The 288,358-nt window shown below is 44.6% G+C and overlaps 4 protein-coding genes across 8 annotated transcripts in view; 3 read left to right on the top strand and 1 right to left on the bottom strand.

Annotated features, from left to right (window-relative positions):
• Positions 1–3,894: 3,894 nt before the first annotated feature.
• TTYH2 (tweety family member 2) lies at positions 3,895–89,466 on the top strand. 2 transcript variants are annotated; one of them, XM_033961921.1, is made up of 14 exons: positions 3,895–4,071; positions 32,949–33,121; positions 37,630–37,741; positions 45,002–45,222; positions 49,138–49,233; positions 52,573–52,645; positions 68,344–68,413; positions 75,894–75,949; positions 76,867–76,959; positions 79,173–79,265; positions 80,874–81,016; positions 82,316–82,486; positions 83,656–83,763; positions 86,931–89,466. In XM_033961921.1, exons 1-14 carry the CDS (start codon positions 3,943–3,945, stop codon positions 86,944–86,946), a joined length of 1,554 nt encoding a protein of 517 aa, XP_033817812.1. In that variant the 5' UTR covers positions 3,895–3,942; the 3' UTR covers positions 86,947–89,466. The 2 variants fall into 2 exon arrangements, with proteins under 2 accessions (XP_033817812.1, XP_033817811.1); XM_033961920.1 differs by having other exon boundaries at positions 83,656–83,734; positions 86,931–87,038.
• A 13,187-nt stretch (positions 89,467–102,653) lies between these two features.
• Positions 102,654–138,607, top strand: DNAI2 (dynein axonemal intermediate chain 2). 4 transcript variants are annotated; one of them, XR_004540950.1, is made up of 16 exons: positions 102,654–102,820; positions 103,546–103,652; positions 105,167–105,354; positions 115,285–115,446; positions 118,165–118,286; positions 120,466–120,608; positions 121,944–122,057; positions 122,506–122,645; positions 123,935–124,057; positions 125,156–125,379; positions 127,690–127,825; positions 129,883–130,029; positions 130,965–131,195; positions 136,152–136,190; positions 137,380–137,447; positions 137,758–138,607. XR_004540950.1 is itself a non-coding variant. In XM_033961971.1 (15 exons), exons 3-15 carry the CDS (start codon positions 105,172–105,174, stop codon positions 137,383–137,385), a joined length of 1,770 nt encoding a protein of 589 aa, XP_033817862.1. In that variant the 5' UTR covers positions 102,654–102,820; positions 103,546–103,652; positions 105,167–105,171; the 3' UTR covers positions 137,386–137,533. The 4 variants fall into 4 exon arrangements, 3 of the variants coding, with proteins under 3 accessions (XP_033817862.1, XP_033817865.1, XP_033817863.1); XM_033961971.1 differs by lacking the exon at positions 137,758–138,607 and having other exon boundaries at positions 137,380–137,533; XM_033961972.1 differs by lacking the exon at positions 137,758–138,607 and having other exon boundaries at positions 102,818–102,952; positions 137,380–137,533.
• An 8,031-nt stretch (positions 138,608–146,638) lies between these two features.
• Positions 146,639–268,652, top strand: KIF19 (kinesin family member 19). The gene is made up of 20 exons (XM_033961262.1): positions 146,639–146,995; positions 154,745–154,825; positions 181,169–181,279; positions 195,059–195,146; positions 198,131–198,267; positions 208,658–208,783; positions 210,836–211,030; positions 217,932–218,078; positions 226,596–226,718; positions 233,116–233,254; positions 239,141–239,315; positions 240,198–240,396; positions 243,956–244,226; positions 246,036–246,157; positions 248,006–248,175; positions 248,650–248,755; positions 252,278–252,365; positions 258,064–258,470; positions 258,665–258,824; positions 267,429–268,652. Exons 1-20 carry the CDS (start codon positions 146,957–146,959, stop codon positions 267,569–267,571), a joined length of 3,027 nt encoding a protein of 1,008 aa, XP_033817153.1. The 5' UTR covers positions 146,639–146,956; the 3' UTR covers positions 267,572–268,652.
• Positions 268,653–276,097: 7,445 nt separating this feature from the next.
• BTBD17 (BTB domain containing 17) overlaps positions 276,098–288,358 on the bottom strand; it is a 14,320-nt gene continuing 2,059 nt past the window's right edge. Inside the window, exons 2-3 of the mRNA XM_033960138.1 lie at positions 280,574–280,850; positions 276,098–277,181 (exon numbers count right to left, since the gene is read on the bottom strand). Coding sequence (XP_033816029.1) covers positions 276,098–277,181; positions 280,574–280,850 — 1,361 coding nt within the window. The remainder of the gene's footprint in view (positions 277,182–280,573; positions 280,851–288,358) is intronic.

The following is a 288,358-nucleotide window of genomic DNA, read 5'->3' as shown; positions in this document are numbered from 1 at the left end:
TTGCAGCTGGTGGCATGGTGGTTTCTGCGTTATTCTCCACACAACTGCACTGACTACATGTTCTCTTGGGGGGGGGGGAAGCTCTGCAATTATGGGTGTAGTTATTTTAAAACTAAAATCAAGCTTTAACTCCTTCACAGGAGTTAGTAAATTACAAAAATTCTGTCACTTGTGCTGCTAATCTTACAGAATGTGTGCAGGAACTGGTTAAGTTGCTGCTACTTCTTGTTCCCCTTTGGGGAGGGGGGAGCCTATTAACGGTGGACTGTTGAATTAATTCATTCATTCATTTTCCATTCCGTTATCCCCAAACAGCGCAGAACGGGTTACAGGTTAAACATACATAATTTGAGTTCAAGATTGCAATGCAAGTTTTCATCCTAGTTGGCACATATTAGGTGTAGTTATCCTTACGTGACACAGGCTGGTTCAGTTACCAAATATACAATTATTTGTAGTCCATGGATTAAGGGCAGGGGGTCAGAGGAAGAGGTCAGTTTTTATTGCTTTTCTGAAGTTGAGGAGACCTTCAAGAGATCTGATCTGTGATGGCAGTCGATTCCAGCGGCTCGGTATGAAGTGGGAGTAGGACCGTTGTTTGGCGGTTTATAGTTGAAGAGCATGACCAGGGAGCGTTTTGAGGTGTATTTCATCCTGGGAACGGAGGGACCGGTTTGGCACATATGGAGGAAGTTTAGCCATCACATAGCCCGGTGCAATGTCCTGCAAGAATTTGAAAGCTAGCATTAGGCCCTCGAAGATGCAACGTTTGGCTACAGGCAGCCAGTGAGCAGATGCTAGAGCCTGGGAGATGGGGTCACGGGCACAGAGGTTTTTTAGAATCCTGATTGCCGTGTTTTTGAACACACTGGAGCCATTGTGCATTCTTTACCATGAGACCATTGAATAGCGCATTGCAGTAATCCATGCGGGAGAGTACTAGGACAAAGTAGTTGGGCAATGTTAGATTCTCAAAAGTAGTTTCTTATTTTTTGGAGTTGTCGCAGGTAGTAAAATGAGGAAGATACCACCTGAGAGATATGGTCGGAGAGCGACAGGTTGAAGTCAAGGAGTATTGCTAGGCTGTGTGTTTTGTCTTTTGCAGTTAGAGTAGTTGAGTTCCAGCACATTTTGGGACAGGCACAGTTGCAGCATTCTTTGTGTATCCAAAGGAGTTCCGTCTTGGAGGCATTTAGTTGAAGTTTATTGACAGACATCCAGTTTATGATTTCCAAAAGGCAGTTTAGGTGTTTCTCAATCTGGGCATCTCGGGCTTCTAGCGGTCGGTACAGTTGGATGTCATCCGTGAAGGAGTGAATCTGTGTTTGATATTTGCGGGCTATGTCTAGAGCATAGACATAGAGATTGAATAATAGGGGGGATAGTAGAGCCCCCCCCGTGCAACACCATATTTGATCAGCTTCGGTTTTGATAGCATGTCATTGAGCAGAACACTTTGAGATCTGTTTTCCAGGAACGAGGAGAACCATTGCAGCGCAATGTCTCGGATTCCAATTTCAGAGAGCTGTTCAATGAGGTGAGAATGGTCAATAGTGTCGAACACTGTGTTGAGATCCAGAAGCACCAAAAGGACATCATTACCCTTGTCCATGAGTTTCCAGCAGTCATTGATAGGACAGTTTCAGTACTGTGGAATTTCCTGAATCGTGATTGGAAGGCGGATAGGGCTTCTTGTTCATCGAGGAAGGAGAGTAATTGGCTTAACACTGTTTTCTCCAGGATCTTAGAGACGAAAGGTAGGTTGGAGACAGGTCTAAAGTTGACGGGCACATTAGGGTCGAGTGATGGTTTTTTCAAGATTGGTCTGATAACCACCGACTTCCAGTTTGAGGGTGCTATGTCTGTTTATAGTGAGGTGTTGATGAGAAGAAGGATAGAGTCTACAAAGGCATCTTTCACCGCCATTAGGAGATGTGGCAGATAGGAGTCCTGGTTGGAGCCTGAAGGGCGAATTGTGTCTAGTATTTCAATGGTGTTTTATATAGAATAATATAGAGAAGGACTTTGATGCTCTGTGGCACAATGAATGAGCATGGGACTGCCTACCTAATAACAGTGGTTGATGGCAGAAAAAGACCCGCAAACGTCTGCCCAGCAAAATATATGTTGGGGTGGAAACTTAAAGGACTGCATTCTTGCTGTCCTGTTGCACCTTCCTGTACTGTGTAGAGGCCACTGGTTGCCTTTTCTCCTGGGGTCTATTCCCATAATGAGTATACAGGGTCTTCTTAAATAAGACCCTTCTAGAGAGTCAATACCAATGTCTTCTCTATCCTTATCAACAGATGCCTTTCTATAGGTTGGTAACTGGTTGAAATACATGAACAAAGCTTGATATAGGGGAAGAGAGCAGGAACTTGGGGCCCAAGCAGATGGGGCAGAGAGCAGGGCGGCAGAAGACAGGGCAGTCGGAAAGGACCTGAGCAACAGGTCCTCAGCAGTTGCTTATATTTGGATTGGTCAGCCCAGTCAGTGTCCCTCATTTTTTGGGGGTGAATCTCTGCCTGCCTACATTTGAACACCGTTTCCACTCATTTGCATGCGCAAATCGGAGGATGATTGGGATAGAGGTTAGTGAATTGGGTTGCAAAGGGGTTGCTAAGTAGTCGGAATTTGATCGGTGGGCTTAGTGAATCTAGCCCTATCTAATGTACCTATGGAATTTTCATGGTAAGATGACAAAATACCAATGAAGTGTAGTTACACAAGTAACTTCAAATTAGCATCAATTACTCTAATTATCATTGCCATTTAGCTGCTAATTTGTCAATTAGCTTATGCTGTACACATAGGTATTCTGTAACCTGCACAAGTGATTTTGCTCAGTAAGAACTAGTTCTATAAAAGGTGCCCCCCCCCCAAAAAAAAAAAAACAGTTGAAAAAATAGCACTTACTGCTATTCTATAAATGTTCAAAGTTAGATGCCGTTTACAAAATAGTGCGTGGCACTGGAAACTGCACCTAATTTTAGGCACATTACACCAACTGGCACATGGTGTAAACTAGTGCAGTGGCATAGTAAGAGGGAGTGGGGGGGAGACCTACCGCAAGGTGCCGGCACTCCTCCTGCTCTCTGGCCCCCCTTCCCACTCCTCACCCTGCCACGCTTGTGCCCCTTCCCTTCCCCCATGCCTTTTAAACTGTGGCGCGAGGAACCACAAATAGGCTGCTCGTGCCACTTTTGCGCTCTCACTTCTGGGACCCGCGCCTAGGACGTGGCATCGGAGAGAGCGCTGAAGCCGACGCGGGCTGTAAGTTTGTGGCTGTTCACACCAAAGATAAAAAGGTACGGGGAGGGGGTGGGCACGCGTGACTGGGGGCGGCCTTGCTATACCACTGAACCAGTGTATGGCAAACTGCGTGCCACAGTTCCGGGTGGGCCGTGAAATGCCGGCTGCCAAGTTGGGGTAGTATCCATCGAGGACTATTTTCCACTTTTTTGGTTTCATATTTTTCAGATGGCATGAGAAAAGTGGGAAAGCGCTGGACCATCCATGGAAACCGTCCATGGAAACCCCCATCTTTGAGAACTTTTCACAGAGTGAGTCCCTGAGCTCAGGAGGGGGGGTGGAGGAGGCGTGGCCTAATGGTAGAGCTGCTGACTCAGCACCCTGAGGTGATGGGCTCGAATCCCTTCCCAATGCCACTCCTGCCTCAGGTCAGGATTTCCCACATGAATATGCATGAAAATCTATTTGCATACAATGGAAGCAGCGCATGCAAATAAATCTCATATCTAAAGTCCAAGTGATCTGACACGATGCCCAGCTCGGTGGACCTTGACGGTGGGGGAGGCGTGGTCACTGATAGACCCCGCCCCCAGTGGGAGGCATCCCCACGCGGCTCCGCCCCCCGGCTCTCCCCAGCTCCCGTGGCTCCTACTACCGCTGCAGTGGGATCGCTGCCCGGGGCGGCGAGCCATGGCCCCGGCCAGGGTGGATTATGTCGCTCCCTGGTGGATTTACTGGTTGCACTCTCTGCCCCATCTGGACTTCGCCCTCCGGCCCGTGGACAGCACCTTCCAGCCCGGCCGGACGAGCTACCAGCAGGTCAGTGGTCCGGGACTGGCGAGGGCGCAGGGTTGGCTCGGCGGAAACTCCCGTGGCCTTTGTGCAAAGGCCCGATTGGCGAGGAAATCGGTAGCCCGCTGGGGTGGGCAAAGGAGGGTCTCCGGGTGCCTAAGCTGCATAATGGGCGAGGTCCAGGGTCTCGGATCTACCCTCGCCCCCACCCCAGAAGAAAGCAAAGTTCCCACGCTTAGTCCCGGGGGCTTTGGGATCAAACTCAAAAAGGAGATCCAAGGGCTGTAATTATGCCACGCGAGATTTAGCACACCAGCTTTTAAAAAAAGGACTCTGGGGCCATCCGGAAAACCACCGGCTGCTGAAACTGATCTTGATTTAGCTGAGACTGTATTGGAAGCCGGGTGGCTAAGGCTGATGGCGGGGGGGGGGGGGAGAGGGGGCAGCTGGGGGAAGGGGGGAAGCTAGGGGGGAGAGGGGGAAGCTAGGGGGGAAGGGGGGCAGCTAGGGGGGAGAGGGGGGGCAGCTGGGGGGAGAGGGGGGCAGCTGGGGGGAAGGGGGCAGCTAGGGGGGAGAGGGGGGGCAGCTGGGGGGAAGGGGGGCAGCGGGGGGGGGGAGAGGGGGGCAGCTATGTAAAAACCGGATTCTCTGCATCCCATTCTAATTCTGTGGACCTGACTCAGTTCTTTTACTTTGTTTTTAATGATGGATTTATCGACTCCCCCTTCCCCGCTTTCCCCTCAAGTCCAAGTTTGGATTTGTAAATTGTCTTTTAATGTTCACTCTTCCCCCACTTATAATTATTATATATATTTTTTTTAACCTTTAATTTTTTTAGCATCGTAAACCAGCTATATGCACGTCGATGGTCGGTATATTAAAATTAATAAAACTTGAAACTTGATTTGGCTACTCCAAGACGTAGCCAAGCTGGGGGTGCAACATTTGCCCTTAAACCTAAAATATGGAGGATCAGGATAACCTCTCTGGATCTGCTTTTGTTTCAACTTAAGGATGGAGCTGGATCCAGAGAGTCCCACTGCAGCCCCTTATGACAGAGGTATAAAAACTCAGATTGTGAGTCTACTAGGAACAGAGAGAGAGCCTGCCTGTAATATAGAAAGGCAGTAAGTATTTCAAGAATCTCGGAGAAATACGTGGCGTAAATGCACATGAGTCAAGTCTCTTTCGTTTGAAAGGAAACTCTGGAACGAGAGGGCATAGGATGAAGTTAAGAGGTGATAGGCAGGGCAGAATTAACCAATAGGCCAAGTAGGCACATGCCTAGGGCCCGAAATGGTCAGGGGGGCCCGATGAAGGAGAGCATCAACATTGTTTTTTTCCAAACGGCGATGGGCCCCTCCAGCATCGATCAGCAACGCGGGCCCCCCCCCCCCTGATCGGCAACGCGCCCCCCCCCCCATTGACGGAAAGTAAGACAAGCAAGCAACGCAGGTAAGAAAGGCAACGGGAACTGTAATTTTGCAAGCGATGCTGCTTCCTGTTTCCGCCTGGGCGCATGGCGGGGCAGGGGGCCCAGTGTACTTGTGTGCCTTGGGGCCCTCGACGAATTAATCCTGCCCTGGTAATAGGCTCTGGAGTAATCTAAGGAAATACATTTTTACAGAAAGGGTGGTAGATGTGTGGAACGGTCTCCCAGTGCAGGTAGTGAAATGAAGACTGAGGTCAAGAAAGTGTGGGATAGACACATGGGATCTCTTAGGGAGAGGAGGAGATAATGGATGCTGCGGATGGGCAGACTGGGTGGGCCATTTGGCCTTTATCTGCCATCATATTACAATGTTCTATAATGACAATATTCATATCACAATTTAAAATAATTGATTATTAATTTAAATAGTGCTCAGACACACAACACCAGTTGCCATCAGACCATCATGGCACTATGAATGTCTGTACCACCATATAACAATCCAACATCCATTTACTATAAAATAAACTTATCTTTGTGGTGGTTACTGCTTCTCCGATGGTCATTTAATAAGCAGCTGGTGTCATTTAGTGCTTGAACTAATAAATAATAACTTCTGGAAGCCAAAAATTACAAATATCTTCCCTTCTACTCGAGTTTCGCCTTGTGTTTCCTCAAGAAGCGATTATCTATCAAAAAACATATAATATAATATAATATAACATAACATCTCACTACAAAAACATTAACACTAATGCTGTTTATAAGGTCTTGATGTCAGCTAGTACCTGTTCTGATGGAGCAGGTCGGATGGGGCCTTCTTTGGAGGCTGTTTTAGGTAATTTATGGAAATTTGTATTATGTATTGATATATTTTATAAACAGCATTAGTGTTAATGTTTTAGTAGTGAGATGTTATATTATATTATATTATATGTTTTTTGATAGATAATCCCTTCCTGAGGAAGCACAAGGCGAAACTCGAGTAGAAGGGAAGATATTTGTAATTTTTGGCTTCCAGAAGTTATTATTTCTGAGTATTTGCACAAGCACTTTATGACACCAGCTGCTTATTAAATGACCATCGGAGAAGCAGTAACCACCACAAAGATAAGTTTATTTTATAGTAAATGGATGTTGGATTGTTATTGGTGGAACAGACATTAATAGTGCCATGATGGTCTGATGGCAACTGGTGTTGTGTGTCTGAGCACTATTTAAATTAATAATCAATTCTTTTAAATTGTGATATGAATATAGTTATTTAAGTTATTATCAAAATTGAAAAAATATATATATTTATATATTTTATAAATATATATATTTATATATATTTATATATATAAATATATTTTATATATATTTATATATTTTATAAATTTATATATTTTATTTATATAAATATAAATTTATTTAAATTTAAATAAATATAAATATTTATTTATTTAACAATGTTTCTATAAGCAGCTCAAATAATAAAACCCTTTGGACACTGCTGCTGCCAATATTGTCCGAGCTATAATCCAAATCAGAATTGGCTAACACTTTTATTCTCCTGGAGGGAATGTTTGGTATTAAAAAGGGTTCAAATAATGGACATCAGTATGAGCCCTTCAGATTGAACACGAGGGATTATTGGCTCAGTCAGTAACTCATTGGTGACCAGCAATGTTGGTAAGTATCATTGTGGGACACCATAGGAGCAGCCAGTTTCCTTGTGTTCAATTAGTCTAGTCCTGATACTGCGAGTGGTGCATCCCACATATATTAATCCACGGGGGCAGGAAATTTCATAAACCACAAACTTAGAGTCACAGGTAGTATTAGATCTGAGCTAATGCTCTTTCTTAGTAATGGGATGAACCCATTTGTTACCTGAGAGAGACATATTACACACTGAGCATTTGCCGCAGGGGGAATGATATCCTGTGCCTTTTTGGTACTGAGGTTTCACTTGGAAATCTGAGAAAACTAGATATTCCGAAAGATTTTTCCCCCGGGTGAAGGCAATGCATGGGTTTTCATGAAATGCTTGGTGAAGTTGAAATACGTGCCAGTGGGATCTGATGCCGGCAGCTATGGCACAAGACTTAGTAGAATGAGAAAACGCACAAATTTGATTGGAAGAAGCTTCCTTGTTGCTGCCCGCCAGCATCAAATTCCAGTTAGCATGCCATGCTCTTAAATAAGATTTGTGAATGACTAAGAATCTGTTCATTAAAATTTTAGCTTCTTTCTTAAATTCTTCATCTGAAGTGCATATGCGTCTGGCCCATAGAAATTGTCCAATGGGGATGGCCGCCTTCAGTCGTCTAGGATGGCAGCTAGAAAAGGACAAATTTTATGATGTACCTTTAGTAGATAACTTCCCATTTTTATAAAATAACACTAGTGTCCAAAAATGTAATATTTGTGGCTAGTCACTATAAAATGTAAATAGCTCGTAAGTGAATTTAAACAGTTTAGGAAAGCTTGAAGATCTTCATCAGAATTGATCCAAATAAAGCAAATATCTATAAAGTGCATCCATCCCAGAACATGTTGAAATTGAGTGTTGGTATATACAAAATATTCTTCAAATTGAGACATAAATAAGTTGGCAATGCTAGGGGCCGCTGTGGTGCCCGTAGCAACTCCTTGAAATTGTTGGTAAAAGGAACAATCAAATCTAAGCCAATAATCCCTCGTGTTCAATCCGAAGGGCTCATACTGATGTCAATTATTTAAAGCCTTTTTATATCAAACATTCCCTCCAGGAGAATAAAAGTGATTTGGACATAAAGCTCTGTGACCTCACAATGCAGGTGTAAAGAGCCTTAGCCTATAAGAAGAGGAGATGTAAATGTTAAGAGCCTTAGCCAATAGGAAGAGGAGATGCAAATGTTAAGAGCCTTAGCCAATAGGGAGAGGAGGAGATAGTGGATGCTGAGGATGGGTCATTTGGCCTTTATCTGCAATCAGGTTTCTATGACCTCACAATGCAGGTGTAAAGAGCCCTAGCCTATAGGAAGATGAGATGCAAATGTTAAGAGCCTTAGCCAATAGGGATAGGAGGACATAGTGGATGCTGCGATGGGCCATTTGGCCTTTATCTGCCATTATGTTTCTATGTTTCTATAACCATAAAGCTCTGTGACCTCACAATGCAGGTGTAAAAGCCTTAGCCAAGAGGGAAAGGAGATGCAAATGTTAAGAGCTTTAGCCAATAGGGAGAGGAGGAGATAGTGGATGCTGTGGATGGGCCATTTGGCCTTTATCTGCCATCATGTTTTATGTGTCTAACCATAAAACTCTATGACCTCACAATGCAGCTGTAAAGAGCCTTAGCCTATAGGAAGATGAGATGCAGATATTAAAAGCCTTAGCCAATAGGGAGAGGAGGAGATAGTGGATGCTATGGATGGGCCATTTGGCCTTTATCTGCCGTCATAAGAACCTATGTATTGCTATGCTGGGATAAACCAAAGGTCCATCAAGCCCAGCATTCTGTTTCCAACAGTGGCCAACCCAGGTCACAATAAAACAGATTTAATGGTGCTAAGCCTAGAAATAAGCAGTGGATTTTCCCAAGTCAATTGCAATAATGATTTATGAACTTTTTTTTTTTTTTAACCCTGCTAAGCTAATTGCTTTTAGCCATAAAGACTTGGGAAAACTCAACTTGTCTCAGGATGTGAGTTCCAAGAAATAGGCCTGCACTTTAGAACTCTGCTGACTACTCGTGACCTGGATTAGCCACTGCTGGAGACAGACTGCCGGGAATGCGCTGTTTTCTTCTGTCCTCCATAACTAGGCTGTCTTGCTATGTAGATTGCCAGCAGATGAGGCTGCGTGGTTTGCTTTGAAGAATATTGTAATGCTTCCTTTCAAATAGAAAACCACAAGAGTAATTCAGCAGGAAATCTGCATTAGGCTCTTGGACATTTCTTCTCCAGCAGTAATTTTCTTAAAAAGGTATCAGCTCAGGACCAGTGGAAGCCCCTACCTTCCATATGAGCTGTGATGGGAGGGAGAAGGGGTCACTGACCTGGCAGGACATCATTTTGCTTCTCTTCAAGTATCTTCTATCCAGGTCTAAGAAAAGTAGTTTGGGCCCCTGTATATCTAGCAGTCCAGGGGGCTGATGCTCAGCGATTGCTATGAAGTTTCAAGTTTGATATAATCGCATTATCAAAAAATTTCAAAGTGATGTACACAATTAAATAGTCTATGATGGAACAATATGTTAAGGGGGACAGAAGACTTAACAATGGACAGATGGTTTATGACAGGAAACATTAGGATAATGGGAAGAACTTCCAGTATGGAAAAGAAACATAAAAGGAAAAAAACACTAGGGGTGCACTAGCCGATTTAGCGGGAGCGGACTGCTGGGCACGATGGACCATTGGTCTGACCCAGCAAGACCCCCAGGGTAGGTCATCTCTAAAACGAATGGTCTCGTTGCTTTTATGTATCGAATGCGTCCTTGAAAAGTTTTCCATTAAATCTGTCAAGGTTGGGTTCCTCTCTTGCATGTATCGGCAATGAGTTCCAAGTTTGAGGGCCTAGTAAACTTCGTAAAGAGACTTTGGCGTGGCGACTCATTAATGACCCTGCAAATTCACACTGCGTTAAAACTGCAGGCGGTCATTTGCCGCTCAGAACTCTGTGCTAACGTTCCTGTCCGCGCCTGGAACAGGAAAGTTGACATCAAAAAAGTGTGCGCTCCAGAAAGCCCCTTCCCAAGTTTCCAAGTTTATTTAAAATTTTCTATCCCCCCTCCCCCCAGGAAAACCTTCAAGGCGGCTAAGACGTATTCACAATACACAATGTACAAGTTATAAATCAACACTTATTACAAACAATACAACACATTAACATGAATAATATTCTTTCCTTTGTCTTTGAAGATCCCCCTCCCCCCCAGCAATACCCGAAAATAGGCATCAGAAAAAAGATAAGTCTTTAGATTTCTTTAAACTTATCAACTGAGGTTGCATTTTTTTTTAATGACAGTGGCAATAAATTCCAATATTTAGGACTGTTTACATCTCAGACTATTTCTTTATACGATGGTATTATGAGCAGTTGTTTATTTAGAGATCTCAAGCGCCTGGTGGTTTGGGGGCAAATAGCATGGTAGTCCATCGGCTGCCTAGTGGTAACCCAGCCCACCTCCCCACCCCCCATAACTTTATACTTTTAGTTGAAACCTAATTACCATATTTTCTCCCTTATATGGTCGCTGGGCGGGGTGCTGCCATTTTGATAATGGCACCCTTGAGAAGCTGGAGCAAGTGGGCATTGCTCCTACTTCTAACTAAATGTCTGGGGGAGAGGTGGGTGAGCTAGGAAACCACCAGACCACAGTCATTGAGGGCTTGGCCTGGCGTAGCCTAGCTTGGGGGGGAGGGGCTATTTGTGACTGGGAGAAGGCCACTGTATCATCAAACCACTAGGGCTATTTTTTTGGGCGGGGGGATGCTAGGGCCATTAGACCACCAGGCTTTTTTTTTCTGTACTGACTCCCGTCCAGGGCAGGGCGGTCAGCTTGAATGAGAGAAGGGTTCCTTTAAGACAGTGGCCTCAAACTCAAACCCTTTGCAGGACCACCTTTTGGATTTGTAGGAACTTGGAGGGCCTCAGAAAAAAAGAGTTAATGTCTTATTAAAGAAATGAGGTAAAACTCTTTATCGTTTATAAATCTTTCCTTTTGGCTAAGTCTTAATAATAATATTGTCATTTATAGCTAAAGAGACAGATGATCAAGAAACTGTTTTAGTTTACTTTTGTGATTAGGATAAACATACTGAGGGCCTCAAAATAGGACCTGGCGGGCCGCATGTGGCCCCCGGGCCACGTGTTTGAGACCACTGCTTTAAGACATCACTTAACCATTTCTTCTAATGCTTCCTCAGAGCTGCCGTAAATTTTCTGGTGCTAAACATGCCTGAGAAGCTTTTTTTTCCCCCAAGCACTTTTGCAGGGTGAAACCATTAGAGCAAACCTGTCCTTAGGGACCTCCAGCCAAGTCAGGTTTCAAGATATCCCTCATGAATATGCATGAGGCAGATTTTCATATAATAGAGGTGACAGGCCTGCAAATCTGCCTCACGCATATTCATGAGGGATATCTTGAAACCCGACTGGCTGGAGGCCCCCCAGGACGGGTTTAAGAACCACTGCTTAGAGCATTGAACACACAAAGTGTGCACTAGTGCTACGCTAACTGCCTTTAACACTGGCATTAACTTTTGAGCATCAGCCCCCAGGGACAGGAAGCCCAGCTGTCTCACTGTATAAGTAATTGACCATTTGGGAGAAGAACACATGTGGCTGAGCTTAAGCCTGAGTGCACCAGTGGCCTTATGCATACAAATGCAGATGCAATTAGACTGAAAAAGTTTCTTAAGTGCATTGCTCCCCATACATGGAAACAGTATTATGTCAAAGGTTTACACAGCATTAAAAACATAAGAACAGCCTTACTGGGTCAGACCAATAGTCCTTCAAACCCAGTAGCTCATTCTCACGGTGGCCAATCCAGGTTCTTTGTACCTGGCCAAAACCCAAGGAGTAGCAACATTCCATTCAGAATCTCAAAGAATAACAAGATTCCGGAATCCCAGAGAGTAACAAGATTCTAGAATCCCAAAGAGCAGCAACATTCTAGAATCCCAGAGAGTAACAAGATTCTAGAATCCCAAAGAGTAGCAACATTCCATACAGAATCTCAAAGAACAGCAAGATTCCGGAATCCCAGAGAGTAACAAGATTCTAGAATCCCAAAGAGTAGCAACATTCCATGCTACCAATCCAGAGCAAGCAGTGGCTTCCCCCATGTCTTAATAACAGACTATGGACTTTTCCTCCAAGAATTTGTCCAAACTTTTCTTAAAACCAGCTACGCTATCTGCTCTTACCACATCCTCTGGCAACACGTTCCAGAGCTTAACTATTCTCTGAGTGAAAAAAAAATTCCTCCCATTGGTTTTAAAATTATTTCCCTGTAACTTCATCGAGTGCCCCTAGTCTTTGTAATGTTTGATGGAGTGAAAAATCGATCCACTTGTACCCATTCTACTCCACTCAGGATTTTGTAGACTTTAATCATATTTCCCCTCAGCCGTCTCTTTTCCAAACTGAAGAGCCCTAACCTTTCATCGTACGAGAGGAGTTCCATCCCTTTTATCACCCCATTACAATTAAACAAAGAATAAGGAAAGCAGGACGATAAAACTGTGGCTAGGTCTAAGAGTGCATATCGTGTGCCCCCTTCTGCAGGTATAGCTGGGTGGGAGCATGTGTTGGGTGCCCCCTCCTCTGGGTGAGGTCCAGTGCATCTACAATAGGACAGTCATAGTGGTCGTGCAGAGATGCCCAGTTCCAAGCTGGAGATTTTTACCCAGTTGCGGTTTTGAACTCAAGTGTTTATATAGGGTGAAAGATTTAGTAAGTAATTACTGTAAAAGACTAATCGTAAAAGATATGTAAATGTTTTATAACAACACTACAGAAGCTCTGTATTGTAGCACCTTATGGGAGCTCATGTAAACTGCTCTGAAGCTCTCAAAAACAATCGATGAACAATATCACACAGCGTTGTGGGATTTTTCATGCTAGATCCTGCCCATTGAAATGAATGGAACAAGTCCCATAATGCATCAGGATGGGATGGTCATAAATCCAGGGCTGTCCCAAGATCTCCAGCCTGGAACTGGGTGACTTGGCTTCTCTGGTTATGTGGAAAGCAAGAGAAGATGAGCAGAGCTGGGGTGGGGCTGTGCGAGTCCGCTGGGGCTGTTTTTTTAACTCTGCAGTGGACAGCTGCCCTTTGGGGTGTTTCAGAGCTGCCTTTGCAACAGGTGTTAAGACTTGGAAAAGCACTGCCTACCTGAAATGTAAACGAAACCTGTGGGAAAAGCCTCCGTAGCTCTTAGACACTCTTATTCCAAAACAGAAGGGCCACTCTGAAAGGCTATTTAAGAAAAGAAAGAGAAGAGATGAGTTTATGGACAGATTCCTAGTCTAATGTTTTGTAAACAGTGACTCACTCCACTGATTGGCAGATTTCATCAGGGAACTAATTACACAGTTCAATAAGAAAAAGCGCACAAGCAGCTGGACCAAATTATAGAGATTTTGCATACAGTCTTGCATGAAATCATAGATCCCCCTGTTTAACCAAAACTCGTAAGCGATTTTTCTGAGAACGCTGGTTCGCGTCCCAGTCCTTTGGCACGCCTGGTCAGTCAGGTTTTCAGGATATCCACCATGCATAATCATATGTGAGATTTGCATGCACAACCAGCTTGCTGTGTGTAGATCTGTGTCTTGTATCTGCATGGTGGATATCCAGAAAACCTGACTGCCTGGGTGTGCCCTACGGACTGGGTTGAGATGTACCGATTAGAGTACCAAGGAAGCCTGGTTCAAATTCTACTGTTTCTTCTTGTGATCTTAGTTAAGACAATGACACAGTGACAGAATTTGTTACCGTCCCCATGGGAAACCATCCCCATGCCGTTCTTTAAGGAGAGAGGGAAGAATCAGAGTCTGAATGGGCCCAGCCACTGACCTTCAAGCCTTGCATTGAAGAATGCTGGTGTAGAAGGACTGAGGTTGGCCACTGTTGGAAACAGGATACTGGGCTTGATGGATCTTCGTTCTGTCCCAGTACAGCAATTTTTATGTTTGCATCTGAGCCAAGTATAGGACAATCAAACCATTGTGACATCACTGGTGAGTTTGGCTGTTAGGCATTGGTGGAATGAGACATTATGACATCACAATCTCAACTCTGGAATGTTGCTACTCTTTGGTACCATCAGGGCCGCCATCAGGGCAGTACTACCAGTCCTGCATTCAGGGGCCCGGAGCTGACAGGGGGCCCGGGCTTCCCCAGGGTCCTAGGCCACAGTCTAGGGAGGGGGCGGTCCGCCCCAGATGCACAGGAGAGAGCTGGACGGGGCACCTTCGGAGTTCAATACATCTCGAGCCACGAGGCTCATCTTCTGTTCCTACCTGCCCTGCCGCTCACATTTAGCCGATTGGAAGTGTTCCCCAATGTCAGCGCTGACGTCGGAGGGAGGGCTTAAGCAAAGCCTGCCCTCCGACGTCAGCGCTGACGTCGGAGAATACTTCCGGTCGGCTATTTGTGCGCGGCAGGACAGGCAGGAAACAAGCCTCTCGGCTCGAGCTCCGTTTTGCTGAGAAAGTTGCAAAGATGGGCTGGGAGGCAAACGCGGAACACAAAAGGGGGGAGGGAGTGCATTTTGGACACAAGGCATGAACTTGGGAGAGAGGAAGGGAGGGAAAGAGATGCTGAGGTGGGGGAGGGAATGGGTTTTTGGACACAGAAGGCATGGACTTGGGAGAGAGGAAGGGAGGGAAAGAGATGCTGAGGTGGGGGAGGGAATGGGTTTTTGGACACAGAAGGCATGGACTTGGGAGAGAGGAAGGGAGGAAAAGAGATGCTGAGGTGGGGGAGGGAATGTGTTTTTGGACACAGAAGGCATGGACTTGGGAAAGAGGAAGGGAAGGAAAGAGATGGTTGTGTACACGGGGAATAGAAGAAAGGAGAATTTTTGGTCATAGGGAGGGAGTGAGGTACAGATAGTGGCATACCAAGGTGGGGGAGGGGTGGTCCGCCCCGCGCCGGGTTTACATCCCAAGAGGGTGCACAGCTGTTCTCCTTAGGCCGGCAAACTGCGGCTCTTTAGCCACTTGAGTGCCACCGCTGCCATTGGGAACAGGCCGGCGCCACGTTCTCCCTGCTTTTCCCTGTGGGGCCGACCAACTCTCGCCACTCGCGTCAATTCTGACGTCGGAGAGTATGTTCTGGGCCAGCCAATCGCTGCCTGGCTGGCCTAGAACGTCCTCTCCAACGTTAGAATTGACGTCGGGTGGCGAGAGTTGGTCAGCCCCGCTGGGAAGAGAAGCAGGGCGAACTCGGCGCCGGCCTGTTCCCGATGGCGGCAGTGGCAGCCTATTCCCCAGTGGTGGTGGCAGCATTTTCCCAATGGTGGTGGCATAGGGGAGTGCAGGGAAAAGAAAGAAAGGGGACAGGAAGCCAGAAAGAAAGAAAGGGGGCAGGGTGAAACAAAGAAAAATGGGGCACAGAGAGAGAGAGAGAAAGACAGACATACAGAAAGAAAGGGGGTATGGAGAGAGAGAAAAAGAAAGAAGGGGCAGGGTGAAACAAAGAAAAAGTTTGGGGAGGGAATGAGGTCTGGAGGAGAGGAAGCATACAGGAGGCTGAAAGAAGGGAAGAAATATTGGATGCACAGTCAGAAGAATAAAGTGCAACCAGAGACTGATGAAATTACCAAAGGTAGGAAAAATGATTTTATTTTCAATTTAGTGATCAAAATGTGTCTGCTTTGAGAATTTATATATGCTGTCTATATTTTGCACTATGGCCCCCTTTTACTAAACCGCAATAGCGTTTTTTAGCGCAGGGAACCTATGAGCGTTGAGAGCAGCGTGGGGCATTCAGTTCAGCTCCCTATGCTAAAAATCGCTATTGCGTTTTAGTAAAAAGGGAGGGGGAATATTTGTCTATTTTTGTATAGTTGTTACTGAGGTGACATTGCATAAAGTCATCTGCCTTGACCTCTTTGAAAACCCGCGGAATAAATGATAATTAACATTTTCTCTGCGTACAGCGTGCTTTGTGTTTTAAAAATTTTATTGTTGGTAGATCATTTTGACTTGGCCACAAAGGTAAGGGGGAGGGAGGGAGGGGAGCTGCTGAAAGACATCTAGTAATCCTTGCAGGCTTGACTGTGCAGGGAATTATTTTTGTAAAATCATGTTTTGTTATGTGACTGGCATTATTTAGACTTTAATTTCTATGAATGAATAGAATGAAAATGATATAAATTACTTGCTTGTTTTTATGTGCGTGCGCTGAAGGAAAGTGGAGAGAGAGTGGGCTGAGGACGCTGAAGGGAAATGGGGAAGAGAGAATGGGGAGAAGACGCTGATTTATAAATTGACAATTGTACAGAATATTGTTTCTTTTTTATATTCATCCATAGCTGCATGTTAATGATGTGCTCATATGCACTTATTTATCATCATAACATATACATCATCATTAACATGCAGCTGTGGATGTATAAGGACAGGCTGAGGAGGATGGATGGGAAGGAAGGAAGGTGCACATATCAACATATCGTAAATTTTTAACATGCATGATGCAGCTATAGGCAAGCAGAGGAGGATGGGATCACACAGATGTGTATGTTCAGATATGCGCTCAGATGTGTAGTTTTTTCTGATATATTTATTAAGCTTACAGTATTTATAAAAACACATTTAATACTTGTTACAAAAAATATTGTGCAATTGTGATCTACTTCTGGCCTACAAAGCTCAAAAGAAATCCTTAACTGAGATTTGACATTCAAAAGTGAATTATAGCTACTAGCACTATTATTTATTAGTTATTTATTATGCAGATGTTTGTTATTAGTTCAGTATTAGACATATGTTAGTTTAGAATAGATAGGTATAGATTAGTTTAGGTTAGGTTAGGGCCCTGCTGAAAGAGTCTACCTTGACGTGGCTGCAGGCTTACAAATCTTTTGGTCAAAGAGTGCGGCGACAGAGAAAAGTATGTGTGTATTCAGCTCATGGAAGAAGGGGGGGGCGGGGGGGGGGGGAAGGGGTGCGTGGGGGGCCCAATAGGATTGCTCAGTAAGGGGCCCAGAAATTTCTGATGGCGGCCCTGGGTACCATCCTTGTGCCATTCTTTAAGGAGGGACAAATCAGAGTACGAATGGGCCCAGCCACTGACCGTCAAGCCTTGCATTGAAGAATAAGGACTGAAGTTGAGATAGACACGAAAGAATGACACACGTTATCCATGGGGACAGATTCTGTCACCATGTCATTCTGAATCGTAACCTTTGACTGCCTCGGGTCCAAACAGATTGCAAGCCCACTAGGGGCAGGGAAATAGATGTGGTGGACCTGAATGTAACTTGCCTTGGGCTACCAGTGAGGAAAAAAGGTGACCCCAATAAGTAAATTGCCAACAAATCACCTCGTTAAAAATTGTTTCATCTCTAAATCTGCATCGGGAGCCAGCAGCTTTGCTGTTCTTGTGTGAGAAGAATATTATGGGGGATACATGACTTTATTAAATAGCTGTGATCTGAGAGAAGCATAGACCATATGGGGCTCATAATCAAAAGAGAAAAACGTCCAAAAACCGGCCTAAATCGGCACTTGGACGAACATTTCTCTAAAACGTCCAAGTGCCGATAATCAAACCGGGTTCTGGACGTATTTCTAAACGACTTAGACCTTCATAGAGCCGCTCAACGGGGCGTTTCGGGAGGCGTGTCGAGGGCGGGAGGTGGGCGGGACGTGGGCCAGCTTAGGCTTAGTCGTACAGCATGTATAACCGAAAGTTAAACAGAGCCTAGAGGAAACGTGGACGTTTTGACTTAGACCATCTAAAACATGGTCTAAATCACTAAAACCCACCTAAACTCACCAGATAATCACTGAAAACACATAACACAGACCCCCACACACTACCCCAGTGATCACTAACACCCCCCCACCCCAATAAAAAGTTTAATCATAACTTGAAATGTCAGCCTCCAGACCATCATCATCTGGCTGCCTAGCATAGGAAAGCCTAGTCGTCCAGCCCAGAGGCAGCTGAAGTCATCTTGGGGGTGGGTTTGGGACCCTTAGAGAGAATAACTCATGCCCATAAGCTCCTGTAATCACTGCATTGTTACTGAAACATGTGCACTCCCCTAAACACCCCCAAAACCCTTTTGTACTGGCATATAAGTAGCTCCTGCATCCATAAGGGCTATAGGGGTGGTAGATAAGTGGGTCTAGGGGATTCTGGAGGTGGTTTGGGGGGCCCACCGTCACCTATAAGGGAGCTGTAGTGAGGAGAAGCCATGGCACCCTGTTTGTGAAGTTCACAGCAGTGCCCTGTAAGGTACCCCACTATGTAGGTGCCCTGTCTGGGTGTTTGCAGACCCCTCCCACGTCCAACAGGGCTTGTTCTAGACGTTTTTGACTTGGACGGACATTTGTACGAAAATGAACTATAAAGATAGACGTTTTAAGTTTCAAGTTTCAAGTTTATTAAAATTTTTGATTAATCGCTTAATCTTGCTTCAAAGCGATGTACATACATAAAAGAAAATATTTAAATTACAACTTTAAGATAAAATTGCATTTTTAAAATTAACAATAAAACATTAATTAATATATAACCATTAAATAAAAAAAAATTAAATGCAAATTAACAAACATGAATGAAGGGAAAAAGGGGAAATGAAATACAATTTATAATAGAAAAGAAGGTAGGGAAAAACAAAAGGATGGGAGTTCAAAGAATTGTCGAAAGCAGCATTATTGAATTCAAGGGAAGAACTTGTTAATCAAAAGCATCTTTAAATAAGAATGTTTTTAAGTTAATCTTAAATTTCTCAATATCATGTTCTTTCCTTAAGTATATTGGCAAAGAGTTCCAAATTTGTGGAGCAGTAACAGAGAATATATATTGTCTTCTAGTATTAATGATTTTGAGAGATGGAATTGTTAATAAATGCTGTTCGTTGGATCGTAATGTTCTATTTGTAGAGTAAGGAATTAGTGTATTAAAAATAAATGCAGGTATTTTAAAAAGCATCGCTTTAAAAGTGAGTAGGCTTAGTTTATATGTTATTCTATGGGATACTGGAAGCCAATGAGCTTTCTTGAGCAGTGGTGTTACGTGATCAAATTTTTTTGTCCTTGTTAGTAATTTAATTGAAGTATTTTGTATTATTTGAAGTCGTCTTATTTCATTCTGTGCAATTCCTTTATAAAGGGCATTGCAGTAATCTATTCTAGAGATTACTAAAGAGTGGATCAGGATATTTAGAGATTTAGAACAAAGATATTGTGAAAGAGAGCGAATTTGACGGAGTCTATAGAATGATGATTTTACGATACTACCTATGTGTTCATGAAAAGTTAATTTACTGTCAAATATGATTAACAGATCTGCAGGACGTATAATTTGGACGATTTTCGAAAGTCAAAAGAAGTTGGACGTCTCTTTCGAAAATGTCACTTAGGCACTTTTTGACTTTGGACGACTTGCGAAATGGACATAAACGGACTTAGACGTCCCTTTTGATTATGCCCCTCCACGGGCTTTCTATCTAGGCTGCCTAGCTATGCTGACTACTATCCCCTTCTCTGTCTTAGAGATTTCTATTCCGCCATTGCCTTGCGGTTCAAGGCAGATTACAAAAGAATTTTTTAAAAAAACCCCAAACAATGTATTTCTTGAATGCAGATGCACTTTTTGCCTCTTCCACCGGAAGGCTGTTCCAAGCTTTCTTCACCCTTTGCGAGGTTCTGAATCCTCTTTCGCCTTCATCCTATGTCCCCCTCATTCCAGAGTTACCTTTCAGTTGAAAGAGACTCGCCTCATCTTCTAGCTCGGCTGCTGGTCATTTTGAGGGGAGCAGGTAGAGAGACGGAAGTAGCTGCAGCTCTTTCTGCTTCTAAAAGTCACTGCAAAGTCTTGTGGCCTGTTCTCTCCTGTACATCACTTTGGCTTTCGCAGACTTTTTATTTATTTATTCAATTTTCTGTACTGTTCTTCCAGGGGAGCTCAGAACGGTTTACATGAATTTATTCAGGTACTCAAGCATTTTCCCCTGTCTGTCCTGGAGGGGTCACGATCTATCTAATGTACCTGGGGCAATGGGGGGGGATAAAGCGACTTGCTCAGGGTCACAAGGAGCAGCATGGGACTTGAACCCACAACCTCAGGGTGCTGAGGCTGTAGCTTTAACCACTGTGCCACACTCTCCCCTCCTTTTTTTTTTTTTTAATTCTAATTGAGAAAGGCCAGGTCTAGGAATCTGGTAGGTTCTGCGACCTCTTTAAAGTGGCAGACAGGTCCCTCCTTCACATCTCGAAATGGGTGCTCCCTGCTGTCTCAACTTCTACTGTCTGGCATTTTCTCTCATGAGAACATTCTTCAGAGCCAGTGCTGAGTTAATGGCTGTCATGGCCCCAGATATGATATTTCTGCGTTATCTGATGTGTGCTAAAGAATTTTCAGCTGCAGGAAATGGGCTGGTGTCCAGCCGGATAAATCCTAGCCATTACACCCCCACCCACCCCCTCTTGTATTTCATTACTTCCTCTAGAATCTATGTGGGAAAAGAGGACTATGAGAAGCACTGCAACAGCTGTCTGGGATTACAGATTGTGCAGCTGCAAACAGCTGCCCAGAAGTGCCCTGTGATGCATTTCAAAGCTCCTTACTTTACATCAGCGATTCTCAAACATGTCCAGGGTATCCCTCTTGTGTATGCATGAAAGAGATTTGCATATAATGGAGGTGACAGGCATGCAAATCTGTCTCGTGCATATTCAAGATGGTCCCCCCCCAGGATAAGTTTGAGAACCACTATTTTAGGTGATAGAAAGATGCTCTAATCTTTTGGGGTGCTTCTCAACCCATTCCTTGGGCACACCCAGCCAGTCGGGTTGTCAGGATATCCACAATGAGAGATTTGTGTGCTCTGCAACTCTGTCTCGTGCGTAGTCGATGTGGGCCTTTGAAAACCTGACTGGTTGGGTGTGCCCCAGGGACATGGTGAGAACACCTATTTTTGGGGGGATTTGATGCTGTCGTCATAACATTTTTAAGAATGAGCTATTGAGAAATAGGGGCCTCTTTCAGCCAGATGAGAGAGCATAGTTCTGCACACCGTTACCGGAGCTCTGCTCTTGAAACACCGTTAGCGGAGCTCTGCTCTTGAAACACCGTTAGCGGAGCTCTGCTCTTGAAACACCGTTACCGGAGCTCTGCTCTTGTAACACCGTTACCGGAGTTCTGCTCTTGAAACACCGTTACCGGAGCTCTGCTCTTGAAACACCGTTACCGGAGCTCTGCTCTTGAAACACCGTTACCGGAGCTCTGCTCTTGAAACACCCTTACCGGAGCTCTGCTCTTGAAACACCGTTACCGGAGTTCTGCCGTTGAAATACCGTTACCGGAGCTCTGCTCTTGAAACACCGTTAGCGGAGCTCTGCTCTTGAAACACCGTTACCGGAGTTCTGCTCTTGAAACACCGTTACCGGAGTTCTGCCGTTGAAATACCGTTACCGGAGCTCTGCTCTTGAAACACCGTTAGCGGAGCTCTGCTCTTGAAACACCGTTAGCGGAGCTCTGCTCTTGAAACACCGTTACCGGAGTTCTGCCGTTGAAATACCGTTACCGGAGTTCTGCTCTTGAAACACCGTTACCGGAGCTCTGCTCTTGAAACACCGTTAGCGGAGCTCTGCTCTTGAAACACCGTTACCGGAGTTCTGTTCTTGAAACACCGTTACCGGAGTTCTGCTCTTGAAACACCGTTACCGGAGCTCTGCTCTTGAAACACCGTTAGCGGAGCTCTGCTCTTGAAACACCGTTAGCGGAGCTCTGCTCTTGAAACAACGTTAGCGGAGCTCTGCTCTTGTAACACCGTTACCGGAGTTCTGTTCTTGAAACACCGTTACCGGAGCTCTGCTCCTGAAACACTATTACCGGAGCTCTGCTCTTGAAACACCGTTACCGGAGTTCTGCTCTTGAAACACCGTTACCGGAGCTCTGCTCTTGAAACACCGTTACCGGAGCTCTGCTCTTGAAATACCGTTACCGGAGCTCTGCTCTTGAAACACCGTTACCGGAGCTCTGCTCTTGAAACACCGTTACCGGAGCTCTGCTCTTGTAACACCGTTACCGGAGTTCTGCTCTTGAAACACCGTTACCGGAGCTCTGCTCTTGAAACACCGTTACCGGAGCTCTGCTCTTGAAATACCATTACCAGAGCTCTGCTCTTGAAACACCGTTACCGGAGCTCTGCTCTTGAAACACCGTTACCGGAGCTCTGCTCTTGAAACACCGTTACCGGAGCTCTGCTCTTGAAACACCGTTACCGGAGCTCTGCTCTTGTAACACCGTTACCGGAGCTCTGCTCTTGTAACACCGTTACCGGAGCTCATGCAAACTGCTCTGAATTGACTCCCCGGTCATTAGTAGTGGTTTAGAAGATTCCAATAATAGTCATAAACAGGAGGAAGTGTGTAGTCGGACAGTGATGAACCAACCGAGTTTCACGACTTTGCGCTGACCCGCCCATGCAGATCCCAGAAGGATGCGCCCTCTGCTGTGGTACAGACCCGGCCAGCTGTGGGAAAGATGTACTTTTTGGAAGCGTGGAAGGTTAGTGAGTGGAGGATGAGGATGTAAGCGCCAACATTTACGTAGCGCAGAGTTCTTCCAGTAAATCATCACAGGAATTGGTGCGCTGCTCTTTCTAATGGGCCATAATAGGCTCAAGGCATTCCCCACATCCAGGCTTTTACAAGGAAAGCTTTTATGGTGCCAGAAAAAAGCCCATCATTACAGAGTGACTCTGCCCCTGTTTCTCAGAATAACTGCAGCCTTCATCCTAAGTTGCCCCAGAGCAAATTAGCTGACCTCTCGAGGCACGTTCACGTGAAGAGCTGCTAATGGGAAGAAAAAGGGTTCAAATTTCTCACTTGACTAGCATCTCCCAAAACGAGAGGCCTTTTTTTAAAAAAAATCATTTATTAATTTTCCATACGAAAACAGTGCATTAAATTATACATACAATTGACTTCAAAACAGCACTTTCAATCGATCAAAAAAATACTACAAAACATTCCTCCCCCCTAATTCAAGAACACAAACTCTTTGATTTGGTCAGTTAATACAACAAAATACAATACCCCCCCCCCCATCCCTCCCACCCACCCTCTCTGGATGTGCAAATCAAATAAGAAATAAGGGGATAATCCAGCTAATCCGTCTTAACGTTTACGTCAGGGGTGTCCAACCTTTTGGCTTCCCTGGGCCGCATTGGCTGAAAAAAAATGTTTCTGGGGCAAACGCTGCAGCAAGACAGAGGAGGGAGCCGGCGAGACGGCAAACACCCGGGGGGCAGCAGAAGAAAACACTGCATCGCCCTCGACTGGAGCCGCACAAAGTACTTCACGGGACCGCAGGTTGGACACCCCTGGTTTACGTGAAGAACTGCTAATGGGAAGAAAAGGGGTTCAAATTTCTCACTTGAGCAGCATCTCCCAAAGCAAGAGGCCTGATTAAAACCACTAAAAAGGCATTTACACGTCCCCCCTCTGTATTCGCGGGAGATGCGGGCAGAACACAGCCGTGAATACCGAAAAACTTATTCGCGGTTTTTCGGTAAAATAGACCTGAAAAAGATAATAAACCGTGAATAACCCGACCTGCGATTTGCTCCGTACAATGCCGGGAGCAGCGATTTCCAATGTGAAACGCCAGGTTCAGTGATGAAAATTAGGGGGCGGAGTAAGCCGAAAAATAGCGAATCCACAGATACGGGGGGGGGAGAAGTGTATTTAAGGCTGGGAAGAGTCTACAGCCATTGGATCTGAGGCTGAGCAGGCAACGTCTGGATTATGTCTTCATCGTGGTGATGAAGTGAAGCCTTTGCTCTGCCCCTCATGGCATTTTTGGGGCTGACATGGTTTGAGAGTTGTGGGATGGATTTTTCTAGACCAGGGCATTTGCAATTGGAGGAGGAGGTGGAAAGCTGGCTGGGGGCACTTGACCAGGGCATTTTGTGACTGGGGGGGCACTGGACCATCAGGGCATTGCTATTTTTAATGTTTGGGGACAACAGGGGGGGCCTCAGGTATGTAGGTGTTGCTGAGCACCAGAGCTATGTTTGGGGGAGGGGGAGAGGCAGGAAGAAGTGTCAGGTTGGCAGTAAAGGGCTAGTGTATGCTACTTTCCTGTTGGTGCCTGAGCCTATCACTACTCTGGCACTGACGGAAAGTTGACGTTTAGCGCTGAACCACAGGTTGTGATTTTAAGGTGGCTTTCTCATTACTTAGGGTTATGCCACAGCAATTTTTCCTGCACTACTTATCATTTCTATAGCGCTACCAGACGCACGCAACGCTGTACAGAGAAGATGGTCCCTGCTTGAAAGAGCTTACAATATAAATTGCCAAACAGGATGCCATGGATACAGTTAAGGGGAAGGGTTAATCTGCTGGCTGGGTTGGAGGGCAAAGGGGAGTACAGGACAATCCAGCCATTGTGACATCACTGATGAGGTTGGCTCTTATTGGTGGAATGAGGCATTATGACATCACAAGCTCAGCTCTGCTTCCCAAAGACTGAAACTCTTCACAATACTACTATGAATTATTTCTATAGCGCTACCAGATGTACGCAGCACTGTACAGAGTCATAAAGAAGACAGTCCCTGTTCCAAAGAGCTTACAATCTAGACAGACAAACAGGATGCCATGGATACAGTTAAGGGGAAGGGTTAATCTGTCTGGGAGTACAGGACAATCCAGCCATTGTGACATCACTGATGAGGTTGGCTCTTATTGGTGGAATGAGGCATTATGACATCACAAGCTCAGCTTTGCTTCCCAAAGACTGAAACTCTTCACACTACTATGAATTATTTCTATAGCGCTACCAGATGTACGCAGCGCTGTACAGTCACAAAGAAGAAGAAAACAGTCCCTGCTTCAAAGAGCTTACAATCTAGGCAGATAAACAGAATGCCATGGATACAGTTAAGGGGAAGGGTTAATCTGGCTGGGTTGATGGACAATGGGGAGTGGGGTTATGGATTGAAGGCTATTTGAAAAAGGTGGGAGGGAAAACAAATCATTCTTGTCCTTGAGCTTATGATGGGTAAGTGCCAAGCAAGAATGGGGCCAGGAGGTAGAGAAATGAACTTTGCTCTAGTCTAAATAGTATGGTGTGACGGGTGTATCCAGAATAGATGTGTGGGCTCACACTCGTAAACAAATTTTCAAAGGTGGCATTTCCTTTGAAAATTAGACTACTTTGCATACCTACTTCCTAGCAAGTGCAAAAAGGAAGACCCCCCCCCCCCCCCCCCCCCCGCATGTTGCTCAGCTGCAGCACGGGTAATATTACCTGTATTGTAAACCTGAGGGCACTTCTGCCCTCAGAGAGGTAATGATGTTTTCAGCTGCCAGTTTTGCCCAGGTAAAATCATTTGAAAATTGCTCTCCTCACAGATATATTGATTTCATGTCATGTATTTAAAATTTGTTATAAAGCCATTGTGGTGTGGTGCATGATTTAATAAAAACATTGAATTATTGAAAAAAGAACTCTATAAAAAATATGGGAGAGAGAGTGAGAGAGACTTGTTTGATTACGAACAGTCCAGCATCATCCTTGCTAACCTACACTGATAAGGCAGACCAGGAAGGGGTTTTCAGAGGCCCACGTTGATAATTTGATGAGGTTTTAAGCCCTGCTCGAAGCTTTCAAGTCCTGTTAATTCTCCTTACAGAGGCAGTAGACTCATCCTCTTTGTTCCTGATCTGGCCTTTGTAATGTGAGAACCTCGCTATTAGAAGGGCTGCTTTCTCCCTTCAAGTTTCTGACCCTGGTTAGTCGTTGCCTCCAGTATCCTGTGGAACTCACAGACAGGGATTGAAAGGAAAATCAAACGCATTGGGAGGCCCGACCAGGCTTCAGACTTTCTTGCTCCCAGTCAGAGGGAGAGCGGGAAGACGTGGGAAGCATGAAGCTCCATTCATGTGAGCCTCTGAGTCAGTGTCAGCAGGCGGTCACGCTGATGTGGGTCAGAGCTCCTTGACCTCCAGAGTGTAAGGGAACTCCTGGGGTCCTGACCTTTCTAGAAGTGACTGCAGGGTAGCTTCATGCTTTGTAATATTCAGAAAGAAAACGACCGCAGAGTTCTGATGGTTTTTTGTTTTTTTTTTAAGTCAAGGAAATTTTATTAGTCTGTCAGTATATGAGAGGCATGTGAGGACCTCTCATATACTGACAGACTGAAAAGGCTGGGGCTTTTCTCCCTGGAAAAGCGGAGACTTAGAGGAGACATGATAGAAACCTTCAAGATCATGAAGGGCATAGAAAGAGTAGACAGGGACAGATTTTTCAAATTATGGGGATCAACAAGTACAAGGGGGCACTCAGAGAAATTGAAAGGGGAGAAGTTTAGAACAAACGCCAGGAAGTTCTTTTTCACACAGAGGGTGGTGGATACATGGAACGTGCTACCAGAGGTTGTGATAAACAGGAGCACGCTACAGGGGTTCAAAGAAGCTTTGGATAGGTACTTGGAAGACAAAGGGATTGAGGGGTACAGATAAGAGTAAAGGTAGATTATAGAGATGGGATTAGAGGTAAGTTACAAAATTAACCAGGGACCACTGTTCAGGCACTAGGCCTGATGGGCCACCGCAGGAGTGGACCGCTGAGCAAGATGGACCTCTGGTCTGACTCAGCGGGGGCAACTTCTTATGTTCTTATATACAGAAAAAAAACATTAAGAAAGATAATAACCCCCCCTCCTCTGTTTCCTCACCTAGCAAATAAATAAATCTTTAAAATAACATTTGTCATAAACATTGTCAGATATGAAGGTATTTTGTAAGAGAAGACCATTTTGCAGCGTACAATGAAGATAACTTTTTTCTTTGCTAAGTACAATTCTGATCTATACATGGAGCATAAAATATTCCGCCATTTTATATAAGAAACTAAATATAATGTTTTCCAAGAGCATAAAACAGCCCTATAGTTATTAAATTTCAAATAAGTAACAATCATTTTTTTTGAAAGTGAATCTTGAAAGCATAGAGATTTTAAGATTAAAAAATTTGAAACTTATAGGAGTGTGTAAATGAAAAATAGTGCAAATTGTGGTTCAAATCTGTTGCCAAAAGCTGGTGCTACAGTTGCATTCAAATTGTATATGTTTAAGGGGACCAATGTGTTGATTACAGGACCAGCAATTTTTAGAAAAAGATGGGTTTATATAGTGAGATTTTAATGGTGTCCACAAAGAACCAAGTGCTAAAAAACCCCCCATAGATTGCACTACTGAAGAATATTTGGTGGAGTGAATTGTCTGGTGCCAGAAACTATTCTTCTCAGATTCAGTAAAACTATGACACATATCCTCCTTCCACACCCTTCGTAACCCTGAAAGATTAGGGAGTGAAACCCCCTTTCACATACTATAGAAAACCTTCAAAGAGAATGCTGGGCTTGCTGGATTTTGGCAGTTGGCTGGATTTACCGAAGGAGCTCATTCACACTGTCCCGGATATGGCCCCATATTTCCAGAATTTATTTCGGTGTTTCTCCGGTTTTTGGTGTTACATTTTCCCGCTCTTGTGCTCCATGAGGCTCAGACATGAGAGGCGAGCAGGGAGTTGGAGCTGGCTCAGCCGTTAGACCAGCGTCTCTCAACCTTTTTTTTTTTTTTAGCTCTGTCACACTAAAATGGAGCAAATGTTTTTCACGACACATTACAATTGAAATTATAAAATTGCAAAACCAACATAAAAGTAAATTTGTGAGCTATTTATTTAAATAATAATAATTTTATTCTTATATACCGCCAAAGCCATAGTAGTTCGAGGCGGTTTACAATAAGAGGAGCTGGACCATCGGCAAAGATAGGTACAAAGAAGGTTTAAAGTACATGAAGCGGATACAGGAATAAGAGAGCAGGAACCTGCTTCAAACAATCAGCGAGAAAGGGGCACTGGACAGACATCCATACAAGTAGGCCGAGAGAAGAGTGGGAAAGAGAGATCGTGGTAAAAATCAGAGTGAGTAAAGTGATAGGACAAAGGGAGCAATTAGGATACAAATCGGTTGAACAAGTTTGTTTTTACGTTTTCTAAAACTTAGATAGCATAAAGAGTGCGTTATAAAGGAGCTCAGCCATTACTGCGTTCATTTGGCCTGCCTGGAAAGCAAGTGTTCTGTCTAGGTATCTTTATTGATGGATGGGTGAACATGTTCTTTAAGCCAGTGGTTCCCAACCCTGTCCTGGAGGAACACCAGGCCAAACGGGTTTTCAGGCTAGCCCTAATGAATATGCATGAGAGAGATTTGCATATGATGGAAGTGATAGGCATGCAAATTTGCTTCATGCATATTCATTAGGGCTAGCCTGAAAACCCAATTGGCCTGGTGTTCCTCCAGGACAGGGTTGGGAACCACTTTTAAGCTATATATGGATGATTGTAACAACGGTGAAACTAAAGTAGATAGAACAGAATTACTAATCAATGTGACGGATGAGCTATTTTTGAGGGCAAATTAACTCAAAACATAAGAATTGCCGCTGCTGGGTCAGACCAGTGGTCCATCGTGCTCAGAAGTCCGCTCACGTGGCGGCCCTTAGGTCAAAGACCGGCGCCCTAACTAAGACTAGCCTTACTTGCGTACATTCTGGTTTAGCAGGACCTTGTCCAACTTTGTCTTGAATCCCTGGAGGGTGTTTTCCCCTACAACAGCCTCCGGAAGAGCAGTAAGTTTGTCAAGCAAGATCTTCCTTTACTGAAGCCATGCTGGCTGGTCCTCATCAGATTGTGTCCGTCAAAGTGATCAATGATGCGGTCCTTTATCAGTGCCTCTATCATCTTTCCCGGTACCGAGGTCAGACTCACCAGTCTGTAGATTCCCGGATCGCCCCTCGAGCCTTTCTTGAAGATCGGCGTAACATTCACCACTTTCCAGTCTTCCGGAATCCTTCCTGATTTAATCGACAGATTGGCTAGTAGTTGGAGCAGTTCGGCTATAGCCCCTTTCAGTTCCTTGATTACCCTCAGATGGATGCCGTCCGGTCCTGAGGGTTTATTGTTTTTAAGCCTATCAATCTGCCTGCATACCTCTTGTGGACTGACCATCAACCCTGTCAGTTTCCCATCTTCGTTTCCGGTTGGCTTCTGGTATATTATATATATCCTCTTTGGTAAATACAGACACAAAAAATGTGTTCAGTTTGTTGGCGATGGCTTTGTCCTCCTTTAGCGCTCCCTTTATTCCATGGTCATCCAACAGCCCCACCGCTTCCTTCGTGGGTTGTTTCCCCTTAATATATTGAAAGAACAGCTTGAAGTTTTTTGCCTCCTTGGCTATTTTTTCCTTGTAGTGTCTTTTGGCCCCTCTTACCGCCTTATGGCACCTACTTTGATGTTGTTTGTGCTTTTTCCAGTTTTTGTCCTTTTTTTTTTTTTTTTACCTTTTCCATTCCTCAAACGAAGTCTTCTTGTCTCTGTTCGTTTCCTTCACCGCTACAGTGAGCCACGCCGGTTCCTTGGTTTTTTTTTCTCTTGGATCCCATGCGGATACGCGTAGATTTTGCACCTCGGTGACTGTGTCCTTAAAAAGGGGCCATGCTTGCTCTAATGTTTTTACAGGGGCTCGATAGTCGACAAGCAAACACACATTTCATCATCCGCCATCTGCAGTTCTCTCTTTTTAAGAAAAAAAATTTAAATTTCTGTCGGAGCTGAAAATCCAAGTTCGCAAAGATAAGAAGATCCAAACATATTGCTCCTTGTGACCCTGGGCAAGTCACTTAATCCCTATTGCCCCAGGTACATTAGATAGAGTGGGAGCCCGCTGGGACAGTTAGAGAAAAATGCTTGAGTGCCTGAATAATTTGTAATCTGCATAGAATTTGTAGGATATGCGGAATATAAATTTTTATTATTTATTAGTTGTTGTTTTTTTTTTTTTTTTTTAAAAGCACACCCAGAGTCTCTTCAGGGCACACCATTTGAAAGAGACTGCGTTAGACAGACCAAGAAGTCATGGCAGAAGGACGGGGAACGAGTAGCTGCAGTCAAAACTATAGACTTGACAACCCAAATAAATAGCTTCTGGACACTGGCCTTTTTCATTTTGCTCAATTTCTCTATGCTATAGCTCAAAATGGCATTGTAAGTGGTTTGCAATGACAAGATTCTCCTTGAGAAGCGCAATCAGAGAGTTCAAGAGAACAAACAGTATTTATTTATGACATTTCAGTGGCACCTTTTGATAAATGTCAAGGCGGCATACACTTCTTTAAAAACACATTTAAAATACTCAACCCACACCTCCCTCGTAACTTATCGCCAGCCCCATTCCACACATGTGATGCCCTCAAAGCTCCTTATACCAGCTGAAATAATTTTAGCCATGTTCAGGCACATAGAAGACACAATCGATTGAAAAGATAGAAACATAGAAAGATGACGGCAGATAAGGGCTACAGCCCATCAAGTCTGCCCACACCATCGACCCTCCCTTTTAAGTCTAATGTCCCCTTTAAGTAGAATTGTAATATGCCATTCTACTGACCCGTTCTATACCCTAGTGATCCTATCCTTTGGCTGACCCTCGTAGGGATCCTACATAGGTATCCCATTTATTCTTGAAGTCTGGGACGCTGTGTGCCTCTATCACCTGCATTGGAAGCTTGTTCCAATGCTCAATCACTCTCTCCGTGAAGAAGTACTTCCTGGCATCTCCACGAAACTTCCCTCCCCTGAGTTTGAGCGGATGACCTCTTGTGGTCGAGGGTCCCTTCAGGAGAAAGATATCATCTTCCACCTCAACCCGTCCCGTGATGTACTTAAATGTCTCAATCATGTCTCCCCTCTCCCTACGCTCCTCGAGAGAGTAGAGCTGTAACTTACTCAGTCTTTCCTCGTACGGGAGACCCTTTAGCCCCGAGACCATCCTGGTGGCCATCCGCTGAACCGATTCAACTCTGAGCACATCTTTACAGTAATGTGGCCTCCAAAATTGCACACAGTATTCCAGATGAGGTCTCACCATGGCTCTGTACAATGGCATCATGACATCAGGCTTCCTGCTGACGAAGCTTCTCCTGATACAACCTATCATCTGCCGTGCTTTAGATGAAGCCTTCTCCACTTGAGTGGCAGCTTTCATATCAGCACTGATGATTACTCCTAAGTCTCGTTCTGCCGTAGTTCTGGTTAAAGTTTCTCCATTCAGGGTGTAAGTTCTGTAAGATCTGTATCATACGTGACAATTTTTTCCAATCTTTACCAGAAGTAGTTGAACATAGAAACATAGAAACGTAGAAATAGACGGCAGATAAGGGCCACGGCCCATCCAGTCTGCCCACCTTAATGTCCCTCCCCTACCTTTGCCCTGTGAATAGATCCCATGTGCCGATCCCATTTGGCCTTAAAATCAGGCACGCTGCTGGCCTCAATCACCTGTAGTGGAAGACTATTCCAGCGATCAACCACCCTTTCAGTGAAAAAGAATTTCCTGGTGTCACCTCGTAGTTTCCCGCCCCTGATTTTCCACGGATGCCCTCTTGTTGTCGTGGGGCCCTTGAAAAAGAAGCTATCTTCCTCCGCCTCGATGCGGCCCGTAAGATACTTGAACGTCTCGATCATGTCCCCCCCTCTCTCTGTTCTCCTCGAGCGAGTAAAGCTGCAATTTGAACATGGAGGATCTCTAATTAGAAGCCAGTGAAATGGACAGCCAAATCACATCACTTTAACAATATAAACTAGATGACAAATATCTGTTCAGTGACTCTCCAATTTTGCTATTCTACTTCCTCCGAGGTCTAGGATACCCCAAACTTGTAACTCACTAAAATTTTAATCATCAGCTACCATTGTAGAGTTAGGTTAAAATAAATCATTTGAAATATATTGTCCCAATGGGGTGGGGTACCAAACTGGTCCACAGGGGGCCCTGCAATTAAGTCTGGCCCAGATAGCACAAAATGGCTGCTCCCAGCTGCATTCACAAGGCACGTTAACACACAGCCTAAAACCTCCTAGCCAGGTGATTTTTTGGATGGGAACCTGCCTTGAGTTGTTGCTTCAGAGTTCTCTCTTCATGGTATCTGGCCTAATTCTATGGAAATGTGATAGGATTGAGGGAGCTGCCTCTGTCTTCAGTAATCCCCGTGAAGGGCCTGACGATGGAGAATGAACTAAGCTAAACGAAACCTTAAGTTTGTTTACCACATCATCTCCATAAAGATAGAGCTCGGCATGGTTTACAGGTAATTCAATAAATGAGGGAAGGACATAATAAGAAATTAGAGGTTATGAAGAAGATAGGTAGTAGAGAATGACACGGTGACAACAATTCATCACCGTTCCCATCCCCGCGGATAACCGCGGGAAACCATCTTCATGTCATTCTTTAAGGAGAGAGGGAAGAATCGGAGTATAATTGGGTACAACCACTGACCCGCAAGCTTTGCTTTGAAGAATGCTGGTGTAGAAGGACTGAGGTTGAAATAGACACTAGAAAATGATATGGGATTATTTCCCGCAGTTATCTGCGGGGACGGGGACGGTGATGAATTTTGTCACTTTGTCATTCTCTAATAGCTAGCTTTACATTTTCAATAGATAGCTTTATGTTTTGGAGAAAAGCCAGGTTTTCAGATGCTTTCTGAATAATTGGAATGAGCCTAGGTTCTGCAGCGGGGTAGGGAGGTTATTCCAAAGCTCAGTGAATTTGAAGAAAAGGGATTTCCCTAATTTACCTGCATACATGACGCCTTTTAACGAGGGGAAAGATAGTTTGAGGTTCCTGTCTACCGCTGAGCTCACATTTCTTGTTTTCCAGTCTCTGGTGTTTCTGGTTGCTGTTGCCGCCATCTGCCTGGGTGTGAACCTGTTTGCCCTGGTTGTCTACCTGCTCTGCGTCTGCTACTGTAAGAGAGAAGAGGCAGCTGAGACCAAGAGGCCCAGATCCTGCTGCGTAACATGGACGGCTGTGGTAGCTGGACTCGTCTGCTGGTGAGTTTTCAGGCTTGTCCCAAAGCTAGCTGACCTGTCCCTCAACTTTTCTTGCTGATGGAAGGGGGGGGGGTGCAGGGGGACTCTTGGCTTGGGAGAGGGAGACCCTGTTTTCTTATTCCATTTTATTGTGTTCCGGCATTAGCATCCCCTTCCCCCTTCCCTCAATTCCTACCATCTCTGTCCTTTTGAGCTATGGCTCTCAGTGGTACAGATACTACCTGCCCCAAATCAGAAGCCCAAAAGTGGCAATCGAGACCCCATTTGGGGCTGTGGCCCGCAGTTTGGAAAGTGCTATTACTGTGATTTGAGCTTGTGTATTTCCTAGTTTATGTCACAGGACACTGAGATCTGAAAATTGAATGTAAACACGGTTCAATTTTCCTGCGTGAGGTTCCAGCAGTCAGGCGGGCAACGTTCCAAAGCGCAAGGCAACCATTGGAGGCAGGGCAGCTTGTGCGTGTGTCCGGTGCTGGAGGAGGTGAGAGCTGAAGGCAGTTGCGGACGCGACCACCAGACACTTAAGGCACAAGTTTTCCATAAAGAATCATTCTTTATAATACCCAGGGACCTGGTGGGCCGTAGGTGGCCCGTGGGCTGCGAGTTTGAGACCACTGCTGTAGAACATGTGATTAGATTTCTCAAACCACACTCCTTGACTTTAAAACTAACCCCCGTGTAATGTATATTGCAACCCTTCAAATGTAAACTGTAACTATAATGTTACTGGTATATTGTAATTCTGAGTGTTGAAATGAACTGTGTGATCTTCTCATGATAGTCCCAACCATGCAATTGAGAAGGTTTTTTAGATTCATTAATTTAAATATGAAGGAATTAAGTGAAATGAACACTGAACATTGAATAAATATTGAACATTTAACAGAAGATTAGAAAAAGGAGATATAAACTTTTTATGAATTCTTAATAAAGTAATTAATATTAAATGTTTGTACTTGAGGGGTTTCATGCCAATGATGCAAACAGGAGTAAGAGAAAATAATTCCTTTCTCTTGGAAGAAATCCCAGAATGGGAAAATTACTGCATAATCTGAGGCTTGTCCCCGTTTAATAATTAACCCACATACAGGGTCATTTTGACTTTTAGGAATGGTTCCTTTTTTGTATGTTCTATTGTAACACATTGAATGCCAAACTGAAACCTCTTCTGAGCTCTTTGGGGAAGATGGGATGTAAAAGTAAAGAAATAAAATATACTTAAAAATGATTGCACAGAGATGAAATATCTAGGCTAGCATTTATCCAAAAAGTCGGTCTTTTAAAACTTTATGAAACATAATATCCAAATTCAGGCTTTGCATTTCTAAAGGAAGACGGTTCCACTTCTGATAAGAAAAAGATCGAACCAGTTGACTCTTCCTAATTATTCTAAAAACAGCTGAATGTTCAATGTACAGTGCTGTGTACGCTTTTCAGCACTATAGAAATGATACATAGTAGTAAATTGAAGTTTAAAGCTACAGTTACTCTGTTTAGTTGACACACATAAAAGAGATGTTAATTGTTTTGGAGCCTTATATATTAGACAATACCTTAAACCTAATCCTGTATCCAATTGGAAGCCAGTGCAATTTGCGCAAAAGAGGTGAAGCCCTTTAAAATCTTCTAACCGAAAAGACTAGTCTAGCTGCTGTGTTTTGAACCAACTGTAATCTAGTACGAACATTTTCAGATGCTCCACAATAAATAGAATTGCAGTAATCCAAAGATGGCAATAATATCGATGGAGGAAGTTCTCGAAAACTGGATTGTGATAAGATACATTAGATCCTATGACTCTCGGAAGTTTTGCACTTTGACTTTTCCTTCTCTTTCGTGCTGTTCGGACAGGCCAGGTGTGAAGGATGGCAGCTGTGCTCTTTGCGGGCTCTGCCTCTTGAATCCAGTTGGTGATGTGCTCATTTTAACACGAAAGGATTTGATGCACAGAATGATTTTAGTGAGGTGGAGTGAAATTCTGATTAAAATTGAATCAGAAGAGATGCTTTCCCTCAATGAGTGTATCACTCTGTCTGTGTCTCTCTCCGTCTCTCGCTCTCTCTGCCTCTCAGTATCTCTGTCTCTGTCTGTCTGTTTCTCTCTCTGTCTCTCTCAGTATCTCTCTCTCTCTCTGTCTGTCTCTGTGTCTCTCTCTGTCTGTTTCTCTCTGTCTGTCTGTCTCTGTGTCTCTCTCTGTGTTTCTCTCTCTGTCTCAGTATCTCTGTCTGTGTCTGTCTCTGTGTCTGTCTCTCTGTGTCTGTCTGTCTCTGTCTAAGTTTCTCTGCATATCAAAGGGTTTATTCTTCAGCTCACATGCAGAAGCATGACAGGACCATTGTACAGAGGAACCAGTCGTGCCGGATTGTTACTAATATATAGAAATAATATAAGTGTATTTTGAAAATGAATATAACATCAGTCTCTATATTGCCAGTACAATGCCTGCAAAAATTACTGTTTAGCACATGCATAAAAATTGGATTTAAAAGACACATAAAAAGAAAGAGAAATTACCGGGTTTTCTTGACCAGGGACGATGTTCAGGCCCCTTGAAAGTGTTTTTACAAGCAAGTCTTTCAAAGACTTGGGCGTTTGAGGTCTTTTCCCGGTTTAAGCTACAACATCACAATACGAGGGGCTGTGAGAGAAAATGCCGCGGAGCCCTGAAACGTCCAAGTGAGTCCACACTTTTCTTGACGCTTTTTTTGTTTCAGTGATAAGAAATGAAACCAAAAGTGTGACATAACTTGTAAGCTTCATGTCTCTACATCATTCTCTTGGCTGGGCTGAGAACTTTTCAGCAACCCCTCGTAGTGCTCTCGTGGGACTCTCAGTCGATGGTATGCAGTTGGGGGTGGTTGTGTTTATGTCTGGAGCGAGGAGAAGCGACTTCCAAATTCTGACTTGAACTGCACTGCCCTTCAGGTGCCAATAAAAACAGATGCGGAGACGTTTCGCCTCGGGCTAAATCACTTAACAACGTGCTGATGGAGAGGAGTCTGGGGCCTGTTCTGCCCTCGGTTCCTGGAGAGACCAGTTCCTCTTCACTATAGCATGAGGCGCTGGAAGGGTTTCAGCTTCTGTCTCTCAGCGAGAGTCGCAGTATTCTAAGAGCAGACCCTGTGTGTTCTGAGCAGTGACAGTTCAGTGCCTCACGGTTCGGTCTTTGGAATAATGGGAGACACCTTTTCAAGGGATACCAGCTCACTGGGAGTTTTGTTTTTGGTGTTTTTTTTTTTTTGTAATTGCTTATTTATAACAAAAAACAACACATCGAAACAGCAGTACAGTTCAAAATGCATGTTTGATGGGTGGATCTTCTGGGAGGGGGGTGATGGATGGGGACATGGGCTTTGGTGGGGGTCACACGAAGTCATGGCAGAGATATGGAGGTGGTGGTGAAAGGTCACTTGGACACACAAAGTCAGAGGCGTGAAGAAAGTACAAGAGGTTTATTACAGCATGCTGGACTCTAGTGCAGTTAACAGCCTGCCTACTAGAGTATTAGAAACAGGAAATGCACGGACTTTTATGCCCTTTTCACTAAGCATACGCAAACTAATATATGCAAAAACTACAATTTTCATTTGTTACTTCTATAACTTTTCTACAATTATTATTGGTCCTAAGCCAGCACTTATGATAGGTTCAGGGATACAACTTATAGTCCTATAAGAAACTAGCTCATTTCTCTGCTTATCTAAATCTTACAGGTCTAAATGTTACATGTACAGAAGGGCAGGATACATCATGGCTCAAACTCTTATCTATTTAGCTTACAATGTGGTAAGGCAGGGACATACATTTCAGGCAGATGAGGTCAATAGATTGTACACTGTTTTCAGCTATGTAGGCCAGAGCAATATTTTAAACAACATTTAACCATTTCATGACCCTACAGTGGGAGTGGGGCTGGAGGGGAAGGGGGTAACAGCAAGGGCTTATGGAGTTGGTGTGGGGGGTAGGGGGAAGAGGGGGAATGTTGTGGATTTGGAGTATTAGGTTATGGGAGCTGATATATTGAGAGTGGGCAGCTTTAATGTCAAGGGTCTCAACATGCCCCGTAAAGAATTAAAGAGGTTGAGGATTGCTATTAGTTTTGTTCAAGAACTCACTGTGAAAACAGGGGGAAAGATGCACTGGGAGTTTTTACCCTAGAACCTGATTTTCTAGTTTTGAGATTCAAGGCTGAAATAGGATCTGGACTCTAAGGGCTCCTTTCACAAAGGTATGTTAGCCGCTACCGCCTCCTTTTAAGCAGATGGTAATTTTTCGGCTAACGCGCGCTAATCATATGCATGCGCTGAAAACGCTAGCGCACCTTTGTAAAAGGAGCCCTAAATCCAGGGCTTTTGCAGAGTGAGAGATGGAGAGACACCCAGGGAAGAGATGTAGAGAACCAGCTATGAGCAATGGAGAGCAGAAGAGGATTTTTAAGGTTGCAGAGCAAAGTCTTATAAAAGTAACTCCTGTATTTCTTTTCCCATTTTTTTTTCCTTGTTCACCAGTGCTGCTATTGGGATTGGATTCTATGGAAACAGTGAAACAAATGATGGAGTCTACCAGCTGACATATTCCCTCGAAAATGCAAATCATACCCTCGCTGGCGTTGATGAGCTGGTAAGGAAGTTGTGGGGAGAGCAGTGATGCGGAATGTAAACTGTCATCTTTTAGGGGCAAAACATGCCTTTCCAAATCCTTTGGATGTGTTCTGGTCAGGCTAGCACACAATCTAATCCATCTCTTGGAGGACGCTCTATTCATACATTTTGTAATGCCAAAATAGTCCTGTTATTCTTTGCTGTACTCTGGTTCTGTGACATCACACTGTCATCAGAATGTTCCTGCCATTCTTAAGCTCTGTGATGTCATCATATCCCCAGAAACCTTTCCAGCCATTCTTAAACTTGGTGATGTCACAATCGCATTTAGATTCTTCTGCTGCATCTTATTCCGTGTATTCTGGCTCCTCCTCCGTCTAGTCACTGCAGAGTCTTTGGGAGCCTGACAAAGCTCTGGCCCAGTGGCAGCAGTGATAAACACCCAGAATCACGTCAGCCCAGCCCCAGTTCTGCACTGCTGCTTATTATGGAGAATCCCAGGACCACTCAGCTAGACGTGTTTTGTTTTTGTTATTTATATCCTGCCTTTTTCCGAGCCACTTGGGAATTTTGGAAGTGCATAGTTAAAGCAGTTGATCTTTGAGCATGGTGCCCAGGAGCCAAAAACTGGCTGAATGGTGCTGCCTTCAGATTTATTATTCTTAAATTCTTGATATATCACTCTTGTGGTACAAGCAAAGTAATTTACATGTTTCTTTTCAAGTTCTTCTCAGAAACCCACCCACGGGAGGGGGGGGGGACAGTTCATACATATTACATAGAAACAGACATCTGTTTTCTCTGTTCCTAGTAGCCTCATAATCTAAGTTTTATACCTGGGACAGTGGAAAGATAAGTAACTTGCCCGGGGTCACAAGGAGCAACAATGGCACGAAGGACTCCAATTTTATTTTATCACTAATAAGAAAACCCTAAGCGCGCATGTGCACTCCTACCTGCGTGATCCCTGCCTCCGTGATCCGTAACTCCGTGGCCAGCAGAGGAATGTTAAAGTTTGGCGCATGTGCGCATGATGGTTTGATGCCAGACAGACAGGACAGCTGCAGAGCACCAGCGGAGAACCAGCTCCAGCAGCTAAAAAGGGGCATTGAACTCTCAAAATGGTGTAGCGGAGGCCAGAACACCTGAAGCCTGCCACCGCCAGCTGACACCGGGGAGAGAAATAGGCGGCGACGACCGAGCTCACGGAGCCAGGGGAGGGAAGGCCACAACCACTGCTGCTTCCTGGTCGCACACATATCCGGTCTTCTCCTCTGCTCCACTCTCCCTTCTGGGTCAGAGCACCGTTGCAGCTCGCAGGAGCCGCGCTCTCTGCCCGCCCAGTGGCGAACCTACCACCCCTTACCTCTGAATTTGAGTTCGTTGGGCAGGTCGAGGATGAGGATCTGTTTATTCATTGCCATGGCACTGGAGGCTGATGGCGCTACCGCAGAGAGGGGGTGGGGTGGACTGAAGGGAGGAGGAGGGCAAAGGAAGGGGAGCAGGGCGCAAGCAGGGAATGGAAGGGAGGGAAAGAGACAGAAATACAGACAGACACATAGGCAGCGGCCAAGGAGAGAGAGAGAGAGAAAGACAGACAGACAGACAGTGGTCAAGGAGAGACAGAAAGAAAGACAGCGGCCAAAGAGAGAGAGAGAGACAGAAAGAAAGACAGACAGACACATCTATTCTAGCACCCGTCAATGTAACGGGCTTAAAAACTATTAAAGTTGGGAAAATGGGTAAATTTACCCCACCCGCCTCAATTGGTTTTTGTAAAGATACTAAAGCAATTCTAGCTGTTTTACCCAGCCAAATAAATTTAGTAAGAATAGTATTTATTTTTTTATAAAAGGACCCCTGAAAAAAACCCGGTAACTTACCCATTTGGTAGCAAATCACAGGCAATATCGTCATCAGTTTGGACTCCCCCTCCCCCCCCCACCAGGACAGATATAAGGGGTTCCATTACTCACACATTTCCGTGACCTTTAACAATAGAGATCTTTCATTTACTTTCATCGTCTCTTCCAAGGTTGTTTTTACCCAAATACCCAAATATTTTATTCCATCTTCCTTCCAGATAAAAGGGAACTTTTCAAATAACCCTTTTTGGCAATGAACGTTTAGAGGAAGAACTTCTGATTTATTCCAGCCAAAAACTTTTGGAAAAATAATCAACAACAATTTGGCAACCAATATGGAGAGAGTAAAAAGTCTCTCACCATATACAACCCGCTTCAATTGGACAGATGAACATACGTGTTCAATTCCACATGCCAGCAAGAGCATGCACACTTGTAAATGTGATACAGACTATGCACAGGTGTGCAGTTGGGTGGAGCAAGGCCACGCACTTTTTTAAAATGTGCGCGCGTACACTGCGTCCTCCTTGGAGCAGGTACAGCTTTAAACACAAGTCCCTCTGTGCTGATGGAGATGGTATAGCTTTCGGAGGCCGTTTCTGTCAAAGCACGTGTACATATGTTGTCTTTATGTAAAGTATGTGCCCTCCTTAATTTGGCAGTAGATGTAAAGTTATCTGAACGATCTAAATCAACTTTTGGCCTCTGTCTTAGGGACCAGCTCTTGCTGGGAGCCTTGGGCCTAAGGAAGAAACTTTTGATCTGCAGTTCTTGCATTTCCTAGTGTCAACCACACGGTAATTCTGGAGCTGCCAGGTCTAATGAAAGAGGAAATAATCATTCTCACCCTGTCCTCTAGTCTGATAGGTACACATACAAGCACACAGATGTTTGCAGACATACAAAACGTATGCATGTGTGTGTTTGTGTGTTGTGGCTCTAAGATACCTGGCACAAATATTCTCTGTGTTCGATCTGGACAGCTGTACACTGACTTCTACACTCTAGGTCTCCTGCCAGCCCTGAGGATTTCTTTGCAGCTGGTGCCCTAAATAAGGCAGGATAAAGGTCTTATGACTGTGTCCTTGTTTTCCAGAGATGGCAAATACTGTAAAACCTTGGATTGCAAGTAACTTGGTTTGCAAGTGTTTTGTAAGACAAGCAAAGCATTCTATTAAATTTTAACTTGATATACATACAATGTCTTGCAATACAAGTGCATACAGTATACACACATCACAACTGAGCCGATGGTTCTTCTCTCTCTGACTCTGCAGGACTGTTCTCAATGAGCGAGATCTTGCAATACGAGCCCGTACAGTATTTTGTATTAAAGTTTTTGGGCTGTGGAACGAATCGTCCGAGTTTCCATTATTACTTAAGGGGAAATTTGCTTTGATATACGAGTATTTTGGATTACAAGCATGTTTTCGGAACAAATTATGCTCGTAAACCAAGGTTTTACTGTATAGAGAATCAAACTTGCTTGCCAGAGCAAACCATCGGACTTCCACTTGTGAGTGTAAAAATGGAAGCCATGCCCGGACATCTTCAGCTTTAGAAACACAGAAACATGATGGCAGGTAAAGGCCAAATGGCCCATCCACTATCTCCGCCTCTCTCTATAAGCTAAGGCTCTTAACACTTGCATTATGAGGTCATAGAGATTTATGGTGTTAGAACATTTTAATTTCATTATACGATTATATAGCATTTTCCATGCAAGGAGTGGAACGTGAGGAAACCTGATCTTTGGCAAGGCCTGCAAAAGAGAGAGCATAGGATGAAAAGGTAGGACCTGTGAGTATTGTAAGGAAATTATTTTTTACAGAAAGGGTGGTAGATGCATATGAGAGTCTCCCGGTTGAGGTGGTGGAGACGGACTGTGTCTGAATTTAAGAAAGCGTGGGGCAGGCTGGTGGGATCTCTTAGAGAGAAGAAGAGATAATGGTTACTGTGGATGGGCAGACTGGATGGGCCATTTGGCCTTTATCTGCCATCATGTTACAATGTTTCTATATGACAAAAACAAATTTATACAAGCTGGATATCTAAAAAAAATATATCCATCAGAAGATATTCATATAATAAATTCAAAAACCAGAGACTTTTGTAAAGTTAGTTTCACAAACAATACGGGGAAAAGACCTCAGTGTTTCCCAGGAATATTCCCGGGAAACTTCTATGACAAGTATACAGTTGCCATAAAGAAGCACATCCTTGGTCTAAGTTTTAAAGTTAAATAAGTTAAATAGTCAATAATTCAAACATATACTTCAAATGTTCTTGTAGGAAACCAGCACTTATCTTATTGATAGCGTCATGCCCTCTGGTAATGAGAAAATCTCCGCAGTTGAAAGGTACTCCCGGAGCTGATCTATTTCATAGCATACGGGAGACATAAAGCTCTATGACCTCACAATGCAGGGGTTAAGATCTTAGGGGTTAAGATTTTAAGGGTTATCTTCGATGATAAACTAATCTATCATAATCACATTAGTAATATTGTTAAATCCACTTTTTATAGACTTCGTCAAATCCGTTCAGTATCTAAATTTCTATGTCCAAAATCTCTTAACTTTATAATTCACTCTTTGGTTATCTCAAAAATTGATTATTGCAATGCCCTACTCAAGGGAATAGCCCAAAATGAAATTAGACGTCTACAGATCATTCAAAATGCTTCAATAAAATAATAATGAAAGCTAAGAAATTTGATCACATCACTCCCCTTCTTAAGAAAGCGCACTGGCTCCCAGTTGCGCATCGTATACAGTATAAGCTAAGCCTACTTGCCTTTCATCTACAAATCATTGATTCCCTATACCCCAACCAGATTACTGAGGTCTATTGATCAACATTTATTAGTTATCCCTTCACTTAAAATTATTAATACATGGCGGCATTTTATTTTTTCTGTTACAGCTCCGCAAACATGGAACTCCCTCCCCATTTACTTAAGAGAAGAAAATAATTTAGATAAATTTCAGAACAAACTGAAAAGTTTTCTTTTCAAGGATGCTTTTGATACCTAAAAAAGCTTGATTGAGAGTTTCATTTCATCTTCGTAACCTCTCTAAGGTTCACTGTTTATTCCCTCCCAATTGGTTTTTACCATAATTGTCTTCTTTTCTATCAACGATATGTATTTCTTACCCTTCCTTTCCTCTTGTTTTAACATATTTGTACTGTTAGTCCTTATTACATTACGTATGTTTTAGTCTATTTGTTTTGCTGCCCTCTTAATTGTATATAATTTTAATGATATGTTCATCGCTTAGAAATTTGAGTAAGCAATCAATCAAATATACAATAAACTTGAAACTTGATAATAATAATGCTCTATGACCTCACAATGCAGGTGGAAAGAGCCTTAGCCTATAGGAAGAGGAGATGCAAATGTTAAGAGCCTTAGCCAATACGGAGAGGAGGAGATAGTGGATGCTGCGGATGGGCCATTTGGCCTTTATCTGCCATCATGTTTCTATAACCATAAAGCTCTATGACCTCACAATGCAGGTGGAAAGAGCCTTAGCCTATAGGAAGAGGAGATGCAAATGTTAAGAGCCTTAGCCAATACGGAGAGGAGGAGATAGTGGATGCTGCGGATGGGTCATTTGGCCTTTATCTGCCATCATGTTTCTATAACCATAAAGCTCTATGACCTCACAATGCAGGTGTAAAGAGCCTTAGCCAATAGGAAGAGGAGATGCAAATGTTAAAAGCGTTAACCAATATGGAGAGGAGGAGATAGTGGATGCTGCGGATGGGCCATTTGGCCTTTATCTGCCATCATGTTTCTATAACCATAAAGCTCTATGACCTCACAATGCAGGTGGAAAGAGCCTTAGCCTATAGGAAGAGGAGATGCAAATGTTAAGAGCCTTAGCCAATAGGGAGAGGAGGAGATAGTGGATGCTGCAGATGGACAGACTGGATGGGCCATTTGGCCTTTATCTGCCATCATGTTTCTATAACCATAAAGCTCTATGACCTCACAATGCAGGTGGAAAGAGCCTTAGCCTATAGGAAGAGGAGATGCAAATGTTAAGAGCCTTAGCCAATAGGGAGAGGAGGAGATAGTGGATGCTGCGGATGGGTCATTTGGCCTTTATCTGCCATCATGTTTCTATAACCATAAAGCTCTATGACCTCACAATGCAGGTGGAAAGAGCCTTAGCCTATAGGAAGAGGAGATGCAAATGTTAAGAGCCTTAGCCAATAGGGAGAGGAGGAGATAGTGGATGCTGCGGATGGGTCATTTGGCCTTTATCTGCCATCATGTTTCTATAACCATAAAGCTCTATGACCTCACAATGCAGGTGTAAAGAGCCTTAGCCTATAGGAAGAGGAGATGTAAATGTTAAGAGCCTTAGCCAATAGGGAGAGGAGATGCAAATGTTAAGAGCCTTAGCCAATAGGGAGAGGAGGAGATAGTGGATGCTGCGGATGGGCCATTTGGCCTTTATCTGCCATCATGTTTCTATAACCATAAAGCTCTATGACCTCACAATGCAGGTGGAAAGAGCCTTAGCCTATAGGAAGAGGAGATGCAAATGTTAAGAGCCTTAGCCAATAGGGAGAGGAGGAGATAGTGGATGCTGCGGATGGGTCATTTGGCCTTTATCTGCCATCATGTTTCTATAACCATAAAGCTCTATGACCTCACAATGCAGGTGTAAAGAGCCTTAGCCTATAGGAAGAGGAGATGTAAATGTTAAGAGCCTTAGCCAATAGGGAGAGGAGATGCAAATGTTAAGAGCCTTAGCCAATAGGGAGAGGAGGAGATAGTGGATGCTGCGGATGGACAGACTGGATGGGCCATTTGGCCTTTATCTGCCATCATATTTCTATGTTACATGGAGTGAGTTGCATGGGGAATGGCTTCTGGACAATGCAGGTTATGTCATACAATTTGCTGAAATTAAATACTGGACTAACGGAGTAAGAATAAAGTGAAACGGTAAGCTTGAGTGTGGGTCTCAATTCTGGAACAGTAGGGTGTGCTGCAGGGCAGGAATTACAGTAGGAGGTGTCGGGGGTGGGGGGAGGTAACTTTTTATACCGGTGGTACTGCAGGGCAAGAATAAGGTGCACTAGGAAAGCTTTGTGTAGATGGGAAAGATGGAGGCCTCGAGCCCTAAATAGCAGAGGAGACTAGCGGGTAGGAATAAGGTGCATTGGGAGAGGATGAACTCTCAGTAGAGTATTTATTCTGTAGTTCTGTTTTGTCTTCAGGTGACCACATAGCTCCACCACTTTGCCCATATGTCACTAAATGTACGCAGGTCACGGCCTTACTGACTCTTAAAACCACCAATAAACACCACGTAGTCAGTGACAGACGGAGCTGCCTGGCTTTTCAGTTTCTTTTTCTGTCTCCTGAACCTCTGGCATTTTGCCTTCCATTGTAGATTTCAGCCACCTCGCGGAAGATGAATGTGGCCATGGAGCAGCATTTGGCACGACTGAATGAGATCTTTGCCACGCGAGGTGACTACGTGCTGTCTCTGAAGTTCATGCAGCAGATGGCAGACAACATCGTGGAGCAGCTCTCGGGGTTGCCCGTCTGGCGCAACGTCAGCATGAACCTGGGAGATGTGATCAGCAAGACCAGTTATGTGGAATACTACCGGTGAGTACAAAGCACTTTCCCGTGAGCCCGATATAGAATGCTGCTGTGGTGGTGGAATTTCCCATCATTGGGCACGGAACACTGAGATTGTATTCACACATTTGCAAAAGAGTTGCTTCTGATGGCCAAGAAATGCCATTTTTCATTCTGTTTCACAATCGAGCACTGGTGTTTGACCCGATGCGGGCGTAATACACCGAAACACGTCTCGTGTTCGGTCAGTAAAGCCAAGTCTCTGTTCGTTGAGGCCTTATAGGCTTCAGTCGGTCCCAGGGTCAGGAAGTGATGTCAATTTCAGGTGCCACGTAGGGTGATGTCACTACCTACCTCGGTACTGAGTGATGTGACAGCTTCCCAGTTCTGTAAACCGCTCAGAATCCTTTACTCTCAGCCCATGCCAGCCCACGAATGTGGGCATGCTTGCTTTGGACCCATGGCAGGCAAATCTGTATAGATCAGCAGCATTTAGGTGTCAAAATGTACACAAAATGGTGGGCGTTATAGCATACTAGTGAAAAGACCACTTAAAATGCCCGGTCCATAGCAGGCATCATTGCATGTTACTAAGCGTTGGCACTGAGGCGTGTTCCTGCCCACGTGTACACCTACTACAGAATTTAGATGCTAGCTTTATGGGATAGGAGTTTACTGCAGTTAAACCCATCATTGCTCCTTGGCGTCATTTAAGGATTAGTTAAATACTTAAGTTGGGTGCATGACTGCCAGTATTCTATAACATACGTGTACAATTTTCAAGGCTAGAGCATGTAAATGTGCACATCATGTTCTAGTCTTGGGCGAGACGGTAAGCTAAGAAGTCTACAAGAAATGCCATCATGGACTTCATGTCGGTCCAGGGCAGGGGGAGGCAATTCCGGTCCTCGAGAGCCGGTGCCAGGTCAGGTTTTCAGGATATCCACCATGAATATGTATGAGATGGATTTGCATGCACCGCCTCCTTGAGATGCAAATCTATCTCATGCATATTTATTGTGGAGATCCTGAAAACCTGACCTGCCTGTGGCTCTCGAGGACTGGAATTGCCTACTCCTGGTCCAGGGCATAGTGCAGTATGTTCAGGGACTGGGCACACTACAGAACACGAGGGCTGAGAGTTTATTGTATGGTGGGGGGGAGGGGGCTGTACTAATTAGAGACACAGTCAGTAAGCATCAGAGCACTTGTGAACGATCAGATTGAAGACTAATGTGGTTCTGGTGGGGGGAGGGGAGGGAGGGAAATATCCGAGAGGTGTCTCTTCAGTGCCAATAGAGTGTCTATGTGGAGAAGCTAGGCCGTGCTCCTCCTTTAAATCTAAATGTGTGTAAGGGAAGGTTTAATCCTGGTTTGGTCAGGGTTTTATGTCTCCAGCGGGGGATGAGCTTCAGTACTGGGCAGATTCATAGCCTTGGCCCAAAGCCCAACCAGGGCTCATTCCTTGGCCCTCAGGAGGCAGAGAGGCCACTGAGCTCACTCTTCAGCTGTCCCTCTATGTCTTCTGCCCTCCGTTCTGCTGCAGTTCTTGGAGACATTTGATTTTATCTCTTTTTCTTTTTTTTTTTCAAATTGCTGTCTCCCATCGCTTCCCACTCAGTTCACTTGCAAAGACTCATCTAAATAAGATCACTTGCCTTTAATAAGGAGAATAATTGCTTGTTTTCTGTGCCAGTCCCATCTGATTAAAATCGTTTTGGGATGAATGTTGTAACTGACCTGTTTCTGCAGTCCATTAAGGTTTTATACACTGAAAATAAAGTGCTCAGGCTCCGGTTACAGCTTCTTGGTCTGTTTCTCCTGCTTCGTTTTCACTTTCCTACACTGGGCGGCAGCTACGAAAACGGCGCTCTGCGCGAGTCAGTCACACGTAGGCGCCATTTACAGAATCACGGCTACAGAAACGATTAGGCCTACAATACCAGCACCTAAGTTTGACTGAGAATCGCGGCTAACAGTACCAAAGGTCACCTCCGCCCCTAACCATGCCTGCTTTGATCGTAGGCGCCATGCTTACGCGTGATTCTGGTGCCTACTTTTTTTTAACAAGGGTGTAATCGGTTTTTAATGGCGCAGTCAATTACCATGCCAATTAAAACCAATTAAAACAATTAAGTCAGATGGCAGTAGGGCACCATTTGTAGAATCCAGGTCTTACTGTCTTTCTCTCTCTTACACTTACATTTCATCTCTGCTCCCTTTCCCCCTCTCTCTTTATGGTGTTAAAAAATGAAATTAACACAACAAGCCAACAGCTGCGAAACAGAAGTCAAATGAGGAAACCAGTCCTGTCTCCCTGAAAACAGAGAAAGAACAGGCGGCAAGTGAAGTTGTCCACTCAGCCGACTCAAATCTTTAATGTGTGGATCTTGTTTAGGGTTACCAGAGTCCGGGAAAACCCGGACATGTTCTCTTTTTAGAGGACTGTCTGGGTGCCCAGATGGACTTTCCAAAACCCGGTAGTTTGTCCGGGTTTTGGAAACCCCCCCCACTTCCCGGCTGCAGCTGGGGGAGGGGCCTCTGATAGTGTGTGGATGATGTCATATGCATCCGTGCATGCTGGGAGATCTCTAGACGTGGCCTGGAGTTTGGAAAACAAAGATGAGGCGGGGGGCGGGGCTAGAGGCAGAACAAGGCAGGGTTAGAGATGGAACAGGGCGGGGCCATGTGTCTGGGTTTCTCCGTACAAAAATCTGGTAACCCTAATCTTGGTCCCAATAAGGATCCTAGTTTCGGCATTAAAAATGCCTTCCTCAGGGGACACTTTTTTTTTTTTTTTTTTAAAGCCACATGAAACAAATAAGAGAAAATACCGTAAACTAGTTCTGGAGCAAAAATTCCAGGAGAGCAAATAAGCTCTTGACGTTTTTCACAAGTGAGAATTTTTGCACAAGCAGCATCTTCATTTAATGAGCTCATCGATCCATTGTTTCATGTGGCTTTAAATTTAAAAAAACGTCCCCTGAGGACGTTATTTTTTATGCCGAAATTAGGATCCTTGTTGGACCAAGATCCACACATTAAAGTTTTGAATTGTTTGAGTGGACAACTTCACTTGCCCGCCTGTTCTTTCTCTATTTATATTTATGGGCAAGGCTTTCCCTCTTTTCTGTACTCATCCCTGAAAATAAATATATTAGCATAAGGTTGTTCTTTTTATGTTAGAAGAAATGGAATTCAGTTGTCCTTGTGCCCTCCATGGCACAGCACACCCATCTCATCCTGAAAGCTAGGTAAGCAGGGAGACCAAGCTGGGAATAAAACAGGAAGAAAAGAGCTGGCCTTCTTACAAAAGAGTTGCCATGCTGGGACAGACCAGTTGCCCTTCACCATTTCCAGTAGTGGCGAACCCAAGTCACAAGTATCTGGCAAGATCCCAAAGAGCAAAACAGATTTTATTCTGCTTACCCTAGGAATAAGCAGTGGATTTTCCCAAAGTCCATCTTAATAATGGCTAATGGAATTTTATTTTAGAAAATTTATCCAAATCTTTTTTAAATCCTGCTAAGCTAACTGCTTTCACAACATTCTTTGAAAATGTCTTGTTTGCTCTTTTTCTATAACAACTCTACTGCTGCATTGTGAAGACAACACATGTGCTGTGGAGCGGCAGTGACGGGCATGGTGTACAGAAGCCCAAGAGTTACCCTCGTTTCTGCAGAACTGAATTATTTTCATATTCTGCTATCTTCTGTAGGGCCAAAATAACTTTAGGGACCTGAATTTTTGAAACCACATCTGAAGGCGGGACCCTCTTGTCTCCAAGCACTGTTAGCCTTGTGTGCTTGTTACACGAGCCCAGTAAAAGATATCCTAACCTTCATTGAACTCCCCTGGTTGGCCGGATGATTATCCCTCTGACCAGTGACTGTTCTGTACATTGGTGTGTTGAGACCTCTAACACTGTCTGTCTCTTTTCAGGTGGCTTTCGTATCTCCTGCTGTTCATCCTAGACCTGGTTGCGTGCCTCATAGCCTGCTTTGCTCTGGCCAAGCACTCAAAGTGTCTTCTCATTGTGTAAGTGCAAAGCGGTGTGTTTTGAATGTTATTTTTTCCTCCCCTGTCCTTGCACTCTGGTAACATCTGGACACATTCAAGGATGGTGCATGTGGAAGGTTGTCCACTGTCTCCGTCTTGGTGCTGTACAGTTGACCCTACAAACAGCAGAACCAACAGTAGGTTAAGTCAGTGAGAGTAGAGAATGACACGGTGACAGATTTTTCCCTGTCCCCTGCGGGAACTCATTTTTCCATCCCATCCCCGTGAGTTCTTTTCTTGTACCTGCCCCATCCTTGCAAGCTATGTCCTCATCTGTACAAGCCTCAAACACTTGAAAACCCTAAGTAGCATCATTCTAGAGCTCAGATTGTGATGTCATAATGCCTCATTCCACCAATGCCTAAGCTCCGCCCTCATCTGCACAAGCCTCAAACGCTTTAAAATCCTAAGTAGCAACATTCTAGAGCTCAGATTGTGATGTCATAATGCCTCATTCCACCAATGCCTAAGCTCCGTCCTCATCTGCACAAGCCTCAAACACTTGAAAATCCTAAGTAGCAACATTCTAGAGCTCAGATTATGATGTCATAATGCCTCATTCCACCAATGCCTAAGCTCTGTCCTCATCTGCACAAGCCTCAAACACTTAAAAATCCTAAGTAGCAACATTCTAGAGCTCAGATTATGATGTCATAATGCCTCATTCCACCAATGCCTAAGCTCCGTCCTCATCTGCACAAGCCTCAGACCCTTTAAAATCCTAAGTAGCAACATTCTAGAGCTTGAATTGTGATGTCATAATGCCTCATTCCACCAATGCCTAAGCTCCATCCTCGTCTGCACAAGCCTCAAACACTTTAAAACCATAAGTGTTTGAGGCTTGTGCGGTTAAGGCAGAGCTTTCAGGAATGGGGTAGGGACAGTGAGAAAATTTACAGGGATGGGACAGGGAAATTGAGTGTCTGCGGGGACGTGAAAAATTTTTCCCCGTGTCATTCTCTATACCAGTGTTTCTCAAGCTAAGGTATGTGTTCCCTAGGGGCTACATAGGATGGCCTGTTGGAGGTACACAGGCTGACCGCCAATTCCTCCCTGCCACACCCCCCCCTCCCCCCCGCCACTTGCCAGCTCCATTTAATTATCACCTGCCGCAACTCTGGGCAGGGAAGAGCCAGGCGCGTGCAGCGATTGCACGCCGCCGACCCTCAAGCCTTCCCCTGACGTCAATTCCGATGTCGGAGAGAAGGTCTGGGCCAGCCAAGCAGCGATTGTGTGCTTTGTGGGTTTTTTAAAATTTTGTGGTTACCATTATGTATTAATAAGATTATATTATGTGTAAATGAAAAATGGATGGAAAAAATTGCATTCCAGTTAGTACTATTATGGAGGTGGAGTCAGGGGCAGGCAGAGCTTGGGCGGGGTTACTCGGTTGGTATTTGTTAGGCTTAGGGGGTCACTTAATCCCCATTACCCCAGGTACATTAGATAGAGTGGGAACCCACCGGGAAAGATAGGGAAAAATGCTTGAGGACCCGAATAATTGTCCAATTGATCAGCGGTTTCTAGGAGATGCATGAAAGGCGTGGCCCAGGGGAACCAGGCGCAATTCCCATGGCAGCTCCCTGTGACCCTGCGAAAGTCACTTTACCCTCCGTTGCCCCAGGTATAAAACCCGGATTGAGAGGGAGTGTCGGCAAGCAATAAATGCAAAACGGCTTCTGTTGTACCACAGAAAGGCAGTGGATCAGACGCATTACCTTAGCAGAGGGAAAAAGCCACACTCTGCCCTGTGTGCACTCAAGACCTGAAGGCAGCTCTGCCAGGGAAGTGCTCGGCCATTCACAGAACTTCACTCCTCTGCCGCATTGATTTTCTCTGGGGCTGTGGTGTATGTGTGCGAACGCCAAGATGGACTGGAGACAAGCTGGCTGATTACTGAAAAGGATGATTTAAAAAAAAAACAAAAAAAAACACCCACCCCTATTAATCCAAGAGCTGACTGACTTCTATCAATAATTCAGGAACGGCCAGAGCTGAGAAATTAGCACCAGCTACAAAGACCTGGGGAAGGGGATCCTGCAAATCTGTCTGCTAATTAATATGCAGCAGCTCAGCAGTTCCTCAAGTTTAGCATTATAATTGGACCGAGGGACTTCTATTTCTGAGTCCAAGGGTCACCGCGTAGATCTGATCAGCTCCTTTCATGGCGATAGACTGTTATGTGATGCAAATGGGCAATTATAGTTCTGGAAAGTTCTTGGAGCATTTCAGAGGCTTCCCAGTCCGAGGGGCTGATGCAGAAAGTCACCGCAGGCAGAAATACCCGGTTAACGAGTAGTTTATCTGCTTATTAATGGCAACTGGATATAGAAAGGGTTCCTGTGCTGAAATTAACTCACACAGTCGACATCGGCACTCGTCGCAGTAACATGTTAAGGTCTCGGCTGCTTAACCTCCAGCAATGTGGAGCGGTAACGCCAATGGCTACTGCATGAGCAACCTACCAGGTCTGAGGCGGCATGGAGAGCCCCCTTGCTCTAGATAGCCTCCTGCATTGGACCTCCCTCCCCGCCCCCAACACACAACGTCTACAGTAGTCTAGAGGCCCTCGCCCCCTCAAACTTTTCAATAAAAATGCCAGGTAATTTGAACGGAGTCTACCAAATAAGCCAAAGCTTCCCTTGTTTGGTAGACCAACCCCACTTGGCACATCCCAGGATGCACTGCGCAGGGTCAGGTGCTAGCGCCCGAGGCAGGAGCAAGTGGGCATTGCTGTTGTCGGGGGAGGGGGAGAGTGAATGAAGTGCCACTAGAGACCAGGGATTGTCACCGCTTATATACTGACCAGGAAGGAGGCATTTCGCAGTGCCGTGTGAATTATCAACACTTTTTTTTTTTTTTTTTTTTTAATGCACCAGTAATTTGCATCCTTAATGCTTAAATGTGTAGCCACGGAATTCTTTTGGCTTGTTTCACAGTAGCGGTCCCTGAGTCCATGGTTAGCTAATTATAGCCCTGTAAAATGAAGGCTGGGGAAAATTCAGACGTGCCTAAAGTCATCTGGAGAGCTGGTGATTTACAGCTGAAGCACGTGGACGTTGGCCTCAGTGGAGTGACGTGTGCCGTAGCTGGGACTGGAACAGAATGCGGAAAGATTCAGTGGCCTGACCAAAATAACATGCATTGGTCTCGGAGCCATGATCGGAGCTGCTAAAATTCCGCATCCTGCTCCAGGGCTCCATCTTTTTAGAATTCATGCACCTAACGGCAAAATCTGAGGGGGGCTGGATGCTTTCCCTCATAACCTTGTGGATCTTGGCCTGGATTATGTGACCAGTGGATGCGTTTCTCTTTCAGGATGCTGGGTGGTGCCCTGGTGACTTTGATACTCAGCTGGACCTCGCTGGCCATGGATACTGCTGCAGCTGTGGTAAAGCCATCTGTCTGTGTTAGCTTGCATGTGCTTTGTGCTGCGTTAACAATGTAGGCGGTTTCTGGAACATGCATCTATTGGCTGTGTGTTACAGAGCAGCTAAGATTTTTCTGATATGTACTTTTTTCCAAGTCATGCGTGTAGCGTGTAACATCCCCCTTTAACTCACAAACACTATGCATCACAGCTGCTGAGGCGAACTAGCTAAAAGTTAGCAAGGGGACACTGCTAACCCAACGAGGTGAGAGAACATCAGAATAGCCTTACTAGATCAGACCAGTATCCCGTCTTCCAGGAGGCCAATCCAAGCAAGATTCCGGAACCCCAGATCCAGGGCAAGCAGTGGATAGCAGACTGTGGACTTTTCCTCCAGGAACTTGTCCAAACCTTTTTTTTTTTTTTTTTTTAAACCAGCTACATTAACCACTCTTACCACATTCTCTGGCAACACGTTCCAGAGCTTAACTATTGTCTGAGTGTAAAAATATTTCCTCCTATTGGTTTTAAAAGTAGTACTCTGTATAGTCTTCCACTGCAGGTGATTGAGGCCAGCAGCGTGCCTGATTTTAAGGCCAAATGGGATCGACACGTGGGTTCTATTCACTAAGCAAAGGTAGGGGAGGGTCATTAGGGTGGGCAGACTAGATGGGTCATAGCCCTTATTTGCCGTCTATTTCTATATTTCTATGTTTAACTTCATTGAGTGTCCCCTAGTCTTTGTAATTTTTGACAGAGTGAAAAATCGATCCACTTGTAGCCATTCTACTCCACTCAGGATTTTGTAGACTTCAATCATTTCTCCCCTCAGCTGTCTCTTTTCCAAACTGAAGAGCCCTAACCGTTTTAGTCTTTCCTCATACGAGAGCTGTTTATTATTGTAAGTCGCAATTTGTATTGAACTTATGAAAAAGCGATTTTATCAAATTTTAACTAAACTTGGAGTTATAGAAACATAGAAATTGACGGCAGAAAAGGGCCATAGCCCATCGAGTCTGCCCATACCAATGACCTACTTCCTGACTTTTACTCCCCTATAGATCCCACGTGAATATCCCATTTTCTCTTGAAATCTAACACGCTGCTGGCCTCAATCACCCGCTGAGGCAGCTCGTTCCAATGATCTACCACCCTTTCAGTGAAGAAGTACTTCCTAGCATCACCTTGAAATTTCCCTCCCCTGATTTTCAGCGAGTGTCCTCTGGTTACCGAGGGCCCTGTAAGACTGAAGATATCATCTTTCACCTCTATGCGCTCCGTGATATACTTAAAGGTCTCAATCATGTCCCCCCTCTCTCTTCGCTCTTCCAGTGAGTACATCCGCAATTTTTTTAGCCTTTCCTCATACGTGAGATCCCTGAGCCCCAAGACCATCCTGGTAGCCATTCACTGAACCGACTCAATTCTCAACACATCTTTCCGGTAGTGTGGTCTCCAGAATTGAACACAATACTCGAGATGAGGTCTCACCATGGATCTGTACAGTGGCATTATGACTTCAGGTTTTCTGCTGACTAAACCCCTACGGATGCAGCCCATCATTTGTTACACACCATTTATCTTGGTCGCCCTTTTTTGAACCTTTTCGAGTGCAGCTATTATCTTTTTTGAGATAAGGAGACCAGAGCTGAGCGCAATTCTCCAGGTGAGGTCGCACCATTGAGCAATACAGAGACATTATCACATTCTTAGTCTTGTTTGCCAACCCTTTTCTAATGATTCCTAGTAACAAAGCTGAAAGCGACCTGACATGAAGATGCATTCCAAGCAGCCCTCTCTTGCGCGGGCTCACGGTTGCTCAAATGTGAAGGCCAAAAGGCACACACTTACACACAGGTTCTATAGATATTTTCCCTGTCCCCTGGAGGTTTTGCTGTGTGAGAGATCAATGCAGAAAGTCAAGCAGTAAAACCACATGCCAGTGGCTGAGCATGACTTCTGCAAGATCAGCAAGAAAATGTTCTGCAGTGATGGCAGTAAACAAATCGTGTGCATAACTTGTGCCGTAACAGGCAGTAGGAGACTGGATACATGCACAAACGTTTTGGGTGCTAATGGCGGCCACATTGTGTGAGCAATGCACAGAGGTGGGTTGGCATAAAAATGAAAGCCATGGGCACCGCAGTTAGAAATGAACCCGTACATAGGCACCGATTTGACCCTGCACGTTTTGTGATCAGCGCAATTTGGGCTCGGCCTCGGAACCTGCGCACAAACCGTTACAATCTCAAATCGGACCACAAACTCTGTGCAGAGCCGTTCTGCGCACCTGTCCAGCAAACCGAAAGTATGAATGCACATCTATGCAAACGCGGCAAACTTATTCTGCATGTAAGCGTTGGCAGGGACAAACATTTCTCAGCTATAAAATCTTGCCTGTAAACATTCTCTCATATGCACCAAAATCCCCATTGTTCTTTTTAATTGAGCTCATTTTTATGCCTGCTTGAAAATTCAGCACTGAAGAAGAATCCCGTATCCCAGGCTCTTTCATCAGCCCACTGGCTACCCATAACCATATGTTGCGTCTTTAAGGACTTGATGCTAACGTACAAATCCCTACACAACATGGCACCAGGCTACAATTTATTTATTTTTTAGTCATTTAATTAGTCCATCCTCCCAAAAGAACGATTGCTGGGTCAGACAATTGGTCCATCGTGCCCAGCAGTCCGCTCACGCGGCAGCCCTCCGGTCAAAGACCAGTGCTCTAAATGCAGCAGCATTGCCCCCCCTTCCCTGTGCAGCAGCAGCATTCCCCCCCACTTCCCTGTACAGCAGCAGTAGCAACATTCCCCCCTTCCCTGTGCATCCACCCCTTGCTTGCTCCCCCTGTCCTGCAGTAGCCCTTTTCCCTTATTTCCCCTCCCCCCCGTCCAGCAGCACCCCTTCCGTGCTCCCCCTGTCCATATGCCCCACAGAAATCTACTTGCCTCAAAGAAAAGCGCTGCACCGCGTTGTTGCTGGCCTCGGTGTCTTTTCTCCACTGCGGCCAGCCCTAGCGGAAACAGGAAGTTGTCAGAGGGTGGGCCACAGTGGAGAGAAGATGGCGAGGCCGGCGGCAGCATGGCGCAGCGCTTTTCAGTTAAACGCTGTGGGTGGGTGAGCAGGTGAGAGGGAGGAGGGGGAGAAATAGATGCCGGCAGGGGTGCCTGTGCCCCCCTTCCGTTCCGAATCAGCAGCGGCAGCGGTTTCTCTGGCAGTGAGTGAGGGTGGGAGGGGAGAGTCGCCGGCGTGTTCCCTGCCAGCGTATTCCCTGCCTCCGTATTCTATAAAATGAAATTCGGCACAGACCCAGGGACCACGGTGGCAGGGATCATGCTGTCCTAAGTGCGCATGTGCGCTTAGGGTTTTATTAGTATAGATTAGGTTAGAATTGCAATTAGAGAAAATGAAGAAGAAATGGTAAATACCTCATTAAAAAAAAAAATCCTCACAGAGAAAAAAAGCAAATCGTTTAGTCTCACATCTCTTGAAAGGAGAAAGTAACCCATACAGCCTGTAGTGCTGACAAGTGAGAAAAAAAAAGTGTCTGCGAACCCGAATAAAGCTGGAGGCGAGAACGTGCTTTGGCGCCTGTTTTCCTGGTGTGACCCTAAAACAGTTGCTCTGGTTGCCAATCCAACAAAGAATGCATTTTAAAATTTTGGAGCTAGTACATCAGATATCGTACCCCACATCTCCCACTGTTTTGTAAAGATTTTTCTAAATTTATCAATCCAGAAGGAGTTTGAGATCGGAAAATAGTATGAAATTATGTTTGTGTGGCAAGATGACAATTTCTCACTCTGGGATTGGCGATGCTATGTTGTTAGTGGGGGGGGGGTGTGTGTGTAAAGCTTCGAAATGCCTTGCCAGGGGTTCTGCGCTTGTGCGCACTTAGGTTGGGTTTCAAGAAAATGCAATTGTTTGTAAATGCTTTCTTATGATGAGATATTGTGTGATGTAATTACCTACAAATGCTTTATTAGATAGATATCTATTCTGGATCTTATACCAAAGTTTTTTACGTATTGAACATGTATGTATCCTCTATAATAAAACCCTAAACACGCATGTGCGCTTAGGGTTTTGTGATCCCTGCTGCCGTGATGTGTGTGTTCGTGACCACATTCCAATTGTGGTGCGTGGGGCGGCTTGGGGCGTGTGCAGTGAATTCAGCGGTTTGACTCAGGAATGGCAGGAGGGTGTCGTGCGCGTAAGAAGTGGAGGGGGAGAGGGTGTTCTGGGGGGCAGACAGCAATCATGCTTTGCTCTGTGGGGGGGGGGACAGAAGGGGGCCACAGAGCAGGCAGGCATGGCACAATAGAGAAATACAGGCAGGCAGGGGGCCAGGGAAAGGGGGCAGCTGGACAGGGGGGAGGTTAAACAAAGGGAGAAGGGCTGCTGCTGGACAGGGGGAGCAGGGAAGGGGTGGTGCTGGACAGGGGAGAGGTTAAACAAAGGGAGAAGGGCTGCTGCTGGACAGGGGGAGCAGGGAAGAGGTGCTGCTGGACAGGGGAGAAGGTAAAAGGTAGGAAGAAGGGCTACTGCTGGACAGGGAGAGCAGGGAAGAGGTGCTGCTGGACAGGGGAGAAGGTAAAAGGAAGGGAGAAGGGCTACTGCTGGACAGGGGGAGCAGGGAAGAGGTGCTGCTGGACAGGGGGGAGGTTAAACAAAGAGAGAAGGGCTGCTGCTGGACAGGGGGAGCAGGGAAGGGGTGCTGCTGGACAGCCAAGGAAAGAGAGAGGCAGAAAGAAAGATAGACAGACACACACATCTATTCTAGCACCTGTTAATGTAATGGGCTTAAAGACTAGTTGTCTAATATTTATGATTGTTATTATATAAACAATATAGGATTTATACGGTATATAAATTTTTAAATAAATTTAAACTGCTGAAGTGTTCTTGCAGAGAAGTTTTGCGGGAAGCGCCACTCGCGCTCGTATGCATCGGTCACGTTTTTTCCCTTGCTTTTTTCTTTACTAGTGCATACAAAATTTGCATCCCATTTGCTTTGAGCATTGGGAGGCTAGTTTTCTGCACCATTCTTGCGCTATGAAATGTGCCCTCTTGCCCCTCACGCTGGAGTTTTTTGCACTTTGGGCCCTTAAAAATGAAGAAACATCAATGCATGTTAGCAGAAACTAATCTAAATCTCCCTCATTAAGCCTCTCATAATATAAAATATATTCCCAACTGTTCCAATATCAGCCAGAGGGCATTGTAAAATCTTTCCGATACATTTTCAAAAGTTCTCGAGCAGTCTCTTTCTGACATCTTTCTGTCTCGTAGCAGTTCAGGAAAATGCAAACATTAACTTTTTGAAATTGAGACCAGCTGAGTTTAAAAGTAAAGTATCTGACTGTCTTCACATGACAGTCTCTTCCAAGAGATAAGGATGCAAATGTTCTAGGAATCTGCCCTTTATCCCATAAATCTGGCTCTTAAAGGGGGTTTCTGTATCTTTAATGTCTGAACTCCAGCACTTAAAGCTCTGTTTTCTAATTAGGTTAGTGGGGTCCTTGAGAGGGAGAGGCAGCTGGTTGTGTGCGTAATTGGATTTGAAGGCCTAGGGGAGCTGTTACTTATCAGAAGAAAGCCCCCAACCTCTTCCCACTAGAGATTTCTCTAGTACTGAATAATCTTTTATCCAATTTTATAGACTTTTTTTTTAAAAAAATGTGTGCTCTGCTGTCAGCCACTCTGAGCTATCTTTTCTTGCCAGGTGTTCCCTGGAATCACCTTGTAGCCCTCCAGGGAAATAAGGAAATTGCCAGAGAAAGATGTGCCTCTTCCCCTAGGGGGAATTATTAAGGTAAGGCATCTTGCCCACACGGATTCAGCTGGGAGCTTTCACCATTTCTGGAGCTCTTCAGACCCTTAATGAAAAGATGTAATTAGCGTAAGCCATCACAAATGCTTCTGAACGGATGAGGAGGAGAGTGTGAAGGAGTCAGACAGGATGGATGAAGATGGTGATCAAAGGTCAGATTTTGATGTGATCACCCATCAGAACAAGTGGGCACTAGGGAGGATCTGGGAGGTGGAACATGACAGAATAAATATTTGACTTTAATTCCTAAGATAAATCAGGAAATTACCAGATTCCAACAAAAACATATGACACAGGCTGCACCCTTCACATAACACCAGAAGCAAAGCCTCAGAACCCCACTAAGGCAGTCTGCACTCAGGTAACATAGTAGATGATGGCAGATAAAGACCCGAATGGTCCAGCCAGTCTGCCTAACTTGATTCAATTTAATTTTCTTCTTAGCTATTTCTGGACAAGAATCCAAAGCCCAGTACTGTTCTTAGGTTCCAACAACTGAAGTCTCCGTCAAAGCTCACTCCAGTCCATCTACACCAGGGGTGGGCAACTCCGGTCCTCGAGGGCCGGAATCCGTTTGGGTTTTCGGGATTTCCCCAATGAATATGCATTAAAAGCAGTGCATGCAAATAGATGTCATGCATATTCATTGGGGAAATCCTGAAAATCCGACTGGATTCCGGCCCTTGAGGACTGGAGTTGCCCACTCCTGATCTACACCCTCCCTGCCATTGAAGCCCTCCCCAGCCCATCCTCCCCCAAACGGCCATATATAGACACAGACCATGCAAGTCTGCCCAGTACTGGCCTTAGTTCAATCTTTAATATTATTTTCTGATTCTAGATCCTCTGTGTTCATCCCATGCTTTTTTGAACTCTTGTCACCGTTTTCCTCTCCACCACCTCTCAGGAGCGCATTCCAGGCATCCACCACCCTCTCCATAAAGAAGAATTTCCTTATATTTCTGGGGGGTTTTAAAATTAACTTCATTAGGAAATTTTTTTACAAAAGCTACTTTTCTTTATAATGCACTTCCAAAACATTCCTTTTAAGTGTTCAATCTGCAGAGTCTCAGTCCACCCGACGATCGCCAGGGTTTCACAGTGAAAACACCACTGCCTCAAGGACGGTATCGGACCATTTTGTACATTTCATCTTACACCCATTTCCATGACATGTAGAAAAAAGTCTGAAGGTCTGAGAGGCAGCGGTGTTTTCACCGTGAAACCCTGGCCATCGTCGGGTGGACTGAGGCTCTGCCAATTTGAACACTTGAAGAGAGAAGTTTTGGAAGTCTATTCCACACATTATAAGGAAAAGTAGCTTTTGTTTCATTTAAAATTTATTTGCTTAATCGCCTATGAAAACTTCTAGGTGATGTACAATGATTAAAAAAAGGGGAAGAGGAAGGTGGGAGTGTGTGGCGCAGGGGTTAGAGCTATAGCCTCGGCACCCTGAGGCTGTGGGTTCAAATCCCTCGCTGCTCCTTGTGACCCTGGGCAAGCCACTTAATCCCCTCATTGCCCCAGGTACACTAGATAGAGTTTGAGCCCGCCGGGACGGTTCGGGAAATATGATGTAAACCACTTAGGATATAAGTGATAAATAAATAAAAATAACATACATGATGAACCTAATTAAACTCAGACAATGACATACAACGGACATACTGAAACACGGAGGAAAATGGGAAGAACCACAATGAATAAAGGAAAGTTAAACATAAAAGGCAAAAACTAAAGGAGGGGATTCTAAATCGGTTAAAACGCCTAAAATGCGTAGGCGAGAAAGTACGTGAATTTCTGTGAATCGATGTCAAAGAAGTCTTGTGAACGTCTGTGAAAAATTTCTTAGTGAAGTTTAATTTTTAAACTCCCCCTCCCCTCGTGAAAGTTTTTATGCCGATAAGAAGTGTACCTGAGCGCGGAGAACGCCGCAGTGGGGTTCTGAGGCTTTCCTCCTTGGAGTTATGTGAACGCTGCAGTCTGGGTCGCATGGTTTTTCAAGACCCTAGGCCTTCACAGACAGACCACTCGACTCCCTTTATGCTGGTTCAAACATTATGAGTTTAATAATCAAATGGTAGCTTACAGGAACAAATCACACAGCATACAGAGTGATAGAGCATACATCAGGCTGGCCAGACTGATGAAGAACTTCCAAAGAGTTCTGAAGCTCTGGTCCTGGGAGCCTTCTTTTATAGGACTCTGACAGCTCTGGCCCACCTTGATGCATGTTACATTTCACATTTTCATTGGTTAATCATATTTATTATCTAATTTATTAATCTAATGATTGGTTATGAGTGATACTGTGTTACCACACCCCTTATGATTTCTTAATTCTACCCTGATTTCCCCGAAATGTCCTGTTAATATACCAAGCCCCACCTCCGAGCACCTGGCCTAATGGTTTTTAGCTCTGTAGTTAGTTTTTACTTCCTTACATCCCTTGTTCTTACGCTGCACAGCCCAGTTTCTTGATGAATTTCTTACATCAATTTCTGTGTCTTCCTTTCCAGCTGTGTTTTGTGGTTGACCTTTCCTTCAAGAAAGCAGAAGTGTCTTTCAGAGCTGACAGTTTGTTAGAGTTTGTTAGTCAGAGTCCATTTTTTACTTTTTCAGCATTCATTTTAGGCTCCATCCGTATTGGCTTAAATGGGGGAAATTTCAGGGATCTTCACCTGGTCTCTTCTACACAGGACTTCTATACCCTTCCTCATTTTGTTGGAGTTTGGTTATTTTCTGACTTATCTTGGTTATTGTGACTTTAAATCTTGTCACACAGGGCCTGGGTTAAGGAGGCGCAAACAAGGCACAGGTCGGGCGGAGGAGCTCTAGTGGTTAGTGCTGTGGCCTGAGAGTAGGGGAACTGGATTCAATTTATTTATTTTAAAATGTTCTAAACCAAAACGGTTTACAAAAGTGTTAAAGGAATTAAAAGTATGGCCAATTTTTGTCGATCATTTTCCTTTTTTATTCGGAAAAGTTTGGAATGAGATTCCTTCTATAATTCGAGTTCTCTCTCATCTACCCACTTTTCGTAAAGTACTGAAGACATTTATTTCAGAAATTTACTAATGATCCTTCTTTTTCAAAGAATCATAAAAGATAAAATTCTGGCCTAAAAGATATAGTTTCTGTTCTAATCTCCTGTATAATTTTATTTTATTTTATTAAATATCTTTTTTCATTTTGAAACCATAAATAAGTGCAACATATTATACAATCATATTACATTATAAAAGCACTTAAATTCAATCAAAATTGTAGATATATCACCCCCCCCAAACTCATTCAAAAATTGCACTCAAAGAATTAAAAAATATATTCCAACTCCCCTGCTACCCACCCACCCACCCTGGACGTGCATGATCAAAGGGCAAAATCAACCATCACTCTGCAAAATTTTGTCAACGGCTCCCAAATTTTCAGAAACTTCTTATAATGTCCCTGTTGTATAGCCATAATACATTCCATTTTAAAGACGTGACAGAGAGACTCCCACCAAAAGGTATAGTTCAATCGATCCCAGTTTTTCCAATTCCTTAAAATAAGCTTGTCATAATAAAGAGAAGTTTGTTATTGTGAGATGATATTTGGCTTTTAGCTCTCATCAAAGTGCCAAATAGCAGTATCATACGTAAGTACCACTGGATTATCCATTACGTTGTTCACCTGATCCCAAATGGATCTCCAAAATTGAAGTATCAAGGGACAATAATATAATATAGTATAATTTTATTAATATTTTGTTAACCGAGTCGAGCCTCCTGTTGGGATGAATCAGTATAAAAAAATCAAAGATTAGATTAGATTTAAAACAAGACAGCTTTCAAACACAAATTAAAACAAGCAGAAGGATTTGATTCTTTCAGGAAACCAGCAGACAAGGAATATCGACTTGGTAAAAGAAGGCATTGACAGATAATTGTGTTTTAAGTAACTTTACAAATGCCCCCCTATCGCTGCATTTCCGAATTTGCCCTACCAGAGAATTCCACAATTTTACTCCTGCACATGAAAAGGTCACTGCATTGGTTTCCACATATTTTGCTTGGTCGACATCAAGAAGAATCCTTAACAGAATTCAACTAAACCTGCCATCCACAAAATACCTCCACTACAAGCAAATTTTCCACTCTAGGCTAACTTATCTGGTGTAAAAACCTGGAATGGCCTCCCAGAAGCAATCAGGAAGGAGACAAACTGCACCGCATTCAGGAAAAACCTGACCCGCCTCTTTGACAATTAACGGTTTCAGCTTCTGTATAGCATTTTCAGAACGCAATGCTCTTACTGGTTGGTAACGACAACATTTTATTTTTGAAGAATTCAGGGATTGTACCATAGCACAGCTCCTTGTGACCCTGGGGGAAGTCACTTAGGCCCAAATTCTGTAACCAGTTAGGCACCTATTTCGGAGGCACTCAGCTAGAGAGGCGCCTATCTAAATTGAATACAAGATGAATTAAGCTTTTTAATCAGCACTGATTGAAACCTAGGCGCCTATCAGGAAAGCGCGATTCAGTAAGAAGGCGCCTCTAAAAATTTAGGCGGCCTTCAAAAAAAAATAGGCGCAATGGGCCCGACAGTATGACGCAGGACCTACTCCTGCTGGAGCATTGGTCAAAGACTTGGCAACTAAGTTTCAATGCCAAAAAATGCAAAGTCATGCACCTTGGCGGCAAAAATCCATGCAGGACTTACACCCTAAATGGTGAGATCCTAGCAAGGACTGTAGCAGAACGTGACTTGGGGGTGATCATTAGCGAAGACATGAAGACTGCCAATCAAGTGGAGAAAGCGTCATCCAGGGCTAGACAAATCGTGGACTGTATCCGTAGAAGTTTTCGTCAGCCCGTAAGCTCGAGGTCATAATGCCGTTGTACAGTTCTATGGTGAGACCCCATCTGGAATACTGTGTACAATTCTGGAGGCCACATTATCAAAAAGGTGTGCGGAGAGTTGAGTTGGTTCAGCGAATGGCCACCAGGATGGTCTCAGGACTCAAGGATCTCCCGTATGAGGAACGACTGGGTAAGTTGCAGCTGTACTCACTCGAGGAACGCAGAGAGAGGGGAGACATGATCGAGACGTTCAAATATGTCACAGGCCGTATCGAGGTGGAAGAGGATCTCTTTTTCCTTAAAGGACCCACGGCAACAAGAGGGCATCCGTTGAAAATCATGGCGACACCAGAAAATATTTCTTCACCGAAAGGGTGGTTGATCGCCTATCTTTTAGTTGTGCCTAGAGCTGGGCGCCTCCGAAATAGGTGCCGCTCAGCGTGATTCACTGTACAGCGCCCAATTTTACTTGAATCGCGCTGAACAGTGCCTATATAGGCGCTTCTTTTAAAATTTCCTCTTTAACCCTCTTATTGCCTGTATATAATATGTAAAACTACTTGATTGTAACCACAGAAAGGCCCATTTCCTTTCCTCATTCCCTTTTGCCAAAATAGGCCTCAACTGAAGGAAGCACAGTCTCTGCTACATATTGCTTGGCCCCGGGTGCCAGCATGTCCAACACCAGCATTGTGTCACACAAATGAAACCAAATCCCCCCCCCCATCCCAGTTACCTCCTTCCACATCCCCCCTCTACTGCTCTGTCCTCAGAATCTGCAACCTTTGAGTTTTTCAAGTAGAAAAGTGCACAGAGATCCTTAGAAAAATCAAAACTGGGGGTGAGTTAAATAAAATGTGAAACGGTTTTGTATCTGTGTTCCCGGCTTCAGTCAATGGGGAATATCCTGAAGACCAGGTATGAGCCTGTGATTCATCTTTTTTAGCCAGAAAGCGTACCGTTATCTTGACTTTTATCTCATTAGAGCTTTTGGCATGAGCCGTGGAAGAAGATAGATGGAGAGCTGCTCATGGCTTTGGAAGGGAAAAGCAAACATTTCTTCTGTAATTACAAAGCAGAACTTGGCCTCCTGTAACCCTTTCGGCATCAGGCTATGCTGGTGAGGGTGAATTAGTTACAGCACTCATTAAACTTCTTATCTGCCAGCATTGCCATGGGGTTGTGTCATCTGTCATCTCTAGGTCTGAGAGAGGAGGCGATCTATTGGATGGAGCCAGGAAAACCAGGGTTCGAATTCCGCTTCCGTTACTGTATGTGACCTTGGACAAGTCGCTTTATTCAGTGGTGGAGTAAAGGAGGAGGTGGGGGTGGGACCAGGTGCCGTCTTGGTAGGGGCACCCAGGGCAGGATTAATTTGTTGAGGGCCCCTAAGCACACAAGTACACTGGGGCTCCCCTGCCCCGCCCCACCCCACCATGCGCCCAGGCGGAAACAGGAAGCTGCGTCAGAGGGAAGCTTTGGGCAAGCAGCACCGCTTGCACTACAGTTCCCGTTGCCTTTCTTACCTGCGTTGCTTGCTTGTCTTACTTTCCGTCGATGGGGGGCAGTGCTGCCGATCGGGGTGGGGCCCGCGTTGCCGATTGGGGGGGGGCCCGCATTGCCGATTGATGCTGGAGGGATCCATCACCGTTTGGAAAAAACAATATTGATGCCTTCCTTCATCAGGCCCCCCTGACCATTTCGGGCCCTAGGCACGTACCTACTTGGCCTATTGGTTAATCCTGCCCTGGGGGCACTGGCACCTCTCCACCCTTCCCCCATGCCACACTCGTGCCTCCCCCCTCCCCCCCCCCCCCCCCGCCTATACCTTTGGTAGATGTTGGGAGCTGGAGGGAAGCATGGTCCCTCCAGCTCCAAGGCCTCCACGTGGAAAATGATGGGCCTTCCCCTCCCCAGTGCACCATGTGATGCACGGGGAGGAGCCTAAGGCTCTGATTGGCTCAGACGCCCAAGGCCCCTCCCTTATTTTTCTTATGGGACAGATATTTTACGTGTGTAACCCCTGTTTTATCTTTATTTTTTTGCATAGCCAAGTGATATTAGTGCATCAATCACTTGGCTACTTTGCATGGCCAGATTGGAAAATGGGTGATCAAGGGGAAAAATGTACGGTGAGCCGTTTTGTGCATCGGGTCTTCGCTAAAGCTGTGAAAACAGGTTTGGCGACAATCACCGACTTCAGTGCATGTAGCCCATTATTACGAACATAAGAATTGCCGTTGCTAGGTCAGACCAGTGGTCCATCGTGCCCAGCAGTCCGCTCCCATGGTGGCCCTTAGGTCAAAGACCAGCGCCCTAACTGAGTCTAGCCTTACCTGTGTACGTTCCGGTTCAGCAGGAACTTGTCTAACTTTGTCTTGAATCCCTGGAGTACTGTGTTCAATACTGGTCGCCGTGCCTCAAGAAGGACATGGCGGTACTCGAGGGAGTGCAGAGGAGGGCGACTAAACTGATAAAAGGTATGGAAAATTTCTCATACGCTGACAGGTTAAAAACGCTGGGGCTGTTCTCTCTGGAGAAGAGGAGACTTAGAGGGGACATGATAGAAACTTCAAAATCCTAAAGGGCATAGAGAAAGTGAATAAGAACAGATTCTTCAAACTGTGGGGAGCCATAAGCACTAGGGGTCACTCGGAGAAATTGAAAGGGGACAGGTTTAGAACAAATGCAAGGAAGTTCTTTTTTACCTAGAGGGTGGTGGACACATGGAACGCGCTTCCGGAGGATGTGATAGGCCAAAACTCTGTACAGGGGTTCAAGGAGGGTTTGGATAGGTTCCTGGAGGATAAGGGGATAGAGGGGTACAGATAGAACTTGAGGTAGGTTATAGAAGTGGTCAGAAACCACTTCACAGGTCGCGGACCGCTGGGCGAGATGGACCTCTGGTCTGACCCAGTGGAGGCAACTTCTTATGTTCTTATGTGTTATCCCCTATTTGAATCCCTGGAGGGTGTTTTCCCCTATGAAAGACTCCGGAAGAGCGTTCCACTTTTCTACCACTCTCTGGGTGAAGAAGAACTTCCTTACGTTCGTACAGAATCTATCCCCTTTCAACGTTAGAGAATGCCCTCTCGTTCTCTCCACCTTGGAGAGGGTGAACAACCTGTCTTTATCTACTTTGTCTTGAATCCCTGGAGGGTGTTTTCCCCTATTATAGACTTCGGAAGAGCATTCCAGTTTTCCACCACACTCTGGGTGAAGAAGAATTTCCTTACAATTGTATGGAATCTATCCCCTTTCAACTTTAGAGAGTGCCCTCTCGTTCTCCCTACCTTGGAGAGGCTGAACAACCTGTCTTTATCCACTAAGTCTATTCCCTTCATTATCTTGAAGGTTTTGATCATGTCCCCTCTCAGTCTCCTCTTTTCAAGGGAGAAGAGGCCCAGTTTCTCCAATCTCTCACTGAATGACAACGACTGATTAAAAGCCACATGAATCGAGTTAAAGGAGGTCCAGTTCTCAGTGGAGCAGTGCCTTTGCCATTAAAATCACCCTCAGTTTGTGGTCTCAGCAAAGGGATCAGAGTTTGTGTAGACTCGGGGACCCTTTGCTCTGAGGCTGATCAGCAGGGCAGGATGGAAAGTTCACACAGCTGCTGCCCGTTTTTCGAATGCATGTTTTTCTTCAGTATTTTTTAACAAAATTGTTTCTGGTCATTAAATTATGCACTCAATTGATCAGTCATTAGCTGTGTCTTCACAAAGTGGTTTGGCCATGCCAGGGCCCTATTTTATCTTTGGTTGCCCTGTGATGGGGTTGTGTGTGTGAGTGCTTCTGCGTGGCTTGCACTATCGCTGCTTGTGTTGTGTGTGTCCTGTGAATAAACGGAGCTGCTCAGTTTCCATCGCCGGCACATTTTAAAAGAATGTGTCTTATAAATGGAGATGGGCCTTGTTTCCTGCTGATCGTATACAGTAAAACCTTGGATTGTAAGTAACTTGGTTTGCAAGTGTTTTTTGCAAGACAACATAAGAACATAACATAAGAACATAAGCAATGCCTCTGCTGGGTCAGACCAGAGGTCCATCGTGCCCAGCAGTCCGCACACGCGGTGGCCCAACAGGTCCAGGACCTGTGCAGAATCCTCTATCTATACCCTTCTATCCCCTTTTCCAGCAGGAAATTGTCCAATCCTTTCTTAAACCCCTGTACTGTACTCTGCCCTATTACGCCCTCTGGAAGCGCATTCCAGGTGTCCACCACTCGTTGGGTAAAGAAGAACTTCCTAGCATTCGTTTTAAATCTGTCCCCTTTCAACTTTTCCAAGTGTCCTCTTGTTCTTTTATTTTTCGAAAGTTTGAAGAATCTGTCCTTCTCTACTCTCTCTATGCCCTTCATGATCTTATAAGTCTCTATCATATCCCCTCTAAGTCTCCTCTTCTCCAGGGAAAAGAGACCCAGTTTCTCCAATCTCTCAGCGTATGAGAGGTTTTCCATCCCTTTTATCAAGCGTGTCGCTCTCCTCTGAACCCTCTCGAGTAACGCCATATCCTTCCTAAGGTACGGAGACAAGCAAAACATTTTATTAAATTTTAAGTTGATATACAAGCAATGTCTTGCAATACAAGCACATACAGTATACACGCGTCACACCATCACAACTGAGCCGATGGTTCTTCTCTCTCTGACGCTGCGGAGTGTAGTGACTGTTCTAAACGAGCAAAGTCTCGCCATACGAGTACATACAGTATATACGCGTCACATCATCACAACTGAGCCGATGGTTCTTTTTCTCTGACGCTGCGGAGTGTAGTGACTGTTCTAAATGAGCGAGGTCTTGCAATACAATTACATAAAGTATCTTGTATGAAAGTTTGGGGGTTGCGGAACGAATCGTCTGAGTTTCCATTATTTCCTATGGGGAAAATTTGCTTTGATATACCAGTGTTTTGGATTACAAGCATGTTTTTGGAACGAATTATGCTCGTAAACCATAGTTTTACTGTACTTCATCTGGTATTAAATGTTTGGAATTCACTAACCACCTTTTTTCCTTTTTGTCTGTCCCCTAGGGAACAAGCGATTTCTGCATCGCTCCAGACAAATTCATAATGAACCAAACACAGAATGAAATAAGTGGAGGTAATGGACAAATGTGAAGAACCCTCAACCATTGTTGAGCTTTTAGTAGAAAGAGCCCTAGTGAGCTGTGTGCACTCTTCCCTTTAATCCTAAATGGAAATCTCCAGTCCAGGGCCCAAGAAGCCTTTCGAAAGTGTCCATTCCACCCCCCAACAAAGGGACAGACCTGCTCCTAATATTTTTATTTATTTCTTCCATTTGTGTGTCGCACATACCTATACAAGCTCTAGGCGATATTACAGAGGAAGGGGTTAGAAGAGGGTAGTGGAGAGGAATATTTCATAGAAATTCCTAACTTTACAAATAGGAGCACCATCTATGTAAATGATATCGAAATCTAATCTAATCTTTTATTTGTGCGTCGCTCAGACCTATACATGCTCAAGGCGACTGTAAAGAGAGGTAAGAGGGGAGAGAAAGAGGAGGGAGAGAGAGGAGGTGGATAGGTAAGAGGGAGAGGAAGGGGAGAGAGGAGGATGGGAAAGGGAGAGAAGAGAGGGGAAAGGAGATTAATTATCGAACAGATGGGTTTTCAGTTTTCTTTGGAAGATGATGTGGCAAGGTTCAGTTCTGGTCTTTTCTGTAATGAATTAAAGAAATATGTAAAAAGGAATAGAAGGGAGGAACCATTAAACAATAGAATTCAGGGAAATTCAATTAATAAAATTTCTGGATATGAGGACATTGAAACAGCATATGTTCCAGCGTTCCTGTGTGAGTAATGCAAGTCCAACAGTAAGAAGATCCTGACTTAATTTTGTTAGATAAGATTGGTGTCCAAACTGCTCTATGTAATAAAAAGTACATAGACTTGATGGACTTGAACAACTGTTGCCATATGGTTGACCACGTGCCGATAGCCGGTACAGTGGGCGTATCCAACTGAAGAGATTCAAACCATTTCAAATTGTTGATAGACTCAAGCACGTATTTTTTGATTGTATGAGTTTGTACCAAGAGGAGGCTACACCTTTGGAATTCCAGAATCTCAAAGAGGAAGCAAGATTCTGGAATCCCAGAGAGTAACAAGATTCTAGAATCCCAAAGAGTAGCAACATTCCATACAGAATCCCAAAGAATAGCAAGATTCCAGAATCTCAAAGAGTAGCAACATTCCATGCTACCGATCCAGGGCAAGCAGTGGCTTCCCCCATGTCTTTCTCAATAACAGACTAGGGACTTTTCCTCCAGGAACTTGTCCAACCCTTTCTTAAAACCAGCTACGTTATCCGCTCTTACCACAACCTCTGGCACCGTGTTCCAGAGCTTAACTATTCTCTGAGTGAAAAAAAATTTCCTCCTATTGGTTTTTTTTTAAGTGCAATATCTTTATTAAGTATATTAAGTATACAAAGAGAGAACAAAATGAATACAAGCTGAGTCCAGTATAAAGAAAAATCAGTAACAGGAACAGACTGCATCATACAGAAGAAGTCCATAGTAGTAGTACAGCAAGTACATGTAATAAGTACAAAAAGAAAAGAAATACTTTCATACATAGTAAAACATCTAAGACATACCGCAAAAGGAAGTTAAGGGTGCCCAACGTTTGTCATGAGTATGTAGTGATCCATGTTTTTCTGCAAAGCATCTCTCATAGCGCATTATCAAACAAATATTATACCACCATAAATTGTAGGATAAGTTATCAGCATTTTTCCAGTTAGCTAAGATTAATTTTATAGCTATTAACAATAGGCAACGTAACAATTTAGCCTGTTCATCAGTAATGGAAGACTTTAAACCTTTATTACCATAAATCAGCACCGCCAAAGTGACGGGTTCGTCAATGTCAAGTATCTGGGCAATAGTTATCCATAGGGAATCCCAAAATGTACGGATTGGAAAACAATAGATAATCATATGATCTAGTGTGCCTATATTGGTGTTACACGACCAGCACATGTTATTACCATTGTTTGGTAGTTTTGAAAGTTTATAAGGAGTCCAGAATGCTCGATGGAAGAGGAAAAATATAGTTTGTGTAATTGAGGCCGAGTAAAGTACAGTAAGTGACTCTTTCCAGATGAGATTCCAGGTGTCACGATCATGGGAAATACCCGTGTCTATAGACCATACAGTGGTGACACCCAAAGGTGATTCAGAGAGAGGTTCCATTAGTAATTTGTACCACAAAGCCGAATGACCTTTTTTCTTAGATCAAATAAATGTATTCATAGATAATATAGAAGGATCCTCTGTTGAAAGAGAGGGGACATCATATCCAGCAGAGATAGCGTGACGGAGTTGCATCCAACGAAACTGATGTGATTGGGGTATGTTATATCGAGAACATATAACCTCAAAGGCAATCCAAGCCCCAGAGTCATATAGATGACCTATATTATAAATCCCTGCGGCAATCCAGATGTTCCAATGGACAGATTTATGTTATATGAGTATTTTCGGATTGTCCCAAATATAGGCATAAAATGTGGTGTTCCATCCGATGGGGAGAATACTGTCCATATCCCTTATGGCTTTTTTGGTTGTTGAAATGTGATCCTGAGTGTCCAAATTAGAGACAGTGCCAGAGAAGGTAAATAGTTGTAAGTCAGTTGACTGCACATGCTGTTCCTCAATCAAAGCCCACAGAGGGTTAGAAGTAGATGATTGGGAGGAAAACTAAAAAGACCCCTGTCGAAGAATGAAGGCGCTATGATATTCAAGAAAACTGGGAAAGCGGACTCCTCCCTCAGATCTTTCTCTTTTCAACTTCTGAAGACTAATGCGGGGTGTAGATTTATTCCATAAAAATTGTGTGAGCAAGGATTCAAACTTCTTGTAAGAGGATCTCTTTAAGTATATCGGTATCATACTAAGCACATAATTAACAGTCGGGGTTATCATCATCTTGATGGTTTCCAATCTCCCCCACCAAGATAATCGTAATGGAGACCATTTGGAGACTAAAGCATTGATGGTATTCAGAAGATGATCAGTGTTGAATTCTATAATGTCATTCAGGGTGGAGCCAAAGTAAATACCCAAATATTTCATTTTCCCACTCATCCATTGTAATCCAAGATCCTTAATGGAATCATATACTTCCGGTGAATTCAAAGCTATAATTTCCGTTTTGGAACGATTGAGCTTGTATCCAGAAACTGCAGAGTAGCTGGAAATGGTGTGAAGTATAATAGGTATGGAGTCAGGAGAAATATAAAGCAGCACATCATCTGCATAAGCAGTCACCTTGATCTCATGAGAGCCAAAATGTACCCCACGGATGCCATCATGTTGTTTAAAGGCTAATAAAAGTGGTTCCAAAGCGATGTTAAATAGCAAAGGGGACAGCGGACATCCTTGTCTGGTACCTCGGGTGGGAGTGAAGCCAACAGAAGATAGACCATTAATGTATACCCTGGTAGTTGGAGAGGAGTACAATACCCGAATCATGTTGATAAATGAGTCATGAATACCAAACCACTTTAGCACCAGGAATAGGAAAGGCCATTCGATCCTATCGAAGGCTTTCTCTGCGTCGAGACTCATTGCAACGATGGGGGTCTCAGAGGAACCAGCCTGGGCTATGATGCGAGTATTATCGCTAGATAACCTACCCGACATAAAACCAGATTGTTCTGGCGAGATGATGGTATGTAAAATGGGTTGTAACCGCAGAGCCAACAGTTTTGCAAACAGTTTGGCGTCTGTGTTGATGAGGGATAAAGGGCGATAGTTCTGTATTAAAGAGGAATCTTTGTTAGGTTTGGGCAAAACAATGATATTAGCTTCAGTGAAAGATCCGGAGACATCACCAGAGGATATGAGATATTCAAAAAAAGAGAGTATATGTGGAGATAATTGAGATTTGAAGCACTGGTAAAACTCAATAGACAGGCCATCAGGCCCTGGCGCCTTAGATTTGGCCATATGGTCCATAGCAGACTCAATCTCAGTTAGTGTGAGAGAGGCACTCAATACAGAGTTGGCCTGGTCATCGACCGTAGTATGACGTAGAGGAGTAAGGAAACTGGTCCATGTCAGATTGAGTGGCTGCAGTGGAGGTATATAGTTGTTCATAGAAGGAACGAAAATGAGCCAGGATTTCTTTGGGATCAGTTAGTAACGTTTGATCATCAGTCGTGATGGAGGAGATGGAAGTGTGATCCACTCGTCTCTTCAGGTAATTGGCCAGAGCATGGCCACATTTATTGGCATCAGTGTAGTAGTGGGCATGTTGAGAAAATAATTGCTTAGCAGCAGCAGTGCTGAGGGCCAAATTATAAGAATATCTTTGAGCCCGTAGTTGAGTCAAAATATTCATATTGGAGGGTGAGACACAGTGCAAGGATTCCAGCGATTTAATATCAGCCTCCATCCGCTCCAGCTTCTCTAGGGATGATTTTTTTCTTATAAGCTGTATACGAGATGATTGACCCCCGTATAAATGCCTTAAATGCATCCCATATCACAGGCCATTTGGATGTAGCTGGTGAGTTGAAAGTAAAATATTCGTCTATATGTTTTGAAATATATTTTTTAAACTCTTCATCTTGCGTCAGAGTATTATTGAAACGCCATTGGGACTTCTTAATGGGTTCAAGAAGAGAGGTAAAGTCCAAAAGCACCAGAGCGTGGTCAGATACACTAATCTCCATTATTTCTGAGGCATGGATGTATCGCACGAGGGATTGACTGATCAGAAAATAGTCTATGCGGGAGGTTGAATTGTGTGGGTTGGAATAAAAAGTAAATTCTGAACTATCTGGGTGAGTAATTCTCCAAGGATCCACCAAATGGAATTGACCAATAACATCTTGTAGCATATACCAATTTTTAGCTTTTTTATACAAAGTTGTAGATTTCCTGTCATGAACATGGTGTTGGATTACATTAAAATCACCACCCAGTATATGGTGATAGTCTCTATATTTATTCAGAATGTCGGCCAGATCCATGTAGAATTGCGGGTCGTCTAGGTTAGGCCCATATACATTTAGTATCATAAATTTGTGACCATTAACATCTAACAGAACCTGGGACCATCTCCCCTGAGTATCAGAGGTGTGTGAAATGAGTTTGAGATCTGGTCTTTTACGAAGAAATAATAAGACACCGTTTTTCCTGAGTACAGCAGGGGAAAGTATAGCAGGGTGAGCCCAAGATAAGTTTAATTGAGTGTTTTCATTGGTATCTAAATGCGTTTCCTGTAAAAAAAAGTATGTCCGCATTAAATTTGGATATATAGTTGATAATTTTCTTTTTTTTAACAGGGTTATTTAAGCGTTTGACATTCAATGTCGGACATCTAAGAGCCATATAAGAGTAGTATATGGGACAGTGACAAATATGCAATTTGAAAGTAGTAAGCAGTAAAACAACAGCATAATTCTGTAAAAGAAGCGGTTAATGTAAACATAATACACAGTATGAGTAATAGCAATAATACTTGCATAGCAGAGATGGAGTTCAGCAGTACAAGGACTAAACAGTAGATGTAGAATATTAAGAACAAGGAATCCAAACAGGAACACAGAAGTTGACCAAGGGTCAGAGAGCCCATGGAGAGCTCAGAATCACCAGCTCACAGCGCATGGCAGGTGAAGGTACATCAACAAGCTACATAGAACAAATAAGCAATTGACTGGTAAATTGGGTATCGATACCAAATATAAAGTAGCATAGGAACACAGCTAAGGCATACTCAGGTTTTATCAATTCCACTGGGTGAAATAGACTCGATGCAATCTGCAAGATCAAGAGGTGATGTGAAGTCCTTGGTGTTGTTGTTGTAAGTAACCCGGAGCTTTGCGGGGTACAGCATTCCAAAGCGGGCTCCCATCTGCTTAAGTCGAGGTCGATATTCAAGTAGTTGCTTGCGAGCTTTTGCTGTTTGCTTGCATAGATCCGGCACGAATAGCAGAGTATGGCTGTCCAGTTTGATCGGAGCTTTGAGACGAGCCTGTTGCATAATGGACAGCACCTGCGGGTAGCGCAGTAGCTTCACGATAACCGGCCTTGGATATTTAGCAGGATTGGTAGGTTGATGAGAGGGAATTCGATGCGCACGCTCTGTTTCAAAAGCGTGGCTGAATTCAAGATCCAGCAGCTTCGGAAGCGCGGTTTCAAGGAATTTTATGAGGTCGCGGCCCTCCCGCGATTCTGGCAGGCCCAGTATACGGAAATTATTCCGTCGTGCACGGTTATTACCATCAGCCAGTTCGGCCTCCAGCAGCGTGATGCGCTTGGGTCTGCCGCTGCAGCGTTTTAATATTTTCAAAATGCATGGCCGATTGAGATTCCACTGTGTCCACGCATCGGTTTAAGTCGGTGAGCTCAGCTTTAAATGTGTGGAACTCAGATTTAATTTTGTCCAAGTCGTTTTTCATATCCCCCAGCAGCGTGCGAAGAGCGCGAAACTCCGTTAGAAGCGAGCACGCTGTTTTCCTCATCGAGTTTAGCTGCAGCTTTTGACGGTGAAGCCGGCTCGATACTTCTCTTTTTTCCGGCTTTTGAGGTAGCCATGCTACTTAGCAACGATAATCCGCGATTGAGAAGGCAGAACACCCTTACAAAAAAAGGTTGATTTTGAGGCTTAGATCGATTTTGCGCTGGAGCAGTGATTCAGGCAGCCATCTCCAGCGGAGCTCACTAGCGCCCCCTCCTCCTATTGGTTTTAAAAGTATTTCCCTGTAACTTCATCGAGTGTCCCCAGTCTTTGTCATTTTTGACGGAGCGAAAAATCGATCCGCTTGTACCCGTTCTACTCCACTCAGGATTTAGTAGACTTCAATCATATCTCCCCTCAGCCCAGAATGGTGGCAGTGGTGTAGACGTTCACCCACTTTGGACTGAAGCCTACCTAGCAGTGCTGCATCTCTGGTGTGGCTGGCAATGTTCCCCAAGCCCCACCAGCTGAAGACTCCAGAATACCTCCCCCAAGCGATCAAACATCTCTCAACTCCCTCCTCCCCTCAAGCAGCATCTTACACATATGGCTCATGCTGGCCCCAAGCTTTCCCTCTGATGCAATTTCCTGTTTCCTTATAGGTAGAGCCAGGTTAGCGGGAAGGCTTGTGGCTGGCACAAGCAGCAGGTAGGAGTTGTCGCTAGCACAGAACTGAAATGTTTTAAAAGGTACCGATGGATAGGGAGGGAGAGTTCAGAGATACCCGATTGTCTGGGGAGGAAGGGAGAGATGCCGGGGAGGTGAGGGTTCTTAGGCCCACCCAGAATTGGGTCTTTGGCTATGCCCCTGAATTGTAGATGTTACAAGATATAATTAAGGCTACTCAATTCCAGTCCTCAAGGTCCACAGGCAGGACAGGTTTTCAGGATATCCACAACAATTATTCATGAGAGAGATATGCATGTATTGTCTCTTTGGTATGCAAATTTCTCTGATGGATATTCATTGTGGATATACTGAAAAGCTGGCTTGTCTGTGGACCTCGAGAACCGGAATTGAGTAACCCCGAGATATGAGATTTTTTTTTTTTTTTTTAAGTAAAATGTGTATGTGTTTGCATTTCAGAAGTGATTCATTACTATGCGTACTGCAGCCAGAGCCCCAGGAACCCCTTCCAGCAGGTATGCGGCAGCTGGGTCACATCTTTCTGGGTGAGCGGAGTCTCTCGAACTGTGTGCCCCAAAGAGATTCTGGGTGTGGCACGAGAGATTCCAGAATTTTACTTTATTTTTAAAAATTCCCTACATAAGTACACACTGGAATAGATGACATGTATGTCACGTAAGCAAGAGTCTGTCAAAGTTATGACAAGCATCATTCTTTGATGAGATTGGTCCTTGAAAACTTAACAGCAAGTAATTTTAGTTTTGTTTTTATGGAGCAACAAAGCAATCAAGGCTTTGTTACCATTTGGGTCGTCTTATTTTTGCGAACATGGAATTTCAGCTCTGACAGAAATTGGGGGAAAAAAAAGAGAGTGACTGCAGATGGTGGATGATGAAATGCATGTCTGCTTGTTGACTATCGAGCTGCATTTTGAGTTAATTTGCATTCAAAAACAAGCACATGCATCGCATTGATTAGCAACTCTGAAATTTAATTTTTTGTTGGTTTTGCAATTTTAGAATTTCAATTATAATGTGCTGCAAAAAACATTTGCTCCATCTAGTGTGCCAGAGCTACAAAAGTTTGAGAGACACAGGGTTAGAGGATCAAGCTAAGAACCACTGTGGGTCCTTAAGGAAGTCACTTAACACTCATTTGCCTCTAAGGACAGGAAAATACTTAGTGTACCTGAAAAAAAGACCTGAACCAAATCCAGCTCATGCAGATGATAGATTCTGGTCTTAGGGCTCATTGTTCCATGCACAGTGGGTGATGTGTTCTGATACTGTTAAGGAGGGGAGGGGGTTAGTTCTATGCATTGTGTTTTCCTGATTGTAGACAGACACTTTGGAGACTATAAAAGGTGGGTCCGTAACCGATTCCAGGATGTGGACAGGGCACCCGGGTAACTCGTGATGTTTTAACTGTCCAGGCACTGACCACATTCCAGCGATCTCTGACTACGATGCAGATCCAGATTCAAGGCCTGCTCCAGTTTGCTGTTCCCATCTTCCCTACAGCTGAGGTAAGCAAGACGGGGAGCGGAGCTGGGATCAGACACGTGACTCGGGAGATCCTTGTGGTAATTGGGGAGAAGGAAAGACGGAAGCCGGGGGAAGAGGAAGGAAGGGAAATGGAGAGCTTACAAAGATCAGGAATGCAGAAAAGAACGAGAAGAAAGGGAAATCAGAAATGAAGTGGTAGTGGAAGATGGAGGGATGGGTTACGTTGGCGGGGGTGGGGTAGGGTGGGGGGGTTGCATTTTGAATTCAATGGTATGCTTGTCAATTATGCTGAATTGGTTGTTTCAGGATTGTTCCTTGCATTGGAATTATATTTTGTATTCTTCAAACTTTAATAAATATGTAAAGAGGATTTAAAAAAAAAAAGAGGTTTGGTGGGAAAATCTATTTTAATTTTGGCTGGGAATGGGTGTTTGTCAGGTTTCTGGCCTTTGCATTCTTTCCAGAGAGCAGAGGAAGATAAGAGACAAAAGGAGGGCAGTGGTACTCTGGAAGGGCAAGGGACAATTTGACCTGCACCATTGAGATACTTTGATCCTAGTCTGCCGATCTCCTGGAAGGAGGAGAGAAGCGAGGCGGGGAGAGTCAGAGTGCACCTTGCTGATAGCTTAAACTCTGCGGGATTTGGAAAGGGGACATGACCCGCTATCACAAGAACATAACAATAGCCTGGGTCAGACCAATGGTCCATCAAGCCCAGTAGCCTGTTTTCACGGTGGCCTATCCAGGTCACTAGTACCTGGCCAAAACCCAAGGTGTAGCAATATTCCATGCTACCGATACAGGGCAAGAAGTAGCTTCCCCCGTGTCTTTCTCAATAACAGACTATGAACTTTTCCTCCAGGAACTTGTCTGAACCTGACTCTGTGATTTGATTTCTGCTGCCCCCTGTTGGTGTTTGATGATGTCTCAGCAGACCCAGCAGAAAGCTGTCCTTTTGGGCCCAGGTGGATAAGAGATGAAACACTAGGGTGATCAATTCCGCCTTTTCCATGGTGATTTCATCCTAATCTGAAAAGAGGAGACAAGTCGTTAGGGACCTTCCTGGGCCCATCTTCGATGTCTTCCAGAAGTTAACCTGCAGCTTTCCAAGTTTATTAAATATTTGATTAATCGCTTATTCCGCATTCTAAGCGATATACAAAGTATTAAAATATTAAATTCCAATAATTAAAGGGAAACAGACAATATAAATGTGACTCACAAGACGAACGAATGATACAAGAGGAAGAGAAAAACAACAACAGGTAAGGGGAGAATAATAAGAAACAGAATTTAAAGCCCAAGGCTCAGTAGAGAACCCTAATCAAATCCTGCATTCTAGTTTCATTGGCTGTCAAATGCATCTTTAAAAAGAAAGCATTTTAGCTTGCTCTTAAATCTATCCAAACTGAATTCTTCTCGTACATGAATTGGGAGTAAATTCCACGTTTGAGGGGCTGTGACAGAAAAAATAGAGTGTCGCCGTGTATTTATAGTTTTAAGAGAAGGGACTGTCAAGAGATGTTGGTCAATAGATCTAAGTGATCTAGAGGGAATCAAAACTCTATAAATGAAAGAAGGCGTTTTATAGAGAAGAGATTTGAAAGTTAGTAGGCTTAGTTTGTAAGTTATTCGGTGAGCAACTGGAAGCCAATGCGCTTCCTTGAGTAACGGAGTCACATGATCAAATTTTTTTGCGTTCTTTGAGTTTAATTGAGGCATTTTGTATGATCTGCAGATGACGGATTTCTTTTAAGGCAATTCCTTTGAACAAAGCATTACAATAATCAATTTTTGAAATCACCAGCGAGTGAATTAATATATTTAGAGATTTAGGGTATAGGAATTTGGAAACGGAACAAATTTGCCGTAATCTAAAGAATGTAGATCTAACAATATTACTAATATGTTCATGGAAAGTGAGCTTGCTGTCAAAAATGACCCCAAGGATCTTAATACTACTGGTTGATTGCAGGATAGAACCTTTAATTGTAATGGGAAACAGAAGTTTTCTGTGCTACTGAGTTACCACATGGCTCCAGAAAAGGGACGACGGATTGAGACATCTGAATTTTACTTCCATTGAAATGGAAGTAAAACCCGGATGTCCCAATCCGTCCTCCTTTTTCTGGAGCCATATGGTAACACAGACTATAAGGTAGGTCCAGACAGGAGCAATCTGTCTCTTTCATTTTCCCTCTTATCTTTTCCTCATTCCTCCTCTCTTCTGCAGAAGGACCTGCAAGGCATCCAGCAGTTACTGAACTCTTCGGAGACCAGCCTCCACCAGCTTACAGCCATGCTGGACTGCCGGGGTTTGCACAAGGTGAGTGGAGGACGTCTTGGCCGGCCACTTCTGTGCTCTTCTGGAATGTGTCTGCCACAGTGAAAGATTTGTGGGGCTTGTGGCTGTGGAGACACAGTGTACCCTGCGAATTTGCGGTTTGCAAATCGTGGACTTGCTCATTCATGGTCTGCTCCGACCGCCTCTTCCTGTAGTAAAGTTGGGCAACACCAATCAGGAGCTGCGTGTCAAAGCAGCTCCTGATTGGTGTAGCCCGACTGTACAGGAAGAGGCGGTCGGAGCAGACTAGGAGTGATTTTCTTCACCCTCCAGCGCTCCAGCTGCCCTCTCCTGCCTCCCCTGTCTTTTGACAGGAGAAAAAAACGCAGGGGTTCCTGGAACAGAACCCCCGCAAATTTCGGGGGATTACTGTGTGTGTGTGTGTGTATATAAGCAGATAGATGCCACGAATGGACTGCACTCACTCCACCTATAACGACATTAACTTTTATTGCAAAAGCAAGTGGAGAGCATCGCTCGCATCTCCTCCTGCAAGTTATTGACATTCCCCCCTCGAGCCCAACAGAACGTCAAGACATTTACCCCAGATGGTAGAAGGAGGAAGTGGAAGCAAAGTGCGTGGGTACTAAGAGTCTCCTCGCCCACACCGCGTAATGACGTGCACTTACGTCCCTGTGCGTGCACTGCTACGCAGAGCCGTGCCAGATGTGGGGCTGGACCTTCTTAGCGAGGCTTTCCTTGGCCTGAGGTGAGATTTATGTTGTTCCCGAATTTATGGTATCTGCAAGGGTGCTTGCTATGCAACAAGGAAATTATCATAAGTTTAAAAAGATTTGGGGGCCATTGATTACTTATTCTAATGATCAGACATCTTAAACACCTTGGTATTAGATAAGGTATAGGGGGGGTGGGATTGGAAAGATAATAATTGTCAATTGTTCTAGTATTAATAAATGGGTGGGTGGGAAGGGATTCTTTTTTTTTTTTCAATATTTAAATTTTTATTTCAAGTTTTTCAAATTATACAATGCACAATGAATCTCAAACTGCAGACACAATAACATCAAAATCAACAGCTGCAAGAAATACTCAAAAGTAAAGAGTGCCCCTACCGCTCACCAATTCACCCCCCCAAATCCCCCCCATCCCCTTACAATGCACAGCTTCCCGTCTACCCTTTCCCCGCTGAAATCCCCCCTCCCCGCCCCTCGCTCCATCCAAAAATTTTTCTGATTGAATATTATACACTTGTTGTAAGACTTGAAAATGAATAAAGATTAAAAAAAAAAAAAAAAAAAAAAATCAAACACCCGACATGTCTTTTATTAAGCTGGGAGAACAGTATAGAAAATTGAATGAATAAATAAAAAGGCTGTTTTTATGGTTGGGGGTAGACATGTCCTTAATCCATGGGACACCCTAAGGCCACATAATGTGCTGTAAAGACGTGTGGTTTTTTATGATATTCCCATAAAAAATCAATTGGTTTTCCCTGTGCTCTTAGAAACCTGAGCTCTTCCCTGGATAACGCAATGACCTCTATCCAGCAGTGTCCACGTGTGTTTAGTGAGCATGCAGTGTTGCGACCGACCTTGGAGTGAGGTTAACCTCTTCCTTGCCTTACTGTAGGACTACCTGGACGCCGTCATTGGCATCTGCTACGACGGGGTGGAGGGACTGTTGTATTTGGCCTTATTCTCGCTTCTGGCAGTATTTGCGTTTTCAGCTATGATATGCGCAATGCCTCGTGCCTGGAAACACCTTACCAGCAGGTACCCACCCGTCTTGTCTCTCTCTTTGTGCTTTTAACTTCCTGTTCTGTGTTATATGAATGATTATGGGCTGCAGGGTGACTTGGCTTTTAGCTATTCTGGAGGGCTCTGGTGTGGTGCAGGTGATGCGTTTGAGTGATGATTTGAAAGTGGGGGCAAATGTTTGCTCTAGAGCAGGGGTCCTCAGATCCGATCCATACTTTGGCCTTTTCAGGATTTCCACAATGAATATGTATGAGATCTATTTGCATTCACTGCTTTCTTTGCATGCACATAAATCTCATATGGATTTATTGTGGAAATCCTAAAAAAAAAAAAAAAGCTGTGTTGTGAACCTTGAGAACTGGATTTGAGGTCCTCTGCTCTAGCAGAATTGTACAAGTCTGTATTGGGGGCACCTTCCCATTTTGCCCTGGCTAGGAAGGGTAAACCCCCCCCCCCCCAACAACAACAGCTGCAAAATATTCTTAAAAGTCACAAACTGAGCAGTACTTGCCAAAAGGTGTGGGAAAGGAGCCCCACTGTATAACTGACACCAAAGTGATATAATAATGGTGAAGTATGTCCTCGGTGAGAGGTTGCAAGCTTGAGGAAGCCCAAAGTTTAGAAAGAAGCTTAACCTTCACTCACAATTGAGCCCCACACTGCTATTTTGTGAATTATATTGATAGTAATTGCACTATATAAGTTGATTCACTATATTTATTCACACACTGTATGTTCCTGTGATGGTGTGGGGCTAAGTTGTGAGTTTATCTCACTCTAGAAAAAGTCCAGGAAGATTAAGCCACCACAGCTGTGGTTCTTTCTCAAGCTTGCAACCTCACACTGAGGACATATTTCATCATTATTATATCATTTTGGTGTCAGTTATACAGTGGGGCTCCTTTCCCACACCTTTTGGCAAGTAATGTTCAGTTAGTGACTGGCTAGGAAGGGGACAGAACCCCCCCCCTTGTAAATTTCAGTGGGCCTCATTGCAACAAGTGCCCAGTTGTAGATGTTTGCAATCACTAAGTCAGCTGATACTCTAAAGCAGGGGTGTCCATCCTGCGGCCCCGTGAAGTATTTTATGCGGCCCCGGTCGAGAACAATGCAGTGTTTTCCTCTGCTGTCTCCGGGTGTTTACCATCTTGCCGGCTCCCTCCTCTGTCTTGCTGCAGCGTTTGCCCAGCCCCAGAAAAATTTTTTGCAGCTAATGCAGCCCAGGGAAGCCAAAAGTTTGGACACCCCTGCTCTAAAGAAAGAAGCCAGGCGGGGTGAAGGGGAAGAAAGCCTGAACTCTTTCCTTTCTTTCAGCATTCGAGATTACGATGACATCGATGAGGATGACCCCTTTAACCCACAGGCTCGGCGCATTGCAGGGCACAATCCTCCCCGGGGGCATTTCTACAGCGGCAGCCTTGGCAGTCAGAGCAGCCTCCCCGCTCCAGCGCAGGCTGTCTCCAATGCACCAGTTTCAGAGTACATGTAAGGACAGCTGCAAAATCTGCTTATCGCCACAGTTCTTGACAGGACTCACCCCAGGCCTTCACGCTAAAGCCAACATCCCCTTCCCATTTCACCCTGATCCCCACCCTGAATGCAAACCCTCCACTAGGAGATGGGTTGACGAGTAGTTCCAGATTTCTGAGAAAGCTAATCCTTCTTCCATTACATTGGCTTTCTGGTACCTGCTAAAGCTGAGATGGATGTCGCACCCTCAAAACCTACTGCATGCCCCGTTCTTCCTGTCCTAAAAGACAAGTGCTAAATTCCCCATCCCCAGGGCTTCTGGAGCAGATTCTAACCTTGGCTAACCTCTGCTTTACATCTCTGCTCATTCCCTTCCTTGCCCACCTGTCTTCTGCCACCACACAAGATATAAAAAGGATGGAGTCAGTCCAGAGGAAGTCTATTAAAATGGTGTGTGGTCTTCATCATAAGGCATATGGGGACAGTTTAAAGATCTCAAAGGAAAGGCGGGAGAGGGGAGATATGATAGAGACATTTAAATGCCTACATGACGTAAATGCGCATGAGTCGAGTCTCATTTGAAAGGAAGCTCTGGAATGAGAGGGCATAGGATGGCGTTAAGAGGTGATAGGCTCAGGAGTAATCTAAGGAGACACTTTTTAACAGGGTGGTAGACGCGTGGAACGATCTCGTGGTGGAGACAGAGACTGTCTGAATCAAGAAAGCCTGGGATAGGCACGTGGGATTTCTTAGAGAGAGGAAGATGGGCCGACTGGATGGGCCATTTGGCCCTTACCTGCCATCATGTTTCTATAATCATAAAGCTCTATGACCTCACAATGCAGGAAGAGGAGATGCAAATAGGTAGAGGAAGACATAGTGGATGCTGCGGATGGCCAATTTGGCCTTTATCTGCCGTCATGTTTCTAGATTTTCACTCTGTCCATATGCATTTCTTTTTCCATACTGCTGTTCTTCCTATTGTATGTTTGCAGAATATAGAAGCTTTTTTACAGACGTTGCCTCTTGATTTCTGTGTGGCCCATCAACAGTTGTCATCCCTCAGCTCCTACCTTCGTTATTGTTCACGGTTCTCTCATGAGCAACATCGTCACTTTCTCTGTGCAAGCCATGAAAGCTTTATCGCAATGTTAAATGCTGTGCCACCCCCTTCGCTCTTGCAGGAACCAGGCAGTGCTGTTTGGAGGAAACCCACGCTATGAAAATGTCCCACTGATTGGAAGAGGATCCCCCCCTCCTACGGTATGCTGGGCTCCTTCTTCTACTAAAAGGTTTTCTTTGCTTTCTTTCTTAAAAAAACTACCAATATTTTTCATCCTGGCTGGTGATAAACCAGCATCTGTCATTCTTCCTTGTCTATGGAATGGATAAAACAACCCTGTTTGTATTCATTTGGGATGAAATCCAGTAATTCTCAAATCGTTTCCTTAGAGAGTTACCGATTTATTTAAGTATTTAAAAATTTGTAACCCACATTCTGCAGTTCTAGGCAGGGTATAAATGTACATTCAGAAATAAGACACAGAAATAGAGCGTTTAAAACTAATTTCAAGAATAAAAATACTAACATGCCACTTATTTACATACAAGTTTAATTTGACTTACTGCTTTTTTCTCTATCCCATAAGTTTGATTTAAAAATAAGCAATAAAAATAATAATAAACTTTATTCTTATATACCGCCAGACCATGACAGTTCAAGGCGGTTTACATTGAGGGATAAAGGGATCGTGGGATACTGAGAGAGGTGCTGGGATGTAACACAGGTATAGAAAGCTAACCAGGTAATAAGTATAGAAACCCAACAGGTCGTGCATGTGCAAGACCGGAGGGTTAGGACTACGATGGGAAGATAGGACTTCAATGAGAAACCAAGGTGGCAAGGGAGCCCCTTCTGGTGATTCAGACAGGTCGTGACCTGTTTGGGCCGCCGCGGGAGCGGACTGCCGGGCAGGATGGACCTATGGTCTGACCCGGCGGAGGCACTGCTTATGTTCTTACAAGAGAAACTGAACAGTCAGTGACTGGTACAAATCAAAAAAGTGCATAATGAACAAATGAACTAAAACAGTAAAAACTTAGGTTACAAATCTATCAAATAATTTTATCTACTAACTTTCTGAACCAGAATGTATGCAGGTAAGGCTAAACTCATGGCACTGGTCTGACCCAGCAGTGGCAATTCTTACGTTCTTATGAGTAGTAAATGAAACACATGAAATAATTTTACCGAGCCAATCGTTCATTTTGGCTGCCTGAAAAGTAAGGGTTCTATCAAGAAATCTCTTAAAACGACAGGATTTTATAGTAAGATAAGCAAATAAATGAACTCTACGTATGGGCTTGTTGGAATAATTCAGAAAGAAATGGGAAACAAGGTAGACTGGAGACATACCAAAGATTGATTCAAAACAAATACAGGCAAATTTGAACAGGACTGTGGCCTCCATCATCAACCAGTGTAAGTTTTGGTAATAGGGACTGATGTGTTCCCATTTTTTCAAACCGAAAATCAACTGTACTGCTGAATTTTGTACCACTCGTAATCTTTTAAAAGTTTTCTTATAGGCACCCAAGTAAATTGTTTCAACAGTCAAGGATACTTAATATAGATGACTGGACTAACAAGCGGAACGATACTGCATCAAAATATTTCTTAATGGTTCAGAGTTTCCATAGGACCGAGAAACATTTTCTGACTAACAAATCTGTGTGTTGCTCCAAAGTAATGTCGCTCCCAGAATTTTTATGGAGTGGTCAATAGGATGGTCCAAATCATTCAGATGTATCAGCATATCTTTAAGTTGGTTACTTGTGATCAAGGTAACCATATGCAAGCGTTCCTTAAAAAGTTTTCTTTATAAGGACGCATTTGAAACATAATTTACTAATCACTAAATTTTTTAGACCTTAATCAATCCCACGAGTAGGTCGAAAATTATCCCTACCAAATTGTCCCCACCAAATGTGTTCTTCCCTAAATGTTTCTTTTCTTTCTCTAAAGATTGTAATTCATCCCCATTGCCTTCTGTACCAGTTATGTATTAGAACGTATATCATTTGTGTTCAATGTTTTGTTTTTTCCTCCCCTTTTAAAATGTTATACGCATTGAAATATGATATTGCGTAGATAACAAATCTCAATAAAACTTGAAACTCGGTTAGAATAATAAAATATTTGTTAACCCAAGCAAGTAGGATAAAAAAAACAGTATAAAATCAACATTTTAAAATCAACAACATAAAAATGTTAAAAATCAGTTGTGTCATTGTTAGATATTAAATAATACCAAGGGTTGATTCGTAAGTCGTGGCAACTATTTTTTTTTCTCTCTTGAAAATGCGTCAACGCTGGAAATCTAATATATACAGTGCTTCCCCATGAATCCGCGGTCCAGGTCATTCGTGGTATTTTCCGACCGTGAAGGGGCGTCGGCAAGTGAAGGAAATCACTCGTTCTATGCTCCGACTGCCTCTTCCTGTACTAAAGTCGGACCTCACCAATTGAGCTGCTTTGACACGCAGATGGCACATTCGGTAATCTTTTGTTCAAGGATCTCCATTGGGAAGATCTACAGATTTTCAATACAGAAGCAATATCTTGAGGAGCATTATTACGCAATGCCTTATATATCAAACCTAAAATTTTAAACCTAATAAACCAAGTGGAGATAGTGGTCTCATTTGAAGAGTTTCATGACGCCAAGACCTGGCAGTCTACAGTGATGCTGGGCTCGTAAAGATTCTTTTCTGGAAACAAGATGTAAGTGACCCATAAAGAAAAAAAAAGATTCCACACATGGTTAAATGTATCTCTGAATAACAAAGAATGAGTTAGCCATCTCGCTCCCCTCCAATCTGCCCAGAATTTGGCTGCACAACTTATATTCCAGGAGAGCCACTTTGCTCACGTTACCCCTCTCCTAAAGGCACTTGATTGGCTTCCCATCCATTTCCGAATACAATTCAAACTCCTCTTACTGACTTACAAATGCACTCACTCGTCTGCCCTTCACTATCTCTCTTCACTTATCTTCTCCTATGACCCCCCCCCCCCTTTGAGCTCCACTCAAATGGTAAGTCCCTCCTATCTGTGCCCTTCTCTTCAACTGCCAACTCCAGACTACGTTCCTTCTGCCTTGCTGCACCTTATGCTTGGAACAAGCTGCCTGAATCCCTACAGTGGGCTCCGTCTCAGGCACTGGTCAAGACCCAATTAAAAACCCACCCAATTAAAAACCCACCTCCTCTCTCACTTTGAGTTCTGCATCCCCAACCTTATATGTCATGTCTGTCTGTCCAAGTTAGATTGTAAGCTCTTCTGAGCAGAGACCATCTATAAATATCAAAATGTACAGTGCTGCGTATGCCTTTCAGCACTATATAGATGATAAATAATAGGATTATCTTCTTAACTAACTTTCTCTCTCTTACCTAGTATTCTCCCAGCATGAGAGCCACCTACCTTTCCATCAGTGAAGATCAGAGGCATTTTGGGAATGAGCTTCCAACTTAAGACCACGCTATCGTCCTGTTTTTAAAGTAAGACCAAGAAACAGACACAGGGAAGGGGCTGGGATATTAATTTTTTTTAAATAATTTTATATAATGGTTGAAAGTAATGCAATCCTCAAAGATGCCAAGAAAAGAAGCTGCAGTGCCGTTTTATTGGACACGGGGATCTAGAAAGACTCCCGAGTGCAGAAGATGCCCTGTAGTGTGGAGCAAGCTGTGGATCTGTGGTTGGGAAACACCTGTAAGAGTGACCAGAGGCATTAACATGGACTTTAATGTAGACTCCCACTTACCATCACATTTGGAGGACAAAGATTCAGCAGGTCAGCTTCCACCCAGAGATGACCCAGGAGCTGAACTGCTATTGCTTCACCTTCTATGCTGGTTCCGAGGGCAGTACCAAAACCATGCACACATGAGAAACATCGCCATCTACAGGCACCTCCAATAATGGGAGATTTTTACTTGGAATTATAGGAAAGGTTAGAGGTGTGTGCTGTCTGTCACCTTTTATTCTGCACAAGATATGTAGCTAGGAATGTCATTGCGAAAATGAACAAATAATTTAACTGCCTGGGTTTATGCCTTTACTGTGACAGAAGGGTTTATGCAAAGTGAAGAAATCTGTGATCGGGTTGTTCACTGTCTTCTAATCACAGATTGAAGGAAAAATGGGGGCTGCTAATATAACTCAAAGTAAAAGTTGATTAGATGATATTTTTAAAAACTGTGTAGGTGCTAAAGACAATTTCATGTATTTTGGCAGTTTTGTACTGTTTGCTCTGTTCTGCTTGTTTACGAAGAAACCTGCAGTTGTTAGATGTCAAGTTTTTGTTTCTGTCTACAATTAAATAAAAAGTTATTTTAAAAAAAAAAACCCTATGAATAGAAAAACACTTGCAATGCCATTTTAAGGCCTTGGTAATCTTAATCTTGGGTTTCCTGGTCCTGTTTTACCAATAAGCAGCACCGGGCATTCAAGCCATCAAATCCTTCAGTAGGACCAACGTGGCTGAATCACATGTGATGTCATCAGAAGCTGGCAACATTGTTAAGAGAAATTTTGAAGTATTTGGAAAAGGTCCTGTTTCAAAAGTGATGATGCTTATTACCAGCACTGTAGAAATAGAAAACGACTTTCTTTGCCAGTTTCCCAACTCACGGCTGATGCAGGTTTTTCTGCTCTGCGTTGGGAAGCCAGGTCCAAAGGGTGCAATTGACTACCTGCTGCTGGCGGGTAAGCATCATTCTCCTTATTTTGTCAAAACTCACATGGGTCAGATTTTGGTGTCGTGCTGCTTTTGCACCTCAGATTAAAAAACAAACAAAACAAAAAAAAATGATGCATCATAAGTGTGAATGTTTTTGCCATTAGGAATACCTGTATTTTAAGAACTGATTGGAAGAGGCTTGTATTTTGTAGTTGAGGTCGTTTAAGCTGTGCTGGACTAGCAATCACTGTTTGCTCATTCCTCGTTTTCACCTTTTTATTTGCTGTGGGGTACTTTGTGCTATTTTCCTAAATTACACCTTAATTTGGGATATCGCTGTGGGTGATTTGCTCACATCTTGACCACTCCATTTTTTATTACTTCTCCACCTGAGTTTGGTGTTTTCTTGACTGGTTTTTGGTTGGTTTGTTTTTTAATTAAAAGGAATTGCGTTAACAGCTTTCAGTATTAATGCTTTATCATCCAGTTTCACTGAAAACCAGTTGATTTAAATGCAGACAGTTCTGGCTCCAGGCAGGAATAGGAGCTGGGGATTGGGTGCAATCTTCCATTCAGGGCTATGGCTATTAATCTGTGGGGCTCCTGGCTGACCCCAAATATGATAAGTTGAGTTTATGAAAACAGCTTAGTGTAATTTTTGTAACCTTGTACTTTATACCATTATAAACCCAGTGTAGAACTTCTCCCAGTTGTGCTGTATATGGACCTCCTATACGCTGGCTCACCTTTTAGGTGCCCTAGAAGTATCCTGGCTTAAGCCAGCATCTCCTGAAGTATAAAAATTCTGAGAATAACCCAGGGCTCCTATCAAGGGCCATGTGCTCAGTGAACTGTCCAACTGCCTTCCATTAGTTACGGAAAGAAGCTTGGCAGATCCTTGAAACTCCTGTTTTTGCTCATTTTATTTTCACCCTGGATTTCTAAACATTGATTTGGGAGGGGATAAAATTGTTGAGTTAGTTGCAGATTGCAGCGTTGATGAAACTCTTAATTGATCACGGATTTCATTTGCTTGTATTACTATAATATACCAATTCAGAAATTGGAATACCGAGCAAAAATAGGTTACGAGGATGCTTGATGCAGGGTCTCAGGGAGCTGTCCTCTATGGCAGTGTTTCTCAACTCAGGCCTGGAGTACCCCCTTGCCAGTCAGGTCTTCAGGATATCCACAATGAATATGCATGAAAGAAATTTGCATATAATAAGAACATAAGAACTGCCATCTCCGGATCAGACCTTCGGTCCATCAAGTCCGGCGATCCGCACACGCGGAGGCCCTGCCAGGTGTACACCTGGCGTAATTTATAGTCCACCATATCCTTATATGCCTCTCTTAAGGAGATATGCATCTAGTTTGCTCTTGAAGCCTAGGACGGTTGATTCCGCAATAATCTCCTCTGGGAGGGCATTCCAGGTGTCAACCACTCTCTGAGTGAAGCAGAACTTCCTGACATTAGTCCTGAACCTGTCCCCCCATAGCTTCATTACATGTCCTCTAGTCCGTGTCAAATTGGACAATGTAAATAATCTTCTCTGCTCTATTTTGTCGATTCCTTTCAGTATTTTGAAGGTCTCGATCATATCCCCACGCAGTCTCCTTTTCTCAAGGGAGAACAATCCTAGTGTTATAAGTCTGTCCTCGTATTCCAGTTTCTCCATACCCTTCACCAGTTTTGTTGCTCGTCTCTGCACCCTCTCCAGCAGTTTTATATCCTTCTTTAGGTAAGGAGACCAATGTTGGACGCAGTATTCCAAGTGTGGTCTGACCATTGCCCTATAAAGCGGCATTATAACTTTCTCCGATCTACTCGAGATTCCTTTCTTTATCATGCCCAACATTCTATTTGCCTTCTTTGCCGCTGCCGCGCATTGTGCCGACGGCTTCAGGGTCCTATCTATCAGTACACCCAGGTCCTTTTCTTGTTCACTCTTCCCCAGAGTTGCACCTGACATTGTATACTCGTATTCCTTATTCTTATTGCCTAAATGCATTACCTTGCATTTCTCCACATTGAACTTCATCTGCCATTTCTCCGCCCATGTTTCTAACCGACACAAGTCACTCTGGAGTTTCTCTCTATCCTCCTGCGATCTGATCGCCCGGCATAGTTTTGTATCGTCTGCAAACTTGATGATCTCACTGGATGTTCCTTCCTCCAGGTCATTGATATAAATATTAAAAAGGATCGGCCCAAGTACCGAGCCCTGGGGTACACCACTAGTCACTTTCTCCCAGTCGGAGAACTTCCCATTTATGCCCACTCTCTGCTTTCGGTTTTCCAGCCATTTGCCTATCCATCTTTGTATATCCCCCTCTATGCCATGGCTTTGTAGTTTCCTGAGAAGTCTTTCGTGTGGAACTTTGTCGAACGCTTTCTGGAAGTCCAAGTATATTATGTCCACCGGCTTCCCACTATCAATTTGCTCGTTCACGGTCTCAAAAAATTGGAGTAAATTCGTCAAACATGATTTCCCTTTCCTGAATCCATGTTGACTGGGTTTCATCAAGTCGTGTGCGTCCAAGTGCCGGACTATGCTATCCTTGATCAGTGCTTCAACCATCTTGCCGGGGACAGACGTAAGACTCACAGGTCTATAGTTGCCCGGTTCCCCTCTCGATCCTTTTTTGAAAATTGGGGTGACGTTCGCTATCCTCCAGTCGTCCGGTATCTGTCCAGTTCTGATTGTCAGGTTTGCAAGTTTTTGCAATAACTCTCCGATTTCAACCTTCAATTCCTTTAAGACTCTCGGGTGAATTCCATCCGGTCCAGGGGATTTGTCACTTTTAAGTTTGTCGATCTGATAGTATATCTGGTCTAAGTCCACTTCAACTGTGGTGAGGCTGTCTTCTATTTCTCCTGCAAACACTTTCTCCGCTTCAGGTATTGTTGAGGTGTCCTCCTTCGTAAAGACGGACGCAAAGAAGGAATTTAGTTTGTCTGCGATTTGTTTATCTTCCTTGATGTACCCTTTTCTTCCCTGGTCATCCAGGGGTCCCACTGCCTCTTTTGCAGGTTTTTTCCCTTTCACGTATCTAAAGAAGGGCTTGAAGTTTTTGGCCTCCTGGGCTATTTTTTCCTCATATTCCTGTTTTGCATCCCTCACCGCCTTGTGACATTTCTTCTGATCATCTTTATGTTTGTTCCAGGCTTCGGTTGTCTTTATGCATTTCCATTTTTTGAAAGAGTCCTTCTTTTCTTTTATGGCTTCCTTCACCTTTATGGTAAGCCATGCCGGTTCTCTTTTGCTCTTTGTTCTCCGATCTTTGGAAATCCTCGGAATGTAGAGATCTTGTGCTTCTGTGATAGTATTTTTCAGTAGGGACCATGCCTGATCTACCGTTTCGAGTTTGTCCACCATCTTCTCGAGTCGTTTTTCTACCGTGGCTCTCATGCGATCGTATTTACCCTTTTTAAAGTTCAAGGTGGTGGTTAAGGTTTTGGCATGTTTCCCTTTCCCGATGTCAAGTTTAAAGTTGATTACATTGTGATCACTCGTTCCCAGTGGAACCATGACTTCCACTTCTGTTATCGGTCCCGTGAGGCCATTTAGGACCAAGTCCAAGGTGGCGTTGCCTCTTGTCGGCTCTTTTACCATTTGTTCCAGGAAGCAATCCCCTAGCACCTCCAGGAACTTGGCCTCCTTGCCGCAGTTGGAGGTTGCTAGTTTCCAGTCTATCCCTGGGAAATTGAAGTCTCCCAATATAATTATATTGCCTGTCTTGCATTCTTGTTTGATTTCCTCCATCATTTCTGAGTCAGTTTCCTCCGCCTGTCCTGGGGGACGATAGTAAAGGCCAATTTTCGTATCTGCGCCATATTGACCAGGAATTTTGATCCAGAGTGACTCAAGCTTCTCTTTCATTTCTGTTGTAACTATTTCAACAGAATCTATTCCCTCCTTAACATATAGAGCAATACCTCCACCTTTCTGCCCTACTCGATCTCTTCTATACAGTTTGTATCCCTGTAGTACTATGTCCCATTTGTTTTCTTCATTCCACCATGTTTCTGTTATGCCAATGATATCCAATATGTCATGTCTTGCTATTGTCTCTAGTTCCCCCATTTTGTTACCTAGACTTCTAGCATTCGTATACATACATCTAAGTTCCCTTCGTGTTACCTTTTTGGACCTTCTACTCTTGGCCGTCCCTGTAGTTTCAATTACGATATCCTTTACTGCTCCTGTGTTATCACCTTTGTTTGCTGTGTGGTCGTCCCCTCCTGTGTCTGAGTTGTCCCTTCCTGCTTTTTCTCCCTTGTTGGCTGTGAGGTCGTCTTCTCTTGTGTAGGAGTAGTTTTCCTTGGCTTCTTCGTTGGGGCATCCTGCTATCCGTGCCATCGACCGGTGGTCGACTGTCGGCTTTCCCCTATCTTTCAGTTTAAAGCCTTCTCGATTGCCTTCTTCATGTTGCCTGCCAAAACTCTTGCTCCTTCCTTGTTGAGGTGTAGTCCGTCCCTTCTGTAGTACTTGCTTTTTCCCCAGAACGCCGTCCAGTTGCGCACGAAGTCGAAGCCTTCTTCTTCGCACCATCGTCTCATCCAGGCGTTGATTACTTGCAATTCCCCTTGTCTCTTTCCATCCGCTCTTGGTACTGGGAGGATCTCAGAGAAGGCCACCTTCACCTCCCTGATCTTCAGTTGTCTTCCGAGTGAGCGGAGCTGGCCCTTCAGCTCTTCCCTGTCATACTTCCGCCCGCTCACATCATTTGTTCCCACGTGGATAAGCACAGCGGTGTCCTCTCCCCCTGCGCCATCTATGATCCTGGAGATCCTGTTGGTCACATCCTTCACTCTTGCTCCAGGCAGACAGGTGACGACTCTGTCCTCTCTTCCTCCTGCGGTGTGGCTGTCCACATGTCGTATAATGGAGTCGCCTACGATGATCCCCATCTTCTTTATTCGGGAGCAGTGTATGCAAATCAAGTTTATGCATATTCATAGTGGATATCCTGAAAATCTGACTGGCAAGGGGGTACTCCAGGACCAACTTGAGAAATACTGCTCTATGGAATGTGTTATTCTGTAAATATCTTGACCGGTCATTTGTATGTCTGTATCGTATTCTGGCACTACTTGTAGATATGAAACTGTCATTTCTCTGTAATGAACAGGGATGTCTGATGCATGTAAAATTCCTTGGTAACTCCAAGGCGAATAAGTCCTTTCTGATTTCTATGAACCCCCCCTTGAGAGGGGAATAAAAATTTGGACTACAGCTCAGTCTCTTGCCTTTCCTTTCCAAATGTTGTCAAATGGAGCAGTAGTTCACATAAGGGCTGCCAGTTAATTGTAATTAACGCTGTCATTAATGCAAAAATTATTAGTTGCAATTTTAAAACAATTAATAAATTGCATGCTGCACAGCATTTCCCTCCCTTCATCCTCCTGCACGTGCATGGTGCAACATCTCTTCCCTCCCGGCTCTACCCATGGTTCTGTAAAATTCTCTTAATCCACCTCCCACCGCAGTATACCTGATAAAATTCAAGTCTTCTCTCCAGCAACGCTAGCACCAGTGATGCTCATAGACTGCTTGTGGCCTGCACCAGGCCTTCCCTCTGACCTGACCTATCATGCTCTTGAAAGGAAATTGCATTAGAAGGGGCAGGATGGATCAAAAGGAAAGGCCCAGTGCAGGCCACAGGCAGCCTATGACTGCCAGAAGACTTGATTTTTAACAGGTACACAGGGAGGATTGAGTTTTTCAGAATGGCAGGTCAAGGAGGGATGTTAGACTAACGGGAAGGAAGAAAGAAAGAGACAATGGACCTGGGGATAGAGGGGGAGGTAGCAAGAGATGCTGGACAATGGGAGGGAAGGTTCTTTGAGGAGCTCTGCGCTGCCCCCCCCTCCCCCCCCAATGTTAGGCTCAGACATACTGCAAAGTTGCAGCACCTGTTCAATGGCTGGTGGAGTAACTAAAGCCCTGCCAGAAGAAGAAATAGTCACCCTCTTCCTCCTCGTACTGCCTCAGGAGTGAGGAAGTCAATGTTGTGTCTTCAGCCACTGATGCTGGCACACTCGAGTATACCGACAACTTCCTTGCTTCTGAGGCAGTAGAAGAAGGGACAGTTTGGGCAATGGATTTTGACTGGTGGTGCTTTGGCATCCCTGCCAGCAATGGAATAATACCTAATGTGGGGGGGGGTGTGCAGGGGGCACGAAAATGCATGGTCCACCAGTCTAACCCTGGGCCTTCCTCCATGGATTGTTGGCTATGCCCTGCCTTTATCATGTGATAAATCTTGCAAATAAAATGTTTTAATTATGCAATTTAATTGTGATTCCATTAAAGCTTCAGTAACCAGTGCCCTCTCCTGTTAGAAGTTATTCCTGCACAAGGCATTGAGAAATCTATGCTGTACTGCCAATTTCTCAAAACATTTCCGTTGTGCTTGTAGGGACAGACCTAATCTCAAGGGTCAGCCCTCAGAGGGCTACTTTCACCTCACCTATATATTCAAAGAGGAGATGAGCATAACCCCCACAGCAAAATGGTTCTTTCCAGGTTATAAGAATAGCCGTACTGGGTCAGACCAAAGATGCATCAAGCCCAGTAGCTCGTTCTCACGGTGGCCAATCCAGGTCCCTAGTACCTGCCCAAAACCTAAGGAGTAGCAACATTCCATATAGAATTTCAAAGAATAGCAACATTCCGGAATCCCAGAGAGTAACAAGATTCTAATCTAATCTTTGGTTTATATACCGGCCGGGTCATCTCCCAGTGGAGCTCGACTCGGTTCACATACGATTAGGACTAGAGTACATAGCAAAAAACATAGGAGAAAGAAGAGCTATAATTTAAAAAAACTAGAGTACATAGTAAAAGAGCATTAAAAAAATAACTATAATATTATCATTTCGTTGAGGCTGTAGTTAAACCATTTAAAAAGTATGGGGCTCATAATAAAAAAAAAAAAAAATCTAAAAAGTGGCCTAAATGGCTACTTGGACGATCAAAAAGCCTGATCGTCCAAGTACCCCTAATCAAAGCTGGTTCTAGACGTATCTAAAACCAGCTTAGGCCTTTCCCCTGCAGAGAGAAAAGAGGCGTTTTTAGAGGAGGAGAAAGGGCGGGAAGTGGGCCGACCTACACCTAGGCGTACAACAGGTATAACCAAATGTTTCGACAGGTTGCCTAGTCGGCACTTATACGTTTTGACTTAGACCAAGTCAAAACAGGTATAAGTGCCGAAAAAGGTGGCCGCTGAGCTGATGGCGGCTGGCGCGATCAGTTCAGGGAGCCCAAACCCTCTTGCCCCGTGATCCCCAAACCCCCCCCCCCCCAAGTCCGATGGGGCCAGGAGGGAGCCCAAGCCCTCCTGGCCCGGCAACACCCTCTAACCCCCACTAAAATACGGGCAGGAGGGATCCCAGGCCCTCCTGCCCTCGACACAATCCCCCCCATGACCGCCCCCCCGATCAGCCCCAGGCTTCCTCTTGCCCCGATGTTGTCGGGGAGGGGGGGGGTCACGGTTTGACAAGGCAGGAGGGCTTGGGCTCCCTCCTGCCCGGATCGTTGTGGGAGGGGATTCTGTAACCGGTGTTGTTTTTGACAGACACCGGTTACAGAATCCAGCTTTTAGGCGAAGGACTGGCTCCTCCTTCACCTAAAAGCTCTTGTTTTGGACATTTGGGGCTTAGGCTTTTTTTAGGTTGATTATATGATGTAATTTAGACGTAGTGGTGGTCTGGGCATTTAAACAGTTGAACGTAGAGGCAGGCCATTATATTAAAAAAACCCTCCTTTTGGACGTTTTTTTTTGATAATGGACATTTTCCCTGCTTCTGCTTTCAACGTTTAAGGCCTTAGGCCAAAAGGGGACTTAGATGTTTTTTTTTTATTATGCCCCTCTGTGAAAACAGCAAAGTTTTCAAGGATTTATGAAATAATTGCAGCTGGCCTAAGAAACTAATGGAGTCAGGAAGTTCTCTACAAACTTGAAAACAAGATCGACTGAGGATCAAATATTCCAGAGAAATTTGAAGATTATACATGCATATTTAAACTGGATCCTAAATCAAACTGGGAGCCAGTGAAGCTTTTTCAACAAAGGGGAAATATGATCATACTTTCGTTTCCCAAAAAATGAGCTTAGCTGCAATATTCTGTATTAACTGAAGTCGTTTTAGACTGCTCTGCTTAATGCCCAGGTAAACTGAGTTACAATAGTCTAGCTGAGAAAGCAGTGGATTGTACCAATACTAAGAAATGTTCTTGATGGAATAGTGATCTGACCTTCCTATTTATCTGTTCATGGAATGTAAGTGATGAGTTCAAGATGACACCCAGGACTCTAGATGAAAAATCTATATGTAGTGCGATACCTGTTTTTAATGTAACAGAGGAAGGGAGGTTTTCTAATTTTGGCCCAATCCAAAGCAATTTGGTTTTGGCAGCGTTAAGTTTCATTTAAATAGACAAAGCCCACAGTTGAAGTTTAGAAATGCAGCCGTCTATACTAGGGACCAGGTTGTTAAGATCAGGGTCAACTTCTAATAAAATGAAAATATCGTCTGCATAAGTAAATATACTCTCTGCTGATGAAAGGCAAAAATTTTTCAGAGAATTCATATATACATTAAACAAGATTGGCGACAGCGGAAAGCCTTGTGGCATCCCGCAGCTAGATCTCCAAGAGGAAGTCTCACCCTCCAAAATATACCTAAGATCATAATGAGAGGAATTTACTAAATCAATTCGGTACAACTTGGGTTAAACCAATATCTGATAACATACGAATCAGGATGTCATGATGAACGACATCAAACGAAGTTGACAGATCAAATTGCATCAATACTGCACCTTTATTTTGTATCTGTAAATTCTGAATCTTTGAAATTAGCGATAATAGGAGAGTCTCTGTGCTAAAATTTGGTCTAAACCCATGTTAAAATTTCTCCAAGTAGTTGGAAAGTTGACTAGAAATAATTGACTCCTTCATTTTGTCAAAAGGGGTATATTTGCGGTCGGGCGATTCTAGAATCCCAGGACAAGCAGTGGCTTCCCCCATGTCTGTGTATCGCAAACTTTGTGCCTCCTGAGATTTCAGGTGTGCCACGAGGCGCCGGCTGACTGCCTACAGGACAGGACGTGCCCCTTGTAGCAAGAGACCCATCCTGTAGGCAATCAGCTGGCACCAGCGCCTCTCCTCTCCACATGTCTTCCCTTCCAGCACCCCCCCCCCTTGGTAACTCAGGGCCTGGCCAGAGATATATCATTTAAATTGACACATTGTTGTATCTTATAAATAGAATCCAACTGACATTGTTGCTTCAATTCTCAAGTAAGCATGCACTAAAACAGGGGTGCCCAATAGGTCGATCGCAATCGACTGGTATCTCGCAAAGGCAAAGTGAGTCGATCATCCAGGACTCCCTTTGCCTTGGCGATCTATCAGGCCGATCAATCTTCCTCTCCCCTACGTCAATTCTGCCGTCAGAGAGGAAGTTCGGGCCAGCCAATCGCTGCCTGACTGGGCGGAACTTCCTCTCCGACGGCAGAATTGACGTCGGGGAGAGGAAGATTGCTCGGCCCGAAGCAGAGAAAGCATGGGGCAGCGGCGGCGTCAGCTTTGAGGCCTGTTATCCATTGGTGGCGTTTGGGTCCTGTTCCCCGATGGCAGCGGCAGTGGCTTGGGGAAGGGAGGGAGAAAGAAAGAAAGAGGCGCAAGCAGGGAGACAGAAGGAAAGAAGAGAAACAGGAAAGAAAGAAAGGGGGCATGAAGAGAGAAAGAAAGGGCAGGGAGAGAGGAAGAAAAAGTTGAGGGAGGGAATGAGATTTGGAGGAGAGGAAGCATACAGGCTGAAAGAAAGACTGGACGCATAGTCAGAAGAAGAAAGTGCAACCAGAGACTCATGAAATCACCAGACAAGGTAGGAAAAATGATTTAATTTTAAATTTAGTGATCAAAATGTGTCTGAATTTATATCTGCTGTCTATATTTTACAATATGGTCCCCTTTTACTAAACCGCAATAGTGGTTTTTAGCGCAGGGAGCCTATGAGCATTGAGAGCAGCGCTGGGCATTCAACGCAGCTCCCTGCGCTAAAAAATGCTATTGCGGTTTAGTAAAAAGGGAGGGGGGGTGGGTATTTGTCTATTTTTGTATGGTTGTTACTGAGGTGACAGTGCATAGAGTCATCTACTTTGACCTCTTTGAAAAAACCCCGGAATAGGAATGATAATTAACAATTCTATGCGTACAGTGTGCGTTGTGTTTTTTTAAAATTTTATTGTTGGTAGATCATTTTGACTTGGTCATTTTAAAAGTAGCTCGCGAGTCAAAAAATTGTGGGCACCCGTGCACTAAGACTTAGTACTTTTTCTTAGATTGTGACACAAATGTGTTACACAGCCTGTATTCCTGCACCAAGAACCAGTTACAAGGTACAATATACAAGTTACAAGATATCTTCTGTCTTACAGGGCCCTCGGTCACCAGAGGGCACTCGCTGAAAGTCAAGGGAGGGAAATTTCATGGTGATGCCAGGAAATACTTCTTCACCGAAAGGGTGGTCGATCATTGGAACGAGCTACCTCAGCAAGTAATTGAGGCCAACAACGTGTCAGATTTTAAGAGAAAATGGGATATCCACGTGGGATCTCTAGGGGAGTAAAAGTCAGGGAGTGGGTCAATGGTATGGGCAGACTTGATGGGCCGCGGCCCTTTTCTGCCGTCAATTTCTATGTTTCTATGTTCTATGTTTCTATGTACTCCCCCAATATTACAGTTTTTAGCGGGGGAGACAGGAGAGGGCAGCCGGAGCGCCTGCGAGTGAAGGAAATCACTCGCGGTATGCTACGACCGCTTCTTCCTGCACTAAAGTCGGGCCTCACCAATCAGGAGCTCTAGAAAGTTTGAGACTGAATGAAGACACTAGAAATTTTGAGACTGAACAAATTTGACGTAATCTGTAGAAAGTGGGTTTGACTATACTGCTGAAATGATCATGGTATGAAAATTTATGGTCGAAAATGATGCCTAACATCTTAATAGTAGTAACGCTCCAAGGTGTGACCTCATCTGGAGTAGTGCGTTCAATTCTGGTCTTATCTCAAGAAACATATAGTGGCACTAGAAAAGGTTAAAAGTGCGACCAAGATGATAAAGGGGATGGAACTCCTTTTGTATAAGGAATCACTAAAACACTTAGGGCTCTTCAGCTTGGAAAAGAGATGGCTGAGGGGAGATGATTGAAGTTTACAAAATCCTGAGTAGAGTAGAATGAGTACAAGTGGATCGCTTTTTCACTCCGTCAAAAATTAAATACTAGGGGACACTCGATGAAGTTACAGGGAAATACTTTTTTTCACTCAGAGAATAGTTAAGATCTGGAATGGCATTGCCAGAGGATGTGGTAAGAGCGGATAGTGTAGCTGGTTTTAAGAAACATAGAAATAGACGGCAGATAAGGGCCACAGCCCATCTAGTCTGCCCACCCCAATGACCCTCCCCTACCTTTCTCTGTGAATAGATCCCACGTGTCTATCCCATTTGGCCTTAAAATCAGGCACGCTGCTGGCCTCAATAACCTGAAGTGGAAGACTATTCCAGCGATCAACCACCCTTTCAGTAAAAAAGAATTTCCTGGTGTGCCCGTGCAGTTTCCCGCCCCTGATTTTCCACGGATGCCCCCTTGTTGCCGCGGGACCTTTGAAAAAGAAGATTAGGATAGATTTGGGAAGAGATTTCATAGTATCTAGCCAGATCTTGTGTTTTAAGATGTAAATCTCATGAATAGTATACAGTTTATTTTGTGTAAATTTTGTGCTTATGCATTATGGTAGCCAGAGTTGTAGCTAAATTGCAAGGGAGAGGGAGTTAGTCATGCTGCAGTGGATTTAAAAAAATTTGTGCAATAAAACCTAGTCAAAAACTTGATCTTTTGAGCACAGGGCAATTTCCTATGGAGTAGGAAAGTAGTTTTAATAAAATGGATGATGATTAAAAAGTTCAAATTCTAAAAAAAAAAAAAAAAAGAAAAAGAAAAAGAAGATATCTTCTTCCACCTTGATGCAGCCCGTGAGATACTTGAATGTCTCAATCATGTCACCCTTCTCTCTGCGTTCCTCGAGTGAGTACAGCTGCAACTTATCCAGCCGTTCCTCGTACGGGAGATCCTTGAGTACCGAGACCATCCGGGTGGCCATTCTCTGGACCGACTCCAGTCTCAGCACATCCTTACGGTAATGCGGCCTCCAAAATTGCACACAGTATTCCAGGTGGGGTCTCACCATGGATCTATACAATGGCATAATGACTTCAGGCTTACGGCTGACGAAACTCCTGCGTATGCAACCTATGATTTGCCTTGCCTTGGATGAAGCTTGTTCCACTTGATTGGCAGTCTTCATGTTCATGGACAATTTATTGGAGGAAAAGTCTTTAGTCTGTTATTGAGAAAGACATGGGGGAAGCCTCTGCTTGCCCTGGATCGGTAGCATGGAATGTTGCTACTCTTTGGAGATTGTAGAATCTTGTGACTCTCTGAGATTTCGGAATCTTGCTATTCTTTGAGATTCTGTATGGAATGTTGCTACTCTTTGAGATTCTAGAATCTTGCTACTCTCTGGGATTCCGGAATCTTGCTGTTCTTTGAGATTTTGTATGGAATGTTGCTACTCTTTGGAGTTCTAGAATCTTGTTACTCTCTGAGATTCCGGAATCTTGCTATTCTTTGAGATTCTGAATGGAATGTTGCTACTCTCTGGGATTCTAGAATCTTGTTACTCTCTGGGATTCCGGAATCTTATTATTCTTTGAGATTCTGTATGGAATGTTGCTACTCTCTGGGATTCTGGAATCTTGCTATTCTTTGAGATTCTGTATGGAATGTTGCTACTCTCTGGGATTCTGGAATCTTGCTATTCTTTGAGATTCTGCATGGAATGTTGCTATTCTTTGAGATTCTGAATGGAATGTTGCTACTCTCTGGGATTCTGGAATCTTATTATTCTTTGAGATTCTGTATGGAATGTTGCTACTCTCTGGGATTCTGGAATCTTGCTATTCTTTGAGATTCTGCATGGAATGTTGCTATTCTTTGAGATTCTGAATGGAATGTTGCTACTCTCTGGGATTCTGGAATCTTGCTATTCTTTGAGATTCTGCATGGAATGTTGCTATTCTTTGAGATTCTAAATGGAATGTTGCTACTCTCTGGGATTCTGGAATCTTATTATTCTTTGAGATTCTGAATGGAATGTTGCTACTCTCTGGGATTCTGGAATCTTGCTATTCTTTGAGATTCTGCATGGAATGTTGCTATTCTTTGAGATTCTGAATGGAATGTTGCTACTCTCTGGGATTCTGGAATCTTGCTATTCTTTGAGATTCTGCATGGAATGTTGCTATTCTTTGAGATTCTGAATGGAATGTTGCTACTCTCTGGGATTCTGGAATCTTATTATTCTTTGAGATTCTGAATGGAATGTTGCTACTCTCTGGGATTCTGGAATCTTGCTATTCTTTGAGATTCTTTATTACGCAATTCTTTTGGTAATGTCCAAATCTCCTATAATTTGTATTCCGCCTTGAACAATATATAATGTATTCAAAATTAATTTTCCTATGAACTGTTTTCCTACCTTCTTCTACTCTATGTTTATAACCTAACTAATTTATTTTTCTCAAGTACTTTAGCAAGAATGTGAGCCTTTGGGACAGTCAGGGAACTCTAAGTACTCTCTCTTCATCTTAATTAATCTTACTTATTGCATTTCTTCTGTTTCTACTGTAAACCGCTTAGAACTTCACGGTACAGCGGTATATAAGAAATAAAATTATTATTAAAATTATTATTATTCTGCATGAAATGTTGCTATTCTTTGAGATTCTGAATGGAATGTTGCTACTCTCTGGGATTCTGGGATTCTGGAATCTTATTATTCTTTGAGATTCTGTATGGAATGTTGCTACTCCTTGGGTTTTGGCCAAGTACTAGGGATCTGGATCGGCCACGGTAAGAACGGGCTACTGGACCACTGGTCTGACCTAGTAAGGCTAGTCTTATGTTCTAAGTGACAGAAGAACGTCTTTCGTGAAGCAACGACGTTAACGGCCGCCCCGCGCCTTTTACCGTGGAGGTCACTGGCAGGGAAAGGAGCTCGTGCCAGTCCCTGCACGCGCGGGAACACGAGGAGGAGTCGCCTCGCGCTGCCCCCTACTGGACGCGCGCGAGGAGGTCCGTCGGGACGGCGAGCTCTCCTCAGGGACTTCCAGTTTACTCCGACACGGGCTCGAGGTACAACGCCCAACAACCCCGCACCCGGCCACTCGCTGCGGCAGTCGACTTCCGGCCTCAAGGGAAGTTACGTCAGAGGGGGGGCGGGACTCGGTTGGCCGCCGCTGCCGGAGACTTGAAAGGCCGCTTGGGAAGTTGGGGGAGGGAGGTGGCGGCCGCGAGGGCTGCTCGGCGTGGGGGCGTGGCTTGGTTGCTCTGGCAACGGGTGACGTCAGCGCCTTGGTTACTGTGGTCTAACAATGGCCGTCAGGCGCAGACGCTTTCCTGAGCCCGGCTCCGTCGTAGGTCCTTAAATGAGCGGCTTGGAGGGAAAGGGGGGCGCTCCAGGTGAGTTGCCGGAAAAGCAGGCGGCTGATGGGCATGGAAGCATTTTGCAGCTGGTGCATGCGAACGTTTTGAGTTAATTTGTTTGCCAAATGAAATAAGACCGACATACCAACATGGGCTCCTTTTACGAAGGTGCGCTAGGGTTTTTAGCGCACGCACAAAATGACCGGGCGCTATAGCCGTTAATCCACCGCCTCCGTGCCTAGCGCGCTCGGGAATTTAACTGGCGTTAAGACCCTAGCGCGCCTTTGTAAAAGGAGCCTTTAATGCATACTAAGTCCTTTAGTAAAAGGGCTCCTTTTATCAAGCCGCGCGTAATACCGTGCGCTAAATCACCAGCCGCGCTAGCCGCTACCGCCTCCTCTTGAGCAGGTGGTAGTTTATAGCCAGCGCGGGGGTTAACGTGTGATGAAAAGTCGCGCGCTAGCGTGGCTTAAATTTCTTTTTAGAAATAATGGCGGATTAAATAACTTGCCAAAGATCGCAAGGAATGGTTGGTGGCTTCTGAATCCAGGACTGGCTGCACTAACCACTAGACGACTCCTTCACTCCAAACGCTTTGTTTCTAGTCATCTGGGGGAATATTAAGATGGAGTTATATTGACTGAAGACTTGGAAAGCATGCCCCAAATCCAAATTTTCAATTGTCTTGATGCTAGACTCATTTGACAGTTGCTGTGATTATATTTGCTAATTGCTTGGCCTTTTCTCTTTTGTTTTATTAGTGTACCAGTGAGCTCTGAGCAAGCAAGGTTGCTGATTTATTTCCACACATTTTGGCAAACTGTATACCTTTCTAGTCAGTCTTTCACAGCAGCAGCAGTACAGATCAGTAAGTCTTGTTAATTTTCATTTTTTACTTCACCCTTTCCAACAGCTTCAGTAACCATCACCACCAACAGAACAGGTGAACTTAGGTTAATTGGATAACCATTCTAACGTCATTCTGAAGCGGTTCATAGACAAAATCGCGCGAGACAATGGCTCGCCGACAACTGAGCGCAAGGTTGACGGCGTGCCGAAGAAAAGCACTATTTTAAAGGGTTCTGACGGGGGGGTGTTGGTGGGGAACCCCCCCCCCCTATTTTTCTTAACAGACATCGCGCTGGCGTTGTGAGGGGTTTGGGGGGTTGTAACCCCCCTCATTATACTTGAAACCAAACTTTTTGCCTGTTTTTTTAGGGAAAAAGTTCAGTTTTAAGTATAATGTGGGGGGTTACAAGCCCCCCACAACGCCAGCACAATGTCTGTTAAGTAAAGTGGGGGGTTTCCCCCAGACACCCCCCGTCGGAGCCCTTTAAAATAGTGCTTTTCTTCGGTGCGCCATCAACCTTGCGCTCAGTTGTCTGCGCGCCGTTGTCTCGCGCGATTTAGTCCCGTCACCCTCTGAAACAACCCACAGGACAACTTAATACACACAACTGAGGTGTGACTTTAGGGGAAGAGGTGATTTTGCAAAACAATGATTCACACTGTAAGGAAAAGTGCCAGTGCTGTCTGTGCCAGTTGAAAAGAATAAATGAAGGAGAGGAAACATTTATGGGGAAAATGGGCAACCATTTGATTGATTCGTGTTTTGAGAGCCCAGATGGGTTTGTCTGTTTTAGAAAGCGAACATAAAATGTGAAAAAGTTTTTGCCATTGCCCAGTGCTGAGCTGCAGTAATAACCTGGATGTATTGCATGCTATGGGTGGAAGTTAGGTGAAGGGCCAGATTTGGAGTAGGACACTGTCACCCAAGGTGCTATGCAACAAGGGACATCACCAGGAACCTTGAATCATTGGCATTAGAAACATAGAAAGATGACGGCAGAAAAGGGCTATAGCCCATCAAGTCTGCCCACTCTACTGGCCCACCCCATTAAGTCTGAGTGCTAGTGACCTAGTTCCTTAACTCGACCCTCGTAGGGATCCCACGTGGATGTCCCATTTATTCTTAAAGTCAAGCACGCTGGTGGCCTTTATCACCTGCACTGGTAAGTGATGTCCTGTCTTATGCTGTTGCTTCCAACCTATCTGGGCCCCCACTACTCTGTCACACACAAAAGTGCTTATAAGTTTGCAAGAAGACCACTTGCCTCGGGTTGTGAACTAGAGCAGGCGCTGGTGAGGTGTCTTCCCTCTGCGGAACACCTCAGATGCCTCACAGAGGATATGAAAATGGATCTCCAAGACTGATAGATTGTTTTCTCTGATTCGTAATGAGTCCAAACAGTTTGCCATAAAAATAGTATCTTCCTCCTACTCAAAGGGGGGTCTGCTGCTATGGTTGAGATTGCCTCTCAAAAGCAGAATGAAATGCACAAAATTATGACCCGCTGTCCCTCTAAAAACATTTCTCCGCAGGCACCATGGAAATCGTTTACATTTACACAAGAAAGCGCAGTGAATTTGGCCGGCAGTGTAATTTCTCGGACCGTCCAGCTGAGCTCCACGTGGATATCCTCCCAGATCCACACCAGGCCTTGAACTTCGTAGAAAGGAACCCGTGTGACACGGCGATCCAGTGCTCCCAAGACATGTCAGAACACGAGGTAGTCCTTCCTTCAAACATCCCAGACATTGCAGGGACTGGCACAAGCAGGAAGGGAAAGAAACAGGGCAAAATGTAAAACTGCAAACTTCCTTGCATGAAAATGAGCATTTATATAAAGTTCTCGTTGATTTAGCATTTAAATCTTGCAGTTCTAAGGGTCACCCTGCATTCAAAGTGCCACACAGGCAAATTATGTATGACAACTAACATGATTATAAACACCTTTGTCTTCTTATTTGTCACACAAACACTACAGCAACCAGTCAGGCACTTAGTTGTCTTTCATTTATCACTACGCCCTGGATTCTGTATAAGTTGCCCAGATTTGGGCGCTGATCCCAGATCTGTGCGTGAACTAAGGCCTAAGAACATAAGCAGTGCCTCTGCCGGTCAGACCATAGGTCCATCCTGCCCAGCAGTCCGCTCCCGCGGCGGCCCAAACAGGTCACGACCTGTCTGAATCACTAGAAGGGGCTCCCTTGCCACCTTGGTATCTCGTTTAAGTCCTGCCTTCCTATCGAAGTCCTAACCCTCCAGTCTTGCACATGCACGACCTGGTTGGTTTATACTCATTACCTGGTTAACATTCTATACTTGTGTTACATCCCAGCTCCTCCCTCAGTATCCCACGATCCCTTTATCCGTCAGGAATCTGTCCAATCCCTGTTTGAATCCTTGGAACGTGGACATCCCAGCTCCTCCCTCAGTATCCCATGATCCCTTTATCCGTCAGGAATCTGTCCAATCCCTGTTTGAATCCTTGGACCGTACTCTGCTTGATCACTTCCTCCGGTAGTGCATTCCAAGTGTCCACGACCCTCTGGGTGAAAAAAAACTTCCTTGCATTTGTTTTGAACCTATCTCCCTTCAGTTTCTCAGAATGCCCCCTTGTATTTGCTGTCCCCTTTAGTCTGAAGATTCACTAAAATCATATTTCCGATCCGATCCGTGGGCGATCCGTGGCCGAGTCTTGCCAGGCGACCGATTCAGTAAACAGTCCTCATGCAAATTATTTGATCGGGGGCACGCCCCACAATGACCGCACGAATCACTGCAGAGCGATCCCGACGCATACGCAGACCATCCTCTCTGCCCGGAGATGTGATCCGCGCATGCACTTGAGGTCAAAACAAAAGGGGGGGGCTGCACGCACTGGCCCCACAAGAATCATTTCAAGGGAACAGAACACGCTTTGCAGCCAGATTAGAACAACTTGCAGAACATGCTGTAGTGCAGCCCCGCTTTAAACTCACGGGTCAAAAACACAGGCTCGCAGAGCGGCAGAGAGGCAGGGCGCTTTTTGCACAAAGGAGATGTTTTTTATTTTGATGGTTGCGGGGCTGGGATTTCAGGGCGGCAGAGAGCAGGACAGTCGGCAAGGACGTGAGCGACTGGTCCTCAGCATTCGCTTCTTTTTGGATCATTCAGCAGAATCAGTGTTCTTTCGTCTGTTTAGTGAATTGCTGCCTTCCTATTTATGCATGCATTTCCCCTCATTTGCATATATGGATCAGATCGGGTGCAGATCGGATTGGGCAGAAGGTTAGTAATCAGGTCAGGTTCGGAAAAGGCTCGCAAACTGGTCGGGACACGATCGGTGAGCTTAGTGAATCTAGCCCTAAGTAGTCAGTTAGATGCTAACAATCAATTACTGCAGTTAACAATTAGCAGTAATTAGGAGTTATGCGCAGATCTGCCCTATACTCTATTCCATGCATGCCTAAATTTCATAGCGTGCAACTCAAAAGTGGGTGTGGCCAAGGAAAGGGCAGGGGTGGGTTAAGGGTGTTCCCAGAATTTAGACACGGAGTTAAAATACCTGCGTTTGCATACCTAACCTCCATCTATTGGAAGCCAGAACCTACACCAGCTTTTGACAGGCGCAAAGGACCTGATTCTAAAAATGGCATCCTGATTGTAGGCAGCAGTCGACGTCCTACCTCTCTGTCTAACAGGCCAATCAGGACTCAAGTTTAAAAAAAAAAAAAATCGATGAGTTGAAGGATGTCGACAATGTAGGCATTGTTTAAGCATGTACGGAGACATTTAGGCACACCTATAGACGTCTAAGGCTGGCGTAGGCGGCGTGGTTTACGCCGGAAATGGCCTTTAGCGTCCGTGGGCGTGTCTAGGCACTTCTCGTAGGTGTGAGTCAGACGCCTTAAATGTAGGCCTGTAAAATGCTGGCCTACATTTAAGATGTCTGTAGAAGAAAAGAGACGTGATTCTGGATGTGGCGCCTACCGGTGATTGACAAATGGTAGGCGCCAGTTTTGCAGACGCCATTTCCAGAATTGGGCCCAAATGTGTGCAGAGCTAATATTCTATCAAGGGTGATCCACACAAAACACCTTTTAGAGAATACTAGCTTAGGACTGATCATGCCTGCGCCTAAGTTTGGATGCCATTAACTGAATGTAGCCCTTTATGAGGCATGATAAAGGGGAGGGCGGTCCTCCTCTTCTCCCCGCACCCCTTGCCTGCCCCTGTACTTTTTTACTTCCCCAGTGTGAGGTTGCTGCCTGCGTTGGCATTGGCGCTCTCTCTGACGTCACTTCCGTGATATGAAAGGGCGAGCCTATACCGACATGGGCATGCTGCTTACACTGGAGAAGTTAAAAAGGTACGGTGTGTGGCAGGGGGGGGCAAGGGAGGGGCACTGCTTACCCTTACTACTCCACTCTGAGGGGGTGCTGTAAAGTTCTCAACCCAACCAACTTCTGAAATTCTGAGCGTTATTTTCCCACTAATAGAAAAGAGTTATTTTATTTTGCAAAGTGCCAATTTGCTGAATCATAATGCTACGTTTTTACATTGTTTTAGATCATTGATTGAACCATATCAATGAAAAGTGTGGAACTCTGAGCTGTCATGAAGTTCCTATTCCTGCAGAAGAAAACTCCAAAGGAAATCCATGAATGTATGATGCATACCCGCCCAAACTGATGGGAGGGGAAAGTGCTCACTGCGGGCACAGGGATTAGGCCATCCCCCACCCCGTGGAGCGGTGAATGGCCTTGTCCCCGCAGTTAAGGGAGGAAAGGCGCACGGTTGCATCAGAGAAGAAGCTTCCGCCCACACACATGTGACTGCAGGGCAGCACAGGCAGGCTTCGCCAGCTTCAGTTTCTTTTCTTAAGCACCGCGAAGGTAAGAGGGAGGGAGGGAGATAGATTTGGCCGGAGGGAGGGAAGGGGCCGTGCGCACGATCGGTGACTGCGCGCCTTCCCTCCCTTAAGTTTCTTTACACCGAAAAGGTAAGGGGGAAGGAGGGAGATTCTCAGGCGCTGAAGGGTGGTGAGGTAGCGAGAGGGAAGGGTGGATGAAGGGGATGGTGGTCCGGTGACGGGGACAGATTTTTCCCCCGTGTCATTCTCTAATCCAAACACTGAGTGACAAATGCCAATCATATTCCACAGGGAAGAAGTGGTGTGCAAACTTTAGCATGGAAATTTCAAGACCAAAATGCAGCAAGGATCTGGGAGGCCTCAAACGGTGTCTACTCCTGAAATTGTTGACCATGTCCATGACCTGATTTTGGTTAGATCGGTAAATATCAGCTAAAACACTTGCTGAGACACTACAGATGAGAAACAACGTTGATTGGACACTTTCAAGTTGATTTTGCAGCATTTTTAGCAAGCTGGTGCCAACGTTTTGGAACAACTAGTTACTGTCGATGAAACATGGTTACACCACAATGATCCTGAGACAAAATGACAGTCCATGCAATGACAGGTTCTCCAAAGTCAAGAAAATTCAAGACCCAAAAGTCAGCAGGAAAGGTCATGGCCACAGTGTTTTGGGATCAGGAAGGTGTTGTAATGACTGACTATCTTCCAAGGGGCCAAACAGTTAATGCATAATACTACTGTAACGTACTGTGCCGATTAAAGGAGGCATTGAAAAAAAAAAGGAGAGGGAAGCTGCGGAAAGGAGTTCTCTTTTTGCAAGGCAATGCACCTGCTCAAAAGGCTGGCAAAACGATGAATGTTTTGACACAGTTGGCATTTCAGTGCATAGACCATCCATCCTACTCACCAGATCTTGCTCCATCTGACTATTTTCTGTTTTCCAAACCTTAAAAAGAGTTTGAAAGGGCGACAATGTTTGAGTGATTTGGAGGTGATTGCAGCAGCGGAGCAGTATTTCAGTGACCAGACATCAGAGGTATTTTTGGGCGGGGTTACAGAAACTTCAGGCATGATGTGCCAAGTGTGTCGAACTTAGGGGTGAATATGTGGAATAACTTGTCAGTTTCATGGCTCCATGTCATTCCCATCTTGGTTGGGCTGAGAACTTTTCAGCACCTCCTCATATGTGTGATATCATTTGGGAAGCTTTTGCCAACATGGCAAAAATGGAGGTTGCTGTCGACCAAATACCCCCTGCTACCTGGAGTTCTTTGAAGGAACATTTGCCAGGTATCAGACAGTATTGTGAAGGGATAGTGTAACAGTGATAGCAATGTTGTGAAACCAGCAACTGGGTGACCTACCAGCATTTTTTTTTTTTTTTTAAACTTCTTTATTCATTTTTCCATCAATCAACAAGTTTACAATTTTATACAATATATTATACACAATCACTTGTACATTCTTACTCATATCTTATCAAGTTGTAAAATATCCCACCCCATCCCCTCCCACTTCTATATTTCAATCATTATCATATTCTAACTCTTTCATTATATATTCAATCAATCTTGTAAAGGTGCCAAATCATTTGAATATTCCATTAATGGCCCCCATATCTTTTTAAAATTCTTATAATTCCCATTCTGTAATGCAATAGCTTTTTCCATTCTATATATATAACACACTGTATTCGGACTTGTATAATCTTTCCAGTTCCTAGTTATGTGCTGGATGGCAACTCCTGTTAATATTAATAATAATTTATTATTAGATCCTGAAATTTGACTTTTATATCTCATTGAAGTGCCAAATAAAATTGTATCATAGGACAGGGCTACATGATTTTCTAATAGCAAATTAATTTGGGGCCAGATTGACTTCCAGAATACATTTATACAAGGACAGAAAAAAATTAAATGATCTAAATGACCTACCAGCATTGAAAAGAACATTAGGCCAGGCATTAATTAGTTATCAGTTTCTAGTCATGGAAGCTAACTGCTCTGAACACTGGGGGTGCTAAACTCAACACACCTGACCCCTCCCTAATATCAGGGGGTGCTTAAGCACCTACAAAGCTGCAGTCTGCATGGGCATAAGACTTCAGAGGCCAGATGTGTGTGAGCAGGGGATGGAGGTAAAATGATCACAACCCAGTGAGTCGGGTTTTCAGGATAGCCACAATGATTGTACATGCAAATCAGTCTCATGTATATTCATTAGGGCTATTCTGAAAACCTGGCTAGGTAGATGTGCCCTTAGGACTGTGTTGAGAAACACTTCTTAACAGGACCAGCCCAAGGATAGCTGGCATTTTAGGTCAAGGGTGTAGAGCCCTTGAAAAGCAGCTCATTCCTAATTTCCTTGTATGAGGGACCAAGGAGGCGAGTCTGAGTTGGCTGGTCACTGATAATTACATGACATTACATTAGGGATTTCTATTCCGCCATTACCTTGCAGTTCAAGGCGGATTACAAAAGAATTATCCAAGATGTATTACAACAAGAAGTTACAAAAAAAAAAAAAAAAATTGGTCATTTTCAAAAAGAGTGAGAAATGGGTAAGGTTATTTGTTTGGGGTAGTTGGCTTTAGTGAGAGGTGGAGTTTGAGACTTGCGGTATTATTTCTTTTTTCAGAGTTTGGTCTTTATTTCTTTTCTAAAAGTCTTGTAGTCGAGGGATGCCATCAGTAGATTGGCGATTTGCTTGTCTAGTTTGGCTGCTTGAGTATTTTTCTTTTATTTCCAAATGATTAACATGTTAGGTTTGCAAAGAGATATCATTTTCCCTTTAATGACAGAATCAACATTGTTCTAATTCACTCTCTAATTTCTTTGAACATTAGGTCATAAACATTGACGCTGATTAATATCTTAGTAGCAGTAGTTCTTACAATAATTATTATTAATCAGATTTGTCACTAATCGCTAACGCTGCAGCTGCTGCTTGCATCTCACTGACTAGCGCCATTACGTTTTGTTATTAAATGTTGTCAGCTGTAGTGGGAAGAAAAGCAAAAAGCAGGAGGGGGTAAGAGAGAGCCAGACATAGCGAGGTACAAACAGCATTGACCTTCAGAAGAAGAAAAGACTGAAAAGGCAGTGAGGCTAACTGCTGAAGGCATTGCGCTGTGATATGCGGAAGGGCCTGTGGGAAGGTGCCCTGTCACTATCACTGCTATGTGTTCGTGGCTGAGCAGACTGAAGGGCAAATCTGACTTTTATCAAATGGTTTCACTCGTTCAACTGATATGGCCTGATGCTGGTTCTTGGAAACCTTCACTAGCATATTACATGCCCTGCATGGAGTGTTATCATCAGAGCAGGTTCAACATGACTCCATTCACCCAGGCCAACCCCTACAGAACTGATAGGTGTGGTCTTTTTGTGCTACCAGCCCAGCCAGCTTCATTGTGTATTGGGGCACATATACAGTAGAAGAATAGCGATGCCAGGAGAGCAGTTGACATGGTGGGGCATTTTCGATAGAATGCCCAAGTCCGAATTTGAACATTACCTGCTAAAAATCCGAATTCCAGAGTTGAGGAACATCTATTTTCAAACAGGACATCTTGGCCGCCAAAACATCTAGACCGCCAGGACATCTAAAGTTATTTCCCATTTTCAACCACAAAAACGTCTAAGTTAGAAACGTCCAAATTGGCACCATTTAGTCATGGGAAGGGCCACCATTGTAATGGCTGAACAGAGCAATGGGGGCACCTTGGAGGGCACTGCTGTGAACGTCACATAAAGGGTGCCAGATATACATGGGCCCTCCAAAACTTCCCCAAAGCCTACAAGACCCACCTGCCTACCTCCCTAATAGCCCTTATGGCTGCAGATGGCACCTATATGGCAGTAGAGTAGGGTTTTGGTGGCTCATACTTTCCACCATAAATATAGTGGATAGAATGGCTTATGGGCCTGGCTCCTCCTCTCTGTAGTTCACTAGTCCATCCACCAGGCTACTTAAGACATCTGTGGGATTCTCTACTAGGATTTCCCATACCAGGTGCTTCTGTTTTACAGACAGGTATGTACTGTTTTATTTAGAAATTGGGGGGATTGGAGGGGGTCTGTGACCACTGGAGGTGTGTGTGGGGGTCATTACGTAATCCCTCTAGTAGTCATCTAGTCAGTTTGGGTCCCTTTATGGCACTTAGACGCTTCTAAAACAGGTCTAGGCAAAAACATCTAAGTTCCATCTAGGACGTCTTGCAAAAGGTTTGATTATCACCTCAAAACATCTGAATCTAACCCGTCCAAAAGCCCACCCAAAACATGCTCATAACACGCCTCTTACACACCCCTTTTAGATTTAGACATTCTGGAGGATGAACGACCCCCAAGACGTCCAAATTTGTAGTTTCGAAAATTGGCACTTGGACGTTTTGGTGAGCAAAATGTTCAAGTGCTGGCATAGGCGGTTTTTTGGATGTTTTTGTGTTTTGATTACGCCCTTATTGGTCATACCTGTAAGATAAATACTCCTCCCAGTGGTTTTAGAAAGAGGTGGGTCAGTTCTTATGACTGTAGTAGATGACAATGTAGGCATTTTCAAATGTGTTCAGCGTTTTTTTGATTGCCTTCTTGAGAAGTGATTTAGGAAGATGCAAAAAGTCATTTCAAATTGTTCTAGTTGTTTTCTATGTCATAGAATTTTCTCCACAATTAGGTCCTGATATTGAAAATGATTGAAACAATGAGGAGAGGCTCTTGGCTGTTTAAATGATTAGGCTGGGGCCAACTGGGCATACACTTGACTGGATAGCATCGATGAAAATGTCCAGTCAGTGCCCAAGCCATTCTGAGGACAGAGTCAGCACTTGTCCAGTTCAGTGCCAATATTCCGCACTTAACTGGCCAAAGTAACCACATTAACCCTTTCAGGACCAAGGGACATATTTGTCCCATAACTTTAAAATCCTATAAATTTTGATTGGGATAGTCTACAGTTCTAAATTTGATATGTACGGATTCCATATGATACTGCCTTTATGTAAACAAACTGGTTCCGACATTCATTCATTAGCGTCGTTGCCAGATTGACGAGAAGATTCACTTGCCACACTGTCCATAAGCCAGAAGTGTGATTTTTTTTAAAAAAAATAATGATATTTCACAAAAAAAATCAATTTTTTGGCATCTGCAAGCCCTTTTTACCATAAAAATGTCGTCAAAACCACAAAAATTGGCCTACGATCCTTATGGTCCTGAAAGGGTTAAATAAGACAGGATAAAATTCGGTGCTATCTTTGTGGTTCACCGAATATCGCACTTAGCTGGCTATATTTTTGACAGCTCTATAAACCCAGAAAGTCAATGTTGGAGCCAGAACATGATCTGGCATTGAATTTCCAGAGATAACACTAGCAGCAGTGAGCAAAACACAGAGTGTGGCGCAGTGGTTAAAGCTACCGCCTCTGCACCCTGGGGTTGTTGGTTCAAACCCACACTGCTCCTTGTGATCCCGAACAAGTCACTTAATCTCCCGATTGCCCCAAGTACATTAGATAGATTGTGAGCCCATCAGGACAGACAGGGAAAAATGCTTGAGTACCTGATTAAATGAATGTAAAATCATTCTGATCTCCCTTGGGAGAACCGTATAGAAAACTTGAATGAATGAATAAATAAATGTATAAGGGCCCTCAGTGAACAGCAGCACTTAAAGACCATTTGGCCCATCCGGTATGCCCAGCAAAGACACTTTATTTATTTATTCAGTTTTCTATACCGTTCTCCCAGGAGAGCTCAGAACGGTTTCAGGTACTCAAGCATTTTCCCTGTCTGTCCTGTACCTGGGGCAATGGGGGGATTAAGTGACTTGCCCAGGGTCACAAGGAGCGGCGTGGGGTTTGAACCCACAACCCCAGGGTGCTGAGGCTGTAGCTTTAACCACTGCGCCACTCTAGAAATCATAATCGAGTGAGCCAAGTAAAGGACAATCCAGCCATTGTGACATCACTGATGAGGTTGGCTCTTATTGGTGGAATGGGGCATTATGACATCACAATACCAGCTCTGGTGATCAGAGGTTGGAACTTTTCACACTATTTATTTATTCAATTTTCTATACCGTTCTCCCAGGGGAGCTCAGAACGGTTTTACATTAATTTATTCAGGTACTCAAGCATTTTTCTCTGTCTGTCCCGGTGGGCTCACAATCTATCTAATAATGTACCTGGGGCAATGGGGGGATTAAGTGACTTGCCCAGGGTCACAAGGAGCAGCATGGGTTTGAACCCACAACCCCAGGGTGCTGAGGCTGTAGCTTTAACCACTGCGCCACACTCTCCCTCTCACACTTCCTCTGCTTTTTTTATTATGTTGGGTAGATGAGGATGGAAATTCCTATATGAAAACCAGCATCGACTCCCTCATTCCTCCAAAGTCTTTCACCTGCCCTTTCCAACCCTTATACACCGCTATCCTCTGTATTCCTACCTTTGTCACTTGGGAAGAGCTGTTAGATTCCTTGCAGAGAATTGTGGTATATAAGACACTATATTGTACTTATTACCTTGTTGGGTTTTCTTTTACTCTTAGAAACCCAATAATTAATCCAACCTCCCAGTCCTCCTCCATATCTTATTACTGTGTTTTGCAATAACTCATATAGCCACTGAAATTAGTGATGTGGTTGTCCAAGACATCTGGCTGCCCTGCGCTCAAAATCTGTTCTGTGGATTTGTTGAAGCACTTTGTACACTTAATTAAACCAGCTCTAATCTCCTAGCACAGAACACATTTGTCTTTATTTTTCATTCATTTTCTCTTTCTATTCTAGGTCAACACAGAAAGGTTTGAGATGGAATCCCGGGGTGTCAACCACATGGAAGGTGGGTGGCCTAAGGATATCAACCCTCAAGAAGTAGAACAGACAATCCGCTTCCGAAAAAAAGTGGAGAAGGAAGAAAACTATGTGAATACCATCGTACAACTGGGCAGTGTAAGAGCAGTGTATCACCATTTCCTGTCTCTGTCACACATACCTCTGACCTGATCTGACTTTCAAGCCCATGTTCATTACTCATTACATTTCAAAGGCAAGGAGGTAACACTCCAAACGAAGATTAGACGTGTCCATTCACTCATTTTCTCAGTGATCAATGACGGATGCGAAAGCTGGACACTACGGAAACAAGATAAAAAAAGATTGACTCGTTTCAGCTTTGGTGCTGGAGGATTTTAGGCATGCCGTGGACCGCCAGAAGAACTAACAAATTGATTCTGGAAGAGATCACACCGGCTATGTCACTGGAAGCCCAAATGATGACGTTAAGATTGTCTTCTTATCCTAAGACAAGCAGGCAGCATATTCTCACATGTGGTACCTTTTGGTGTAACTTCCTCTGATCTTCATCTGTCTGATTCAGTTCGAGCTATTATTGTTGCATCCAGAAAACTTTCTACGCGTAAATGATATCAAGAGAAGTGGACACGATTTACATCATGGTGTTATCTTCATCATCAGGATCCTTCATCTGCTCCACTTTCTTCAGTTTTGGATTACCTTCTCCATCTTTCTATGTCTGGTCTCAAAACTACTCCAGTCAGAGTACACTTCCGTGCTATTAGTGCCTTCCTGTAAACGATAAACCTCTGGCCTCTCATCCTCCAGTTTCTAGGTTTATGAAAGGACGTTTTAAGAAACCGCCTCCAGTTGTCTGGGATCTTAATGTAGTTCTTGCAAAGTTAATGAAACCTCCTTATGAGCAATGGCAGCCTCAGTAGCTTTCTTACGATTCACTCCCATTGATGAAATTTGTACGGCAGCCACTTGGTCCTCAATTCATACATTCACATCTCACTACTGTCTAGAATCCTTTTCCAGAAGGATTTCTATGCCGTCTATTTCTATGTTTCTATGAAGTGGTAAGGGTTTAGGGGGAGAGGTCAGGAGGGGAGGGGGAGGATAATGTCACCCTTACTGGGCTCCGTGGATAGATGTGGGAATATCTGCCTGCTGTTACGGTAAATAACTGTGCTTTTTGGTCACTCCGTCAGAAGAGAGAGATCATTGGAGAAGGACATCATGTTTGGGAAGATTGAAGGAACCAGGTGAAGAGGGCAACCTGCAATCAGATGGCTAGACACATTAAAAGCAACCATGGGGATGACGCTGGAGGACCTTTCCAGACTAGCACAGAACAGATTTCTTTTTAGAGCTGCAATTCATCAAGTCGCTAGGACTCGAGCATGAGTCAGTGGCACCTAACAACAACAACTGTGACTTAGAAAAGAGTAACTGGCTGCTTATCTATCCTGAATGGAAATGTTTCCCGTGATCACTCCATTCCTAGTGTTACGCCATTCTCTTCACTGATTGACAAAGAGGGATGTTGTGATACCACTGACAACTCAACTTGGCCAGGGTATCTGATGCCATAAGCCAACTTTCAGCCATGTGCCCCCCCACCCATGGGTGGAGCAAAGCCCCTCTCCCTCATGTTAACATAGTAAATGACGGCCGATAAGGACCGCACAGGTCCATACAGTCTGCCCGACAGTCACATTCATTTCTGAAGCAATGTTAAACCAACAGGCCAGTAATTATTCATTTTACTTGCTAAGTTCCACGATAAGATTAAGATGTTTTCCCCTCTCCCCCAAGGTAGGCAAGACCCATACTCGGACCATATGAATGTGGTAAAAATGTGCATTCTTGCTCCTGATCCATATTGCCACACACGGGACACAGGCCGTAGAAGTCCGCACAGCATCGGCCACACTGTCCTATTGCTGAAGTCGCCGTTCAAACTAACTCCAGCCTATCCCGATCCATCTTGCCACTTACTAGACCCACACCGTAGAAGTCCTTCTGGCATCAGAAAGATCTGTCTCCAAAGATTACAATTAATCCAGAATATGGCTACGAAGCTGATCTTTGGAAAAAGCAAATTTGACCATGTGACTCCTTTGGCTCCCGGTTTATCTTAGAATCCAATTCAAATGTGCTTGCATCTCTTTCAAAATTTTACGTGGCATTTTTATTCCCCTCATTCCCTTATTATGGAATGTTTACAGATTTTCCTTTGCAAGAGGCAACCAACAATTCAAACTCTCCCTTCTTTCTAGAAAATAAATTAAAGGAGTTAAGATTTTCAGTCAATCTCTGGCTTTCAAATTTTCTCAATTTTGGAACGAACTCCCCTTAATTCTGAGGAGTCTCAGTTCATTCCAATCTTTCCGTAAATCTCTAAAAACTTCTATTCACCAAACATTTTGGAAAGTAATCTCTTTGAAACTTCACTATTACCTTTTCTAATTTTTACTTAATCGTTCTAAAAATTTTTTCATCATCTAATTGCCGTACACCGAGTTGAGCTTTCTCAGAATGATGACCCGGTATATAAAGTTAAGCTTTAGTTTAGTTTATCTAACGAGCTACAAAGCATGCAATTCTGATACTCGCTGAAAGTTAGCAGTCCCTCAGCAAGTGTTGTTGGAAGATGGATCGGTAATAGATGACTGTAAGAACTGTAGTTGGTGAAAAGTAATGTCGAGAGGCCTGAGAACATTTGACGGCAGAACTTTAAAGGCCCCCTCTTCTGTCTTCAGGTGAAAGGTAGGCAGGCAACACACTCTCTCTCTCTCTCTCATTTTGATCCAGTAGAATTGGGCCTAGTTTGTCCTCCGTCATGGTCTTCTTTTGTTTGTGCACCAGGTGATGGAGCATTGTATCAAACAGAATAATGCAATCAATATTTATGAAGAATATTTTGAAGAGGACACTGCAGTGGAGGGAACAGAGGAAGCTCCTTCAGCAAAGACCATCAACATCTTTAGGTGATACTGGACACCTCTTGCTGCTAAAATCCTGCACCATAACCATAGCTTGTTCAATTAACTTGATATCGTTGACCTGCAAACTGTGTGGCTCCTGAGATTTCAGATGTGACGAGGCACACTGGGGAGGAGGAAAGGCGCTGTCTGACTGCCTACAGGATGTGCCTCGCGGCGAGAAGCACATCCTGTAAGCAATCAGTTGGCCCTCTTCCCTGCTGGCACCCTCCCCCTCCCACACTGGCATCTCAGGGCCCTTCTGAAGGGCCTTCGCACTTGTGCGGACATCGCCTCAAGCCGCGGCCACTAGTTTTAGTGTGCCATGGCTCGAGAAAGTTTGCGGGACACTGCTATAGGGGATGCTCAGGCACATTAAGATGGATGAAACCCGATTTTTCATCTGTGCTGAGGACACAAAATCAGTGCAAGTGAAATGTATGTCATGCTGAGTGCAGAGATACACAGAAAGTAGGTCCTCCTCTAATGAATATGGTATTCTCTGTTTGCTGAGACAGTTCTATGAGGTCTTCCTTTATTTCCTGGATCAGACCTGGGATCTAACTTGCACTACATTAAAGAGGGTGGGATGTGTGCTAAGGGGCACCAGTTCAGAGTTGCCCATGTAACTGTCCTTAGTCAGTATCGATGTGCTGCGCACTCAAATAAATTTATTTAAAAATTTATACACCGCATAAAAACGATGGCAGTTTACAAAATTACACGCATACATATTAAAAATACTAAAACATGTTTCGACAGAACAAATACAATAAAACATTAACTAACGGTATCGTTACTAAAACCTTTTTTCAAATTCATCCCATAAAAACATTTCCAGGACTCCAAGGGGAACATGGGTGGGGCAATTGGGCACTTGGGTTATAGAGTATTAGCCTTTAACTTTAGGTGTGATCACTTAATGCCAGCCTAGTAGCTGCCTAAGGGCACTTACTCTCAACTAAGGGTAATTATGGGTATAATTCTAAAGTGGTGCCAGTGAACAGCAGTTGTTAAGGCCAATTAGCAGCTAATTATGTGCACAACTGACCTTATTTAAGTTATGTGTGTAATTAGAAATGTGGGTGCACGATTTTAGGGTAAATGACTCCCAGATCTCAAGCTGTCACTAGCCCTTGACTGTGCCTGATCTGTGGGCTGAAAGGACAGACAGAAGAGAGCTGGCAGTACAGCAGTTTTGCTCACCTTTTCTTTAGATGAGACTGTATTGATAGAGAAACAAATTATTCTCTTTAGATAATGTTGTGACACAGGAATTCCCAGTCACAAGGTAGTGTTATGATCACATCTGAGGAACAGGTCTTTGTGGCTTCAAAAGTTTCTTTACTATAAGTGCTTCAGAGTTCATTCTTTAAAAGTATTACAGCCAAGTAATAATAATCATTTATTTATATGCCGCCATACCAGGGAGGTTCTAAGCGGCTCACAGCATGAGAAAAACAATACATACATACATTTTCAATAAAAATTCAATAAAAGGCAGTACATACATTTCAATAAAATTGATCAGAATAAAAGATACAGAAACATTTCAATAAGGCAAACCATGCAAGTAAGAAACAAATGCAAACATGGTTGAAATAGGAGAAAATATAATACCATTACGATGTCAGCCTATTAAATAATTGAGTCTTTAGTAATTTTCTAAAATCTAAATAAGAAGAGGCTTCTAGCAATTAAGACTCCAGTCCAGAGCCAATACAGCTTCTAGGAGTCTGTGTATGAGATCCTTTGGTGTAATGGACCTCAGCACATGTATTGGAAATAAACTTAACTCATAATACGATTCCTGGGATTACTGGAAATGTCTCTCTTTACACAGTGAAACAGTTACAGTACTTAGAAGGAGAAAAATTCAACATTTTCTGGCTGGTGTTCTTTTTGACAAAAGTCAGAATTCGGAGCATTTGCTCTCTAGCTCTTGGTCTCTTACTGAGTCAGATGCACTGCTGAGAGCAAGTGTGGTGGAAGGATTGCAAAACCCTGCACTAGTCTGAATCCTATTAAGGACAGAAATGGGCTCCAAGAGATAATCTCATCCTTCTCTCCTTTTCTTCTATCAATAGTGTTGACCCAAGCCCTCGCTTTGAATTCCTCATTCTGGTAAAGCGTTAAGTTGACTAAAAAGGTGACAAAATGACAATGATATGTTCTTCTTCACAAGAGACCCTCATGAAATCAAGCGGACAGCAACACATTTATCGTGGCACCCAGACAGAAGCAAGAAACTGGCAGTGGCTTATTCCAGCCTGGAGTTCCAGCGAACCCCCAAAAACATGAGTTATGACTCCTACATCTGGGACATCGGTAAGGATCACTCATGCTTAGTGCAAGAACTTACGCCTGTGCAAAGCATGTCAGCTTTCAGAAAACGGCCAAAATTCTACTTGTTGCACTTTTCTGGGTCTTTAAATTTGTTTCATACCTCTGTGACATCACAGCTAAGTTGTTGTTTTTTTCTCCCTTATATGCAACTATAAATTAATATCTGGATTTGTAAATAAAAAGCCAAAACATGGTCTTAGAGACATTTGGAGCATTGAGAATAAGCATCAAATTACTGCATCTCAATGGCCACGACTTTGGTCTTGGAGGATAAGATGTACAGTTTCAGCATCTATGAGACAAACATGGTTTTTTCTTTTGCATAGAGCTTTTTGGACCCCTGTTCGTTTACAAAAATTAGATAGCTCCAAGTCTAATAGATGTTGGCACTGTCATCTTGAGGCTGGGACATTAGATCATCTTTTATTGTCCATTTATATTATTATTTTGGAAATCAATTTGGCCTCAAATAAATAGGATGATGGACAATCCAGTAGCCTTGACTTATGATACTATTTTATTTGGTACAACAATGAGAGCAAAGAGTCAAATTTCACATAATAACAAACTTTTATTCATATTGACTGGAGTAGCAATTCAACAAATAACATACAATTGGAAAAATGATGACAGATTAAGTTATAACTTTTGGTGGAATTCGGTTTGCTATATATATATAAAATGGAACGTACAATAGCAACACAGAAAGGTTACTTTGGTAAATTTCAGAAGATTTGGAGACCATTAGCAGATTTTTGTAATGATTAATAACATTTTCCCATAATAAGATATTTGTTAAGTGGGGATGGAGGTGGGTATTATTTTATTTATCTCATAATATGTATGAATTAATTAATACATTTTGATGTATTAGGTTAGATTTTCTGAAATAGGTAGGAAGGGATTGGGGGGTTTTCTATTTTATTTACATTTGTCATATTTATTAAATGTATTACATAATATTTAAATCATTATAAAATATGAATACAAGTATGATATATTGTACTTAAAATGTTCATAAAGAAAATCAAGTGTGTATTTATAAGATTATATGAATTTTTCTGATACACTTGTCGTAATATGCAAAACTGAATAAAGAAATTAAAAAAATAAATAAAGTCAAAAGACCGTTTGTAGGTGTGTTCCTGAGATGTTTTCATTGTGTGCTTAAAAATAACCCAACCCAAACTTCCAAGGCACTCAAAATGAGTATTTTTATAAGTGCACATGTTTCAAAACATTGTTCTTTAGGTTTTGGTGTATTGTTTATGTGAAGGGGACTGACAGTTCCTGGTTTGTTTGTTTTTAACTTTGCAGAAAGCCCTAACAAACCGGAGCTGGCTGTTAAGCCTGCATCTCCACTGCTCTGCCTGGAATACAACCCCAAAGACTCCCATATTCTGGCCGGAGGGTGCTACAATGGGCAACTCAGTAAGGACTAGTTAGCTAATGTATATACAGTGACACTGTTACAGATATATTTTTTTATTTATTTGTTTAAACATTTATATACCACTTATAGTCTAAGTCGGTGGTTTCCAAACCTGTCCTGGAGGACCCCCAGGCCAGTCGGGTTTTCAGGATAATCCTAATGAATATGCATGGAGCAGATTTGCATGCCTGGCACTTCCATTATATGCAAATCTCTCTCATGCATATTCATTAGGGCTATCCTGAAAACCCGACTGGCCTAAGGGTTGGGAACCACTGGTGTAAGTGGTTTACATTCTGGTACTCAAGCATTTTTTCCCTCGTGAACACATCGAAAGGACCTCACTTATAGCTACATGACTTTAGGCAGATGTCTATCTAATCCACTTTAGTTCCAATTTAAGGTCATTTTGTGTTGGAAGCTGAACATCCATATAATCCTTCACAGCCTACTGGGATACACGCAAAGGAGGGCAGCCTGTTGAACTGTCCAGCATCGAGCACAGTCACAGGGACCCTGTCTACAAGGTCATCTGGCTGCAGTCAAAGACGGGCACCGAGTGTTTCTCAGTCTCTACAGATGGGCAGGTAAAACAGCAGAGGTGGAGTCAGGATGGCGGCTGGTCTTTTAAAGCGCTGTATCTAAGGCAAATTGCAAGCCTGTAACCCGTTCTGAGCTCTTTGGGGAGGATGGGACAGAAAGCGAAATAAATAAACCAGGCCCACCGTCTTGATCCAGCTGATGTTAGCAGACATTAGACCAAACATCCATCCAGCCCGTTCCAAAAAGTAGAAGATTCCATGGTACTGATCCCCGGGACAAAAAGTGGCTTTTCCTGGGTCAGGACTTTAACAGTTTCTTTCTTTATTCATGTTTTTATCCCGTTTTCCCCAAAGAGCTCAGAACGGGTTACAGATTAACAGGTTACAGCAGGGCTGCCCAAGTCCGGTCCTTGAGATCTACTGGCAAGCCAGGTTTTCAGGATATCCACAATGAACATGCATGAGAGAGATTTGCATACCAAGAAGGCAGTTCAGGCCAATCTCTCTCATAGAAACATAGAGTATGACGGCAGAAAAGGGCTGATGGCCCAACAAGTCTGCCCACTCAAGAACCCTCCCTCCTTCGGGAATCCATCTTTTAAGCATTCCTCTGGAGCGACCCCACCTGTCTGTCCCATCGTCCCTTGAAGTCGAGCGTGGTTCTGGCCTCGACTACCTGGCATGGAAGACCATTCCATCGATCAATTACCCTTTCGGTGAAGAAATACTTCCTGGTGTCCCCATGAAATCTTCCCCCCCTGAGTTTTAACGGATGACTTCTTGTCACCGTGGGACCCGTAAGCCAAAAGATTTCTTCCTCCACCTCAATGCAGCCCGTGACGTATTTGAACGTGTCTATCATGTCCCCCCCTTTCTCTGCGCTCTTTAAGAGAATATAAGCGCAGCCTGCTCAAACGTTCTTCATATGGGAGATTTTTTAGTGCTGAGACCATCCTAGTGGCCATTCACTGAATCGACTCCATTCTCTTCACATCCTTTTGATAATGTGGCCTCCAAAACTGAACACAGTACTCCAGGTGAGGTCTCACATAGACCTCGAGGACCGGACTTGGGCAGACCTGGGTTACAGTTTATGGACTTCATCTCCAGAAATATATCCAAACCTTTTTTTTTTAAACCCAGATACTCTAATTGCTTTTACCAAGTTGCAGAGCTCAAATATGCATCAAGTGAAAAAAAATATTTTCCTCAGTTTGTTTTGCAAATATTCTGCTTAGTAACTTCATGAGGGGTGTGAAAACTTTACTTACAGTGATCAACTGCTCACCCCCTCCCCTACACTCACACATCTCCTAACCCCTTTATTGCTGCAGGTGATGTGGTGGGACATTCGTAAACTGAGCGAGCCAACTGAGATCCTAGTTCTGGACATAACCAAAAAAGGAGACCTGAACAATGCTTTAGGAGGCATCGCGCTGGAGTTTGAACCGACCATGGTAAGGGTCTCCCTTTGGCTCATTGGCATCGGATGAGGTGAGAACAGAGGGACGGGAGAATCTGCCATGTTCTGTACTCTAGAGCAGGGGTCTCAAAAGTCCTTCCTTGAGGGCCGCAATCCAGTTGGGTTTTCAGGATTTCCCCAATGAATATGCATTGAAAGCAGTGCATGCACATAGATCTCATGCATATTCATTGGGGAAATCCTGAAAACCCAACTGGATTGCAGCCCTCAAGGAGGGACTTTGAGACCCCTGGATTAGAGTGTGTATGTCAAAGATGGGCAACTCCAGTTCTCAAGGGCCAGAATCCAGTCGGGTTTTCAGGATTTCCCCAATGAATATGCATTGAAAGCAGTGCATGCACATAGATCTCATGCATATTCATTGGGGAAATCCTGAAAACCCGACTGGATTGCAGCCCTCAAGGAGGGACTTTGAGACCCCTGCTCTAGAGGATGAGAAGCAAGGGGGAGTGTATCCACTCATGTTTTTAGTGATGGAGTAAGGGCCCCTCTCATGCCCTCTTCCCTTCCCCCCTGCCACACATTTGCTACCTTCCCCCATACCTATTTAACTTCTCCGGTGTGAGCAGCATGCATATGTCAGTGTCGACTTGCCCTCTGACATCACTTCCTAGCTGCGGGTCCCAGAAGTGATGACAGAGCGCCGATGCCGTGGGCAGCAACCTCCCGCCGGGGAAGGCAAAGGGCACACACGGCAAGGAGAAGAGCAGAGGGGTAGAGAGGGGGAGGGGTGCCGCACCCAGGGCGGACCGCACCCCCCATTACTATGCCATTGCGTGTTCCTTTTTTCTATCTGGATATTTGTGCGTGTTCTCTGTGAAAATGTTATCCATAATGTAGTGTTTGGAACATTCAGTAGCCAAATTATCTTCTTATATTTTAATTTGAGCAGACAGGTTCAATAAATCTGTTCCCAGAAGAGCTTACAGTTTAAGTGGTTATGTCCTGTGTTTGAGAAACAGCGATTCAAGAGCATCTAAGATACACAGTTCTGCTGAGAAATGTTTATCATTTTTTCCGAGAAGGACATGTTCATTTCTATACTAATGGCGACAGCATTTTCGGTTAACAGCCAACAAAGTTCATGGTAGGCACAGAGCAAGGGATTGTGATTTCCTGCAACCGCAAAGCAAAGACCGCAGCCGATAAGATTGTCTGTACCTTTGGCGGGCATCACGGCCCCATCTACTCTCTTCAGAGGAACCCTTTCTTCTTAAAGAACTTTATGACGGTGGGAGACTGGACCGCCCGCATTTGGTCAGAGGACAGCAAAGAATCATCCATCATGTGGACCAAGTAGGAGGTTTAACGCTTTTCAATGTTTTCCAAAATTATTTGTTCCTTGATAGCACTGTCTCTTTTTAATAAGAGAGTCTGAATTTTGTATTAAAAATCATGACAATTCTACAACTAGGCACACCTTGCAAGTGTTAAGTGCATTAGCATAAAAAGAGTGTGTCACTGTAAGGAAGGGCTTATGTGTTGGCGGAACATAAGAGGGGGATGGGGAGTCTCTTAACTTAAACGTGCAACTTATAGAATAGGCCTATTTACACTGACCATAGACCTGGCATAAATGGTCATGCTTTATGGATTGGATTTTAACACAGCAGCACAAGTGGTGACAGAAAAAGACCTTGTGGTCCATCCAGTCTGCCCAACGAGATGACCAGAGCCTCACCCACCATTCGATGTAGGCTTGGGTCATCCATGTGTAAATACTGCTTGTGAAATCGCCACCATTCCAACCATATAAGCAAGCAAACATGACGGGGGTGAGATATGTGTCAAGATGCCTTCCCCTCCCTCCTAAGCTGCACAGTTCCCCCACTCTCAGTCTATGGCAACACGATCAACACCCTGGCGTGTCTCTCGCCACGTGTGGGACACAGACCATACAAGTCTGTTTGGCATCAACGTCAGCTCCCACTGTTTTTGCCCAAGGTAACACCTCAACAGCCGTGTTGCATTCCCATCCTCTTTCTGTTTAAACATCCTCTGTGTCCCAAACATTTTTGAATTCATTCACAGTTTGGACAACACCGCTTCTCTCAGAAGGACATTCCAAGCATCCACCACCCTCTCTGTGCAAAAGTATTTCCTGACATTACTCCTGCTCATGTCCTCTAGTCCTGCCACCCCTATGTCTCTGAAAGAGGTTTGTTTGACTATTAATACTTTTCAAGTACTTAAAGGTCTGCATCATATTACCTCTCTCTCTTCTTTTTTCCAGCATATACATATTTTAAGACCTCCAGTCTCTAATCGTACATCTTATGGCACAAACCCTGTACCATTTTCATTGCTGTCCTCTGAACCACCCTCAAGTCTTTTTACATCCTTGTAGAGATACGGCCTCTAAAACTTGACACAGCTACTCCAAGTGAGGCCTCACCAAAATGACTTCTACAAGGGCATCAACACCTCTTCTGGTTATGCCTCTCTCTATATAGCCCAGCACTCTGGGCAACAGCCATCGCTTTCTCACATTTCACCGCCTTGAGATCTTCAGACACCATCATCCCTAGGTCTCTCTCTTGACCCTTGTATGTCAGTCTCTTACCCCCTAGTACATTCTGTTCTCTTGGGTTTCTGCACCCCAAGTGCATCAGTTTACACTTTTTCACATTAAATCCTAGCTGCCAAACATTAAACAATTCTCATTTTTGTAGATCCCTTCTCATATTGTCCACACCCACCGGGGAGTCCACTCGGTTGCAAATCATGGAATCGGGGCACCCTGATGCCATATATATGTAAATCGCTTTGACTGTAACCACAGAAGAGCTTTATAATCGAGTCTCCCCTTTCCCTACTGTAGAAACGGTGGTGTAGCGAGGGTGAGTGGTGCCCCCCCTTCTTCGCACCCCCCCCCCCTTGTACCACTTTAATTTTCCCGGCATCAGCAGCATCACAAACTTGCTGCCCACGTTGTGTCGCTCTCTGTTTCTGACGTCGCTTTTTAGGGACGGAACTCGGAAATGATGTCGGAGAGTGCCGACACGGGCAGCAAGTTCGTGATACTGCTCGTGCCGGAAAAATTAAAGAGGTACGTGGGAAGGGGGTGCATACATGCAGCAGGAGGGGGCGGGAAGGAGCGGGGGCAGGGCAGAGAGAAGGATGGGTGTCAGCGTCCCCACCAAGACAACACCCAGATACATAATTAACTGGTTATGTTTTGTAGAAGGGTTTTCTTCTGTTCCTTAGAAATACTCCAGCCGCCGCCAGCTGTATTCCTGGCTATTTATTGCTGGGCCATGTCCAAACACCAGCACTAAATATCCAGTTTTAGGATAGCCACTAAAATTTATGTTGTTAAATGCAATTTTCTGCCTTTGACTGCATAATCTGCTATTTATGTGGCCCGGTTGAAGGGGCTCTTGGCGCTTAACCATCTAAGTGTTTACATCACCCCGGAACACCCACAAGTTAGCCAGTTTCAGTTCAGGTGCTAACTGCAAAGAAGTTTAAGAGCCTTTAAAAAAAAACCACAGAGAAGCGATGTCTTGAATCTGGTACGGACTGTCTGCAGTACTATTGCTGTCTCTGTGGAGCCTCTTCTAAGATTTCTCAATTCCCTGAGGAACGCTGTGATCTTTGTCGCAGGTATCAAATGGCGTATGTGACAGATGGATGCTGGAGTCCCACCAGACCAACTGTGTTCTTCACCAGCAAAATGGACGGCACTTTAGACATCTGGGATTTTGTTTTCAAGCAGAACGACCCTGCCCTCAACCTGAAGGTAACAATTCATCTACTCGCCTCCGGCATGTTTAGGATTGTTCCTGTCTTTTGCGCTTTAAATTGTGTTTCTAGCACACTTTCAGGAAACTGAGTCCAGGTGTGCTTTTTTTTCTTTTTAAATCTTTATTGATTTTCAAACTTTGACAGTGCAAGACAATTAATTGAACATAAAATACTGCATAAAACGCACTATTAACTACACAAGTAATACATAAGAACATAAGCAGTGCCTCTGCTGGGTCAGACCACAGGTCCATCCTGCCCAGCAGTCCGCTCCCGCGGTGGCCAAAAACAGGTCAAGGCCTGTCTGAATCATCAGAAGGGCTCCCCTGCCACCTTGGTTTCCCATTTAAGTTCTGCCCTCCTATCGAAGTCCTAGCCCTCCGGTCTTGCACATGCACGACCAGGTTGGTTTACTCAGTACCCCACGATCCCTCTATCCCTCAGGAATCCATCCAATCCCTGCTTGAATCCCTGTACCGTACTCTGCCTGATCACTTCCTCCGGTAGCGCATTCCAAGTGTCCACTACCCTTTGGGTGAAAAAGAACTTCCTTGCATTTGTTTTGAACCTGTCTCCCTTCAGTTTCTCAGAATGCCCCCTCGTATTTGCTGTCCCCTTCAGTCTGAAGAATCTGTCCCTATCCACCCTCTCTATGCCCCTCATGATCTTGAAGGTCTCTATCATATCTCCCCTGAGTCTCCTTTTCTCCAGAGAGAAGAGCCCCAGCCTATCCAGCCTCTCGGCGTACGAGCAGTGTTCCAGCCCTTTTACCATTTTTGTTGCTCTCCTTTGGACTCTCTCAAGTACCGCCATGTCCTTCTTGAGGTGCGGTGACCAATACTGGACGCAGTATTCCAGATGCGGACGTACCATCGCTCGATACAATGGCATGATGACTTCCCGTGTTCTGGTTGTTATGCCCTTCTTTATGATGCCCAGCATCCTGTTGGCTTTTTTCGAGGCTGCTGCGCACTGTGCAGATGGCTTCAGTGATGCATCCACCAGCACACCCAAGTCTCTCTCGAGTCTGCTGTCTCCCAACAATACCCCCCACAATCATTTTCTCCCACTCTCCTCCAAATTATTAATACAATATGACATATGATGTGATTGCAATATTATAATTAAGTAATTTAAATCCTCAAAATACATTTCCCTCCCCCCACCCACCCTGGATGTGTAAGGAAATCTAGGAGAGATACATGACCCTTATTGCGAGGTAACAAATATAGACAATGGGCTCCACACTTTTTTAAATGAATTACTAGACCCCAAACGTTCCGCATTCATTCTCTCATATTTATATGTGGTACATACATTTGCCCACCAAAATGTGTAATTTATTCTGTCATGGCTCTTCCAGTTATGTGTGACCATTTGGATGGCGATTCCCGTCATGATCGAGAAAAGACGGCTTTTTTCTTCCTCTCAGCAGGGAGCCATCTACGGAGGCCCATAATGTACAACCTGTGTTTCCCACTTTTCTTTATAGTAGAGATTGGTTCCTACAGTCTTTGGCAGAGAGAATAATAATAATAATAATAACTTTATTTTTCTATACCGCCATGCAGCTGCCCCCAGATGTTCTTTACTGCATCCGCAGACGCCAGCATCAGAGCTGCATGGCCTTCGCATCCTCATTCAGAAAGGCAGAAGTCAAGCCACAGCCATTTCTGCTGTTTGGCAGTCAAGTGTTTATCAGTGCCCATTGTGTAATGCCAGCTATTCCCATAAGCACCTAGTTATACATATTTAAATTAAACAGCACATTTCCGAGACATGTGATATCATTTAGTAGGCAAGAAGTAAAATCAACCAATTTCACAGGAGGGCTCTGTAGTCCCTCTTCATCCCTTTGCATTTTCCAAAATGAACTGCATATATTTATTTACCATGATTGTCCAGGGTGTCTGGTAGCATTATAGAAGTAAATAGTAGCAGTGGCTGTCATTAGAGCACATGACTTCGTGTCTCCGCCAGCTCTTAGGTTGTGCGCTGATGCTTTCCAAAGTAACCTAGTTACGAGAGATCTGGGCATTTATCTCCCTCCAGGTATGTGATGACTCCCTGCACAGCATCCGGGTTCAGGACAATGGACGATTTATGGGCTGTGGTGCCAAGAACGGTACAGCAACATTACTGGAATTCTCCTCCGGCCTTTACACAATGCAGAGAAATGAAAAGAATCTAGCCACGTCTGTAAGTCTTCCCCTTTTCTACCTGCAGGGAATAGAGGCCGTTTCTGCTTTTCAGCACTAAGTGTCGGAAACTAGACTTGGGGCACCTTTGAAATGCCAGAGCACATGAAAGGAAATTAGGTCTGGTTTTGGTTGCCCTGGGAGACAGAAGGTTAAAGAGATTTTACACTCCTAGGAGGGAAAGGGAATGTGGACAGGCATTGGTTCCATCCTGCATAAAAGACAGGTGCCAGGGAGGGAAGTTTTGCTGGCACTTTCTCAGGCCCAGAGGAGCCCCTTTTTCCAGTTAACTGGCAAAGCATCTTTAAGAGCCACTGCAGCAAATCCTAAAGTGGCAGCCATAGTTCTGGTTCCACTTGCAGACAGTAGTGGTGTAGCTAGGGAGGTTAACGCTGGGGCGGGGGTGCCTGGCATCGCCAAGCTGTGCGCCCCTCTGCTACTTGAGCACTCGCTGCCCCTCACCACTTGAATGCCCCACCCCCCTCATAGCTCTTGAAACATTCACCTGCTGCTCACGCCAGCCTTGGCTCCCTTCTGATGTCACATCCTGGTCCCTTGACCAAGAAATTACGTCAAAGGGGAGCCGAGGCCGGCGCAAGCAGTAGGTGGAAGATGCGGGGGGGAGGCACCTACGCTGCCGCAATGACACTGGGCTTACTATGCCACTGCTTGCAGGGTCAGCCCAATGAGCTTCTGTTTAAGCTTTGTATGTACTCTTTGTGTTCTTAACCAAACTCTGCTCTTTAATCACTTCCAAAATTACCTGCAACTTTTAATCGAAGTTTGTGTAACCCTGGAGTTACTGACCCTGATACTAGAATGGTTCTAATACATTTTATGCAATTAATTTCACTTCCTGCTGAACCTCTCTGAGGGGACTGAACCCAGGTGCGTTGAAGGGGCGCAACCTTACACCTACGTTTGGTGTCCTCTTAGATGTTTGAACGGGAGACGAAGAGAGAAAAGATCTTGGAAGCCCGCCACCGGGAGATGCGACTGAAAGAACGCGAAAAGTCTGAGCATGGCAGAGAATCGAGGGAGAAGTCTTCGAGTGATCACAAGTTGATAGTCATGGCAGAGAACGATTTCTTTGATATCCTGGAGACAGAGAAGAAGAAGCGTGAGCAAGAACTGGCCAGAAAGAAAGAGCTGGAACAGAAGCAGAAGGTAGGTACAGCACTGGAAGCCATTTCTGCCCATAAACCCCCTAATTCTATAAAAAGCACAAAGAATTGTGTCTGCTAATTTAGGTGTGTACCCAGTTTGCATGCACAATTTAATTGAATGGTGGCAGTAATTAGAACTAATATTTGCTTGTTAAAATGCCAGTTGGAATCAGTTACAATTTAAGTGCGAGTCAAGAAAGGGGGTGTGGAAATGGGTGGATCCTGATGTGAAACCAACTTGTTTATTTCATAAAAGGACACGAGCAGAAGCTGTGGACCCTACACAGCACTGTGTTTCAGCAGTCTGAGGAACGCCTGCATCAGGGGTCACTAAACATAAAAATATAACACAACATATTAAAACACATCATATAAAAATTAAAAATTTTTCCTAAGCCATACAAGTAAATGAATAAATACATATAAATATAATACATATATCAAAGATATATGTGACAAACAAAACATATGATAATGTTTATGCAAATACCTAAAAATGGATCCATACCTGTGACGTATATGTTCACAGATGACAGGTCTGGGATAAAACAAAGCTGTGTAGTAAAAATATGGAAATAGGACCATCAAAATACCATATTTCATCAGGAGAAAAACTCTAAAAATGACAGCATAACATAATATTTACATAAGACAATAAAAGAGAGCAAAACATGTAGCTGCGTGAACAAACTTCAAAGAACAGGTTTTGTAACAAGCTAGCAACCATACAAGATGTTAATACAGAAAATCTCAAATGTATCACTCCATAACTTTGTAACAAAATAGCAACTTTATAGAATGTTAATACAGAGAATCTCGAGTGTAGCATTTCATGCATTGTAAATCCTGAACTGAAGAAAGAGGAAGGTGAGTATAAAGAGAGAGATGAAAAGCCACAAGTGAGGAGAAAAAAAGGAGAAAAAGTAGAAAAGAAAAAAAGGGGGCCAAGAGAAAAGAAGGAAAAAAGAGAGAAAGAAAAAAGAAAGGGGGGGGGGGAGAAGAAAAACCACGCCAAAAGAACACAGAAGAAAATCAGAGGACAGCAAAGAAGGAAACTGTCCCATCAGCATAGTTGTAAGGGAAAACCCAAAATGCTAAAAGTGACACAAACAAGGTTAATTAATGATACAGCAAAAACTTGAAAAAAAACAGAACACCAACCCAAAAGGAAAATATGTAGAACTATATGAAAGAGCCTGCCGTACTGCCCAGTTAAAAGCATATAAGGATACTGATACAACTGCGTGGCAGAAAAAACTGCAAATAGCAGTGTCAGAAACAAGGGCAAGAAATGCTGAACAAGTGTATAAAGAAATAAATGCACCTCAAGCCATATTGAAAAAGCAAAGAAACGGAGTAAAAATCAAATAAACCATGAAAGGTGTCCACTTACCTCGGTCCAACTAACATGCCAAAATCATTGAAAAGCTATGGAAGCATTTTCAAAAAGGAAGCCGCCATTGCTGAAAGCATTTAAATACCCAGAGGAACCACAGCCATAAAACAGAAAAATAAGTAAAAACCCCAAAAAAGAAACACTTCTGAAATAAAAGAAAAAATGCTAAAGATTACCAAAACAGTTATATATGTTATAAATTAAACTTAGTTGAGAACTGATAACATATAATGTTTAAGAACTGATTGACAGGAAGGCGGGTCTACTAGGTCCACATGAAGAACAAGTAGAACAGTGCACATAAAGCTTGTTGATGGGAAAAAAAAGGGAAAAGCAAACCAAACAGGAAAGTAAAACAAAACTTCCATAGAACATACTGAACAAACATTGTATGAACAATGGGAAAAAGGGGGATGAAAACAAAAGAAAAGGAAAAGAAAAAAAGGGGGGAAGCCTTAAAGAAACGGATGAAAATCAAGTTCTAAATTAAGTCCCTGAGGGATTACTGTATCAAATTGAAAAATAGATTTTTGTTCCTTCTTGCAAAGTATATTATTTTTATATGGTGTGTTTTAATATGTTGTGTTATGTTTTTATGTTTAATGACCCTTGATGCAGGCATTCCTCAGACGCCAAAACACAGTGCTGTGTCGGGTCCACAGCTTCTGCTCGTGTCCTTTTATGAAATAAACAAATTGGTTTCACATCAGTGTTCTTCAATGGAGTGCTCATTGTCCGTTCCCACTTCCTTTTGTTCTGTTTTATACCCGTGGGTTCTCTGTCCTGTTGGACTTTTTTGGTGTTTACCTGGATCCTTTGTTATGCATATAATTATAAAATAAGGGAATCCACGCCTATCTTTAGATGGCATATTTTCATTGGTGCAAATGGCCAATCCTCAAGTTAATGCTACCTAAATGGTTTCGATTAAATCACCATCCCTAAGGACCCAATCTCAAATGTTGGGTTCCCGATCCTCTCAAAAAAGAGTGGTCGATAGTTAAGGCGGTTAAATAAAGGGGATTTGCTGTCTTGAATAAACGTTACAGTGAAACATGATGACATAGTGCTTATCCTAAAACTGACCACAAAGAGCTAAGTCCAATTACTACTTTAAAATTATTGCATTTAAAAAACTATTTAAGGGTATTGTACCCATGAATTGAAAATATTTAAAAGAATTTAATACATAAGATAGGATCCTGTGACGAAGTGACATGTTAATCACTGGGTAGATGATTGATTTGACCCCATGTGTTGTCTCTGAGGATCGGGAACCCAACGTTTGAGATTGGGTCCTTAGGGATGGTGATTTAATCGACACCATTTAGATAGCATTGGTATTGAGAATCGAGGACCTTTTCTAACAAAGCTGGTGCACAATTTATTTATTTTTTTTCAAAATCTTTATTCATTTTCATCTTACATCGAGTGCACAATATTACAACATCTGAACTTGTACACAACACTTGAATTTCTTACTATTATCATCTTAAACACATAAATTAATTCCCTCCATCACCCACCCTACCCACAAATATTGTAGTCAAAAATATTATATAAACATTAACTTCATATTTATTGATTAAACCTTAAAATGCTATTCCTTTCAGTGTAAAATGGCATCTAATCATTACAATAAGTTATCAATGGCCCCCAAATCTTTTTAAAATTATTATAATTCCCTTTTTGTATGGCAATTGTTCTTTCCATTTTGTATATGTGACACAACAAATTCCATCAGAAAGTGTAATTAAGTCTTGTGTAATTTTTCCAATTCCTAGTGATATGTTGGTTAGGCACAGTTCCTGGGCATAAGCAGTGTTCCACGAACTGCGCCTGAATTTAAATGTAATTATAGAATAGTGCCTTTTTTGGCTTTGATTTTTTTTTTTTTTTTTAATTTACCCCAAAACATTTGCTCATCTTTTATGTGTAGTAAAACTCTAACCCTTGAAATTTATGAGCATTCCCAGAGGGGGAGGGGGGGGATGGATTCAGTTTTAAACAACCAAAACTGCACAGTTTTCGCTTTAAAAATCTTCTACCCATTTGTATGTGTACTTTTTCTTAGGTGATAATTAATCTAAACTACCTGGCAAATTTTAGTTTACTGCATCAAACCCTGTGGGTAGAAAGTAAGGGTTGCTGCACCTCCGGTAGGTTTGATTGATGGGTTTGTGTGTGTTTACTCTGTCCTTGGAGCAATTCCATTCCAAATGGAGGACAAAGCAAACAATATTTCAAGAAAAGTGTAAAAACCTTCAAAGATAAAATCTAATTAAAAAAAAAAAAATGTATGTCCTGTGAGCCCTTTCAATTTCAAAGGGATACTTCTTTGTGAGAGGGAGTATGTTTGGGATGAGCTGCTCCAGAAAAGAAATTGTATCACTTCCTTCTGCCCCTTCAACTAAACCCAAAAGTCTTACATTGCATCTTTTGGACCTATTCTCCAGATCCTCCATCTTCCTTGACATAATGTGCAACTCACGATGGTCTATTTTGCACTCCACCTGTGCCTACTTTGGATAAATATAAAAGCTGTCTTTTCTTGATCATGACGGGAATAGCTATCCAAATGCTCATCCATGACTGGAAGAGCCACGACAGAATAAATTACACATTTTGGTGGGCAAATGTGTGTACCACATATAAATATGAGAGAATGAATGCGGAATGTATGGGGTTTAGTAATTCATTTAATAAAGTGTGGAGCCCATTTACTACATTTGTTACCTTGCAATAAGGGTCATGTATCTCTCCTAGATTTCCTTACACATCCAAGTTGGGTGGGTGGGGGGAGGGAAATGTATTTTGAGGATTTAAATTACTTAATTATAATATTGTAATCACATCATATGTCTTATTGTATTGATAATTGGGAGGAGGGTGGGAGAAAATGATTGTTTTATGTATTACTTGTGTAGTTAATAGTGTGTTTTATGCAGTATTTTATGTTCAATTAATTGTCTTGCACTGTCAAAGTTTGAAAATCAATAGAGATTAAATTTTAAAAAAAGAAATGTATGACATAATATAACTCAAATCCCTCCGTTCCTAAATTTATCCTACTCAATCTGCCAAGGAAATGAATAATCCTGAAGAGCATAAGGTCATCTCTTCCCAGAGCCCCTCCAGCAGCTTATTCCACTCTCAGCCACTGCTGCCCTTCTCTCTCCTACTAGGCAAGACTAATCGCCTACCTCTCTACTGTGCATGCTATGAGGAGATTGATTCAGCAGTGTACAAGCAGCCCTCTGTACAGCCCACAGAACAAGGGAGGGTGATATAACATACCATGGTCCTCTGTACTTTTCAGATGAGGCAGGGGAATGAAATGAGCAGCTGTTTGACTTTTAAGATTTATTATAGGACCCTAACAATGGGTTTTAGCTGTCGCCTTTGAGTCCACTATCAGGAATAGAAACTGAAGCCTCTAAAGCATTTTTATATACTTATAAGTGTCATATCATAAGGAGCATAGATTAAGTGTTCTAAAGATTAATGTAAGCCCTGTTTTCTAACTCAGAACTTAATGTTTTTTCCATTTGATTTCAAAAGGAATATTTTGATGAAAAAGAAGAAGATTTTGAACAAGAGGTAATTTGCTGACACCGGCTGCTCTCGTATTCCTCTGCAGACTCAGGCTCTGGTGATGTTGCCCAGATCAGTGTCCTTCAACTGCCGGTCCGTGGACCGGTGCCGATCTGCAGAAATTTCCTGCCAGTCCACAGGGCGGGCATGTGCATCAGACCCAAGACAGTGTTCTTCAGCCGCCAGTCCACAGTGCGATCAATGTGGCGTTGTCTTCAGGCCGGCTCTCTCTTCCTGAGTGCTGCAGTGCACAAAGCCATGGGAAAAGGCTCCTACGCATGTCCTGCACCTGAACCGGAAGCCTTCTCTCTGACATCGCAACGTCAGAGGGAAGGCTTCCAGATGAGGCGCGGGACGTGCGAGGAGCCACTGCCCACAGCTTTGTGCACTGCTGCACTCAGGAAGAGGGAGCTGGCCCGAAGATAATACCAGGGGGCAGGCCAGAAGGCAAGGCACAGCATAGAGGGAGGGAAACAACAACGGTAGGGGGAATGATTTTATTTTTTTATTTAGTGATTGATTTACATCTGCTGTCTGTTCAGGAAGAAATGTATTGGTTTCTTTTCCTCTGGGGTTGTACTGCATTCAGAGTCTTGCATCTTAGGGTTATCTGTTTTCTGGTAGGAACAAATGTTGAAAAGCATACAGTGTGCTTTGTGTATTTTAATTTTATGGTTAACCATTATGTGTTAACATGATTATTTTGTGTGTGTGTGTATATATGAAAAATGAATGGAAAAAATGGTGTTACAATTAGTACTGTTATGGGGGTGGAGATTGGGTGGATATGGGCGGGGTCTGGCCCACGACTTAGCCCAGTGTTCTTCAACTGCTGGTCCGCGGACCGTTGCTGGTCCACAAAATAATTATTTTATTTCCACCGGTCCATAGGTGTGAAAAGGTTGAAGAACATTGGTCCAGATGATAACACCTGTTCTCTCTAGCTTCTTTTCTCTGCGTTTCCTGCTTTGCCTGGCTTCTCCGATTCTCCATCCTTGGTGTCCTCCCATCTCTTCATCCTCAGCCTTACTATCCTTTGTCTTTCTCCCCTATCTTTCTGTATTTTACTTTCAAATCTCTCTCCAGTTGTCTGTCTGTCTATCTATCAAAATTGTCTTTACTAATTTTTTTTCATAATTGCAATCTTCTTTTATGAGGTAACTGTGGGATGCTGACTGTCCTTTTGTCTTTTTAGGACTGAACCTGAGAAACAGAGAGGGGAATCGTCCTCCATATCCCAGAACAGAAGAATAATTAACACCAGTAATTTATTCTAATTGTTATTTTTTTTCCTGTATGGTCCAAATAAACTTTCTATAATATTTTTATTTTAATAGTTTTACACCTTCTCCTCAAGTGTATGATTCAACAGATCTGCTTTGCTTAAAATATGTCTGGCCCTTGCATTAATGATACTGTTTGGGTGGGGGGGGGGAAGTTGAGCCTTTTTATTTCCCTCTGCCCCTAGCGTTGCATTCGACCCTAGGCGCATCCCTTTGTCTCCCAATACCTTTTTATATTAAACAATTTTGCCGAATAAGAACATCATTCCTACACTTCTCCGACATTTCAGGCATCAAGATTAATGAAGAACTGAACCCATGTTGAAGTCTTGCAGTGGGAAAGCATGAGGAGATCCTGTATGAATGAAGACCACTCTTCACACGAAAATGCTTCGTCTGATCACTATATTCTGCTTTCACTAAACAGTTGACACAAGGCACAGTTGAGCAGAGGCTCATCCGTGGAACAACAGGGGCAAAATCCAATAGGTCCAAACAGCACGGAACACAATGTGTGGCTTGCGGTTACGTGACATGACAGAGTTCAAATCCCCATTTCTCCCATTGATAAAACTTTGGGCAAGTCACTTCATCTCCTGCTGGCTTTGGGTACCCACGTAGATTGTAAGCTCTTTGGGGAAGGAGTTTATATCTCAAAAAAGAAAAGTTATAAACCATCCTGAGATCAAATTGGAAGGGAATCTACAAGAACAATAACACCATCTGCTTGTTAATTTGGTACTGGAGTATACACCCTCCCCCTACTGTTACCATGCACAAAACACATGTCTCATGCACTGTCTGCCAGATCCACATGTAAACTAATTGGCCAAACAAGCAATAATCAATTATTGGCACTAATTAGGACTTATGCCTGAATTTGCTCTACACCAGTGTCTTGCAAACTTTTTAAAGCCATGGCACACTAAACTCGGGGCCGTGGCTGGAGTTCATCTGGAAATGCGTGGACGTCAACAAGAAGTCATGCACATGTGAGACATCATCATGCCGATGTCTGGGCCCTCCAGAAGGGGGGAGGGGAGAGACACCGGGTCACTGTTTACAGGATGTGCCTCTCAGCGCAAGAGGCCCATCCTGTAAGCGCAGCATCTTGCTACACATCCGGAATGTCGCCAAAGCCCACAGTTTGCGATACGTTGCTCTACACCAGTGGTCTCAAACTCAAACCCTTTGCAGGGCCACATTTTGGATTTGTAGGTACTTGGAGGGCCACAGAAAAAAATAGTTAATGTCTTATTAAAGAAATGACAATTTTGCATGAGGTAAAACTCTTTATAGTTTATAAATCTTTCCTTTTGGCTAAGTCTTAATAATAATATTGTCATTTACAGCTAAAGAGACATATGATCAAGAAACTGTTTTATTTTACTTTTGCAATTATGATAAACAAAGTGAGGGCCTCAAAATAGTACCTGGCGGGCCGCATGTGGCCCCCGGGCCGCGAGTTTGAGACCACTGCTCTACACCCTCTGTAACATGCATGCCTGAATTTCATAGCATGGCCCTGGAAGGGGCATGGATGGGTTAGGGGCGTTCCCAGAAATTAGGTGTGATGTTTTAGAACAGCTGTATTTGCATATCTAATTGCCATCATTTGGGTATGAGCATTTACTCCTGCTTTTGGCAGGTGTAAATAAATGCTTTGGTCCAAAGATAGCTGCAAACGGTGCTCTAAGCCGGTATTCAGAAACTAAACTGCATCTTCTCTATAACAATAGAGCTCGGCACGGTTTACAATATGAATTTGGGATAGTATGGAGAGGAGCGGAATTTACAACTTTGAAAATACCTAAGTTCCATGCACAGCACCCTTCTGAGAAGGCTAGTTTAGCACAGATCATCCTGGTGCATTTATTGAATTTCCTGCTTTATAAAGAGGAAGGGACACATGTCCAGGTTCTGGAGTAGACGCTCCATCATAAAGGATAATGCGCCGACCTCTTTTGGACAATGTCTATCTATCTGGAACACATTGTATTGAATGGCAGAACTTGCCAAATTCCCCAGCCACCTTCAAAACCAGAATATATCCAACGCGAAGGAAAAGGGGATTGAGAAGGGCTGAGATTTCAAACAAACCTTTACAGTAAATCCGCAAAAAAACATTCCAAAGTAACAAAAAGATAAGAATAGCCTGAAACTGGTGTATTTTATTCTAAACCTCTTGTCTGTAGGGGAGCTTTGTTTACTCTCAGAACATGAAAAGATTTGTACATTTTTGAATCTCAATATCTTAGTACGCAATCAGGAAGCAAGAGCAGTATATGAGACTGACGTTAAGTAAGAGAAAAAGCTCAAATCACAGCACGCCAAGAGCCACCACCCGTATGCAATGGTGATGTGCAGAAGAAGGCTTTTCACTTTATTTTTGGATCATTTTAGGGGTTTTGGCTCATTTTCAAATTATTTTTGTTTCAGATAGTGATGCGTGTAAACTTTGAAAGCACTCAAAAATGTTTTAAAAGCCTGTAAATTAGTTTTACCCACATTAATTTTGAGGCTTTATTCATGTAAAGATTTTAATATAAATTTATTAAGCACCTTAAATTTTCCAAACTAAAAGTGCAAACCAAATTATATCCCTTCTATTCAAGCCTTTGCATTTTGATAAAGCTTCTTGTTATCATTACTCAGTACATTCCTGGGCCTTTTTTATGCTTCCCTTTGTTCTTATGTCTGCTGAGTTCTTAAGTCTCATCGCTTCAGACTTATTGATGAGCCACTAATGTCCTTTCAAGGGCTCCACACAGGTACAAGCCTTGAGTTTTCGTAAAATAAGGTGGTCCAAGAAACTCCTCCTCCACATCACTGACAAGAAAAGGTATCTAATAACAAATTTATCAAGCAGGTGCCTGAAGCATTTTTGGAGTGAGTATGCCATCTCCCCTAACCCCTGTTTATCATTTTCATCTCTTATCTACCCCCCTCCCCTCCCCAGTCATATACAATACAATTTGGTTCTTAGATTCCACATAAGGCCTACACAGCTCAAAGGAGATGACAAATTCAGGAAAAATATACAAATTGACTCAGCAATCATAATTCATTAGCCAGTCATAGTCTTCTATTGAGATCCCTTACATAGAGGATAGTGATCAGTGGAGATCGCTCTAAGGAAAGGGATGTTGCCAGTGGTGTGCCTCAATGTTCTGTTCTTGGGCCTGTTCTTTTAAACATTTTTATAAGTGATATCGCTGAAGGGCTGTCAGGTAAGATTTGCCTCTGCAGATGATACCAAAATCTGCAATAGAGCAGACACCCAGGGTGGTGTGAATAACATGATGAAAGACCTAGCGAAGCTTGAAGAATAGCCTGAAATTTGGCAGCTAAAATGTAATGCTAAGTAATGCAAGGTCATGCATCTGGGCTGCAAAAACTCAAAGGAACGATACAGTTGAGAGGAGAACTTATGTGTACAACAGAAGAGTAGGACTTGGGTGTGATTGTATGTGATGATCTTAAGGTGACCAAACAGGTTAAAAAGGTGATGACGAAAGCTAGAAGGATGCTAGGGTGCATAGGGAGAGGTATGGCCAGTAGGAACAAGGAGGTATTGATGTCCCTGTATAAGACTCTGGTGAGACCTCAGTTAGAATATTGTGCCACACCTTCAAAAAGTCCAGAGGAAGGCTACTAAAATTGTGTGTGGTCTTCATCATAAGACTTATGGGAACAGACTTAAGGATCTCAATCTGTATACTTTGAAGGAAAGATGGGAGAGGGGAGATAGGATAGAGACGTTTAAATATCTACATGATGTAAATGTGCATGAGTTGAATCTCATTTGAAAGGAAGCTCTGGAATGCAACATTCCATGCAACATTCCCAGGGCAAGCATAGGCCTCCCCCATATCTTCTCAACAGCAGACTATGGAGTTTTCCTCCAAGAATTTGTTCAAACTTCTTTTCAACCCATCAACGTTAACTGCTGTTACCACATCCTCTGGCAATGAGTTCCAGAGTTTATGCCATGGTGATATTTAAATATCTCTATCATATCTCCCCTCTCCCCCCCCCCTTTTTTTTTCATCCAAAATATATATATTGAGATTTTTAAGTCTGTCTATATGTTTTATGACAAAGATCACTCTCCATTGTAGTAGCTGGCTCCCTGGACTGACTCCATTCTGTTTCTATCTCTTTGAAGGTGTGGTCTCTAGAATTGTACACAGTACTCTAATGAGATCTCATCAGAAGCATTATCTCCTTTTTCTTGCTGGCTATTCCTCTCCCTATACACCCAAGCATCTTTCTAGCTGTCATCATCACCTTTTTGACCTATTTGGCTAACTTAAGATCTTCACATATGATCAAATCCAAGTCCCATTCCTCTTTCATACACAAAAATACTTCACCTCCTAAACCATCCTGACTCCCCACAGGCCTCTCAAGGTCCCGCTCCCACCCCATCACCTGCAATATGCCAAGTCCCCCCTCATCATCTCTCTCCCCAAATGAAGTACTGGAAGTTGCCACGAGAAGTCACAGCAGCCATTTTGGACAGGAATGAAGGGGCTACGCTTCTGCCCCGAAGACCCCTGATAGACCACCAGATACACAAGTAGGCCCGGGAGTCCTACCTGAACATGACAGAAGGGAGGAGGGCAGGGGATTCATTCAGGGGAGGGGCACTTGGCACATCATGGGGGTTTAAGAGGGGAGCTTGAAGAGGCCCACGAGGAACTCAGGAGGGTTGCTTGTTGTTTTTTTGTTAAAATACCATAGGTATGCTCGTGTCGGCTCAAAATTCATAAGAACATAAGATGTGCCTCTGCTGGGTCAGACCAGAGGTCCATCGTCCAGCAGTCCGCAGGACCTGTGTAGTAGTCCTCTATCTATACCCCTCTATCCCCTTTTCCTTCAGAAAATTGTCCAATCCCTTCTTGAACCCTATTACCATACTCTGTCATATCACACCCTCTGAAAGCTCATTCCAGGTGTCCACCACTCGCTGGAAGAAGAAAAACTTCCTAGCATTGGTTTAGAATCTGTCCCCTTTCAGCTTTTCCGAATGCCCTCTCGTTCTTGTAGTATTCAAAAGTTTGAAGAATCTGTCCCTCTTCACTTTCTCTATGCCCTTCATGATCTAAAGATGGGCATAATATTGGCTATCTTCCAATCCTCCGGGATCACGCCTGTTTTCAGGGATAGATTGCAAACTTGCTGTAGTAGTTCCGCTATTTCCTCCTTTAGTTCTTTCAGAACCCAGTATCGCATAGCTAAGTGACCCGCATAACCTGGGGCTCCTCCCCAGTGCCACTCCTGACCTGCCCACTTTTCAGTTGGGCAGTCTGAGGGAATATTCAGTGGTATTCTTTGGTTAATTGCAGCTGAATATCCCTTCTTAGGCAACTGGAAGCAATTTAAGCAGGCAGGAGAGCTTCGTTCCCTCTATGTTTAATGTAATAGGCCCAGTGCTTTGGAATCAGCTTCCAGAGGCATTGCGCTCAATATCGTCTTTGTCCTTTAAGAAAATATTAAAGGTGTCTTCTTTTCAGAAAGCATTTTTCGCTGATCCCTGAGTGTCTGTTAATTAGTGCTTCTACTCTATCTGCCAATGGGCCTATGAGCCAGGACTGGGAAGGCATGGGTGGCAAGCTATAACCTTCTTCACTATCCCGTTATGAAATGGAGTTCTGTATTTTTTTTATTTGATTGCCTAGATAGATCCTGTATCCTTGGGCAGTTAATCAAATCCAATAAACCTCAACCAGAATCAACTTAGAAGATATATCCAACTAGTATAACTCGACAAAGTCCCCTTGTCTCACCAGAGCTGTGTAAGGATTTTACATATTCAAAGACTAGTCCAGCTTTGTCAACAACTAAGGCATTCTTAAGGTAGGCCAGGAAGGGGGGGGGGGTCCTACAGGGGTCTAGGGAAGTCTTCAGGAAGGGGTAGATGATAGGAACTTTTCAGGAGCAGAATACTCTGGAATGCTCTTCATAAGGGGATGGATGTTCTTGGGGAAGGGTTTTGGGAGGAGGTTGATGCTCCAGGAAAGTGCTTTTATAGGGCGTGGGTGACATTGGGAAGGAGTGAATGCTTTTGGCGGGTCTTTGGGAGGGATTTCTTCCAGAAGGACATTTTGGGAGAGGAGATGCTCTTGGAAGCTTCAGAAGGAAGTGGTTCCTTGGGGGCCTTTGGGCGGAGCAGCCAAAAAAGTTTCAGTTTGTGTTTCCTTGTCATTTCTGGAAAAGTTCATTTCACATGTTTTTGTTTGGCTATTTTTTCATGATGGGAGCAAAGTCTTATAGTGCAAACTTTTTCATAAGATTGCACCCTGTTAAAAAAAACCACAAACATACCCTTTCCAAAAGAATGCACTGACTTTTCCAGATTGCATGTGTACAGTGCATGCTATTTGCACATGTGCAGTGATTCATGCATGTGCAAAGGTGCATTATTGGGAAGAGTGTATTCTTGATCAAACTGGATACACTTTTTTTGTTGTTGGATGTGATTTTATTATGAGAATTGCTGGATGTGGTAGGTAATACATTTTTCAAAAATAAATATAAAAATAAAATAAACTTGTTCAAAAGAATGATCATTATTATCAGCAAAGAGAAAAGCACAAACATGCATGCTTTTTTTCTGCTTGTCTTTGGGTTTTAGGGCAAGATTCTCAAAACTTTAACGCGGTCGCTAAGCAGTTTTCCGGCGGTTTAGCCTGCACGCATTTTATCAGCGGATTATCAAAACGGATGATCTCCGAGGTAAGTGAGGTTTCTAGCAGTCTTCGGCAATGGCATGCAAATGGGCTCTTTAACATTGAAAGGAGCCCTCCGGTGGATTCTTAAAAATCGCTGAGACATTTTTGAAGAGCAGCGTTAGCTTCTGGCGACAAAAGCAACAACTGGTCTAGGGGTGCCATTACAGTGCCAGCACTTGTGTTTTGACTGTGGCTAATGAAAAAAAAAAAAATGTGTATCTATATATATATTTTAGTGGAGGGTAGTAAAATCATGCTTCTTTTGAGTTTTTGGGGAGTGACAGGCATGCTTCATGCGCGCTTGTTAAAAGCCAACGTTTTCTCTTGAGCGCTTGTATGATACCCCTGTCTTGTGTGTTTCTGGCCGTGGGTCTTGATTAAATTTTACATTAAAACAAATTACAAGATTTACCTGAATTATAGTAGTTTTTTTGGAGAGAAAGGCATGTTTTATGCGCGATTGAAAAAAAAAAAAAATCGACGTTGCTTCTCCCCTCCCATTCATCCTATAGTGCAGCAGGAGAGTGTGGTTTTGTTTGGGGGGGATTTTTATGGTATTTTTCTGCGTATGTGCCCATCAGCAAATGTAGGAAATCTTCACTGCTGTCCGCTGATCTTATTTGCATGCGCAAGTTTTCTAAGAATGTCTCGGGTTTTTAGATTCAGTATCAAAACAGCTGCGGTCACATTTTATGCAGGTTTTTGAAAATCCTGCCCTTAGTGACATGCAAAGGCACAGGGTAGGTGTCTGACGTTTTCCATTTCTTTGCAAATGGCAGTCCATCCCTATTAGCTAGCTGGGTAAAGTTAGAAGAGCTTTTTGCTGAATATCACCACTATCTGGTTAATTCTGTTATTCTACTGTCCAGGAACAAAAACAAAGAAAGGACTGGAGTGGAATGTACAAGGTACAAGAATCTTTATTAAAAGTCCATACAGAATTATAATCCAAAGAAACGGTCCGTACTCCATGTACTGTATATGAGAGCCATTTCTTTGGATTACAAATTTTTGTAGACTTTTAATAAAGATTTCTGTACCTTGTACATTCCACTCCAGTCCTTTCTTTGTTTTTGGCATTCGCCTTTTACTGCAGACCCGTTGGATTTTTCTTTGTTATGCCTTGTGATTCTACTGTCCAGGACCATAATTAAAAATGTGATTAGCTGCGATCAACATTTTTAATTGGGCAATTAATCACAAATGAAAATTTTGATCAAACAACTTGCCCTCTAGATTTGTAAAGCTTGTAGCCTTTTCCATATGATAATCATTCATAAACATTCACCATAAGGGGATCCTTCACATGTTCTTCTTCTAATGTGTTGTTTATCATTCAGTGTAAATGGTGCAAAGAAGGATGTTTCATTGGTGAAATAGGATCAACTTACACAGATATCATATTAAAAATTTCAATACCAACCAGGGTGTCACCTCTGTCGGACAATATTTTGGAAAAACCGGAACACGGACGAACGTTACTTCGGTTCCAGTATTTACTTCAGAGTTTTTGAGTGGCACCATTGATTTAGCCATCTATGATAAGAACAAAAGAATTGCCGCTGCTGGGTCAGGCCAGTGGTCCATCATGCCCAGCAGTCCGCTCATGCAGCGGCCCTCTGGTCAAAGACCAGCACCCTAACTAAGACTAGTCTTACCAGCGTACGTCCTTGTTCATTATGAACTTGTCATGATTTGAATGTACGTTCCATTGAGGACCAACTCATTCATATCTACTTTGTGACTTCTAAGACTCCTGAGGCAGGCCTTTCTGGCCGAAACATGTACATGTTGAGTCATTGAGTTGTTGTTGGATGAAATAAAGGACATTTTTATCATACATTTGAGTCCACCAGTCTGTATTGGACAATTCCACTTCTTGTCTCACGATCTTCTGTTTGTGGATTTGACTCTCCTGTTTTATACTACCACTGAAAATACTACAAAGAAATTTTAAGACAATCCAAGAACGTAAGCTTTTTGAAATTAAAATGATGAAATATTTTGATACCTACCAGACAGGACTTAACAAAGACCTTCATTTCCTTTCACACCACAAAGAAGTTAAAACTGCTTTGTCATCTGTCTCCTACTTACCCTCTTCCCTCTTCCTGTGAAATGCCATCATGTTTTTCTTATATATACTGATCTTTGTCAACATTTGCTTATTTCTGATTTGAAAAAGGGGTTACCTTCGAAAGCTAATCATAAAATACATTGAGTTAGTCCAATAAAAAGATATTACCTTATTTCCTTTGTTTTATTTCATATTACCATATGATCAAAATCTACCTGGAGCTGCAATCTTATCAATGCCCACCAGAGGGCAAGTTGGAGCTTAGCAAGTGTCATCAGGAACAGCCTGAGCTGGTTGTTGTGTACAGTTTAAAGCCCCATCTCTAAGGGATCCAGGATACAGGAAAGAAAGGGGAGAGAGGCACAGAGCACTGTGCCCAGACAGGCTTGACAGAAGCGAACAATGCTGCTGCCCTCACTAGGGAAAGGAGTCGTGGAAACCCAGTGTTCAATGCTCCCTATTGCAGCTAAATAATATGAGGATCTTGGGGTGCAGAAGCTCCCAGCTCTAGTGAGTGGGGGTGATCGTGCTGCATATTTGAAGGGATGAGTTAATTTCCCTGCACTGGAGCGGTAGGGTGAAGGTGAAAAGAGTGCAGCTGGGCGGTGCTGGACAGTGCGGGAGACTCATCCCTCATTGCACACAGCAGACTAATAATTCCACCTAACCAAGACCATGAAGGAGGGAGGAGAATCCAAAGACCAGCAACTTACTGTGAGTAGCTCATACCTTGTGGTTGCTTTGTGCCGAAATTACATATTTACTTTATCACCTCTACACGCACTGTACAGACACATGGTCCAAATGTTCTTTCTCTGTCATCATCTACTGTGTTACTATGTTAGAAAACCAGACGTGAATCTTTTCTTATAAATGCCCTGGGCGACTTTGAAGCCAGGTCGGACTGGATGGACCATTCAGGTCTTTATCTGCCGTCATTTACTATGTTACTATCACAGCTGCGTTTTCAGTGTGAGCTGCAGAAGCAAGGTCAGAATGGGACAGGCAGCCCTCCCCTCCTCCTGCTCTGTCTGTTGGGATGTGCTCAGAGAAGCAATCACATTTGCAAGTAGGAATAAATGAAGACCCTGGAGAAACACTTTTCCTTCATTTGTTTCCACTGTCAGGACTACAAAGGACCAATGATGCTTATCTGCTGTGCTTTCAAATAATGAATTGTAAATTCTTTGAGAGAAAGATGAAAAGTTTTTGTAAAATATTGTAGCTCATGGCATTCTTTAAAATCGAGTGGAGTGGAGGGGTAACCACAAATTGATTATTTACTCTTTCAAAATGTACAAAGACTAGGGGGGACTTCATACTGTAACCTAGTAGCATAGAAGAGAAGAAAATATTTTTTCGCTTATCCTATAGTTAAGCTCTGGAACTTTCTCCGTACAAGTGGTAAAAGCAGTTTAGTAGCTGAGTTAATAAAAGTTTGGACAAGTTCCTGGAAGAAAAGTTCATAAACCATTATTAAGGTAAATTAAGGGAAAGCCACTGTTTATCCCTGAGGTTGAGTATTATGGAATCTTGCTGCTTTTTGGGATTCTACTAGGCATTAATAATCGGAAGGAACCGTATATGCTGGGAGGTGAGAAGCTGATATGCACGGACGGGGAGAGGGACCTTGGGGTGATAGTGTCCGAAGATCTAAAGGCGAAAAAACAGTGTGACAAGGCAGTGGCTGCTGCCAGAAGGATGCTGGCTGTATAAAGAGAGGCGTAGTCAGTAGAAGAAAGAAGGTGTTGATGCCCCTGTACAGGTAAGGCCCCACTTGGAGTATTGTGTTCAATTTTGGAGACCGCATCTGGCGAAGGACGTAAGAAGACTTGAGGCGGTCCAGAGGAGGGCGATGAAAATGATAGGAGGCTTGCGCCAGAAGACATATGAGGAGAGACTGGAAGCCCTGAATATGTATACCCTAGAGGAAAGGAGAGACAGGGGAGATATGATTCAGACGTTCAAATACTTGAAGGGTATTAACGTAGAACAAAATCTTTTCCAGAGAAAGGAAAATGGTAAAACCAGAGGACATAATTTGAGGTTGAGGGGTGGTAGATTCAGGGGCAATGTTAGGAAATTCTACTTTACGGAGAGGGTAGTGGATGCCTGGAATGCGCTCCCGAGAGAGGTGGTGGAGAGTAAAACTGTGACTGAGTTCAAAGAAGCGTGGGATGAACACAGAGGATCTAGAATCAGAAAATAATATTAAATATTGAACTAGGCCAGTTACTGGGCAGACTTGCACGGTCTGTGTCTGTATATGGCCGTTTGGTGGAGGATGGGCTAGGGAGGGCTTCAATGGCTGGGAGGGTGTAGATGGGCTGGAGTAAGTCTTAACAGAGATTTCGGCAGTTGGAACCCAAGCACAGTACAGGGTAAAGCTTTGGATTCTTGCCCAGAAATAGCTAAGAAAAAAAAATTTAAAAATTTAAATTGAATCAGGTTGGGCAGACTGGATGGACCATTCGGGTCTTTATCTGCCGTCATCTACTATGTTACTATGTTACTTTGTTACTTGTAACCTGGACTGGCTACTCTTGGAAACAGGATATTGGTCTAGATGGACTTTTGGTCTGACCCAATGGGGCATCTCTCATATTCTAATGTTTAAAGTCTGGGCAACAAGAACCTCAAATTAATGGTTCCTAAAGTCTACGAAATGTGTTATGTATGAAAGTAGAGAGCAAGACGGAGAGAGATAAAAAACTGGAAAGGATAAACAAAGGTGCAGAGATGACCAGACCTTCAAACTGAACACTGTCATGACAAAATTGAGAAGTGGAACAACAAAATAGACTCGACACGGACCGTGTTTTGGCTACAGAGCCTGCATAAGGGCCACTCAACAAAAAGACAAACAAATTCAACAAATTCGTCTTCAAAATAAATGTTCTATTTTACTTCAGTTCGATCTATCTGCAGCGTTTGATGTAGTTCATCATGATATTCTCCTTCAGTTACAGGTCTTCACCAGGTAGTTTTGGATTAGTTTTCTAAATTTCTTCTGTATCGCTCTTATTCAGTGAATTTTGAAGGTAATACTTCTGATTCTTGGCAGCCTCCTTGTGGAGTTCCTCGGGGTTCCCCACTTTCTCCAATTTTATTTAATCTTTATATGACCTCCTTTAACATCTTGAAGTTGTCTACTTGGGAAACTCTACTCATGTGGATGATAGTTTCATACTGATAGAGATAGACCTGGACACTACTGATCTAGTATGTAAAGTAAATCTTTGTATCTCTAAACTTCAAGCTTGGGCCCAGTCTGTCCGGATGAAGCTTAACTCATCTAAAACCAAATTATTATGGTTAGGCCCAAAATTGGATAGTCTTCCCCATTCTGTAACATTGGCTTCTGGATCTTCTTTACGAACTGAGTTCTCTGCTAAGATTTTGGGAGTCCGATTTGGCCCCTCTCTCTCATTCAAGGAACAAATTAACTCTGTGATTAAGAAATGCCTTTTGAACCTGGGTATGCTGAGGAGGGTCAGACATCTCTTTCATCACCGTCACTTTTCTATTTTAGTTCAGTCAATTATATTATCGCACCTTGATTGCTGTAATGTTATCTACCTCAGTATCACAAAAACTTGCCTCTACAGACTGCAACTGATTCAGAATACTGCTGCAAAATGGATTTTTGGGAAATGTAAGTTCGATCATGTGACACCGTTACTTCAGAGTCTTCATTGGCTCCCGGTTTATTTTAGAGTTCAGTTTAAATGTGCTTGTGTTCTTTTTAAAATCCTATATGGTATCTTCACTCCTCTTGTTCCTTTATCCTGGAATCATTATAGATTCTCCTTCGCAAGAGGCGACCAACAATTTAAACTATCTCTTCCTTCCAGAAAAGGGATTAAAGGAGTTAAAATCTTTAGTCAATCTTTGATTTTTAAGTTCTCTCAACTTTGGAACGACCTTCCGTTCCTTTTAAGAAGTTCTGGTTCGCTCCAATCTTTCCATTAGTTCTTAAAAACCACTTTATTTACTAAACACTTTGAAAATTAATTCTTCTTGAAATTTATTCTTTTTTTATGGTTTTTATTTGTTAAGTTAATTGCTGTAAAATGAGTCAAGCTTTCTTAGAATGAAGATTCGGTATATAAAGCTAAGCATTAGATTAGATTAGATTAGATTAAATGAGCCTAAGTAGCAATCTAATTCAGCAAAAACTGTCATCTGGTAATCCAAGTCAAACCCCCCTAATTTAGTCATTATAGTTATTTATAGAATGGCTGATTCTCATTGCATGAATCTTGTTGTAAACCGCTTTGAACTTATGGTATAGCGATATATAAGAAATAAAATTAGGGGCCTAACTTAATTGGCAAAATACCCTTAACAGCCTCAATAATTAGTTTTTAAAATAACATTTAATTGGGTGATAGATGCCTGCAATTCTATAAAAGATAGGCGCCCATCGCAATGTGCTTAGCGGCACCAAACGCCTAAGGTCAAAAGAGGCGTGGTTAGGAGGCGGAGATGACCTTAGGCACCGCTATGCACAATTGTCCACCACACTTAGGCACTGGCAACGTTGGCTGTTAAAACCTTTAAAATGCCTAAGCGGGCGTTTCTATGGGCCAAGCGTGACTTAGTTGCCACTGTGCGATTCTCCAAAAAGTTAGGTGCCTTTAAAACCCTGGCCTAGGTGCTGCTAGCCGTGATTCTGTAAATGGCGCCTACGTCTGATTGACATGCAACCGGCGCTTTTGTAACGGGCCCTGGCTGATTTCGATGCTGTTTGTAGAATCAGTCCCATACTCCCTATTACAGTACTCTCCTGAAATTTGCGGGGGTTACGTTCCTGGAGTGACCGCGAATTGCGAAAAACCGAGACCCTAAGGTTGGGGGTTTAATCCCCATGCTACTCCTTGTGACCCTGGGCAAGTCACTGAACACTCTTTTGCCCCGGGACAGATAGGAAGAAATACTAAAGCGCTTCGAACAGAAACAGTATATAAGAAATGAAAATAAATAACCCTAACCACAACCTTGTCCAACACAGTCCTTTGTCTCTTCTGCTCCGACACTGGAATTCTGCTTAGTTCACCTCTCCCTTCAGCACACTGCACTTCCCATCTTGTGACCCAACTGTACAGAACGTTGTTTCCACAGCTGAGATTATCAGGACAATTCGCTTAAGGCTTTAGATCGGCGGAACATAAAAGCGATGAGCAATTCCGTCAGAGAGGGAAGTAGTCCGTGAGCAGCTTCGATGATCTACTCTCTGGAATTCACGTACAATTACATTCTTCTCTGATTTTAAAACTTTCTTTTCCGCGATGCATACTTCCATTTTGGTCAGAGGATTTTACTAACAGACGGGTAAAGCTTGATCTAACACAAGTCGCTCTTTCCTTGTGTATTACCCTCCCCCACCACCCCCACCCCAACTTTTAAATCTGTATTGTGGTTCTTCCCACCATTCCTTCTATTTTGTATTATTGATTTTGCTTTTATTTTCTATTAAGATTGTAAACCGCCATGAAATAATAATAATAATAACATTATTTTTGTATCCTGCTAATACCATAACAAGTTCTAAGCGGTTCACAATAAAGATTTTCTCATAAACTGGACAGATCAATCAATGAATAAATAATAACAAAAACGAGTATAATAAAAAGAAAGAAAAATAACGGGGAGTAATTTAAAATCTCTCATTAAGGCATCAGGAATATAAGACTAGCCTTACTAGGTCAGACCAATGGTCCATCAAGCCCCGTAGCCAATCCACGGTGGCCACTCACGGTGGCCAATCCAGATCCCTAGTACCTGGCCAAAATCCAAGGAGTAGCAGCATTCCATATAGAATCTCAAAGATCAGCAAGATTCCAGAATCCCAGAGAGTAACAAGATTCTAGAATCCCAAAGAGTAGCAACATTCCATGCTACCGATCCAGGGCAAGCAGTGGCTTCCCCCATGTCTTTCTCAATAACAGACTATGGACTTTTCCTCCAGGAACTTGTCCAGACCTTTCTTAAAACCAGCTACGCTATCTGCTCTTACCACAACCTCTGGCAATGCGTTCCAGAGCTTAACTATTCTCTGAGTGAAAAAATATTTCCTCCTATTGGTTTTAAAAGTATTTCCCTGCAATTTCATCAAGTGCCCCTAGACTTTGTAATTTTTGATGGAGTGAAACATCGATCTACTTGTACCCGTTCTACTCCACTCAGGATTTTGTAGACTTCAATCCCATCTCCCCTCAGCCGTCTCTTGTCCAAGCTGAAGAGCCCTAACTTCTAGTCTTTTCTCATACGAGAGGAGGAAACTTGTCTTGGTAACATGCAGCCGTGCCACTCTGCTTTCATGGACATAAGCTGCAATCGCTACTTCTTCTCTCTTGCTGCTGGTCTGGGAAACCGAGTCCCAGCGCTCAGTCTCTGCAATGATTCGTCTCCCTTAAGAACACATTAAGCCTTCTGCACTGGGTCTAGTCTGGGATCTCTGGGCACAGACGCCACGCTCTCCTTGGACAAAGTGGCATTTCGAGTGACGCAGTGTCATGATCCTTCTGTGTTATTTCTAGTTTATAATGAGTGTGATGTGACTGGTTGAGCTCAGTTGGGGGTCGCCTAATGGAAAATCACTGTTCAGAGCTCCTATGAATCTGGTTGAGGAATATCACAGAAGGATGAAAAGCGTCTCGTATCTGTAAGAGGGAGCCCACTCCAGTAAAGGTTATTCTCTGCCGGTGTCCTCTCGCCTAGCAAAGGAAGTTGAGACACCGTGACTGATCGTGTGTAGAGGGAGCACGGAGGGTTTCATTCAGAGAAAGCCAGCCCTCCCTCATGACACTCCGGAAGGAGAGTTGGAACCTGGCATGCCCGAGCCTTTCCTCCAGCTGACGGGACATCAGGCAGCCAATAAGACAGGGAAGAGGGAAGCGTGGATGCAGCCAGCTGACATCTTGATTTATTATGGAAGTGAAGACGCAGACCATAGCGTCTAAATATTTCCTTTCCAACAGTCTGCAAAATAAACACGAACCGCTTTTAAGAAGCGATCCCCATTCCTGGTGTTTTATCCTCCCCCTCTTCACTTTAATTAATTTGTTTTTAATGATGTAATTATTAACTTTCCCCTTCCCCTTTACCCTCATGTAATTTGCCTATTTAACGTTCCCATTCCCCCCCCTACAAAATTTTATTTTAGCCTTTCATTTTTAGCATTGTAAACCGGCCAGGTGCACGTCGATGGTCGGTATATTAAAATTAATTAAACTGAAACTTGACAGAACAGCCAAATTATGAGAGTTCACTTTCTATCATACCTTAACTGTACAAAGGACCTCACATGGTCTGAAATAGCTTCTAAGCTAAATTTAGGGCTCCTTTTATCAAGCTGCGCTAGCAGGGTTAATGCGCATGACGTTTCGTCACGCGCTTGGCCTAAAAACTACTGCCCGCTCAAGGGAGGCGGTAGCGGCTAGCATGGCCGGCGGTTTAGCCTGCGGTATTCCGCAGGTTAAACCGTTAGCGTGGCCTGATAAAAGGAGCCCTTAAATACAGAAAACCTAAGGTTGGGAGGTAATGGACACGAAGGCCCAGATTACGTGAATAGTGCCTACATCGGCCAACACCTTCATAAACGGTGCAAGCCGCATGTCAATCATGGCTAGGCGTCGTTAGCAGGCTCGTGGTTACCCAAAAACATAGGCGCCAGTCAGTAGCATAGGAAGGGTAGGAGCCACCCGGGGCAGTGGCGCTTCCCCGCGTACCCTCGCTCCCTCCTCTCCACACCCCCGCTCCTTTCGCCCCTCCTGCTCCTTTCTGCTCCCTACTCCACACTCACGCTCTCCCTTCCCCTCTCCCCTTACCTCTGAATCTTCAGTACGAGTGGCTTCTGCAGCGTGCTCCTCGCCCCAGCATTGGATTTCCCTCTGATGTCACTTCCTGGCCCCGTGACCCGGAAGTGACTCAGAAGGGAACCAGGCTGCCACGAACAAGAGGCAGAAGTTGCTCGCTCTAGCGACGATCTACAGAGGTACGGGGAGGTGGGGAGGGATGGCGCCAGCGTGGCATGGTGTAGCAGGACAGGGTGAAGAGGTGCTGGCACCCCCACTGACATGGCGCCTTGGGCAGTCCGCACCCCCCACCCACCTCTTACTATGCCACTGGTGCCAGTAATATAGGCCAAGGTTTTAAAGTGTGATGGAGAATTGCGCATAGCGGTGCCTAAGGTCATCTCCGCCCCTAACCAGGTCTATTTTGACCTTAGGCGTCACTTAAGCGATAATTTTTTTTTTTACAATTTTTTAATTGGTTTTTAATGGCATGGTCAATTACCGCGCCGATCAAAACCAATTAAGTTAGACGGTGTTAGGATGCCTACCGCCGCCTGACATATGATGCTGGGTATAAAATCCAAGCCAAAGTGCGCAATGTCCCAGAGTTACGCTCTGTTATGTTGGCATGCCTGTAACATTTGCTTCTCCTTTTACTTCGAAGGTGGCCCTTCGGATTCGGCCGATCAGCGAAGTGGAGCTAGACGACGGAGCTGTTATTATTGCGCACAAGTTGGATGAGCAGGTAAAAGCCCAGCTCCATAGTCCAAAAACCCATTCGATCCACAGGTAGAAGGTCTACCTCATGGAAAGGAAAGCATTTTAGGGGGACAGTGTCACACACTGGGTTCTCCAGACCTTTGGTGAATGTTGATCCAGAAAGAAAGCTAAGAGCCACAACATCTTCCAGAAGGACCGGGGGTGGGGCTCCCTCAGATTTCTAGTGTTGCGGTGCCAGTTCCCTCGGAAATCAAGAACTACAAAATCCATAAATGCAAAGCTAACCTAGATTGCTCCTCAAAGCAGTGAGGTTTTTTGACAGCTGTAAAGGTATTACCTGCGATGGCATCAAAAGCATTGGCCAGCGTCCGTGAAGACCCCACTGCATCTCTGGTGCTTCTGTGGCCACGTGGATGCACTTTGTGAAATTACGAGAGGCTGCTGGAAAGTTCTCAGCCCAACCAACAAAGCTGGGGCCGTCTCCATCAAGGGCTATACATTTCGTTCAGTGATTTTTCCCCCCCCCCCCCCACTTTTTTCGTTCCATTGGAAAAATGCGGAATGAAAAAAAGTGGAAAATTGCCGGACTAAGTGTATAGCCCTTGATGGAGACGACCCCAGTTTTGTTGGTTGGGCTGAGAACTTTTCAGAGGCCCTCGAATTGCTGTGAGTTATAGATCTGAGGGTGTGAAAAAAGTGTCCAATATTCTGGAGGGGGGGCGGGGGGGGGGTCAAACGACAGCCTGCCTCTCTGGCTACAGAACTGAGAGCAGAGTTGCTAAGTGATCCGGTTCAAGAATGGAGATTTTGATTTTGCCGGTCCTGGTTTTGTGATTCTTCTGGTGTCGACATATGTGGTCAGGCAAACAATTTTTGAACTTTTTCCTCAGTTTTGGGATATTTTTCCCCATTTACAAAAATAACATTTTAACCCACATTAAAACTTTTAAACTTGCACAGATCAATTATACACATGCTAATTCATAGCTTAACACACATATTTTGATTCTAAACACCCAGTAGATTGCTTTAACGTACACCCATGGTCTTTCATTCTGTCATTTGACATCAGAACTGGCCTAACATTTCCCTCCTGGAGCTGGATCACTTGGCAGTGGTGGCAGAAGGTCCATTTCATCAGCTCTGGGAGCAGCTGCAAATGGGTCCCCCAGCCCTGGCAGAAATGATGTCGTCACCTGGCAACTCAGTGGCAGATTGCAAGCTGATATTCCTGAGAGAAAAGAGGTGTTCCTCTTATGTCATTTTCCAGAAGTAGATTATCCACTGCCGGGGGCGCAGGTGGCCAATGTGCCTGGTGAACTGCTGGGAGCTCTATAAATGGAGGGGGGGGGGGGAGGCTTGGTTTCTATGTCAGACTTGACTCCTACCCTTTACTTTCCTCTCCCTGGGATATTTTTTTTTTCTTTCCCTCTCTTTCAAATTCAGGAAACTTTATTCGCCTAACAATTTGTGCGTGCATTGCTAAAGTATTACACCGAAAATGGTTAAATAAAAAATGAAAATATACGCATAAAACACTAGTAAAATTAGAAAATGTAGAAATGTGATCACAGGTTCTGATGATGATCTTGCCAGGTACTTGGGTTGACCACTGTTGGGAACAGGATACTGGGCTTGATGGACCTTCAGTCTGTCCCACCACAGCAGTTCTTATGTCTGTATGTGAGCTAACTATAGGACAATCAAGCCATTGTGACATCACTGATGAGGTTGGCTCTTAGGCATTGGTGGAATGAGGCATTATGACATCACAATCTCAGCTCAGGAATGTTGCTACTCTTTGGGTTCTGCCAGGGACTTGGGACCTGGGTTGGCCACTGTTGGAAACAGGATACTGGGCTTGAGGGACCTTCAGTCTGTCCCAGTATGGCAGCTCTTATATCCTTATGTGAGCCAAGTATAGAACAATCAAGCTATTGTGACATCACTGCTGAAGTTGGTTCTTAGGCATTATGACATCACAAGCTCAGCTCTGGAATGTTGCTAATGTAGAAAGATGATCACAGGTTCTGATGCTGGTCCATACGCATGAGTATTGTCCCCGGCCAGGTTCCCACAGTTTTTCCTGCTCATTCTTTTATAGAAAGTCTTTCATTTTCTATTGTAGCTTTGCAAAATGTCCATTTCTGCTCGCAGGATATGTATCTCTCTTGCTGCTTCGGTATTATTTGTGTGGAGGTAAGATCTGACTTCTTGAGGATTTCAGTTCAGCTTATCTCTACACATTTCTAGTTCTAGTTGACGGTCCTTGCATTTGGTGACACTCTGTCTGCGTTTTGCATGTGTGATCAAAGAAAGGCAATTCCTGGGTACAGATCTTTAGCCATCCACCTTGCTCAGTTTTCCGAGTATGAGACGTCTTGAGTTCTTCTTAGTCCTCTTTAGAGATCGTTTGTGCATTCCATGGCAGGAATGAACCGGATTCCTGGGCCAGAGCATGCGATTAATGTCTCAGATTTACCGATGGCTCTCAATGCTTATATTGTGTCAAAGTCAGCCTCCTTCTGGAGGTCATGTTCCTCTTCTTTCCAGATGGGTTTCGCTTGTAAACCCTCTCGATATAAATACAAGCAATGTAGCATAAAAGTAACAGAACGCTACAGGGGAATCTCAGTACCCACGGGGATTGGTGAATGCCAGATCTAATCTAATGCTTGACTTTATCTACCGAGCCATCATTCAAGGAAAGCTCAAATCGGTTTACAATAGTTAAGTTATCGAATAAAAAACCAGAAAAGAATAAGACTAAGTTTGGTAAAGTTCATTTTCAAAGTGTTTAGCAAATAAAGTAGTTTTTAAGGATTTGCAAAAAAGGTTGAAGTGAGCCGCAACTCTTTAAAAGAAGTGGAAGGTCATTCCACAGTTGAGAGAGCTTAAAAATCAGAGAGTGACTGAAAAACTTAACTCCCTTATTCCCTTTTTTGGAAGGAAGAGATCATTTGAATGGTTGATCACCTCTTGCAAAAGAAAACTGTTTTTCTGGTTAATTGAGAGTGTGTTAGAAACCTTGCTTAACACAGTCTCAATTCCCTCCCTCTCTTCCTCCTGCCCCGAAGCACCAATGTGGCAGCAGTTCTGAGCTGCAAAACCCTCCTTCTTCCCTCCCTCAAGTCTTGAAGTGGCAGAAGCAAGCGTTGGTCCTGAGCCATGAACTCCCTTGTTCCTTTGCTCCCTCCCTCCCTTCCATGCCTGAAGTGCAACCAGTCAGCAGGAGGCAGCCTCAAAACAGGCTACTCGTGGCCAGCCCTGGCAGAGCTTTTCCTCTGATGCATCAGAGTGACATGTCAGAGGAAAGGCCCTGTCAGGGCTGGCCACGAGCAGCCTGTTTTGAGGCTGCCTCCTCCTGACTGGCTGCACTTCGGCTACGGAAGGAAGGGAGGGAGCGAGAGGGTACGTGGCTCTGGAAAGCTGCCTGCTTCTCTAAGGGATTTGAGGGAGGTAGGAGGGCTTTGCGGCTCAGGACCGCTGCCACACTGGTGCTTTGGGGCGGGCAGGAGGTGGTTTCTTCTCTCAGCGGCTTGGAGGCTTGAGGGAGGGAGGGGGTTAGCGTCTCAGGACCGCTGCCGCTGGTGTTTCGGGGTCTTTTTATTTTTCACCGGCAATTTTATTGACAGTTGGTTGAGATTGCCAGTTAACTGAGATTCTATTGTACCTCCTTTTTATCTGCACTTAGTCCTCGGTGACTGTTCCATTTTGCTGCACTAGTTAGTGGAATCATTTAAAACCAGAATCTCCAAGATTTTCATTTAACAGTATTGAAATGCCATTGTTCCCTCTGAGTGGGAGTCCTCCAACTGCATTGCAGCCAGTAGATGGTGCTGCTCAGGGCCGGATTTAGATGAAAAGAGGCCCTAGGCTATTCCACTTATGAGGCCCTTTCACCTCCCATTTTCACCCCCGCTGAATTTTGATGAGTCGCTGGCGCAGGTGCCGTGAGGAGTGACACAGAAGCACACCTCACTCCACCAGGACTCACGATATTTCAACAGCGCATGCGCACTCTAGGATTTTATTATTTATGATATAATCATGAAAATATAAAATAAAGAACGTAATATACATTTTAAAATATGCAAATTAAAACATATGTTAAGAACTTACTTAGAATTCCGCGAAATGAAGATATTGTCACAAAATTTTTTTTCAATAGTCTATAAACACTTCACTAAAGTATTGAATCTACTGAACTCAAAAGGCGAGAATCAAATGATCGTGTACGCAATCCTAAAATAAGAATCTTTTCTAATAACATTAACACGTGTTTCATATTATCGAAGTAACACGAATATAACCGAACGTCAGGATATCAATAGGTCAGTTCGTTTGTCTGTTCCAATCTACACCAATCTTCACTTTATTTATGCAAGAACAAACCAGAGCTTAGTAGCATAAGGCAGGTCAATATTTGCCATAGCAATCAGTGAACGTATGAACTATACTTTGGTGCAATCTAGTATATACAATGAGCCAAACGCGTTGATCTTAACCAATACATTTTTATGTTTGTTTATTAGTCATATGCGTAGAATTTCTCCTTATTTTCGGTTCAGTATTTTAGTGTTCACTGTTTTTAGAATAGTGTAATTTTAATTTTGCTAACAATTTGAATGTAGGCCCCTCTTGATCTTGAGGCCCTAGGCTGAAGCCTAGTTAACCTAAAGGAAAATCCGGCCCTGGTGCTGCTAAAAATATTGTATTTTCAATCACTAGGGACAGGCAGAGTCCTAGAGTCCTGCACAGCTTGCCAGTTCCTCACTACTGAAAATGTGATAGTGAAACAGCACCTTCTACTGGCAGGACTATAGGTGGACGACTCCCACTAAGCTTAGAGGGAACAGGGTAAACATTACTGCAGGAATAACGCATGAGCCTTTTACTGCCTGAAAATGGGAGGCAGAAAGTGCACACATTCTAATTTTTAAAAATGGCTGCCTGCAAATGTCAACATTAGCCCTTTCTTACTGCTGCAATAAAAATGACCTTAGCGCACGGGAAAAACCCGCACGAGGGTGCACCAAGGCCTCTTTCTACTGCAACATAGTAAAAAGACTCCTTAATTTGTTCATTTGCTTCTGTGGAGCCCAGGACAGTCTCACACTGATCTATAGCTTCCCTGAGGGCAGTGGCTTAGTAAGGGAAGGACACAGCGTCCTGGGTGCCATCTACTATAATCCCTATTATAGTAAGGAATGATTCAAGGTCCGCGAAGGTGAACTGTGAATTATTTCCTTTATCTTTTCTTTTGCTTTTCTTGTTGAAATTAGTATCATGTCTCCCCTTTTGTGGGCTTAAAAAGGATTTATGTATGATTGATTATGTTTTCTGTTTTGGTGTTACCTTTTTCCCTGTATTATTGGATAATGTATTATTCAAATTATAATAAAAAAACTTATTGAACTGAAAAAAAAAATAAAATGACAAAGACTAGGGGACACTCGATGAAGTTACAGGGAAATACTTTTAAAACCAATAGGAGGAAACTTTTTTTCGCTCAGAGAATAGTTAAGCTCTGGAACGCGTTGCCAGAGGATGTGGTAATATTTCATTATTGTAATTCCTAAACATAATATAAACTTCTTGATTTGTAAGTCGCCTTGAACCTAGATAGAAACTGAAGATTAGATTAGGTTAGTAAATTTAAGCAACGCCAATAAAGAAAGAAACTAAAAATCAGATCGGAAAGCGATTGACATATTCATCGGAGCATTCTGACAAAACTTCTCTTCCTTGAAAAAAAAAATAAATAGAATAAAGTCGAAATTCTGTAAATGGCGCCCAAATCTTGGCACAAACAAAATAATGGAGTGCCAAGTGCTATTTTATGAATCGCACTCAACGCTGGGTGGCCCTTATGGAACAGCAGTTAGCACCCAGATCCACACTCAGTTTCAGGCACAATGATTTATAGGAACTGAAACCTAGTAAAGGTGCACCTAAATTAGGCGTAGATCTGCCGTATTCTAGAACACTGCGCACAGATTCTAGGAATGCCCCAATCCACCCATGCTCCCTTTTTGGATCCATGCACAAAAACATATGCATGTGTCTTTATAGAATACAAAGATGCATGCGGAAATTCAAATTGGTGTCAATTAGCACAAATTATTTGCACTAATTAGCTCATTGTTCAGTTAAATTGCACGTACCCAAATATTGAATCTTTAGAGGCAAAGCGCTCCACAGAGTGGCCGCCACCCAGGAAAAAGCGCACTCTTGTGTTGAAATCCATCTGAGACATGTTATAAAAAGAGTGGGTGAAAGAATGGGGAGTGGGGAGGGATGATCCTGGGCTGAGCTAAGGGTGGAATTTCTTCTTTAATGTAATATGGAGAAATAAAACAAAAACAAGGAAATAAGGTGATTCCTTTTTATTGGACCAACTTAAAACATTTTTTTGATTAGCTTTCGAAGGAAACCCTTCTTCTTTCTGATCTGAAGAAGAAGCTAATCAAAAAATGCATTGTTACTCCAGTAAAAAAGGTATCAACTTATTTCCATTATGTTTTTGTTTTACTTCTATATAGTACCTCTAAAAGTGGACTGACACACCATTTTACTTCTGTAATGTGAGAGCAATAGGAAAGTTGAGGGTAAAAGCAAGTACGCAGTGAGAGGATGGTAATGAGAGGACAGACTAATGGGTCTGTTGGTTCCTGTATCTGATCATTTGAAAACAAAATGTCTCATGTTCCTGAGTTCTCAAGCCCTCTTCTTCTTGGCTTTCACCTGCAGAGTGACGGGCAGTGCTGCGTTTGGTGTGATTCCAGCTTGGAGGAGTGGGAGACACAGGGAAAGCTGGCCCGGTCAACTTCTTCTGCCTCTTCTAAAGGCCCAAACACACAGGGAAGCCATTGTCTGTTGTAGCTGAAAGGGAGGGGGTGGAGAGAAAGTATCCCAAGGGGTGGATGAAAGGACAGCTGATTTCTGCAGAACAGAGCAAGGGAGGGGATGGACGAGGAGGGGCAGAGAATGCCAGGGAACAAGAGAGTGATTCAGAAGGTAAGACTGGACGAGAACAAAGGGGTTTTCAGGACTGCTTGTAATGAATCTTTGTCACAGTCACCTTGCTCAGAACTTGTCCGTTGCCTGAAGAAGGTGATTTTAGTCATAGCCCCCCCCCCCCCCCTTCATTCCCATCCTGCAGTGAGCCTGGGATTTCCAGGGCTGGAACAAGGACATCTGGCTCCCGAGGTAAATGCTCACCGTTCCACTCCCCCCCATCCATCTAGCACCCTCTAACCCACAGGTGTCAAAGTCGGTCCTCGAGGGCCGTAATCCAGTCGGGTTTTCAGGATTTCCCCAATGAATATGCATGAGATCTATGTGCATGCACTGCTTTCAATGCATATTCATTGGGGAAATCCTGAAAACCCGACTGGATTACGGCCCTCGAGGAGGGACTTTGACACCCCTGCGAGTCTAACCCATCGCCCACCACAAGCACAAATCTGTGAAGATGTTTTAAATTTATCAGTGATTCAGCTCTTAAAACCAAAGAAGGAAGGACACTTAATATACATTTCTTTGTAATCTATCAGTCGTGGGCAGGGGAGTTAGGTGAATAGGTATAAGAAGATAAGAATAGCCTTACTCTGGGTCAGACTAGTGGTCCATCTAACCCAGTATTCCATCCTCGCAATGTCCAATCTAGGTCACTAGTACCTGGCCAAAACCTGAAGAGTAGCAACATTCCATACAGAATCTCAAAGAATAGCAAGATTCTGGAATCCCAAAGAGTAGCAACATTCCATGCTACCAATTCAGGGCAAGCTGTGGCTTCCCCCCATGTTTGTCTCATGTATCTTTTTATTGCTTTCCTAACGTTGATGAGTCCTTCAAGGGATCTAATCTGCGGAGGCAGTCGATTCCAGTGGCTCAGTATGAAGTGGGAGTAGGAACGTCATTTGGCAGTTTGCAGTTGAAGGGCACAAGCAGGGAACGTTTTGAGTCATATATCATCCTGGGATAAGAACATAAGAACTGCCATCTCCAGATCAGGCCTTAGGTCCATCAAGCCCGGCGATCCGCACATGCGGAGGCCCCGCCAGGTGTACACCTGGCATCATTTTAGTCATCCGTATCACTCTATGCATCTCATAAGGAGATGTGCATCTAGATTACCCTTAAGTCCTAGAACGGTGGATTCCACAATAACCTCCTCTGGGAGAGCATTCCAGGTGTCCACCACTCGCTGCGTGAAACAGAACTTCCTGATATTTGTCCTGGACCTGTCCCCCCTCAGCTTCAGTCCATGCCCTCTTGTCCTTGTCACATTGGACATTGTGAATAACTCTTTTTCCTGCTCTAAATTGTCAGTTCCTTTCAGAATTTTGAAAGTCTCAATCAGATCCCCTCGCAGTATCCTTTTCCCAAGGGAGAACAACCCCAGTCTCTCGAGTCGTTCCTCGTAATCCAGTTTCTCCATACCTTTCACTAGCTTCGTTGCTCGTCTCTGCACCCTCTCCAGCAGTTTTATATCTTTCTTTAGGTATGGAGACCAATGTTAGACACAGTATTCCAAGTGTGGTCTGACCATCGCTCTATAAAGTGGCATTATTACTTTCTCCGGTCTACTCGTGATTCCCTTCTTTATCATGCCTAGCATTCTATTTTCTTTCTTCGCCGCCGCCGCACATTGCACTGACGGTTTCAGGGTCCTATCTATCAGTACACCCAGGTCCTTTTCTTGTTCGGTCTTTCCCAGAGTTGCACCTGACATTCTATACTTGTGTTCCTTGTTCGTTCTGCCTAAATGCATCACTTTGCACTTTTCCACATTAAACTTCATTTGCCATTTCTCTGCCCATGTCTCCAATCGACACAAGTCGCTCTGGAGTTCCTCGCTATCCTTCTGCGATCTGATTGCTCGGCATAGCTTTGTGTCGTCTTCAAACTTGATGATCTCACTGGATGTTCCTTCTTCTAGGTCATTGACGAAAATATTAAATAGGATGGGCCAAAGTACCGAGTCCTGGGGCACACCGCTAGTCACTTTCTCCCAGTCCGAGAACTTCCCATTTATGCCCACTCTCTGCCTTCTGTTTTCCAGCCACTTGCCTATCAATCTTAGTATGTCTCTCTCTATTCCATGGCCTTGTAGTTTCCTGGGAAGTCTTACATGTGGAACCTTGTCGAACACTTTCTGGAAGTCCAAGTGTATAATATCCACTGGTTCTCCACTATCTATTTGTCTGTTCACTGTCTCAAAAAATTGAAGTAAATTTGTCAAGCATGATTTCCCTTTCCTGAATCCATGTTGACTGGGTCTTATCAGGTCGTGTGTATCTAAGTGCCGGACTATGCTATCTTTAATCAGCGCTTCAACCATCTTTCCAGGGACAGACATGAGACTCACAGGTCTGTAGTTGCCCGGCACTCCTCTCGATCCTTTTTTGAATATCGGCATGACGTTTGCTATCTTCCAGTCATCTGGTATCTGTCCAGTTCTAATTGACAGGTTGGCAAGTTTTTGCAATTGTTCTCCGATTTCAACTTTCAGTTCTTTTAAGACTCTCAGGTGAATTCCGTCCGGTCCAGGGGATTTGTCACTTTTAAGTTTGTCGATCTGGTGGTATATCTGGTCCAAGTCCACTTCTACTGTGGTGAGGCTGTCCTCTACTACTCCCTTGAATACTTTCACAGTTTCAGGTATTGTTGCGGTGTCCTCCTTCGTAAAGACAGATGCAAAGAAGGAATTCAGTCTGTCCGTAATTTGTTTGTCATCCTTGATGTACCCTTTACCTCCCTGGTCATCCAGTGGTCCCACCGCCTCTTTTTGCGGGTTTTTTCCCTTTTATGTATCTAAAGAAGGGCTTGAAATTTTTGACCTCTTGCGCTATTTTCTCCTCGTAGTCCTTTTTGGCAACCCTCACCGCCGTGTGACATGTCTTCTGATAATCTTTGTGTTTGTTCCAAGCTTCTGTTGTTTTCGTGCGTTTCCACATTTTAAAGGAGTCCTTCTTTTCTTTTATGGCTTCCTTCACCTCTCTAGTAAGCCATGGCAGTTCTCCTTTGCCTTTAGTTTTCTTTACTTTGGAGATCCGCGGAATTTAGAGGCTTTGTGCTTCCGTGATAGTATTTTTCAGTAGGGACCATGCCTGATCTACCATTTTAACTTTGCCCATCTTTTTCCTGAGTCATTTTTTCACCATGGCTCTCATGCTATCGTATCTTCCCTTTTTAAAGTTTAAGGTCGTGGTTGAGGTTTTGGTATGTTTCCCTTTCCCGACGTCAAGTCTAAAGTTGTCCCCAGCGGGACCGTGATTTCTACTTCCTTTGTCGGTCCCGTAATGCCATTTAGGACCAAGTCCAGGGTGACATTTCCTCTCGTCGGCTCTCCTAACATTTGTTCCAGGAAGCAGTCCCCTAGCGCTTCCAGGAACTTGGCCTCCTTTCCGCAGTTAGAGGTTCCCAGGTCCCAGTCTATCCCAGGGAAATTGAAGTTCCCCAAGATTATGACATTACCTGTCGTACATTCATGTTTAATTTCCTCTATCATTTCCGAGTCTGTCTCCTCCATCTGTCCTGGTGGTCGATAGAACAGGCCAATCTTTGTGTCTGCACCGTTGTGTCTGGGAATCTTGATCCAGAGGGATTCCAGCTTCTCTTTCCTTTCCGTCGTAGCCTCTCTAACTGATTCTACTCCTTCCTGAACATATAGGGCAATACCTCCATCTTTCTGCCCCACTCTATCTCTTTTCTTATAGTTTGTATCCCTGTAGTACTGTGTCCCATTCGTTTTCGTCATTCCACCATGTTTCTGTTGTGCCAATGATTTCCAGTTCATCGTTTTGTGCTATAGTTTCAAATTCTCCCATTTTGTTTCTCAAACGTTTAGCATTCGTATACATACATTTGAGTTCTCTTTTTGTTACCTTCTTGGACTTTCTATGCTTAGCGGTCTCTAACGTTTCTTTTGTTGTATTCTTTTATGCTCCTGCGTTCTCACCCTGCTTTGTGGTCGTCCCCTCCTGTGTCTGAGTAAATTTCCGTAGTTCCTTCTTCAGGGCATCCTGTCGCCTGGGCCATCGACTGGTGGTCGACTGTCGGCTTTCCCCCGTCCTTTAGTTTAAAGCTTTCTCGATGGCCCTCTTCATGTTACCTGCCAATACTCTTGCTCCTTCCTTGTTGAGGTGTAGTCCATTCTTTCTGTAGTACCTGCTTTTTCCCCAGAATGCTGTCCAGTTGCGCACGAAGTCAAAACCTTCCTCTTCGCACCATCGTCTCATCCAGGCGTTGATCGCTTGCAATTCCCCTTGTCTCATTCCATCAGCTTTTGGTCCCGGGAGGATCTCTGAGAAGGCTACTTTCACTTCCCTGATCTTCAGGAAGGACCTGTTCGGCATGTACAGATGTAAATTCCACAAACTTTCTACTTTTGTTGTCTGGCCATTTAATTTTCTAATCGGGTTGATATTCATCTCTGGTTTCTACTTTTCTCTGTCTTTTCTAACTCGTTCAAGGTCTCTAGTCCCTCTGCCGCTCCTTATATCCTCTTCTTCCCATTTCCATACTATACAGAACTTGGAATATTCTATTACTCTCATACTGTACTGAACCTGGCACCTTTCTCTATATTACAGTGTGACCCTACAACCTTGGGTAGGTATTCTACTGTGAAGGGGAAGGAGGGAGGAGAATGCAGCGGAAGGGAAAGGAGAAGATATGTCTCCTGCCAGATCTGTACAGACCTCACCTCTTCCTCTGTTGCTGTTATCTGGTCTGCCTCTCCACTTTGGATTCTCTCTCATGTCCCTATTTGCCTGTCTTCATTTCACATGTCACACTCAGCCCTACTTCAGTCAGTAGTGGCCCAGCCATTAGGAAAGATTAGGCTGTTGCCTAGGTCAGTAGCTTCTGGGCATAGAGGCTCAGCAAAGAACAACTACTATAGTCAAAGCAAGAGAATAGATCCTGGCAGCCCCCCAACCTCAAAGAATTATCGATGCCTGCTTTTACCTTCAAGAAGAGTGGGCGATTTTCAAGTAGCCAATTCACCTGAGTAGACCCACGCACAAGTGTAATATTTAAAAGCCTGGTATCTTTAGGGGCACATTAAGGTCCTGAAAATTAATTGAGTGGGGCGGTGTAGGGCTGAAGGTTTGCCTAGGGAACCCAACACTCTTCCAATAAAACAATTTCACTATCACTAAAATTTCTTGAACTAAACTACGTCGATAACCCTAAACAGTCCTTAAATTCATAAAGTGTTCCACAGCATGAAATATAAATGTTTAAAGGAGGAAAAATACTTCAGGGCCTGGTCCGGAATCATAAATATCCTCACAGACCTTCACATGCCTCCTCTTAGGCATAAAAAATCCTCCTTACTTAATTATACCAACAGTTTTTCACTTCAAGGTTGAATATAACTTGTCTTTGAAAGGTGCCAAGTTCAAAACCTGTTCATATGAAGTAAAGAAATTATTCACTCCTAAAGTTCAAAAAGTGCAAACATCGTTCAAAAGCTGTTCAAATACACTCATAAGAACATAAGAACATAAGAACTGCCTTCTCCGGATCAGACCTTCGGTCCATCAAGTCCGGCGATCCGCACACGCGGAGGCCCTGCCAGGTGTACACCTGGCTTAATTTATAGTCCACCATATCCTTATATGCCTCTCTTAAGGAGATATGCATCTAGTTTGCTCTTGAAGCCTAGGACGGTCGATTCCGTCATAATCTCCTCTGGGAGGGCATTCCAGGTGTCAACCACTCTCTGAGTGAAGCAGAACTTCCTGACATTAGTCCTGAACCTGTCCCCCCTTAGCTTCATTACATGTCCTCTAGTCCGTGTCAAATTGGACAATGTAAATAATCTTCTCTGCTCTATTTTGTCGATTCCTTTCAGTATTTTGAAGGTCTCGATCATATCCCCACGCAGTCTCCTTTTCTCAAGGGAGAACAATCCTAGTGTTATAAGTCTGTCCTCGTATTCCAGTTTCTCCATACCCTTCACCAGTTTTGTTGCTCGTCTCTGCACCCTCTCCAGCAGTTTTATATCCTTCTTTAGGTAGGGAGACCAATGTTGGACGCAGTATTCCAAGTGGGGTCTGACCATTGCCCTATAAAGCGGCATTATAACTTTCTCCGATCTACTCGAGATTCCTTTCTTTATCATGCCCAACATTCTATTTGCCTTCTTTGCCGCTGCTGCGCATTGTGCCGACGGCTTCAGGGTCCTATCTATCAGTACACCCAGGTCCTTTTCTTGTTCACTCTTCCCCAGAGTTGCACCTGACATTGTATACTCGTATTCCTTATTCTTATTGCCTAAATGCATTACCTTGCATTTCTCCACATTGAACTTCATCTGCCATTTCTCTGCCCATGTTTCCAACCGACACAAGTCGCTCTGGAGTTTCTCTCTATCCTCCTGCGATCTGATCGCCCGGCATAGTTTTGTATCGTCTGCAAACTTGATGATCTCACTGGATGTTCCTTCCTCCAGGTCATTGATATAAATATTAAAAAGGATCGGCCCAAGTACCGAGCCCTGGGGTACACCACTAGTCACTTTCTCCCAGTCGGAGAACTTTCCATTTATGCCCACTCTCTGCTTTCGGTTTTCCAGCCATTTGCCTATCCATCTTTGTATATCCCCCTCTATGCCATGGCTTTGTAGTTTCCTGAGAAGTCTTTCGTGTGGAACTTTGTCGAACGCTTTCTGGAAGTCCAAGTATATTATGTCCACCGGCTTCCCACTATCAATTTGCTCGTTCACGGTCTCAAAAAATTGGAGTAAATTCGTCAAACATGATTTCCCTTTCCTGAATCCATGTTGACTGGGTTTCATCAAGTCGTGTGCGTCCAAGTGCCGGACTATGCTATCCTTGATCAGTGCTTCAACCATCTTGCCGGGGACAGACGTAAGACTCACAGGTCTATAGTTGCCCGGTTCCCCTCTCGATCCTTTTTTGAAAATTGGGGTGACGTTCGCTATCCTCCAGTCGTCCGGTATCTGTCCAGTTCTGATTGTCAGGTTGGCAAGTTTTTGCAATAACTCTCCGATTTCAACCTTCAATTCCTTTAAGACTCTCGGATGAATCCCATCCGGTCCAGGGGATTTGTCACTTTTAAGTTTGTCGATCTGATAGTATATCTGGTCTAAGTCCACTTCAACTGTGGTGAGGCTGTCTTCTGTTTCTCCTGCAAACACTTTCTCCGCTTCAGGTATTGTTGAGGTGTCCTCTTTCGTAAAGACGGACGCAAAGAAGGAATTTAGTTTGTCTGCGATTTGTTTATCTTCCTTGATGTACCCTTTTCTTCCCTGGTCATCCATCTTCTTCTATATTGATCCTGTCCACCTTTCTGTATTTGAACAGATTTTGAACTAAATTTCAAGATTATTGCATTGGACATACCGCCTAAAAAACCTAAGCGGCTTACATAAAAGAAAAAATTTTTGTACAAGAGTTTAAATAAATAAAAACAACAAAGAGGGGAACGAACATTAACAAAAACAATGATTGTCACTTGGCACAGAAGATAAAGTAAAAGGGTCATGGAAGGGGATAAACCAGGAGGGAAAGAGCGCAAAGAGGAAAAGAAATGCTTGGGCTGAAGAAGAACCTTAGATGTTGAAAGGTTTTTAGGCTTGATTTAAACTTGGAGGCACCGTGCTTTTGATAGGGAGGGAGTTCCACAACGATGGTGCTACAACTGAAACGATGGTAGTATGAGAGGCGTCATAAACTATTTGGCGCATAGAGGGAACATTAAGAAGAAACTCTTGGGTCGATTGAAGCATTCTCGAGATAGTAAATGGTGTCAACAATCTATCAATAAAAGCTGGAGAGAGAACGGATTGTACCTTAAACATAAGGAACAGTGTTTTAAATGTGATCCAGTGCGCTACTGGCAACCAGTGTGCGTCTATTAAGAGAGGTGTCACCTGATCGTATTCTTTAGCCTTGTAGATGATTTTAACTGTCGTATTTTGCATGATTTGGAGCCTTCTGAGTTCCTTTTCAGTGATAATTTGGTAGAGTGAGTTACAGTAATCTAACTGAGAGATTGCTAATGAATGGGTGAGAATTGTAAGAGATTTAGGCCAGGATTCTCAAAAACCCACGTTAAAAAGCGACAGTCTGCTAATGCAGCCGTTATGATAGCGAGTCAAAAAAAGCAAGGCATTCTTTTTTTTTTTTTTTTTTTTATAAACTTTATTAAATTTTCAGACATTGGCAGTGCATTACAGATAATATAACATTAAAAGTTTGTATAAAATGTACCTTAATACAACCATTTTCCCCGCATTGTCATATTAATTTTGGGACATTAGATCATCTGTTATATTTTTGTCCAATGATACTTAGTTTTTGGAGGTCAATACGGGGACAAATCAATCTTATATTAGTGTCATCTATTCCTTTATCGTATAAAGTCATAATTTGTGGCACATTGTTACAGGTAAAGCCTGTGTTGGATAAATATAAAAGCCGTCTTTTATTGATTTTGACAGCAATAGCCATTCAAATGATCACAAGAAATTGGAAATGTCATGAAAGCAAAGCATTCTTAAAAAATCATGCATGCAAATGAGGTCAGCGGACAGCAGCAAAGATTCACTAAATTTACATGTGCCCATTGCTGGTGATAGCGATGGGCACATGTGCAGAAAAAATGTGTCAATCCCCCCCACACACACACACACATACAAACAAAAACAACAGGAGAGATGCCCACACTCTCCCGTTGCCAAGAAATCCCAGCCGCACACACCCTCCCCTCACCGCTGCAGCGGGAGAGATGCCCACACTCTCCCGCTGCCAAGAAATCCCAGCCGCACACCCCCTCCCCCAGCAGGAGAGATGCCCCTCCCTCCCCCCCCAAAGTTTTCCTTTGAAAGTTAGGGCTCATGGAAGAATGTGGGGACTTTATAGAGCCATAATTTCCATGGACTTTCAAGCAGGTACAAAACACCTATGCTAGAAAATGTGCAGAGTTAGGGAGTCCCAGTCGTCAAGCAACAGTGACATCTAGTGGAAGAATTTAAGGCTCATAGGCGCAAGGTTCTGGATTATAGGTTAAGAGATGGGAGCTGTGCATTTCTGCTGAGGTGTGTGCAAGGCAGGTGTGTGGTGTAGTGTCTTGGAATGATTTTGAAAGGAGGGGCCCTTTGATCCCTTCTCATATGAATTCTGTTAGCAGAGATTTCAAGTTGCTACAGTCAGACATGAAAACAAACTGGGAAAGGAGAGGGAAATGAGGGAGCGGGTTTAGTGGCTGGAGGGATCCTGCAATGAGGGAGCGGGTCTAGTATAAAGAGGGATCCTAGACAATTTAAATGAAAGTGCTTCAGTTTATAGGAGGAATGTCAAATGATTTTAAGTCCTGTAGCCTTTTACTGAAAACTTCACTTTTCCCTGTTTTTAGGGAAAAAGTTAAGTTTACAGTAAAATGTGGAGGGTTACAACCCCCCAAACCCCCCACAACGCCGGCGCGATCTCTATTAAGTAAACTGGGGGGGCTCCCCAACAAAAACCCCCGTCGGAGACTCTAAAAACTGTAATTTTCTTCGGTGCGCGCCTTTGTCTTTCGCCGAGTTGTCTATGAACCTTTTTTATTCATTAATTCACAACGCCCAAGAAATAATTGTAATTTGTTTGCTTTTCCATCAGTATTTTGAACAATGCCTATCTTTTCAGGCAACTTCTTGTGATAAAGAGTTTGTAAATCTATTGGCGAGCTCTGTCTCTTACCAGCAGTTCAGGAAATGATTGAAAACTCACTTATTTAAGAAATTTTTGTAATTTCTAGGTCATTTACCTTTATTGTCACTGTTTCAATTTTCTTTTGTAAACCGCAAAAACTCCTAAGGTACTGCGGGATAGAAAAAAATGTTTATCTCATGTTATGCCTTAACCGCACAAGCCTCAAACACTTGTGGTTTTAAAGTGTTTGAGGCTTGTGCAGATGAGGACGGAGCTTAGGCATTGGTGGAATGAGGCATTATGACATCACAATCTGAGCTCTAGAATGTTGCTACTTAGGATTTTAAAGCGTCTGAGACTTGTGCAGATAAAGACAGAGCTTGCAGGAATGGGGCAGGGGCAGGAAAAGAACTCACGGGGACGGGATGGAAAAATGAGTCCCTGCAGGGATTAGAAAAAATTTGTCCCTGTGTCATTATCTACCCTAGAACACTGCCTAGTTTATGCCTAAAGGCTGGGCCAGCCCTGCTTATACCATAGAGAAAGGATTAAAGCAGCTCTGTTTCCAAGTCTGAAGTGCCTTTGCTGGGTTCCTGAGATGCATCAGGTTCAGGATGAATGTTATAAAGAAGCACTGCTCTGGAGAACAGCTGGTCCTGGGTCTTACTCTGTTCCCGATGGGGTGGAGGAAGGCAGATGGATCCTCTTTCAAAACCAGAAGGGACATCTCCTGCCAGAGCCACTTAGTTTTCTGTTGCAGAGCTACGAGTATAATTAACTGAAGAGCTCGGAGGGTGATATAAGATGGACAGTGAAAGTAAAGTGCAGTTACTTACCTGTAACATAGGTTCTCAGTGGACAGCAGGGTAGTCAGTCTTTAGTCTCCTCCCATATGTGGCTTGTCCTAGGACAGGGGTAGGTCCTCGAGAGCCAGAGCCAAGTCAGGTTTTCAGGATATCCACCATGAATGTGTATGAGATGGATTTCCTCGCACTGCCTCCTTGAGATGCAAATCAATCTCATGCATATTTATTGTGGAGATCCTGAAAACCTGGCCTGGCTCCAGCTCTCGAGGATCGGAATTGCCTACCCCTGGATTAGACTAATGCAACCTGCTTCTCACTGGCCTTCTACTAAACCAGGAGTAGGCAATTCCAGTCCTCGAGAGCCAGAGCCAGGTCAGGTTTTCAGGATCTCCGTCATGAATATATATGAAATGGATTTGCATGCACTGCCTCCTTGAGATGCAAATCAATCTCATGCATATTTATTGTGCATATCCTGAAAACCTGACCTGGCTCTGGCTCTTGAGGACCGGAATTGCCTACCCCTGTCCTAGGAGAACAGACTAAAGAGGAAAGGTCTCGGCTAGAACAAAGGGTTCAAAGAGGATAATTCGGTGGTGCTGAAAATCTGGTGCTTGATGTCCCTCGGGAAGTGCCGAACAGATGACTATTCCCGTGTCTACTGACCCACAAAACATCTGCCGTAATAAGGGGATCGAATTCAAAGCTTTACTCCGAGCAGACCTTTGAGTCAGATTAACAACATGCTGGCAAAGGGGCGATTTTCAGGAAGTAAAGATATCCCGGCCTCTTTCTCCAGCATCTCAGGCTCTGCTGCACAGACCCTGCAAACTCATCAACTTGCATTTATTTATAAAATGATCCGTTTTTTACATTACTGGGCATCGCAGAATCCCCACACACATTGGGAGCGGAAGAATGAACGACACACGTCGTTTCTATGGGGAACCCATTGCACCCCTCGAAACATGGAAAGCGATTTCTTCTGGTGTGGGGAGCTGACTCCCAGTGCAAGAAATTTAGCTTCAGGGCTTTGCTGATTATGTTGTATTCGGCTCTATCTTCTGGAGGGAAAGGGGGGGGGGGGCGGTTTGGAGGGCACTAGGTGGGATAGAGTTTGTTTCTTTTGTGTATCCAGGGCATATAAGAAATAGGGCCTTAAATGCCTCAATTATGCTGGATGGAAGGGATGGGGGCTTGAGTACCTGATTGTAAAAAAACCACTTAGATAACCTTGATAAGTGGTATATCAAATCCTAATAAACTTGAAACTTCTTCTTTTATGATGTCACCAATAAATTACTTTTAAAATAAAACAGTCAGCTCTTCAACCAAGATGTGGAAGAAAAAAAAAATCACTGGCAGAGCTGTGTAGGCAGGGAGGGGGGATGTTTATAGCAACAGCAGCTACAGGGGTACATTGATTTATTGGGATTTAACCACCTTTTCATCAAGAGATTCGCCCAAAGCAGTTTACCATCCACGGCAGGCTCCACTGAGGGTTAAGTGACTTGCCCAGAATCAAAGGGATCGGCCTGGGGTCAAGCGCACAACCTGTGGTTGCTGAGGCAGCACAAACATGGGCTCTTTGTCTGGACCCTCTCCTTTATTGACTGTCCATGAGGAAGAGACAGGCCAGCAGGATCAGACATGCCAAAGCCACACCATGAATCTAGCTCTTGACAGATACTCCTTGCTGACTTGCACTACCCAGGCCCCCCTCCCCCCCTGCCTTTGATTGCAGCTGGAGGGGCTTTACCGATTCAGACGGCTTTGGGCACGTTCATGTGTGCTGACTCTTTGGGGCAGGTGCTGCGATCGCTTGATACTTCCTATCATACCATGTTGCCATGGCAATGCTGACTGTACACAAGGTCCTCTCCAGATAATATGTCCCTCGCAGGTCTGTTCGGCACCTGGCAGGTTTCCGTCACCGACTGCTCATCTGTGACAGGCTGATTTCCGATAGGGGCACTGCTGAACAGGTGGGCAGATGGGAGGCAGGGCCTGGGTATGGGCCAATACGGCAGATGGCAGCCTCGCAAATGAACGTGTTGAAGCCGACTCAAATGGGTCGAGATCAGATCTTTTTGCATTCGTTAATGTGAAAGAGTAAGACTTTCTATTGTCGGAGTCCGTTTCAAAAGATTCAGGTGGGCAGTGACGAGCCAAGCCGCCCATAGGACGAGAGCGGGAATCGTCTGCTAAAGTGCCCTCTTGGAAAATTTATTAAGGCTGAGTGCCTCAACTCATGCTCAGAATTTTACTGAACTCCGGGGGCCACTTTCCTATTAGCCTACCCATGCAAATGTGTTGTTAAGTATTTGGACGTCAAATAGGTTTTTTCGCCCCAGAGCAATTAAGGGTCTTTTTGGAAATGAAGTTACTGCAGCTGAGAATGAAAGAAGAGAGTGTTCCAGCCTATCACGCATTGTGTTTCTTTTTTTCTTTTTCATTATTAAAAATTGTTACGTTCCCATATTATTGTTTGATCTCTCAAAGCAAATTTTGTGGTCTAAGGAAGTACAGTAAAACCTTGGATTGCAAGGAACTTGGTTTGCAAGACAAGCAAAACGTTTTATTAAATTTTAACTTGATATACAAGCAAGGTCTTGCAATACAAGCACATACAGTATACACACATCACAACTGAGCCGATGGTTCTTCTCTTTCTGACGCTGCAGGAGTGGAGTGACTGTGCTAAACGAGCGAGGTCTTGCGATACGAGTACGTACAGTATACACGCGTCACATCATCACGACTGAGCCGATGGTTCTTCTCTCTCTGACACTGCAAGAGTGGAGTGACTGTTCTAAATGAGCGAGGTCTTGCAATATGAGTACATACATTATACACGCGTCACATCATCACAACTGAGCCGATGGTTCTTCTCTCTCTGACGCTGCAGGAGTAGAGTGACTGTTCTAAATGAGCGAGGTCTTGCAATACGAATACATACCGTAAACACGCGTCATATCGTCATAACTGAGCCGATGGTTCTTCTCTCTCTCTGACGCTGCGGGAGTGTAATGACTGTTCTATATGAGCGAGGACTTGCAATACAAGTACATATAGTATTTTGTATTAAAGTTTTTGGGTTGTGGAACGAATCGTCTGAGTTTCCATTATTTCCTACGGGGACATTTGCTTTGATATACGAGTGATTTGGATTACAAGCACGGCTTCCGGAACAAATTATGCTCACAAACCAAGGTTTTACTGTATTTCATTGTTCCTAATTTAAGTTTATACCTATAAATGCTATTTTTACTGAGTTGCATTAGCAAGAAGTTTTTTCTTGTAAAAATTGTTATATAATTATAAATAAAATAATTTTTTCAAAAAGAATTTTATTAAAATCTTAAGGAGATTAAGAGGTAGACGGCAAGAGAGGCAGATTTAGGGCAGAGTTAAAATGTGGGAGCTTGGCACAAGAAAGGGATACTGAAATTTCATTTTTGTAAGATTGAGCACCAACTTATCAGCCATCGTCCATGTATTGACAACTTGTAAACACATGGACAATTTTGTTTGCAGCTCTTTAGACCAGTTTTCCATTGCAAAAAATACCCCAACCCTGAATGTCAACGGCATAGACACAATAGCTCACTTGTAGATGTTGAAATACATTCCCCAATGACACCAAATACAAGTTAAATATTGATGCCAAAAGCGCAGATCCTTGAGGAACTCCCTTACAAATGGGCACAGCTTTAAATATTTGGTCCCATACGATCCTCCCAGAACTTTAAGATTTGCTTCTCAACATACTCTTTATGTTCCTTCTCTAAAAATTATCGGCACCCATCGTGCCTCCATCTTTTCTGTCACAGCCCCATCAACCTGGAATTCCATCAGAGCAGAACAAAACATTGATAAATTCAAAAGTAGTTTAACATGCTTTCTTTTTAAAGATGCCTACGATTGATTTATCCCTTCATTATTTTACCGATTAACAGACTCCCCCTCCCCTTCTCCCTTTGTTCTTTCCCCTTTTTTGTTCTCTTTTCTCACAAATTGTAGTTCTCCCCTTTTTCCTTATGTAATTATTTATTTCGATTTCTATCCCGTCCTCCTAGTAGCTCAGAACGGGTTACAAGCCAACATTCACAATGGAAAACATTTTGGGCAGTACAAGACTATACAACAACTTAAGTCCATTTTGGACAGTTCAAAGACTATACAGCAACTTAAGTCCATTTTGGACAGTACAAGACTTTACAGCATCTTAAGTACATTTGGACAGTTCAAAGACTATACAGCAACTTAAGTCCATTTTGGACAGTACAAGACTTTACAGCAACTTAAGTACATTTTGGACAGTTCAAAGACTTTACAGCAACTTAAGTACATTTTGGACAGTACAAGACTTTACAGCAACTTAAGTACATTTTGGACAGTTCAAAGACTATACAACAACTTAAATACATTTTGGACAGTATAAGACTTTACAGCATCTTAAGTACATTTGGACAGTTCAAAGACTATACAGCAACTTAAGTACAGGAGAGTGCAGAAAGGAGGGGGAATATAAGGGGGTCGAGGGGTAGTTTGCAATTAGAATTTCAGTTGAAGAGGAGGGTCTTTACTGCTTTCTGGAAGGTCATCAGAGAGTTCTGTAGTCTGATTGATCCCACTCATGTTACGTTTGTTTAGTCTACTTAGGTTTGGTTTGTTATTTGTTGTATGAAACTACTTGAATCGAGCACTGCTGGAAATAAGATACAAACCAATCAAGCATTTTACCAGCTATTCCTAATCCAACAAAATAGCCATGTCCACTGTATCAAATGAGACAGATATATCAAGCGAAACTAAGCAAAGTTTATCCATCTCCTTTCATATTTCATCCACCGTCGTTACTAGCAGGGACTCAACCCTATGGCCTACACGAAATCCAAATTGATGGTTATCAAGTAGCTTCTCTTTCTCTACAAAAACTTTTATTAAAGTACTATTTTTCTGTATTATTTTCCCCATAAAAGGAACCACAGCTATGGGTCTATAATTACTCAATATAGACCCATCCTGCACAAATTTAAGAACCTAATTTAGGGCTCCTTTTACTTAGCCCTGGTAGACGTTTCTACTATGGGCCAGCAAGGTAAATGCTCCATCGCTAATAGGAATTCCTATGAGAACTGAAGCATTTACCACGCTGGCCCGCGGTAGAAACCGCAGCTTTGTAAAAGGTAATGTTAGAAGCTGGGTTTGTTTGGTTTTTCTTTTTTAACATTGGGTCATCGTTGAGGATGCGTTGAAACCCTCAGCTCAATGTGCCTATTATTTGATCTCTGGGTTTAGAGCTTGCTTTCCACTGAAGAAGTTTCCTTCTTGTGTATTATTTATACCTTTCAGGGTACACTCACCTGTTTTGTATTTTTATAATACTACTTGATCTTTGTTTGAAATATCAAGGTTGTCTTGGTAAAGTTTCTTTTACAACAAAAATAATTCGACCATATCTCTGTCACTTTCGTTCTGCTGTTTAGGTCTCATCTCGCATGGCTTTTGCTACCTCCTCTCTGAACCAGGCTTTCTAGATTCATTTGCAGATGTGGCCTTCAGAACTGGATATAAAACGTTCGACGAGGTGCCACCGTTTCTCTGCACAACCAATATCACTCTAGCTCTGGCCATTATTTTCTCTAGAGCTTAATTTGTAAACAATTTGGAAGTGACACTGTGGATCCATGGGACAGGGTGGCCTGAGGCAGGAGGGGTTGGTTAGGGACCAGAGGAACTGTACTCTGCTCTGTTCTAGGCTTACCCCTTCTTCTAAATTTCTGTACAGGCTGCCTGGAAGGGAGGGGATGGCACAGGACAGCCTTGCTGGCCTGGAGTCAGAAAAGAAGAGGCAGAGCCATGTTCCAGGCCGTTCCCTCCAAATTAAGGCGTGGCCTTGTCATACTTTTTTTTTTTTTTTTTTTTGCATCCTTGAGCTCACTAGACGTGATCACCCCAAGGTCTCTCTCCTGGTTATTTATTTACCCCCTCCTTTACAAAGCTGCGCTAGCATTTTTAGCGCTGGCCATGGCGGTAACAGTTCGGACGCTCATAGGAATTCTATGAGCTTCGGACCTGATACCACAGCGGCCGGCGCTAAAAACACTAGCGCAGTTTTGTAAAGGAGGGCCTTATTTATTCATTTAAAACTTTTTTATATTGTTTACAAAAAACTAAATGGTTTACATCAATTAATAAATAATAACAATAATAATAACAGTTTCTATACCGCAGGACCGTGAAGTTCTATGCGGTTTATAATGATTAAAAGATGCTACAAATTGAATAGAATTACCAAAGTTAAGAGCTAGTGATAAACAGCTCTAGAGATCAGATATTGTGGACTAAGATTGTACAGGTCAGTTACCTAAATAATTACATCCATTAAAAAAAAATCTTGTGGCAGAGCCCAATGGAAACTGATACAAAATATCTCAAGGAAACCAAAATAGCAAAACAGATACAAAAAAAAAGAATGCAATTCCACCGCATACACACTGTAAGTTTCAAGTTTAATTTTATTTTGATATACCACCCATCTACCAGTCTAGGCAGTGTACATACAAATTTTAAAAGAGCAAAACCAAAATTATTGGGGGGGGGGCAGATATATACAAACAATGGGCACAGAGGGCGGGAGGGGATAGTAGTTACAATCGTTGCCCTATCAAACAACAAACAGAGGGAGAGACACACAGTAGGAGGGGAGAATGGGCTGAGTCTTGAAATTGCGATGGATGGAATCATGCAGCGGAAACATCCGTAAACAGAAATGCTTCAAGATCTGATCTGATTGTTGCCAGGCTGTCTTCTTTTATAAAACGTAACGAGGAAGGGCGCTCCGTGAATCTGGAGCCATAACTGCACAAATTACCTTTCTCGGGTGCCATTATAATTTCTTTGCTATTTCACATCACCCCATATTTCAAGAAACTTCGCTGGCTACCGGTCGAGGCCAGAATAATTTTCAAAGGCGGTTGCCTATGCTTCAAGACACTATTCGGCACTGCACCCACTTGCCTACTGAAACACTTTGTCCTACAGGACAAACTCCGCTTCTCACGCAGAACATTGCTGTTTACGTTTCCAACCCCCAAAGGATGCCAATTCAAAAGATGCCTCGACAGGACACTATCCTTTCAAGCAGGATACCCTTGTCCACACTCTTAGACACTGTCACGCTTAGACTACTGCAACGTACTTCTCTCGGGTCTCCCGTGCACCCGTCTCTCACCTCTTCAATCCATTCAAAATGCTGCTGCGCGACTCATATTCCGTGAGAGCCGCTATTCTCATGTTACCCCTCTCCTCAAGTCGCTTCATTGGCTCCCTGTCCGTTGCCGAATACAGCTCAAACTCTTCTTGCTGACTTACAAGTGCATTCGCTCTGAAGCCCCCCAATATCTGTCCTCACTTATCCCCCACTATGCTCCCCCATGATCTCCACTCATTGGGCAAGCCCCTCTTATCCGTACCCTTCTCTTCCACTGCCAACTCCAGACTCCGTCCCTTCTTTCTTGCAGCACCGTATGCCTGTTACAGGCTGCCTGAAACAATACGTCATGCACCATCCCTAGCAACGTTCAAATCCAAGCTGAAGGCTTTCAACTCTTAATTCTCACCCACTGTATCATTCCCTCTACCATAATCTCCCCAACCTTGTAATGTCCTGTCTAAATTAGATTGTAAGCTCTTCTGAGCAGGGACTGCCTATCGTATGTTAAAATGTACAGCGCTGCGTACGCCTTTTCAACGCTATTAGAAATAATAAATAGTAGTAATAATCCTGAATTCACTGTCATACCATACATTCAGAAAATCACTAAAAACCCACTTATTCGATACATATGCTTAAAGTTCCAAACACAACTAACTCCTACCTCCTATCACCAATGTAATCTCGCTACACAGCTGTTCATATGCTTCCTCTCAAGACGAATGATCTAATCTAATGTAATGCTTGACTTTATATGCCGAGTCATCATTCAAGGAAAGCTCGACTCGGTTTCCAATAGTTAAGTTATCGAATAAAAACCCAGAAAAGAATAAGACTAAGTTTGGTAAAGTTCATTTTCAAAGTGTTTGGCAAATAAAGTAGTTTTTAAGGATTTGCGAAAAGGTTGAAGTGAGCCGGAACTCCTTAAAAGAAGTGGAAGGCCATCCCACGGTTGAGAGAGCTTAAAAATCAAAGAGTGACTGAAAAACTTAACTCCCTTAATCCCTTTTTTGGAAGGAAGAGATCATTTGAGTGGTTGATCACCTCTTGCAAAAAAAAAAACAACTCTAAACATTCCAGGATAGAGGAAGGAGAGGAGTAAAAATACCATGTAAAATTTTAAAAACAACACAGGCACACTTAAATTGAACTTTAAAACAAACTGGGAGCCAATGGAGACTCTGAAGCAACGATGTCACGTGATCAAATTTACGTTTCCCCAAAATCAATTTCACAGTTGCAATCTGTAGAGGCAAGCTTTTGTAACACCAAGGTAAATAACATTGCAATAGTCAAGACGAGATAAAATAATTGACTGAACTAAGGTGGAAAAGTGACAATGATGAAAGAGAGATCTAACCTTCCTCAGCATACTTAGATCAAAAAAACATTTCTTGATCACGGAGTTAACTTGATCTTTAAGAGAGAGAGAGAGAAGTCAAGTAAAACTCCCAATTCCTTGGCAGAGAACTCAATCTGTAGAGAGGATCCAGAAACTGTATCCTTTATACCTCACTGCCTCTCTTGTTGCATTCCATCTTGAACTGAAAAGGTATGACGGGATATAAATAAAGCTATTATTATTATTAATAAATTCTGTTTCTCACCTCCCTCTCATGTCTTTCACGCAATCACTGTCTACTCCAGTACTTTGGATTTTGCAGATGGTGGTTCTGATGGACCCTATGGAAGATCCCGATGACATTTTGCGAGCCAACCGCTCCAGGGAGAAATCCTTCATGTTTGATGCGGCCTTTGATTATACAGCGACTCAGGTGAGGACGTGAGCAAGGTTTGGGGGAGACCAAGCAGCTGGTGATCCAGTCCTGGTTTTTACTCTCAGTACACCTATGGATATGTAGTGCCAGAGTCTCTATAACAAGGGAAGAACTGAGGGATCGATTGATATTCAGTCAGTGGCTGTGAGCGGCGATGTTCCTGGTTATCGAATGCCAGGGTCACATCTGGGCATCGTCCTTGGATATTCTAGGTTTATGCAGCCAGCTTGTATACAGTCCAATCGGACCATTAAACGTAGGGGGGCAAATGCCAACTCCGTCCCTGGATCATCAACAATAGTCAGCTTTGAGTTTAGCCGACTGTGGATAGCCCCGAACAAGTGATTTCACCAACCAGGAGCCATTTCTGGATGGTTCAATTGCTTTAAATATTGACCTATCAATGTCCGTACTTGAGGTAAACCTGTGACTGGCTTAGCCTATTGCTGAAGGCATGGAGATATTCATTTATTCACTGGAATTCATTAACAAACCACCCCCCCCCCCTCTCCTTTTTACATAACTGAAGCGTGGATTTTTTGGTGACACGTCAATTGCACGCAAGTCAATGGCGTGCCAACACCTGCGTGCAGGACAATTGTGCACCGCCGTTTCCAACGTTTTTATGGCTTACTGGGAGCGTTTTGAGGGGGTGTTTGGAGGGAGACCCCCTACTATACTTATAAATGCTCGCGCTCCCACTGGGGGTTGGGGGAACCCCCCAATACACTGAAATATCCCAAAGAGCAAGAGAACTGAAGTTTTCAGTGAATTGGGGGGTTCCCCCTCCCAAACCCCCCCAAACGGGAGCGCGATCACTTACAAGTATACTGGGAGGTTTCCACCCCCCAACCCTCCTCAAAATGCTCCCAGTAAGCTGTAAAACCGCTGGAAACGGCGGCATGCAATCATGCTGCGTGCAGGCGTCGGTGCGCCATTGACCTGCGCGCTTTAGTTACGGAACTGTTTTTTTTTTTAGCACCGGCCATGGCGGTAACAGCTCCCACGCTCATAGAATTCTATGAGTGTTGGAGCTGTTACCGCCGTGGCCGGCGCGATAAACCGAGCTATGGTTTTGTAAAAGGGGGGGAGGGGAGTGCATTTTCACGCAGAGATTAACTCAGAGCATTTTACAATACATCGAATGGTGATTAGGTCCTGTTGGGTAATTTTTCGATCTGTCCCGGCAGGTTCCCCCCCCCCCCTCCTTGTCAGGCAGGACATGACATTTTCTACGTGATGTTGTTTTGTTGTTATTACAAAACAAAGGGGTCCTTTTTCTAAGACGCGCTAGCTGTGTTAACCTGCACTGAACGCTAAAGCGTCTATGGATGCATTAGCGTTTAGCACACACTAAAATGGTAGGGTTCATAGACAACGGCGCGAAAGACAAAAGCACGCCCGGACAATTGAGCGCAGCGCAGAAGCGCGCACCGCTCAAAATTACAGTTTTTAGGGGCTCCGACGGGGGGATTTGTTGGGGAATCCCCCCCACTTTACTTAATAGAGATCGCGCCGGCGTTATGGGGGGGAAAAAGTGAAGTTTTCAGTAAAATGTGGGGGGTTACAACCCCCCACGCCCCCCACAACACCCCCACAATGCGGCGCGATGTCTATTAAGTAAAGTGGGGGGGTTCCCCCCCACGGCCCCCCCCGTCAGAGCCCTAAAAACAGTAATTTTGAGCGGCACGCACCTCCGCGCTGCGCTCAATTGTCTGGGCGCGCCTTTGTCCTGGCGCGCTTTTGACCTGACACCAAATGGTAGCGCACCTTAGTAAAAGGACTCCATAATTAATGCAGCAGCAGAAAAGAAAATATGTTGCATTATTTCCAGGCATTGAGGGCGGTGAATTCGCTTTGCACGCCACGCCGCCATTTGAATTTCAAGCTGCGAGCTGTTGGCTTGCACTTCCTTTTATAAAATTGCTGAAGGCCTTTTTATTTGGTGGGTTTTTAAACTAAGCGTTAATTGCCTTTTAATTACTGGAAATGGCTAACGTTCTTTTAATTCTCCGTGCAGAGCCTTTTGGTTTGCATCACATGACAACAACCAGGTCAGAATCAGAACTCTTGAGATCAGTTCTGTGACCTTTAAATCACTTGGAGGTGGAGCTGCTGCCTCTTTAGCCAGAGGTTGGCAGATCAAATTCCAGGGCTGCTCCTTGTGACCCTGGGCAAGTCGCTTAATCCTCCATTGTCCTAGGTCAGGGATCAACAACCTATTCACAGTAAAAATCCAATTTATCCAAAATGTTTGACCCAAGATTTACAAAGAGCCGCAAGGTGTAGCTTCTCTCCCCTCCAACCCCTCGCAGATCTCTGCACCTTTCATCCCTCCCTCCCTTCCCTGCCTCTCCCCCAAACCATAGCCAAAGTTCTCTCCCCCTTTCTAGGCCTCGACCCTTTAATCTCCCACCCAACCCTATGATTCCCCCCCCCCCCCGGGCCTACTGAAATAGCTGGTGCGTGGCTCTCTCGTGCCTGCGTCCTTGCGGCTGCCTTCTAAAATGGCTGCCGCAGCCCCTCATGGTGGCTCATGGTACTACAGAAAATGCCATGAGCATCCGCGAGAGGTCACGGCAGCTATTTTAGAAGGCATCCGCGAGGAGGCAGGAGTAAGAAGGACCACCAGGTATCTTGGTAGGCTCGGAGGGGAGGGAATCTTGGGGTATTGAGGGAGATTAAAGGGTCGGGACCTGGAGAGCCACAGCCACATACAAGCAGAGCCGCTTGTGGCTCGCAAGCCGTAGGTTGCCGACCCCTGCCCTAGGTACATGTATATATGTAAACCGCTTTGAGTGTAGATCAGGGGTGTTAAAGGCCCTCCTCGAGGGCCACAATCCAGTCAGGTTTTCAGGATTTCCCCAATGAATATGCATGAGATCTATTAGCATACCATGAAAGCAGTGCATGCAAATAGATCTCATGCATATTCATGGGTGAAATCCTGAAAACCCGACTGGATTGCAGCCCTCGAGGAGGGATTTTGACACCCCTTGTGTAGATGTATAAGTACAAAACGGTGGTATACAAATCTCTTTCCCTTTGCACTAAAATGTGAGGTGATGATCTTTAGGAAAGAAGGCTGAGGGTTTTTTTGCACATACCATTGGTGCTTTTCCAATGAAAGCCCCTGTGGGCTCAGCCTGGTGCCTGAGGTTGATTCTCAACTCAGATGGTCTCTTTCCAGGTCCATTGAAGGCATCCCAGTTATCACCAGATCAGAGGCAGGCTTTAGGGCCCATGGTTAGAGAGTTCTGGAAGGAGCCCTGGTGTGGTGTACATTTCCTGGGCATTTCCTGAAGGATGGAGTTCTACGTGTGTCTAGGCTCGTGTGCCAGCCAGACCAGTAAGGATGTGGGCTGGAGGAGGCTCTGCCCATTTCTGGAATCGTTTGCCTCTCTGTTTCTCTGCCAGCCATTCTCTCAAAGTTAAGGCTTCCGTGCAGACAAGAGGCAGAGTCTGCTGAGCCCTGGGGAACGGCAGTTCTCTCCAGTGCATGTATGCCAGCGGTACAATAATGAGCATTTCTAGGAACGTCTTGCCTCTGGGACCTACCTCTGCTCTCTGTTATTCTGAATATTTATCATACTGTAAGTCTGAGGCTGCAGACAGTAGAACACTCAACCTGTGCCCTTGGGGGACTTCGCTAAGAGGCCACGAAAATAATCAGTGGCACAGAAAGGACCTTTATAATGTTTTTTCTCTTTATTGGAATTGATATGAAACATTTAATAGCACTGTAAAACAATCATATAACAGAAATATGATAAGTATTATCAGAATACTAAGTTTTATTTTTTAAAAATATGATAATCCGCTTATCAGTTTTCTAAGTGGCGTACATTGCTAAAAGTTGGGGATATATTGACCAGGACACAAAGGCGTACAGGAAACGTTAGGAGAGAGGGAAGAATTGCATCGTAGGTAGGATGGGGAGACAGACTTGGGTCAAAAGGAAAGGAGTGGGAAATTAAAAGGCAAAGTCTAGAAAGCAAAGGCGTCATTAAATTTAAAAAAGTGTTTAGTTTAGATTTAAATCGTTCTAATACTAGTTCCTCACGTAATTGGGGGGGGGGGGGGCAGAGCATTCCAAAACATGGGGAATGGTTGAACGTGTCGTGCTAAGGTGTCTCATTGAGGGAATAGATGGCAGGAGTTGATTGGGCGAAGAGTTCTTGTTTGGGCGTATGGATTGAGGAGTCGGTTAATGAATTCAGGAAACTTTGTAGTATGTGACTCGATGGGAGATCGGGAGCCAATGAGAGACAACATGGAAGAACATTCAAATGATATAATGTCAGCATAATACCAAAGAAACACCCAATAAACACACATGAGAAGACCAAATAACATAGATGTGATGCAAATGTTGTTCCTACACTACAAGAAAATCTCTTAATAGATGCACATTAGAATTTTCCAATAACATCGATAGAATGGCGTACTGAGGGTGAGAGGCACCCTGGGGAATGACGGCCCTCCACCGCCCTCTTCTCCACTCCCCCTCTACTGCGTACACGCCCCTTCCCTTCCCCCGTACCTCTTTAACTTTTCCAGCGTCATCACCAATTTGCTGCTTGCGTTGGTGTCAGCTCTCCCTCTGATGTCACTTCCTGGATGCAGGACCTGGGAAAGTGACATCAGAGGCAGATCCGACGCTGGCGAAAAGCTAGAAGTACGATGGGAGGAAGTAAAGGTGGACATGTGGTAGGGGGAGGGGTGGGAAGGAGAGCGGGGGGGGTAGAGGAGGACGGTTGCCGCTTTCCCCACCAAGATGGCCCCCCCTTACTGTGCTGCGCCATTTAAGATTCGATCTACCGCTCCTGCATTTTACTGACCTAAGCGGTTTACAAAGTATCAAACTAAAATGAAATTAGGTACTTGAGAAAAACGACCCGATCTGTCCAGATTAAAATAAAATATGGAATACATTTCCAAGATGAAAATTCAAAAAAATAGAAATAATGAAAGAAGATAAAAAAATTAAATATGATGATATAATGTCAGCACAATACAAGCAAAACACCTTAATTAGCATTAAATTAACATCTCTAATTAGATGGTATAAATTGAAGACCTGAGGCTGATACTGGGCAGATTTTCATGGTCTGTGTTCTGCATATGCTGATTGGGTGTATGATGGGCTAGGGAAGGCATCGATGGAAAATCTAGGAACTTGGAACATGAGGACGCCGCTGGGCAGACTTTAAGGCACGGATCCCGCAAACGACAAGATGGCTGGATAGGCTGGAGGGAGCTACGACGGCAACTCCAGGACGTGGAACCGAAGGACAGTATCGGGTGGACTATGGCCCCGAAATATCAAAGAAAAAAGACAAGTTCATCATGGATTTAGAAGGCGTGTAACTAATGGGCAGACTGCTGTCATTTGATTTAGTTCCGCGGTTATGGAATAACTTGTCTATAGACTTGAGAAAAGAAGAATCATACATAAATTAAAAAAGACATTTAAAAGCACATTTTTTTCAATTGGCTTTCTCAAATTGAAGAATTGAGTCAGGGACTGTATTTATGTAATGATTAATTTCTGTTAGGAAATTTTTAGTTGTATCTATTAGTTATGGTTTATTGAGATTTGATTGTTTTATTCTTTTATTATTAGAACTAGTCTTTAAGCCCGTTACATTAACAGGTGCTAGAATAGATGAGTCTGTCTGTCTTTTTTTCTTTGTCTCTCTCTCTCTTTGGCTGATGGCTGTCTGTCAATCTTTCTGTCCGTCTCTTTGGCCCCCTGTCTGTCTGTAATTCTTTCTGTCTGTGTCTCTCCCTGGCCCCCTGTCTGTCTGTCTTTCTTTCTCGCTCCTTGGCTGCTGTCTGTCTGTCTGTCTGCCTCAATTACCTGTTGTGGAAGATTATTCCTGCGATCAACCACCCTTTCGGTAAGAAATATTTTCTGGTGATGTCATGAAATTTCCCACCCCTGATTTTCAACAGATGCCCTCTTGTTGCCGTGGGTCCTTTAAGGAAAAAGAGATCCTCTTCCACCTCGATACGGCCCGTGACCTATTTGAACGTCTCGATCATGTCTCCCCTCTCTCTGCGTTCCTCGAGTGAGTACAGCTGCAACTTACCCAGTCGTTCCTCATACGGGAGATCCTTGAGACCTGAGACCATCCTGGTGGCCATTCGCTGAACCGACTCAACTCTCCACACATCTTTTTGATAATGCGGCCTCCAGAATTGTACACAGTATTCCAGATGGTCAAATTTACGTTTCCCATAGATCAATTTCGAAACTGAAGGCAAATTATGGGCACAGTTGAATACAGTGACGTAGTGAGGATCGGAGGCGCCCGGGGCACTGGCACTACCCCTGGCCCTCTTCTCTGCCCCCTCCCCCTGTCTAGCTCCCCCGGTGGGGAGCTATAACTTGCTGCCCGTGCCGGTGTCAGCTCTCCCTCTGATGCCACTTCCTAGTCATGGGACCTCGAAGTGACATCAGAGAGAAGCGCCAAGGCTGGCAGGAGAAGCATCATGCCAGCAAAGAGATAGACATATGGTGGTGGGGCATTGAAGGCATGCGGGTGGCATGGGAGGAGTGGGAAGGAGCGTGGAAGTGGAGAAGAGGAGAGATGCCAGCACCCCCACCAAGTGGTCGCCCAGGGCAATTTCTCCTCCCCCCCCCCCCACCCCATTAATATGCCACTGGTTGAATAAGATCTGAAGAGTGCAGCAAGGTAGTCCAGGTGTGGAGTGAGTCTTGGGAGAAGAGCCAGGTTTTCAGCTGCTTCCTGAATTGCAGGAAAGATGTTTGTCAGCCTAGTGGTGGGCTGGTCAGCAGGTCATCTTGTCACCTCTCAGCTGACAGCTGAGATTAATTACTGATGAATGTGAGAAGATGGGGTAGCCAAAACCTTTCTAATACAAATCTCCTTTCAGGGATCCATTACTGATCGCCACTGAACTGGGAGTGAAATTTCAGCCTTGCATTTGCATAAGTTCCATGCAGTAATGGCTTCCAGCGTGTCATGGATATGTGATGCTCCTTTTGCATACTCTGTGACTCACGTATTGACTTCTGGCAATGAGAGTCACAAAGCCTCCTTGCATTTATTTTTATTCTTTGTAGCATGTATGTATTCTATGCATCTATTCATTTTTCTCTGTCCCTGTCTACAACCCTATTCCATGCAACCTCTGCTATTGGTATGTCCTTCCTCAGGATCACATCGGGGCTTTCTGAGCTATTCTGCTCTTCTACCCTTTTGCCTCAAAGCCCAGCAAACCCCTTGAAGCTTCTTTTTGGAATAGTTGACCTGGCAAATATTTTGTGAATGGTACATAGAATAAGAGTTCTCTAAGCTTCCCCCTAGTATCTCTCCTCTCTCCTTATACACCTTCCAGAGAACTCCGTTCCTCATATCAGCTGCTCTTAGCTGTACCCTTTTCCTACACTGCCAATTCCAGACTTTGTTTCTTTCATCTAGCTGTCCCCTATGCCTGGAATAAATTACCTGAGTTTGGCCGCCAAGCCCCTTCCCTTGTTTAAAAGCTTTCAATCCATAACCCTACTGCCCACCAACCCAGCCAACAGATTAACCGTATCCATGACATCCTGTTTGTCTGTCTTGGCTGTTTAGATTGTAAGCTCTTTCGAGCAGGGACTTTTTCATAACTCTGTACAAGTGCTGCGTCCATCTGGTAGCGCTATAGAAATAATTATGGTAGTAGCAGTAAGCAGCAGCTCCCTGAGAAGGCTGGGTACTTCTGAATATTCATTATCAGCTGTGCCTCCTGTGTTACCACTTCAGTCTCCAAGACCTGTGGAAGTGGGAAGAGGTTGAAGTGTGGGATAGAATGTCTAACAAATATTTGTCTGATATCGGGGGAACTCAATTAACCACAACACCCGCAAAGATCCTCTTAATCAGGCATGTAATTTTCTGAAGTGATGTGGGCATTGTGCAAGGCATTACCTGAACTGGATGGGAGGGGGGGGGGAGCGGGGTCTCTGAACAAGAGGAATATGTTGTCCTTCTGAGTAGTAATATCAAAAGCCTCATGATTCCTCCAAGTGTCTTGAGAATGTCCAAGCAGAGGCACCGCAGAAGGGAGGGGAGTGCTAAGGGGAGTGTTTGCTCCCCCAAATGGATTTTTAACTAAATGGAACCTATGCTCCTCCTGATGTCAAAAGCCAGCTCTGTTTCTATGTCCAGGGAAATCCACAGTCCTCAGACATCAATGTTACTAGGGGGTGCTCAAAAGTTCTCAGCCTAAATTCTGAGCCTTATTTTGCCACTGGAGCTGAAAAGAGGGTGATCTGATTTCGTTATGTGCCAATTCTACATTTTGACCTTGTTTCAGATCATTGATTGAACCGTATCCAGGTCATTCTTCTCTTGATTGGGCCGAGAACTTTTCAGCACCCCTTTGTAAAACCCTACAGAATGATTACGAAAGGAGCTCTTTATAAATGGTTCAATGGTGCTTTTGCTGCAGTTGTTTTTCCAGTGAAGACAAAGAAGGTAAAATGCCTCCTTCTCCATCAGTACCATATTTATGTGCCTCTATATCAGATAAATGGATGAGGGTAGGAAGAACTAGAATGACAAATATGTCCTCAGGGGGTATTGAAGTGCAGAAGATCTCTTCAGTTCAGCACCATTGCATGGACAGCTCCTGTGACCGACAAAGAGACAGACAGAAAAATTGAGGGGCAAAAAGACATTTGGCACAAGGCAGCTGAGTAGTTTAGTTCCCAGCTTTCACTGTGGCAGGCAAATGTCACTTAATCAGATAACATGACCATAGATACAACTGGCCAGATACAACATATCGCTAAAACCTGCCGCTTCTTCCTCTATACCGGTGGTTCCCAAACCTGTCCTGGGGGACCCCCAGCCAGTCAGGTTTTCAAGATATCCCTAATGAATATGCATGAGAGAGATTTGCATACCTGTCACTTCCATTATATGCAAATCTCTCTCATGCATATTCATTAGGGATATCTTGAAAACCTGACTGGCTGGGGGGTCCCCCAGGACAGGTTTGGGAACCACTGCTCTATACTATTACCAAAATCTGACCCTTCCTCTCTGAGCACACTACCAAAACACTTATCCACGCCCTCATCACCTCATGCTTACACTACTGCAACTTGCTACTCTCATGCCTTCCGCTTAGCCATCTCGTTCCCCTCCAATCTGTCCAGAATTTGGCTCAACGACTCGTATTCCGGGAGAGCCACTATACTCATGTTACCCCTCTCCTAAAGTCACTTATTTGCCTTCTCATCCACTTCTGAACACAATTCCTCTTACTGACCTACAAATGCACTCACTCAGCTGCCCCTCACTCTCTCTCTTCACTTATCTCCCCCTATGATCCCCACTCCCGTGAACTCTGCTCAGCTGGTAAATCCCTCCTCTGTGCCCTTCTCTTTGGCTGCCAGCTCCAGACTACGTCCCTTCTGCCTTGCTGCACCATATGCGTGGAACAAGCTGCCTGAATCCCTATGGCAGGCTCTGTCTCTGGCGGTGTTCAAGGCCCAGTTAAAAGCTCACCTCTTCAAGAGTGCTTTCGACTCCTAACTCCTCCCACCGTGGGTTCTGCATCCCCAACCCCATATGTCATGTCTGTCTGTCCAAGTTAGATTGTAAGCTCTTCCGAGCAGGGACCGTCTATAAATGTCAAAAGGTACAGCGCTGCATATGCCTTTCAGCGCTATATAAATGATAATCAGTAGTAGGAACATAAAGTCCACCTAGCATGTTCGATGTCACTTCATCTGCAATGTGGTAGACTCCAACTGATCTTCAGCTCTGCTATCCCAGTATCTCTTGAATTCTGTTCTAGTTTTTGTCTCCATCACATCCCTTTGGAGGATGATCCACACATCTGCCCTCCTTTCCATAGGACAGTATTTTCGGATGTTCCTGCCTGCTTAGAGACTCATATACGACATAAAGGCACATGATGTGAGTGTTTTAAGAGGAAAGAACAACCCAGAGCAAGAGAGTTTTTAAAGTATTTGAAGTCTCTATGGCATTCAATCCCATCTCTCCATTCATTCCTGTAGGGCAGGGCTGCTCAAGTCCAGTCCTCGAGATCTACTGGCAAGCCAGGTTTTCAGGATCTCCACAATGAATATGCATGAGAGAGATTTGCATACCAAGAAGGCAGTGTAGGCAAATCTCTCTCATGCGTGTTCATTGTGGATATCCTGAAAACCTGTCCCGCCAGTAGATCTCGAGGACTGGACTTGGGCAGCCCTGCTGTAGAGTATAAATCTTGAGGTCAATAAGTATGATTTGATTTATTTCACATATTATACCACTTTCCAGAAATGTATTAAAACAGTTTACAATAATTAAACTAAAAATATAGATAAGCAAAAAATTACAATGAAACAAAACAATGAAGGCCTGGAACAGTCACAAGGTCGACCAAAAGAATTGTCACAAGGCGGTAAGGGACGCCAAAAAGGTTTATGAGAAAAAGTTAGCACAAGAAGCCAAGAACTTCAAACCCTTCTTTAGATACATAAAAGGGAAAAAACCAGCTAAGGAGGCAGTAGGCCCTCTAGATGACCAAGGAAGAAAAGGGTGCATTAAGGAAGATAAACAGATTGCTGATAGGCTAAATTCATTCTTCGCGTCTGTATTTACCAAGGAGGACACCACATTACTGCCCGAAGCAGAGAAAGTATTTAAGGGAGACGATGAGGATAGCCTCACCACAGTGAATGTGGACTTGGACATGATATACAATCAGATCGACAAACTAAAAAGTGACAAATCCCCTGGACCGGATGGAATTCACCCAAGAGTCCTAAAAGAACTTAAGGTAGAAATAGGAGAGTTATTACAATCCCTTGCAAATTTGACAATCAGAACAGGTCAAATACCAGACGACTGGAAGATAGCAAATGTCATCCCAATCTTCAAAAAAGGATCGAGAGGTGAACCAGGCAACTATAGACCTGTGAGTCTTACGTCGGTTCCTGGGAAGATGGTAGAAGCACTAATCAAGGATAGTATAGTGCAACATTTGGATAATCATGATCTGATGAGAACCAGTCAACACGGCTTCAGAAAGGGAAAGTCATGTCTGACGAACTTGCCACAATTTTTTGAGAAGGTGAACAAACACATCGATAGAGGAGACCCGGTGGACATAATATACTTGGACTTTCAGAAAGCATTCGACAAGGTCCCACACGCGAGGCTTATGAGAAAACTAGAATGCCCATGGAATAAAGGGGGACATCCTAAGATGGATAGGTAGATGGCTGGAGAACAGATTGCAGAGGGTAAACATAAATGGGAAGTTCTCAGACTGGGAAAAAGTGACAAGCGGTGTGCCCCAGGGCTCGGTTCTTGGGCCCATTTTGTTCAATATCTTCATAAATGACCTGGAAGAGAAAACAACGAGTAATATAATCAAGTTTGCAGATGACACGAAACTATGCCAGACAGTAGGGTCACTAATGGACATTGAAGAACTCCAAAGAGATTTGAACCAGCTAGGGAAATGGGCGGAAAAGTGGCAGATGAAGTTTAATGTAGAGAAATGCAAAGTTATGCACCTGGGAAGGAAAAACAAGGAACATGAATATAAAATGTTAGGTGTAACATTGGACAAGAGTGAACAAGAAAGGGACCTGGGGGTACTGATAGACAGGACCCTGAAGCTGTCGGCTCAATGCGCAGCGGCAGCAAAGAAGGCAAACAGGATGTTGGGCATGAAAAAGAAGGGAATCACGAGTAGATCGGCGGACGTCATAATGCCGCTTTACAGAGCAATGGTCAGACCACACCTGGAGTACTGTGTCCAGCACTGGTCTCCCTACCTAAAGAAGGATGTGACCCTGCTGGAGAGGGTGCAGAGGCGAGCTACGGAGCTAGTATTAGGTATGGAAAATTTGAGCTACAAAGAACGCCTCAGGAAACTGGGCTTATTTACCCTTGAGAAGAGAAGACTGCGAGGGGATATGATAGAGACTTATAAGATAATAAAAGGATTTGACAAAATAGAGCAAGAAGCATCGTTATTCACATTGTCAAATGTGAATCAGACAAGAGGTCATGGATTGAAGTTGAGAGGCGACAGGTTCAGGACAAATACCAGGAAGTTCCGTTTCACGCAGCGAGTGGTGGACGCTTGGAATGCTCTCCCGGAGGAGGTTGTGGCAAGCTGGATGCACACCTTCTTGCAAATCACATCGATGGATACGGGTAAACAGGTTTCATCGGGGAAGACCTGGCTTGGCCTCCGCTTGTGGGGGGTCACCGGACTAGATGGACCAAAAAGGTCTGATTCAGTGAAAGCGTTTCTTATGTTCTAAAAAAAAAATCACAAATAAGAGTTTTAATTACCTTGAAATCCAATTAAATGCCTCACACTGATGCAGTGAAATCATTGAATGGTATAATATGAACATGAAACCATTCTTGTGGTGGTGAGATCCATAAAAACTCACCCATATAACTAAAAGCACTTGTACTAGTGGAAGTCAAGTATCTGACAAACTGGGGCTTTTTAAAATGATTTACTCCCCCTTTTAACAAGCTTTTATTCGGCTTGATAGTCAAAGTGGTTTAACTGGCATCTGGCCTCTTAAACTGTCTGTTCAAGGCTAACCTCTCATTTTCAACAGGACTTAATTGATGGATGCTGCTTAAAATAGCCAGTTAGCTCCTATCTCAAAACCGGCTTTTGGGGGAAATTCATCACTTGGCCACTTAAGTGCTTATATTTAGCACTTAAGCAGCCAGACTAGCCACATAAATAGGATCCCATGAAAGTCAACTCTGTTGTGATTTTGGTACCCCAAAGCCATTTAAGTACCTTTGAATATCACAAACTAGTTATTTTTCAGCAGCTCGACAAACCCAGAAATGTAATTTATTCAATTTTCTATACCGTTCTCCCAGGAAATTCAGAGCAGTTTACATGAATTTATTCAGGTACTCGAGCATTTTTCCTTGTCTGTTCTGGTGGCCTCGCAATCTATCTAATGTATCTGGAGCAATGGGGGGGGGGATTAAGTGACTTACCCAGGGTCACAAGGAGCAACGTGGATTTGAACCCACAACCTCAGGCTGCTGAGGCTGTAGCTTTAACCCCTGCATCACTCTGGAAATCATTATGTAGTAAAAGTGAGCCAACTATAGGACAATGAAGCCATTGTGACATCACTGATGAGGTTGGCTCTTACTGGTGGAATGAGCCATTATGACATCACAATAGCAGCTCTGGTGATCAGAGGATGAAACTCTTCACACTATTTATTTATTCAGTTTTCTACACTGTTTTCCCAACGGAGCTCAGAACGGTTTACATGAATTTATTCAGGTACTCAAGCATTTCCCCTGCCTGTCCTGGTGGGCTCACAATCTATCTAATGTCCTTGGGGCAATGGGGGGATTAAGTGACTTGCCCAGGATCACAAGAAACAGCGTGGGTTTGAACCCACAACCTCAGGGTACTGAGCTGTAGCACCATACTCTCCAGACATGAGCCAGCATTGAATTTCCAGGCCTTACACCAGCGGTCGTCAGCAAAATGCTGAGCACCGGTGGCTAAATATTGACCCCCATCATTTTCATGGAATAAGCATCCCGGAAAAGTAGTGTAAATATGCACAGGTACTGGCACGGAGAATGACCTGCACAGAAAGGACCATTCCTTTATCTGATGTTGTTTGCTGTTACCTTTTGCAGGGAGATTTTCAAAAGGAAAATATATTCAAAATGCACAGGGAATGAAAGGCCCAGTATAAGTAATTACATGCTGTTCTTTGGTTTGTAGGAAGTGGTTTATCATTTCACAACCAAGGGTCTGATTGAAGGAGTCATTTCGGGCTACAATGCTACTGTCTTCGCCTATGGCCCCACAGGTGAGTCACGTTGCCTTCTATGCTTTATTATTCATGCATGGTCTCTTGAGTAGGAGGGAATCCACTTCCTGTACTCTAACTGAATGTGTTGCCGGAGAATGTGGTAAAATCAGTTAGCTTAGCAGTGTTTAAAAATTTTTTTGATAATCTCCTAAAAGAGAAAGCCTTAGGCCATTATTGAGATGGCTTGAGGAAATTCACTGCTTATTCTAAGGATAAGCAGCATAAAATCTGTTGTACTACTTGGGACCTGAGTTAGCCACTGTTTGAAACAGAATACTGGGCTTGATGGACCTTTGGTCTGTCCCAGTAAGGCAATTCATATGTTCTTATGTGAGCCAAGTCTAGGGCAATCAAGCCATTGTGACATCACTGCTGAGGTTGGCTCTTAGGCATTGGTGGAATGAGGCATTATGACATCACAGTCTCAGCTCTGGAATGTTGCTGCTCTTTGGGTTTCTGCCATTGTGACATCACTGCTGAGGTTGGCTCTTAGGCATTGGTGGAATGAGGCATTATGACATCACAGTCTCAGCTCTGGAATGTTGCTGCTCTTTGGGTTTCTGCCATTGTGACATCACTGCTGAGGTTGGCTCTTAGGCATTGGTGGAATGAGGCATTATGACATCACAGTCTCAGCTCTGGAATGTTGCTGCTCTTTGGGTTTCTGCCTGGTACTTGGGACCTGGGTTGGTCACTGCTGGAAACAAGATTCTACTGAGCTTGATGGACCTTTGCTCTTTCCCAGTATGGCAATTCCTATTTTTATCTGTTCCATAGTCTCAGTTTTTACATTGAAGTGTTAACTGCTGATTTCAAACCTGGATATCTGCCAAGATGGCAGTCTGTAGCTGACTTCCCTAAACCTTTGCTGCCAGCTGATCTTACATTCTTTACACTGGCACCAATAGTTGGCAATTCTATGCTAATATGTCCTAGTTGCTTTTTTATAGATTAGAACCTGAGGACAATAGCACCTAATTAAAGGCGGTGTATACATAGGCCACGGATGAGTGGACCACGGGCATGTGTGTAATTTATACAATACTATTAGTTATGCACATCAGTTGGTGCATTGACATGGCGTAAATGATTGCGCTAAAACTTAGTTGTGCCCACGCTGACTTACATTGGAATTTTATAACAATGACATGGTGCACAGATGCAATAGCGCAGGGGTGTCCAATGTCGGTCCTGGAGGGCCACAATCCAGTCGGGTTTTCAGGATTTCCCCAATGAATATGCAGGAGATCTATTTGCATGCACTGCGTTCAACGCATATTCATTGGGGAAATCCTGAAAACCCAACTGGAATACGGCTCTCGAGGACCGGAGTTCCCTACCCCTGATCTAAACTCTTAAATGAAAACCCTTCCAATAAACGTACATGAAAACAGAAAATACCATCCTAGTCTCTAAAACTCTTTCTTCTCCTTCAGAGGTCAAATCTGAATCCTGTCCTCTTCTTCACCATCTCTCCTGAGGGACTTCTTCCAGCTTGGCAGGTCCCTTCTGGGGCTTCCAGCTCCGTTAGAATCAGAGCTCAGCCTTGCATACAGTAGTGGTACAGTCTTCCTTTACAGCAGGGGAGTCAAAGTCCCTCCTGGAGGGCCGCAATCTAGTCGGGTTTTCAGGATTTCCCCAATGAATATGCATGAGATCTATTTGCATACAATGAAAGCAGCGCATGCAAAGAGATCTCATGCTTATTCATTGGGGAAATCCTGAAAACCCGACTGGAATGCGGTCCTCGAGGAGGGACTTTGACACCCCTGCCATAGCGGAATTGATACGTAACCTTCAGCATGGCACGCCTACACGGAGGCACCAGTTTATAGAAATGTTTCCAAGACGTTGGGCTTTTCTGAAGCCCAAACTGCACTCGCTGAGATCCCTCACTGGAAGAGGATGACCTCAGATTGGATCCTCTCTAGGTCTTAGTGCCCCGCCCCCAGATTGCCTTTGTCCCGCCCCTTTCACCCTACCATGGCAGTGCATGTATAGTGGATTTATATGGAATAAGGTCCCTATACATTCAATATGGAGCCACGCATATAGGCAAGAACCAAACGGCAGAGCAAGCCACAGACGTTAATCCAGCACCTTTAAATAAACAGTTGCTGGAGGGGTAAAAAAAGCCCACAAAGCCCGACTTAGCTAAGTTTCGCCCTGATGGACTATGAAACTTTTCTCTCCCTAGCAGTATTCATTGCCTATTTGTTTTCTTGGCTACGCATATAGACACTGATATTCAGTCCTTGTACTTATAGATTCATATGTCTGAGTCACATAAAGGAAAGCCAAGTATTCTATTGCCTCAGTGTAGCTCTGCCCCTCCCCAAAATACAGCCATCTTTCCTACAGAAGCTGGTGTGCTAGTAGGACGTAGGACGATTGATTATGGTATAAATGTGTCTCTATTGAAAACCATCTCATTGTCTATGAACCCAGAAAACGCCAACTCTGTGTTGTATCACCTTTACAGAAGCTCATGCAAACCACTCTGAATGGACTCCTCAGTAGCGGGATAGAAGCTTTCAATAAACAAAACAATGAATCTTCACACGTCTGTTTCTCATATGCTAGTTTTAAAGCCTATACTCTCTTCCTCACACTTCTCTCTTTCCCTTAGGCTGTTTTCCCAACTTGGATCCCACCCTGCTTTGCCCCGCCCCATATTTTCTCCTCCCATATCAGTGGAGCCCCTACATAAGTGCCAGCTGTGGGTTGCAGGAGGTGTTTGAGCTCCTCCAGTATTAAGCAAATTCCTTTACGGTGTCCAGAGAGGATCATTCGCATCATGTACTCCCTCTAGTCCTTGTGAAAAGTTGGCTTCTATGAGCTCCTCCTTCTCCAAACCTTCCATTTAGTCTGGTCTATTGGATCTTCCTTTCTTATAGAACTTGAACTTATCACATTTTGAGCACTATACCGTGTCCGTGCAATGTACCATACTGTCACTCTGCTTCTTGCTGAATCCATAGGTTGTGGAAAGACGTACACCATGTTGGGGACGGATTACGAGCCTGGCATCTATGTACGCACCCTCAACGATCTCTTCAGCGCCATTGAGGAGACCAGTGACGACATGGAGTATAAGGTTTCCATGTCTTATCTGGAGGTGGGTGCTGCTCTGTATCTTCCCAGAAGTGGGGAGGGGGGGGCTAGGTGATGTGTATTTGAATGTCAGTGTATTTGCTGTGAGGGTTGTGTGGTGCGTTCCGCAGTCTTTATGCAGCATCTCTGCATGACCGTTTTGAGTTTATCGATTCGTGTGGGTTCTGAGCTCACAAACTCTGAAGCAGGTGATATGTTTGCATTGTTTCTCCACGGATAGGCATATTCGAGGGGATTCTATAAAGGGCGTCCTGAAAAGTGCACACAACTACACTGGGTACTAAGCCAATTGACATCATGGGCAAAATGGGGTGTTCTGGAAATTTGTGCAGTGTTATAAAATACCAAAGATGCCTTCCCAACTTGGTTTCAGCGGGTGTAAGAGCTTGTGCCCAAATCGGTGCTACGCTCTGTTTGATGAACGGGCTGAACCTGGAGCGCCCTTTATAGAATAACTGTTGAGCGCTGATTTTTCCTGGCACCAGAATCTGGATGCCATTTGCTGCATCTTTTCCTATATCTGTCTCTTTATGATCATAGTTTCATAACAGAGAACCTATGTGGACCTATGTCCAAAGTCCCAATTTTATGTCTGTTTTATAAAGGCAGTATAGATTTCTATGAGCTTAGATTTTTGGGCCAAAAAATGGGGGTCTCGGTTTAAATTCAACTTGGCGCTCACCCGCCCCTCTCCCAGACCTGTTGCAGGCCTCTCTCTGGCCTGCCATAAGCCCTGATGATTCAACAATAAGCCGGGACAGGAGGGATCCGTCCCGTTTCCTGACTCTAAAACATCCCACTTCCTTCCTGCCTCTTGGACCTCTAGAATGCTCCTGCCCCATGCAAACTGCTATCTATAATGGCTGCCACAAGTTCTCGCAAGGTTTGCCATGGTAACTTGTGGCAGCCATTTTAGATAGCAGCTTCTACAGAGCAGGAGCCTAGGAAGATTGCTCCTGCCTTGGTTCACTGCTGGACCACCAGGGCTTTCAAGGTAGGCTTTCTAAAGGTCCGGAAGATGGGAGGGAGGTAGGATGTTTTAGAGTCAGCTGGGACAGGAGGCGGGAGGGATCTCTCCCGCCCCAACTCACCGCTAGACCACCAGGACTTACAGCAGGCCTGGAGAAATGCCTGCAAGGCATCAGGGGAAGGAGGGAGAAAGTGGAGACAGGATGCAGATCTTGGCAGGAGAGGGAGGGGGGCTAGGTGCAGAACCTGACAGGTCACGAATATAAATCTTCGGTATATATCCGAGTTGACCTTTTTCCCCTTATTCAATGGTTTCATGGCAAAGAACGGGTATTTGTTCCCTGACCTTTTGTGTCTTAACCCTTCCCTAGTTTTATTTTTACTCTTAGTTTTTTTAAAAATTGTATTTATGCTTATTGTTTTTATCCCTTTCCTTCCTTACATACACCATTGTATTGGTAATGAATATTATGTCTGTTAGTTATAATGTCTTGGTTTTTAAAAAAATTTTGAACATGTGTAATTCGCATTGGATTTGGACTATGCGAGCTAATCAAAATACTAAATAAACTTGAAACTTGAAACATGTCTTCAGCATGTACAAAGCGCAGCAATCAGACTTCTAAAAAACCTCCATCTCCACAAACCCAGTCTCTCATGCTCTGTCGTCAATTCACTGACTGCCCATGGCCAAACGATGTGCCTTCAATGGTCTGATGCTAGCGATCAAATCCTTGCATGATATGGTGCCGGGCTACGTGATGGCCAAGCTTGCTCCATACATGCCAAATATGTCCCTCCGTTCCCAGGAAGTAATACGCCTCAAAACGCCCCCTGGTCGTGCAAACCGCCAAATGACATTCCTACTCACACTTCATACCGACCCACTGGAATCAACTGCCCCATAGATAAGATCCTTTGAAGGACTCTCCAGCTTTAGGCAAACATTCCTGTTCACCTAACTCCCATGACCGAAAAATTACAAAGAAATGTATATTGACATAAGATCCTCGGTATGCGTCAGATTAGGATAAAAAATCTTGTACTGTAATTGTGACAAATTTAACCTGTAAACTGTATCGCGGACTAGCTCATTTGCTTTCTGCTCCGACCGCCTCTTCCTGTAGTAAAGTCGGGCTAGACCAATCAGGAGCTGCGTGTCAAAGCAGCTCCTGATTGGTGTAGCCCGACTTTACTACAGGAAGAGGCGGTCGGAGCAGACCACGAGTGATTTTCTTCACCCGCCGGTGCTCCAGCTGCCCTCTCCTGCCTCCCCTGCCTTTTGACAGGTGAAAAACTGCATCTACGGCTTTTCAAAATTCATGGGGGTTCCTGCAATGGAACCCCTGTGAATTGGGGGGGGGAGTACTGTATTAGGGATATTGGTATTAGATCCCTAGTTTGTGTTGAGTTAGGATAAAAACTTATACTAGGGGAAAAAAACCCAACCTTGTACTGTAACTATGGAATATACTGTGTATTATGTATGTTAATCTGTAACCTGTCCTGAGCTCTTTGAAATAAATATAGATTCATATTCAGATCGGTTTATATTTGAGCATATATGGTATTTTGGTGCCTGGAGTTCACCATCTGATCACCTTCCTCCCCCACAGATCGATACCAATCTGAAATCCCACCATGTACAGCAACGCCCCCTGGTGCCCTGTCCACTGCACTACAGCCAATAAATAGCTTTGTAGTGCCCAAAATCTGTGTGGAGAGGAGCATTTTAAAGTGGCATCTAGGCTCCCGGTTTCTGTTATAGAACAGAGCCTTAGACTGGCATTTGGGTGCTGACATTTATCTATTCATTCAATTTTCTATACCGTTTTCCCCAGGGAGCTCAGAACGGTTTACATGGATTTATTCAGGGTACGCCATTTAGGCACCAAAACTTACATCATGTAAGAGAAAGATGTAAATATTAGCACTTAAATGTTGGCACGCAGGAGTGCAGCGTCACAGAATTCTTTGTGCTATGCCCATGCCCCGCTCATGCCCCGTCCACATTCACATACACATGCAGTTATGTTCTAAAACACACAGGGGTTCATAATCCAAAATCTAAAATGTCCAAAAACCCACCTCAGTTGGCACTCGGACGTCCTAATCATCAGCATGTCCAAGTGTCAATAATTGAAACTAACGAGACATTTCATCTGCTGTGCGCCCAGAATTCCAGGGGGCGTGTTGGGAGCTGTGTAATGGATGAATTTTGGGCGGGCTTTGGGCAGATTTAACTTGGACATCTTGCGACGACGATCAAACCTTTTCCAAGACATCATGGGCAGAACTTAGACACAAAGTACCCAAACTGATCAGATGGCCAGTGGATACATTAAGGTATGACCCCCCCCCACACACACTTCACCACTGCTCACTAACCCCCTCCCACCAACCCCAAAATCTGAATGCAAGCGTACATTCCTGTCTATAGAACAGCAGTGATTGGTATGGGAAAGCCTAGTAGAGCATCACACGGTTGTCTTAAGTAACCTGGTGGTTGGGCTAGTGAACCATAGAGAGGAAGACCCAGGTCCATAAGCCACTCTGACCACTGCATTTATGGTGGAAAGTGTGAGCCCACTAAAACCCACCAAAACCCTACTCTACTGCCATATAGGTGCCACCTACAGTCATAAAGGCTATTGAGATGGTAGAAAGGTGGGTCTAGTAGGTTTGGGGAGCATTTTGGAGGGCTCACCATAAATTGTAAGCAGGGCCGGATTTAGATGAAAAGAGGCCCTAGGCTATTCCACTTATGAGGCCCTTTCACCTCCCATTGAACCCCCCCACCCCCTCCAATGCCAGCCTGCCTGCCTCCCATCCCCCTTTAACTGAAATCCCCCACACACCCCCCACACACCTCCAATGCCAGTCTGGGCCTGTCTTGTCCTGACGGATCCACGTTTTGCCTCTCTCCCCGCGGGGCTGGGCTTTGCCCAGCTGTTTCCGGACTGACGTCTTTCCCTCCCTGATCCTCCTCCCAGGGCGAGAAAAAGAAAGGGAGAAGCCGAGTCGGCGCCCCATTGCGGCCAGAGCTGGTTCCGATCCCGAAGCAGATTTTATTATTTATGATATAATCATGAAAATATAAAATAAAGCACGTAATATACATTTTAAAATATGCAAATTAAAACATATGTTAAGAACTCACTTAGAATTCCGCGAAATGAAGATATTGTCACAAAAAATTTTTTCAATTGTCTATAAACACTTCACTAAAGTATTGAATCTACTGAACTCAAAAGGCGAGAATCAAATGATCGTGTACGCAATCCTAAAATAAGAATCTTTTCTAATAACATTAACACGTGTTTCATATTATCGAAGTAACACGAATATAACCAAACGTCGGGATATCAATAGGTCTGTTCGTTTGTCTGTTCCAATCTACACTTTATTGATGCAAGAACAAACCAGAGCTTAGTAGCATAAGGCAGGTCAATATTTGCCATAGCAATCAGTGAACGTATGAACTATACTTTGGTGCAATCTAGTATATAAAATGAGCCAAACGCGTTGACCTTAACCAATACATTTTTATGTTGGTTTATTAGTCATATGCGTAGAATTTCTCCTTATTTTCGGTTCAGTGTTTTAGTGTTCACTGTTTTTAGAATAGTGTAGTTTTAATTTTGCTAACAATTTGAATGTAGGCCCCTCTTGATCTTGAGGCCCTAGGCTGAAGCCTAGTTAGCCTATAGGAAAATCCGACCCTGATTGTAAGAGGTATATGGTGAGGTACCTCTGGCACTCTTTATGTGAAATTCACAGTCGTGTCCTCTAAGGTATCCCGCTGCTCTGTTGGCACGTCTGTGTGGCCAGTCCATCGCAATGACAGCCGCTCCCACGTCCAAATGGGGTATAAAGTCAGGTGTCCTAAGGATCAGATGTCCTGTCAGCCTGGATGTCCAAGTAGACAATTTTCCAAAAACAATTTTTGGATGTCTAGAGGTTCAGCTTTTGAGAATGGACATTTCTCTACTTCGGACTTTGGACATGTAGCAGGAAACATCCAAATCGGACTTAGGCGACCCTTTCGAAAATGACCCTCATAGACTCTAACTTAAGTACAATTAAGCACCTAACCACCATTTACCTCATTGGAGCACCTACTCCCAGATTCTTGAACCACAACTTGATTGGCTAATGAGCTGTTAACTGACAATAACCGAAGGTTGTAGCTCTAACCACTGTGCCACATTCTCCTAACAAGAATGAGGCATCCTCCGACGGCTCCTTACGACATATGATATATGATTGTCCCCATCTACAGACTTTTTGGTCCTCTATTTGGAATATGATTACCATAATTTTCCGTATTAATGACCCCTTTACCTTAGATGTGTTAATTCTGGGATCCTCGGCACTATCCTCACCTTTATCTTTGTTTCATGATCGCCTTCTGACTCTTTTAATTTTTCTAGCACTTCAATTAATCTTGCACAATTGGAAAGACTTCTCAAAGCTCAGCTTCACTCAATGGTGGACTTCGGTATGCCTCCATGTTAAATATGAACGATATATGGCAGAACGCGCTAAATCACTATCCACTTACAATAAAACATGGTCGATACTAGTGGACTATTGTGCTGAGGATTTTGGAACATAGATTTGTTAGATCTCTTCCTAATTGCTTGACTCATTTGCATTTCTCATTGGTGTTTCTTCTCTGCTGAATTTTCAGGACTCAACAATGACCCTTTCAACATTTATAATACCTGGTTTTGCTTAGTTTTTGTATCTTTTTGGTATTATATTTTCGCCTAACTTATGGTTTAATATGCAGAATCCATTGCCCTATCAACTTCTCTGTTTTGCTACTCATTACGGTTAGAAGACTGTATTGTATGATGCTTCCATGTTTGTTACCGATATATTATCTTATTGCGATATGATGTACTTGAAAGGAGCTGACACTTCTTTTCTTGGTGGGCTTTTTCGGAAAAAATAAAAAGAATGAGGCACCAAGAGTTACACTTTCTGATCTCATAGAATAACACTGGGAGTTACGAAAATACAGTCTTAATATTGTGTTAGTGTCTTGTTCAAAAACTAAAGACACAAGTAAAGTTGCTCTTTCAGACATTTCAGATAAAGATGTTTCAAGCAACTGGGTAACATTCAGAGCCTCTTTCAAATTCTGAGCTCAGTCCCATGTTCTTTTTTTGCTGGTAAATACTAAATTTGATTGACTGGAGGAATATTTTCAGGGGAAAATTTCAATAAGATGGTAAAGGGGATGGAACGCCTCTCGTATGAGGGTTAGGGCTCTTCAGCTTGGAAAAGAGATGGCTGAGGAGAGATAGGATTGAAGTCTACAAAATCCTGAGTGGAGTAGAACGGGTACGAGTGGGTCGATTTTTCACTCCATCAAAAATACAAAGTCTAGGGGGCACTTGATGAAGTTACAGGGAATAGTTAAGCTCTGGAATGCATTGTCAGAAGTTGTGGTACGAGTGGATAACGTAGCTGGTTTTAAGAAAGGTTTGGACAAGTTCCTGGAGGAAAAGTCCATAGTCTGTTATTGAGAAAGACACGGGGGAAGCCACTGCTTGCCCTGGATCGGTAGCATGGAATGTTGCTACTCTTTGGGATTCTAGAATCTTGTTACTCTCTGAGATTCCGGAATCTTGCTATTCTTTGAGATTCTATATGGAATGTTGCTATTCTTTGGGATTCTAGAATCTTGTTACTCTCTGGGAATCCGGAATCTTGCTATTCTTTGAGATTCTATATGGAATGTTGCTATTCTTTGGGATTCTAGAATCTTGTTACTCTCTGGGAATCCGGAATCTTGCTATTCTTTGAGATTCTGAATGGAATGTTGCTACTTTTTGGAGATTCTAGAATCTTGCTACTCTCTGGGATTCCAGAATCTTGCTAGTCTTTGAAATTCTGTATGGAATGTTGCTATTCTTTGGGACTCTAGAATCTTGCTATTCTTTGAGATTCTGTATGGAATGTTGCTACTCTTTGGGATTCTAGAATCTTGTTACTCTCTGGGATTCCGGAATCTTGCTATTCTTTGGGATTCTGTATGGAATGTTGCTACTCTTTGGGATTCTAGAATCTTGTTACTCTCTGGGATTCCGGAATCTTGCTATTCTTTGAGATTCTGTATGGAATGTTGCTACTCTTTGGGATTCTAGAATCTTGTTACTCTCTGGGAGTCCGGAATCTTGCTATTCTTTGGGTTTTGGCCAGGTACTAGTGACCTGGATTGGTAACCGTGAGGATGGACCATTGATCTGACCCAGTAAAGCTATTCTTATGTTCTAAGATATTTTTTTAAGATTTTCATGGGAGTTATACCCAGAGACTTTGGAAAATTTAACAAACACAGATTCAATCTACGATTATAATTTTCAATTTGTTCAATTTTTCTATTTAATAAATTCTTATCTTTAGTGATCCCAGATGTTAAATTCTGCAGGGTCTTAACATTCTTTTTAACAATTTTCAATTCAGAGGCAAATTCTTCCTTTGTTCCTCCTCTTTTTCTCTCCAGATTATCCACTGTACTCACAAGTGTGACAATTTCTTGAGAAGATTTGGCTGCTGTGTTGGTCAACCTTGAGAGAGCCTCCCAAATGCTCTCCAAAGTCACCACCAATGGAAAAGAAATCCCTCCCAGGTTTCTTTCCTCTCCTGCCTCCACCGCAGCTAGAGCCCCTCGAAACGGGGTTTCCCCAGCGAAAATCTCACGAGGTTCATTTAGCCGCACAGGAGATAAGGTGACGTCCAGGTCCAAGTGCTCTGGGTCTCTTTCCCCCAGAGACACAATGGGACCAGTGGTGGCGGTGAACCTCAAAATTGACTGCTGTGCCGGAGAAGAGATCCTTGCCATCAAAGAAGCAGGCCGCATACCACCTTTTCTTTTGGTGTGCGGCATATTGAGGAACTAAAGTAATGCGCATCAAAAACCATTCAGGAACGCTGAAACCAGGTTGCCACCATCTTAGCTCCTCCCCTCTAACCACTACATTTATGGTGGAAAGTGTGAGCCTAGCAAAACCTACCCAAAACCTACTGTACTGCCAAACAGGTGACCCTTATAGGTGATAAGGTCTGTTGGAATGGTAGACAAGGGGGTATAGTAGGTTTTGGGGCAGTTTTAGAGGGATCACCGTACACTAAAAGGGGTTTCTGGTGAAATATGTACTTGGCACCCTTTATATGAAGTTCACAGCAGTGCCCTCTAACGTGCCCCACTGCCCTGTTGGGATGTCTGCGTGGCCAGTCCATTAAGACGCTGGCCTCTCTCACATCCAAGTGGGTTTGATTTTTTTGAACCAGGACGTTTTTGTATTTGAAAATAGCCAAAAAGTTAGACATCCTAAGGGTAGGGTTGCCAGATTTTCCAATTGGAAAATCTGGACCCCCCCCTAGACCTACCCCCAGGCCCCCCCAGTTCCACCCATCCCTGCCCTGTATGCCCACGCATGCGTGGACTTCCTCACTGTCCAACGCGATTTGAGAAGGCTTTTCAAAACTCAAAGTGTCGGGTTTTGAAAAGCCGTCTGGGGAAATCCGGAGGGCTAAGATGTCCAAATAGGTCATTTTCATTTTAAGAAATCTAGACATCTAGCAATTTTGAAAATGGATGTTTTCCCGCCCTGATATTTGAACATCTTGTGAGATACATCCAAAGCCGGGCTTAGATGCACTAAGGAAATTTTCTCCCCCTCCCCCCCCAATGTTTGACCTATTCCTGATGTACAAAAAAGCAGTAAAGAAACCCTAAGAAATAAAATAATAATAATGCACAAAGTCAGAAGAAACAGGCAGAAAAGAACAAAAGGCTGACAAAAACAAATAAAGAAAGAAATAAAGAAATGCATGTCTGCAGAGGTGCATGAGTGACCCGTAGAAGTGCACGAGGAAGGTGGGAACAGGTGCTTGCTTGGGAAAATGCCCTGCACACCCTTTTTCACATCACACCTGTCCTCTCTATTGGCCCTTTACGTTACTGCTTCTTTGCGATCCGCATAACCTTTGCCCTGCTGAGTGCCGCCCTGACGCGTGTTATAAGCAGATAATCGCCTTGGAAACAGGTGCGCTCATGCACGCTGCTCAGGCAAGCCGGGACAATATTTGCCCATATAACAAGTTACAGAAAGTAAACAGCGAAGCAGGCAAGAGAGAAAGGAGAATCAGAGGGAGGGACAGGATTCACCCTACCGAGACTGAAGGGGGGAGGGGGGGGAGGCCTGGAGATTCTCAAGGGATTCATTTTGCTGCTTCTAGGATCACAAGAGGTTAATCAGCCACTAACAGATCAGCTAATATGGAGCTGCTGTCCCCTGAACATCAGTGTCATGAAGAGAGACTGCCGAAGAGTGTAAACCTGGGGTCTGGGCCATACCCTCTGCCTGCAACTTCCCACACTTATCAGAAGTGGCCTTTCCTTTCTTTTTGCCCAAGGAGAGATAGAGAGGGCAGTCAGCAAATCCTGCAGTTCTGAGCCAGGTTGCTAAGCGACCTCTATAGAATAGCGTTTAGCGAAGATCCCTGTGCGGGTGGTCGGACTTACGCCTGCTGAAACCTGGTGTAAATGGTGGTACGCAACCAAACGCGGTTGGGCGCGTCAATGACCCTATTTTGCCCCTGCCCTGCCCTGGTCACATCCCTTTTGAGTTGCATGCAAGACAATTTAGGTAGATCATTGGTAATTGGTTGTTAACAGCTCTCTAATTAGCGCATGGATCTGTGCCCAATTCGGGCGACCTTTATAGAGCCCATCTCCTGAACCTCCCCATCTTAGAGGTGGCAAGTTCTGTATCCCCGTGTCCATCCACTGAACCTCCCCTAGTCCTAAAGGTGGTAGGGGGTCTGAATATCTCTTTGCCCATCCCCTGAACCTCCCCATTCTAGAGGTGGCAAATTCTGTACCCCGTGTCCATCTACTGAACCTCCCCTAGTCCTAAAGGTGGTAGGGGGTCTGAATATCTCTTTGCCCATCCCCTGAACTTCCCCATTCTAGAGGTGGCAAATTCTGCACCCCGTGTCCATCCACTGAACCTCCCCTAGTCCTAAATGTGGTAGGGGAGTCTGAATATCTCTTTGCCCATCCCCTGAACTTCCCCATTCTAGAGGTGGCAAATTCTGCACCCCGTGTCCATCCACTGAACCTCCCCTAGTCCTAAAGGTGGTAGGGGGTCTGTATATCTCTTTGCCCATCCCCTGAACCTCCCAGTTCTGGAGCATTCAGACACCAACTTTAATCTGGTTCTGGAAAGTGTATTCTATGTAAGCTCTTTGGATTCAGGCCTTTTAAAGTACTTGAACAGCTCCCCCTTGATTTCAGAGCAGAATTGTCTGGTGGTGAAACAGTCTGTCTCTACTTGAGTTCTGACACTTCATTTGTTATAAAAACTCAGCTTCTCACTGTGTTGTCTTCTCTCTGGCTGCAATAGATATACAATGAGATGATCCGTGACTTGCTAAACCCATCTTTGGGGTACCTGGACCTGAGAGAGGACTCAAAAGGGGTGATCCAGGTGGCTGGTATTACTGAAGTCTCTACCATCAATGCCAAAGAGGTATTACAGCCCCAGTGAGATTGGCGGCTCATGGCATTCTCACATTGATTTGAAATGAATTTATATACCAGAAGTCAGCTATTTCTAAACACTGTACAGTAAAACACAAGAAATATTACTGATAAAATACAACACTTAAATATAACATGACAATATAAGGAAAATACAATATTTTATTTATTCAGTTTTCTAAACTGTTCTCCCACGGGAGCTCAGAATGGTTTACATGAATTTATTCAGGTACTCAAGCATTTTCCCTATCTGTCTTTGTGGGCTCACAATCTATCTAATGCACCTGGGGCAATGGGGGGATTAAGTGACTTGCCCAGGGTCACAAGGAGCAGCATGGGTTTGAACCCACAACCTCAGGGTGCTGAGACTGTAGCTTTAACCACTGCGCCATACACTCCAATGCAGAAACTCAATCACTTCAGTTCTTATTTGCTTTAAATAATGCAGTAACAAATTAATTAAAGGAAACAAGCAGGTGTTAATCATGTTTATTAGTTTAGGAAATGTAATTGACTTTTGGCCAACATGATAGCGCAACACACATCTGGCTAATTACTCATCTATGTGACTGGGCTGATAAATCAACAAATGTTATACAGTGAAGTGGAAAGACAGATTGACTGATGGGAGACATTAAAAGACACACACCAAAAATATCAAAATATTTGATGGCAGATGGATTGTTGCACGATGGGTGGGTAGATGAAAGAATGAAGGTTCAAACACAGATGATGGATGGCTGGCTAGAGGGTCCATGAATAGCTGTGGATGATGAATGGATGGGATCATAGTTGAAGGGATAGATGTTTAGTCAATGGGTTGATGGGTGGATGAATGACTAGGTGGGTAGATGGTGAATGACTGGATGGGTGGGTGAGATCTGGGTGATTGAACGCATGGATCACTTGTGGCTTGGTGGATGAGTGAATGATTTGTGGATAGATGACTGATGACTAGTTGAGTGAATGATGTGTGGCTGGATGGCTCAATAGGTCATATTAAACTTAATGGGTGAGTGGAAGGGTGATTAACTGATGAGTAGATAGAACACATGGCTAGGAAATTAGACCATAGATGACTAAGTGAGTGAAGAAACATTGATAGGTGGAGGGGTGGGCAGATGATGGATGACTGGATGAGTGAATGATGTGTTAGTGGTTAGAAGTTGCCCTGGGTGCAAGAATTGGATTGTGAGCCCACTGGGGACAGCAAAAGTACCTCCATATAATGTGTACAGCACTGCATAGGTCTAGTAGCACTATAGAAATGATTAGTAGTAGTCGTAGAAGATGGATTATGTCTGACATTATGAATGGCTGAATGGTTGATCCTTGGAACGAGCTCCCAGTGCAGGTGATCGAGGCAAACAGCGTGCAAGAATTTAAGAGCAAATGGGATGCCCATGTGGGATCCCTTAGAGGGTTAAGCCAAGGGAACCTGTCACCAGGAGTGGGATCCCTAGGATAGTAGACTTGGGGGTGGGTCAGTAGAGTGGGCAGACCTGATGGGCTATGGCCCTTATCTGCCGTCATCTTCTATGTTTCTATGACTGACAGCTAGGTGGGTAGATAGATGAATAAGTAGACAGATGAATAGTTGATAGATGGCTGGATGGATAAATAATGAGTGGGATTTAAAGGATAGATCATGCCTGGCTTCATGGATGGCAGAATGGATGGATGACTAGGTAGACAAATTATGGATGAGTGAATAATGTGTCCATCCTAGAGGTGGCAGGTTCTGTATCCCTGTGTCCATCCCCTGAGCTCTCCAGTCCTAGAGGTGACAGGCTTTGTATTCTTGTACCCATCCCCTGAGCCTGTCAATCCCTAGATGGAAGGATTACATCTGGCTTGATGGGTGGATGTATGGATAAATTATGTGTAAGTGGTTTGAAGGATGGATCATATCTGGCTTGATGGATGACTGGATAGGTGACTGATTGGTGGATGGATGGGTAAATGGTGGATGGATGGATGATTGGTAGATGAATGAACTCAGAGACACACAGGTGTGGTTATTTACTCTTTTTTTTTCCAGATAATGCAGCTACTTATGAAAGGCAACAAGCAAAGAACCCAGGAGCCTACAGCAGCTAATAAGACATCATCTCGGTCCCATGCAGTGCTCCAGGTGACTGTGCGACAGAAGAGCCGTGTAAAGAACATTCTCGAGGAAGTGCGGGTTGGACGGCTCTTTATGATTGACTTGGCAGGATCTGAACGGGCATCTCAGGTACTGGAATTCTTACCCCAAGAGATTTTGACTGAGGGCAGTGCTGGGTGCTAAAATGCTGAGGCATTATCCATGTTTTTAGTGGGATAATAACTGGAATGGAATCCGACAATAATTTATTGCCACAAAAAATAAGAAAAAGCATTTGGGAGCTGGCTTACACAATTATATGTGTGTAGTGTATTTGACATATCCTTCTGTTTAATTATCTGTGGGATTTTATACTCCAAATGGTTGCATCAGACTTGGAGCTAGTGCAGAATCATTGTTCATAGTTAGGGCTGGGACCAGGGACCAGTGATCAGGGCACTCGATGAAGTTACAGGGAAATACTTTTAAAACCAATAGGAGGAAATATTTTTTTTCACTCAGAGAATAGTTAAGCTCTGGAACACATTGCCAGAGGTTGTGGTAAGAGCAGATAGCATAGGTGATTTTAAGAAAGGTTTGGACAAGTTCCTGGAGGAAAAGTCCATAGTCTGTTTTTGAGAAAGACATGGGGGAAGCCATTGCTTATCCTAGATCGGTAGCATGGAAATTGCTACTCCTTGGGTTTGGCCAGATACTAGTGACCTGGATTGGCCACCATGAAGTCGGGATACTGGGCTAGATGGACAACTGACCCAGTAAGGCTGTTCTTATGTTCACTTTAAAAGCCAGATTAAATTCCCACCACATCAAACTGTTCATTTAGGGCTGGATTTAGTAAATTAGATAGCAAACAAAAAAACAGAGGAGAGATCCCCACAATGCAAACAGCAAACGCACAGAATGTGGGGGTTGAACGATGACTTCCACAAAGGGACCATCAATTTATTAGCACAAAAAAAGTTTATGGAGCTGAAAGGCCGGCTGCTTAACCTCTCACTGAAATGACCTCGATGCCAACACAGTTGCTGTTTCATATAATTATTTCATAAAACAAAGGCAGCTTACATGAAATGCATCACAAGAATATACAGTGGTGCCTCGCATAACGGACGCCTCGCACAGCGAACGCTGCGCATAACGAACTTTTTGTCTTGCTCCCTATAACGAACTTCGTTTCACACAACGAAGTCGCCCGAGGGGCCCGGGGGGGGGGGCGGAACTACTCTCGCCGAAGCCGGGAACAGCAGCACCCTCCTGTCTGAATGCAGTGTTCCATCATCTCCCTCCACCTTACCTTGGATGCCGAGTTTTCCGGCTTTCTTTTTCGGCCAGCCGCACGCTTTCAGGGAGCAGCGCATGCGCGCATGCTCTGTTGTTCAATCTTCTCCTCTGACGCAACCGGAAACCGGAAGTTGCAGGAGAGGAGAACATTGATCAACTCCAGCAGCTGCGCGTGCACAGCTTTTTGGAAGCGTGCGGCTGGGTGAGGGAGAGGGCCGGCAGACTCTGCATATAAGGTGAGGTGGAGGGAGGGAAATGTAGGGCTGCAGAACGAATTATTTTGTTTTACATGTATTCTTATGGGAAAACGCGTTTCACACAACGAACGTTTCACATAACAAACTTGCTCCTGGAACGGATTAAGTTCGTTGTGTGAGGCACCACTGTACAGCAATTGTGGGAGCGGAGGCGATACCCCCAGATGCATACTTGTCTGAGAGCTCCAAATCTTCTCTACCCTAACTTCTATTTTACAGCTTCCTTTAGACTTTCACATCTTTGCATGAAAAGGTTCCTTAGCTTACTTTGATTGGCAGTTGCCTCTGGCATTTTAATTGATTGGTTGTGGTTACATACTTCATTTCTTATTGGCCATGTCCCCTATTGACGTACGTCATTACCTGGCTTGGTGTTGCTGAAAGACAGCAATTTTATCTACCCATGACAGCCTGTCAGTTGGGGCAGACCACAAGCTGTTCTGGACATGACATTTGCTTCTCCCAGAGGGCCCCCGCCCTCTCCCACTTCTCCATTCTCCTTTATCTTAGGCACTACGGTCAATGAATACATGTGAAACATCCAGTGGTCAAGCCATAAGTTATTTTGTAGTCTTTTCATGGTCCAGCAGTTCAGCTTTTAGTGATGCTCTCAGGCCTTATCTGATGTCTGTAGAAATGTCCCAGAACTTGCTCTAAAATTTCCGCATCTGTTGCTTGGATACTATCAGCATGATCAGATCAGCTCAACCGTCAAAAACTGCTTCTTTAAATTAAAAATGATTAGATCTCTAGCAAAAGTGCTGGATTCAACATCCCTTAATATATTAATACAACCCCTGGTCATTTCAAAATTGGATTATTGCAATTCTTTATATAATAACATGCCCCAAAAAGAAATACGATGTTTACAAATTATTCAGAACGCAGCAAAAAAAAAGTCATCACTAATTCAAAAAAGGGTTTGATCACGTCACACCCCTCCTAAAAAACCCCCACTGGCTACCAATTCCACATAGGATAACCTACAAACTAGTGCTTCTGACATTTAAAATCAGGCAAACACAACAGCCTGCTGTTGCCTTATGCTACTTCACGAACACTTAGATCAGCGGTACAAAATCATAACGAAGAGAGACTAAACAAATTGCAGCTTTACACTCTAGAGGAACGTAGGGAAAGGGGAGACATGATTGAGACATTTAAATACATCACAGGACCTATCGAGGTAGAAGATGATATCTTCTTTCTCAAAGGACCCTCGGCCACAAGAGGGCATCCGCTCAAACTCAGGGGCGGGAAATTTCATGGCGACATCAGGAAGTATTTCTTCACAGAAAGAGTGGTTGACCGTTGGAATAAGCTTCCGTGCAGGTGATCGAGGCCAGCAGCGTGCTGGACTTTAAGAATAAATGGGATGCCTATGGGATCCCTACGAGGGTCGATCTGAAGAATTGGTCACTAGGTATAGACTTAAGAGTCAGTAGAGTGGGCAGACTTGATGGGCTATAGCCCTTTTCTGCCGTCATCTTTCTATGTTTCTATGTTTCTAACATAAGAATTGCCACTGCTGGGACAGACCAGTGGTCCATCATGCCCAGCAGTCCACTCACGCGGCGGCCCTCTGGTCAAAGACTAGCGCCCTAACTGAGCCTAGTCCTACCAGCATACATCCTTGTTCAGCAGGAACTTGTCTAACTTTGTCTTGAATCCCTGGAGGGTGTTTTCCCCCTATAACAGCCTCTGGAAGAGCGTTCCAGATTTCTACCACTCTCTGGGTGAAGAAGAACTTCCGTACGTTTGTACAGAATCTATCCCCTTTTAACTTTAGAAAGTGCCCTTTCGTTCTCTTTATCTTGGAGAGGGTGAACAATCTCTCTTTCTCTACTAAGTCTATCCCCTTCAGTATCTTGAATGTTTCAATCATGTCCCCTCTCAGCCTCCTCTTTTCAAGGGAGAAGAGGCCCAGTTTCTCTAATCTCTCACTGTGCAGCAGCTCCTCCAACCCCTTCACCATCTTAGTCGCTCTTCTCTGGACGGAGATTTTCTCCATTACAGCCCAACAAATTTAGAATCGACTTCCGTCTTTATTAAGAGAAGAAAGGCAGTTCGATAAATTCAAAATTGTTCTTAAAACATTTCTATTTAATGATGCTTTTCAAAATTAAGTTCTGAAATGGTTGTTATTATCCATTAACAGAAACTAGCCTTATAAGGCTAAAAACCCTCCCCTCCCTTAATGTGTTTACCTTGAATGTCTCTTTGTTTTTAAAAATTGTAGTTCTTCCCCTTTTCTCCTGGTGTTTCTTGTGTCAGTATTAACAATAGTATTGTTAATATGTTTTATTTGTAAATATCATTTTTAATATAAATCGCTTAAAAATTATATAAGCGTTATATCAAATTTTTAATAAAACTTGGAAACTTGGAGTGTCAAAGGCAAAGCTGAAGTTTCAAAGTGAGAGTTTCGCGAAATCCATTTTTGTGCACAGTTTTTGCTTGGCCTGTTTTTGCTTTTCAGGACAGTCTTTTAATCCTGTCCTCAGGGCTCAAAGATGAAGGGTCTCCTCGGGGTCTCTCAGAGCTTAAAAACATGTAACTCAATAGCAATGTTGCCGGTGTTTTGACACAATAAAGTGTCTTCTTCAGGAGACCGTTGTCACCAACATACCAACTTTGATCATTAACAAGTCATCAACACCATTCGCGACAAATCATCACATAAGTGCACGGGAATCAAGAGGGAGAAGATTTGCTGGCACAATCGTCTCCCCCTTGTGTTCATATTTAAACACACAAATTTGGGTGACCTTTGTAGAATCTGAGAATGAGCGTTCCTGTGCTCAGGGTCACAATGCAGGTTCTTTGAAGGTGGAGTCTTTGGTACTATGTAGTTTGAGGAGAAATGCACATTGTGGGCCTGATTGTACAATACAATGCTGACGTGAGAAGTCAAAACAGGGGTCTATTTCATAAAGGCAACATAGATACTTATGCAGAGTTGCCAGATTTTACTATAGTAAATTCCGGACCCCTAGACCCGGGTTTTGAAAAGCCATCTGGTAACCCTATACTTATGTATCTGTATAAAATAGTCTTCCAGAACCAGTTCCAGTCGTGCATAAAAGCCAGAGCAGAAATTTACAGCTCAAAAAAAAAGAAGCACATTTCTGTGTGACTTCTGCACATGACCTTACATAGGGGTCGCTACAGCCCCCGTCTCCAAATCCCCAAAACAACAGCTCGGGGAATGTCTACGCAAATGCTTTTTACACATGGTGCAATTATTTGAAACAAAGAGAGAACAAGTGGGAGTGGGAGAGAGCACATGTATAAAAATCCTATGGACGTAATATTGAAGGGATCCAGCCCATGACAATATATGGACATTACGTCCATAGGACTTTTTATACATGTGCTTTTATTTATGTACAGTGGTACCTTGGTTTACGAGCATAATTCGTTCCAGAAGCATGCTTGTAATCCAAAGCACTCGTATATCAAAACAAAGTTCCCCATAGGCCATAATGTAAACTCAAACGATTCGTTCCCCAACCAAGGTTTGCTATGGTGGCCCAGGGGTGGGTACCTGCCTGAATGATGTCCGGGTGCCACAGCCCCTTCAGCAGGGTCACTTCCTTCCATCGGGGTCCCCATACAGCTCCCCCTGCTTCAGGACGATGCATCTCCTCCGTCCTCCACCAGGTTGTACCGGTTCCTCACCGGCATGTCTCCTCTACCCTGCCCTCTCAGCATGCACAGTCAGCGAAGCCCCAACCCTTCTCTTCTACTGCTGCCACCACCGGCACTGACGGTGAGGCTTGCAGGAAAGGACAGCCCCGGGCTAGCAGACATGGTGCATCCATCCGCTCCTCCTCAGCCCTTTATCACAGCCAGGCAACACGGAGAACAGTAGATTTCCCGGGCAGAGAGGAACAGACACCTTCCCTCTCCGTTGATTTCCAGGGTGTGCTCCTATACTGCCACAGCCGTAGCTCACTGGCCCACGCTCATTGGTTAAAAGTGATCGCACGTGGCCGGGGATGCGACTGGCGGCAGAAGGGGAGGGAGTTGAGAAAGAAAAAGATGGCGTGGAACGTAGGTGCATGCGCACGAGAATAGCACCTGACAATTGCCAAAGGGAGCGTGCTGGGAGCGTCAGGAGTAGGGGGAGACTGCTTCCGTTATCGGGCCGGCAGCCGGCTTAATTCACTCGTGTATCGGGACAGCGCTCGGTTTGTGAGGTAAGATTTTTGGGAGTGTTTTGCTCATCTTCCAAAACACTCGCAAACCACGTTACCCGCAAACCGAGGTTTGACTGTATTTATTTTGAATTTATAAAAAATAAACATTTGTTTGTCCCAAGGTTGACGTGTTCTATCCCACTCCCCACTTGTTCTCTCTTTGTTGCACTTTACAGGGGGGGGGGGTTGTTCCTTTTCTTTGTTCTGTATTTGCAATTATATGAAAGCCATTTCCACATGTTAAACAGGATTAACACGTGAAAAATCTTTACAAAACTTCTCTCCTTATGGGACGGAGAGGGGTATTTTATTATCCACGACACCCCCAAAACCCTATACACATTTTCAGTTCTAGTCTGGCCTGAAATCTGAATTCAGAATAATTTCGTGCCACTCACAGCAGAGCATTTTCTCTGAATATTTTTTTTTACCACCTGTTTCCAGGAGTTTGAATTTAGTGGCAGAGGCTCTGTCTGCTAATCCCTGCGTGTTTTAAATAGATATTTGTACCAAAAGCTGAACAAACGCCCTTTTGTAACGAGCCGCATCAATGCCTCTGCCTCTCCACTGTTGTGAACAGCTTACAGCGCCACCTAGTGCTTGCGCTTGTCCTGACTTCCTGTGGATGGCTTGCTGATAAAGTTTCAAATGTGATTAAAACATTACAAAATGAAATAAAAGCTAAGTGCACAGACTCGCCATGCCTTGCGACTGACTCCTTTCCGGGGTGTTGTTTTTTGTTTGTTTTTTTGCTAAATCAGGTGTTGCACAGCAAGGCCAACACAGAATATGCTCTGGGGAAAACCATTGCTACGAGTCATGGGTCAATTTTGCTGCCATCATAGACTCTGAAGAAGAAATGTTATCACAAGAAAGCAGGAGATGCCCTAATTTCTTGGTGACGAGCATTAGGGCCAAGTTTTGCAGCTACATTGGCTCAGGCTGGCCTCTCGCCTGCATTCCTCTCATTTATAGCAAGATTGCCAGGAGACTGCTTGACCTTGTAAAACCACATGTGTTCTCACACACCTAGGGCAGAAATGGCTTCCCTAGGATTAACCCAACCACAAGGGCTCCTGCTGGGGCTTTGCACCCCCATATCCCACCCCACCCCCACAACTACAAGAGGTCCTGCTGGGGCTCTAAGCCCTTATAACCCCTCACAAGCAGAAGAGCTCTTGCTAGGGCTCTGTAACCCCGGAAGCTCCCCTCCTCATCCAATATTATGCTCTGAGCTCAGCGTTGCCTTTTTTTTTTTTTTTGACTTCTCTGTTCTCTCCCATGGTGCAGACTCAGAACCGGGGACAAAGAATGAAGGAGGGAGCTCACATCAATAGATCCCTTCTCGCACTGGGCAACTGCATCAACGCACTCACCGAGAAGGCAGCAAACAAGTATGTCAACTACCGTGACAGCAAACTCACCAGGCTTCTGAAGGTACTGCCCCCCACCCCGTCAGCTTTGGCATCTCTGAGATGTGCGCTCACTGTAAAACAGCAGGGAAAGAAAACCTAACAAAGCAGTGCTTCTTATTGCTATTTGGGGGGTGTTGAGATCTTCTATCCTGTGTTATTAAAGTAGGAATATTGTAAAAATATTGCAAGTGGTAGGGTTACCAGATTTTACGCATGTAAAATCCGGACCCCGGGGTCCACCCAGTTACATACACACCCCTGCCACGCCCCCTCAGCCTGCTCGTCTCGGTCGGGAGCGCAGATGCCGCTCCCAACACGATCTGATTTTCAAATCCCAGACAAAGGCCGGGTTTTGAAATGCAGTCCGGACGCCTGGACGTGCCCTCTAAAACGAGAACATGTCCGGGTAAATCCGTACGTCTGGTAACCCTAGCAAGGGGAAAGGGGACAGGACTTGAATGGCTCCTTTTTGGGGTTACACATTCAAAGACCACCCACCTCCTGCTTCTTCTCCTCTCCCCTCTCTCTTTCTTTTGGCAGAAAGTATTTCTTCACCGAAAGAGTGGTTGATCATTGGAACAAGCTTCCAATACAGGTAATCGAGGCTAACAGCGTGCCAGATTTTAAGGGTAAAAGGGATACCCATGTGGGATCCTTAAGAGGGTGGAGTTAAGGATGGGTCATTAGGAGAGGGATCTCCAGGAGAGCAGACTCAGGGGGGGTGGGTCTGTGGAGTGGGCAGACTTGATGGGCTATGGCCCTTATCTGCCGTCATTTTTCTATGTTTCTATGTTTCATTCGAATTGTACATTGCTTCGAACCTAATCAGGCATAGAGCGACTCACAAATTGTAAATTCGATCCGATTACATATATGCAGGAACTTATTTTGTACCTGGGGCAATGAAGGATTAAGAGGATGATTCTATAAAAGTGCCTCATAGGTGCCAAACTTACTTCCCCCCCCCCCCATACACACACACACTTTTACAAAACCGTAACGCAATCTAACAGCTCTGACGCTCGTAGGAATTCTGTGAGCATTGGAGCTGTTACCGCCGTGGCTGGTGTTAAAAAACGCACTTTGGTTTTGTAAAAAGGGGAGGGGGGCAGTTAATTGGAAAAATACATTACATTACATTAGGGATTTCTATTTCCGCCATTACCTTGCGGTACAAAAGATTAATAAAACAGGGGTTACAATGGGAGAACTATTGATTGGCTGGAGAGGTAAGTAGTGAACCTTTTTACATTTCATGGGTTGTTAAGGGTAAGGCGGCTTGCAAAAGATTTGAAAGGGGGTAACAGTGGAAGCACAATTGTTGTTATTAGTGAATTAAAAGGGGGTATCAATGGAAGCACAATTGTTGTTACTAGTGAATTAAAAGGGGGTAACAATGGAAGCACAATTGTTGTTAATAGTGAATTAAAAGGGGGTATCAATGGAAGCACAATTGTTGTTACTAGTGAGTTAAAAGGGGGTAACAATGGAAGCACAATTGTTGTTACTAGTGAATTAAAAGGGGGTAACAATGGAAGCACAATTGTTGTTACTAGTGAATTAAAAGGGGGTATCAATGGAAGCACAATTGTTGTTACTAGTGAATTAAAAGGGGGTAACAATGGAAGCACAATTGTTGTTACTAGTGAATTAAAAGGGGGTATCAATGGAAGCACAATTGTTGTTACTAGTGAGTTAAAAGGGGGTAACAATGGAAGCACAATTGTTGTTACTAGTGAATTAAAAGGGGGTATCAATGGAAGCACAATTGTTGTTACTAGTGAATTAAAAGGGGGTAACAATGGAAGCACAATTGTTACTAGTGAGTTAAAAGGGGGTAACAATGGAAGCACAATTGTTGTTACTAGTAAAGTAAAGAGTATAATAATAATCAGGCGATAGGCGCTTATCGCATGGCCCTTATTGGCGTCTAGAACCTAAATGGGCATTTCTATGGGCGGAGCATGACTTAGGCACTGCTAAGTACGATTTTCCAAAATCTTAGGCACCGCCCTTTATAGACCAGGCCTTTAAAACCATCGCCTACATTTCAGGCACCTGGGTTTTTCCATAGGCACAGCAAGCTGCGATGCCGTGTGACTGGCATGCGGCAGGCGCCCTTTTTGTAGGTGCCGTTTATAGAACCGGCCCCTAAGTTGACTTGCCAAAGGTCACAAAGAGCAATGCTGCGATTTGGAGTCCGGTAAAACTGAATAAACATGTGGATAAAGGTGAGCCGGTTGATGCCGTGTGTCTCGATTTCCAGAAAGCTTTTGACAAAGTTCCTCACAAGAAAATTAAAAAGTCACGGAATAGGAAGCAATGTTTAGTTGTGGATTAAGATCGGTAGGGTTGGGTTAAATGGTCATTTCTCCCCTAGGAGGAGGGGGTTCATAGACAACACCGCGCAAGACAAAGGCGCGCAAGACGGAGGCGCGCGCCAAAGAAAATTACTGTTTTTAGGGGTTCCGACGGGGGGTTTTGTTGGGGAGCACCCCCAGTTTACTTAATACAAATCGCGCCAGCGTTGGGGGGGGTTTGGGGGATTGTAACCCCCCACATTTTACTGTAAACTTAACTTTTTCCCTAAAAACAAGGAAAAAGTGAAGTTTTCAGTAAAATGTGGGGGGTTACAACCCCCCAAACCCCCCACAACGCCTCCACAACACGGCGCGATTTGTATTAAGTAAAGTGGGGGGGTTCCCCCCCACGCCCCCCCCATCGGAGCCCTAAAAACAGTAATTTTCTTCGGCGCGCACCTCTGCACTGCGCTCAATTGTCTGCTCGCGCCTTTGTCCCGGCGCGCTTTTGACCTGACACCGGAGGAGGGTGAATAGTGGTGTTTCTCTCAGAAATCAACTCGTCGTAGAAGAAGACAATAATTTGTTCAAACAAACTATAATTGCGTATATCAGAGAACAAACTGATATCAAGTCAAATTAATTAACCAGGCCTTGGGTATTTGAGGTCTGGTTAATTAATTGGACTTGATATCAATTTGTTCTCTGATATATGCAGTTCCTCTCAGAAAGCCATCCCTAGCCAGTTAAATGGTTTCGAATATTGACCAACCTGTGTCCACACAAATACATAGGGCTCCTTTGACAAAGCCGCGTCATAGCGCGTGCTAATTTGCCGTCCGCGTTAGCTGCTACTGCCTCCTCTTGAGCAGGCGGTAGTTTCTCGGCTTGTGCGGGGGTTAGCGTGCGCCAAAAAGTTGCGTACGATGAAGCCGCTAACGCGGCTTCGTAAAAGGAGCCCATAGTTATGTATTCGCTAAGAGAGCGAATAGAATGCTAGGTATAATCAAGAAGGGTATTACAGCCAGAACGAAAGAAGTTATCCTGCCGCTGTACCGGGCAATGGTGCGTCCGCATCTTGAGTACTGCGTCCAATATTGGTCGCCGTACCTTAAGAAGGATTTGGCGTTGCCCGAGAGAGTTTAGAGGAGAGCGACACGTCTGATAAAAGGTTTGGAAAACCTTTCATACGCTGAGAGATTGGAAAAACTGGGACTCTTTTCCCTGGAGAAGAGGAGACTCAGAGGGGATATGATAGAGACTTACAAGATCATGAAGGGCATAGAGAGAGTAGAGAGGGACAGAAAGAAAGAGAGAAATAGAGAGAGAGAGAAAGAAAGAGAGAGAGAAAGGGAGACAGAGAGAAATAGAGAGAGAGAGAGAGAGAGACAGAAAGAGAGAGAGAAAGGGAGAGAGAAATAGAGAAAGATTGGAGAAACTGGGTCTCTTTTCCCTGGAGAAGAGGAGACTCAGAGGGGATATAATAGAGACTTATAAGATCATGAAGGGCATAGAGAGAGTAGAGAGGGACAGAAAGAAAGAGAGAAATAGAGAGAGAGAGAAAGAAAGAGAGAGAGAAAGGGAGACAGAGAGAAATAGAGAGAGAGAGAGAGAGAGACAGAAATAGAGAGAGAAAGGGAGAGAGAAATAGAGAAAGATTGGAGAAACTGGGTCTCTTTTCCCTGGAGAAGAGGAGACTCAGAGGGGATATAATAGAGACTTATAAGATCATGAAGGGCATAGAGAGAGTAGAGAGGGACAGAAAGAAAGAGAGAAATAGAGAGAGAGAGAAAGAAAGAGAGAGAGAAAGGGAGACAGAGAGAAATAGAGAGAGAGAGAGAGAGAGACAGAAATAGAGAGAGAAAGGGAGAGAGAAATAGAGAAAGATTGGAGAAACTGGGTCTCTTTTCCCTGGAGAAGAGAAGACTTAGAGGGGATATGATAGAGACTTATAAGATCATGAAGGGCATAGAGAGAGTAGAGAGGGACAGAAAGAGAGAGAGAAAGGGAGACAGAGAGAGAGAGAAAGGGAGACAGACAGACAGACAGACAGACAGATAGATAGATAGATAGAGAAAGATTGGAGAAACTGGGTCTCTTTTCCCTGGAGAAGAGAAGACTCAGAGGGGATATGATAGAGAATTACAAGATCATGAAGGGCATAGAGAGAGTAGAGAGGGACAGAAAGAGAGAGAGAAAGGGAGACAGAGAGAGAGAGAAAGGGAGACAGACAGACAGACAGACAGACAGACAGATAGATAGATAGAGAAAGATTGGAGAAACTGGGTCTCTTTTCCCTGGAGAAGAGAAGACTCAGAGGGGATATGATAGAGACTTATAAGATCATGAAGGGCATAGAGAGAGTAGAGAGGGACAGAAAGAAAGAGAGAAATAGAGAGAGAGAAAGAAAGAGAGAGAGACAGAAATAGAGAGAGAAAGGGAGAGAGAAATAGAGAAAGATTGGAGAAACTGGGTCTCTTTTCCCTGGAGAAGAGAAGACTCAGAGGGGATATGATAGAGACTTATAAGATCATGAAGGGCATAGAGAGAGTAGAGAGGGACAGATTCTTCAAACTTTCAGAACATAAAAAAACAAGAAGGCATTCAGAAAAGTTGAAAGGGGACAGATTCAAAACAAATGCTAGGAAGTTCTTCTTTTCCCAGCGTGTGGTGGACACCTGGAATGCGCTTCCAGAGGACGTTATAGGGCAGCGTACGGTACTGGGGTTTAAGAAAGGATTGGACAATTTCCTGCTGGAAAAGGGGATAGAGGATTACTGCACAGGTCCTGGACCTGTTGGATCGCCACATGAGAGAACTGCTGGGCACGATGCACCTCAGGTTTGACCCAGCGGAGGCATTGCTTATGTTCTTATGTTGCTTATGTTCTTAATACAGCTCTTTTGCTTCGCTTGAAAGTATCATATTTAGGGTTACCAGATGTCTGGCAAAACCCGGACATCTCTTTTTAGAGCAGGGGTGTCCAACCTTTTGACTTCCCTGGGCCACATTGGCCGAAAAAAATGTTTCTGGGGCCGCACAAACGCTGCAGCAAGACAGAGGAGGGAGCCGGCAAGACGGTAAACACCCGGGGGCAGCAGAGGAAAACACTGCATCGCCCTCGATCAGGGCCGCACAAAATACTTCACGGGGCCACAGGTTGTACACCCCTGGTTTAGAGGACTGTCTAGGCTCCCAGATGGAATTTCCAAAACCCGGCATTTGACCAGGTTTGGGAAAGCCTGAGAGGCTCTCGCCGCATCTGGAGGACCTCTGAGCATGCGCAGATGATATCACACACATCCGCATATGCTACAGGCCCTACGGACACAGCTGGAGCTTGTCCGTAAGGAGAGAGGTGGCTTTGTGGGGGGGGGGGCTGGGGGAGGCGGAATTGGGCGGAGTCATCCCAGAGAAAAATATGCAAAGACGAGCCATGAAGCTAGTTAAAGGTATCAAAAACTTGAGCTACAAAGAACGCCTCGGAAAACTGGGATTGTTCACCCTCGAGAAGAGAAGACTGCGAGGGGACATGATGGAGACTTTCAAAATACTAAAAGGGTTCGACAAAATAGAGCAAGAAACATCGTTATTCATATTGTTCAATGTGACTCGGACAAGAGGTCATGGATTGAAGCTGAGGGGCACCAGGCCCAGGACAAAAAAGACAGGTTTAGAACAAACGCAAGGAAATTCTTTTTCACACAGAGGGTGGTGGACACATGGAACACCCTTCCGGAGGCCGTGATAGGAAATAGCACAGTACAGGGTTTCAAGGAAGACCTGGATAGGTTCCTGGAGGACAAAGGGATTGAGGGGTACAGATAAGAGCAGTGGAAGGTTTAGAGATAAGTGTAGAGGTAGGTATAAAATTAGTCAGGGACCGCTGCTCAGGCAATATGCCTGATGGACCGCCGCGTGAGCGGACCGCTGGGCGGGATGGACCTCTGGTCTGCTCCGGCGGAGGTGACTACTTATGTTCTTATAAATATCAGGAAATTCTGCTTCGCACAACGAATGGTGGACGCTTGGAACGCACTCCCGGAGGAGGTCGTGATGGAGACCACCATTCCGGGATTCAAGGGCAAGTTGGATGCACACCTTCTCACAAATCACATTGAGGGATACGAGTAAACAAGGTTTCTCAACAGGGAACACCTGGCTTGGCCTCCGCGGGTGCGGGGTCGCCGGACTGGATGGACCTGGGGTCTGATCCGGCGAAGCCATTTCTTATGTTCTTATGTTCTAATCCTAGTGCCTTTGTGCTGTTTCTGCTGAAATGGGGCTGTTGTGCCACTACACCCCAATCTAGACCAGGCCTTAGACCCGGAAGCAGAGCTTTCTGGTCCTTCCTATGTGACACACGCGGGTGAAGCTCCCTCCCAGCAACACTAACCTCTTGGATCCTGAGCAGGGTTGATGGAGCCTGATTAATACCTAGGGTTACCAGACGTCCCCCTTTTGAGGACATGTCCAGGGGTCTGGACGGCTTTTCCAAACCCGGCACTTTGTCTGGGTTTTGAAAAGCTGTGTCGGGCAGGAAGTCTGCGCATGTGCCGCCATCAAGCGTATCACGTAGCAATCGCGCATGCGCGGACTTCCTCCCTGTCTGACAAGAGCAGGCAGTGGGGGGCGGAGCTAGGGTGGGCTTAGGGGCGGGATTAGGGAGAGGCTGGGCATAACTTGGCGGGCCTGGGGCGGGGCTAGGGGGGGTCCGGATTTTTCCAAAAGGAAAATCTGTCAACCCTACTAATACCTGGATGGGAAGCAGGTGGGTGAGAGGCAGGAAATTTATTCAGAAATTTTATAAACCACCCAATCAATCTTCTAGGCGGTGAACATTATGCTACAAACATATATGGGGTGACTATACATCCTTTCGAAACAACAGTCATAATTAAAAACATAAAAAAGAATTCAAAAGACAAACAGAAACAAGGGGGAGGAAGGACAGAACTACAATTTATCAAGTAAGAAAGAGAACATACAGGGAAAGAACAACAGTAATGACAAATATTTGCAGCGTCACTGAAGGTTGCGAAGGAAACAGAGAAAGTAGCACTGTGTCCACATAGACGGAAAAAAATTGCAAACATTTGTTAGCACTGATCAGAAAATTAGTAAAAACAAACTTGTTTAACCGATTTGTAACCTAAGACCTCTTAAGCCTTATCTCTTATGCCTTACCTTTGTATCCTGCTCACCTGAATTTTGATGACTTGACATTGTACCTATATTCGCTGATTGTCCAGCTCTTCTTTCTTGTAAACCGCCTCGAACTACTACGGCTTTGCTGGTATATAAGAATAAAATTATTATTATTATCTAAGGTTACCAGAGTTCCTCTTAAAAAAAAAAGCCCCGCCCCGTCCCTTCCCCAGTCCAGCCCCCCACATGAACCTTGTGTCTCCTTCCCCAAGCTCGGGTCCACATCTGGAGACCCTCTGCACATGCGCAGATGTGGATGCCATGATGTCACATGCATGTGCACATACATGTGACATCATCACGTCGACGTACGCGCAGAGGACCTCCCAATGCGGCCCCAAGATCGGAGCCTTCCAAAACCCAGACAAACTGCCGGGTTTTGGAAATCCCTCTAGGCACCCGGAGAGTCCTCTAAAATGAAGACAGGTCCGGGTTTTCCTGGACATCTGGTAACCCTTCAGTGATTCAGCAGCCAGATATTCCTAGTGGCTGAAACCCATAGACATTGTTCTCAGTGGCGTAGCCAGGGTGAGAGGCACCCCTCCCCCACCCGCATCTCCGCCCCCCCCTCCTTCCCTTCCCTTGTACCGTCTAGTTGTTCACCGCCACGAATGACGCCTTCAACGTGCTCCTCGGGACCCCAGCAGCTCTCCCTCCGATGTCACTTCCTAGACGCAGGACACGGAAGTGACATCAGCGGGAGAACTGACGCGGTCACGAGGAACATGTTGAAGTTGTTTCTCGCGGCGGTGAACTGGAAGGGAATGTGGTGCGCGCAAGGCAAAAGGAGGGGTGGGAAGAGGCAGAGGGGGTGGAGAGGAGGAGGGATGCCGGCACCCCTACCTACATGGCTCCCAGGGTGGACCGCCCCCTCGCCTCTCGTCCCTTACACTGATTGTTCTGTCTCTTCCCTGGCTTTGCTGCCTATGACACTTGCCCTCAAGGGGCAAATCATCTCTCCCCCTGTACAAATAGTCTCTCCCCCTGTGCCCCTGCAGATTCATTCCTAAGTCTGCTTTTTAACTTTTCAGGACTCCTTGGGAGGAAACAGCAGGACAGTGATGATAGCACATATCAGCCCAGCCAGCATTGCATTTGAGGAGTCACGAAATACCCTCACCTACGCAGATCGTGCCAAAAACATCAAAACCCGGGTAAGAAGATCTGACTGGGGGAGCTTCTCGCTCAACCCTTTCTAGAAGCAGCACCCACGTATCATGCTTGGTGACCCGTCAAAAGCGCGCCGGACACTGGCATGCCGACAATTGCACACAGGGACGAATAGAAAGTGACGGCAGAAAAGGGCCAAGGCCCATCAAGTCTGCCCACTCTATTGACCCACCCCCCTAGCTACCCTTTGAGAGATTGCACTCTGAAGCCATTCAGACCATTCCCCTTAGCACTGTGAAGGGGGTGTGAATGGGGGGGGAAACCCCCACTACACCGAGAAATACTCACACTCACATTCACGGGAAGTGTGGTGGGGGGAGAAACTCCCCAATACACCGAAAAGTCCCACTCTCCTCCCGAACACCGGTTCTTCCGCTCTGAGGGGCAGTGAGGGGAGACCCCCCACACCCCCTTCAACGTGAGCGCAAGTATTTCCAAGTGTACTGGGGGGGGGGTTCCCCCCTCGAAGTGATAACAGGAATGGTCAGAGCAGCTTCAGGCGGCGGTGACCCTGCACGCAATTGTCGGTACACTTTTGTCCTGTACACAAACATCGGTGTACCGTCCTGCTTCATATGAGAATGATTGTTTTATTTATTTAAACGCATTTCTAGCTTAATAATCGCATGAAATCTAAGCCTGGAGCAGGGAAACGTGTGAAACAATGACATGCAAATACTACATCGAGACTCACCCCGTCTTTGAACATAAAGGGCCAGATTCTATATATAGCAAAGAATCGGTTCCAACTAGAACGGCACTTGGCGTAATTCTATATAAGGTACACTCACCTTATAGAATCGTGCTAATCGTCAGTGCGTTGCATAATTTTAGGCCAAGGAAAGCCAAGTCTAAATAGCTGCACGTAACTTGTGCGCCATTCGGGCGTATTCTATAACAGTCCGCATAAATTTTAGGAGAGCCCATGACCCGTCCATGCTCCTCCCCCTGGTCACGCCCCCTTATCAGATTTGCTTCACTAGAACTGACGCACCACACTTTGTAGAATACGTTGTGCATGTAACTTTTAATTAGTGCAAATTAGCGTCAGTTAGGAGGTGTTAATTAAACTAAAGTAAAGCTTAACTTTGTATCATTCTGAGAAGGCTCGACTCTGTTTACAGCAATTAAATGAACAGGGAATGATTTGCAAATGATAAATAGAAGATAAGAGCAAAATTTCAAAAGAATTAATTTTCTAAATGTTTGGCAAATAGTCGTTTTTAAAGATTTACGGAAAAATTGAAACGAACTGGAACTCCTTAAAAAAAAAAGGGGGAGATCATTCCAGAGTTGAGTGAGTTTAAAGACCAACGATTGACTGAAGATCTTGACTCCTTTAACCCCTTTTTTAGAAGGAAGCGAGAGTTTAAGGGCTCCTTTTATCAAGGTGCGCTACGGGGGTTAACGCGTCGGACATTTCATCACGCGCTAACCCCCGCGGCACACCAAAAAACTTAACGCCTCGTCAATGGAGGCGTTAGCGACTAGCGCGGCAGGTGGTTGAACGCGCGGTATTCCGCACATTAACCGCCAACCGCAGCTTGATAAAAAGGAGCCCTAAATTGTTGGATACCTCTTGCAAAGGAGAATCGGTAAACGTTCCGAAATAAAGGAATAAGAGGATTCGAATTTTAAAAGAAATACAAGCGCATTTCAATTGAATTCTAAAATAAACCGGGAGCCAATGAAGACTCTGAAGCAAAGGGGTCACATGGTCAAATTTACCTTTTCCAAAGATCAGCTTGGCAGCAGTATTCTGAATTAATTGTAATCTATAAAGACAAATATTGGCCCCAATCAGGCTTTGTTAAAGTATGAAGTTAGAAACATAGAAAGTGACGGCAGAAAAAGGCCGAGGCCCATCGAGTCTGCCCACACCATTGACCCACCCCCCTATTTAATTGCTCTCTGATGACCTTTCCCTCGTAGAGATCCGACATGAGCATCCCATCTGTTCTTAAAATCTGGCACGCTGCTGGCCTCGATCACCTGCACTGGGAGCTTATTTCAGCTGTCAACCACTCTTTCAGTGAAGAAGTATTTCCTGGTGTCGCCATGAAACTTCCCGCCCTTTATTTTCAGTGGGTGTCCTCTTGTGGCGGAGGGTCCTTTAAGAAGGAAAATATCATCTTCTACCTTGATACGAAAAGTGACATACTTAAACGTCTTAAAAGTTGTGTGTACAAATTGGCTGTGTGTTCCATATACAGATTTGGGAGGGAAAAGGACAGTTCTCTGCCTGGGCATCCGCCTTCCACATGTAATTGGACAAAATAGCAGGATGTACAAGGTGTGTTCAAAAAGCTGCAGGATAGTCTGAATTGCGAACCAACAGGAGGTTTTCTTGAGACACGCTAGGTGGCATTGACTAGCTTGAAACTAGAGAATGACACGGTGGCGGTTTACCCGCGGCCACCGCATTTTAGCCGCGGGTCACCCGCCGAAAACGGGGAAGAAAACTAGCAGTCGCTGCGGCGACGGGGACAAGGCCATTCACCGCCTGCGGGGCGGTGAATGGTCTTGTCCCCCGCAGTGAGGCATGAAGGATCGCGCGGTCCCCGCAGCTCACACCCGCCCGCCCAATCGATTCCAGTGTCCAGCCAGCTCTCTCCCCTCTCCTCACCCCAGTCCGCAGATCCTCCTCCTCGGCGACCCGCACGCTACCAGAGAGCCGCGCACACCCGCCGCTGCTCAGCCTCGATCTTCTGCTCTGACGCAACCGGAAACAGGAAGTTGCAGCAGAGCAGAAGATCGAACACTGAGCAGCCGCGCGTGTGCGGCTCCCTGGGAAAGCGCGCAGGTTGCCGAAAAAGAAAACCCACAAACCAAGGTGAGGAGAAGGGAGAGAGCCGGCCAAACACCAGGATCGACCGGGCAGGCAGGTAGTGGCCGCGGGGACCGTGCGATCGCTAGTGTTCCCGGCTCAAATTGGAAGGAGGGAGTGAAAGGAAAAAGGCTTATATGGATGCAGCGGGGACGGTGACGGGGCGGTGAATGGGATGGCAGTGGCGGTGACGGGGCGGTGAAAGGGATGGCGGTGACGGTGACGGGGCGGTGAAGGGATCGGCGGTGACGGGGCGGTGCAGAGGATGGTGGGCCGGTGACGGGGCGGTGACGGGGACAGATTTTTTTCCCGTATCATTCTCTACTTGAAACCTTTTCACCGTTTGTTGATATCTCCGAGATACAACAGTTTTTGTGAAAATGTGTTTTTGTGATCGGCTATGAGCAGCGCTAGAGCGTGAAGTCCTGTTTTAAACTGGGCAAGGCCGCTACAGAAACTTCTGAAATGTTGAAAGTGGCTTATGGGGAACGCAATGACAGTTCTTCCACAGCCGCTTTACTCTCCTGACTTGGCCTCTGCTGGCTTCTTTTTTTCCTAAACTTAAATCCACGCTGAAAGGAAAGCGATTCGACACCGTTGAAGACGTAGAGCAAAATTTGACGCAGCAACTTTTGGTCATTCCTGAAGATGCGTTTTTAGGACCGTTTCCAGAAGTGGAAATGACGTTGGGAAAAGGAGTACTTTGGAATACGCTGTAAGATTGTTTAAGAAATTTTTATAAAATCAGTCCTGGAACTTTTTGAACAGACCTCGTATGGGACCTGATGTTTAAAAATGAAGAAATTCATCAAGTGGTTTATGGTGAAGCAAAGTCGATCTTTGAGATCAGATAGAGCAATGAGATTAGCCATTGAATAAGGTTTGTCTCATGAACATGGTCCACAGCTATGGAATGTTCTTCCAGGCTCTATGAAGTTATGTAGTAATATGAAAGCATCAAACACAGTTGTTCAAAACAAGTTTCCAAGTTTCCAAGTTTTCAAGTTTATTAAATAATTTGATTAATCGCCTACTCTACATTCAAGGCGATGTACAAGATAATACTAATAATTATAAACATAGGTAAAATATTATATAAATGGACAATATTACAAAAAACAAACACAATTTAAAAAAAAAATTAAGTTGTTACTTATTATATCGAAACAATAGGAAAATTCATTAATGGTTACATTCTATATTAAATTCAAAATACAAAGGTAAAAACATAGGGGGGGGAAAAAGACAATAAAAAAGATAGATAAAAATAATAAAAGATCATTATTCACTAAAAACATCGTTAAAAAGGAAACTTTTGAGCTTAATCTTAAATTTTTCGAGATTCTTTTCTTCTCTCATATATATATTGGGAGATCATTCCAGGACTGAGGGGCTGTCACCGAAAAAATAGTGAGACGTCTTGTATTAATGATTTTTAACGAGGGAATGGTTAATAGATTTTGATCCTGTGATCTCAATGTTCTAGAAGTGGTATAAGGGATTAAGACTCTATGGATAAAAGCAGGAGTTTGAGAAATAAGAGTTTTAAACGTGAGTAAGCATATCTTAAATAAAATACGGTGTGCTACAGGAAGCCAATGAGATTCTTTAAGTAAGGGTGTGACGTGGTCAAATTTTTTTGCATTGTGAATTATTTTAATGGCGGCATTCTGCACAATTTAAAGACGTCTAATTTCTTTATGAGGTAAACCTTTGAATAAAGCATTACAGTAATCGAGTTTACAGTTACTAGTCAAAGCATTATACTAGAATGAATATTTTCAGTAGTATTTATTTATTCAATTTTCATATACCGTTCTTCCAGAAGAGCTCAGAATGGTTTACATTAATTTATTCAGGTACTCAAGCACTTTTCCCTGTCTGTCCTGGTGGGCTCACAATGTACCTGGGGCAATGGGGGAAGGATTAAGTGACTTGCTCAGGGTCACAAGGAGCAGTGTGGGTTTTGAACCCACAACCCCAGGGTAGTGAGGCTGTAGCTTTAACCACTGTGCCACGCTCTCCTCCGTCGTATGTTTCCAGTAGATCTCTCCTTTATTGTGTAAAGGATTTTTTTGGCAGCTTACACTTTATGGTAATTGTTATGTCCTGTGAATTGTAATGTTTGTCTAGTTTTAAAAGTGTTTATATAAGATATGTATGCTTGTTGTAATCCATGTAGGATTAAACGGAATAAAAATAAATACAATGTTCGGGAGAGGCTCCTGGCCATTTCAATTGCCCGTCCAGGGCTAACCAGGCATTTCTCAGTAGCACCTAACTGGACGGAGCTGCTGAAAATGCCCAACTAACGCTCAAGTCAAAAGCAGCCATCTTGAGAGCGTTCCAGGGCAGAGTGAGCCTTTAGCTGGTTCCGATAACCTAGGGTTACCAGGTCCGGGGGTCTGGATGGCTTTTCAAAACCCGGCATTTTTGTCCAGGTTTTGAAAAGCTTTCCTTCAGGCAGGATGGCATCCACACATGTGCGGATATGATGCGATGACATCACGGACATGTGTGTGCTTGTGATGTCATTGCATTGTATCCGCGCATGCACGGATGTCCTGCCTGATGAGAGCAGGCAGCGGGGGGGGAGGGTGGAATTGGAGGCGAGACTGGGGTGGACTTAGGGGTGGGCTGAAACGTGATGGGGCAGGGATGGGTGGAATTGGGCAAGCCTGGGGGCGGGTCTGGGGATCCAGATTTTCCAGACAGAAAATCTGGTAACCCTAGTAAACCCGATCTAGGCGCCTACATTTTTGTTTTGAAATCATTTTTAAATGGCTTTGCCACTTAAGACGCCGTTTACCGAATACAGCCCTATGTACATAACTTACCTGTGACAGCGCCAGCAGGGCACCTGGGTAGGGTTACCATATGGCTCCTGAAAAAGGAGGACGGATCGAGACATCCGGAAGGAAAACCTGGATGCCTCAATCCGTCCTAGTCACAAATGGAAGGGGGGGATCGGCACAGAATGGGCGTGGCTCCCAGTTACTTACAGAATGGTACACATGTGCGCACAGGACAATGGAGCCCCGTCAATTGCGCTATTGTTAGGGTACGGTTTAGATGAGGATTACGGGAATCCTTAACACTAGATACCAAATGAATATTTTAAGTGTAGTGGAGTATAAATGTTTAGAATAAAATATTTGATTTAGAAAAGTTTTAGACGTATTTGACTTGTTTATTGTTATGTTGTTATTTGATTATGTTTGTATTATGTGAACCACGTAGGGCTGCTTTTAGGAAGCCGCGTTAGCTGTTTTACGCGCGTAATAGCGTGTGCTAATGTGCTGGCCGCGCTAGCCGCTACAGCCTCCTCTTGAGCAGCGCGGGGGTTAGCGCATGATAGAAAGTCGCCATGCACTAAAGCCGCTAACGCGGCTTCATAAAAGGAGCCCTTAGGCTTAAGCAGGGTATAAATTAAAAAGAGAAAAGATCTGTATTAGCAGTAAGCCTTACAGGGAGCCCGGAAAGGTTCGGCTCTGCATTCAGAATCTTTCTTTGTGTTTGCCCCTCTTTTCCCTCCTTCCTCTGTCCCCTCTCAGGTCAAGCGAAATCTAATGAACGTCTCATACCACATCGCCCAGTACACGAACATCATCTCGGATCTGCGCAGCGAAATCAAGAGGCTGAAGAAGAAGATTGAGGAGCAGGGGCTGAGGCAGCCGAAAGCTAACCTGCCAGGTGTGGACCACACAGGGGCACGGGGGTCCTTCATCCTAAAGCCGGTGACAGACGCACAGAGCAGTTGCAGGAAATTAGCTTCGCTCCTTCCACAGTGAATGGAAGCAGATAAGACCAAGTGGGCCATTATGTTCAAAACACGTCCGTGCGTAAAATGCTTGAATTACAAAGATCTGATATGCTGAAGGGAGCAACAATCCCAGTCCTCAATCCAATCATATAAAAGCTCAGTGGTGTTTTATCTTCAATACTTTTTTTTATTAAATTCTAATAATAAAACCATACATACAAAATATTATTCCAACATAATTCATATAAATGTACAAAACTCAGTAATTAAGACATGGGGCGATCTCCCCTTCAAATAAGCAACAACGTAGGTTTTGGATGACCTGGGAACCCTTTATTCAGCACCTATCGGCCAGAGCACGTGGTTTGGTTTTGAATGCGTTGCATTTGCAATCAGGAAGTGAAGCCATTTCATTAGTAGCATTTGGGAATGGGGGGGTGGAGGGATGGGATGGGGTGTGGGTGTATTGGGAGGTTTTGGGCAGGTAGATCAATGTTATTATAAGTCTCTTTTCTTATTTTCAATTGGTTATTTAACAAATAGATTGAAACATAAAAGAAATATACATTATTATAATTTTTGATAAAGTTAATTTAGTATATATTTATAATACTGCCTTATTGTGCTCGGTGGCGTTTTAATTCATAACATTGGCAAAGCAGTACAGTGGCATCGAAAAGGGGGTGAGAGGGGGCGGTCCGCCCCAGGCGCGGTCTTCCTCAGGGCGCTGGCACGTGCACCCACACCCTTTCCCCGTACCTTTTTACCATTGGCGCGAGCAGCAATGAAATTGCTGCCTGCGTCAGCTTCGCGCTTTCTCTGAAAGGAAGGGAGGAAGTGACATCAGAGAGAGCGCCAAAGCCGACGCAGGCAGTAAGTACTTCGCCGGTCATGCCAAACTTAAAAAAGTACGGGGGAAAGGGCGCGCAGGGAGCAGAGAGAGGGCAGGAGAGGGACACCACCGCCCCGGGTACCAGTCACTCTCGCTATGCCACTGATGCAGTATAACAATAAAACAGACCTACAAAATCCTGAGTGGAGTAGAATGGATACAAATGGATCGATTTTTCACTCCGTCAAAAACGACAAAGACTAGGGGGACACTCGATGAAGTTACAGGGAAATACTTTTAAAACCAATTGGGGGCAATTTTTTTTTTTACTCAGAGAATAGTTAAGCTCTGGAATGTTGTGGTAAGAGCGGATAGCGTAGCTGGTTTTAAGAAAGGTTTGGACAAGTTCCTGGAGGAAAAGTCCATAGTCTGTTATTGAGACAGACAGGGGAGAAGCCACTACTTGCCATGAATCAGTAGCATGGAATGTTGCTACTCTTTGGGATTCTAGAATCCTGTTACTCTCTGGGATTCTGGAATCTTACTATTATTTGGGATTCTGTATGGAATGGTGCTACTCCTTGGGATTCTAGAATCTTTTTACTCGCTGGGATTCCGGAATATTGCTATTCTTTGAGATTCTGTATGGACTGTTGCTACTCTTTGGGATTCTAGAATCCTGTTACTCTCTGGGATTCTGGAATCTTGCTACTCTTTGAGATTCTGTATGGAATGTTGCTACTCTGGGTTTTTGTCAGGTACTAGTGACCTGGATTGGCCACCATGAGAACAGACTACTGGGCTTGATGGACCATTCATTGGTCTGACCCAGTAAGGCTATTCTTATGTTCTTATGTTCTCAGTGGTGGCTCATTTCACACAGGTAACTCAACCCATGATTCTCTCGTATTAGGATTACCAGATTTTTCCACAGAGAAACCTGGACTCATGGCTTCGCCCCGTTCCACCCGCAGCCCCCTCGTTTTGCCTCCAACCCCGCCCCATTCCACCTCCAGCCCCGCCCCCACAAAGCCTCATCTTTCCTTTCCGACCTCCAGGCTGCATGTGGAGGGCCTCTGTGCATGCGCGGTTGTGTGTGACATCTGCCCGTGCTCAGAGGCCTTCCAGACACGGCTGGGAGGTCCGGGCTTTACAAAACCCGGACAACTACTGGGTTTTGGAATGTTCATCTGGGCACCCAGACAGTCCTCTATAAAGAGGACATGTCCAGATTTTTCCAGACATCTGGTACCCCTATCCCATGTTGCTATCGTGGGATAGGGGTACCAGAACCTAATCTTATCTGAACCTAATCTTAATCCACTCTCGTATTATTATCAATACATGTTGACACATCCGTTTCTGAACTTTACGAAATAAGTGCAATTATCTTTGACTGGACAATTCCGTAGCAACTCTCTTAACCAATACCCTAAATCAAATAGAGCTTTGGATGACGGCCTTCAAACTAAAACTGAACACAGAAAAAACTAAATTTTTCCTGGCATCTCCTAATGAAAAGATAAAAGACAACACGATTCACGTGAATGGCCGTGATTACGAAATTGACCAAACTATAAAAATACTAGGAGTCACCCTTGACAAACATCTAACCCTGGAAAAGCATACAGATCTAATGTTCAAAAAAAAGTATATCAGTCCTATGGAAGCTCCGCACCATCAAAAAGTTCTTCGATGAATCGTCTTTTCGATTACTTGTACAATCATCCATCTTGAGTACGCTGGATTACTGCAACATTATATATCTGGGAGCTTATAAGAAGACACTTATCAAGCTGAGATTAATTCATAACACTGCGGTCCAGCTCATCTTTGGTTTAAAAAAATGGGAACATATCACCCCATACTTCCAGATACTCCACTGGTTGCCGGTGGAATCCAGAATACTCTTCAAGTTTGCCTGCATCAGCTACAAAGCGGTCTTTGGGATGCTACCAACTTACCTCGCCTCTCAATTCATCCTCAACAGCTCTAATAAGAGCTCTCGCAGAATAAATCTCTTTAAATACCCATCCCTGAAATCATGTCATTACAAGGAGTTCCTTGACAGAATGTTATCATTCCAGGCAGCCAAACTGAACACATGGCTCGTAAAACCCATACTCGAGGCCACTTCATTCGCTGACTTCAGAAAATCACTGAAGACCCGTCTCTTTAACAAATTCTAATTCCTAAATCTTGCCCAATCCCCCTCAGCTATCCTCTTCCCAACACCCAATTCTCTTGATTTTAGATTAACTCATCCTTCTTCCCATTTGTAAAGGTATTCCACCCAAATTGTTTTCCCCTGCACCCCAATCTCTGACTAGATACTTCCTTTTGATTCAAACCATCTTGGTTCTCTTCCATTTGCAATTTGTATCCCTGAAAGTACTTTTCTCTTCCCATTACATCTCTTACCCTCATTGCATGTATCTTGTTGTATACCGCTTTGAACTTATGGTATAGCGATATATAAGAAATAAAATTATTATTATTATTATTATTAACTTAAATCAGGCACTTATTTCTGGTGGTATTTTATTAAAAAAAGCTGATGACATAGTCAGTGGTGTAGCGAGATGGTGCCCCTCCCCCGCCCTCGTCTCTGCCCTTCCCCTCCCCCCCCCGCGCGCAGCCCCTTCCTTTCCCCAGTCCCTCTAGTTCTTCACTGCCGCAAGCAATAAGAACTTCAACGTGCTCCTCGTAACCCTTTTGTCTCTCCCGTTGACGTCTCTTCCTATGCGTGGCACCCGGAAGTGATGTCAGTGGGAGAGACGACGCGGTCGCGAGGAGCACGTTACAGTTGTTCCTTGCGGCGGTGAACAACTAAAGGCGCGGGGAAGGGAAGAAGGGCACACATGTGCCGAGGGGAGGAATGGGAAGAAGGATGCCAGCGCCGCCACCCACATGGCGCCCCCCCCAACCCATCTCCCTTACTAAGCCAGTGGACATAGGCCTAGATTCACTAAACTCACCTCTCCGATCCGATCCGTGGGCGATCCATGACCGATTCACTAAACAGTCCTCATGCAAATTATTTTAATCGGAGGCACGCCCCACACCGTCCGTACGGATCGCTGCAGAACAATCCTGACGCATGCGCAGACCATCTTCTCCGCACAAACGAGGTCAAAACAAGGGGGGGGATGGCTTTAATGGAACAGAACACACTTTAAAATCATTCAAACAGAACACGCCTTAGCCAGAGCTGCAGCCAGGAACAGGACACGCTTTTAATCCGCGGGTTAAAACCACGGGCTCGCACTGCAGGGAAGGGCGGCAGCGAGCAGGAGAGTCGGCAGTGCTTGCCTTCTTGTGCTTTTCGCACACGGGAGATGTGTTTAAAATGTTGGTCTACTGGGATTTCAGGGCGGCAGAGAGCAAGACAGTCGGCAAGGACATGATCGACTGGTCCTCATCAGTCGCCTCTTTTCGGTGTTCCTTCTTCTGTTTAGTGAATCGCTGCCTTCCTACTTTGCATGCTATTTCCCCTCATTTGCATGTGCGGTGCGGATCGGATTAGGCAGAAGGTTCGAGAATTGGGTCGGGATCGCAAACTGGTCGGGACACGATCGGTAAGCTTAGTGAATCTAGGCCTTAGTCGTTTCTAAAATACCTGCAGGAGTGTGCAAGTCGGAATGTGGCATGTTCAACTCAAGCACCCGTTTTACAAATTTACACGTTGAGAAATGGACGGCACAAACCCAGTAGCTTCCTTTGGAGGTGTCAGCTAGAGCCCGACCGAAACTGGAATCTTTGGTTTGTGCTGAAACTGAACCTGGCCACTCGGAATGGAATTGGGTTGTTTTTTTTTGGGGGGGGGGCTTGTTTAAATCTTTATTGATTTTCAAACTTTGATAGTGCAATACAATTGGTAAATCATAAATACTGCATAGTATTGTACCGATTAGATGACATTTTATTTTTATTTTTTTCCCTTAAATTTACAAGTTTGATTGTGAGGGGGGAGGGGAGGGTAAATTTATTGTTACATATTGTATAAGGTATTGATTATATAAGAACATAAGAACATAAGAAGTTGCCTCCACTGGGTCAGACCGAGGTCCATCTCGCCCAGCGGTCCACTCCCGCGGCGGCCCATCAGGTCCGTGACCTGTGAAGTGGTTTCTGACCACTTCTTATAACCTACCTCAAGTTTCTATCTGTACCCCTCTATCCCTTTATCCTCCAGGAACCTATGATAAGAAAGGGTGGGACGGGTGGGAGATAAGAGCATATCATTTGTACCATTGATGATTATTAAGTAGTATATTTATTGTTAATTTGGTGTCAGGTCAAAAGCGCGCCGGGACAAAGGCGCGCCCAGACAATTGAGCGCAGCGCACGCCACTGCGCCGCTCTAAATTACTGTTTTTAGTGCTCCGACGGGGGGGGACAAGGGGGGGAACCCCCCACTTTACTTAATAGACATCGCGCCGCGTTGTGGGGGCGTTGTGGGGGGTGTGGGGGGTTGTAACCCCCCACATTTTACTGAAAACTTCACTTTTTCCCTGTTTTTAGGGAAAAAGTTCAGTTTACAGTAAAATGTGGAGGGTTACAACCCCCCAAACCCCCTATAACGCCGGCACGATGTCTATTAAGTAAACTGGGGGGCTCCCCAACAAAAACCCCTGTCGGAGCCCCTAAAAACTGTAATTTAGAGCGGCGCAGCGGCGCACGTTGCGCTCAATTGTCAGCGCGCACTTTTGTCTTTCGCTCCGTTAATTTGTTTGGATATATTGTTACACTTATTGTAAATTTGAAAATGATTATTACATTAATCAGTCATTTACTCCCATCCTCGTCTTAATTATTAATACAATAATACATGTGATGTGATTTCAAAATTAGAATTAAATAATTTAACTCTTCAAAGTACATTTCCCTCCCCCCCCCCCCTGACTACTTTCATTGCATTACATCCTGATCCCCTCTCTTCATTCCCCCTTTGCTTGCACTTGTGCTTCTGTCTGTCCCACAGTCGAAATCCAGCTCCAGAAGTCTCCCTATGATCGTCAGGAGATAGACCAGTTGCGAGAGCAGCTTCTCGGGGCTTTCCGGGAGCAGATGAGCATTCGACGACAGCTGATGGAGCTCGAAAATAATCACATGGACATCCAGCTGGACGTGTCCCGCCATTTGTTGGTCGTTGCTGAGTAGGTATCTTGCTTGGAGGCTGAGGCCTCAAATTGGATCCCGGTACCGTCCTGAGCCGCACTGGAAGGGGAACCCTGGCACCTCTTTAAACCTTTCCTGCACGAGCAGCGTTATAATCTTGCTGCCGCATCAGTGTCGCCTCTCTCTGACGTCAGTTCCGGGCCCCACGCCTAGGAAGTGGCGTCAGAGGGATAGCCTACACGACGCGGGCAGCAAGTTCGTACTATTGCTCTCGCCTGGAAAATTAAAAAGGTACGGGAGAAGGGAAGGGAGGCGCGCAGGGGGGCAGAGAAGAGGGTGGGGGAAGGGCACCACTTATCCTCGCTATGCCACTGGGTTCTGGAACTCTAGGTAGGGGTGGGGGTGGGTCAGGCGACAGCCTAGGGGTGACGTGTCAAAACCACGTGAGATAATCGCATGTAGACAAAGCCGGGCTGACAATCGCGCGCAGGACATCAGGGCGCTGGATTTAAACTCAATTTGAAAGCGCTCTGAGGGTGGGGAAACACCCCTCCCCCCCCGCCCACATTACAGAGGAAACTGAACTTTTTCCCTAAAAAATAGAGAAAAAGTTCCTCCCCCCCATAACCCCCCTCGGAGCGCTTTCAATCCAGCGTGCTGATGTCCTGCGTGCGATTGTCGGCCCGACTTTGTCTGCGCGCAGTTGTCTCATGCGATATTATTTCACAACACAGATGTTCACGTGGACTCGCCTGCGCCTGCTTTACCCCCATCCGTGTTTTGGAAGGTTTCTTTTGCTGGCACACAGATGTCTATTTCACTGTGTATTTTAGAACAGGTTGTAGGTCAGCGGAACTTTGGACATGTCGCGCTGGACATTCTTTCTAAAACGTTGCTCCGCATCTCTTTGCTGCTTCCAGCTGGGAGCAGGAGAAAATGCGCAGGACCCAGAAATGGCAGGAAGAGCTGAGGAAAGAGACCCGCAGCAAGGACGACGGCGAGAAAGATTCGGACACCGGGGATGAGCAGTCGGATATCCTGGAGCCCCAGGAAGTGACCTCAGCGAGAGAGATTATCACCTCCCTCATGGACGAGCAGCAGAAACTGCGCAAGCAGAAGGTACGAGGTTAGAAATGGGGAGGGAGAGGGGCAAAATTTTGTGTTTAGGTTCCTACATTTCTACGAGGGATCTTCAAAATGTTCCCATATCTCAAAAGCAAATTACATCACTTTTCCACATAATCGCCCTCTTTTGCCTGACTGACTAGTCAATTCAGATTCTACGACCCTCCCTCTTACCACTGTTCCTGCCCCAATCATTTTGCGTGAAAATACGAATGTGCGGAAACTTTTTGAAGAACCCTCGTAAATAAAAAGTCATCTTAATTTAGGAGCTTAGAAGTTTTGCTTATAAATATAGGCCTTCTTTTCACTTACTTACATATAATTTAGGACTCTAGGGCTGAACATCACTGCAAGACTTCTAAATATTTACGCCACCCCCCCCAAATCTACCGTTATTTCCACCCAAATTTCATTATCCTAAATTCAGGAGTTTAGTGAACTTTTCCGGTCAATATTCAAAGTGATTGAACTGGGCAGGAGAAGCTCCCGTCCACTTCAACAGTCCACGTGACACTAGGGTTACCAGAAGTCCGGATTTACCCGGACATGAACTCCAAAAAGAGGACCTGTCCGGGCATGTGGCTGGCTTTTCAAAAGCCGGCACTTTGTACGAGTTTCTAAAGCTTCCAGCTCGGGACGACTTCGTCAGGATTCAATGCGGTGATGTCACACACATGCGCGCAGGCATGCGATGTCATGACGTCACACCTACGCATGCGCAGATGCCCTCCCGACGCGGCTCCGAGCATGAGAACAGGTTGAAGGGGGTAGGGCTGGGGGGTGAGGCTGGGGCAGAATGGGGTGGGCAGGGCTGGGTAGAACTGGGCAGGCCTGGGGCAGGGCCATGGGTCCGTATTTTACAATAGTAAAATCTGGTAACCCTGTTTGAGACTATCCACTGATATGCAGCAGTTCGGACCACTGAAAACCAGCACTGACCTCTGAAATGGAAGACGCCTATGTTGTGGATAGTCAGGGGCCAGAGTTGGCACTTACGCAGTTAAATTACACAGTTAAATCGGGCCATCAAAAAGTCAGTCCTCTGTGGAAATCGCTGATGTCATTTCCGGGGCGCTGCGCATAGTAAGTGACGTCAGAGAGAGAGCTGCCGAGGTCGTGAGGAGCACGTTGAAGTCGTTAACTCGTGGCGGTGAACAACTGGAGGAAGGGGGATCAGGGAAGGAGCGGGAGGGTGGCAGAGACAAGGGTGGAGGAGGGGTCTCTCACCCTCGCTACGCCACTGAAACAAAGCATTTCATTTTGGAAATGCAAAACCATACGCATTGCCTCCATCTGCAGGAACGGCTCCAGCAAACAGGGTGAAAACAGACACATATAGGCCTAAAAGAGGATGGATTGAGACATCCGGATTGCTTTCAGTGGAAGTAAAACCTGGATGTCTCAATTCATCCCCTTTTTTCTGGAGCCGTAGGGTAACCCGAAACCCATTTCCATGAGTTGTTCCTTTGGGAACAGCTTTGAAAATTATCCAAAACAGTTTTCAAAGCCATTTATGTGCTTGAAAATTACCCTCATGCAGTAATTAACCGCTTAAGAGATAGCTGACTGAAAACCACTTAAGAGATAGCTGACTGAAAACCACTTAAGAGATAGCTGACTGAAAGCCACTTAAGAGATAGCTGACTGAAAGCCGCTTAAGAGATAGCTGACTGAAAACCGCTTAAGAGATAGCTGACTGAAAACCGCTTAAGAGATAGCTGACTGAAAACCGCTTAAGAGATAGCTGACTGAAAGCCCCTTAAGAGATAGCTGACTGAAAACCACTTAAGAGATAGCTGACTGAAAACCACTTAAGAGATAGCTGACTGAAAGCCACTTAAGAGATAGCTGACTGAAAACCACTTAAGAGATAGCTGACTGAAAACCACTTAAGAGATAGCTTAAGAGATAGCTGACTGAAAGCCACTTAAGAGATAGCTGACTGAAAGCCACTTAAGAGATAGCTGACTGAAAGCCACTTAAGAGATAGCTTAAGAGATAACTGACTGGAAACACCCCACTATCCAGTGCATGTGTTCGGACACAGCCCAGTACTGGATATCCAGCGATAACACCACTTGCAGCCTCCAGCGGAATATCTGCCCCTTGGAGTACAAATGGAAGCACGCAGCCCTAGGAAAATGTAAGAGGAAAACTTAGGATAATAAATTTCACAATTAGTGGCAGAAATTGTACGTTTATGTTGGATTGATTTGCTGTACGTCGCCTTGGGTGAATCTCTTCATAAAAGAGGTTGATAATTCCAAATAAATAAGCTTATTTTGAAAGCTTGATGAACCGTTCAGCCTCATTGAATCAGGGCAGTTTACAATTAAAATATATTATATTTAGTTGAAAGGAACTCCAAAAATTACACACACTCCCGCCTTCCCCTTTATGAAGCTGCGTTAAGCTTTTTTATCGCCGGCCATGGCAGTATCTGACGCTCTTAGGAATTTTATGAATGTCGGAGCTAATACTGCCGAGGTCAGCGATAAAAAAGCCTAAGGTATCTTCATAAAAAAGGGGGTAGATAGGAAAGTCTAACCCACACATTCTTATAAGAATTATATAAAAATGGACACCCACAGACACATTCAACCTAGGAGAAAATCAGAAGCCTAAGTCATATTTAACCAGACTTCTTGAAAACCATGTTCAATCCTCTGTGCCAGCGGTGTCAAGGTCCCTCCTTGAGGGCCGCAATCCAGTCGGGTTTTCAGGATTTCCCGCATAAATATGCATGAGATCTATGGGCATGCACTGCTTTCATTGTATGCTAATAGATTTCATGCATATTCATTGGGGAAATCATGAACACCTGACTGGATTGCGGCCCTCGAGGAGGGACTTTGACACCCCTGATGTAAACCTTACCCTAACACAGGGCTCTCAAAGTCCCTCCTTGAGGGCCACAATCCAGTCGGGTTTTCAGGATTTCCCCAATGAATATGCATGAGATCTATTAGCATACAATGAAAGCAATGCATGCAAATAGATCTCATGCATATTCATTGGGGAAATCCTGAAAACCCGATTGGATTGCGGCCCTCGAGGAGGGACTTTGACACCCCTGATCTAAGCCCTGTTTAAAATAATATATTTTCAACAAAATTTTGAATTTTTTTATAGCTCATTTTCACCTAATTTCTTTCAGGAGATTATTCCAAAGCCAAAAAAAATGTTCTTTCTCATTTTGAAATGAGGTGATGCTAATCGAAAATCTTGAAGAAATCTTAGACATACAATTACACATAAAAACACACAACACACATTTACATACACATATGATCTAATTTTTAAAAAAATCTGAAAAAACTTCCTCCTGAGATTATAGACCTCCAGCCCTTCTGTGTGTGAACTGCAACATTCGCACATGGAAGTGCCAGTTAGACATTAAGGAGGCGGTAGCGGCTAGCACGTGCGGCAATATAGCGCACGCTATTCCGTGCATTAAGGCCCTAGCGCACCTTCGTAACAGGAGCCTAGAGACGGACAAAGGCCCTTTCCAGGCACTCTTTACTGCTTTGTTCTCTCTGGAATGTTCTTTCAGTTGGAGCTGGAGAAGAGGTTGAAGGATATTCGCTCCCGGGCCAGGCGACTGGAGGAGATCCTGCCCCGGCGCATCAGCTCCGAAGAGCAGCGGGAGGTGTTGACCCTGCTATGCAAGGTGCATGAGCTGGAGATAGAGAACACCGAGATGCAGTCCAACGCCCTGCTGAAGGACAACATGATCCGACAGAAGGACTTTGTGGTACAGCGCTTTGAGCAGCACCGGAGCCTGTGTGCCGAGATCATCCAGCGGCAACGACAGATCATCAGTGGTACGGTCCGCCAGCCTAGCATGGCCACTGTTCTCCACACTGCGCAGCGGGGTCAAAACTCATGGCCGCAGTGAGACGTTAAGGGCAACATTTTGAAACTGCCCATATCACTGCAGTATCTTGGGGTTTACATGCATGGAGAGGCAGGCGGGACAGACACTAGAGGCTTTTTCTGAAGTCCTCAGCCATTACAGTGAATTTGCGCCAGTTTCTACAGTGTAGGAATCTACATACAGAAAAGTCCCACAGACACCTGCCTCTCCTTTTCCCATAAGTAGTTTTTCAGATTAAAACAGTGCAGTGGTGTAGCAAGGGGGGTGGTGCGAGGGGGGTGGTCCGTGTTGGTGGGGGCGCTGGCACCCCTACTCATCTCCGCCCCCCCTGCCTCTTCCCACTCCTCCCCTCGCCACGTGCACACCTCCTTCCCTTCCCCAGTGCCTCTAGTCATCCACCGATGCAACCAACAACTTCAACGTGTTCCTCACGGCCGTGTCAGAGGGAGAGCCGCCGGGGTCACAAGGAGCATGTTGAAGTCATTAACTCGTAGCGGTGAACAACTAGAGGAAGGGAAGGGGGGGATCGGGGAAGGAGCGGAGGGGTGGCAGAGACAAGGATGGAGGAGGGGTGCCTCGCAGCCTCGCTACGCCACTGAAACAAAGCATTTCATTTCACTTCACAGATCACTACTGGCGCAAGGAACCGCCGCAGTAACACACTGAAAAACTCTCACAGGCTCCACCCCTGTTGCCATACACCAATCAGCCTGTTACTGCGGCGGTTCATAAGAATTTGCCTCCGCTGGGTCAGACCAGAGGTCCATCGCGCCCAGCAGTCCGCACCCGCGGCGGCCCATCAGGTCCATGACCTGTCATGTTATCTTGATTTAGCCCTATAGCCCCCTTGTTTTTATCTATACTCTTTCCATACTCTTATCTACCTCTATCTGTATCCCTCAATCCCCCTATCCTTCAGGAATCCATCCAATCCCTCTTTGAAACCCCGCAACGTACTCTGCCCGACCACTTCCTCTGGGAGCACGTTCCATGTGTCCACAACCCTCTGTGTGAAGAAGAACCTGTGTGGATGATGAATGAGTATGATTGAGGCCTTTTCGTGTTGCAGAGGGTGTATCTATTTCCATGTAGGGTTCTGATTTGAGTTGAATATTTGAGTTAAACCGACCCTGGTCCCTAGGTGTAGTGTTTAGTGGGATAAATTTGTCCCCATACCGTCCCCAGAAGCTCTGCCTTAAACTACACAAGCCTTGAACACGTATGATTTTAAAGTGTTCGAGACGTGTACAGCTAGAAACATGATGACAGATAAGGGCCAAACAGCCCATCCGGTCTGCCCATCCGCAGTAACCGTTATCTCTTCCTCTCTCTTAAGAGATCCCATGTGAGGAGAGAGCTTGCAGGAATGAGGCAGGGGCAGGACGGGGACAGAGAGATCCCACGGGGAAAACTAGGCCTCTTTCCATAGATCATATCACATCTACAAAGTGCTCTTTGTATCTCTTCCAAGGCCTGGTTATATTTGGTCAGGAAAACCAAAGATAATTCTGAAGAATTTGGTATTTTGATTTCCAATTTCCAAAGCACATTTTCCAAATGTTATTAACACATATTGTTGAATTAAGGACGCAGCATTCATGGCTTTCTGAGTTCCCCTGTGAGGAACCAGGAGACATTCCTCAACACGAGGCCTGCTAAACTCAATGACACAACTCAGGCCCTGCTTTCAGAGGGGGAAGTTTTGGGGTGTTTTTGAAGAGTCAGCTCTTCACTATCTCTACCCTGTTCTGTCTAGATCACAATCTCTTGGTGCCACACCAACTGGAGGAATTGTACCAGGTGTATCTGAGGGAGACGGAGGACGGCAGCCTGGACCGGATTACAATCATTGACAAACTGACATCCAAAGCATTCAAGGTACCTACCCAGTGTGTGTCGAAATAGTAAAGGGACCAAGAAGAAGATTCTCATAACGGGCCACTGTCGCAGGTGTAAATATAACATTTTACAAAAAACAAGTCATTCTCAAAAACCCGTGCATGCAAATGAGGTTTGTGGAGGGTCGCTATATTTGCATGTGATGAGTTGCTGGTGATGCACAGAATACACCCACACAGTAAAAAAAAAAAAACAATCCCCAAATTAAAGGTTGACAGGAGGAATGCCCACTCCCTCCCGCTACTGGGGACCCCATCCCCCCCGTAGGAGGGATGCCTACTCCCTCCTGCCACCGGTGATGCCCCCCCACTCCCCACAGCCCCATACTTCTCAGTCCAAGGTGGGTCAGAGGGATGCCTATTCCCTCCAGATAGCAGGCCCACCTCTTCAAAATGGCGGGGCCTTCCCTTCCCCAGTGCATCCTGGGATATGCTGGGGAGGACCTAAGGCTCTGATTGGCCCATGCACTTAAGGCTCCGCCTATCTATCTCCCTTTTCTCCACATTCAGTTGTCTGAGCAACTTTTCACTGCTCATTCAGGTAAAGCTGGGCTTCTTACAGGACAGATAGGACCATTGTTTAAGTCAGTGGTTGTCACATGACTATTGTTCCTCCTGGGTCACGGGGTTTTGCAGATAAACTGGATGGGTGATAACATTCGGCAGTGGGCTTTTTGCTTTGATGCAATGTCAGAAAATATGGATGCCTGAAATGCAGGAGACATAATGTCCTTAAAAATATACTTGTGCATATCCATCGCAGATATCCTGAAAAGCTGAGTGCCTGTCTTTCCTCAACGTTGAAGCTATTTGGAAGATCAAGTTCCCAAACGTTTTCTTCCCCTTTCAGCACTGGTTCCAGTAGTTTCTATTAGTGAAATGCATTCTAGTATCTGACCAGTTCCTGGAGAAAACTAAAGTCTGTGAACGGAATGGGACGATTCATCGCAGCCATTTAATCGCGGGACACTTCAGCGCGGCTGTGATGAATCATCCCTTTACGGGGAGGCTGGGCTTCAGGCAGCACAGACAGAGATGCCCCAGAGATGCGCCAAGCAGCTGAAAGCTCCAGCAGCAGCTTCTCTCCCTAGTACCTGGGCTCCCTGCTAGCCACCGCCACAGAGATGCCCCAGCCCCCACCCCAGTACCTGGGCCCCTTGCCAGCCACTGCCATCCATGATGCAGCAGCTCCAGTGGCAGCATCTACTAACCCCACCCCCACCCCCCCTCCAGAGCCTGGGCACTCTGCTAGCTACTGCTGCCTGCTTCCCAGCCTCGCTCTGTGGCCTGCTGCTCCAGGGCCAATGCTTGGAGGTCTAATTTTGAGGGTGTGAGGGTCATTGCCCCCCAAACGCTGAATCAGATTCATTGCAACCAGTTCATCGCACTGAAACGACCACAGTTAATTGGCCACAATGAAACATTCTAGATCTAGACCAGGGGTGTCAAAGTCCCTCCTCTCGAGGGCCGCAATCCAGTCGGGTTTTCAGGATTTCCCCAATGAATATGCATGAGATCTATTTGCATGCACTGCTTTCATTGTATGTTAATAGATCTCATGCATATTCATTGGGGAAATCCTGAAAACCCGACTGGATTGCAGCCCTCAAGGAGGGACTTTGAGACCCCTGAGCTAGACCCTCTGTGAACAACCCTAAAAGAGTCTCTGTTGTTTGCCGATCTTTTAAAAGGACGTGCGGCCCACTGAAGGCCATCAGAAAATGCCTAATGATAAAAGGAACCTGAGACCAGCTTAATCAAAGAGCTTTTTGGCTGCAGGGGATTGAGGCTGAGACCGGAGTTAACCCTTTGTTGTATACATCCCCAGGACAGTCCCAGCTCGCTGCCACCGATTCCTCAGCTCACTGCAGGAGAGACAGTGCTGGAGTTGGACTCGGACCAGGAGAGCGTAAGAACATTCAGTTCAGAAAATCAACAGAACCTGGCCAGAAATTGTCGCCGAAACACCCTCCCACCCCTCATCTCTGATGCTGAGAGGTAAGAGGCTCCAGTGTCCCATAAAGGCAGCCCTGGTTCTGTACTGGAACAAATGGAAGGGTGTCCTCTACCTAGAGAAACCCCAGACACATGACCCTGCCCCGTTCCGCCTCCAGCCCCGCCCCCACGAAGCCTCCTCTCTTATGGACGAGCTCCAGCCATGTCTGGAGGGCCTGGAGCATACACAAATGTGTGTGATGTCATCTGCACATGCTCAGAGGCCCTCCAAATGTGGCCGAAGCTTATCGGGGCTTTCCAAAACTCGGACAAATCCATTCAGGAGCCCGGACAGTCCTCTAAAAATAGGACATGTCCTGGTTTTCCCGGACATCTGGTAACCCTGCCCTTAACCTATTTGTGACTTATCTCACAAGGTCTATGCTCTGGACAGAGTGGCTTCCTTCTGTGTATCCTCTTTAAAGTGCAGTGCAAAGGAAGTGTGTTAAACTGAAGCAAACTGTTCCATTCTTGCAGTGAACCACACAAAGTGTTCCAGACCAGCCCCCGAGCGCGACGAATGAAGAACTCCAAGGTGATGACCCCACCACCTATCCACGTGAATGGGATGGCAACCCAAGAAGTACGTACTGCCCCATGGCAAAAGGGAGAAGAAAGGGCTGGGAAATAGAGAACTGCTTCATTTCATAGGAGAGACTGAGCAGACTAGAGGAAGGGCCAGAGACTGGACTTACAGAGTCTATAATCTCTAGGATGAATGGGAGGGCTCAGAGTCTGGTACCTCTAGAACTTGAGGGTTATGGGGACACAGAATGTAATACTTCTTGGATGACCAGAGATCAAGGATGTAAAGTCCAGAACCTCTAGACTCAGGAGATGCAGAGTCCGGAACCTCTAGAACTGGAGGGCTCTGGAGATACAAAGTCTGGAACCTCTAGAACTGGAGAGCTCTGGTACTTCTAGGATGAGAAGACCTGGGATTGGCAGGGAGGTACAGATGCAGATTGAGCTAGCATTCAGATTTTGTCGCTGAAGCTATGCATAGAGATTGACACAGAGACTGAACACTGCGGCAAACCACGGTGGACTGCAGTTTAACCACAGGGATGGAAAAAAATTGGGATGTCTACTGCCAGAATGGGAACAAAGCCTTTTACCACCCTGTGGGAGTGGTAAAAGGTCTCGCTTCCCTGGTTAAAAAAATTTGCACCCAGGTCACCATCTCTGCGAGTCCAGCAGCCACCCCCCCCCCCCACACCCATGTGAGTTGGCACACCTAAACGTTCCTCCTGAACTTCCCTCTTGGCTCACGCCTGTTTTACCTTTAGCCTCAGCCACCACGGAGAACAATTTTCAAAGGCCTGCTCCGAAGCCTTCCCTCTGCCGAGTCCCTTGCTAATGTAACTTCCAATTTCATGAAGCCAGAAGTTATATCAGCGAGGGACTCGGCATAGGGAAGACTTTGGTGCAGGCCTTTGAAAATGGTTTTCCGTGGCAGTTGAGTTAAAGGTAAAACAGGCATGGGCTGAGAGGGGAGCTCAGGAGGAACTTTAAGATGCTGGACTCGCAGGGGAGGATTCTGCTGCTAGGGGAGCTGCTGGACTTGCTAGGGGTGGGATTCTGCTGCTATGAACTGGTCTGGGGGCTGAGTGGAAGGCAGATGGTGGCTGGAGAGGTATCTGGTCTGGGGGGCTGTGGAAGGGAGATTGGGGCTGGAGCTAGAAGGAATGGAAAGAGATGCTGGCCCCATTTGGGGGAGGCTGGGGCTGGAAGAGACAGAAGGACTGGACCTGCAAGGTGCTAGACCCATGTTGGGAGGGGAGCTGGAACTGGAGGGCAGGGATAGAGGTGTTGGACTCATGTTGGGGAGGAGGTAACTGGAGCTGGAGGTAAAGGAGAGAGATGTTGGGCCTGCAGAGAGAAGGGCTGAACCAAGTGGATGAAGGAAGTGAAATACTGAACACAGCAAAGGGAGGGAAGAAAGAGAATGAAAGACAGGGGAGATCTACAAAAAAAAAAAAAAAGGGGGGGGGGGAGACCCTGGCAAGTTTGTTAAGAAAAGATAGAAGGAAACAGAAAACAGATCCTGAGATCAACATTACATTACATTAGTGATTTCTATTCTGCCATTACCTTGCGGTTCAAGGCGGATTACATAAGAATTGTCATGAAGTTTCAAGGTATATAGGTGGATTACATAAGAATTGTCATGAAGTTTCAAGGTATATAGGTGGATTACATAAGAATTGTCATGAAGTTTCAAGGTATATAGGTGGATTACATAAGAGTTGTCATGAAGTTACTATATAGGTGGATTACATAAGAATTGTCGAGAAATTAAGGTAATACGTGTTGGGTAATTTGAACATTTTTGATTTGATAGGAGTAGACAGTGTGGTAGGTGGAGCTTGGGAAGGAACTGGTTGTGTTAGATTGGTTTTATGTATTTTTTGAAGAGTAGGGTTTTTGTTTCTTTTTTGAAGATTTTGTAGTCTGTGGTCAAAGACAGCAGATTGGTGATTTGTCTGTCTAGTTTTGCTGCTCTGGTGGCCATTAGGTTGTCATATAGTTTTCTTCGTTTGACATTTTTGGATGGCGGGTGTGTGAATAGTGAGTGGGTTCTCCTGTGTCTGGTTGAGGTGGATTGGGTTAGTCGGTTGTTCCAGTAGGTTGGGCTGTCTCCGTTAACAGCTTTGAATAGTAAGCAATTGAATTTGAAGTGTACTCTTGCTTGAATCGGGAGCCAGTGTGAGTCGTGCTATGCCTCTGTGATGTGGTCATATTTTTTCAATGAGTAGATGAAAAATAAAATGATCAGACAACAAAAAATGTATTTTCTATTTTGTGATTAGAATATATCAGGTTTGAAATGTGTATCCTGCCAGAGCTGGTATTAGATAGAGCTGGGGACCACAAAGCCCACTAACAGGCTGTTCCGGGGGGGGCAGTTGCCCTAGTTGCACTCCCCGAACACTATTCCTGCCATGATTTTCCTATGAAGCATTCTGTAGTAACTTGGCTTGTTCAGTTTTCTCAATAGTGGAGGGGACATTTGTGAGAGGGACAGGAGATAATGGTTTTGTTGATCCTTCTTCTCTACTATATGTGATTTATAAAATGACAATTGTACAGAATATTATTTTTATACTTTAATAAAATAAGTTCAGTATAAAATCACAGCCATTCAAGGCTTGTGTGGGTGGGATCAGACAGTTTGCGGGGACGAGGACTGAGCTCCCAGGGATGGGGACACATTTTTCCTCACATCATTCTCTGGTTATGCGCTCATCAGAACCTCAGCAAGAAGATTTGAGGTTAACTGTATGATACTTTAAGGGCTCCTTTGATCAAGCAATGCTAGCGGGGTTAGCACGTCGGACATTTCATCCCGTGCTAACCCCCGCGGCCGGCTAAAAAACTAACGTCTGCTCAACGCAACATATTCTATGTAACAATAATGTAGCCTGTAATCTACCTAGAAGTCTAATTAATGAGGATTCAGTGGGATCTAAAATTGCATATTACATAACCTAACTTTCACTCTCTGGGCTTTTCTTTAAAGGTTTCAAGGTTTATTAAATATTTGATAAATCGCTATATCTTTATACAAAGCGATGTACATAAAAATACAATTAGTTAAGATAAAAAACATACAATAAATATATAAACACTAGATATTAGACAAGACCAACAACAATTGGAAGGGAAGGGAGGTTAAAGTTACATATCTTATAATAAGAAACACATTTAAGGGTAAAACATTGAGGAGGAAGTAAAATTCTTGAAACGAAAAATTTTTATTTAAAAAATAAAAAAAAAATTTTATGTATTAAAAATCTTTTTAAAAAGAAATGTTTTCAGAGATTTCTTAAAAGAGGGAATGTCTTTTTCAATTTTTATGTATTGGGGCAATGAATTCCACCATTGGGGGCCCACGACCGAAAACATATCTAATCTACGAGTGCCTATAATTTTTAAAGATGGAATAACTAATAAGTTTTGGGAAGATGATCTAAGTACGCTTATTCCTTAAAACAGCTGCAGATCACCCTGTTGACTAGGAAGGCAAGCTGTTCCTACACCTTGGTTTTTTTAATCCACTTTATCTGAGAACTTAAATACACTTTCTGTTTTATATGGCCAGTTCCCGCCTCGGAGGAGTTTGATCAGCAATTCAGACTCATCCCCTGAGAGCAGCGAGAACTTTGCCGAGATTCCTCTGACACGGAAAGGTAATGCTAATCCCTCTGGCTGTGCGTATCTTATTTTAAAATTTGGATTGGATTAATTATTTTATATACTGCTTATCATAATGTATTTAAGCAGTTTAAAAAAAATATTAAAATACAGCTATAGCTAAGTACACTTCTCCCTCCATATGTGTAGGGGTTAGGGGCATAACCCCCTCACGAATAACTTTAGGGCCCCTCCAAACCTTAGGTCTCATCCCTGGACTCCGGGGCAGATCTTCCTATGCTCCCACCCCATGAAAGTCGCAATAAGAAATGGTTGCTCTGAGTTCCTGTGGCAGTCTCATGAGTTTCCATGGTCTCACGAGGCTGCCACAAGAACTCATGACAACTATTTTGGATCGGGTCTTTCACTCCTGCCCTGCTTCACCGCTAGACCACCAGGACTTTAAGGCGGGGTGGGGTCTGGGAGGCGGAAAGCCATGAATAACTCATGAATATGGAGGGAGACCTGTATTTCAAATACAAAAATCTAAAACAGAAAACCATTCCAAAAGCCTGTCTTTTTATCGACTCCAGTTTCCAAATGTATCTTCTAAACTTATTCCAAAATTACTTGGATTTCTTTTGACAAAGTTTGCTTGATGTAGTAATTTTGAAAACATAAAAACACAGAAGATGATGGCAAATGGACAAAGCAACCTATGCAGTCAGCTCATCGTTACCAGATCTTCTGTACATGTCCCATCATTATCACCAAAGCGCAAAAGGCAAGATCACTACTCACAGAAATGCTATCCAAAATAGAAACAGAGAAACGTGATGGCAGACAAAGGCCAAATGGCCCATCCGCAGCATCCACTATCTCCTCCTCTCCCTATTGGCTAAGGCTCTTAACATTTGCATCTCCTCTTCCTATAGGCTAAGGCTCTTTACACCTTCATTGTGAGGTCATAGAGCTTTATGGTTATACAAACACAGAAACATGATGGCAGATAAAGGCCAAATGGCCTATCCGCAGCATCCACTCTCTCCTCCTCTCCCTATTGGCTAAGGCTCTTAACATTTGCATCTCCTCTTCCTATAGGCCAAGGCTCTTTCCACCTGCATTGTGAGGTCATAGAGCTTTATGGTTATAGAAACATGATGGCAGATAAAGGCCAAATGGCCCATCCGCAGCATCCACTATCTCCTCCTCTCCATATTGGCTAAGGCTCTTCACATTTGCATCTCCTCTTCCTATAGGCCAAGGCTCTTTACACCTGCATTGTGAGGTCATAGAGCTTTATGGTTATAGAAACATGATGGCAGATAAAGGCCAAATGGCCCATCCTCAGCATCCACTATTTCCTCCTCTCCCTATTGGCTAAGGCTCTTCACATTTGCATCTCCTCTTCCTATAGGCTAAGGCTCTTTTCACCTGCATTGTGATGTCATAGAGCTTTAGGGTTATAGAAATATGATGGTAGCTAAAGGCCAAATGGCCCATCCAGTCTGCCCATCCACAGTAATCATTATCTCTTCCTCTCTCTAAGAGATCCCACGTGCCTATCCAGGCTTTTTTAAATTCAGACACAATCTCTGTCTCCACCATCTCTTCCAGGAGACTGTTCCGTGCATCTACCACCCTTTCTGTAAAAAAGTATTTCCTTAGATTACTCCGGAGCCTATCACCGGAGTAATCTAAGAATAATTTGGATGACACAACATAAATTGCACTCCCCCCTCCCCCCCTTCATAGTCAGCCAGCAGTCGTCAGTGTTTTTTTTAAGTGCTGGTTGCTATCAGCTAAATTATGCGCTGACATTCAGTGGTGGGCCATGTCCGGGCACCTGCGCTGAATATGACTGCATAAATCCAGGCAGCCTGGCACGTGGAACTTATTTATTCTATTTTCTATACTTCTCTCCCAAGGGAGCTCAGAATGGTTTATATAAATGTATTCAAGTACTCAAGCATTTTCCTTGTCTGTCCTGGTGGACTCACAATCTATCTAATGTCCCTGGGGCAATGGGGGGATTAAATGACTAGATGGGCCATTTGGCCTTTATCTGCCATCATATTGCTCTGTTTCTAGGTTCACAAGGAGCAGTGCGGGTTTGAACCCACACCTCAGGGTGCTTTTATCAAGCATTCCTTAGGAAGAGGGAATAGCACGGCCAAATCGTGAGATGACAGCGTGAACTGGGGTTCAGCTGCATTCTGCCTCCATGACCCCGCTTAGTATATCAGTGATAGGCAGCTCTTGTTACAGTGGGGTGACTCTCACTGGACACTCAGGCTCTAATAGGTCCCCAATTCTTTTTTTTTTTTAAGGCGCCTAAGGTTAAGCACCTAACTCAGTGTGTCTAGCCAATTTAGGGGCCTAGATTAATCAGGCATCTACGCTGGCGTAGCAAGGGTGAGAGGCGCCCCTTCCCTGCCCTCGTCCCTGCTCCTTCCCCGATCCCCCCTGCCATGTGGGCGCTCCCCTTCCCTTCCCCCGCACCTCGAACTGCTCACCGCTGCGAGTAACAACTTCGACGCACTTTTCGCAACCCCGGCGGGTCTCCCTTTGATGTCACGTCCCATGCACGGCACCCAGAAGTGACATCAGCGGGAGAGCCGACGCGGTCGCGAGGAACCATGTTGAAGTTGTGGCTCGCAGCAGAGTAACGCATTTGGGGATTTGAGGTCATTGGTGAGGCCGCATTTGCTCAATTTTGGACGAAGGATCTAAAAAGACTTGAAGTAGTCCAGAGGAAGGTGACGAAAATGGTAAGGGGTTGGAAGCAAAAGAAGTATGAGAAGAGACTGGAAGGCCGAAATATGTATACTCTGGAGGAGAGTGAGGGGGGAGTGCATGCAGGGGGGGGCAGGGAGGGGGGCCACCGCCCTAAATGCCGATCACCCTCACTACAGCACTGCTTCTCACTCATATATGAAACAATTTGCATGCATCCGTCCAGTCCTTAGTGGGAGCACTGCTTGCAACCTGTTTATTACAGCATTGGCATGGCTACGGGTAAGCCTGGGTGAGCATAGGCCCACCTAGCAGCAGCACCACACTGCCCTCTCTCCTTCACGGTGTCCTGGCGTCTGTCCTCATGTCTCTGAACTCTGTCCCTCCACAGTATACCTTACAAGTGACCCCCAGAGCCTGCGAGGATTCATTTCTGCTGTTTGCGCTGGACCCGCTGGCTTCCCTCTGCCATGTCCCACCAGATAGGATGGGAAACAGGAAGTGATGTCGGCAAGGGTGGGATGCAGCAGAGGGAAGCCTGTGGGGCTGACACAGGCAGCAGAAATGAATTGCTACAGACATAAGATTTAAAACTAAAGCACTGGGTTGAAGTGGGTGGGGGGACTCGGGAGATGTTTAGAGGGTTGTGCGCCAAGGTAGAGCTCATGCCCCCCCCCCCCCAAACAAAGCAGTGTTCCGCTGCCTATGATGTAAGGTACACCAGGGAGGGGTGGTGATCAGCAACAGCAGAGCAGATGCTGGGATTGCCTTGGGGAGAAAAGAGGGGAGAGATGCTATATACTGGATAGGTGAAAAAAAACCCTACAGTTTTTTTAAAATATCTCTAGGGAAGAAGGAGAAAAAGCCCATCCACATTAACTTTGGGCCTGTCCAAAATACTGGGTCTGGCTCACCACTGCATAACTGTCTTCCAAATGAATGCTTAAAATATCCAGAGAATGAGACATTAGATCATTTACTATTCTATTGTCCATTGATATTTAGTTTTTGGAAATCCATTTGGGGCCAAGTGAATAATCTACCGGAAAATCCGGTGGCATTATCATATGACCAGGGCAGGATTAACCAAGTAGGCACGTGCCTAGGGCCCGAAATGGTCAGGGGGGCCCGATGAAGGAGGGCATAAACATTGTTTTTTCCATATGGCGATGGGCCCCTCCAGCATCGATCGGTAACACGGGATCCCCCTCCCAATCGGCAACGCGGCTCCCCCCATCGACAGAAAGTAAGACAAGCAAGCCACGCGGGTAAGAAAGGCAACGGGAACTGTAATTGTGCAAGCGGTACTGCTTGCCCAAAGCTTCCCTCTGACGCAGCTTCCTGTTTCCGCCTGGGCGCATGGTGGGGTGGGGCAGGGCAGGGGCCCCAGTGGACTTGTGTGCCTAGGGGCCCTCGACGAATTAATCCTGCCCTGCATATGACACTGTGTTATTTGGTACTTCCATGAGAGCCAAGAGTCAAATCTCTTCTAATAATAATAATAAACTTTTGCTCATCATGGCAGGGGTTGCCAGACAGCAAATTATGAAAAACTGGAAAAATTGGGATCGGCTGAATTATAATTTTTGGTGGAATTCGTTATGCCAAATCTTTAAATTGGAACGGGTAATAGCCATACGGCAGGGGCATGTTAAGAAATTTAGGGATGTTTGGGAGCCACTAACAAAATATTGTACAGAATGAATATTATTTTTTCCTTTATTCAAACACGTCCAGGGTGGGGAGGGGGGAGGGAATACTTGATATTTGATGTGAGTTATACTTTGATGGTATATTAAGTGATGATAAAGTCAAAATGATTGTATCATATGTTACACTTATTGAAAGTTTTAAAAATGAATAAAGATTTAAAAAAATATATCCAAAGAATTTACAAATTCAAATATTGTCCTACTGTGTAAATTTCTACTGCCTGATAGCAGAATTTCTCCAAAAATTGGGGGAGTGACAGGTTGCACTGTGTGTGGTCAAATGCTGGGTTGTATCCGCAGGAGCTTTGTAAGTCGGAAGCCCGACGTCCTAATGCCACTGTACAGAACCATGGTGAGGCCTCACCTGCAGTACTGTGTGCAATTCTGGAGACCACATTACCGTAAAGATGTACTGAGAATTGAGTCGGTTCAGCGAATGGCCACCAGGATGGTCTCCGGGCTCAAGGATCTCCCGTACGGAGAAAGGCTGAACGAATTGCTACTATACTCTCTTAAAGAACGTAGGGAGAGGGGAGACATGATTGAGACATTTAAGTATATATCACTGATCGTATCAAGGTGGAAGAGGATATGTTCTCTCTTTGGGGACCCTCGACCACAAGAGGGCATCTGCTAAAAATCAGGGGCAGGAAGTTTCATGGCCACACCAGGAAGTATTTCTTCACCGAAAGAGTGGTTGACAATTGGAATGAGCTTCCACTGCAGGTGATCGAGGCCAGCAGCGTGGCAGATATTAAAAAGAGATGGGATGCCCAGGTCGGATCTCTAGGAGGGTAGAGTTAAGGGGATGAGTCAACAGAGCACGATATCTCAAAGGGTAGCTAGGAGGAAGGGTCGATGGAGTGGGCAGACTTGATGGGCCTTGGCCCTTTTCTGCCGTCTCTTTTCTATGTTTCTAACAAAGACAAAGGGTCTCTCCCCCACTGTCTCTCTGACTCCATCGATGTAAACTCAAAAGACACCATCAACACCTTTTCTCACATCAGGCAGCATTATGGGGTAAGGACCTAGAACAATTGCTTACGCCTACTACTTATGGGGAATTCAGGAAACGCCTAAAAACACATCTGTTCCTGAAATATCTAGGCAGCTGACCCGTACAACACTTTCCCCTCAGTAACTGATCTCTTGAGCTGTTATCACTAGCTTCCACCCTGTTAAGTTCAATCTATTTGTATCTTCTTTTAATCTTTGTAAACCGCATAGAACTTCACGGTCCTGCTGCGGTATATAAACTGTTATTATCATCATTATTATTATGTAACTGTCTCTCTCTTACTTGCAGAGAGAAAGGAGATCCTAACCAGCACGAAAAGCATCGCCGTGAAGGCAGCCCGACGGCGCTCAAAAGTCCTGGAAACGGACCGTCTGCACCTGCTGGAACCCATGAAAGAAAGGAGCAGCCTGTCCCTGCATTCACTGAGCGAAAGCGAGGACCCCTTCTTCCAGGAGGTCCCCGCCCACAAGCAGCCTCCCGATCCCACCCTGCAGCACGCAGTCAGCGAAGACAACCTGTCCAGCAGCACTGGCGAGATGGTGGCATCACGGGGCATGAACCCCCGCGCTAATTCCCCCGGCCTCTGGGTGCGGACCAAGAAGAAGGGGAGCAAGAAACCAGAGAAAAGGGAAGAGTCGCTGGAATCTAAGAGGAAAAAGCGACGATCGAGGTCATTCGAGGTCACGGGTCAAGGGGTGAGCGGAGACCGGAAATGTTTGAGCTTGTTGTTAGTGCTTAAGTTAGATGTCTCTTAGCGTCCGTTAACGCAACAGCACACTTGAGCGCCAAGTGCGTTATAGGGTAAGTTTGTTTGGCAGGTGGCGGAACTCCCGCTCCTCATTCCGTGCATTGGAGAATAATTTATTCTGCCCATATTTCCCATTCTTAGCTTGCACATCCCAAGAAGAACGTGGCAAGACCTCGTTTACTAGAGAGCACCTCGGAGCACAGGATGCTTGGCAATGGGCCGCCATCGCAAAGCTACCACCCGGCCAGGAAAGCAATCCTTCCCCTCACAAAGCTGAAGCCTCCACAAAGCCATCACACAGGTGGGCATTGCGAAGAATCTTTCAACCCTTCTGCCAGGAATAAGCTGCCAGTCTTTAATATTGGGCAACCCCCCCCCAAAAAAAAAAAAAAAAAAAAGAAAGTATAGCAGTTGCACTGATAGTAGGCGTACAGGGCCCTGTAAATCATCGGTGGCAAGTCAAATGCGCGCAAGACAAAAGAACGTGGACAATTGCACGTAGACAATTGAGTGCAATGAGATGTCTTGCGCTCACTTGTTTTGCGCTCACTTGTCTTGCACTCACTTATCTTGCGCTCCCTTGTCTTGCGCTCACTTGTCTTGTGCTCTTATCTTGCACTCCCTTGTCTTGCCCTCCCTTTTCTTGCGCTCACTTGTCTTGTGCTCTTATCTTGCGCTCCCTTGTCTTGCGCTCACTTGTTTTGCGCTCACTTGTTTTGCGCTCACTTGTCTTGCACTCACTTATCTTGCGCTCCCTTGTCTTGCGCTCCCTTGTCTTGCGCTCACTTGACTTGCACTCACTTATCTTGCGCTCCCTTGTCTTGCGCTCCCTTGTCTTGCGCTCACTTGTCTTCCGCTCACTTGTTTTCCGCTCACTTGTCTTCCGCTCACTTGTCTTCCGCTCACTTGTCTTGCACTCACTTGTCTTCCGCTCCCTTGTCTTGCGCTCACTTGTCTTGCGCTCACTTGTCTTGCGCTCCCTTGTCTTGTGCTCACTTATCTTGCGCTCCCTTGGCTTGCGCTCCCTTGTCTTGCACTCACTTGTCTTCCGCTCCCTTGTCTTCCGCTCACTTGTCTTGCGCTCCCTTGTCTTGTGCTCACTTATCTTGCGCTCCCTTGGCTTGCGCTCCCTTGTCTTGCGCTCACTTGTCTTCCACTCACTTGTCTTCCGCTCCCTTGTCTTGCACTCACTTGTCTTGGCCCATTTGTCCGCGCGCATCTGACTATGAACCAAATCATCAGGCCATCGGTTCTGTAGGTCATGCTTATATAGGGCTACCAAATGTCCAGATTTCCCCGGGCATGGCCTCCTTTTTGAGGACATATCTGGGGGTCTGGACGGCTTTTCAAAACCTGGCACTTTGTCCGGGTTTTGAAAAGCTTTCTTGAAATTGCGTTGGCCAGGAGGGCATCTGTGCATGCGCGGATGTCACGCGATGATGTCATGTGTGTGGGCGTGTGTGACATCATCGCGTCGCATCCATGCATGCACGGATGCCCTCCTGCCCGACGAGAGCAGGCAGTAGGGAGAGGATACTGGGGCGGGTCTAGGGTGGGATGGGGGGCGGGACTGGGTAGAACTGGGCGGGCCTGGGGGGGCGGGTCCAGATTTTACTAAAGTAAAATCGGGTAACCCTATGCTTATACCCCTGAGTCTTCATCTCAAAATGGAGAAGAGACAGAGAGAGGACTGAAGCCAGCGAAGTTTGTTGCAAAGTCCTCAGAGGTGGCTAGATTTCCTCTATGAAAAAAAGAGGCCATCTGGTCCCACCCCTTTCTGCCTCCAGCTCCACCCCCTGAGCTTGGGACTGCGTGTGTCGACATCCGTGCACGCGCAGATGCCCTCCAGACGCGGCCCTGAGGTCGGGGACTTCCAAAACTCAGACAAACTGCCGGGTTTGGGGGAAATCCCTCTGGGCGCCCGGACAGTCCTCTAAAAAGGGTGACGGGACAAAAGCGCCAGTGACATCAGCGCGCCGACATTGGAGCGCAGACAATTCGACACAAGACACCAGCGCGCCGCAGAAAAACTTACTTTTAAAGAGCTCTGATGGGGGGTTTGGGGGAAACCCCCCCACACACTTTAGTTCATACTCTTCGCGCTGCTGTTGGGTGGGGGTGCGCAAAGCGTATGAAGTAAACCGTTGGCGCTGGTGTCTTGCGCCGAATTGTCTGCGCTCCAATGTCGGCGCGCTGATGTCTCGTGCGCGAATGACTATGAACCCTAAAAAGAGGACGTGTCTGGGTGTTTCCAGATGTCTGGCAACCCTACCTCTGCTTCTCTCATCAGCAGTGGGGGAGGGCTGCGTAAATGTTTAATTAGTGTCATATCTATGGTTTGGGGGAAAATATGGTCAGTGACAATTGTACAAGGAAATGATTTGTGTCCCCTTTTCTTACTCTTCAGCTTAGCGAATGTTGAGTGAAGCATAAAATTCATTCCTTAAGATATACAGCAAACCCTTTGTGTTCCTTGTCTAATCCTTAAATCGTGGATAAAATGTTTTAGCAGCTGATTCTGCGCAATGAATTCTAAATAGGCCTGGACACTAGGTATAGGAAGCCAGAATGAATGTTATTACAACTGCACACTTTTCCTAAGGCGTGTGCACTCGTGAAAAAGTGCAACTGTGTGCAGAGCATACATTCTTTCCTGATAGTGCACTGGTGTGTGAACCATCACTCTTGCACATATGAAGACAGTCAGGCAAAAGTACACTCTCTTTTCTCATATGGCCAGATTCAGTAAATGTAGAATTACCATATTTTTAAAAAAACACAAAACAACCAGACACATAACCCCACCCCGTTTTACCTCCAGCCTCGCCCCATTCTGAGCCAGCCCCGCCCAGTTCTGCCTCTAGCCCCACCCAGTTCTGCCTCTAGCCCCACCCAGTTCTGCCTCCAGCTCCGTCCCATTATACCCTCCAGCCCCGCCCCCAGAAAGCTTTCTCTCTTTGCGAGGAGCTCCGGCCATGTCTGGAGGGCCTGAAGCATGCGCAAATGCGTGTGATGTCATCTGTGCATGCTCAGAGGCCCTCCAGTTGTAGCTGGAGCATGTAGAGGATTTCCAAAACCTGGACAAACGCCAGGTCTTAGAAAGTCCATCCAGGAGCCTGGGCAGTCATAAGAACTTAAGAATAGCCTTACTGGGTCAGACCAATGGTCCATCAAGCCCAGTAGCCCGTTCTCACAGTGGCCAATCCAGGTCACTAGTACCTGGCCAAAACGCAAGGAGTAGCAACATTCCATACAGAATCTCAAATAATAGCAAGATTCCGGAATCCCAGAGAGTAACAAGATTCTAGAATCCCAAAGAGTAGCAACATTCCATGTAGAATCTCAAAGAATAGCAAGATTCCGGAATCCCAGAGAGTAACAAGATTCTAGAATCCCAAAGAGTTGCAACATTCCATACAGAATGTCAAAGAGTAGCAAGATTCCGGAATCCCAGAGAGTCACAAGATTCTAGAATCCCAAAGAGTAGCAACATTCCATGTAGAATCTCAAAGAATAGCAAGATTCCGGAATCCCAGAGAGTAACAAGATTCTAGAATCCCAAAGAGTTGCAACATTCCATACAGAATGTCAAAGAGTAGCAAGATTCCGGAATCCCAGAGAGTCACAAGATTCTAGAATCCCAAAGAGTAGCAACATTCTTCATAGAATCTCAAAGAATAGCAAGATTCCGGAATTCCAGAGAGTAACAAGATTCTACAATCTCAAAAAGTAGCAACATTCCATGCTATCGATCCAGGGCAAGCAGAGGCTTCCCCCATATCTTAATAACAGACTATGTACTTTTCCTCCAGGAACTTGTCCAAACCTTTCTTAAAACCAGCTACGCTATCAGCTCTTACCACAACCTTTGGCAACGCGTTCCAGAGCTTAACTATTCTCTCAGTGAAAAAAAAAAAGTCCTCATCTAAAAAGAGGACGTGTCCGGGTTTTCCAGGACATCTGGAAACCCTAAGCCAGGGGTGTCCAATGTCGGTCCTCGAGGGCCGCAATCCAGTCGGGTTTTCAGGATTTCCCCAATGAATATGCATTGAAAGCAGTGCATGCAAATAGATCTCATGCCTATTCATTGGGGAAATCCTGAAAACCCGACTGGATTGCGGCCCTCGAGGACCGACATTGGACACCCCTGCCCTAAGCAAATGGCACTCAAACATCTGCCTGCTCCAGGATGGGCATCCTTTATAGATCAGCACTTAGGCCCGGATTCTTAAAACGACGCCGGAATCGACCGGCACCTGAGAAAATGCTGCCAGTCGCGCGCCACTCAACCTACGGTGCCGTTGTGGGAATCGCGGTCTGTGTTGAGGATGGGCGCCGGAAATGTAGATCAACCAACACAAGTGTGGAAGGACAAGGAAATACTACATACAACTCCCTTCTTCTCAAAAACACCCACTCCAAAGAAAAAGAGGATGAAGTGGAAATGAATAGCAGACTCCCTGTCAGTGCGAGGGCTTCACAGACATCTTGGCCAAACCAGTATGAAGTAATATAAAGGAAAAAGCCTCAGAGCCCCTGAAGTGAAACAAATGTGGGAAAATTCTCCGGGGTAAATCTCGCCTTGGAAATAAAATCCTTTCACATTGGGAGATGTTATAAGCCTTAAGCAATGCAGGGAAAACACAAATTGAATACTCAAAACGCTCTCAACTGCTTATTAACTTCATTCAAATAATTGTGAAGTTGAAAAAACATGGTATACTTATCCCACACAATGATAGGTCTGGAGTGTCTGTTTCTGAGTAGAGGGGAGTTGTTTTTAGCACCAGAAATGTAGGCCAGGTTTGTTTCAGGCCTACACTTCTGATGCCTGTCTTCAATGTAGAATCACGCTTAGCAGCACCGAACATCAGCTCCGCCCATAACCACGCCTCTTTTGACATCCAGCGCCGGTAAGCATCTGTGCAGATACGATTCAGGCGCCTACGTCTTTTTCCTTCATTCGTTTTTAATTGGTTTTTAACTGCGCAGTCAATTACTGCATCGTTCGTGGCCAATTAAAACACTTAACTTAGGCGCCATTCAGGCACCTACCAGCACTTTCCGAACGGCACCTTTTTGAGAATCTGGGCCTTAGTGCTGATTCCCGCGCCCAACTGTGGGCGCAAAGATTTACACCCGCTGAAACCTGGTATAAATTCTGCCACGAGTAGGGGACATAACCCCTGTTGGAGGAAATTTTTTTTCACTCAGAGAATAGTTAAGCTCTGGAACGCGTTGCCAGAGGATGTGGTAAGAGCGGATAGCGTAGCTGGTTTTAAGGAAGGTTTGGACAAGTTCCTGGAGGAAAAGTTCATAGTCTGTTATTGAGAAAGACATGGGGGAAGCCACTGCTTGCCCTGGATCGGTAGCATGGAATGTTGCTACTCTTTGGGATTCCGGAATCTTGTTACTCTCTGGGATTCCAGAATCTTGCTATTGTTTGGGATTCTATGTGGAATGTTGCTACTCTTTGGGATTCTAGAATCTTGTTACTCTCTGGGATTCCGGAATCTTGTTACTCTTTGGGATTTTAGAATTTTGTTACTCTCTGGGATTCCAGAATCTTGCTATTGTTTGGGATTCTATGTGGAATGTTGCTACTCTTTGGGATTCTAGAATCTTGTTACTCTCTGGGATTCCGGAATCTTGCTACTCTTTGGGATTTTAGAATTTTGTTACTCTCTGGGATTCCAGAATCTTGCTATTGTTTGGGATTCTATGTGGAATGTTGCTACTCTTTGGGATTCTAGAATCTTGTTACTCTCTGGGATTCCGGAATCTTGCTACTCTTTGGGATTTTAGAATTTTGTTACTCTCTGGGATTCCAGAATCTTGCTATTGTTTGGGATTCTATGTGGAATGTTGCTACTCTTTGAGATTTTAGAATCTTGTTACTCTTTGGGATTCCGGAATCTTGCTATTCTTTGAGATTCTCTATGGAATGTTTCTACTCTTTGGGTTTTGGCCAGGTACTAGTGACTTGGATTGACCACCATGAGGATGGGCTACTGAGCTTGATGGACCATTTGTCTGACCCAATAAGGTTATTCTAATGTCTATAACATTGTGCTGAAGTTTTTGGAATGCCTCGGACCCACTATACTCCTTCCATGGTCACACCCCCTATTGGGTTGCATGCGAGACACTTTTGGGCCAGATTCGGCAAATGGCACCATGATCAGCAGCCGCCTCCTATTGTGGTGGCTGATCGCATATCAATCACAGAGCAGCACCGTTTGCAGATCATGGTAATGTAGGCCAAGGTTTTAAAGGCCACATTACCAGCGCCTTGTGAATCACGTCTACAGAGGCAACTAACGGTGCCTAAGGTCACTTCCAGCCAAAACCATGCCCACTGTGACCTTGAGCGCCTCTGTAGATGAGGTTCCGACGCTCTTATGGAAGCCACCTGCAGGCGTCTACATTTTTTAATTGAGTAATTAGTTTTAAATGACACGGTCAATTACCGTGCTGATTAAAACTAATTCAATCAATTAACTTAGACGGTGGGACGGCTGCTAACACCACCTAACCTACGGCGCCGTTTTGAGAATCCAGGCCTTTTGGGCATAAATCCATTGGTGGCAATTAAAGCCAAAAATTGATTGGTAGAAGATGTCAGATGTATGCAACCTTTCCAAAATCCAGGGGATAGTCCACATTTTGTAATAAGAGTGTGCCAAACAAACTTCAGACAAGAGAGAGGTCCTAATCTTAATCCAGTGGTTCCCAACCCTGTCCTGGAGGACCACCAGGCCAGTTGGGTTTTCAGAATAGCCCTAATGAATATGCACAGAACAGATTTGCATGCCTGGCACCTCCATTATATACAGACCTCTCTTATGCATATTCCCAACTCGGTGGTCCTCCAAGACAGGGTTGGGAATCACTGTCCTAAACAACCAATTTCTAACTTTATTATGGAAAAGTCCCAACAAGGATCCAAGTTTCGGCATCTGCGACGCCTTCATCAGGGGACACTGAACCGTATGTTTGATATATTACACTACATCACATTTATAGACCACAGAACCTCAAGGATGGATGCGGTTCACAAAAGACAAAAAAGTGTAGTTACTCTGTGGAAAGCACTCTCTGCCTAGGTTTCTGAAGTGCAGTGAACAGCTCCTTAGGCTGAGGAGTTTCAAACCCCCACCTTTAGGAAGGTGTGGTCTGACATGCTGCATCACTGATGACATCAGCACCCACATTCTGTGAAGAGTTCCCCGGGACTGCCCCTGTTGCCAGGGAGGAAGGGGAAGTCTGTGCTGCAATTGGTTGCCAGCAGTTTCCATCATGGCTGGTTGCTGAGACAGGGAGGAGGGACACTTGTGGGCTTGCCAACTGCCCTGCCCATGTCTGATCTCCGGAGCTTAATGTGAAAGCTAGACTCCTCGTGCTGTAAAGGTTCTTCCCAACATGAGGGTCCTCCCAGGGGAGGTTATCAGGGAGGTGGGGGAGGTCTGCACTGCAGACTCTGCAGGTCCCCAAGAGGGAAAGAAGCATCAAGTTTCTTTTTCTTTTTCAGAACGGGAGGTGGGAGGGAGATTATCAGAAGTTTCACAGAGCAGGCGGATACAGGCACCTTGATGGCTGCTGCATGCAGGGACTCAGGGCAAAGAAGGCTCCTTACCCCTGCCAAATTTACATACCCCATCAGCCTGGCTTGTGCAGGCTGATTCCCAGGCTTCACTCCTTTCCATGGAGTTTCTCAGTGCCCTCTTCCTCAGCTAGAGTGCTCACGAAACCAGGTGGGCACCATTCCAGGAGGGCTGGTTTGGCTTACGTGCATGCAGATGCAAGCAGGCACAATGTAAGCAGGGGTCAGCTTGCGTGCTCACGAAGACATGTGTGCACAATGCAAGCAACACGGAACCTCGTGCGCCGGATCCAATCCGTGGACGCACAATTCATGAGAGTCCAGTGCATTCATCCTTCTCCTGCATCCCAGGTATTTCTTTGATGATTCAGACATCTTCAAGGTGATGAGCAGAAAAGTTGTAATAGAGAGCTGTAGAAAATCCGACCGATGGGAACGGGCGGAAACTAAAGACTGGAGATTAGAGGGAAGAAGGGAGAAATGGGTAGTGCTCGGGCATGCCCACTGGGGCCCGGGCACTGCACGTGCTCAGAGAAAAAAAAAAATATATATATATATATCTCTCTCTGAGCTATTGGAGAGCTTATCCGCAAATTGGGAGCTGTTGGGACAACATCCATATGTGGCTGACTCATCCTGCTTGTCCTAGGAGAAACCACAGAATAATTGTCAATTGTCTCACTTCTCTAAAAATTTTTGCAAACCATGATGATTTCAACAACTTTCTGAAATGTGTGTAAGAACAAGGCCTTCCGAATAAAGATTGTAACTCCCTAGAAACACCAGCGGTGGCTCAGGAAACTGGCATTAATTGCTGGTGTTTCTAGCCACAAGCTCCGTTCACCTTCGCACCTTATTGATATATCAAACATACGATTCAGTGTCCCCTGATGAAGGTGTCGCTGATGCCGAAACTTGGATCGTTTGATATCGGTTGAGTAGCTTTGCTCTTCTCCCATAAGGCATGTACTCTTTTTCTTGGCTTGGTTCGTAATAAGAGTGTGCCACATCCCGACACATTGTGTCACTCCCCCTCCGCCCAAATCTTTCTCTGCCAATCCATGGCTCCAGGGCTGAAGTTAGCAACCAGGAGCCACCTGTCCTCCGCCCTCCACAGGCCTGAACACGCTGTCCTTCTCCACTATATAGTGTCACTGTCCACTCTCAGATACATGATTTAGACATAAAGGGCAAGGGTCAAACCAGGGCCGCACTGTTGCAGGAGGCAAATTAAGCAGGATCAAGCTCGGCCTTCATTCCTCATGTGTCCTCATATTTGGTGGTTCTCTGTTTTCATGGCAGGACCCGTTGCGGTGAACTCGGACAGCTGCTGCATTGCGTATCCCCTCAGTCATCTCAGCAACATAAAACGAGCCCCCCAGGCCAGCCAACGCTTCAGCTACATCATTGCCAATAGCAAAGACAGCAGAGCCTGCAACTACTGAGCTGAAATCCTGCTGCCGCACCAAGGACCCACCCTCATGAACGGCTCTGGAGCTGTTATAACCGTAAGAGGGACAGTCGGGGAGAACTGAGAGCCGGCTCCAGCAGAGAATCCCAGAACATCTTGCAGAAGGACGGAGAAACCACAGCAGCTTTTGGGGGGGGGGGGGGGTCCAATCCAACTGGTGTCTGTTTAGAGCCCAAGGCTGCTTTTATTAATAGCAAAGAGGCTTGCAAGCACTTTTTTAAAGTATGAAAGACGTGGACGGATGAATAAAATTGGGACAGCCTATGGCTGTGAAATTAACTTCATCATTGCCAGACAAGGCAGCAGGATGGCAGATTGAGCAGCCTGGGAAGCTTCTCCCGCACCTGAGAACTCAGGAGACAAACCAAGCTTCTGAAGGAAGATTGAAAAACCGAAATACCTGTGAAAGAAAAGCTGACCAGCAGTGAGCAGCCCTGGAGCTGAGACGTAACCTAAACCCACTGCCCGCTTCCTACCATCTGGCTTGAAGCCTGTGGACAATTCCTCTTACCAAGCAACTCGTCCTTTGTCTGGACCCTTAGACCATCCCCCAGGCCCACCCATCCCTGCCCTGTTATGGCCCAGCTCTGCCCTCAGCCCCGCCCCCCACCGCCTGTCTCTCGGGCAGGAAGGCAGATGCCCCCTCCTGACGCGATTTCTTTTCAAAACCCAAAGTGCCAGGTTTTGAAAAGCCATTCGGACCCCCGGAGGAGGACATGTCCGGGGAAATCCGGACCACTGGGTGGATCTTGAATCTTAAAGGAAATTCTCCAGCCTCAGTCACCTCAGTCACCTTCCACCCTGCAGCCTTTCCTTAAAGTGCTGAATCAACCGCTCAGTTCTCGTAGAGGACACCTGGACACGTTTCAGTTTGTAACGAAAAGGAAGGCCCTTTGGGAGTCTCGAATGGACAGAGGTGGGATTGGGCAGTTGGGCCACAATAAAACCTCGCTGTAGGTTTCTCAAATTTTGTATTTATTTCAGTTTTCTCTAAGCTAATAACGGGACACTTTGCACCCGTTCTCCTTTTTTTGTAAATGATTTCAATAAATCTAGCTGGCATTTTGACCACAGAACGTGCGGCCCTTATAATTATTTTCCTAGCTAAATCTAACTAGACTTTGGCGCCAGTAGGCATCATCATAACATAAGCTGCTGGTATGTTAGGCCAGGGTTTTCTTAGCCTAACACAGATGCCTAAGTCATACCACGCCTGTCCTCCTCCCCTACTTTATGGGGGCAGGGGTAGGCGCTGGCGGGCACCTCCACTTAAGCGTCAGTAGACCCCACACTGAATTCAGCGCATAACTTTAACTCATGTTTTTAAATCACTTTTTAAATTAGCTTTTAATGGCGCTTTCAATTAAAATACCAATGAAGCTAATTTAAAATTTTTTGAATTGCGCCCTGATTCTATAAAGTCCGCCTAAAGTTAGGCACTGATTCTATAAATCTTAGGCGCCCCTCTTAGAATTATGCTTAGGTGGAACTCAGCATCCTAACATCTTGGCAATTTATGCCAGAGTTTTCTAAGCCTAAAGTTAGGCACCAATATCAGAACCTAAAGGCACCTGATTTCAAGAAAGCCTGGGATAGGTACGTGGGATCTCTTAGAAAGAGGAAGAGATAATGGTTACTGTGGATGGGTCATTTGGCCTTTAGCTGCCATCATGTTTCTATAACCAAAAAGCTCTATGACCTCACAATGCAGGTGTAAAGAGCCTTAATCTATAGGAAGAGGAGATGCAAATGTTAAGAGCCTTAGCCAATAGGGAGAGGAGGAGATAGTGGATGCTGCGGATGGGCCATTTGGCCTTTATCTGCCATCAGGTTTCTATGTTTCTATAACACTAAAGCTCTATGACCTCACAATGCAGGTGGAAAGAGCCTTAGCCAATAGGAAGAGGAGATGCAAATGTTAAGAGCCTTAGCCAATAGGGAGAGGAGGAGATAGTGAATGCTGCGGATGGGCCATTTGGCCTTTATCTGCCATCATGCTTCTATGTTTCTATAACCATAAAGCTCTATGACCTCACAATGCAGGTGCACAGAGCCTTAGCCTATAGGAAGAGGAGATGCAAATGTTAAGAGCCTTAGCCAATAGGGAGAGGAGGAGATAGTGGATGCTGCGGATGGGCCATTTGGCCTTTATCTGCCAACATGTTTCTATAACCATAAAGCACTATGACCTCACAATGCAGGTGTAAAGAGCCTTAGCCTATAGGAAGAGGAGATGCAAATGTTAAGAGCCTTAGCCAATAGGGAGAGGAGAAGATAGTGGATGCTGCGGATGGACCATTTGGCCTTTATCTGCCATCATGTTACAATGTTTCTATAACCCTAAAGCTCTATGACCTCACAATGCAGGTGGACAGAGCCTTAGCCTATAAGAAGAGGAGATGCAAATGTTAAGAGCCTTAGCCAATAGGGAGAGGAGGAGATAGTGGATGCTGCGGATGGGCCATTTGGCCTTTATCTGCCATCATGTTACAATGTTTCACAATGAGGCACCTACCTCAAAAACATGATAATGATTTGCCACCTAATCACACCCACTTTTAGTGTAAGAGCTTCGGGCTAGGCACCTACTTTTTATAGAATCTAGTTTTTCGAGTGCCTAATCAGTTAAGTTTAATTAAGGCTGATTGTGCCAATATAGGCACCGATTAAGCCTATTACTCCATTAAATTAGGTGCTGATATCAGTACCTACAGTACCTTTAGGTGGATTCTATAGGATCAAGGCCTTTGTACCCATCTCTAGCCAGACATCAGCTCTGTCTGTAAAGATACAGTGAATAGAAAAGATGAAAAAGAAAAATGTTTCTGCTCTTTATTTAGCTTCCTTTTGCCAATTCTCTTTGGAAATTGTTTCCAATGAATGAATCACTCCGTGTACTGGGGAGGCATGAGAGACACATAAGAGGCCCTATTCTAGCCCAGCCTGGCTACCTGGGTGTCTGTTTCTTCAGATCAGGGCACTGGTAAAATAGGGTTAAATAAAATGTTTATTTATTTTACTATACTGTTCTCCTAAGGGAGCTCAGAACGGTTTACATGAATTTATTCACGTACTTAAGCATTTTCCCTGTCACAATCTAACTAATGTACCTGGGGCAATGGGGGGATTAAGTGACTTGCCTAGGGTCACAAGGAGCAGTGTAGGTTTGAACTAGTGCTTCCCGATTCAGGAAAAAAAAATATGACTCGATTCAGCCTATTGAATTGGTTTTTCGATTCGATTTTCCTGCCCAATTGGGTGTTTTATTTTTCAAACATCCTGGTGGGTTTATTTTATAGCCTCTTCACCCCCTTTGCCCTCTCCTAACTACACTGGCGCTGTGGTGTAAACAAAATAAACAAACAAAAAAGACTTTTCCTCTCTTTGTTAAATCCTAGCTCACATTTGCGGTCTGGCAGGATACACGTTTCAAATCTGACATATTGTAATCACAAAACAGAAAATATAATTCGTTTTTCTACCTTTTGTTGTCTGGTCATTATTCAAATCTTGTTGGTCCCAGGCTCTGGTTGCCTTCTGATAACTTGCTTGCCAGGATCTCCTTCTTTCTTCTTTCTCCGTGCTAACCATCAATCTTCCATCTCTGTCCTCTCCTTCCGTTTCCCTTCCCTCTCCCAGAGGTTGGCATCTTTCCTTTTTTTCGTCTCCATCCACAGATCCACCTTCTCTCAACTATCCTTTCATCCAGCATCGCTCCCTCCTTCCCCACCACCCCAGGGTCCACCATCTCTCCCTTTCTTTTCCCAACTACCCTCCTATCCAGTATCTCTATCACCCCTCCACACCATCCCTTGCGTCCAACTTCTCTCCCATTCTGTTCCTTCCCTCCCTAAATCCCATTGTCCATCATCTCTCTCCCTCTCCTCTAGTCCGGCATATGCACATTTCTTTGAACCCCCCCTTCCCTTCCTCCGTGTACTTCTATACCAGAGCCCCCCTCCCCTGAAGGTCTGTCCCCCCTTGAAGGCCTGCACCTCACCCCTAAAGGCTTGTGCCACCATCCCTGAAGGCCTGTTTCCCCCTTGAAGGCTTGTCCCCCCCTTAAAGGTCTGCATCCCACCACTGAAGGCCTGCCTGTCCCCCCTGAAGGCCTGTCCCCCCCCCGAAGACCTGTCCCCCCCTTTGAAGGTCTGCCTCCCCCCCTTGAAGGCCTATCCCATCCCTGAAGGCCTGCCTGTCCCCCATAAAGGCCTGTCCTCCCCTTGAATACCTGTCCCCCCCTTTGAAGGCCTGCCTACCTGTCCCCCCTGAAGGCCTTCCTGCCTGTCCCACCCCAAATGACTGCTCAATCCCCCCCCCCCCCGGAAGACTTACACGTTCCCCCTGGCCTCCCACTGGGGTCCGGCTTCCCCCCTGGCCTCCCTGCACTGTTTACCTTCCAGGAACAGCCTGCAAACAAGATCGCAGTGCTAGCGATCTTAGTACCGCTTCAGAGCTGTTTCCTCCGTCGCGGTCCCGCCCATCCTCTGACATCAGAGGAGGGGTGGGACCGCGATGGAGGAAACAGCTTAGAAGCAGTACTAAGATCGCTAGCACCACGATCTTGTTTGCAGGCTGTTCCTGGAAGGTAAACAGTGCGGGGAGGCCAGGGGGAAGCAGAAGGCCAGGGGGTGGAAGCCAGATGCCGGGGGGGGGAAGCCGACAGCAGCACTTTTCACTGACCCTCCCCCCTCGCCCTCTGAAGCAGGTGCGGCAGCTGCCGCTCCTGCTTGAGGGGGGAGGGTCAGGCGAATCGGGAATCCAATTTTTTTTTTGTTTTGAACCGATTCAAATCGTGAATCAGGCAGCACTAGTACATACCTGTGTCTAGAACAGCAGCACCTGGTATTGGAAAACCTAGTAATACTCCACACAGGTGTCTTAAGTAGCTAGGTGGGTAGGCTAGTGAGCCCTAGAGAGGAGGAGTCAGACCCATAAGCCACTCTCACCTCATTTATGGTAGAAATTATGAGCCCACCAAAACCCTACTCTACTGCCACATAGGTGCCACCTGCAACCAACCATAAGGCCTATTGGGGTGGTAGACAGGTGGTAGAGTAGATTTTGGGGGGGTTTGGATGGCTTAGCATAAATTATAAGGGGGTTATGGTGAGATGGACTTCTGACACCCTTTATGTGAAGTTCACAGCAGTGCCCTCTAAGGTGCCCCCACTGTGGCCAGTCCATTGCAATGGTGGCCTCTCCCACGTCTAAATGTTGCTGATTTAGACGTTTCTAACTTGGACATTTTTGTGGTTGAAAATGGCAAATAAAGTTATATGTCCTGGCGGTCTAGCTGTTGTGGGCCAAGATGTCCAAGTAGACGATTTAAAAAAAAAAAAAAAATTATTTGGATATCTTGTTCGAAAATGGACATATCTCTACATCTGACTTTGGACATCTTGTGGGAAACATCCAAAGTCAAACGTAGACATCCTAGCGAAAATGGCCCTCATTGTCTATTAATACCACCACCTGATGAGAAGGGAAGATGGCACATCGTGTCACTTTTCAGTGTATAATCATTGGGGGCAACCATTAATGCAATAGTCCAAATTAATGTCTTCTAAATTTTAATTGTGCAGAAATAGCTACCAAATTCACAAAGATATCAAAATGAAATGCACTTATTTTGAAAACAATTAGAAGTAGATCATTTGACATTGTTCCTTTTTCACCGAGTTACGGTTTATGATCATTGATTATTGTAAAACAAATCAAAGTACAATACTGACAAGGGGATTCTGCCACTTTTTGCAGACACATTTTTCCTTAAGGATTTTCCCCCCCTTTTCAGAGAGAGCAGGATGGTGTACTGGTTTGGAAATTGTGGCACAAAACTGATGAGCTATCAGTGCTTCTTTTGCCTGAATTTCACCTGAAATGACCACATAAGCCATGGAGTCTGCGCAGTGATCCTCTTGAGTTAGTTCTGGAACACAGCCATCAAAGGATGCTTTAGATGTAGTCTGTTAGCTGAGACACACATTTTTGCAACAGTGACAGCCTTTGTTATACTGATTATAAAACCTGGGAATCACTGTACTACTACTGCCAGGGAATTGAGATTTAATCATAAGCATTAGGCTGGATAACTTTCACTCTTGAGTTTTACCAGCCTCTTATATGAAAAAGTATTTTCCCAAGTAAACTTGTCTCTTTCCTGGAAGAAGAGCTCCATCATGTGGCCACAAGGTAGATTGCATTTTTGAAAGATTATATTTTGTCCAAAGTTCAGTGACATAACACAGCAAGCATTTGACATTTCAGTGGAAAAAAAAAAAAAAATAAGCTAATCTGGGCTACACTGAAAGTACACCACTTTGTAGTTGGGATCTTGCCAGTTACTTGTGATCTGGATTGGCCACTATTGCGCCGGATTGATCTTCAATCTGTCCCAGTAAGGCAACTCATGTTCTTATCTGTATTGCAGCATATCCCCTGTAATTGCATAACTTGTGGTCTGTGACTTCTGTCTTAAGTGCTCAAATGAGAAACTAAAAATCTATTTCTCACTCTTTGACTGGCTTAAATCAACTCATGCGCTCTTAGGAAAGCTGCTGTCAGTACTTGGGATGTTTGCCAGGTCATTAACCTGGTTTTAAGAAAGGTTTGGACAAGTTCCTGGAGGAAAAGTCCATAGTCTGTTATTGAGGAAGACATGGGGGAAGACACTGCTTGCCCTGGATCGGTAGCATGGAATGTTGATGCTCTTTGGGATTCTAGAATCTTGTGACTCTCTGGGATTCCGGAATCTTGCTATTCTTTGAGATTCTGGATGGAATGTTGCTACTCTGGGATTCTAGAATCTTGTTACTTCTGGGATTCCGTAATCTTGCTATTCTTTGAGATTCTGCATGGAATGTTGCTACTCTGGGATTCTAGAATCTTGTGACTCTCTGGGATTCCGGAATCTTGCTATTCTTTGAGATTCTGCATGGAATGTTGCTACTCTGGGATTCTAGAATCTTGTGACTCTCTGGGATTCTGGAATCTTGCTATTCTTTGAGATTCTGGATGGAATGTTGCTACTCTGGGATTCTAGAATCTTGTGACTCTCTGGGATTCCGGAATCTTGCTATTCTTTGAGATTCCGCATGGAATGTTGCTACTCTTTGGGATTCTAGAATCTTGTGACTCTCTGGGATTCCAGAATCTTGCTATTTTTTGAAATTCTGCATGGAATGTTGCTACTCTTTGGGATTCTAGAATCTTGTGACTCTCTGGGATTCCGGAATCTTGCTATTCTTTGAGATTCTGCATGGAATGTTGCTACTCTGGGATTCTAGAATCTTGTTACTTCTGGGATTCCGTAATCTTGCTATTCTTTGAGATTCTGGATGGAATGTTGCTACTCTGGGATTCTAGAATCTTGTTACTTCTGGGATTCCGTAATCTTGCTATTCTTTGAGATTCTGCATGGAATGTTGCTACTCTGGGATTCTAGAATCTTGTGACTCTCTGGGATTCCGGAATCTTGCTATTCTTTGAGATTCTGCATGGAATGTTGCTACTCTGGGATTCTAGAATCTTGTGACTCTCTGGGATTCTGGAATCTTGCTATTCTTTGAGATTCTGGATGGAATGTTGCTACTCTGGGATTCTAGAATCTTGTGACTCTCTGGGATTCCGGAATCTTGCTATTCTTTGAGATTCCGCATGGAATGTTGCTACTCTTTGGGATTCTAGAATCTTGTGACTCTCTGGGATTCCAGAATCTTGCTATTTTTTGAAATTCTGCATGGAATGTTGCTACTCTTTGGGATTCTAGAATCTTGTGACTCTCTGGGATTCCGGAATCTTGCTATTCTTTGAGATTCTGCATGGAATGTTGCTACTCTGGGATTCTAGAATCTTGTTACTTCTGGGATTCCGTAATCTTGCTATTCTTTGAGATTCTGCATGGAATGTTGCTACTCTTTGGGTTTTGACCTGGATTGGCTACCATGAGGACGGGCTATTGGGCTATTCTTATGTTTTTAATTTGCTTCCTTTTATTCCCCTTGAAAGATGGCGGCTGCCACCGGACCCCACCCAAGACTTTTCCTGAAGATAAGTATTGACTGTTGACCACTGACAGAACATTTCTTGCAGCAGGGTCATTGATGCGACGTGTAGGTCACATGCAAGTTGATATTTATATGTATGTATTTAGTTCGTTATAGTGTTTTCTTGATGTGATTTGTACGATAAATGTTATGTTTTATTTAGTATGTTAACGTAACCCGCCCTGGATTAGGGCAGGCGATAAATAAACAAACAAGCATGTATTAGGTGATACAGTCTATTTTTACAGAGCATTAACGAAGAGGGCAAAATGTAACCACTGATCTGCCAACTGAGTGGGTGAGGCCTGTCAGGAGTCACTGCATAAGCACAGAGTTGAAAGCCTCAGTGTTACAAAGTAGCTTTCAGCAAGTCAAATCCAAAATTCCCAGCATATTCCAAATGGCCTCACAAGATCCCAAAGGAGGCACCTACAGTTCTTGCTCCGCGTTCCTCATTTCTTGGCTTTGATCAGTGAATGGTACACGGGTTTGATAATAATATGCAGATGAAGAGAGTTGTCGATTAGGTATTCGGAAGTCCGTTTCTGAAGATCAGCCTGAGCAAGGAAGTCAGCCAGCTCGTCCGTGCTCTGGTGGAAGTTATAGACATGCTTCACATACAGTTTCCCCTGCTGCCTTTTGAACCCAACAAGAACGGTCTTCTGGAAACTCATGCCAGCAAAATCTGAACTGCTCATCGCTGGGGTGATGACAAGCCTGGGCCTGCCGTCCTCGGTACGGACAGACTGCATCGTATTGGCTGCAGAGTCTGAATAGACAGGTCGTAGACTGAACGGGAGCCATCGGGGGGAGAAAAGGAGGTTCCAGCTCACTCTCTTGCTGATGTCATGGCTGCTGGGCCCCAGCTGAGTTTGCAAGCTGGTGCTACGATCATCCCGTGCTGGATTGTTGATGATCCACGGGGACCCCCAGGGGGAAGAAAGATAGTTCCGAGGGATGAACATACTGCAATTCACATCAAAGTACTTGAAAAAGTGTAAGGGTGACGCCGAATGGAACTGGAAGGCTTGGAAGAACAAATCCCGGACACTGCTGTAGTATTTCTCCAGCACCAGGGATGTCTTCTGGATGTGGAATAAGTGGATTGGCGAGATCATGGCATATCGAATGGATCTCAGGACTTTCTCGATGACGCGCACGCCAGGATTCTTCCTGCTTATCCACGCCTCGATGGCGTTGTAAAGTTCCAGCTCTGTCTGGATGACAAGGTCTGAGCGCTGGAGCAGCGAAACGATGAGGCTGTCACTCATAGATATCCATTCACTGCTGCCGATGACTGCAGATAAGTTCCAAGCCAGGAACTGCAGGCAGCTCTCCTGAAGACCCTCTTCGCCGGTCTTCAGGGCATAGTGGTACCAGCTGACGACGTGTCCTTGGTTTGATTCGCTGACCAGGTGATTCTTCATGTAGTCAGTCACCCCTTGTCGAAGGGCAGGCACACGGTACTTACTGGCCAGCTGGTGCAGGGGGACGGCTTGGCTGAGATATATAGAAATTTCTCCAGTATACAGATACCTACAGGGTAGAATGAAATCTCATCAGCACAGCTGCAAAGTCCCGTCTCATTGTCACAAATATAGAAGGGAGTCCTCAAACCGCAGGCGTTACTCATAGATAAGACTCAGATGTATCAGAATGAATCTTGACGGATGGGCTGTTTCTAATGGCACATCAATAGTGTGTAAACTCATGGAAACTCTACTCAAAGGTAAATTAGACTCGATATTGGATGAAGGGAATCTAAGGGATCCCTGTCAACATGGATTCACAAGAGGCAGGTCATGCCAATCTAATCTTATAAGCTTCTTTGATTGGGTGACAGGAAAACTAGACTCAGGAGAGGCTCTGGACATAGTATACTTGGATTTCAGTAAAGCTTTCGACAGTGTCCCACACCGTAGACTATTAAACAAGATGAAATCAATGGGGTTGGGTGAGAAACTAACTGCATGGGTCAATGATTGGCTGAGTGGAAGACTTCAGAGGGTGGTGGTCAACGGCACCCTCTCTGAGACTTCGGAGGTGACTAGCGGAGTGCCGCAGGGCTCAGTCCTGGGACCATCCCTTTTTAACATATTCATAAGAGACCTAACCCGGGGGCTTCAGGGTAAAGTATCACTGTTTGCCGATGATGCCAAACTGTGTAACATAGTAAGTGAAAGCAACCTCAAGGACAGTATGACGCAGGATCTGATCACGCTGGAAAACTGGTCCTCGACATGGCAGCTGGGCTTCAACGCTAATAAATGTAAGGTCATGCATCTCGGCAGCGGAAATCCATGTAGAACATACTCCTTGAATGGAGAAACGCTAGCTAGAACGTCAGAGGAACGGGACTTGGGGGTAATCATCAGTGCAGACATGAAAGCTGCTAAACAAGTAGAGAAGGCCTCATCTAAGGCAAGGCAAATGATTGGATGTATCAATCGAAGCTTTGTCAGCCGCAAACCTGAAGTCATAATGCCACTCTACAGAACCATGGTGAGACCTCATCTGGAATACTGTGTGCAATTCTGGAGGCCACATTACCGGAAAGACGTGCTTCGAGCTGAATCGGTCCAGCGGATGGCCACCAGGATGGTCGCCGGACTCAAGGGTCTCTCATACGAAGAAAGACTGGGCAAACTGCAGCTCTATACCCTGGAGGAGCGCAGAGAACGGGGCGACATGATTGAGACATTTAAGTACGTCACTGGTCGCGTCGAGATGGAAAACGATATATTCTTTCCCAAGGGACCCTCGGTCACAAGGGGGCACCCCCTCAAACTCAGAGGGGGGAAATTTAGTGGTGACACAAGGAAGTATTTCTTCACGGAAAGGGTGGTAGATCACTGGAACAAACTTCCGGTGCAGGTGATCAAGGCCACCAGCGTGCTTGATTTTAAGAATAAATGGGACATACACGTGGGATCCCTACAAGGGCCAAGTTAAGGAACAGGGTCACTAGCACTCAATGGGGTGGGTCAATAGAGTGGGCAGACTTGATGGGCTGTGGCCCTTTTCTGCCGTCATCTTTCTATGTTTCTATGTTTCTAAAGAATGTCCTATGTTGCTTTACATCATTTCCAACCAAAAATGAGCAGACAATTGTGGATTTTGTTCACCAACAGTAGTGCAAACCAGTGTTATAGCCATGGGTGGGCCTTGGCCCACTCTCTTCAGGCTCAGGCCCACCCAAAATCCTTGTGCCCGTGTTATGGCTGATGGGGATCCACAAGCGGCAAGAACTGCTCCCTCTTTAGCACACAGCACTGTCCAAGCACTGGAATTTCCCCCCGCCGCACATGCTCAGTTTCACGCACGTGCAAAGTCTGAGCATGAGCACGGCAGAGGCAGTGCATGGACTTAGTCGCGGGATGGCGCAAGTGTGAGAGGGAGGAATTTTTGGCCACCGGAGGACCCTTGCAGCTGGTGGGGCTTGGGGATCCCTACCAACTCAGGTATTTTTAATACTTTGAGTTGTCCCAGGAGCGGGGAGGGGATGTGGACACCCAGGGCAGGATTAGTTTGTCGAGGGCCCCTAGGCACACAAGTCCACTGGGCCCCTGCCCCGCCCCATCCCACCATGCGCTTACCCACGTTGCTTGCTTGTCTTACTTTCCGTCAATAGAGGGGGGTGCATTGCCGATTGGGAGGGGAGGCCCGCATTGCCAATCGATGCTGGAGGGGCCCATCGCCGTTTGGAAAAAACAATGTTGATGCCCTCCTTCATCGGGCCACCCTGACCATTTCGGGCCCTAGGCACGTGCCTACTTGGCCTATTGGTTAATCCTGCCCTGTGGACACCACATGTGCCCACCCATTTTGCCCAGTGGACCACCCAAAATTTGAGTTTTGGCTATGCCTCTGGTGTATACTAAGTGGAAATAGTACTCACTAAGGGGAATCGGTAGTCATTCATTCCCGATAGTGGAATCATCGCACACGCTTGAGCCATAGTGCGCAGAAACTAGTGCCCATGCGCAAATGTGGCCTCAGATTCTATATTCGGGCACCCAGAGTTTGGCATGATCCTGAGATGCGCATGCAATTTGATTGGCAAATGAGCCATTCCTAAGCAAGAATTGGACTTTAACAGCGAATCATTGATCTTAATTGGCACCAGTTGGGGATTTCCACTCACATCTGGTCTGTAATACTTGGAGCCAGAATCACACAGCATACAACTCAAAAGGGGTGTGGCCGTGGCAAAAGGGGTGTGGCCGTTTGAGGAGCATGGGCAGGTCAGGGGCATTCTAATTTGGGTGCCAACATTTACAATAGGATTCAGAGGCGCAAACATAAGAACATAAGAATTGCCGCTGCTGGGTCAGACCGGTGGTCCATCGTGTCCAGCAGTCCGCTCACGCGGCGGCCCTCTGGTCAAAGACCAGCGCCCTAAGCGAGACCAGCCCTACCTGGTGTACGTTCCGGTTCAGCAGGAACTTGTTTAACTTCGTCTTGAATCCCTGGATGGTGTTTCCCCCTATAACAGACTCTGGAAGAGCGTTCCAGTTTTCCACCACTCTCTGGGTGAAGAAGAACTTCCTTACGTTTGTACGGAATCTATCCCCTTTCAACTTTAGAGAGTGCCCTCGCATTCTCTCTACCTTGGAGAGGGTGAACAACCTGTCTTTATCTACTAAGTCTATTCCCTTCATTATCTTGAATGTTTGGATCATGTCCCCTCTCAGTCTCCTCTTTTCAAGGGAGAAGAGGCCCAGTTGCTCTAATCTCTTGCTGTATGGCAACTCCTCCAGTCCCTTAACCAGAGGGACAGGGGAAGGAAAGGGGGCACGCGCATGGCAAGGGGAGGAATGAGAGGAGGTGGGGTGCTGACATCCCCATCAAAATGGCACCCGGGGCAGACTGATCCCCCCCTAGCTACGCCACGCCACTGTGGCCCACTGTTCCCACGAATGTGTTACCTGATAAACTTCTCAAAGAGCAGGGCGCAGTCTACAGGCTCTTGAAGCGTCACCGTGGTCTGGTTGTCGAAAAGGCTCTCAAAGACCTCACTCTGCCGGCTGAGGAGCAGCTGGTGCGTGTGAAAGACCTTAACCTCCTCCGAACCGCTGGAGAGAACCCTCAGTGTGCTGTCGCTGGTGTTGGCATCGTTCAGGAGCTCCTCCAAGCGCTGGATGAGCATCGGTGAATGGTAAATGATGGCTGCAGGGACATCGCCACCCAATTCAGACTTGTGCGCTGCAAGGGGAAGACAAGATACTGAACTGGAAGAGAAGCAACAAGACGCCCCTGGGGCGGAAATCATTCAAACCTGCCCAACACAGCTGCTGCTACCAACTGTTGATTCTACTACGATTATTAATGATTTCTATAGCGCTACCAGACGCACGCAGCACTGCGTAGAGTCACAAAGAAGAAGAAAACAGTCCCTTGCTCAGAAGAGCTTACAATCTAAACAATTCTGACTGAAGCAAAGTCCCTGACCTTCAACCCAGACAGGCACTAGTGCATACCCCTAGACAGAAGGTAGATTTGCTGTTGTAAGATTTGAAGGATTTTCCCCACAATAGTTTAGGAAAAAATGCATTACTCTAAACAAATAATGTTAATGAGGCATTTTTAAAGCATTAATGCCCAAGATATTGAAAGGAATTGACTTAGCCGAGAGAGACAGATTGTTCACCCTCTCCAAGGTGAAGAGAACGAGAGGGCACTCACTAAAGTTAGGAGGGAAAAGATTCCGTACAAACGTGAGGAAGTTCTTCTTCACCCAGAGAGTGGTGGAACTCTGGAACGCTCTTCCGGAGGCTGTTATAGGGGGAAACACCCTGCAGGGACCCAAGACAAAGTTAGACAAGTTCCTGATGTACCAGAACATACGCAGGTAGGACTGGTCTCAGTTAGGGCGCTGGTCTTTGACCTAAGGGCCGCGTCGGGAGCGGACTGCTGGGCACGATGGACCACGGGTCTGACCCAGCAGCGGCAAATCTTATGATCTTACTGAAACCTGGGTTCTCTGTTTCAAAAAAATTCAATGCATTAATCTGTGGCAGGTTCCAGCTTGATCCAGTTTTACCTGAACTGTTTCTGCCCTATTGCACACCTGGAAATGCAACTGCACCGTGACAGGCCCAGAAGGATGGGAGAAGGGCGGCATCTGCTTACCTCCGCCAAATGTTCTCACAATTTAGGGAGATTTAGTGCTCACATCTGAGCTGGGAAAAAAATGAGTGAACAGATACAACCAGGGGTCTCCCCCTCCCCCCAGGCTCACAAGTACTAGTGCATAGATGGGACCTAAAGCACATTTCAGCCCCTCAGGAAGTACAGGGCCAGGCACTCAGAAAACACTAGCCTGGCCTGGCTTCTGCTATCGCCCATGACTGTGGCTAATGGAGCTGAAAGCTTTCTTCTAATTTGCATATTTGCAAAGACTCATAATCCTACCCTGGCAAGGGAGTCAAAGCCTGGTCTGTTCCCTAATCTCCCTCCCTCCAACACTCCCCCCTGCCGTTTGACTTAAAAAGTCAGCTTAGTGAAGGCAGAGAAAAGGCCCTAAAGAGCCTTCTCTTGAAAGAAATGAATGGAGAAAGCTCTTTTCCTTGAAAGCCAGAGGGCAGATGGAGCATTTCCAAGTCAGCGCATAGGAAAATGAACATTTCACTGAGAACTCAGACCCTTCCCCAATGCTAAGCACCCCGATAAGAAAGTATTTGTCAGGGTTCATGGGAGAAGCCAGGATTGCCTGCTGACATACCAGAGTGAATTGTTTTCCAGCGTGGCTAGTGACTTAAAACTAAGGCTCTCCCTCAGAAGAACTGGCACTTCCTCTCGCCTTTCATCCCCACATCCATTGTGACAGCTGCTTTTAAGAAGCCCTGGAGGTGGATAGCAGGCCCTCACCTTACCCAAGCAGGGAGACACCACTGAATACAGGCACATTCCTTGTTCAGCCCAGCACATCCAGTGCATTGTGGGGCTTGTAGTCTTTGTCACATTAAAAAAGGCAATAAATCCCAGACTCTTTTGACATGGGGGGTGGTACACGAAGGGTTACAGAACAGGAAGATATTGGCCCAACTAATCTGAGATGACCCCTCCATAGACAGGGTGATACAGTGTACTCCAGCACCTACAGAGCTAGTGTCAGCCACAGTTTTGGCCCCAGTAGGGGTCCCTCACAATTTCATCCCAGAGGTACTGAGAGCCCCCTTGTGGTCACTCAATCTGCCTGCTAGAGCATCCAGGATCCTGTGGCCAGTGTTCTTTGGGTGACCAGTGTCTAATTACATTTAAATTATTATTTACTGACAAAAATTCTATTACCTGCAGCATTTACAAATGTCACTTTTTCTGTCTTGGAAAATAATCACCCCAGGCTGTTTGATTTTCACTCATGAAGGAGAAGCCTCCAGAAACGAGCTGTTCTTTTCTCAAGCCCTCTTACAATCCTCTGTCCCACAAAAGAACCAGGCACAAAATTGAACGCTGAAAATAATAAACCAGGCCACTCTTGCCAAGTGGCTGAGCTAAAGAGGTGAGGAAGCAACCCCCATCAACATCTTTGGGCTAGATGCATTAAAGATACCGACTGGATCACTGTTGGACGATTCTCTGGCTGATTCTCGACGAGCGATTGATGCGCTATCAAGTTTGCATGGAGGTGCAAATCATTTGCATGCAAACGCGACCGATCCATCGCTCAGTGAGTGACTGACACGACACGTGCGCACAGCCCTAACAGCGGGGACAGGGGAAGCAGCCTCCAGTCACTGCTGTTAGGGCTTCTTTGGTTTTTTTAATGGCATAGATGTAATCTGCTCCATTAAAAAAAAAGAAAAAAGTCCCCCTCCATGCTGACCCCTCTCCCCCGCACCACCGACTCCTCCAAACCAATCCCCTCCCCTTCCCCAAAAATAGGCAGGAGAGATACCCACTCCCTCCTGCCATGTAGATCATTTCTGCGCCATGGACCCCCTGTGCCAGGCCCCCCAAGCCACTGTCCCCCCCACCCCCACCCCAAATGGCAGGAGGGATGCCCCTTCCACCAGACACCTTCCCCCCCAAAAAAAAAACTCCCCCGTACCTTTTAAAAAAGTTGGAAGCAAGAAACCCCTGTGGCTCCGGCCTCAGGCCACCAGTCCTGACGGGCTTTCCCATCCCCTGTTGAACATGTGATGCATGGGTTGGGGCCAAAGGCCCTGATTGGTTCAGACACCTAAGTCCCCTCCCAAAGGGTGGGGCCTTAGGTGTCTGAGCCAATCAAGCCTTATGCACCGCCCTCTGTATCCCTGATTGGTCAATCCAATTGGTCAAGCCAATAAGGGCCTTAAGCTCTTCCCTCAGTATCCTGGATACTGTAAAAACAGGTTTAGCAATGATCACAAACTTTAGTGCATCTAGCCCTTTGTTCACGAATCACTTTTCCATAGGAGCAGACTGGGGAATTCCCTTCGTGATCTGATCTACCAAGGAAAGGAATATTTTGGCATGGTAGCCATGTTATTCCACTTTTAAAGGTAATAAACAGAAAAAAAAAAAGATAAAATGATAGATTTTTGACTAGGTTTTGAAGTTCATTTCAGACCCCAAAAGAAGGTATTGCCTTTGAAAGGTAATCCAAAAATGTATTATAATTCTAATTTTAAAAAGGTATTTTTTAATCTTTTTTGTTTTGTTTCTATTTATTGCCCAAATAAGGGAAGAAAGTCATGTTAGGCAACTGAGCTCTCGGGGTCTGGTCCTTGCTTTGGGGTACGGCAGCCTCTCAGGGCGATTCTTTAAAAGAGGGATTCAGTCTCCAGCACTTGGGAAACGGTCTGGGATTTAGAAACTCCTGGGGTAGGTTTATAAAAAACAAACACCAAAACCTGAACAAATTATCTGAGAGCTTCATCTCCCTATAGGGAGGAGGAGGACACTACAGTTAACCCTATAGTGATGTTAATACACAATTTTTAATTATGGTTTTCTCAAGAACACATCAGATAAACACAAAGAATCCCTATGGAGAAAGACGATGGAATCAAAGCAAAACTTGAATGACTTTCACTCATAGAGACGTGTGACCTGCACGGAATAGCAAGTAGAATTCTGGCCACCTTGTTGGACAGACTGGATGACCTATACGATGTCATTTTCATGACAGACAATCCAAGAAAGTAAAACCTTTGAAGTCAAAATGATAAGATATTTTGACACCTACCAGACAGAACTTAACAGAGATCTGGGCTAGAGAATGACACGGTGACGAAATTCATCACCATTCCCGTCCCCGCGGATAACCATGGGAATCCATTTTCATGACATTCTTTAAGGAGAGAGGGAAGAATCAGAGTATGAACGGCCACAACCACTGACCCTTAAGCTTTGCTTTGAAGAATGCTGGTGTAGAAGGACCGAGGTTGAAACAGACACTACAGAATGACAGTCTCTGGTATCCAGAGCAGATATTGTGATGTCATAATGCCTCATTCCACCAATGCCTAAGAGCCAATCACATCAGTGATGTCACAATGGCTTCATTATCCTTGGCTCAGAGTATGAATGGCCACAACCACTGACCCGCAAGCTTTGCTTTGAAGAATGGTGGTGTAGAAGGACCGAGGTTGAAACAGACACTACAGAATGACAGTCTCTGGTATCCAGAGCAGATATTGTGATGTCATAATGCCTCATTCCACCAGTGCCTAAGAGCCAATCACATCAGTGATGTCACAATGGCTTCATTATCCTTGGCTCCCATAAGAATCAGAGTATGAATGGCCACAACCACTGACCCGCAAGCTTTGCTTTGAAGAATGCTGGTGTAGAAGGACCGAGGTTGAAACAGACACTACAGAATGACAGTCTCTGGTATCCAGAGCAGATATTGTGATGTCATAATGCCTCATTCCACCAATGCCTAAGAGCCAATCACATCAGTGATGTCACAATGGCTTCATTATCCTTGGCTCAGAGTATGAATGGCCACAACCACTGACCCGCAAGCTTTGCTTTGAAGAATGGTGGTGTAGAAGGACCAAGGTTGAAACAGACACTACAGAATGACAGTCTCTGGTATCCAGAGCAGATATTGTGATGTCATAATGCCTCATTCCACCAGTGCCTAAGAGCCAATCACATCAGTGATGTCACAATGGCTTCATTATCCTTGGCTCCCATAAGAATCAGAGTATGAATGGCCACAACCACTGACCCGCAAGCTTTGCTTTGAAGAATGCTGGTGTAGAAGGACCGAGGTTGAAACAGACACTACAGAATGACAGTCTCTGGTATCCAGAGCAGATATTGTGATGTCATAATGCCTCATTCCACCAGTGCCTAAGAGCCAATCACATCAGTGATGTCACAATGGCTTCATTACCCTTGGCTCACATAAGAATCAGAGTATGAATGGCCATAACCACTGACCCGCTAGCTTTGCTTTGAAGAATGCTGGTGTAGAAGGACCAAGGTTGAAACAGACACTACAGAATGACAGTCTCTGGTATCCAGAGCAGATATTGTGATGTCATAATGCCTCATTCCACCAGTGCCTAAGAGCCAATCACATCAGTGATGTCACAATGGCTTCATTATCCTTGGCTCCCATAAGAATCAGAGTATGAATGGCCACAACCACTGACCCTCAAGCTTTGCTTTGAAGAATGCTGGTGTAGAAGGACTAAGGTTGAAACAGACACTACAGAATGACAGTCTCTGGTATCCAGAGCAGATATTGTGATGTCATAATGCCTCATTCCACCAGTGCCTAAGAGCCAATCACATCAGTGATGTCACAATGGCTTCATTATCCTTGGCTCCCATAAGAATCAGAGTATGAATGGCCACAACCACTGACCCGCTAGCTTTGCTTTGAAGAATGCCGGTGTAGAAGGACTGAGGTTGAAACAGACACTACAGAATGACAGTCTCTGGTATCCAGAGCAGATATTGTGATGTCATAATGCCTCATTCCACCAGTGCCTAAGAGCCAATCACATCAGTGATGTCACAATGGCTTCATTATCCTTGGCTCACATAAGAATCAGAGCATGAATGGCCACAACCACTGACCCGCAAGCTTTGCTTTGAAGAATGCTGGTGTAGAAGGACCGAGGTTGAAACAGACACTACAGAATGACAGTCTCTGGTATCCAGAGCAGATATTGTGATGTCATAATGCCTCATTCCACCAATGCCTAAGAGCCAATCACATCAGTGATGTCACAATGGCTTCATTATCCTTGGCTCAGAGTATGAATGGCCACAACCACTGACCCTCAAGCTTTGCTTTGAAGAATGCTGGTGTAGAAGGACTAAGGTTGAAACAGACACTACAGAATGACAGTCTCTGGTATCCAGAGCAGATATTGTGATGTCATAATGCCTCATTCCACCAGTGCCTAAGAGCCAATCACATCAGTGATGTCACAATGGCTTCATTATCCTTGGCTCCCATAAGAATCAGAGTATGAATGGCCACAACCACTGACCCGCAAGCTTTGCTCTGAAGAATGCTGGTGTAGAAGGACCGAGGTTGAAACAGACACTAGAAAATGACATGGGATTATTTCCCGCGGTTATCCGCGGGGACGGGAACGGTGATGAATTTTGTCACCGTGTCATTCTCTAATCTGGGCTTCCTTTTCCACTATAAAGACATTTAAAACTGCCACCTTTCTGTCTCCATCCCACCCACCTCTTCCCTCTTTCTATTCCTAAAATGCTTTCATGTTTTCCTTATATATACTGATATTTGTCTATATTTGCTTAGTTCTGATCTGAAGAAGAAGGGTTACCTTTGAAAGCTCATCTTAAAATGCTTTCAGTTAGTCCAATGAAAAAGGGATCACCTTATTTCCTTTATTTCTTTATACTACCTTGGAAAATGGACTAACACGGCCACTACACCATTTCACTTTAATAACGAAAAGTCTTTCCTTCTCAGTGACCCTGAAGCCGTCGGCACAATGCGCGGCAGCGGCAAAGAAAGCAAACAGAATGTTAGGCATGATAAAGAAAGGAATCACGAGTAGATCGGAGAAAGTTATAATGCCGCTTTATAGGGCAATGGTCAGACTGTGTCCAACATTGGTCTCCCAACCTAAAGAAGGATATAAAACTGCTGGAGAGGGTGCAGAGACGAGCAACGAAGCTAATAAAAGGTATGGGGAACTTGGAATACGAGGAACGACTTAAGAGACTGGGATTGTTCTCCCTTGAGAAAAGGAGACTGCGAGGGGATATGATCGAGACCTTCAAAATACTGAAAGGAATCGACAAAATAGAGCAGGAAAAAAAATTATTTACAATGTCCAATGTGACACGGACAAAAGGACATGGACTGGAGCTAAAAGGGGACAAGTCCAGGACAAATATCAGGAAGTTCTGCTTCACGCAACGAGTGGTGGACACCTGGAATGCTCTCCCAGAGGAGGTTATTGCGGAATCCACCGTTCTAGGATTTAAAAGCAAACTAGATGCACATCTCCTTACGAGAGGCTTAGAGGGATATGGGTGACTAAAATTACACCAGGTGTACACCTGGCTGGGCCTCTGCGTGTGCGGATCGTCGGACTTGATGGACCGAAGGTCTGATCCGGAGATGGCGGTTCTTATGTTCTTAATCCAAAAGACACTCATCCTATATCGCCAAAGTCTATTTCAGGGATCATAGTAACATAACATAGTAACATAGTAGATGACGGCAGATAAAGACCCGAATGGTCCATCCAGTCTGCCCAACCTGATTCAAATTAAAT

This window comes from Geotrypetes seraphini, chromosome 10, assembly GCF_902459505.1.
Source record: "Geotrypetes seraphini chromosome 10, aGeoSer1.1, whole genome shotgun sequence".
NCBI classification, from domain to species: Eukaryota; Metazoa; Chordata; class Amphibia; order Gymnophiona; family Dermophiidae; genus Geotrypetes; species Geotrypetes seraphini.
The sequence above is the reverse complement of the archived record's forward strand: the minus strand, read 5'-3'. Positions and strand labels throughout refer to the sequence as shown.

Bases quoted from the DNA above. Each gene is read 5' to 3' on its own strand.
- KIF19 (XM_033961262.1), top strand. From the start codon at position 146,957: ATGAAGGAGGGAGGAGAATCCAAAGACCAGCAACTTACT. The intron at 258,471-258,664 runs GTGAGCGGAGAC...TCCCATTCTTAG, and splicing joins TCGAGGTCACGGGTCAAGGG to CTTGCACATCCCAAGAAGAA. The intron at 258,825-267,428 runs GTGGGCATTGCG...TTTTCATGGCAG, and splicing joins TCCACAAAGCCATCACACAG to GACCCGTTGCGGTGAACTCG.
- DNAI2 (XM_033961971.1), top strand. From the start codon at position 105,172: ATGGAAATCGTTTACATTTACACAAGAAAGCGCAGTGAATTTGGCCGG. The intron at 120,609-121,943 runs GTAAGGATCACT...TTAACTTTGCAG, and splicing joins CTCCTACATCTGGGACATCG to AAAGCCCTAACAAACCGGAG. The intron at 125,380-127,689 runs GTAGGAGGTTTA...TCTTTGTCGCAG, and splicing joins TCATCCATCATGTGGACCAA to GTATCAAATGGCGTATGTGA.
- TTYH2 (XM_033961920.1), top strand. From the start codon at position 3,943: ATGGCCCCGGCCAGGGTGGATTATGTCGCTCCCTGGTGGATTTACTGG. The intron at 49,234-52,572 runs GTAAGTGCAAAG...TTTCTCTTTCAG, and splicing joins TCAAAGTGTCTTCTCATTGT to GATGCTGGGTGGTGCCCTGG. The intron at 75,950-76,866 runs GTATGCGGCAGC...TTAACTGTCCAG, and splicing joins CCAGGAACCCCTTCCAGCAG to GCACTGACCACATTCCAGCG.